The sequence below is a fragment of the Passer montanus genome, unplaced genomic scaffold, assembly GCF_014805655.1.
Source record: "Passer montanus isolate IOZ18808 unplaced genomic scaffold, ASM1480565v1 scaffold42, whole genome shotgun sequence".
Classification (NCBI taxonomy): domain Eukaryota; kingdom Metazoa; phylum Chordata; class Aves; order Passeriformes; family Passeridae; genus Passer; species Passer montanus.
The window spans coordinates 4923991-5212348 of record NW_024369041.1 but is presented as its reverse complement, the minus strand read 5'-3'; the positions used below and the strand labels follow the sequence as shown (position 1 = coordinate 5212348).

At 40.7% G+C, this 288358-nt stretch overlaps 3 protein-coding genes across 9 annotated transcripts in view; 1 reads left to right on the top strand and 2 right to left on the bottom strand.

Moving 5' to 3' along the window:
• ARID5B (AT-rich interaction domain 5B) overlaps window positions 1–105916 on the bottom strand; it is a 116965-nt gene extending 11049 nt beyond the window's left edge. Inside the window, exons 1-7 of one of the 4 annotated variants that reach the window (XM_039719617.1) lie at window positions 105566–105916; window positions 92450–92675; window positions 59364–59594; window positions 27343–27455; window positions 20962–21166; window positions 18527–18579; window positions 11212–11309 (exon numbers count right to left, since the gene is read on the bottom strand). In XM_039719617.1, the coding sequence (XP_039575551.1) occupies window positions 11212–11309; window positions 18527–18579; window positions 20962–21166; window positions 27343–27455; window positions 59364–59594; window positions 92450–92675; window positions 105566–105856 (1217 nt within the window). In that variant the 5' untranslated portion in view covers window positions 105857–105916. Of the gene's footprint in view, window positions 1–11211; window positions 11310–18526; window positions 18580–20961; window positions 21167–27342; window positions 27456–28956; window positions 29061–59363; window positions 59595–92449; window positions 92676–105565 lie in introns of those variants that run through there. The other 3 variants (XM_039719618.1, XM_039719619.1, XM_039719620.1) reach the window with 3 other exon arrangements.
• Window positions 105917–143965: 38049 nt separating this feature from the next.
• CABCOCO1 (ciliary associated calcium binding coiled-coil 1) lies at window positions 143966–270503 on the bottom strand. 3 transcript variants are annotated; one of them, XM_039719731.1, is made up of 8 exons: window positions 270451–270503; window positions 188077–188207; window positions 185032–185201; window positions 181875–182019; window positions 177660–177732; window positions 148180–148239; window positions 147648–147788; window positions 143966–144975 (listed from the first exon to the last, which is right to left on the bottom strand). In XM_039719731.1, exons 1-8 carry the CDS (start codon window positions 270493–270495, stop codon window positions 144934–144936), a joined length of 807 nt encoding a protein of 268 aa, XP_039575665.1. In that variant the 5' UTR covers window positions 270496–270503; the 3' UTR covers window positions 143966–144933. The 3 variants fall into 3 exon arrangements, with proteins under 3 accessions (XP_039575665.1, XP_039575666.1, XP_039575667.1); XM_039719732.1 differs by lacking the exon at window positions 270451–270503 and adding an exon at window positions 194572–194598 and having other exon boundaries at window positions 143967–144975; XM_039719733.1 differs by lacking the exon at window positions 270451–270503 and adding an exon at window positions 194502–194587 and having other exon boundaries at window positions 143967–144975.
• TMEM26 (transmembrane protein 26) lies at window positions 246707–263087 on the top strand. 2 transcript variants are annotated; one of them, XM_039719729.1, is made up of 6 exons: window positions 246707–247037; window positions 250124–250202; window positions 255505–255618; window positions 256209–256429; window positions 257405–257481; window positions 259740–263087. In XM_039719729.1, the coding sequence occupies exons 1-6, from the start codon at window positions 246847–246849 to the stop codon at window positions 260153–260155; spliced, it is 1098 nt and encodes a 365-aa protein (XP_039575663.1). In that variant the 5' UTR covers window positions 246707–246846; the 3' UTR covers window positions 260156–263087. The 2 variants fall into 2 exon arrangements, with proteins under 2 accessions (XP_039575663.1, XP_039575664.1); XM_039719730.1 differs by lacking the exon at window positions 255505–255618 and having other exon boundaries at window positions 246737–247037.
• Window positions 270504–288358: the final 17855 nt, after the last annotated feature.

Sequence of the window (288358 nt, the reverse complement as noted above, 5' to 3'; positions counted from 1 at the left end):
TTAATCTAAGACTCCAAGGCAGAAACCTCTTTGGTTTAGATATTCGTTTGTTATCCTAGAATCAGTTTCTAAGCATGCAATTTTGATTTACATACTTAGATGTTCAAACACAGTTTGGGCTTAAGAGAGCAGAATTAGATTGCTCGTGATCATAATATTTTACATTTTAATAAAATACAACATAAATTATGTTAAAATATAAACCTAATTTATGCTATATTAGAAACAAAATTCATTAACTGAGCATGCTCTGACATGGTATGTGCAAAGAGGCGTGAATAATACTTTCTAGCTCTGAATTTGGCAGGGCTCCAGTAATGAAGCTAAGCAGAGCCCACAGGGAATATTCATCTTCAGATCCCATTACAAACTGAGTTTAAACATGTTACAGCTGCTAAAACTGGAAACTGCTCCCTCTATGCAAACTTAGCAAAATAATACGTAGTTGCCAAATACCTGCTTCCCACTGTAATATTACAGGTAATGTTTATATAAAAAAAAGCATAACTAAGCAGAAGAAGAAAAAAAATAATCCTGTTCATACTTGAGGCTGCTACATTTCATTTGCAAAGCACAAATATTGGTGAAAACACCAAATTCCTCCCTGAGCCGCACAAAGCACTTTGGACTTCACTTACAGGCAAGGTTGGGTTTCACACAGGGCAGTGCCGAGGCTGCTCTGCCATGTGTTAAGTATTTAAAGTCGCTTTTAATAAAAACACATTTTATTACAGTAATTGTTAGCACTGCGAGGGGAGTGTTTGACTTTGTTTTGTTTCCATGGGAACGCATCGCCCATTAAAAATCTACATATTCCATCCGTAAAGGTTTCAGCCGCTGTCCGGTGCCTCATGGGGGACAGAGATGCTCCCAGCCCCAGGAAGGAGCCTTTCCCTGGAAGATGCCCAGGGATTAACCCAGTGGCTATGGCTGGGCCAGGAGCAAGGCCCGGGCCAACGTGATTAATCAGTGCTCGCGTGCTCTTTGCTGAGCCTTGTAGGGTAACGCGGGACCCAAACTCCTCCTCCTCCTCCTGCCTCTGCACCTCACCAGAACTCATTAGCTTGGGTGCTAATTAGTAACCGTGGCTTAAATTTCCTTTTCTGATCTTAAGGGTTCATGTGGGAGTACAAGGTTTTCATTTTAGTTATTTTTCACTGAGCTCAGCAGTTGGCAGGCCGACAGCAGTAAAAATACATTTCACATAGCCGGTCAGTGGCCTGGAGCCAGTGGCAGGAAATCTGGAATTAAACGTTTCGTGTATCGGGGAGGCGGCATGACTAAGGTAAAACTGAGTCAAAACACAAGGATGGCTTGTTCTAGGATTTTCCCCTCCTCGTTTCAAAGGAGCGCCGGCCGAGGTGGCTTTTGGGGGCGGCTGGCGAGGAGCCGGGCAGGAACGCAGGCTGCGAGACCCCAGGGAGCAGCACAGAGCCCAGCAACACCAGCAATTGCCTCTTCACGTAGAGATTTCCGTCGGTTGCAATTTTCACTGAATGTTTTTTCAGTTATCCTGTCATGGTACAACACAATTACCCACAGGATATGATCTTATCATTTGATTATTAGAAGTTTTTATAGCGCAGGAGTAATAAAGCTAATACAGCTCTCTCAACATGTAAGCAGCCGGCTCACATGCCATGAAAGCAGCCGGCTTAGCCAATTTAAGGTCAATATTGCCCAACACCGGAAGAATGCGATCTGCTGTTAGCCAAATAGTTTAGCAGAATGTGACATGTCTGAAACCAGCACGAGATATTTTTTTTCTTGGTCAAATATTTGCAGTGCAGGTAAGATTTAATCAATCTTTGCGCAAGGAGAGGTAAAGACAACGTCCAAAAAACTGGATCCAGATACCTCAAATGTATCGTATGTTGGAAACAACAATTATGTTTTCAGTCGCTTTGAACTGTGGCTGTACTTCCCGACAGGGGGGGAAGTATAAAAGTATTCATAAAAAAGGAAAAGAGGGGGAATATTTTGTGGTCTAAAGAATATTTACTTGAAAAGCCTGCGAGAAGACCAAATAAAAGGGTCTTTATCATGATCAAGATTCCAATATTAACATTAATAAAATGTATTATTTATAAGTCAATTAACATAAATAGAATATGTAAGCACTAGTGTATTAAAAAAATCTTTCCACAGGCAGCAGATTTTTAGCAGCATGAGGTTTTTTTTTTTTCCTGGAATAATACAAGAATAACATTTTCCAGCCAAGAGCAGAAACAGTAGGGGAGTCTTTGCTATCACAGGGCTTCTTATTAAATTCAGTCACTGTGAAAAGCCAGTCTTTTTCCTTTTTTTCTTTTTATATTTTTTTTAAATAAAGACAACTTAAAATCAATACAAGTTAGATTAACAAATCAGTACTATACTAATCCTGATTTATTACAATCGGCAATATTAAGTTTAATCACGTATAAACTGCTATTAAAAAAAGATTTTCCTTTAGTAAGTCCTGAATTAAATAATGGTGCAGTGTACCGAGTTTTTAGATCTGCATCATCTGATATTATGAAAAATTCAATGTACTTCTCTGCAGCAGATGTCAGAGGTCAGCAAATCTATTACAGTAATGTAAGTAAGCTGGCTTTCTGCCAACCTTTTTTTAAAAAACACTGAAGCAGATAATTTTATATTTACAAATTCTAAAATCCTCCAGGGACTAAATCTCTTTCCCAACAAAAAGCAGAAACTTCACATTAGAGAAATGTATTTCACAGTATATCAAACATGTCTTCATCATTAGCATTTCATAAAAAGAAAAAAAAGCCCTTAATCTTTATTAGTCAACATTTTTTTTCCCAGCTACAGAACTAACAGTACAAGTTCTCATCCGAGCCAGTAACCACTACATGTATTGATTATGCAGAATGAATGACTTTTTTGGCCTGACTCTGCTTCACAGGACACATGAGAGCACATCTATTTATAGGCATGATAAAAAAAATAGTTACAATAATGCAAAGGATCTGACCAGCCCAGAAAGAGGAAGGAAATTAAATGTTAAGGCTGCCAGTTTCCTCTTTAATTCTCCCTACTGTGTATGGATATGACGGGGCTCTGGGCTGGGGAGGAACCATATGCCCAGGACACACAGGGTGATGGAGGGAAGAAGGCAACTCAGCACAACCCCTACAATATTTTTTTTGCATCGCTGTTTCAGTGTTTATTTTTGTTTTCTTTCTGGCAGAGTAAAATATTTCAGCATGTCTCCCATTGACATCACTGTACTTTCTCCAGGGATCCAAGCCCAACACAAAATAGGATGCATTGGAGCCTTTCAGCCAGAAGAATAATCTTGGAAGGCCTTAAAATACCAAAGTCCACTCCTTGGGAGATACTGCCCCATTCGCATGCTTGGCCAGGTTAAGGAGGCTAATTGCAAGAGAAATGGAAAATGATTTAAATTTGCTCCACCAAATGAATACAGTGACCAGTTAACCCATGGAACTCACTGCCAATGGATATCTTGGGGCCAAGGGATTAGTGAGATTATGCAAGGATTAGATGCTAATGTAAATCATGAGAACATTAAGCTGTTAGAGCTTCAAAAATGCTGAAAAGGGACAGGCAATAGGTCTCTTTAGTGGTTGGAATTTGGAAAACGCTTTCCTCCAGAGCCCATAAGGCCATGGTGGCTCCAACTCCTTCCTGTGCAGGCACTACCAGAGCTGGGGGGCAAGACGACCAGTTTTTTCAGTCCAAGAGGACACCCATCTGCTCCAGGATGCTCACAGCAGCCGTGCAGAGCTGCCCACAGCCCCTGCAGCCAGAGGGTCTGAGTGCAGGGCTGGGACAGCCCCTGTGGTGAAAATGGGCCCCTATCAGTAACCTCAGTGAGAAACCTGATTCTTTTCCCCTAGAAAGTCAGTGGCAAAACATTCAGCTGTTTTAAGGGATCAGCAGGAATGCCTGAGCTCTGATCCCGGGAGAAGTCTTGTCTTTTTTATGCTGCTGCTTTTCAAAAGAATAAATCTTCGAGCACTGGTCCAGTGCAGGCAAGGGAAACAGCAAGGGAAACCTTCAATGGCAATCATTTGGTGGGGATAGCCAGGAGCAGGAGGCAGCTCTCCTGGCCACCAGTGACACGTTCCCAGCATTGAGGGGAGAGGAATAACCCAAACTTTAAGGTCTCAGCTTGTTTTCCAAAATGGGAATATAAAATACATTCAGGAAATGAAGCAGTGTGTTCCTGAGGTCTGATTTCCCTGGATTTCATTGTACAATGCAGGGGTTATGAAAGCAAGCCTCACGTGCTTTTGTGCAGAACACAATAGCAATGGCTTTATTTGCATTTGTCTGAAGTACAAAACTGGCACGTATTATATCAGCAAAGACAAAATATGCTGGAGTTCAATTTTCTTTCCAAAGAACTTTCCTTCCTTAAAGAAATGGCTCTTTCATCCTTTCAACAACAACTTTCCTCACAGCCCACTGGGAGTGCTGGTGGGTAATGAGAATGGCTTACTGCTGAAAGGTGGGAACAGCGCTGCTCTGAGAGAATTCAGAGACACTTCGTTTTAAGTAAACTGGAAATTAGTGACATTGCAAACACAGCTGTTGATTTAACTGCACGGCCCAGCGAGGCAAGCTCAGGCACTCCTGATCCTAGGGCTCAGCAGGGGGACATGAACCACTCCAGTCTCCTGCCTCTGGCGCAGATTTACGACATGGAAAATAATCAAAGGAAGAATGGTGGGCACAGAGCAACTTCCCCAGATCACTCTACCAAAACCACTACAAGACTCTCTTTTGGCCATAGTCACCATTTCTGCATCTGAAGGCATGGTAGGTCCATGCAGTCCCTGCAGTGCTTGCTCCCTAGGCCCAGAACAAGTTTACAGATGCCATTTTGCATTGCCTGTGGGGTGCAGGTCTCCTGGCAGGACCCCAAAATCCTGCTGACCCTCCCTGGGAGCAATGAATTACATCTATATTGCAGAAAGCTGAACAAACTATGGGCACTCTCTTTCATGTTAACAAAGTCCTAAAGTACAAGGTGGAGATTCCCAGCATTGCTGGGCAGTCCGAGGGAAAAGATCTTACTTGGTGTTTACTCATTGGTGCTGCTCCTACAAAAGAGAATGGCACACCTCTCACTGTGCAGCACTCTCCTGGGGCTACTCAGCTCCCAGCAAGGAAAAGGGGCTTGTCCCCTGTGCTGAGTCTGTCCCTACTCCTGGATGTCAAGGAATGGGATCGCCATGTGTGAGTGACTCCAAGCACTGAGCTGGGCTGCTGGCACCCCAAAGCTCTGGGCACAGCAGGGCCCCAGCACCCCGTAAGCGCCGAGGCACACGTGCATGGTGGGCACACTTGGCATTGGTGACAATGCACCCAGCAGCACTGGGCAGCACTCGGCAGGCCCCAGTTCTGCTGGGACAAACTCCTGGGTGAAAGGAAGGATGTAGGTGGGAAAACAATTCCCCACCAGGAGAGAGATCATCTGCTTGCAGGCATTGAAAGGCACTGCCTGACTGACCAGCATTTTGCACTCAAGGACTCCTGCTGATTCTAGCACTGACCAGTAAGTTGCTGAGGCTGAAACCCCAGAAATTTTGAAAAAAAAATTAAAAATGCATGTTCTCAGATGTTTTAAAAGGACAGCTAGGGATCTGTTTTAATGGTAAACAATTACATTCCTCTGTCATCTGATACTTTTTAAATTTTGGGGAGGGGGGAAGCTTTCTGAATTTTCAATAGTTCCTTTGTTAAAGCATCTGTTACTCACATAATTGAAAAGATGTTTGTTCAGTGGTATGCTTGAGAGTACAGTTATTTAATCTTAATGATAAAGCCCTGAGGGCAGAAAATCATAAGTAGAAACCTCTTGTTATTTATCAAAAAGAAAAAAAAACCAAACCAAAAACCTAGGAAAATAAAGAGAGAACTGAGACACCTCATCTATCTTCAGGCTTAAATTTGTGCTTGATGGAAAACTATGGAGACAATTTGCAACTTGTGAAGTTTTCTGGGAGTCTGGGACCAGCTGAAGTGTGAGGGGGGCAGGGAAGTGGGGTGAAGACAAAAATAAAACAAGGAGAGAAAACTGTTTCTTGGCAAGTTTTTTTTTTTTTAGTCAAACAAAGAGCTAGTTGTAGTTTACAGCATGACATAACATTTGATTAATTTTTGCCTGGGGATGTTTTCACACTTAACAGTGTAAATCAAAACCTTCTATTAATTACAATGTGTATAAAAAAGATAACCATAAGCAATTTCATGCAGATGCTATACTACCCCCTACTTTTTGTTCCCTCTAACAACTGGCTGTTATTTCCTGCAAAATTCCACTGAAATGCTTACATGTTATGAAAGTTATCCAAATGCTTTAGAAAACCAAACAGCATTTGCATGGAACACAGAACTCTCCTGCATATTGAATTACTGCACAATATCCTCGGGGTAGACAGACTTTATGGCTGGTAAAGGGAAACCGTGTAAGGGACCTATTTTGACCTGCCTTGTGTTTGTGATCATATATAATTTTTATGTGAGAGATTTAGAAAGAAAAATGGCAGAATGGGCTCTGAACTGTACAAGGCACTGCATCTCCTGAAGTTTAGTCCCCTGGTAGATGTGCAAGTACCCAGGGGCCACACCCACAGCCAGAATAAAACCCTCTGCAGGTCAGTGTCCAAAGTGTGGCTGTGCCCATCGTGAAGAAATACAGCCCATCTCACCTATCTGCTCCTCCTCAAATTCCAAGTGGCTGTGTCTCTGCAGAATACTCTCCCACTCAGCTGCCTTAATTTAGTGAGAGCACAAGGCCTAATAAATCCCCCTCCAGCTGTGTCTGCCCAGGACAGTCTGGTTTTGGAAATGCTAGTAGCTTGTGAGGGCCAGCACAGGAGACATGCTGCTGAAGAGCAGGACTTGGGCCATGGGGTTCTCTGGGACCATTCTGGCTGGAGATCCCAAGGGAACCCAGCCTCCTGCAGCACCCAAAGAGGCCAGGAAGCCACAGGTCTGTGGTGCCATGCAGCTGCCTGCCATGATGCCTCCCAACATGTCTGTCCACCAGAGAAGCCAAGGAGAGCTACTGCATGCCACTGCACAGCACAGTTCCCAGCCCATGTGTGTTTGTGCACAGCTTGTGCATGGGATTTACTCTGGAGGAAAGCAAGATGAATCACAGCCAGACACAGAGACAGAAAAAGGCCCCAACAGGTAATTACTAATATTTCTGTTTTGTTCAATGTATTCTATTGGGGTCTTTTTACACCTTGCCACAAGCAAGCTGGGTTTTTTTTTTGTTCGGTTCTTTTTGGGGAGAGAAGGGGGGAGCAGTGGTGTAGTATTTACAAAAAATCCCTAACAACAACGTCATCAGCACTGCAGAAACACGGGCTACTGCCAGAAAGTTAAAGCTGCCGATCATGTGTTTTGTGTAAAAGCGAAAAGAAACCTCAAACCCTGCATGTGAAAACCACATCTGCATTATTAGGGGAAGACAGCATGGGGCAGAGTGCTTCGCAGAAAAGCAGCCGTTTCTGAGGGTTTCTTGATAAGCGAGACAGAGATGTAGGGTACTGACAAGGGCTGGGAGAGTTTCAAGGGAACGCTGCAGGCTGAAGCAGCTCGTACCAACCACACACACCTCTGGCTTTCTGTGATCGTGAAAGATCATTAGAGGAACATTAATGAAGACAGTAACGACCAAAACAACGACACCTTATAAGCTCTGTATGGTCCAAGTTGTGCACAGAGCAACAGTCCCATGATGGGAAAACGTTAATGCTTTTTATATTGGTAATCATCTGTAACATGAGCAATTAAGTACAGTACTAATGGACTATAGCCAAGAGCCTGGTACTAATATTAAAAACTGACAGAGATGAATAGGTTTGGAAGGAAAGCTAGGCTGACAAAGACATTTTTATGAAGTGCTTGGGCCTATTTGGAGTAACCCAATCAGAGGCAGGTCCAGACCAGCCATGCCTACAGTGACAATAATGCATTCATTGGCATTATATGATGCCTGCTACGCTTTAAATAAAAACACCCATTGCTTCTACTCAGAAACCTGCACTTTCATTATTATACTCATTAATAAAACAGAAGTTGTCTAACTAATATATAATATAACACTTACGGAAAAACTGGCAGCCTTGCCTTATTTTAAAATGAAAACAGTTACTGGAAACAGGAACTGCATTAATGATAAATGAATCAGTTGAAAATGCACACAAAATCTTTCTTTCCCTTTTACCAGAGAAACAAAGAGAACACCGCCCCAACTGAAGCACTCTATCTACCTACAGCACACCAACAGCTACCACCACAAACCCTGCTCCAAACAGCAGGGTGCAGAGCAACACATTCCCCAAAACCTTTAAATCTGGCTTTGTTCCAGCTTTTGCCATCCGCTGTATCATGAACCTGCAGCCACATGGTAGCTTTGCAGAAGTTATAAACACCTTTAGAGAAAGCAGTACTTCTTCATTGGATTTCATAGACAGAGAGACAATTTTGCCCTCTCCAGTGCTTGTATTTTTGTGTTTGGGTTTTGTTGGTTGTTTGGGGTTTTTTTCCTCCCTCTCTTTTCAGCCTTTGAAATTGCATGTGAAACTCCACCTTACAAAGGGGAACAGGAGAGGGCAGGAAGGAGGGATGGCATTGGGACATATGCACCATTCCACTCCTCAGCATCCCAAGGATGTCACTGAAAGGTGGCTGCCACCTGAACAGCCTTGGTATGCTAAAGCTGATGCAAACAGCCAGTAGCTCCTCTTGAGAGAGAGCTGGTTAACATAATATGGATGCCCTTGAAATGCAGTTGTAGAGATGAATGGCAAGGCTAAGTCAAACAGCAGCAGGGCCAGTGAAGTTAGGGAACTGTCTGTTCTGCCTCCAGTAAGCAAGGAAGGACCAGTGGGATTCAGAAAGGAAAAATCAGGAGATTTACTCAGCATTTGCTTTCCAGATAATTCAATTTCCAGTTTAGCTGTACAGCTGTACAGTTTCAAGTTTGAAAATGTATGTGTGTCCTGAATCATGAGCGTGTGTATTCCTGCACTACAGTTCCAGTTTTAGATTAAATGTCATCTGAGCACTTTGCCTATAAATGAGCATTACATTTACAGGTGCTGTAGTTAGAATTACCAGCTGAAACAAACCATGACAATTTCATTTACTTTTTTTCAAGTCTGCGCCTTTATACAGCTTTTCTGTAGTGGAAAAAGAGCATCTAACACTAGAAAAGTAGAGACTGGATGAGTTACTGAAGTTTTTCATACACGTGTTTTGGTTTTTCAGACCAGATTTAGTGAAGAACATTTTAGGTAAGCTCAGGACTAACTTCTCCTCCAAATGTCATCTTTTGATAGCCTGCCAGGGATGTGGAAAATTAGGTGCTGCCTCATATCAGACCTTATACATGAACTACATGATAGACTGGCATCCATGAACTCATATTTGAGTTCTTCAGTGTATTAAGACCAATCTAATCATAAACTAGAAGACACTTTTCTCAGACCAGGTCAGGTCAAGCAGAACTACTTTTGGATAGCCTGGAAAGGCTTTTCAATCTGGAAGGCACCAAGACTGTTCGGGTTTTCCAGACAGCACAATGGGTTTTGTGGCACTTCAGAGCACACCTAAGTAACTGCTGAGTCAGTCACACACTAGTCTCTATGCATGGGAGTGCAATGCAAGCCTTTTACATATTAAAAAACACCCAAAGCACTAGCAGTGAACATTGTCAGGAAAGCAGAAGAGAGAGACAGGGGTTCATGGAGTATTTGTGAATGGCTCATTTAGTTTTCCACAGCTACAAGAGATGTGCTCTCTCAGTGACTCTAGGGTTTCAACAAGGCTCTCTCTGCAACCCAAACCCACAGAGACCTAATGCTTATGTGTGCCTGGATCTCCTCTGTCAAATAACATCCCCCACAGAACATCTGGCAAGGGAAAAGCCACACTGCCAGTGGGAAACCCATCAGCTGGCTTGGGTGCAAGAGGAAGCTCTGAGACTCTCAGGGCTATAATGATGGGGGTGGAAGAGCTGAATACCCACAATCTGATGAGTCAATAAAACAATCTATAACATTTGTCTGCAACATGAAGGCAGGGGAAAGCCTCATCTGACAGGCACAGCAACTCACTCACTTCACTCTGCTGCTTGGCTCAATCTCCAGAAAGATTCCAACATTTATAATGGCATTCATTACATGCAACTCCTCTGTGCACCCAAGCCCTTCAGCTGGAGATGTCCCCTGTAAATGAGCATGATCAAATCCCCCACTCTCCATGAGGATGGCAGTATCTCTTTGAGAGGCTGACACATCAGGCACTAAGATAAGGAGAGAAAGTGCCCACTGAACACAGCTCTGCTGTGCCACCTTCTGCATGGGCAAGTACAATCTCTTCCTGAGCCCAGCAAAGAGACTTGTTTATGCCCAGGAACAAAGAGACTGAATTTTACTTATCTGAGCCAAAAATTGCTCAGCTTTTATTCATATTTTCTTGTCTAAGGAAAAAAGAAAAAAAAAACCAAAATAAAAAACAGAAGAAAAAAAAAAGATAAAAGAAAAAAATACAAGAAAAAACCCCAACAGTTGTTTCTAAAAACCAAATCAAAACAACATTCCAGCTCCAGTATTTTATTCAATGTGTGCTGGCTTCACAAGCCCTGGAAGTTATTATCTACATGGGAAGAATAAGAATTCAACAGTTCTGACCAGCAACAATGGCTGCAGAGAAAGAGTGTTTGGCAGCAGCTCGCAGGCAGGGAGGAGGGAAGGAATGCCATGAAGAGGAATGCAACGCTCGGCATGACCTGCAACACTAACAGCACCCTGCATTATGGGCCACCCCATTATTTTGATCAAAACCACAATCTGCTTAATTGGTATTCCTGAAAAATGATAGAAGACAAGTGTTTTCATCAATTAGCTGCTGTTTCTTATTTCTCCTTGAGTACATTTCCCTCAATTTTTCAGCTTCTTTAACTGGAAAGCTGTTGCAAAAATTAAGATATATACCAAAGAAAAATCAGATGCTTTTTTATTTACTTAGTCAGTGGAGGCAGACACTCTGGTTTAAATCACAATAGATTATCTGACTAAACTGTTGGGGAACTATTTACTAAATCTTTAAGAAGACTCTCTCTCTCTTTTTCTCTAATTCCTTATAAAATGCTTTGAAGGCTTTCCAAATTAATTTTTTCATTATTAAACAAGCATTTCAGATTTGTTATCTTACCTTTCATAATGTCTGCGAGTACATGTAGCAGCACTTGTGCTTCCAGGGTTACCACCTAATTCATCATAAATATGTTTCCATTGTCGACGGGCTGTTATCTGTAAAAATGGCAATGGAAAATTTAATCTTGCATCTTTACAGATTCTACAGCATTTGACTTCACAACAACAAATGCACATATGACACTTTCAGAACAGCATGTACTACGAGCACTATAAAAGCCCCTACAGAATATATAGAGTACACAGAGCTTTGGGTGTATTTTTTTTGTAAGTTAACACTATGTCTATTTTCTTTCTCTTGAAAATGGAGTGATCTGACTGATTCATTATCAAGTCACAAGCGATACAGACTCACAAAAGAATCTCAATCAATACAGGGTCATTAACTATCAGAAGTTATGCATACAAATCCCATGGTGAATTATGAAAATGAAGCTCAAACCATATTCAGCACAAATAATGATTACATAGTTATTTTAACTGAATTAGAGAAAATAAATCTGCTGCAAAACCCAAATCCACCACAGAATTCTGTAAATCCACAAAACCATAGTCCGTAACTATATATGTTACAAGCTGTTTATTTTTATCCATTTATATCTGTAAAATATACAGATCAAATAGTACTGAAATCTTAATGTACTCCAATGTTAATATTTGAGCTGTGTACTTTATTGGACCATGCTGATGAAAATAAACATCTTGTAACATACTGAGTTGCATACCATGGTTCTGGGGTTTTTTTTGTACAGAAATTAGGATTATACAGAATAACAGATGGAAGACCTGGCAAAAGGATTGTTTCTGAATACCACTTCATTATTTTATATATTCTGCTATATTTAAAACAGGAAGAGAAACAGGAATAGGACAGGCACAACAGATCACCCTTGTTTGCCTGCAGCTCATAAAGAAAGCCAGTAGAAAACTGGTGGGGGCAATTTGGGGAGAATTTTGTCATTTGCTGTGGAATGCCGTGGATTTTAATATATTCAGCCCTAGAGGCTTCTTTGGAGTTACCCACAGAGCAGTCAATGGCATTTACTGAGGAGCTAAAGGCAGCAATCAGAAGAGAAAAAATATTACAACTTGCAATCTGAGGCCTGTAATTTTAATCTAAACAAGAGGAGATAGCTAGCATCATTAAATATTACAGGGTAAGAGATGTTTCTGTTTCACTCAATATAAAGGGAAAATCCTTCCTTTGCAGAAATTATTCTCCAAAGCCAAAAGCATGGCTGGAGTCTTATCACTTGATAATGTCACAATTTCTTCAAATATATTGTTTGCAGAGTTCTCCAGAAAACAGCAGAAGCTTTAACTCACTATTAGCACCTGAGCATAGTTTGCACCTATAGATACTTTGGGAAAAAAAATAAAAGGTGTTTTATCTTAAACCTTATATAAAGCTAAATGAACTGACTTCATTCACTAATTTTATTTTCTGTCTTTTATAATAAACCCAAAGACTACCAGCACAAGGATTCAAGCAATTCAAGGATAAATTCCACACAAGCAAATTATTTAAATACAAATCAAACACTTATCTGATGATAAGGTTCATACTAAGTCTGTTTTGTTTCAGTTCTTGTGCTGTCTCCTCCCCAGGCTACTCACACTTCCTATTATTACTACTAAAGTGCTTGAAGAACCAGAGTCCCAATGAGCCATAAAGAACATCACATCCTGAGAACATGAATGGATGCTCCTTATGCAAAAATCAAATGAGAGTTGGACCAAGTGTCCTGCTGTGGAGGAATGCCTGGATGGGAAGCTACCTCTGCTCCTGCCCCCACATTCCACCAGTCCTCAGGACAGACAGGACAGAGGTGTGGCCAGACAGCCCTCGCCTTCTTGGAGCTCCCAGAAAAATACAGATCCCTTGAGGACTGCTGCAATCAAACCCCTGGCAGGCCCACAGATGGGGAATGAAGGTGCACGAAGCTGCTCTGGGGTCTGGGGTCTGTGCTCTGGCCCTCTGACAAGCACAGCATGGCTGGGCTTGCAAGGCTGTCCGGGACCTGAAGCCTTGGCTAAGAACAGTGATGCTGAGCAGAACCTTTAAATGAAAGCCAAGGATTAGTTAGCAGGAGGACTACTGTCAGTCCCCCTTATAAGCATCCTGATGTGACTAAGAAGCAAGGTCTCCATTTTCAAAAGGAGAACTTTAGAGCCTTAGTCTCATTTACCATGAGCTGACTAAAGTGTTGATACTCAAGTTGGAGCACTAGTAAACATAACTAAGGGGAAAAGTGAATCCCTTTGAAGTCCACGGATCATTTTTTGTGTCTCTTTCTTCTAAGCTGCTTAGAATAATAATATTTTCACAAACATTTGCCCAGTTCTATCCAATTCTACATCTGCAATGGACCAGAGCTCCTTGGCAATTAACTGAGTTGTGCCCTCCCACAGAGGGAGTTTAAATTTGACATTCCCTGAAACAATTGTTATTCTAACAAAGCCTGGGGTTGAGTTTTCTCCTGCTCTGCAAAGTTTATTTTTTATGCTTAATAAACTTCAAAGGACTACAGGAACTGATTAATTACATCCTTAAACAATCTGAACAAAACGCTTCACTGAGGAAAGTGCACTCTTGTCATGCAGGGCAGCACTGCTCAAGCTGGATGTTCCCACTGACCATATGCAAACTGAGGGCCTTTCTGATACAAGCTCTTCCCAGCCGCCTCAGTGACCAAACTTCCTAAGGAGGCAGGAAAGGTTAATGCTTGGCAATGCTTTGCTTCTGGTTGTGGTTGCTACCAAAAACACCTGCCTCTGATGGTTTAGTTTTCTGGTTTGTTTTTCCTTAGTCCTAATAGCATATACATCACTCCCAGTGCCTGCCATGTTTCTGGAAGTGCAGGATGGTTCAGGCTCACCCATTAATTGAGGCGATTTCACAGGCCAGTGTCATCTCTGACAGACTCGCATTCCAATGCTGGCTTTAGTGTTAAAGTGGCCTTCTGGGTTGCAGAACCCTCTTGCAATTTGCTCCAACCTACAGCTTCAAAATCCTTGTGCTGGGCCCACTGGAAGCCAGCACCTTTGAAAACCTCTGTGACATCTTCCCCAAGCAAGAGAAATCCAAGCTAAGCAAAGTGACTGGCTTGCCTAAGGACATAAGAGCAGATCTGATCTAGTCCCTATAAGCACAGCATTATGCAGTGACTGGTAGTCAACAAAAAACAAGTAAGAGCAATGATCTGATCTATTAAAGCAAAAGACTGTTTACAAACATGCTTTTAATGGTGCCTTCTGCTTTGAGAAATCTTAAGGTTTTCTGCACTGCAATCCTACCTCCCAGCTCCCTTCCTTGTGAAGGGCTTCTTGCTTATTTCCTGCTGCAAACATACTGGGGGATTTTGTGGTCATGGTACATGATGTTCACAGCTCTCTTCAGAGCTCTGGGAATTAGTTCTGTATGAAACAAACCCAGTTAGCTTTGCATTCCACTGATATACCAGTTTTATCGGGCCTGCCCAGACACAGGACTGATGTATGTGTCAATCACTAATTTTTTAAAACTAAAACACTTCATGTTTGCTTCCAGGAGACAGCAGCTAAATGGGATCCCACTGACCTTTGGCAAAATCTAAGCTGCTACATACTGAAGGTTAAGCTCCACCTAATTTTCTTTTTATCCTTTATCTTTCTAAGACATCTCCAGGTAGAGTCCATTCAGCAGCACAGCCTTCTGCAAACATGCCAAGGCACTCCTTTTATGTTGGCTCAGAAGGAAAAATGCTACTTCATAATTTGCCAAGGACAACTCTTTAGGAAAGTCTTGGAAGTTTCCCATCTATGAACTTCTGCACCTTTTACTCACTTGACTTAGGGTGACTGAGAAAATTCCAGGCAACGGCTGTTAAATGCCACTGTGGCTGAACCCCCTACAACAAGGCATTGTTTCATTTTTCATCCAGTGATTTGGGGACATTTTAAATCATTCATACTGTGAAGGTCTGTTATAGAGAGTGCTTTCCAATGCACTCTCCTATTATTAGTAACAAAGATGCTCATCTCACATATCTTTGTTTAAGAGAAATATGATTCCACCAACTACAAAGAGACAGCTTCATCTGTTAAAGTCTTAAACCAGTTTGTATGGATTGCTGTTTTTATTAAGCCTTGTTCAACAACAAGTACAAGGGAGTGTGGTATTACACAGTTATAGATGACAACTAACTAAGAATTAGTAATCAAATGGAGGAGAAATGACTCTCTTAAGTACTTGAAATGGAGGGCACTTAAATATGACACACGATCATGACTTGACACTATTAGATATCCTGCCTGTATATCCCATATACAAAGGTAATGCTCTCTGTCAAGCCTCACTGGATCCATTCCCCCAAGGGGAAAGTCAGATGGCTAAGAAAGTTGTTCTCTGCATCTCAAATCCAATTCCTGTCTGTTCTCAGTCACTTTTAGATCCTTAACTGACAGGACTGGACTCAAAAATATCACTATAATCTTCTGTGAATCTGTGCAGAAGCTAAAAAACACCACACATGATCCATGCTTGTTTCTCAATAATGTTTCTTAGACTGCATCAAAACACCTATATATGAACCAAGTGGACAAGGAAGTGGATACAATTACGAATGGGCAGACTATATCTGTTCTGCCAAATAAAGCAGTTTGCAACTGCTTTAACTGGGAAGGTTTCTATGCTTGTAAAAAAAAAGTCATGTACTTTAAGTTTCCATATGTCATTTTAAGCAATCTTTTATCTATTTCCTGTTCATAAAATGGCTGTCACATGTTGAAGTCAAATATCTACTTTTAAATATCATTTTCTTTACAATACTTCCAAGAGAAAAGACCTATTTCTACCTCAATGCACAAACCAGAAACTTGTGAAATTTTAAAACCAATTAAAGATGATGAAGCCCTTGTAATGGTTTGCTCAAGTTATTTGGAAGGGGCCACAGAGATAAATGCATATTGAACAGGGCAGGTTTCACAAAGCTGTTGCACTCCCCAACTTCTCCTCATCAATAGATGGTGACATCATGTATGAGAGTGGTGGATTCTGCTCAACATTGAATTAAAGCACTCACTTGAAATTTCTGCATCTAAGTAAACCTGCCTAAGATCCTAGAACTGATAACTGAGGCCCATGTCACCCCTACCATCCACTGACTTGTGAAAAATGAAACAAATAAAACACAAAAGCTTCTCAGCAGTGTTTGCCATTATAAAATATATACAAACGAATGCAGTTGGCAAACTCAATGCATATCAACTGGCCATAAAATAATAAAACCCAGGGTGTGCACAGGTCAAAGTATTGCAACAGCTATCAATATAAGACTCGGGGAACTAAAAGCAAAGGCAGATCCATATCAAGGATGAGACTGTTAACAGAAGAGAATGAGGTCAGGAAACCTCATGCTCCATATACAAGTTAAATTGCATCACAACAGTCCTCCCAACTTCAGCTTGACTGCAAAGAGCAAAAATGCCACTCACATCATAGAAACAGGATCAGGCCCATCATTTCAGACACAGTCACTCTCCAATGAAAGCTGGGCTCATGGCTTTGGCAGAGGATGTGAGCTGTGCCTGCCTTGCCATTTACTGAACAGGGAGCAATTGCTTAGTTCACTCTCTATGAAGAGTAAGAACTGCTGGTACATTTCCATTCAAGGTGACAAATGCCCCTAAACAACAGAGAACATCTGTCACCGAGAAAAGGACAGGAGCTTTGAGACAAGTGTGGACTGAAGCTACTCTGGCTGACATCCTCATATATGTGATCCTTCCCCTCTGATCCTGTCACATTTCTCAAACCTGGCTCTGTGGCCTTGTGGCCACAAATTCACAATCCTATTCTTGCTCTCCCTCAGGTACAGAGGCTCACCTGCTCCAGCTCGTCTAAATCCACCCTTCTCCCTCTGGCACTAAAACTCAGGTCTCTCCAGCAAGCCACCACTTTGGCATCCCTGCTTCTGTACTCAGTGCCCTCAAGCAAAGCTGAAACATTGCTGTGAAAATTGCTCGCCTTCCTGAGCACTCTGAACACACCACTCTCCCTTCAATCTCCCTGCTGGCCTTCCCCGGTGCTCTGGATCAAGTTCAAGATTTCAGCCCTCATTTTCGTTGCACTTTACAACTCAAGCAATTACTGCTCATAATTGCTGTAACGATCTATCTATGGTAGCTATTCATTCATACATACCCATGAGCACACCTACACACACCCCTGTACATAAGCATGGTATGTGCTGATTAATGAAAGATAGAGCAACAGTAAAAGCCAAATCAAGCATAAATTTTTAAAAGAATGTTAGATTTCACGTTTCACAAAATCCCAGGCACACCCATGCTAACCAGCCCAGGCTGCTGATGTACAGAGCAATGTGCTTTATTGCATGTAGGGAAAACAGTGAGTTCTGCATTTTGGTTCGAATGACTTTCAGTTTCTTGATAGTGCATTTCTTCTTGTCATTTCTCTACAGAACAGATATGTCCCAGATTACTTCATAAACAAAGCAAAAATAATTTCTTTCATCTAACTGTGGCAGGAACTGAACAACTTAATCTGATCATTGTGTGTGAAGAAAATATTTCCAGTGACGACATCTTCCTATGTCAATTGTTTTTTTATTACAGATGTCATCTCGATGTGCCATATTAATGCAGCTCTTTCTTCTCATTTCAAGATTTTAATCTGAGTTTGTTGCTCTAATATTTTATTGGTTCAAAATACATGCTGTAAAATCCGTGGCCATCAAATTTTCCTGTGAGCTAAAAATAAACTGCTCTTGTCAGATATGCTTAGCTGATAAAAAGTGTCAGAGACTTTTCTGAATTACTTTGATAACTTCCTGTTTATGTGGTACTGACCCTTGTCTAATAAAGATCTTTTACACTTGGAATAAGAGAAGATTCTGCAGCATACTATTCCTTAATGGACAATGCTGATTACTTTTGAAAGCCTTTAATACATTTCCCATATTAGACATGAACAGATGTCAGGGATGTTGCCAAGTGAAATTTCTTTTATGCAATCTTGGCTTGTTGTACAATAATAGCCCTTTCTCAACATGGGAAAAAATTACAGACCTAACTAATTTCCTTGACAGAGAAGAGTTACATATGTTTTCCACTTGGAGTTTTTACGACAAGTTTACAATTTTGCCAGATCTGGAACTAATTGGGACCATTTCCAAAAATGGCCCAATAAACCCACAATGAGTACAGCTAGTCTAAAATGCAGCAAATGATTGTTTGCTTTCACATTTTTTTTTCTAACAGGGAAAAGTTAGATTGCACAATTATTTCATTTAAGTTACTTAAACACTTACTGTTTCATATCCTCCCAGTTTTTGAGCAGCTTGAAACATAGTCCAAAGGTTAACTGTTAGAGGGACAATAAGTATTTAGATAAGCATTGCATTAGCCAACATATTTCAAAGAAATGTAAATTAAACAGTTTTAAAAAAAGAAAAATAGAGAAAAAAAAGCTCACAGACCCTGAAAAAGCTCCTGCGAAACATTTTCCAAAGAGGTATTTACATAATCTGAAGAGTAAATATTAGCCCATACTATATATATTTTTAATTACATATAAGAGAACACACTTAGAGATTCCTTAACAGGACTGGAAAAATACACTGAGACAAAGGTAATGGGCTCATTTGACTTTGCTGATAAGAGACACGGTATAATGACTGTAGCATGTTTCCATAACTTTGATAATAAAAATTACTCACTGGGAAGAATGTTACTTTTAATTATTTGTTTAATACCGGTTTCATTAGCAAGCAAGCAAGACCCACACACTGAATCACAGAGGAGGCCTATTGATTAGACAATATCCAATATTTAGTGCAGCTCAGATAATGGGCTCCATAATCAATGAACAATAAGCTGCGTTCTAGCGGCCCTGCGTGAATGAACCCAGATGGAGCACGAATGAGCATTACTGGAATAATTGTGCTGTGGCTGGTTGTGCCTTGCCTGTGGCTGTGGGGTCAGAGCACAGAGGCAACTCAATTCAAAAGATGTGTTGGGAGAGAGTTATTTCCTGCAGAACTTCTCTCCTTTCACGTGCTTTTCATCCTGGCCCCCCGTCCCATGGGGTCACTGCTTGCTGGCGTTTATTTTATTTTATTTTATTTTATTTTATTTTATTTTATTTTATTTTATTTTATTTTATTTTATTTTATTTTATTTTTATTTTATTTTAGTTCATTTAATTGTTAGAAGAAAAATCCATGTCAGTCCTATCAAAGGTGTATGCACAATTCCACTGACAGTGATTCCCCACAGACTACAAATACCTGAGGTCAGCAGTAACACTGAGGACCATGGAGAATGGGATCTCCTTCTCCATGGGGGGATGCTCTGCTATACTGTACCTACTGCCTCTCCGAAACAACCTATTTATATTGGCAATGTTTGCACAAGCCTTGCTGGACAAATACAGAACCCCATCCTGCAAACATTTCTGCTCTTCTCAGCATACTTTTGATATTTAAGTATTTGCCGGATCAGGCCCCTACTTCATCATGAATGTCAGGCAAGTTTCAATGTATTTCAGTGAAATGTTAGCAGCAGCCCCTACCCCCAGTGGGCAACTTAAGAAATAATACTTTAGCTTGTCTTTTGGGCCCACCCTGTCTCCATGCTTGATGGAATGCAGAATAATATGGGGGGGGTGGGGGAGAAAAAAAAATTTCTTTAACACAAAATGTTCTGAAAGCCTCATTGAACCTTGTACGGCTTCAAAGCTATCAAGAGCTTTGCTTAGGCCTTGATTTAATCTGAATCAATGCATAATGCAACGAAGCTGTTCATAGTACATTAATTTTACTCCCATTTCAAGCAGCCAGTTTTCAGACAAACACTGTAATCATTCTGAGTTATATAAGTTTATAATGGCTGCTGGAGGCCTGTTGCAATCAGTGCCAATTGCTATTAGGTATGTAAATTGTTATGTAAAACATACAGGTTTGACATTCTTCATCAAAATAACACATGGTTTTAATCTAGGAGATAAATTAGAGTAAATAATATTTCAATCCATGGCGTTTTCCCTTTAAGGAAATAAAGTATCATTCAATCTATAGATAAGGAGGAAAAATACCCCCATTTACAGCTTTTGTTGGAAACTGTGGAAGATCTACATTGTGCTGCAATATTTATGCAAAATTCAGTTTCAACTGTATCTTCTCCACATACTATTAATTTACAGATTGTGGCACTACAAACTGTACATGCCAAAGCAATTCTCAAGGCTGCATTCTGTATTAAGCAGATACAGTCTGGTTTTATTCTCCAAAGTCAGTAATTTATTAACTATAAACACATTTTGGGGCTTAAAAATATGATCCCGTTTGTGCCTTTCTTGACCACCTTTAAATGTCTTCCTTTAATATGTGTCCTTTCATAAAGAACATCTGGGCACAATAAAGATACGTCATATTATTAACTCAGAAGAAAGGCATTACAGACGCTGCAGATTTACAAAACAGAAAACTAGAGAGTTTTCAACATGCCTATTTCTAGTCATAATCAGCGGATTTAAACCTATAAATATCCGGCAGCAACTACCCCAGAAGGAAGAGATGCAAATCTAGGCAGAAGACAGTGAAATGCCTGGACTGGAAAATGTGTAGAGATAAACATGGTCCCTCCCCATCCATAAGGCTTTAAAATAGGCTTTGTGTGCAATTTTCTCCAGAGAAGCCAAACCATTCTAAAATGCCAACAAGAAAGTGAGAAAAAGGATACTTACTCTGCTTAAAACCTAAATAGGGTATTCGTTCAATTGGTGTTTTCCTTTCTTTCATATATTTATAAAGAGCCACAAGGAAAGCCTGCTCATCAGCTCTGCATTCTTCACCTATGGCAATCTTTGATTTATCCTCACTTGAGCCTTTCTTACAGTTGCTGTTGTTACTCTTGGGTTTGGGCAAAGCTGACTTAGCCTCACATTTTACCTGGGAAAAGAAAAGATGTCATATCAGATCTGGGTAACCTTTAATTTTCACTTTAGGAATAAATATCCTCCCCTAGCAGAATGGATTGTTTAAAAAAATGAAGGCCAAACCATGAGACTGTGTTTGAGGGGAAACAAAGGAAGCTATTTATAGAGCTAAATGTCTTGTTCTGAATCTTAGTCACAACATTTTTAAACAGCCACATCTTTAAATCATTATAACTCACTGGTAATGCTCTCCAGATCTGCATTTTTATGACTATACATTGCTATGTCACAGCTTCTATCTCTCACATACACTTGCCATTAGCAAGTCTAATAATAACCCTTGCTCCAGGATTGACACTGAGCATTGTCAACTCCCGTAGACAACCCTTGGAGCTGAGGGTGCTCAGCCCCTTCCAGGAATGCTCAGCAGCCAGCTCTGAAATGACACATTTTTCTCTCCTTTGGCCCACCAAAATAGATGCAAAGAGTGGCAAGCTTTATCCAGGCAGAGCCCTCTGCACACAAATGGAGGTTCTGCTGTAGCACGGACTCAAGGCAAGTGTATTTGAGCATCTGCTTAAACCTGAGCACAGCCCCAAGCATTTAGCAGAAGGAAGAGGCTGGTAGCTGGACACTTTCCTGGTAGACACTGGCATCCCCAATGCACCTAAGTCCCAGAGCTCCACATCTCCCACTGGTCTCACATGTGTGCCAGTCAGGAAATCAATAAATCGGAACCACTTTACCTCTCCTCAGCATTCATACATGAGGAAAAATACTCAGTGAGACTGGCTTAATCCTGCAGCCCCTCTTGAAGATAATCCTCTCATTGAATGAAGCAAATTACAAATCACTTAAGGTATGTATTAAAAAAAAAAAAAAAAAAAAGAGCAGAAACCTGATGTTTAAAAGCTGTACATGACCAAGACATTGGGACCATGGGATCAATAAATTTCCAGTACTGGAAGTTCTCTAATACAAGGGAGTGGAGATGGTTATTTTGGATTTGCACTGTCCTTTCAATGCTTCTGAGTGCTGCCAGGAGCCTTCTAGTAGTTCCATACTCCATGCAAGACAGGTCCTTTGTTCTCCCAGAGGGAGCAGGGAGGCTCTAAGAGCCATCACTTGGTATTTTAGGAGGATACCAGAGGAGAGCAGGGTATCCTGCTGTGCAGGAAGGCAGGAGCTCTTGGTCAAGCAGCCCATGGGCTCTCCTTCAGAACTGTCACTTCTAAACCAGGTGCTTTCTGGATATTTGTTGACAATTTGGAAGCAACTGCTATGAAGAGCATTATGTAAATGCTTGTAAACAAACAACAAACATATCACTGGAAAGTTCACCACAACCACAATATGGTTATTTTATCTTAATAAAAGATACTCTGGCATTTCAGGCTCAGGGAAAGCAAAATCTTTATATTGATCCAGGTATTAACTTTGCAGAGAGTACTGAGTTCAGGTGATCTGCTCCAGTTTTCCACAGATGCTGGACAAAGCAATGGTAGCTCCCAAGCAGAGTGGTCACAATTTTCCATGGCAACTGATGCTGCTGAAAAACCTCCAATATTGGCCACTGGAGGGTACAGGCTCGCTCCTCCCAGGCAACGCAGCAGGGACTGGGAAATGGACTTCCACTGGGATTTTTCTTGAACACGTGCTGCTGAAGTACGTCCAGTGTACTGCTTGATATTCTCCAATTGCACAGTTCAAGGAGATACTGTCTTCCTACAGCACCAGACACCATCCTTTGTGTTTTAGTAATAGATATGCTTGTTGATTAAACTTTTGTAAAGATCACGGGTGTCACCCAAAACTCAGAGGAGCTAACAGGGCTTTTTCCCTATTAAATGAACTTTGGACTTCCTCATCCACTTTTCACGTCAGCACTGTAATTCCTTGACTTTTCTTACTTTGGCATCTCACAAAAATTATTTAGCAGCTTCTATAGTTTAGATTACATTGTCATAGGTTTCAATGCTTCACCAAAGACTGGGTTAACACTCCCAAAAGGAATGCAAGACTTCAATAATTCTAGGACTTTTAATTGGAGCGGCAAATTTGGAACAAACTCACTGGACCTGGGAACAACTTTTCAGTTTTGTCACCCACTTGCTTGGGTTCTCTTTTTCAAACTGGATAATTCAGAACTATGTTTACAAAGACAACCTGGGCATGAACTCTAAGTGAAATCAAATCTCACAGCTGTGCAAGCAAACTAATGGCAAGGGATACTAGCCTAAAGGAGACAAAGGCAAAGTAATGTTAAGAAAGCTACCAGGAGTGGGAAAAACCCATGGTACACACAAACTTCCTCTCTTTGCCTACATAGGAGCAAGGTCAAAGCCCCGTGGAACTCAGAGGTGCCAAAATGCAATGGCAGACTCCAAGCAGTATCAGGTTCAACAAAGCTTTGGTGAAGGCTACAATGCTTCATCTGCTCAGCATTTGAGGCCCAAACCTCACTTCTGGAACCTCCCCACCATCTGACAGGCAGTATGGATGAATGCCATGACCAATGATTAAGGAGAACAAAAAGGGCCAAATGCCATTCTGGGTAACACCGGTGTAAATCCAGCATAAAAATATGAAAATCAGTGAGAATGATACTATATTTGCTCCAAGCATCACAAACTGCCCTTCTCTTTCAAAACACAAACCAGGTGCCACAGCTGGCTTAAGCTGGATAAGATGGGGGTGCACTGAGATGGGGTCTGGAACATCTGACCATCTCCTGCTGTGTGTTCCATCAGAGGTGGATGATCCATGACCAAATGGCCAATGAACACTCATGGGTACAACTGTGTGTTTGTCTTCTCCTGCCAGAGGTCACACACAACACAGACCACAACAGATCTTCACTTTACGGTTTCCATCAGATAATGGTCGAGGCACTCGGAATAAATCTCCAGGTCTGAGAGCATGCCAGGCCACCTGTGGCCACAGGAAAAGCATATCCTGGCAACTTTTGAACCAATTTCCCAGATCCTGCCGTACAAATGAAGTGAGGTTTACTTCAGCAATTGCACTAGGAGATGTAATTAATAGATTCATTTGGGGACAATTTCCATGTTTAACAAGTTAATCCTTTCAGTTCCTCAAAATAGTCAGATCAGCCAGTTTTAAAAAGCATTAGAACACACTTTGAATTGGGAACACTCTCTGGGAAGATGAAGCAGGTACAATGAGGGTCATCTGCTGGAGCTCGCAAGTTCCAAAAGCCTGTCCAGTACTGATGACACATCAAATATGAAAGCCTCCAGAGTCCTAGGAGTGTTTCAAGGGTAGATCTTGATATATCTCTCTCCAGGAGAGCTGATCCTGCTGGAGTAGATGGCCTTGTATTCCTCTCCCAGCCGTGGACAGAACTCCCCTAGCACGTTCCCCAGGAGGCACTAAAATTGATGCAGTGACCACCAAAGAGATCAAGGGAGCAAAAGCAAGAAGTGGCACACAAAAGACCCACCTTCCCTGGCAGCACCTGCAGGTCCAGGACCACTCTACCTATCATGCCATCACTCTATTTCTAACAAGTCACCTGTACTGGAATTGACCCAGAAATGCACCAGACACTTTTCCTTGTCAGGTTAACTGTGAAATCCTCAAAACGATCTGCTGATAGCTCAAGACAAACATGCCCGATGAGAACTAGGTTTTAAGAATTAAGCTTTCTAGTCACTGGCAGTTGAGAACATGAAATTCAGCAAGTCATGACAACTATGCAGCTTGCATTGGTCTTGACAGGCTCAAAACCACAGCCTTTGGAATGCCCTTTCTGCTGTTTCCCAACCCAAACCATACAGCCACTGCAACTCCATCAGAGCTGTCGCCCCACCACTGAGAAATGAGGCTACTGCCAGGCACTGAGTGACACGATCTGAGAATGCAAGCAGCACAACTTCTGGTCAGAAGGGATTTTATCTGCGACAAGAATATGGCCAGGACTGCAAATGCTTCAGCATCTGACGCAAGTGGATTAATCCCATTTACATGAGCAGTGTTCAATCCTGCTCTCCATGGACCCATTGTCAGCATTAGTCAGACGTGGAGCACTCACAGAGGAGGATAACCAATGGCAAACTCCAACATGGAGCTACAGATGATGACATGCCAACAGTTCCCAGCAATGAAAGATGGTAGGTGGATCTCTATTTCTCCCCTTCCCCAAACACCCTTCTCCTCCCTCCCCAGTAAGGCACAGGCAGGGTCTGCAGAAAGTGCACTACATCTGCTATGGAGCGTTTGATTCACTGTCCTCCTCTCAGGGAAGTGTACCCACAGCCCTGAGACACAGATTGATGTGAAGAGCCACAGTGAAGTCAGTGTGACTACATGCAAGGACATTATATCATGAGCATGTCTATTATTTATAATGAAATTAAGCTGGCCAAGATAATTAATGCTATTAATATCTGCACAATGATGAGCACAGTATGACTAGATAAATAGGTGGAATTACTTCTTATCTGAAACATCCTCCCATCTGACTAGTAGTGTGAACCCAAAGATAAACAGAGAGGATAAACAATTTGGTATGAAGTGTTACTGTTGTTTTTAATTATCTAATACCTATATATCAGGTGCTGAAGAGGCAGAGCTACTTGTGCTACAGTCTGGGGTGCTTGGACAATATGGTCCATGCCACAGTGCACTGGCAATATTTTGACATGAAAAATGGCTTGGGGGAAGAGGGAATTGAGGCAAATTGAGACATTTTCACACAACGGATTTTGCACATTCTTTCACAGGAAAAAACATTCAGACAAACTTTATAGTATCTGGCAGGACCCCGCAACTCAACACACCAGGCTCCATCACCTCTTACCATGCCTGTCTAATATGATCGTACAGACTCCAACTGAGCACAATAGGGCACAAAAAGAAGAGAAACAATGACTTAAGGGCAGAGTTTCATCATGAACTTCAGCCTCTTTTATCGTCATCAACAGAAGGCACAATTTTAACTGAACTCCTAGGGAGGAGGAGGAGGAGGTGGAATTTAATTTGCCTTCCTGTGAGAAACTGAGAGCAGAACACTCCTACTTGACCTCTTTAACCTCCTAATCTCCCAGGACATTCACTGTGTACAACAATACCAACGCAAATGGATCTATACATCCACTGTATTTCCTAAAGAGATGGTCACAACAATGGAAGTGTTTTTCAGATACACATCCATCTAATTCATTGAAACAAGAGATTTGGGAGGAGTTGGTGTAAAAATTAAGTATATGCAAATCTTTTTAGCTGTTTAGCTTAAAAGTAGAAGCGACAAAGTTCTGTCTCAGATAAAAATCAACTATTGCTTTAAGTAATTTTCCATCTTTGCACCTCAGAGTTTCTAATTAAATCATCTTGAAAGGAGCCATTTGTGCTGCTCTTTTTTTAAGAGAAAACTAAATTCCTGTCTAAAACCACTCAGACAACATACAAAATAGGATGCAATTTATACTACAGAAACTCCATTTTAAAATATTTTAAGGAAAAGACACAAACCCACAAATATCTTAGAGATTAAGTCCATAAACACTAATCAGTGATCCAATTTTTACTTGCAGTATGGGCTAAGCACTGCAGCACATACAGAAGACTCTGTAAAAGCATGCACTATTCAGCAAACCATGGAACATGCAGCTCAGCAGTCAGTATTAAAGAAACAGCCCAGATTTTTTTTAATGCTTTCATATTGAGTTTCTGCCTTTATATATATATTTTTCCCAATTAAAAAATGTTGAGATCTTAACATCAGGGTAATGTCTTTTGTGTTTGCTTCTTAGAAACCAATACTGAGGCAGCTCTTGTTTCATAGTCTGTTTATCTTCAAACTTATATTTAGAAGTACATTGTAACAGGGTGAGCTGCTCCCAGGTTTATTTTTAATTCCTAGATACTGTCACACACTATGTTTGTGTGTCACAGAATGTGAAAACTAACACTAGATGCCAAGAAAGCTTAAGCACTACCAGTTACCAACAAGCTGATAGCATTAGGTTGTTATGTGATTATAACTGCTGGTAACTTTGAACACAGACATGATTTAAAGTGAAAAATAAAGCTATTGAAAAACATTAAGTTTACCTCCCCAAGAAAATAAGTTACACTCTAAATGTGAAACCGCATGCTGGGAAACAAAGGCAGGGTTGTACCTAAAAAAGAAGAGAATGCCGAAAAGAGTATTATTAAGTGATTTACCTTGGCAACAGCTTTGCTTTCAGAATTATTGTTGGAATCCTTAATGCCATTTAATGAATCTCTTCTCTGTGGGCATGGCTTCTTTTTGCGCGGTCTGCCTTTAAGATTTGGCGCTGAAAATTAATGGAGAACACTTTGAGCACATTGTCTTATACTGGATTCTTAACAGGCGAAAGCATAATAAATAATTCCACTGCAATCACTCACAGAAATGTACACATCTGTCTACAGTAAACGCTTATTACAGGATTCCCGTCCTCTATGGGTTACATCTTGACACACTATACATTTCTATAGAATATCCCCCAAGGCTAATCTATTCCACTTTCACATAACTAATTAATATTAAGTCAAACACTGGTCTCCCAAGAAATCAGAGAGAAAGCACAAATATTTCTCCCTGGTACAAAAAAAAACAAAATTTAATATTAATAGGCAACTTTGCATTAATCACTCTGCTGCCTTTATTTCTAATCTTTAAGCAAGAGTACTAACTGCTATTTCCAACTTTGGGAAACATCTGGCATTGGAAATGCTCTGAAATATTGAAATTCCTCACAGCTCCAAGAAATGTTTATATATCCTGTCAGCCTTGTCAAAGTTTTTCTAAAAAAGTTTAAGAAAAAAATAAAAAATTACCCCTGAGTCTTGAAAGGGATCAAAAAAACCCCTTAACAACTAGTTCTGGAAGTTGACAAGTACTGAAATAAGTGATTGATTGTTTCATAAGGGTTACATACCACACATACAAATTAACGTGAATCACTTTCAGTTTTGTCCAATTCTTAAGATAAAACAGCTCTGAAATAACACAGTGACTAAATCCTAGCTGTGCTGAGCCATACGAGGAATGGGATATGGATCATCATAAAAAATATCACCCTCATCTTTCAATAGTGCTATTACAACATAAATTATGATCATATATAGAAATAATAGATGAAGCAGATGTTTGCTCATTATTACATGTCCCCCCTGCTTTCAGATTTAAAAATCAGCCTCTGACTACTATGGTAACATTTAAAATGATAAACAATTATTAACTAATGACTGTACCGAATAAGATAATTTCCTTTAAACCTTTAATTTTTAGGTAACCATTGTTTTCATTACTTAAAGGGATGATTAGAACAATGTCAGAAATCTAAACATCAGAAACCTCTTGAGTGTCTTCTAATTGTTTCTAATCTTACATTTGTTACACAGTAAGCCAGTGGTTTCGGGACATTTTACATTTTAATTAGTTTGCAAACACAATAAAGGGTGCTAATTTGATTTTATAGTTTGAGTAGCACTGTCATATTTGGTCTGTTCAGAGAAAAAGAAAAGCTTTGGGTTTAAAATAAAAAGTCAGATCCTTTTTCTTCCCCCAATGCTGGTGTAAGGTAAAAAAAAATCTGTATGTGTATGAGTATATATATAAACGCATGTGCATATGGGAGTAAGTCCATATTTGTGTCTATCTAAAAATACATTTATCTCCCTACAGAAATATCTCCATCTATCTCCAGTGAAGCACATTCTGCTTATTGAAAAGTACTGCAGAAAGCAATTCTGAAATTTTCATCTGAGGCTAACATGCAAAATCAAACAAAGAGAGAAAGAAATGATTACCCATTCCAGTCGACAAACATCTGCCTGACTTATATCTGTACTCATGAATGCTACAGCATGTGACTGCACACCACGTCGCTGGGAGTCTCAACGTGGTGTGGATGTCAGTGCTACACAAAATGAACACGGGAGTGTTTGCTCGGCGCTCAGCAATGCCCTCCCCCAGCTCCATTACTCATACAAACAGAGATGAGCGGCTCGGCGGGAGCGTGGGATGAGCTGCGAGGGCTCCAGCGCCGGCTGCCAGCGCTGGCCACGCCGCCCTGCCTTATTTATAAACCCCGCTCCACCTTTGATGTCTTCCTGATGCCTGCAGGGATTTTTTGGCACACGACCTGGATGGGATGGACGGATCCTTAGCCACGGTCTGCCTCAGCGGTCGCTGAGTTCTTTAAAAAGGTACTGAAGGAAATAGAAATGTTCCCTCAATTTACTACACTTTGGCATACATATTAAAAGATTAACCTTTAATGAAAGGATCCCCAGGCCTGGCCCAACCAATGGCCAAAGAGGGATGTGGCTGAGCCACCATTAAATATACTCGCATGTGAGTTATTTGTCCTTTCTTTTGTTCCTTCATTCCGTTCTTACTTTTTAACAAATAAAGAAACTAGTTCAAGGCTCAGTGTTTTTCAAACACACTTGTTATCCTGAGTTTTGGCACTGTACTTTGCATCACACTATAAAGCACTGCTAATGTTTTGCTAAAAGCTTTAAAAGCAAGAAGGCATTTGTTCCTAAATTCCAGGTATATTGAGCTTGCATATAAACACTGTTTGAATTGGAGCTTTCCACGGCAGAACTGGCACAAACCCACTACGAAATGGGGTATTTGCACTCTCCCTGTGGCTCAGGAGCTGCAGCAGGGAAGGTCTGTCTGCAGCACACACAAGGACCATCCCACACGCCCCATGGCATGATTTTAAATCACCTCAAGCCACTCCAGATCTGACACACAATTAACAAGAAAGCAGCAACAGGAATTATTATCAGAAGAGAAGGTCCTGGCATCTAATATCTACTCTGCAAAAGAAAACATTTGACATAGTCCCAAGTCACACTTGAAACAAAGCCATTAATATTTGCTCTCTAAACCATTATAAATAAACACATTATTTGAAGATTATTGCATTTCAGTGACATTCATTTTGTTCGTGTGAGCGAGGAAATATGACTAGGACTGAAGAAAGAATTTACAAGTCACATTCATGTTTCAATTTTGTCATCTTTTGTTTAATTTCTGACATATTCATGAGCATGCTGCAAATGTCTTGAATTTGTTATTCATAATTATTTTAAAGCAATTTTACACATTTTGTGGCTTAGTCACATTCAGTTTTCCTGATGATGTTGGATGTTCAGTATGTACTGGACAGCTAAGTGAGTATCCTATGGGTTTTCTTCTGTTTTCTAGTGGAGAAGGACTTCTGGCATGACTACCTAAGAATATCCAAAATGATTCGCTTTCTTCATGTGTTTGTGCATATGGCTTTCAAATTCATTTTCTGAAAGCATTTGTGGCAGTGAGGCCTGATAATTTGCACATTCCCAGAAGGCGAGAGCATAAGCAAAGAAAATTGAAGTAAAAAATGAATAAATAAGTACAGAAAAAAGTTTGCAGTATTTGCCACCTCTTCAGTGTGAGTGCTTGTAACAGGACTATGAGAGAGACAACACGGTAGCGGTTAAAACAACTTTCTTTCCTGTGTAATTGACAACATGATTGCCTTTTGCCAACGTGTGGTGTTTTCCCACTCCTTTTACCTGCTGAGTCCTGGCAAACCTTTCAGGTATGGCCAGGTAAAACACAGCTAGCAGCAAAATCCACAGAAGTACAAGTGAACACTCCTTGAGCCTGGAGGAGTCCCCAAACTGTGGCTGTGCTCTGTACTGCCAAAACCCCAGCAATGCCCTACATGTTTTTACTGCAAACTGTTTCACCTGAGAGGTTAAATGCAAAGCCTGTGTCATGCACAGCATGAGTTAGCTTATCTGGAGATGGGGACTGGCAGATCTTTGCTGTCTAAACATCTCCCAATAAGAAGATGCTTCCAAAGCCTGTTCTTGCACAATCTGCCTACAAACTACAGCAATGGAATAAGGACAATTCAGAGGCATCTGTGCAGAGAAATAAAGACCAGAAATCACTGAGAAGATCAGCTGTAGGCTCTGACCCACCAAGAGAACCACACAGAAAAGAGAGGAGCTTCAAGGCTAATGCTGCTCACTAGCTAGCCTGTTTCCTCCAAGCCACAAGTTCTTTCTGTTCATGAAGCCAAGAAACAGCATCACTGCTCAAAAATGACATCTTCCCCTGCAGCACTCTCACCAGTCTGTGCAAACACCAGGATATTGTAGGTGATTGGGATAGGCCAGAAGGAGAGGCCTATCCTACCCTGCTCACCTATTCAGAAAATTCATAAGGTTGTGGCTACTTTCTCCAGTCACTACCATCCTCAGTTGTTCAACTTTCACAGACAATGCCTGCTCAGCAGGACACGAGAAAAAGGAGAATTTCCATGCCTCACTGCCTAGAAGAACTCCCAGCTTTGGTTATACCCCAAGAAAGGCAAGTTCTAGGCAGGGGAAAGAGAAATACCTGAAAGTGGGAGCTGCCAAAATCAACCATGACCATTAACACTATTTACAATGGAAACACATGGGCTGCCACAACAAGACAGCACATCCACCTACCACCTTTTCCCACGTGTCCAGGATGAGGAAGTGACCACAGGGCTTACCTGTTATCAAGTCAGCCTCACCTGAGCTACATCCACACTGATAATGCCATGAATAAGTCAAGAAATAATGGCTGCTGTTTTGGGGTACCTGACTTTAGCTGGTCACTTAATGTAAAATTATCTCTTTTTCACGGGTTTGATTATCACTGTAAGTCCAGTGAGTTCAACCCTCCCAATAACACTGTTCCCTACATTCACATATTTTGGCTGATGCAGAAGATTTGTTGTTATAGGGAGGGTGTTAAAAAAAAGTAGTGGCCTTCACAGAACTGAGGTCAAGCTATGTTGGCACTTTGTCAAAATCAGTGGTGTAGCCAAGAGTTTTTAATGAGCCTGGAATGCATTACCTCATTTTTCATACCTGGATCACTTACTCATGTTGAGCCCAAAATAACCTTGGACCTTGCTGGCTGCTCAGCAAACCATGTAAGTAAACAAGTACTGTACTCATGCCTAAAACATGTATCTTTTAAATGCTTGCTCCACATTTCTTACTCTAGAACACATCTGAGCAATTGTAATGCCTGTGATCAAAGTTCTTGCGTTTCCAGGCCTCTCTGACCTATGTAACTATTTCCTGATACAATTTCTGATTCTGGCTGCTGATACTTCAGTTTCTCAGACACATTTCAAATTAGGAGAAAAAAAGGAAAAGAAAAAAAAAAAGGGAAAAGAAAGCCATTGCCATATTTTGCTGAGGAATGTACTCAGCTAATAGACTTACAGCTTAGACTGCCAACCAGATTCTTCTGGCTGCCTGCTGCTTTCTGTGACTATGTTTTGTGGAAAGATGAAGGAAGAACAACAGCATATTTACCAACTGCAAAAATCAATTAAAAAAATCTTAAAAAATTTCAAAATCTAAAATCTTAAAAATCTAAAAAATTTTTAGAAACTGAGCTTCTAAAAATCTCCATGGTCATCAACAAAGAAGGGCCAGCAGAATGGGTCTACATTTAGGGTGGCTCACAGAGTCAGGTGAGCTCTAAATGCAGAGCTGGGAGTGTACTAGAGAGAGGTAATCACAAACTAGGATTTAGATGGAGCAGTGGAAGTTGCAAGAAGTGAATAAACTGGGATGAACAGTGGTGCTGGATTCAGAAGAGACATGAGGCAGTGGCAGCACAGCTGCCAAATGCATCCACAGCCACTCTTCCCTGAAGGACACCTTGCGCAGCATCCCCTCACAAGATCCTCCTGCACCATGCCAGTCCTTCACATGTCTTCTGCACAAAAGCTGCAAAACCATCAGTACATACACAACAGATTAGGAGATCTCCCCTCCGAGGCAGGTGGAAATGGCAGGATGTGTCAGATCCCAGAGCTACTCATGAGTCAGGTGCCAAATAGAAGCTGGAGGTGGCATATGAAGGTGCCAGGCCATCAAGGCAAGGTGAGAAGAATGGCCCCAGATCTCCACAAAATCCATGAACTGACCATGCCGGTTAGCAGGTGGCAAACAGCTGGTTGTTGAGGACATCCCTAATGCAGCCTGGCAAAAGTTAGCTCTTGGCTGAAAACCATGGTTACATGTTGCACCTTTTAAAATGTAATGAATAGAAAGTTAACAGGTTTAATGGCTTTAACACTTACCCCTCTAGGGGGCTTCCGGCAGTCGGCAATATGTGGAAGTTAAGAACAGCATATTGCTGTATTTAAGCATGGTCTCAAAAGATGTTCAAAGCTTAGTTAATCTTGCATATTTTGTGGAGTCCCAGCTGCTTCCTTGATTTCCCTGTCACCACCACTTCCTTATTTTATCTCCTTCCCCTCATTCCCTTTTCTGCATTTTGACTTCGGGCCTTCACATTTAATTTATTTTCCTTTCACCCCTGAAAGTTTATTTAAAAGCTTTTGCCTGCAGGAAACAGGGTCCAAAAATGAGGGCTTGGGACATTTATTGCCCAGGCACGCTGAGCTGATGAAGAGAAGCAGCAAGCTGTAAGTAACCTAATATTGCATTGAAAGGGTAGAAATTAAAGTGCCTGGAAAAGAAAGCAAAATATCAGGCTATGTTAAAAAAAACCCCCAGACTTGTGTTTAGGAAACAACAGTATCAATTCAATTTGGGGAAGGTCCCAACAGGATCCTAAGTACACCTATGGAAGTCAGTGATGAGCGCCTACCAACAGCTCCAGCTCCCACCAAGCTGTGGAGGTCACACAGCCTCTCTGTGCACACACACATCCCTCATGCTTGCTCAAGCTGACATGAAACAACTTGAACATCAAAATTATTTTTACTAGGCTTTTTCTAAATGAAAACACTTGTTTATTCCTTTCTTTATAACTGAACATGCCAGGCCTGACCTGGAAACTCCAGAGCACAGCAGTGAACAACCTTGCAGGAAACGTTAAGGAATCATTCTGCTTTCTAACCCACATGGAGAAAGAGTGGACTTGTGTAGCCATTTCTGAAAGTTTTGTTTTAGAAATGAGATATCCCGTGCTCCATGTGGGGAAAATCAATTTGCAACCTCTCTAAAGAAAACATTCCCCATTTGGAAATAAGTGAAACAGACACTTCCTTGTGTGGATTAATGTGGAGACACATGACTTGCTGCAGACTGTTGTTTTGACCCCCCTCCTGACCAGACAATCTCTGAAAAAAGCAAAATGCTAGTATTTTTCATGAATTACAGTTCAGACTAGCATTGCTTTAAACAGAAAATTTACAGGCACTGCAAACGCCAGGTTGGCAAATTTTGCCAAAAAATGAATGTTTCTTTTTTCCATGGAAGATGGAGATAAAGTTCAGGATGAGGCTTGGAGTCTCTTTTTCTTCATTTCAGCATGGTTGGATATTAAGACTTTTCCTTGATCTGGACTTCTTTATGTCCTGCTGACTAATGTGGATTAAAAAAAAAAAAAAGGAAAAAAGTTGGGTTTTTTTCCTGGACAAAATCTATATATATGCTGGAAATTATGAAGTGCAGTGAATTGAAATGGAAAGCTGAAGACTTCGGAGAAAAAATCTATGCTTGACAAATACATGACATTCAAGTAGACCTCAGAGCAAATTAAAATAATAGTAACAAAAAAAATTCGGTGTAGGCCTATTACTGGCTACAGATGACAGGACTATTACTAATGATTCAAAAGGAGGCAGAGGTGTTTGGTAAATATTTGTTCCATACTTGCAAAGAAGCCAGATGATATGCTTGCAAAAGAATATAATTAAAGCCAGTCAATTGACTTGGTTTTACAGAAACCAGATCTTAAAACAACAGAAAAGAAAAACAAACAAAGTACCTTATTTTACACTTTGAAACTATAAGCTAGGTTAGAGAAACTAGCTGCACACATGGAACTTACCTGCATTCAGTAAGATAGCTGATTTAATATTAGATAATACTTTGATTAAAAAACAGCAATACATAATTTTATTCAAGCGTATATTGAATGGATTAAGAACTGGCTAAATGTAGGCACCAGTGGGGAATTTCTACCAAATGAAAAGATTTCTGGTGGGATTCCACAGCGACTGCTCCTAACCTTGTAAGTATTACAAATTTTCATCAGAGAAATAAATATAAAGCCCCTGACAGTTACATTCACACTGACACGAGGACTGGCACAGTGCTAAGACTGACTCATACAAATGAGTAATCAGAAGGAAAACAGACCAGGAAAACACAATGCTCCTCAATACAGCTCCAGCATGAAACCTGCAAACAGGGATTACAGGTCCTATTGACCAAGCCAAGGGTGAATGTTCATAGGCCACTCCCCACTGGAAATTCAACATACGTTGATAGGAAGATGCTGTGGCCAACGGGATATCTGCCTTCAGGCAGGTCTGAATAACTCAAACTGTGCTGGGTTTGAGCAAAAATAACAGAGCAGTCACTTTACCAGGTAACAGGACCACCTCAAAGGTGAGAAAAAGCTGGTACACAGGAATGAGGAGGCATCACCAGGCATGCCCAGGCACTGCAGTCCCCATACCTGATCCAGTGCCAGAATATGGAGGCATGTGTATAACCAGCTCTCTCAAGGCCTTTGGGAAAAGCCTGAGCCAGACACAAGCCAGTGTGCACAGTGCAGGAAGTAACAGATGAATTTGAGGGTCTGGAGGGTTGAGGCATCAGACTGGAGCTGGGTGTCCCGCCTCAGGCACGGCGAGGGCCGAGCCCACGCCGCTGCCAGGAGAGCCTGGCCGCTGCGGGCGGCTGAGCAGCCTGGCTGGCTGCACGACGAGGCGTCCAGCTGTCTGGCTCTGCTCCTTGCTCAAACAGCTGTTTCCCTTCTCCTTCAGAAAAAAGGTGGTGAACTGGATGAAAGCGTTTGCCAGCAATTTTGGCTGATGAGCCACTACTTGGGGTTCATACCAGATTAGATGACTCAGTGGTTCTTCTGGTGAGAAATTGCATGAATATAGGATCAAACATAGTGAAGTACTGAGGAATGCAGGACAAGGAACATGAAGAGCTGCAGACTTGATTCAGCAAAGTACATGCCTAACTCATAAAGAGCTGGAGCATGCAAGGACGTCTGATGACCTAACTGGGGCTATTCACATCTTTGAGCCTGCGTTAAGCATTGAGCGCAGCCAAGCCGGCATGGCTCTCTCTGCCACTAAGGGAAAGAAGCATTCAAGCCCTGAACAAAGAAATCTTCCTATCTCATCATGAAACACCCTGTGCTTGGGCAGCATCACCCTGTGCTTGGGCAGCATCACAGGATCAGACATGGGTTCGTAGAAGTTCCCTTTCCCTCAAAAATCTACAGTCAATTTCCAGCCCCAAAGCCCTCCATCCCCAAAGGTCACCTCCTGGGAGGTTGCACCCAGCAGAGAGGGGCTTCAGTTTCTGTTGGAGGGTCAGAGCAACACTCAAGAAGTGTAGGCCTGACTTCTCAAAATAGTAAAAAAAAAAAAAAAAAGCAAGCAAAGAAAGTTAAGTGAGCAAATGAACAGATTCTAACAGATTATATAATAGCCAAGACAAAAGCAAAGCAAACATGGCAGCAAGAAGTGAAAATGCACAGCAAACCCATGTAAGTCAGCCTGTCTGATCGAAACTCATCAGAACACTCAAGGCAGACCCTCCATTAGAGGGCTGTAGAAAATAGAAGGCAAATCTTAGGGCAGCTTTGCTAACGTTTCTTTTTCTCTCCAGTAAAAGACAGCGTTTGTGTAATTGCTGTCTAGCAGAGTCAGCAGTACCCAATGGAGACATGACCTACATACCTCAGAAATACAACAGGAACGTAACCAGTCGTATCCATGCAGATAGATGGATGAGATGGGCTAATTGACTGATGGACATTGTGCACGAATATAAACAGGCAGAAATTCATGCCAGAAGGATAAAATGGACAGTTTCCAAGACTTTGCTTTTGGGAATGACAACGCCAGGTAGGAGGCAATGATCATCAAGTTGTGCACAATGTGAAAGTGACAAATATATTATTTAAATAATCTCTTGCATTTCTGATTTGTAACTGATTATATAAGATTTTTTTTTCTGTGTAAGAATATTGTAATTTCCTTTCAGTTTTTTTTTCCTTTGCACTTGATCATTGTACTGCAAAGTAATCAAAATTTGTTAGGCATAATCAGCCTGCATGAAGATATTAGTGAAGTGACAAGCAGAAACTACAGAGTAAGCTCTCCCCTCTGATGCCTCCATTCAGCTGCCACCACAACAACAACACAGGGCATTAGGTGGAGGCAGGAGGAGCAGCCACAGCCTAAGCCCTGTGCCCATTCACATCTCTGGGTTATCACCTACTTTACTTGGCTTGCACTTGGCTTGCCAGGCCCCCCCACCACAGTGCACAGAGCCAGCAAAGGGTCAGAGACTACTCCACTTCTGCAGACAGCTTGGGAACAAAGCCTTGGCACCCCGGGAGATCTGCATACACCTGACGTGGGGTGTTACTGCTGAGGTGCAGAGGGGACACTGCCCAGCACTGCTGAGCACAGGAAGGCATCTGAACTTTTTCATCCATAAAACACAGAAGTGCAACTCTGGCCATTTTGTCAGATTGTGCATAGGCAGCTAGGGAATCTGTCTAAGTCCCAAAACACCCCAAAAATGGTGGTATTAAAGTCCTGACTGTAAGATCATGTGCTCAGTTTAAATGAGTGCAAACCCCACGGACTTGGTGTAATCATCCCAAACACCAACACAAACAAAACTGAACCCATCTCTTCATTTCGGCCCCAGCAAATCTCTAGCACTCAGAAAAATCCAAATAAAACTGAGCTGTATCCTTAAATTTATCTGAGCAGGGCAGGGTTTAAACTAAATATGCAGTCAGTTGTGCAATATTCTTCCGTAGTCAATACTGGTTCTTAGGAAATTATCTGAGTGAATTAAGTGGAAGACTATTAAACAATTTACACACTTCCTTGTGTTTCAGATGTCTAATTATAGCTGTGTTTGTCTCTCCCCGCAGAACTGTTGTATACCACATGGTATGCATATTTCAGCATCCAGCATTATTAACTCATGACCGACTGTCAGTTGATCATTATCTAACACATGGGGTCTGCAAAAAAAGCCTTATTTGGGCAAGAGCAGGCTCCGGACCCGCTCCCGCTGCATTTTCCCCCAGAAGAACTTCAGCTGGATTATTATCTGCTGTCAATGGAAACTCCGAGGTTACTTATGTGAAATCTGCAGACAGGAAAATAAATCCTCACTGAGTTTAAACAGTTGATATTAAAACCATCTCCAGCTCGGCTGGTTTAAAGAAAACTCTCAGTTGCCCTCTAGTGTCCCCCTGCTGCCACGCCAGGCAGCCTGCCCGTCGCTGCCAAGGTCACACAATTTAACCTGATTTCACGACGGCAGATTTATTATTTGCCTAATATTTTGCACAAAAGGGGGGGGGGGGGGGGGATGCTTTTTCCCCCCTGAAAATTTCAGGGCTACGGCCCAGGAAGCCCAGAGCTTGCATAATGTTTACAGCTGTAACTGAGGCGCATGACACACGGGTTTTATGAGTGAGAATCTCTGAAATCGCTCTGTGTGCAGCACTCCATAAAGTTCATTCATAACTAAAAATAGACTAATGTACAAACTGATTTAGCATTATACTGAAGCTAAGGAACATAGGGAGTCTGCAGAATTCCCTAATATGGAAGAGAAGCTGAGTTTTCAAAAGCAGCAGTTTATTTGTTTCTGAAAATGGACAACATATGTAAAAGATTTAATACACAGAACCAGGTGTATATATAGCCTAGATCTTCATATGTGCCCATTTTCATGCTATATAAAGACTTTATACAGCCTGAAACTATAGATTTAATAATAGATTACTAAATTAAGTCTGCACAATCACTTCATAAAATAAATAATTTCAATTTAAAATACAGCTGAGGGGTTTGGACAATTTCCTGCATAATAGAGGCCCATCCCTGAAATGTAAATAACACCGGTATTAAAACAAGTCAATCAGGCATATCACAAAAAAAAAAAAAAAAAAGAAAAAAAAAAAAGGTACATGAAAACAAATGCCTTTTCCAGTCTATTCTAAGTAAGAATACCAAACCTCAATTTTATTTGAATGCTGATTTGCTACATTACTACTGGGGTTTTTGTTGTTTTTTTTTTTTTTTTCCCCAAATGTCCTGTTCTTCCTTAGAGAAATCCAGGGCTGACTAAGTCTTAACATTTTGAAAACAGTAAACCATCAGGGTTTTGCAACAAGAATTATTCACAGCCTTCCTGTGTACTGTCAGCATTCTTAAAATACTGTTACTATAAAATTAAACAGTGTGCTCTTCAGAAACACATGACGTTGCTTGCTCTGTTTTTTTAACTGTAATTGTGCAATTTTAAAATTCTCTTCTTTCTCAATGCCTTCTCCCCAAACAAATACGTTTGATAGTTATAAGATTACAAAAACAGTTTCAACAACTTCTTTTTTTTTTTAAACTTACAGGTCACCTGTAATATTATTGACTGATTACACAGTAAAAATGACAAACATTACTTTATTTGGTATATATCCTAAGTTAATGATAAGGCCTTCTCGTCTTAATTTGACAAGACTGAAATATCACAAGAAGTACATATGGCAATTCAGAAAATATAATCAGGGAAAAGGCAAAATGAACATTTCAGAAGACAAATGGTTTGATTTGCATAAGCAGATATTTGTAAGGCTCCGCCTTTCTCTACTGCCTGAACAGCACTTTCCATTTCTCTTGCTCTCACTTTCACAGCATAGTTCACAAGCACAGTAATTTCACTTTCCACTCCAAAGTGTTGCCCCAATGGGTAAGACGAGGTTTTTTCCAACAGCAGCCAGTGATGCTGTGGGACTCTGGAGAGGTGACACTGTGCATCCAGGTGAGAAGGTGGCAGGACCTGTGCAGGAACCTGACCCAGCGGTTCCAGCCATATGTGCTGCTGCAGCACCCCCACTTTTCACAGGAAGGTTGTGTCCCAGCTTCAACTTATGCCAGAGCCCCAAAACACTGGAACTGCCACTAAAATAATAAACAGGGTAGTACAGTTCTAGCACCACCTGGCCATGTCAGGGATCACCTGCTCCCAGACCTGTCTCAGGGACAGAGTGGGACTCCTGGAAATCCACTGGTCTCTTGGTCTCTCAAATCTCTTCGATTTAATTTTTTTCCTAGAAGCCTTGCCATCAGCCTTGACCTGAAGCTACTTTGTTTAGGAAATCTGACAAAGTGACATGGGTGGCCAAACCTACAGATCTGATTTTAAACAGATAAAACTAGCACCAAGACAAATCATCACCTCTTCTGGATTTCCAAGTGCACAATTAAGTAAGACTTGGACTTCAGCTAAGGTGAATATGAAGATTCATTGTTCCAAGAGATAAATATTGACTGAGGAAAAGCAAAGGTCAAATTGGTCAATATTTATTCAAGAAACTCTAAATCTTGATGCAGTGTAACATACACTCTGAATGTCTTCATCAGCTGCCTCTGAAGATCTTTTCATTATGACATAATACTACAGAAGTATCTTCTCCCCTGCAAAATTCATATGTAAAAAACCCTCAGAAACTCAAACACACCAACTGCAAATAGGAAGCTTTCCGTGCCAATGGCCTCAGCAAAAGCACATGTTGATTTGCAAATGCTATCTGCCCAGTCTGCATGCCAAAACTCACTAGCCCTGAACTCTGAAGATGAGAACAACAAAAACTTTCTGACTCATCGCATGGCAATATTTCAGACTACCATGAACAGAATTTCTTCTTTGGTGAGGACTAATGCAACCCCATCTTCCTCTGTCTCAAGTATCAAGTAAATTAGGACTGAAATTTTATCTCTGGCTTGTGGTTCACATAAAGATTTACCTTGGTACAATGCTAAACAAGAGTTTTGGAGGAGTTATAGTCCTATTATTCACTGTGGCAAGTGTATTAGTCCTAATATTTATCTGAAGTTTTAAGCTTACTGCCTGTTTTCTGAAGATTTTCTACCATGTTATTTTTGCCTGAAGACACAGTGCTATGGATTCTTTTCCACATAACAGCACTGTTGAAAGCAAAAATCCCAGGGAATTTCTAAAAACTGATTTTTCTGAAGATGCATTATGAAGGAAGACACTTGCATCCTCTGGATTTTCAATGAAGTTATTCCCAGAATTCCCCTTAGCACTTTCACACAGCCACTCAGTCATTGGGAAGGTTTTAACACTCCTACTCCTATGTTCATTCAAACAGTCCAGCAGAACTGGTGAACTCCTATTTCTAACCTTTTGTCTTCACTAAACACTCAAACGCAGCGGATTTGTTGCAATCACCATGGAGATCTGTTGGTTTCAAATTAAGCACAAACTGTTTGTTTCCTCTGCTATTTTTATTGTGTTTTGAGCCTATTATGCTCATCCCACCCTGCCCTTTCCTTATCTTACTGGCAAGTAAGAAAAACTGGCTCCACTGGGAAGTCAAATCCTAGACACAGCAGCTCCTGAACTCCGTGGAGGACGGCGATGGTCTCCTCTCTTCTCAATCACCTTTCCTCACTGTTGCCAACCAGTGAGTCTGCACAAGGTCAGACTACTCTGATCAGATGACACAGAAGGGCCAAATGAAGTAAATGTCTGCTAACTGGAAGAGAAATGTGAGCCTTGCTTTGTGCAGCTTCATAGTTAGGCCTACAAGGGTTGGAAGAATCAATACACTCACTGCAAAAGGGAGTGATGGGCAGGGTTTGGTCTCATGTGTGCAGTGACACGAATGAACCACCAAGGGCTGGCATGGCAAAGGGAAGCAGGATGGGGATGGGACCATGTGGCAAGGAGGGCAAAGGTGAGGAACTGAAGAGTAGGAAGACTGAAGCAATAGGTACTAGGGGATCCGCACTTCTGGACTGTTTGCATTGCATACAGAAAGCAATTAAATCCAGCACTCCCAAGGCAGGTGAAAGTGTCACCAAGAGACACCTGGGCTATTGCAGCCAGATGCTATGGAGCACCCTCTCACCATGGAAAGGCTCACTGAAAGCACGAAGGAGTTGTTAATTGACTCCCAAGTGAAGTCTCTAACAGAAATTCCTTTGGAGGCGCAAAGAAAGACACAAGGACCGATAGTGCTGAATGTAGGTTTCCCACAGCCCAAGTCAATGGGCTCCCTGTGCCAAAAAATGCAGCAGGCTGGGATCTGACAGTCCCAAAGCTGCGTAAGCCAAATGCAAGCCTTTCCCACAGTTCTGTGACAGGTACACTGCTGCCTTTAAAACAGCATCAAGTCTCCACTAAAATATTTCTCTGCTTCTGGAATCATATGCAATCCATAAGAAAGAACTTAAGTTAATATTCAAAGGACAATTAAAAAAATAAAATCAATGAAATGCTTTTATGAAAGAGAAGATTGATCTGCAGCTTATAACTTCCAGTAATGTAATATTTTAGAACTTTAATAAATAATGCTTTTATCTTGATTGCAAAATAATACCCTGCCACGAAAACACAGAGTAGAGGTAGGAAACTGTTCAACAAGAATTAAAATGTCACACTTTGCACAGAACGGAGCATTACAATTATTGGTGAAACACATTTTTCAAACTTGTTAACACAAAATTAACAATTACATACATCACTTAATTCTATAAGTGCATCTCTCTCGAAGTACCCATTAGCCAACCATGCCTAGTTCAGTTTTAATATACATGCAGGCTTTGCAGCACAGAGGGGATGTAACTATGCAAGCGCTGGCACAGTAAAGCCTGAAATGGCAAGTGCTATTAAATTGAGATGCAATCACACTGAAAGGGAAACATTAACAAACAGGAGACAATTGAGAAGAAAATACAGGGCGCTTGTGTTCTAATACATGTGCCTCAAAACCTTATATAACTATTCATTGTCTAGTTCATCTGGCCAGGGGCCCCGTTTGCTCTATGCTATTCTATACTAATTTTATAATAATAAACTGTTATACAAGCTTTATGCAGTCATGCATATGAAGAGGCTGTGGAAGACATTACATTTGATTATGTTTCTAGCAAAGACACCATCTTGAAATGAAACATAGCCTGGTAAAAGTTTAAAATTAAAAAAAACAAACCCTAGCCAAAACAAAAAACCCCCCGAACAACAACAACCAAAAAGAAAAGACAAATTAAAGAAAAAGGAAACAATTGTATGCAAACAAATAATTTTAAAACCCTAAACAAACAAAAAATCCTTTTTAAAAGGTTCCTTTCCTCCACTATTACCTCCACATTATGCATGACAGATGAATACCACTCATTCTTGCATTGTATTATATCCCATAATACAATGCAAGAATCTGCATGTTTATGGACTATGCTCACTGGAAGACAATCAGTGATTTTTGGAAATGCACGGGTTTTTTAAAATACACTTTATTTTTGTAAAAACAAAGCAAAATGGTTTACAAAGCCAAAAGGAATGCATGAAATAGCTGGGGTTTAAAAACCTGTTATTTTTTGCTTTAGCATGAACCAACATGAACCACTGAGATGCCTTAGTTAAGATTTAGCTGTACCACAAAACATTCGTAAGATAGCAGTTGGAAAACACAGGGCACAAAAACATATATACTACAAATGAGATCCAATCCAGAAAAGTAATTTCATATTCCACATTTGTCTGTGGAATTGTCTGAGAATTTTCTGCTCAACATTATTTCCAGGTTTATCACAGCGGTTCAAAACTGGCTATATTTAGTCACTGACCAGTGCCAGAAAGCACTACCAGACTATAGGATCATGGCATATTTTAAGTTTGATATCTCATCAACTATCAAGGCCAGAAATAAAATGCCTGTTATAATCAGAAAGAGTAAAAGCCTCAGAGCTCCAAGATACATGAGCTTTTCAGCTAAGTCATGAGATATCCCAACTCAAAAATCACATTCTGATTACCATTGTGTGCCTGATACTTCCTGACCACCCTCTACATATTTTGATTTCAACATTTTAACATCTAATCTAAAAAAAATCCCATTAAAGCTAGTGAAGCAATGTTTTATGTGGGGCCCCTGAGGCACTTCCACATGCAAATACCACCACCACATACCAAAAGCAAAGAGTCGGCACTCAAGTGGCACTGAAGCCATGGGTATAAGAGCAAACCCCAAAAAGCTTTAATGCCAGATGCTGATCTAAATCACAGCACTGTCAATTCAAAGTAATTGACTCCTGTGGATTTACATGAGTGGAAAGGAGATCCTAATCTTGTTCTTAACCTTTACCTTTGAAGTAGAGATGATCATAAATCAGTTTTCCTATCCAACAGGAAAATGTCAGAATTTCATAACTTTCTTCAAATCAGGCAGGCAGTCAAAAATGTTCAGAGCAACACTAACAGGCTTTTTAATTTTAAAGCGTCTAATGAAAAGAAAACAACTGGAAATACTTATACAGATTAAAACTCTCATCTCAAATGGTTTTGACAAGACAGTGCATTCTACTGAATGTGGGCTCAGAGCCCTGCGCTTGAACAGTGAGCATTGAGTTCCCTGAGGTGCTGCAATGGTACAACCCCTGTGGAACAGCACCAAAACTCATCCAGAGAAAAGGGATGGCTACAAGACATGGCCACACTACCACCAGTGTGACAGCACTGAGAATATGTCAACCCATGATAAAACCCAATCCTTCCAATCCTAGACCAAGCATCTAATTTCTACTTTTCTGATGAAAAAAAAAAAAAAAAAAAAAAAGAGGGGAAAAAGGAACAAAAATCCACACATATAGTGGCTGTGAGCTGTTACTGTGGAAAAAAATTCCATTTCATTTAAATGTCATCTTCAAGGGCTAAAAAAAGGCATGAAGGACTTGACTCAGTAGAATGAGACAACTTCGTGTGAGGTAAAAGTTATGCCAGAATTAAAAAGCAGCAAGAAGTGGGAACCAGGGGCAATGAAGGGGTGGAGCCAAGCCCTGGAGCTCAGACCCATGGCCAAACGCTCCTACCAAATGAAGCAGGAACCTCACCAATTCTCCAGTTGCAGGAATGCAAGACAAGGTGGCAAAACTCTCTTCAGCCACTAAGGAGTGTTTGTTGACTTCCTGTAACCTACTTAACCATTGCCACCTTGCTTTGGTCGAGGCTTCTGAAACTGCAAAAGTCCATCCAACTGCAGCCTCCTGCAACTGCTTCTGGCTGCATGACCCACCTCATCCCTGCCTTTGACTGATGTGCCAATTGGAGCTTGTATTTGCTGCTTTGGGACCGTCTGATTTTCATGGCTCTGTGTGCTTGGACCCAGTCAGGACAGCCCTGATGCCTTCTCCAGCTCACCTGAAATGGGAGCTGATGTTACTGCTCATTCATCTTGGCTGCCTTTGCTCTCCCGAATATTTCTGATGGTTGCTAGGCAACTATTGTTGAATACATGCATGAGGCATTAATTGTATGAGCACTTTAAAAGAGGAAAATTCTTTAAAACTGAGGACATTGCCATACCAAAAATAGGATATTTCTTTTATGAAGGGCAACACTCGTGGCTGGGAATGTTGAAGGCTTCAGTATGTCAGAGGCCAGATGAGTCACTCAGATTACTCACATGCAGTGCAGCACAAAAGCAGCATCTTAGCAGACCTGGCTTTATTATAAAGTTTTATTTTAATTTAAGTGCTTCAGATCCAGTTTTATCTTCTGACTGCTGTCATTGGGATATCACAGTCTACATTTTCATGAAATTAATTGCATTGGGTCCAGCTGCTGTTACAGTGTTAGAAGGTAGGGAGTGTATCAATTCAGTACCTTCTAAACCAAACATGGCACCAGCAAGTACTCCTCTTTGCTACACTTCAAAGAGATGCTGTAGTCCCACTGCTGATCCTAAGTGCTCTGTGCTTCTTACCCATAAATGTGGATTTCATTTTATAGGGTCTTTTTTTCCAAAATACATTCCAATGTCATGATCAAGCTCTAAAGACAGTAAACACAGACTTCCATAAATTGACTTAAACTTCTAAACTAAGTAACTGCAAGGATTTGCAGCTAGGTAATTTTTAGGGGGGGTTGTTTTATAAAAAAACCATCTCTACCATAACTAAACATTCACAATGTACACATATTCATCTTAATTACAGGCTGCCTTTCAAAACAACCAGCACCAAAAACCCCCTGAAGAACCATCTTTTTTGGCAAATGAGTACAACGATTATGGTTCATTGCAAAATCGGGATGCTATAAAAGAATGAGGGCAACTATACTGCTAATTTTAAACATGGTATTCTGAGCTAAGAGCTGCTCAAGACCCTGGAAACAACCTCTTTCATTTTTCAAAATTGTGCTCTACCTCTGTGGAAGTCTGTAATGGGACACAGGCTTAGCTCATCACAGTTCAGCCGAGGTTTGTAAGACTTGAAGGTGAAGGGACTTATTTAATCAGGGAAGTGAGAAGTAGAATCATCAACACCTACTTAAAGTAAACATGCCACCCCACAGCAAACAGCTGTTTTTCACTGGGAGTTCAACTTCCACTACAGTTGCAAATCCAGAGGGAAACACAGGAGGGTGATGACAGAGCTGGAAGATCGCACCACACCTCTCTGTTGAAGCAGCAGCAGTGTCTGAGAATATCACTTCTCTTAGCAGGATGATCACCATTAGCGACTTCACGTATTCTCTTACCCTTTCTGTAACCTGAAACTGCGAATTTCAAATAAATTAATTTTCTTCTATTATCCATTTGTTTCTAACACCTCTTTTAATTAACGTCTCTTTAAAGCTATTGCAAAGTTAAGGTGACCAGAGATGTTTGTGAAGGACCCACGGGGAAGACTCAGGAAGCAGACTCTCTAGGTCTGCAGATGATCTTGCAGTGTTGCCACACATTTAAATGACATGCTACTGAGTTACATTTTCCATTCTTCACCTGAGGGTACAGCCCTTTGCAGAAGTTACTAAAAGTGGCCTAAAATGGACCTAAACTTCTCCCTGAGCTGATCTGAAAAGAGACCAGGCCAGGGATTGATCAGGCCCCAGAGATGAGAGCAGAGGAGCACACTGCCCGATCAGTGCTCTGAGGCAGGCAACTGCTCATGGAGGATGGAGACAGCGAAGGAGAAGAAAGAGAACATGGGCTATTAGCAGCCCCCTACGTGGATCAGTGAAGACACTGATGTTTAGCTTCTAACATACCATATTTCCTCCATAATCCTCTTCCTCATTCTCCTGTCCACAGAACAGATCAAAGCTCTGCCTTGTTTAACTAAGAGTGCAAGCAAATTTTTTGAAGGTTTGTTTTATTGTATAATGGACAAAAGATCCAGCACAGTCTAGCCTTACTGGCCTGGATGTTATAAACAACATATATTAATAAAGTTACAGTTTTTAAGGCCAGAAGGAATTAGGAGGATATTAGCACCTTGTTTACCTTCTGCAGATACTGGCTATACAGCTGAGTGACTACTGGATGAAGGGTACTGGACTACAATATCTCTTCTTTAAGTAAGGGTCCTGTCTTTTACAAAGCAGTCTTGATTTAAAGGATTCAAGTAATAAAGAATCTATGCTTCTCCTAGCTAAGTTGTTACCATGGTTAATTACCCCTCGCTGCTATGTAATTGTGCCTTAGCTTCAGCATTAATTTACCTGCTTCCACTTTGAAGCATGGGGTCTTGCAATGTGTCAGCCAAATTACAGAGACCTCTACTCCCACAGGTCTCCTCTTAATGGAAGTACTAACATTCTAGTACTAACTAGAATGATTGGGCCCCTTCTTAGTCTTCTCCTCTATGCACTAACTGGAGCAATAATCTTCAGTCTTTCACTTAGAAGCAAGTCTTCTGTCCCATGAACTGCTTTTTGCGCCCCTCCTTAACCCTGTCCAGTATTTGAATATGCAAAGGACAGGCATCAGAATCAGGTACAAAGGTAAAAGTAGGGAAAAACCTCTCTTCAAAAACAGTTCCTGCTCTTCCATATTCCTCTACAAGCCCACAGTTCAGAAGAATACATTTGAGTATTAGCAGTGCAGTTATTCCATGAAATTGTACCACCCTTTTTGCAGCAAGCCATCATCATTTGACTGACTAACCAAAAATGTTAGCTCTTAGGGGGTTGATAATGATTTCCTCTAGCATTAATGCCAGGAGTAGTAACACCTCTCTATTTCTTCTCTCTATTCCCTCCTTATTAATCCAAGAAGCAGGTCTGCTGTTCTATTCCACTCAATTGGTTATCTACCATTACCCCAAGTAATTTATGCCATTATGACCAACACAACAGCCCTGAAGCACACAGATGCTGCCAGATCACTAAAAGACCAAGATACACCTGTATCTACTACTGAGGCCCAAACTTCAGCTGAAGTGTAAACTATCACCACTCCACTCACCTTTGGCCCATCACGGACAATATATCAACTAAAAATATCACTAAAAAAGTCATAATTGCCAATGACAAACCTACACAAAACTACACAAAAAATCCACAGTACTTGTTTTATTAAAATCTGCCTTCACTTTCAGGACTTATGTATGAAAACAAGGTCCTAGGGAAAAACTACCAGCATCCACTGGCTATGGACACACCCAGAAAGTGATTGCTGAGGTCTCTTAAACTATTTGTGTAAATGATAAACTAATTGCCCGTGATCCGTGACAGATAACGAGAACTTAAACAGCACTACTGTCAATAGAGAGAAAAAGCCCTACTCTGGATCCCCCTCAATGCCTTCACTTGATTTCAGAGAGAGAAAACTATAGCAAGAATTTTAATGACCTATTTTGCCTCTTTTGCAATTTGATTTAAAAGCAAATTCACAAAATCCCAGGCACGTGGAATTTACATTCTGCAGAAGTCTCACCCACCAGCAATTACTACTGCAGTGTTTAAAATTTTAAAAGAAAACAAACCCAACCTGAACAAAACATTATTTTTCAATTAATTTTCTTACTCTGATTTCTCTCCACATTGCATCATCTCCCAATTACTATGATTTTGCTGAGTGTGCCACTTTCTTAAATACACAGCTATAAAATGTATGGACTAATTGTTGAGCAGAACTGAAGAGCTATTAAAACTGCAATAGTACAGCACTTCCAATGGTAGTCTATTATTTCTACATGATTGGTTTTGTACAGTCCAACTCATGCAGTGAAACTCTTAGATAAATTAACTCCTTCGTTTTGACATAAACATCAAAGGGAGAATTAAAGGAGAACGAACGTTATTTTCTGCTGCTATTTCAGACCTACTGTTCATAACATCCATGAACATTCCTAGAAAGTTACAAATTATTTAAATTGAGAAAGCCATTTGCTGTTTCATCAAGTCTGTAATACACAAGATTTGGCTCCAAAATGATCTCATTTTCCCATTTCATGTTTCTCTGTCATCTACATGGTAGAGCATGTTTACAGAACTTTATAACTATAATATACAATTCAGTCATTTCTAAACAGCCCTGTAAGAGTAAGTCTGAAATGTACACATTTTAAAGATTACTTAGTGAACACCAAACCCTTTCCCAGCTGTTTTAAATTTTGAATTTCCCAATAAATGAATAACATACTAAAAAAGCAAACAAGATCTGACATTATTTAGTCTAAGTTTCTAAAATGGCATAACATCTGTGGCTAAAAACAATTCTGAATAACTATATTTAACTAGAGCAGTATTCTATTATTCATAGCTCATTTTCCTTACAGACTAGGGGACTTAATGTGGTGTTCAAGCATTTCAAACATTTCTTTTAATTGTTTAGTCCTTCCAAGAGCCAAACGGCTGCAAAAAGGGGGAAAATGTTCACTCATATCTTTTATATATATTCATGTGACCAACCCATGATCTCAGTTAAGTGCCACGACTGTTCATTAACACACATCACAGCCCCCCAGTCAGCACTGCGAGCTTTGAAACCCTGCCAGGAGCAGGGGCTCAACAAATGGCACTTTGACCTTTTCACTACTAACTTCAATCTTTATTAAAATCTCTCAGACGTCAGCTCTGTCTCTCTCCTTTACCATCTTTTATGGGCTCCTGAAATACCTAATATTCATTCATTAAAGGGAAAAGTTTGTTACATTCTTACATAATGATAGATTCCCCTTTCACATGCAATCGGCTTGTGAAATGCCTTTGATTGAAAAAGAGAACGAACCACCCCCTCCCCCTGCCAAACAACTCTAAATTCAGAATGCTCACTCACTTCCAAGGAAATCAAGCATGCTGCCTAATATTAAAAAATCTCATGGCATCCAGGCAAGTTTAGCTCCGTTTTATGTTCCCCTTATTAAATTTCACCTTAGCAACACAAAAATTCCTCACCCCACTCTTTTGCTTGCCTTTTCAGTTTCATGTTTGCATCTTTACTTCCTTGGTCCAAGCATTTAAGGGGGGACAGAAACTGATTTTTTTTTTGTCCAGCAGTTTCAGTTCCTTACAATAGAGTCACCAAAACCAGCTATCCCATGGAGGAAAATGCAACTAGACACAAATAGAGGCTTTGATCATTTTTATGGTGCTCAAGCATAGATTTGGGGGGAGGACGGAGGAGAGAAATCATGGGGTTTTTTTCTTTTATTTGCCTACCAGTAATTAAATAATTACACATTAAGAACAACAACAACAAACAAAAAAAAAAAGAACCACAGAAAAAGTTCTCATGAGTCATTTATGTGTTTTCATTCTTTGTGTAAACTTTCTGGCACACCCTATATGCTTCATTTCTTGCTTTAAATAAGTAAGTACTGGAAAATATGCATAGTATTTGGAACCAAGGGGAATGACACATTAATTCGAAGTTTACTTTGTGTAAGTTTGCGTTTTCTAAATTTGAAATGCAACTTCAAGGAAACCTAAAACTCACCTTCAACCTCTGATTTCTCTCCCCCTTCACCCACGGATTATGCAGAAGGTATAAGCTATTCATGTAAGCGGCACACTGAAGTATCATCATTAGGTGGCTTAGTTGCCTGGGTTACTCCTATCAGCCTGACCAGTAGGGAACCTGGGAAGCGTGAGCTCCAGAGGGGGGAAAAGTAAACAAAGTAATGAGTAACAGTTACAGCTCCTTAAAATGTGTACATTAACCTCGCTATTGGGAAACTATTTGCTTTTTAGAGGCAGCACCCTCTGATTGAAATAATGATAAAATATTTTGGAAATTCCATCTCAAGCCAAAATGAAATTACCTGAGTGCACTCTCGGAGAACAAAGCTTTTTAGTATACCTTCAAATGAACTCAGGTAAGTTTACAAATGGTCTGTACCTAAAAGACCATTAGCTAAAATTGCATTTGTTTTTATTGAAAGACAGCCTCAAGTGCTGACATGTAATATATGACATGGGATACATAATAATACTGTTAAACCAGTTCTGACATAATATTTCCCTAGGCATAATAACCACAAATGACTGCTTTAGTTAAGAACTAGCCAGAAACAAAATAGATCCACGTAAAAGTAGCTTTAACCATAAATACCTCAACAATATTTTATGTCACTTTGTAAAAAAGTTAAAGGAGTCCCATAATAATTAACAACAAAAACTTCATGTTCTTTACTATTGTATGGTGGTTGTGAAAGGTTATTTCATAGTCCCGCAGCTGCCAATGCTGTAAATTATGCAGGCACCAAGAAGCATTAAGGAGAAATAATAGCAATTTAAACTCAGGCTGACGTAATTCATGATAAACAGTCATTGGAAAATATTACAATGTTGTCTTTTTTGAGTGGGTTTAATCAGAAGAATGTGACCATATTCTGACACAAACCACTCCACTTTTCCATTGTACGGGAATGGGGGCCCTTTCCTGGCCATAAAGGTTTCCCTCGCTCACTGCCACTGCTGAGCCCCAACACCTCAGGGATGCTGCTCACAAGGCTCGGGGTGCCAGTGTGCCAAGAGTTCTGAGACACATCTCCACAGTCTGAGCAGCCTGGTGGTGCAAGGGAGGCACAGAAACCAGGGGAACAGTCAAACAAGGATGTGCTAATGAAGGCATGTGAGGCAAAAGAGATGGCTGCAGAAATGAGACCACGTATGATGGACATGGCTCACAAATATGATGAACACAGCCCATCTTACTTTTTGCTATGATCACAAAACATGATTTTTGATAGCTGAATTGTAAAACCAGCCATCAAGGGGAAATCTTATAAAGAAGGAATTAGTAATGAACATCAACAATCATTTATTGAATGGACACCAATAAAGAGGATGCATGTGTAGGAGATGACAAAACGCAGGCTATGGGTTACATTTATCAGGCACAGAAGAACAGCTCACTTGCAAACCCTCGTTTGCTGGAACGACACACTAATTCTCTGCTGAACTCTGACTGGTAAAACATGTAAACCCCACAATACCATCACATAGTCACTAACCTAAAAAATAAACTGAAGTTCTGGGCACACCCAGGCCATTGACTCTGCCACGGGCACTGGAGAGAGAGAGGATCTCTCACCTCCTGTCCAGTGAGAGCCCCAAATCCAGAGCTATCCCAGCCCAGGCCATACTGGGCACCCCATGGCTCACAGCCCTGATGTTTCTCAAGCACCTGGGTCACAGCAGGCACATGGTGTAAGCCCCCTGACTTCAAGACTGCTGCCCAAGGGCACCTGAAGAAGGCAGGAGCCTCACCAAATTGCCAAGTGCCCTCCCACGGGAGCAGCTCTCTGGCAGTGACACTGGTGGATGCTGCAGTTCCCTGCTCTGCTGTGCAGGGCTGACAGCCACAACCAGCCCTGGTGGAGAAGGGACACTGAAGGAATGGGCAGAAGCAGCTTTTCAAGCAGTACCTGCTCTTCCACTCAGCATCTGCTGCCTTCCCGAGGGCAAAGGAACAGGCAACCCAAATAAAATCAGTGTTCTCCATCAAGGGGTTTTGAAAAATATAATGAAATATATATAGTGAAATACAGTGAAAAATAATCTATCTTACTATTTATCCTGGTTACAACTACAGTTGCTAATGAAAATGCACTAAAAAACCAGAAAGGAGTGGAAGCTAACAGCATTTGTTTCCATTGAAGTTCTTGCAAACAGAAAGGTATTTTATCTTACTTTACTACATGTTACTTATGTTCACTTAACAGCTTGCTGTTAACATTGGGTGAGATTCTGTTTTTGGTTAACTGGTGAAAATCTTGAGTAACAGCCACAGAAGTGCATCGAGTTATGCTGGATTTACGCCACTAAGGAAGGCAGAATGTGACCCCTTATCAGTGCCTTTTTGCTTTGAGTATACAAATATTTTATGCATTTCAATGAGTGACAGAATGCAAAACTTGCAAATATTTATTTTTAGCTGTATGAGGAAAAAGCAATTAGAGCTAAAAATGTTAAGAATGAAGAAATCACTTAACAGAAGCAATTATTTTGGGCACATAAACAGCTCTGCCTTCAGACATTTTATTCAAATGCTGCAGAGCACACTAGAAAATATCAATTGTTTAAAAAAAACCCCTCCAAATATTTTTTCACAACTGAAAAATCAATCATTATAAACAACATCTGGGGATCATTAATATCTTGCTCTACAGTTGAATTAAGAAAATAAAATAAGAAAGAAATCTGACCAGAATCCAGAACATTTCCAGATTTACTTTCCCAAGCTAAAAGCTTGTGTGTGCAGAGGTGGGGTGGGAGGAAAGAGGAAATGTACATTTATCTATATTGTATATAGCACTATTATGCATTAATCACTACTTCCCCTCCAGGTATGTCCTGTTTTTGTTTTGAGAGACCTAAAATTTGAAATATTTAGCTAAGCCACCCTGCCCAAGACCTTGGGAAAATTTGCATATTTTTCAGACTGTTGGAGATGCCACCGTAAAGCTCCATCTAAGGAGCTCCCAGGATCCACGTTAATAAAAACTCTCCATTCCTCCTATTGCTGTTCTAAATGTTTTAAACATTCCAGTCTTTGCAGAGGAACACTAACACCTATCCCACTCTAATATCACATCTGTATTAAAACAAAGAAGCCTGAAGCATCTATATAGAAACTTCAGGTTTTTCTGAATTTCACTGATATAAATTATCCTGCAGGTAGCCAAAACAGACAACAGCAATAATGCTGATGCTTTACATCAGCTGAAAAACTTTAAAAAAACACCCAGTCAGCCCAAGTACAATTATTGTACTGGAGCTAGTTTAAAAAGAAAAGCCAACTTTGACTCACACAAATAAAATAAGTCACCAACAGGAAAACTGTATTTCATTTAGACTGAAAACATTCTTCCATCCTTTTTTTTGTTTGTTTTAAAGGCTCATTCCCTGCCAAGGTTTTATTTTGTTATGTTTTTCCCCCAAACAACTGATTTTATCTGTGAGTCACAAACTTCTGTAAACTAAGATGCATAAAGAGAGCAAAGACCAAATTTCAGCTATATCAAGAGCAATGGCACCGCTCTGTACCCTGGAGTCACCAGCTTTCGTGCCACAGAATTTTTCTGGCACATGACCCATCCCTAAAAAGCCCTTTCTCCTTATAATGCTGCTCTTCCAGGGCTTCCCTGGCCAATGACAAGAAGGAGGGTAAGTCTTTCTGAAATTGTTGGCTCAGAAACTCCAGCAGCTGGGAGGACTGGAAAGTCACCCCTCGTTCCCAACCACTCCCTGGCAGCCCTGGAAGTGAGACAAACTGCCTTCTTCATTGTTTCACAGGCAGAGATGAGCTGCTGAAGGTTTTGAGATTTGCATTTTAATGTAGATAACTTTTCCCCTAGCAAGCAATATATCATTAAGTTTGGTTTGGGGGATGGGGAGGAGATAAGAGGGACCTGCAATGCCCTTTTGCACATGTTTTTTTTTTCAATGAGCAGTTTTCCTCTGCATTGCTCATGTTATGGCCAAATGAAGATGGTTAATTTGTCAGAGAAAAAATTGTACTTATACCACAGTAGGTTGTAGTTGTCTCAGTTTTTGGTATTAAATTTTTCATTAAAAAATTGAGTCTTACATGCAACCCCAAAACCTTCTTTTGGGCTTGAACAAGTGTTTAGAGTGCTCCAGGGATCAAACATATTGTTAAATGGCATATTGGACCCAGCATGCTGTAAAAATAATCCAGAATAATTTAAAATTTACCAAACAGATTTTGAACATTGAGAAGAAATATTCTCTCACACTCCTGTTTATAGAAAAAGCAAGCCCATCCTCACACAAAATGAAAGACAGCCTTTGGATTCATCTTTAGCGGACAGGATTTATAACATTTATCTAGCAAAGCACCAGGAAAAATCGTTCTGTGTTAGATTTTCACGTGGTGAAGCTGATGGAGCTGAAACACACCATCACCCAGACCACAGCTGGATCACAGGAAGATCCTGGCTCATTGATGAGCCCTGGAAGCCACTCCACCCATGGAGCTGGCACAAGCCTGGCAATTGAAGTCACCTTTTTTGGACAAGCAAACACAGAGGACATGTGCTGCTCTAGCAACAAGTGTACACTGATTTATGCCCAGTGACCTTCAGATACACCTTCTGAACACTCACAGTCAGCTTTGCCTCCAGCTAGATCACTTGGTTTATAATGAAAATTATTAGAAACCTAATTTTTCATTCCTTCTCTCCTGCAGCACATATGACCACACAGCAGATGCCAGTAAATGATATGCATTTACCAAAGTTATTCAGTAACAGTAACCCCAGAGGTGATAAATGAAAAAGATTTTGAAAAATGTCTGGAGTCGAAGAGAAATGAATTGTTCATTTTCATTGCTCATGTTCATTTCATTATCCACCTGGACTGCTTCACACTGGTGAGGACCTCTAATTGCTCTTCTTTCAGGAGAGGGATACGTGTGCAGTTTGACTGCAGCCATAGCCAGGAACGTGGGCTATCAAGATATCCAAGCATGGTTTATGTCTTCTGCTTTCTGAACAGAAGCAAGCTCTTGAGCCTATTTGCATTCTGGAAGGGAACCCTCCAAGGCAGTTGGATTAACTAATCAGTAGTTATATCAACAAGAATGGGAGCAGGAGGCTTCCCACTCACAGCAGCCTTTCCTCTGTCAATGTAGAGCAAGTCCTTCTGTGGCAGGCTGCAAAGAAATACACACAAATGTTTGAGCCTTCCAGCTGCTGAGCCTGTTCCTCAGCAGCCTCCTAGATGGGATGCTGTGACACACTGAACCAAACCAGAGGAGAATCTGAAGAGGACCATGCAAGAAAACGGGTCCCAAATATTCCTGTCCAGAGCACTTGGGCACATGCCATCCAGCAGTGGGCACGCAGGGCAGAGGCAAGCACAGGCAGCTGTGGTGTTGGGAACGCCTGTGGCAGCCCAGGCTGGAGCTGGAGGGGCAGCTCAGCACAGCCTGGGCCTCACAGAGACTCTGTGGAAACACAGAACATGCACACAGGACTGCCCAAAGCCTTGCTGCATCCTTCCCAGCCACACCTGTGGGAGCTCCTACATACATCTGCTTTAAAACGTCCCACACCAAAACATATTTATTGTCAACAAAGCTTAATTCTTCTTCCTCACTTCCAGCTTTATTTATTTTTCTTAAACCCTACAAAAGAGGGGAAATAGGCAAGGAGTATGAGAACAAGTCAGAGCTCAACTTTTTTTTTTTTTTTTACAAATTTATAATGAAAGTGGAGAGGAGATTTCCAGGAAAAAATTTTAGTCTATTAAAACTGACTAACAAAGACAACAGCTTACATGCTGGGGGTTCTTTGTAAAGGTGTTTCTGGTGTCTCATTTGTGACATGCTGTATCTGTTGCAAAATACACCAACATACAGAGAATGTGTAAAACTTGCCTCAAAAGCAATGCTTCTGAAGAAGACTTGGCATCCACAATGGAAACCAGCGCTCCACTGCTTCCCAAATAAAGACATCAGCAGAATGTATTTCCCAAATTTTGTATTTGCTTTAGAGTTGGGAGAATTTAAGGTAAAAACAGTGAAATACACACTCCTATCTTGTTCCTTCTGCACACTCACTTCATTTGCAAGGTAAGAGAGGGACAAAACCTTCAAACTATGTGTCTGGGTCTCCTTATAGACACCTTTTCAGAATTTTAGTCACCATTTTTGTAATCTGGTATCCCCTCAGATTTGACTGATAAATACCAGTGCCTTAGAGTAATCTATTTATCTACTGTACCACCCTGCCTCTGTTTAGCCTTAGCAGTCATCACCTTCCACGTGTGACATCAATCTACATGGTATCAATGTAAACTGTTTGTATAATGAAGCGTTGTACATTTTATTGTCCTGCCAGCAAGGAAAAGGATAAACTAGTACTTTGCCTGCTGTCTTCAACAAAGGTAGCATAATTGACACCATACATTTCGTAATGCAGATATGAAACCACACACTGGCCAGTTTTTCCTTCCTAAAACAGCAGGGCTTGCAAGTTTTACATCATTATTTTCATAATAAATACTTTGAAACAGTGTTTTTTGGGGATTTTTGGGGGGGCTCTTTTTTATGGGAATTAAAAAAAAATCTGCTTCTTAAACCAAACAAAATTTTAAATACACATTATTAATTTCTATGGCTAAGATTTCTGTGGCTCTGGTTGATAATGAGATAATTGCCTCGCAAAGGTCAAGAGAATGGCATAGTTTGCTTTCAGAGGCTGAACAAAGCACTTGCTATGGTTCACTAAGCGTAGTTTCTGCATCATTCCACATCTCTTTGATTCATCTATTACTAATATTCCATGATACACTTGCATTATGGATCCAACTATTTCAACAAACCTGTAATCAAGGAATGACCCTGAATAAAATACTCCACAGAAAGCAGATGGTAGGCTCATCAAACGCCTTCAAGCCTAAAATAACCTTTCTCACATAAAAAGGAGAGTCAATTACAACTGAACTTTATATTCTGAGCTTGAGCTCAGAGTAAATAAAAACCAACATGATACTATTGTGTCATTGGACCAAACTTCCAGGGCATTTAATTCATTTTTTTCACCACCCCCACTCCCTAAGAGCAACCAACACTTTTATTCATAGTTCATTCAAAATCTGTAATGTTTTGTGTGAGTGTGAGCAGACTTGACAGTTTGGGCCAGATTCTGAAAAATCTTGACAGCACAAAACTAAAACTATTCTCAGCAGTCATGTGCTCCAGTGACAACACCACGTGAGGAGGGATCTCCTCTGCCTTTTGGGAGTGGCAGAGCAGCACCACCTTACAAAATGCCCCAATGCCACCGGACGAGTCAGGGTTTCTTTCCTGTCACAACAATGCCTGAGCTGGCCACCAAGCTCAAAGCCAGTGTGCTTGAGCTCAGAAAAACAGCTAGATGACTCTCCCATCAGAAACATTCCCTCTCACTGTTACATATTTAAGGGCATCTGCAGACTTTTTTTCTCTAAGAGGCTATAGGAGCTTCCTTGCAGTGATGTGGGGGTCTGGCAAGGAAAGGTGTACTCACCACCATGCAGACTCTGCAAGCATTGGCCACAGAACTCATCCATCCAGTGATATGGGGCATAAGACTTAATTCTGTACACTGCTAAAGGAACTACACTGGACCCATTATGGGGTGTCTACACAACATGACTTCCGCCACATATTCAAAGCACATCTGCTGTCGTTGGGATGATGTGACACCAAAAAAAGCCTGTGTGAAATCACCTCATTGCTATCAGGTGTCAAATCTTGCAGTCCTTTCCCCCAGCTCTAAGGGGCTGCATACTCCTTTAGAGCTGCAGGGTATTCTCTACGCCTCTTGAATTAAGAGAACACCTCCCAGAAGTATTTTTGCACTCATAAAATCAAGCTCCTAGCAGTGGCAAAGCCCGTGATGAACAAGCCCACATTCCAAGATGACCAGAAACACACCAGCTACAGCTGACACTTATAGGGCCCAGGGAGCACGGTGACGAGTGCTCTGCAACAGCAATGGGCTCTGCCAGGACTCTGTCCTATTTTGCATCTTTTAGCATACTGCACCAACAACGACTTCAAGAAACTAACACACACTGTAATGCTTCTGGAAGACAGGCTGCAGGTGAATGGTTAAGGTAGATGAACTGCAAACCCAGGCAAGGTATCGTTTCACTCAGACCCAGCCATTGTGCTACACTCCACCCATGTAACATTATCTTTGATTGTGAACTCAAGTTGCAATACTGAGATCACCAGTGGCCAGAAGCCTTCAGTCTTAGAGAAGAAAGAGCATACTTGGTAAAGATCATTTCAATCATAAATAGTATTCATGGTTCACTTCAAAGGAATCACATCTTCCCTTTGGAAATCAGCAGATACTTAAAAGAAGAAAAATGCCTTGTGAGAAAAAGAAAAGAGCTGTAATGGGACTTACCAAACTCATCGCATATACTTTCATTTTCTATTAGGGTAGGGTGATCAAATGTATCCCGACAATAGAAGATTTGGGGGTTCTTGCTTGTTACTGCAATGCCTCCAAGGGCTAAAACGAACTGGTCTGTTAGTATTGACGAGGGCTTGTCCTGAATGCGCTTTAACATGGAACGGTAGCGACAGTACTGCGGGTAGCTGAGAATTAGAAGGTTTGAATCTTCATCATCCTCACCTGGAAAAACAGAAAAACATACTCTTAGTATATCTGGAAAATACAAAACAAGAGCTGTAACTCAAGTATTTCAGAAAAATTCATTTTTCTGAAGTAAGTTCATCTTTTCTCAAGACACAACTTTTATAGCACAGTGGGTCTGGAAAGGTTAAAAAACAGTAATTTAAAGAAAGTTTATTAAAAAGGTTATTTTCTGCCTTCAGTTTTCCCATACTTACAAGGACTACCTGGATGAGCAAGAAAACACTGCTCTGCTGAAGTTGGCCAAGGGCCTTAATCAAAGTGTTCTCCATACTTTGCCAATTTGGCTGCTTCAATAGAAATATAATCCGTAATTTTTACTCAGTTCCCCATATAGCTTTACTACACTCATGTTTACATCAGTTAACACATTATGTTAAAATATGTTAATATTTTATAAACAATAACATACAAGCCTCAGAGCATATAGCTATTACCTCCCCTTTCATGCCCCTGATACTGGCAACTACCAAAGGACCTCTGGGCCAGGGAGGTGGGCCGATCCAACCTGGTCATTGTTGCTAAACCCCAAGAGGTGGAAGAACTTTCTTTACATTAACTACAATTGCAGCAGGACTCAATAAAACTCCTACAGAGCACAACAAGCAAATGAATTTTCCAACAGCTTGTGCTGCTGGGCTCAAAATATAAAGCAATCTAGACCACAGAGCTTTCCATTCCTCCATGGTTTAGATGATATCGCATATTGAAGGTGGCAGATTTTGAAACAACACAATCAAGTGTCATCATATAACCAGAATGAAACGTAAGAGGAAAAAAAATTCAGCTAGGGATACAAACATGAGAAATTACTCATTTGCAGGTGTGCAGCCAGTACTCAACATCACTTCTTTTTATACTCATTTATCTCCTCAGGTACATAACTGATCATGGCTTTCCAGGCATGCCAAAGAAGACAAAGCAACAGCATTCACTTTACGTTTTTGTTCTACTCTGATTACTGAATAACTCAGCTATTTCTTTTGCCAGAGACAAAAGGTCTACTATTTAATCCCATTACTAATACTGAAATCATCATTCTTACTCCTAAAGTAAAAATCACTTCAGACATTGAAAGAAAAGTCAGATCAGTTCTCTCCAACTAAATATGATGGCACAACTCATCTAGATTCAAGTGAGGCAATGAAAATGTTGACACATAAAAGGCTAAATTTTAAAAAGTCTCTGGAAGCAGATATATCACCTAGAATGTCATCACTGCAGAGGAATGCAATGCTGTAAAAAAAAATCAACACGACAGACGGACTTGCAAAGCACTGTCTTTACTAGCACAGCTCCTGAAAGTCATCACTTTTAAAAACTCAGAACTCTCACTACTATCCTGACATAGGTGAGGAGATAAAACTGTTTGTGTTAAAAAAAAAAAAAAAAAAGAAGAAAAAAAACCCCAAAGTAAGGGTAATACATTTTGGTAAACAGCACTGGCATTTTCTAAGAAAATAAAATCGATGGCCCTAAAACCTCTTTTGGCCAATAAGGATGTGGTCATGCTTTTCTTTGTTTCAACAAGTATCCATAAGCCTACACAACAGCACGATTGAGCCAACTGCTCCTGGGAATAAGGCTCTCTCTTCTTTATTAGGAAACTCTAAAAATCAGATCAGGAAAACTGTTCTAGGAATTAAGAAGCACATGATCCGTCCTTTAACTCCTTCGAGAGCTGCACGTACGCCTGCCTGACGGTTATTACAACTTCATACCTTTGTGCAGATAGCGGTGAGCTGAATCTGTCGATCTGACAGCACTTTTCTCATGCCAGGATGTGGTCAGCTTTTTAAACAGGGTGGATATAAATGTATGTCCCACGTGCCTTTGTAGTAAACCATTAGTTTCTAGACAAATGTGCCCAATTCAAGTCCCTGCACAGAATTACACAAACTTTGTGCCCCTGACAACTGACGACTTAACTCAAACCCCCTGGCATAAATTAAAACCAAGTAATTTTTACAGGATCACTTTCATACATGCTTGTGCAATTCCAATGAGTACTTTGTGATGCATTTGTTTCCTTTCCTTTTTTACTCCAGGTTCAATAGATACATCGAAGAATGAACAAAGGCTGAATAAACTGAAAATTTGCTTAGTGAAAGACAAACACAGTGTTCCTGGAACAAAGATTTTTTCCTCAACCACGCCCACATGAGAAAAGAGAAATCAAAGCAGACCAATCCCTAATAAAATGCAAGCCCAAAGACGAACTATTATTTGCTTTTATCAAAATCTCACACGTGCCATTTAATGGTGGACTTTGTGAATATTGCAAGTATTTTTCAGAAATACAATCAGAAAGAGTTCACTCTTAGGAGAAGCAAAGCTCAAAATGTGGATCACATTCCATTAAAATTAAGAAAAACAACATGACTTCTATAAACATACAGCTGAGATATTAGGAAACCAAGACGCTGTATTTTTAAGTTTCATTTTAGATTCAACAGACATAACATGGTAGAAGATAATACCTACAGTATTCTGCCTCAGTTGTGAGGCTCAACTGAAATTACTTTAATCCTATGCTTATATCATAATTGTGTGGTTTAATAACCCCCTCCAACATCAACTTTTCATTTATTTTTATATTTCAGGGCTGAAAACAGAGAAACTGTAATTAGGAAGCAAAGTTCCACCCCTGCCTTCCAAGCACTGCCTATATCTGCAGAGATATAATCCAACAGTTCCCTTTGTCAGGGGTAAAGAGAGCTGGGATTTGGCACAGCCTGGCATTTATGTTGGATTACATGTTCTTCAAGTTGTCTTTGTAAGTAAGAGATGCATGAAATGCCAAACACAATGAATCTATGCAAGAACTGACTTTTCAAATCAGCACAACCATTTTTAATATGTAAGGCAAGACAATTAAAAGCTCCAAAAGAAAAAAAAAACCACTAAAGCCTGTTAAAAGGACGAATTCCTAACAAATCCATCTAGAGCCAGAACTATTTACAGAGAGAGCAGAGAAAAAAACCCCTGTAACATGCTTTTTGTTTGCTTGTTTCAGAAACATCAGCCTATAATGTTATTGCTAACTGCCATAATCTACCCTCAACATCAGTAAGCATTATTTCTCTTTAAAAAGACCTTCACACCAGGATTTTATAGAGCTTGATGGAAAAACTATGCATGTTCCTTCCTGTACCTAATTACCTCAACTGAAAAAGCTGCCAAGTATTTTGCCCTTTAGTTCTTTTAATCGTATTAGTGCAAATGCATTTGGATGCCAACAGAAACAAACATTTTAAGATTTTTGCTTAAAAGATTCCAAATATGTATGAGGCTGGTGCTATGAAAGCACACTCTACTTCTTCCCAGAAAGCAGAGTTATTCTTGCAGAAGAAATATGAATTTGTGCCTCTTGTAAGACTAAATGTCTAGTTTCGACCCAATTTAAGTAAAATAATGTCAATATGAACTGCTCTCACAATGATTTATGCTACCTTCTGTTACTTTATTACATTAGACATTCCTTTCTCTAAGCTTTATACTTTTTGCCGTCCTCCTAGCAACCACATAAAGGCTGAGTACCAACTTTATGCGCCTGGCACCCTTCCAGGCTCGACTGTTATTGATAATTATATTGAAGTTTCAATTTAATTGCTACTCTGTTGTGACACAGAATATTTTTTGTAATTAGGCTTTTCCCATTTTCTGTCCATTCATTTTTTGCATTACTGAAAATGACTTTTTCGGCCCAATCCCCCCCTCCCCTCCGTGAAAACACAAGCAGAACAATGACACAGATAAGGGTCTGTACATCTGTTACTATCATTAACAACTCAGTAATGTGAAGGCAAGAAAAAAAAAACAGGAAAAAAAAAGCTGAATATAATTTCTCAGAAGGTAAATTTCTTTTCAGTTTAAGTGCTCTTTCTCTTCTTACAGTTACTCAATGATTTCCTGTTCTAATTACAAGACATTATACAGAAAGTAATTTTTAAAAAGGAAATGTACCAGCACAGGAGGCTAAACAGAAACACTTGCTTGGTATGGTTTGAAATCTCAAACTTTTACATCTCTTATCAATTCTCTGCTTTACCTTTGTACAATATATTATACCACACATCTACCATTTCTTCTGAAGCAGTTAACACAAATGTATACATCAAAGGGGAAACAACACTTGCAGTTAAACTGCAGGCAAAGGAAAAAAAAAATCAATTTTTTCCTTTTCCATGTAGCTAGTAAGTTGGAGACAAGCCAAGCCTCGGAGTGGAAAATATTAAAAAGTAAAAAAAAAAAATAAATGGCAGCAGGCTTGATTAAAAAGCAAAAGAAGAGATATTCAGTTCTAGATCTAAATGAATAAGCCACAAACTATTTCATAAAAACATACTGTGACGTAAATTACACATCAGTATTGCACTGTTGTGGTTATTTTGAGAAATGGCTTGTACTGTAAGTCAGCTGGTAAAACCCCACCCTTAATGATTTTGTAATTCTCCATACAGCAATCAACTGGAGCAGTCATGAAATTGCTAAGAAGGAAAACAGACAGAGCTGTAGAGAGTTTGTAATAAAAAGATAATGTACTTTTAACATAACAGAAGTAGAAGATTGGTTTTATTAACTAAAAAAACTACTTAAAAGGTCCCAGGCTTGCCATTTGTTTTGATAAATGTTGACACAGATCTTCGTAAGATAAGCAATGGAAGTACCAGGGGAACCAGATAAAATGGGACAATGCTTTGGTGTGTGGGTAGCAAATTGAGCAAGGGAGCTATCTGGAATATAAAGAGAAAATGAAGGAAGTTGCAGGCTTCTGTCCATCAGGCTCCTCTCCCACACAGTGCCCTCGCTCCTCTGCCTTCTTTCATAACCCTCTGTTACTAAGGGGGTCTCCCAGAGGATTCACATATCACAATTAGCTTGTATGCATGGCTTTGACCATTATCATCAATGTGCAGGGGATACAGAGGAAATGGAGGATGCATCTGGGTGTCTGAGGGACTGGTGAGGTGCTGAATGAACACGGCTCTGACCCCTGTGATGGGAGGTGTCCTGGCTATTGCAGGGCAGTGTGCTCACTCACCTCCCAAGACCCTCCAGCTGTTAAGATCTAGTTCCCCTTCTCTTGTTCTACTCCTCTGGCAATGACTTTCTGCAGTATAGGCATGAGAACACAGCTGTAGATGAAACAAAGATGTGTAGCTCACCCTTCAAAACCAGTATCTGCAGGTCAGACAGGCTCTACATTTATCAGAGCTGCCTGTTCTAATAAAAACCCAAAGAAAGAGAGCACAGTTTCCAGGAGATGGAAATGAACATACCACACAACTACCTAAAAGCCCTGCATCTCTCAAAAGGTCCAAAAGCAACAGAAACAGCAGAATGATGAAGGAATAACTACAAAAAAGAATAAGAAACTGGGTCTTTATGACCTCAAAATCTTTAAGAGGAATCTTTAAGAGGAATGATGCAATAATAAGAACACCTTTCCATATCATAGTCCAGCTATAACCTGCCAAACACCTCCAAACTTCCAAGATAACTGCAGATGGCCAAGCATCAATGACAGTCATCACCTGCACCTCTGGGGATTCCTCTGTGGGCAAGGATAGCTCTCCTCCTCATGGCAGGATCATGCCTGGCTCCTGCCTGACCACTTCTCACACTGAATTCTTTGCAAGACACAAGGCTAAGAACCACAGCAGGAATCCACACCCCACAGCAGGGATCTGCTGTGGACAAGGAGCATCAGCTGAGGAGTTCAGGTAGCTGCATCATCGTCGCAAGGCACGCTCTAGCACACTGATCCATCCTCTCTCCAGTGCTTAGGAAAGACTTCTCAAAAACAGCTATTCCAATCCACTCTGCCTTTTCATTCCCATGGTCTTCATACACACTAGTAAAGACACTTGGTGTGCCTCAGCTGGCTAATTAATCACAAGACCTAAAAATATTAATCTAAGAATGGTATTTCTCTCACAGATAAATGCAAATACAGTAATGATTTAGCCACATGAGATGGGACAGGAAATCTGTGGTTTTGGTTTTAAATAAATTTGGGTAAATTATTGACACAACAGGGATACCTCTTTGTCGGCAGGACTCATGCTACTCATCCTTGCTTTGAGAACCCCCCTCTATTTGAATGCTAATGCAATCAAGAACAAAGGCAATGTGTTGCAGGATACGAACACAGTGATTACATTTATGTTTACCAGATAATGATGGTGTTAACAAGTTGCCTGTAATTCTGACATGGACGTTTGCCTGCCTGATTCTGCTTTTAAATTGATCAAAAGGCAAAAGTCATTTCTGCCAATAGTGAGAATAAAATGTACAGCCTTTCTGCATGTGTCAGATATTTCTCCCCTTTTAAGGAGGAGACAGAGCTATTTCTCAGAATTTCATGCCACTTCCCCAGCCCTCTGTTTTCTGTCACAGTGCCAGCAGAGCATCAGTCTTTCAAAGAATTCCTAAGCTTAGTTTAACATTTGAAAGAAAGAGAATACTTACAAATCTACTGGAGATTGAAACTACTGATCAACTGAACAGCAATACAGTCATTAAAAAAAAAGGAAAAAAAGACAGTATTATCTAATACTTATTTAAAGCACATGGTTGAAAAATATTTTTCACTTGGCTATTTGGATCAGAGTTGTTCTACTCCTACTTAATGAGGATAAACTCAAGTATGTTGATCGATGACTGACAGTATGTCCATATAATCAAATACTCTATAAAATATTTATCTCACTAAATCACTTGAAATCCAAATCCTAAATCCAATTTTTGAAGAAGACAAAAGATATTTAATATGAAAAAGTTTCCAACCAGGTATTCCACAACGTTTTCAGACTCTAATTCTATATTCAGCTCCTCATGACTTCAGCTCCAACCTTCACTCCCAAGATCCTCCTGCACACTAGGAAGTGCCTCATAAACCTTATGAGGTGTTTCTAGACTCAAAAGAAGAGTGACTGACACTCATCATTTCCAGCTTTTATATAACCCTTCCATCCACAGGCCTCAAACTGCTTTATGGAGATGAGTAAAAATTATTATCCCCATTACACAGAGAGAGAAACTGAGACAGAGAGAGCTTAAAGGATTTATTCTACAGCATCAAGCAATTTAGAGTGCAAGGGAGAGAGCAAAGAGGCCAGGCAGAAATTCTTGTTGGGAAATTTCTGGGTAAGTGGGAGATCCCTAAGTTTCCTCAAAGGGGAAGTGACTGTCTCTGGTCACCCAGCCAGCCTGCCTGCCTCCACCAGAGATGGGAGGACATGGATCAGGTGGCTCTGTGCTGAGGCTTCTCTCTTACCACAGCCATCTTCCCTGTCCCACACAATTCCAGTCACTCCGTCATTCTATTCAGCTGCTGCCCAGCTGGGATTACCTTCCCCTTCAGGAAGGGTCCGTGGGGCAGCAGTTCACCCTCCTGCCCAAGGCAGGTGACTGCTGTGACAACAGCTGGAGGAACCCCAGAAAAGCAAGCTGACACTGCAGATGTGGCTGCGAAATTGCCTCCCAAAATTTCCTTCTCTCCTTACTCAGGGCACAAGCATGGGCCAGCCCATGTCCAAACAGCAGAAAACTGCTCTGATAGAAAAGGTTTTGAAACTGCCCTATTAGCTTTCTAAAGCAGATGGAGATGGGGGGAAGGGGGAGATTGATTGTAGAAGGGAGCACATGCTGCCTGTCCTCTTGAATGTTCTGGGTCATGCGGACCATTCAGGTTGAATGTGCATCAGCTTTAAAACAAGTATTTATCCTGGTTGTCGTGGTTACTGATAAGCAGCTTCAATTCTGCTGATAACAAAAAGAAGAAAGAATTAAAAAGGGGAGGGGAGCTGAAAACATAATTTGGTAATATGACGGAGCCAACAAGAGGAATTAAATCACATTAAACAAGCCAATTGTACTGTAAATGGCTCTACCTCTGTATTTGCTTTTAAATCATCTAAGGCTCTAACATGGCAGCTGCTTCAGTTTTAACAAACAAACAGTAAAAATCCCTTTTAATAACGAAAGAAAATAATGATATACTTTGCTTTAGCTGAATTCAAACATAATTTAATTTTTCCTGAGGTGAGATTTGCACAGGGAACAATCAGATAATAAGCGTTATCATTCTCACAGACAAAACTGAACCAGCACTTTGCAATTCAAAGTGCTATTTAATGCACTGTTTTCAGCAATCTCTGAACACCATCCAACATACCACTGTACTACACTTACACATAAAGCCTGATTCTGCAAATACTTGAGCATGGGGGTTATGCTATGAGCACAAGTACTACAGCACCTTTGTGGGGGGGGGTAACATCCTCACATCCACTAACTTTCCCTACAACACCTTCTCATCCTCTGTATTATTATTACTATTCCTATGATCATGTGTCTTGGAACCCCTTTCTGATGTGTAGTGAGAAAATACTGGAGAATGAAAAACCCTACTCTGGTGGAGAAACATGCAACTAGAGCCCCTGGCAAGAGAGGGGCACAGACTTTACAGCAGTGATAATTAACCATTGGAACAATGAGCTCAAAGATGTAACAGACTCCCCAACCCAGCGCTCAGGACTGAACCTTAAGATATTCTGTGGACTGATGAATTTTATTCTCACGGTCTGTTATTTGTCTCCCGTGCTGAAGAGGCCCATGACAAACCCATACTTGTGTGGCATGAAAAACTGAAAAGAAGTGGAAGGTCGCTGAGAGTTAAACCGAGTTACTGGGTTTAATATCAGACTAACCAGGTCTTCTGTCATCTCCTCTCTCTTTCACCTCTGCACACCATTCAAACATAAATGACAGACAAGGAAACGCAAGCCCTACTTATAAGGGACTGATTCATCACCTCTTCCTTGCGGCAGAATCAACCGCCTTCATTTTCCACTGCACCCAGAAGTATGAGTCAAAAGCCTTATTTTGGTGTCTCACACGGGGCTCTTTCATTATCATTCTGAAAATTGGGAGGAACTGCGCCCTCCTCGAAATAGCAGCGGCAGAAGCTGCCGGTCCCGGAGCTGCCACACGAGGGGTGGAGGGTGGAAACGGTCCAGTGATTTAAACATTCAAGCCCTGCTTTTGACGTTTATGCCCTCTTTGAAACCCTTAATGAAGTAACAACCCCGTTAATTCTGGCAGGGTATTTAATACACATAAAAACTGCATTATCTACTATTTACAATTTACTACACACAAGCAGTATCTGGCTCTGTATAAAAATAACAAGCTCACTGTAACCCTCCCCTCCCTAACCATACTGCTGATTTCTTTGACACATGGAGAAGTGAGAATAATTACATTTTACTGAGTGCGTCTCATTACACTGATTTAAGTAAGATTTCCAAAGCTGTAAAAATATGCTTTTCAATTTCATTTGTTTCTAGCATTTCACTATGAAGACAGTTTGTAAAACCTTCAAAAATCATTATCAATATAGACAAAAATTGTACCCTGTTCATGTGGACATTTGACAGAGGGATAATAGGGTCTAGAAACACCACAGTCAGATGTTGCTTTTCTGTTTAATGTTTCCTTCTGTGCCAAACATAATATAACAGACAAGTGTTAGAGAGACATGCAGGGGGGAGTCTGAATAGAGAGCTTTAAAAGAGGTCCTTAATAGAGAAGCTGTATGCTTAGTCTTCAACAATATTCAATAGCAATTTATTTGCAGCCATTTTCTCATGTAACCTTTCACACGGGAGCAGATAAGATAGAGCACAACACAATTTGTCAACTGCCAGATATGAACAAAAGAAACCATTTTTAATAAGCTTCAGTGGCCCCTTGTATTTGTTTTGCAACATGTTAATAACTTTTTTGGAGGCCAATCAAAGACAAGAAGAGAAAAAGAAGTCAAGCTGGGAAACAAAAACCACAGTTTAAGAATTTTACAGATAAACTCGTGTTATCATCTGCAGTGTAATAATGCTTAAACCCAGGAGTGGCACAAAATTGGAATTAGAAACAAGATGCCATTTCTTTTTCAAAAAAAGAGCAATTATAAAAATGTTAGTGTCATATATACTTTTCCAGGAATTTGCTGTCCTCTGTCTCATCCCAATGGAGCATATAGCTGTTCCCCAAAAGAACCTTACTCAGGCTCTCCTCCTTTGCAGTGAAGAGATCAAATTCAACATGAAGACTGAGGAAAGGCCAAACAGGAATTGCCAAACTCCAGGCCACGGACCCAACTGCCCTGTACCATACTTCCCCAGCTACCTGGAATCCCTCACCTCCTTACTGAACTTAGGTTGCACCAAATAGCCCCCAAACTGTTGCTCATTTAGCTTTTTAATGTAGGCTTGAAAGCTGTTACAGGCATATGAGTAAGTCTTTGGTTGCTCATAAGACGTGGTTGCTCATTTAATCCCATTCTGCATCACAACAAAGTAGACTGGAGCTGAAAAGGAGTAATAAGAAAGAGGTCTAAAAGAAAAGGGAGCTAACTTACACCCCTGTCTAGGATATAAGGACCAAAAACTGAGTGATATGCAGTATAAGACAAACAAAGCAACTGTGCTGAAATTTAGCAGTGCCAGGGCCTTCCTGTGCGACCGAGGTCATATCATTAGGTATTCCTGGGGCAAAACCTCATTTCTATGGAAAAAGAATTAGTTGCAGGCATGTGAGAGCTTGTGGGACAATTGCTCCTGATTCCTTCCCCTTCCTGCACAAGGGGAGAGGCAGAGAACCTCCTCAAAATGGTATCTACCGATAGCCATGCAAAAATGTTTCTGCGGGACTGAGGTTCAGCAGTGGGTCCAAATGCTCAGTATGAGCCCTCAGTCCCATTTTTTAAGGCAAGGGCCTTCTGGTACTGAAGAAAAATCAGAAAGCACCAAAATCCCAGCAACACAGGCTGAAAAAGCTGATGAAGTGTTAAGCAATTTCATTAATGTTATTAAAATGGAGAAAGTTCCCTTGGAAAATTTCACACAGGCTTTCCCGTCTCATTGCAAATTACTCATGGCCTGAGAGACGCGTGAGGAGCAAATGGAGAGAAATAAAGCTTCTCTCCAGGTAATTTGGACCGAGTCCTAGTCTCACTGGTAGAAAGACCAGGCATGTGGGCTTCAGTGAGAACAGGGCTGGGTTCTTTGAACTAGATTATTATGGCATCTCTGAGAGAGGTACAAAAGTATACGGTGAGAGAAGATGCATCAGAGAACAAAAGAAGCTGCCGGTCAGGTGACAACCCTCCTTGTTATGATGATGAAAAGACTCCCAGACTTCAGCAGACACACACCTGCAGAGTTTAGGATCCTATACCCAAAATTAGATTTTGCCTTCTAAGGACTTTGCAAAGGAGTCTGTTATCCAGTGAAGGGAAAGAATGTAAGTATTTGCTCTTCAAGAAAGAGGAATGGCTTTTTGAATAAGAAAGGGCTCCCTGTGATGGGAACATACCAACCCAGCCCCACACTCCTCCTGAGAACTAATACAGGATTTCTCTTCCTCTTCTGCAGGACCAGGAAAACATCCCTGGAAAAGAGGAGAAGCTGTGCTACCTGAATTATCGGAAAAGGCCTCAGGTGGAGGCAGGGTGAGAAAGGATTTCAGGACAAGTTATGCCTATGAGCTGAGGAGAACAAGCAAGTATCCTCCCACTCTTTTCTCTAGGCAAACTCTCTTTCCAAGTTTTCAGTGCAAGCACTGAGTCTCCAGTGAACCTGCCTAGGAAGGGCTCAGCAGAGCCCTGCCAATCTTCCAGAAACACCAGAGCTTGTGCTCTGTTCCCGATGGGCTGTGGTCCCACATCCAGCAGAAAGGAAGGCTCCCAAGTAAGAAACAATCCTAACACACTATCTGCTAGTCTGGAACCTGCTCTAATAATAGATAGCACTGCCTATTTCAAAGCACTTAATGAACGCTAATTAGTCCTCAGGGTATTCCTATGAGGCAGGTAGACAGATAAGTATTATTTCCCCTGTTTTACATATGAAATAACCTCATCAGAGATGTTCTGACTTGCTTAAGGCCACTGAATGAGTCACTGAGCTCAGCACCCAGCAGGTCCTGGCTCCCAGACCTGTGCTCAGACCTCTCAGCCATACCTCTTTCACAAGTGCAAATCTTCATTTCAAACGTGGAGGGACAAAGGAAAGATCAAGGAGGAGTAATAACACTGGGAAAGAATTTTCTCTGGGAAAGGAGCTTCCAGAAGAACAACAAAACAGAGTTATATATCTACTGAATGCAAGATACCAAATCTAGAACAAGGAAAGAGATGAAAAACACACTGATACAAAACTGTGTAAGTCTTTATTAGATAATCTATTCAAGCAGTCAGAGCTCCGTATTGTGGTTTGTAACCACCACTAACGGCAGTTTATTACCTTTACATTCCTAATTTCTCCAATGGTCAAAGCCCACAGCACTGGTTGCACACAGTCTAGATGCTCAGCACATACATGTAAGTTATATGTCTACACCCACAAAGGTACACTGAGATGTCACTCCACACTGAAAACATTTGTGACTTCAGACATCCTGGGTAGGCAGGAACTTTATCAATGGAACACAACAATCAGAAACCGAGGTTTTGTGTCTCTTTGGGAAAGAGCAGCAATGGTTCAGCCACCATTTGCAATAGCCAGAGCTCACAAGACACTAGATATTACATGGCATTACATTCTTCCATCACCAGATTGCTGTGTCACCCACTACTTAACTGCCCTCAACCAGCACACACAGAGCAGGGCAGATGATGCCCTAAAATTTTAACACTCCAAATCCAGCTAACATTTTCCACATTCCTGAATGTGCCCTTCAATGACTCCTTCCCTTTCAGCCCACAGCCCCATAGCCCACGGACACACAATTAAGTGAAGGGTCCTTGAAAGAGGGAATGCAGTGCAGCAGTCCCTCAGAACATTCACCAATTGTTTGTGCTAAAAATAATAATTTTGCTTCTATGAGATTACAGGACCAATCTCCAGGCTAAGCAAAACATTACTTCTTTTTCAAAGGAGAAAAAAAATTATTTATACAGTGCATTACAAATCTCAAATGGTGATGTTTAAACACAAGTTTGATGAACTATATGCAGCATAATACAGCTGCTTTGCATTTTGATTCCTTTATTTATAGACCACAGCAAATTAATAACTCAAAAATGTTGTTCCAGGCAAAGTAATGGACACACAATAAAACTATTCATTTCCTCAAAGGTCACTCCAGGAGAAACATACATTGTTTCGAAGCCTACCAACAATGCATTGTTCCCAAGAAAAGTGAAAATATATAATGAGCAGTTAGTACATATATCTGCAGTGGAGACCCTGGGCTAATTTAAAGTGCAATCTTAAGGCAATCAATCATACTCTAAAATTACTTCATTTTCCAAACTGTTTACACTTTTTAAGTTACAAATCCACTTTCTGCTATTTCAACTCACGATTTACAGCTACAGATTTAGCCTGCCTTGGCTTGCTGCCAAACTCTAGTCATGAGGGAGCTAATGATCTGAACAGATCAGTGTTTTATAATGGAGAAAAGCGCATGTAAATTTCCAGCATGTCTGCAAGTAATCAAGGCATGCTGACTATAAATGAGGCGGCCTCACATTTATTTTAGGAGAAATATCTTAAAGCTCCACTTTTTAGCCAGGCCAACAACAAGAAAAAAAAAAAGAAAAAGAAAAAGAAAAAAGAATCCTTTAAAAAGGTACTCCAAGATTATTCCAAATGATTCTAAATGAAACTGCTAGGCAAACAATATGTTAAAGAATAGTACAATAGCTAATTTCCTTTAGTGTTTCTATCTCTAACCAGATCATATCCTTATCATGGCAAGCTGGAACATTAAACTCTCTAGTTCATGGAATCAAAACACAAGAGTGCTTCATATTACATTATAGAAAAATGAGCCATTCCCTACAAACAAGGTCAGATTTCTGGAATGCCAAAGGTCTACATTTAAACAGAGATGGGAGGAGGGGAGGCTTTACCCACTCCACTTGCTAAAAAACAGTGGGAAACTAAACTAGCAATTCAAATTTGCTTTAATAGTTAAAATGGTAGAGGGAGAGCAAGAAGTCTCTTCAGAATTGATACTTAAATTAAGTATGATCTTTATTGTTTCATTACAGTGGCATAGCCAAATAATGACTTTGCGTTACTGTACAAATAATGCCGGATCCTCATTTTCTAGCGGAAATAATTACTCTATTCTATCATTTTCTGCTTATCATCAACCTACACCCCCTTCCTGTGTAGGCAATGGGTTGTGGTATGTTTGGGGCTAGACTAAAAAAAAGTTTCAGATTTTCTCCTGTTTATAAAGGCCATACCAAGGAGGCACATTTTCACTAAAAAGTGGCTTTAAGAATGGAGCTATAAATATTCTTGTGTTGTACTTCATGAAATTCAATCCATCATGATGGATATTTCTGTTGTAACATTATTACATGCCTAAATTCAATTGTATAATTGGATAGGGCCAGAAACAATAAGCTGGCATTGCTTTGTTTCAGCATACTACAGATTTAAAATACCTGTAATCATAAATCAACATAATTATTTGAAGTTCTGTCACGAAGCAGAACAGGAAAAGAAAAACTAAAATAAACTAGCTGCTAAGGAATTTCATTTTACTTTCTCAAGACTGAAATTTTTTACCAGCTTTGATTCTTACCACCACTACAACTGGGAAAGTCTTTTCTCCTTCCCAGTTGCCTTGAAAGGCACCTCCTCCACAAAGATTTCGCTTTCTTACAGCTTTCTAACACAACTGGCAGAGCTCCACTGAGGAATCCCGCAATGCCACAGTAGGAAGGATGAGGCTGCAATGCAGCCATTGGGACCAGGGAGCCAGGCTGAGACAGACAAAGCAACCTGAGCTCTGCACAGCCAGCCAAATGCCTGCTGGGACAGGGCCATCACTGCCAGGGCAGTCTGTAAAACAACTTACTAACTCCTCCCCAACCTCTCTGTACTTCTTACCTCACCACTGTCAGAATCAAAACTAACAGACCCTTTCTTCTCTTTTTCTACCCCTAGCACACACAGGCAAGAGCTGAGGAGCAGCTTTGATGGATGGCCCCTGGATGTGAAGAGGGTTTGTTGCTGGTTGGTTCATTTTTAATTATTGCTAAGCAACTGCCATTGGGAGCTGGGCCTCGGGAGATCACTGCCCAGCTAAGGCACAAGACCAAGCAGATGTGAGCACCAAGCAGGAAAACACCAGGAGATGCTCTGGGATGGACTGCATTACTGGGAGAGGCAAAAGCACTGATGGCAGCTGAAGAGTTTCTTCCCTCCCCTCACCTACAGTTACGTGACCATTTTCCAAATCTCATCTCCACCTACCTTCCAGCCATGCAGAGCTTCATGCTTACTGGAGGCACTGGGCTACAGCATGACTGAAGTCAATATTAAAACAAGGATTCCTCCTACAGCTTCCCTGAAAAAACATTGCATTCACAGGGATGGAGGTCTCCCAACAATCTCCTTGTTCTGTTTTTCTTGCTGCTATTACAGTTTTTTAAAAACTCTTTTTCTTCCTCCTCTCTCTTTTGATCTTTGTAGGTCTCAAGCTATGTATTTTATTACTTCTGATACTTATGTGAGGAATGTTAAGCCTTTCAAAAATACACTTTTGGCCAAGTGCTTTATGGGTACTGGAGCTCAGCAGCATATACAGTTGCATGTACACACACAAAGAGATATGTGCAGTTTCACACATGAGAGATGGCTATGTAGCCATCAGCATATGTCTGTGTAATCATCTTCTGTTTGTGTATACATACAAAATAAATTATACAATTACTGTAACATGATTAAGAAACTTGCTTTTTCAAATTCTCAACTTTTACTCTGGCACACTGTATCATCAAATTGGAGAAGCAGCCAAAAACAGGTAAAGACTTAGATTTCCTTGGTCAAAGAATACATGGAAAAAAAAATCCTTCTCTTTCAGTATTTCTGAAAGAAGCAAAAAAATGGTGAACAAACATATCTGGGGGGGAAAGACAAGTCAACTCCAGCTCAGCAAAAATTTCTAAGATAAAAAAACCAACATAAATAAAAAGAAGAGATATAAATAGGTGATGTGAGCAATTCTTGAGAACAAAAAAGCATTTGATATTCATCTAAGTTGGTGTCACAGGGTGGTTATTAACTGGCATAAACATGCATTTTCAGTCCCACTGAGTCACCCAGAAAAGCTGGCTCTCAAATAATGAGGCTGATGGAGCCTGACATCTAGTTCTACTTTTCTTTACTCCAACTTGGAACTGTTGCACAATTACGATACAGTACGTCAGGATCTGACAAACAGAACTGAAAAAGGGAAAGAAAACAATTTTTTCCCCTACAAGTCAGGTTCAGTGCTTTTGCCTATTAAAGTAACCAAATATGTTTCTCTCTGAAATCAAAGCCAAAAGGCAGCATGCCAGACACAGTTAACAGATAAATCAATGTTCCTGAAGGGCGGGCTTTTTTGTTTTGGGGGGTTTCTGCCTGACAACAATCTTGTGGTGAGCAAACAGAACACCCACCACACATCTTGTCAATCTACTCACATGAAACAGGGAAGGAAATGCAAATACTTTTGAAGATCTAGGCACTGTTTGGAAAAACTTCATGTTCTAACCTCCCTGTCGAAGGTCATGGTTCTCATAACCATGAAGTCTGCAGCTATTGTAAAGCCCACCTCATATAATGTGTAATTGCAGCTAATTTATCACTAAGGTCATTGCACATACTATCTAGGAGTTTGTAAACAAGAATGAATCACAGATTTCATTTCTGTGTCCCTTTCAAACTGGAAGACCTAACAGTTTCCTGCTCTAACATACAAAATAGTATTGCTTCTATAAACCTACTCAGGTCACCTTGCCAGCAGTTTCCATTTAATTAAACTGACAGCAAAACAGGGCCTTTGCTAATGTGATCCAGACCAGTTTGCCTTCAATGTAAATTCTCAGGCATGAAATTACATCTGAAACAGATACAATAATCCATCTATATCTTAGTCATGAGTTTAATCTATACTAAAATAACATTTTCTTTGTCCATATTGAAGTCTGTTTTAGAATTGAGTGATCTTTTCTTCTTTTCACAGTTGAAGTTCAGGGAATTATTCAACTTCCATTCACCTTACAGTCAATTCTGAATTTCTTCTCGCCTGTAATTTACACATTCATTGTTGGTTTCTAGGTCATGGGTAGCAAAATGATCTCACATGTGAGAAGCCAGATTCAGGACCTACTTCAAACTTTCACTTGCTGGAAATGAAATAGACTGGTAGCACTATAAAAGTAGTTCACAGCCACTTAAAGCAGTCTGAGTTGCCTTAAGCTAACAGCCCGCCCTTTCACACAGATCCTTGATCAACTGGCTGTAAAGCAGAAAACTGATGAGATTTATAGGTACCTTCAATAAAATGGAGGTGGGGTTGTTTGTTTGTTTAATGACCCATAACATTTCACTCTCATCTAATCATTCTCATCAGTACTCAACTGATGCAGTAATTCCTACAATACCCAGGAAGAAGAGAATATGCAAAAGAATAGCACAGTAGCCACAGTGCTCATGATGAGCAACTGAACAAACTGCGGGGTGCATTTCTACCAGATGCAAGTGAGATGAGAATTTCTGAGAGGTGCCAAGCATTTTGTTCCTGGCCCATGAGCTGCCTCCTCCTGCACCAGCATGAGGACAAGCCTGAGGATGCTAAACACCCCTTGCAATTCAAGCCTACAGTATCACAGGTTTGGAAAACAGGAAGGGATGGTATCCAGAAAGCAAAATCTAGAAAAGTCACAATTAGTAGGAAAAGGGCAAATAACCAATCTTTCTCACTAAAGCCAGAGTGTGCCACAGCCAAGTCTTCAGTGTGACTATCTCTGGCAGCCAAACAATGACTGAAAAAATGCTCTCCCAAACTCCCAACCTTACAGTCAGGTAAGCAACAGCACTGGAGAAGCTGCTCATTTTGCTGCTCTGTGGATTCCGGACACTGGAAGAGCACATCACCTGAGCTCTGCTGCACTGGGTCTCCAAGCTCAACAGGAATTACACAGCACTTAGCCAGCAACACAGAATGATAAACCAGGACATGAGTTCTGCGACACTGTAGCAGGAAGGCCTGAACTTCAGAGTGCCTAGCAGTGACTGTCACCTCAACATTTTGATCCTGGATTGGAAAAATCATCTCTATTACGTGCAACTGCGCTTCTGATACCAGTTATGCAGGTAAACTAACTGAAAAGAAAAGCTTGAAGCAATTCTGAAGACAGATTCTGCCTGAAGCTTTAGCACCAAACGAAAACTGAGGATCCACTCTGGTATAAATTTGGTCTCGTGTTCAGGCTATCACATACAAGAGGGCTTCCTGCCTTGGGAGTCAGCAATCACTGGCATGGACCTGGAGTCACTCACCAGGTGAAAGGGAATGCTCCTCCAAGAAGCCTTGTTTCCTATTTTGATTTGCGTAACCTGGCTGGTGAACTGGAAATGGACATAGTGGGAAATTCTTACGGATAGTTGGGGCAAAGATCTCAAGGAGGCACACACAGAATTGTCCCACATGCTGTGAGGGAAAAGGAGCACAATGGAAACTGGAATCCCGTTTTTTCTATGACTGCCATCCCATTCTGTCATGTCTAGATAATTTTCAGTGATGAAGGCAACGTGCCCTGCCAGCTCCACTGAGCTTAGGGCACTCTTTGCACCACCTGAAACAAGGGCTTGTTTCCTGAGAGCTCGTGCTGTGGCTGGAGGTGCTACAACCATAAGTGACAAAACCACTGTAATAAGTAGAGAAAACTGAACACAGTTTATTTTCCAAGTTTCTACCCACCCAAACAAACATTTGCAAAACTTTTGTTACTTGCCCAACAAAGAACATCTGCTGCTCAAGACATGTTACATGACTAAGTAGGAAATCTGCCACATGCCCAGCAAGGTATAAACAATGCTTTCAATATGTTTTTACTGCCTGGACAATATAATTTCCAAGCACTGTTGGTACAATCTTCCTCTTCATATAAGAACTTTAACTGCATTGCTCTCCTCAAAAGTGGAAAATTAAGTGCTTCCTTAAGAAAACCAGCCATACACTAAGCAGTCTGATATTTCTGGGAATTTAATTTTTCAGCAGAAGACAATGGTCAAACATTAGCATGATCAGAAATCATTACAAGTCCTTCTGGCAACTGCTTTTCTGCTTCACTGTTCATGAAAGTCCTCTGTTTTAGATCACTTAACAAGTGTTCTCAGAGTAAACATACAAACCTTTTCATATTGGTAGACAACTTGATCTACAAGGTGGTAAGGGAAGAAGGGTCTGATAGAGGATAGCAGCCTCTCCTCCTCTCTGATTGTTAAGAATTAGCTCTCTGTGCTTCCCTGAGCCACAAGAAATGGAGAAGAGGTACTGCTTTGTGCAAACACTGTACACAACTGGCTAGAGATGAGGGAATCACTTTTCAGGTTTATTTACATGGATTTGCTGATATATCTGATCATAGTCTCTCAAATCGGCAGAGAAACTACTGCAGAGGGTTTCTTCTGCAGAGGGTGAAAAATGCTCCTATTCCATTGTGCAAATATGCTGGGTTCACATTATCAAACACATGAATTCCTGTCCACACACTCTCCATCTCCCCTGCAGACCCTGCCATCAAAACAGCGGGGAAAAAATTGGCCTCATTTCCTGTGTATTTCATATAGACCTAAACATTCTTAACTATGTTGTCAGGGAATATATTTTAAGGCTGCTATGCTCACATCTGATCTCCTACTCTATGCTTTTAAGATATTAAATAGGCTTTACCCAATAAATCAAATGTTTTGTGCCTTAGAATCACATGGTATCTGAAATCACCAAAGTCTAAATCGTGCACCATTCTCATTCACTATATGCAAGTCAGGGAACCCAGGTCAGAAAAAAAAAGTAAAACACAAGCAGGAACCCTCCCTCAGAGAAGGCTCACAAAAATCCCAGTGGCAAGGCAGAGAAGCTGCCCTTATTGCTGTCTCCAACCATCCTCACCCCTGATCCTATTCAGCTTTGCACCACCTCTTTCCCACTCCATCAGGAGAGGATCAAAGCTGGAAATCACAGTGGAGTACAGCCTCAGCACTCGCATTCTCAGTGTCCCAGGCTGGTCTGAAACCTACAGAAAAGAGCACTGACCTCCCAAAACCCAAGCGGGATGATTATCCTAGAGACTCCTTCCTGTTGAGGGCTCTAATAGCTGGGTAGGAAAAACAAAACAACTTACTCTCAAAGTTTTCCACCAAGGCAGACGGGGCCTGATTTCCCTGCCTCTCACGCTGCTGCAGGGTATTTCTGAACACCACAGCAGCAAGCCTAAGCCAGTGCTGCAGCGTGGAAGAGTTCCCACAAGAAAGAGAAATGCTCTCCCTACCTGAGCTGGAAGCTCCTCTACAGGAAGAGCAGCACAGATGGCTGAGGGGGCTGAGCACCTCCCAAGGGACAAGCCCACTGCCTTCATTCAAACTGACCAGTCCACCAAAATACCAGGAGCCTCCCACGCACCAAACAGCAGCATCTAACCTTTGATGTTTTACAATAGCGCAAAGGCAACATCTAAAACACATTCAAGAAACGCTGTGGGAAATGTGCCAGCATTTTAAGGAACGTTCCCTTTGGACATGAAGCCTTTTTTAGCCAAACCACTATGATTTTGTTTTAGTGACTCATACGAATGGATTCTGGATTAAGGTTTAAAAATGGGATATTTTCTCTTCGGCTTCTAGGTTCACCTCAAGACATGTGAATGAAAAAATAGCATTAAAAATATTAGGCTGGACTTACATTCACCAAGAGACACTAAATAGGGATCTACTAAATTTGTAAAGCTAGCTGAAGTTACAAATACGTAATTCTGAAAATGCAATTCCTCCTAAAGTCAGGCTGGGCAAGGATCATAAAACTATAAAGAGATACTTTGTCCCTAAAGATTGCAAGAAGCTAATCATTAGCCTTCTGTTTATAGTGGTTACCTTTTTATTACATTATTATGATTTTTTCTGAATAGATCATTCTTCTGATCTATTTTCCCTTGCAGGGATCTGGATCCTTATTTCTACCACACAGGTAACAAAAGAAACACCCACTGTTTCCAGGCAAAGACAAAGATACTTGCCAGATTAAAAACAAACTGATGAAGGGTACATAAATTTGTGTTTGACTACTGTTGGGCATCTGGAAAGGCACACATTTTCTTTGGAAAATTTTTCTTACAGTTTTCCACACAAATGACAGTAAAATATGTACCCAGTAGCAAACTGAGAGAACTAAATTTAAAATGCACTTTCAGACCACTCGCACTTTTTTCTTTTTAACTTCTCTTTTCCAAGGCGAGAGGGGAGGAGGGAGCTTGTACCAATGTTTTGAAGTACTGTAAGTTCTTTTGCCTTTTAACAGAAATATGTAAACAAGGTGTATGACTGTAGGGTAATGTTCTAGTCACAAAGCATTCAAGAGCCAGAGTGAAGCTATTTAAAGAATGGAGTATTCAATTCCTGAGGCCAGATGCTAGTATAAATATGAAACTATGTTCACACTGCAGATTAAATTATTTTTAGTTTCTGCGTTTGAACTGCCAAAATTATTTGGGTTAGTTTATTTTTATTTTTTTTTTACTGTACCACAGAACTTACAGGGCCACATTTTTATGTATCTGAACAGAGGATTAAAAACACAAGCGTAAAAGGACTTTTTAATCTATTTTCTCTGTGCAACAAGACTGTAAGTGTATAGTGACAAACACTGTCACAAGTAAGGGTCATACAGGCAGTAAGAAAACTAAAAATAAAGATGAAGCTGAAGCATTTGAGATTCTTAAAATAGATTTTTATAGTAACTTCTCATTTAATTTTTCATCCCACAAAGCTTTTAATTTGGAAATAGTCAGTGTGAAAGAAAAGTGGAGACTGTGGTTTCACAATAATTAAAGAGAAAAGCATGCATTAAGATTGCATTATACCCTCTCAGCCGGGTTTCCCACAAGAGCTCACACAGATATTGCAAAGAATATCAAGTTAAAGTCACTAGTAATTAACAAAAACAAATAATCAATAATCCCATGACCTTGCCATAGCAAAAACATGGTTGAATTCAAGAGAGAAAGAGAATGAAATAAACTGGCAGTGAACAAAGCAAAGTGAGGTTCAGTGACTAACCGGGTGAGGACCTATCACTGATACACCAAAGCCTACAAATCACCCACAAGGCTGCCGAGGACACCCCTCTTGCTGATGATCACTTCACTGCTGTTATTTTTTTTTTGATCCTGTAATTATCTTCTCTTTGTTTCATCAGCTGACAAGGATGGAAGGTCCAGGATATATCTCAGGAATGTGATTCATCTGCTGATAGAGGGTGAGTCTACCAAGACCCAAAAAGTAAAACAGGAACCACATGGAAGGACATAAATGAAGCAACAGACCCTTCCCACTGCGAATACCACAAAGGTTCCCCTGGCAGGCCTGGAGGTACAGCCAGGAGAGGGATGAGCAGAAAGACTGCAGCTTGGTCAGTCAAGAGACTTCCAACACCAAGCAATGGGGAATTACTGAGCAGACTTGCTCTGCACCACACTGAACGTGTGTATTTTGCCAATGACTTATGGAAGGATGAGGTAACGTGGCACAGCTGGCTGGGGGAACATGCTGGGAGGGGAAGGGTCCCGCAGCACCGGGCTGCAGTCCACCTAAATATCGGGATGTGTGAACGACACTAAGTACCTGCAGAGACTGTCACCCCAACTCAGCCAGGCAGGGGACACCAGGCTCAGCTAACAAACAGGTGAGGTGGGACATGCTGAAAGCTGAACTGCTCTTGAATATCCCGTCAGGTTCAGCCCCGGTTCCTAATTAACTGTTCTTATCGGGTGTGGATCTGGTGTTGCAACAATGAAGCCTCCTTTTGGAGGACAGGCTGACGATGCCAGCCTCCCCTGGGGATTTACAACAGGCTTTTAAAATGCACCAGCCTGCACTTTAAAGAAACTGGGGGCGACGAGAACATCTGGGCTTTGGCTGTTTTGTTTCTCAGTAATAATAAGTGAAAAAAAATGAAGCAGCTGTGGATAAAATGCTCAGGAACACAGCAGCAACTTTGTCATCCTCTATCTATATTCACTAGCTTCAATCACAGGAGGAGAATGGGATGTGGGGGAACCTGGAGGAGGACAAGAGTGAATGTTTCCCACCTTTTTCTTAAATGAGATATTCGTTATAGGATCCTTGAATTGTGTGGGTATCTATTCCACTCATGACACACATGCATAACTCCCCTTGGCACTAACGGGAATGACGAACGTGTTGTGAGAGGAGAATTGCCCCCTAAAACTGCAGGAGTGTGAACAAGGTTGTAAATATATCTCAAGGTTCTGGTAACATTAGAAACCAGCCTAGCGAATTTCTCATGGTTTATTATGATATCACCAAATCCCCTCCATGTATTTATAGCCTTGTAATTCACAATTATTCTGGGTCCATAAATGTTTTTGGCATCTGAATGTAGAACTGATACTATTATTTCACATATTATGGTACTGTCCGTGAATGCTGAATTTATTCCAGCACAGACTCCTGGAGTTCATTCATCAGATATTTTATGCTACTGTTCTTTTAATGATTCATTTATCCCTAGTAATATTTGTATTCTGAAGTGTGGCGTCTCCAGCCGACAGCACAATTCAGCTCTGCTGAATTATCTTTTTCTTTCACAGCATAACAAAGTAGAGCACAGTCAAATTGAAGATGGCCTTTAGTACACTGTCAGAACAATACTGCTTACCAAGCATATCCAGACACATTTCTCAAACCACATGTAATGCTCTGGCTGCCAACATGCTCATAAAGTCATTAACCGGCATCTTAAAATGGGGGTGTGATACATATATTTAAATGTTTAGGAAAATCAAATGTGGGCTCTCCTAGAAGCTTATTTTGAATTTCAGCTTCTACATATATCAACTATGCAGCAGTGCACAGATGTAAAAATTCACCTTGATTTTTCACAAGCTGCTAAAATATACTCCTGCTAAAATCATACACATTACCTATCACTAACAAAAGCCTCTTTATGCCATTAACTATTTGCCCTTCACAATGTTACAGAGCAAGACAGACCCAAGCTTCCAGTGCTGAGGATTCATTTTTACAAGCAAATTATTATTAGCAGTAAAATTAAGGAGGAACTTACTTTACATGGTACAGATTTTCCTAAATGAAGTAAATAAAGGTTATGCCACAAGGTTCTCTAATACAAAACCTGCCCAGTAAGTTACAATTCATGTTGTTACAATTTTTAAATATATGCTTTCTTTATCACCCACTCACACAAACCACAGTCCAATTTATACACACACTAGGTTTAACCATTCCCTTCCCAAACACCCTCATCCATCAATGCTCTCATCACACTAGGATCACCAAGCCACCAAAGACAAGCAGCACCCAAATTAACCAAAAGGGATAAAGCAGTCAGAATTGATATTGAGACTCTTAAAACTCAACTAACAAAGGCAAAGCTGCCAGAACCACAGTCTTCTCCTGTGCACCCACAGAGCCCCCCTTGGTGCTCAGAAAGGTGATGGAGGAGATCCCTGGGCTGGGAAGGCACATTTGCTACTGCCCACCCTGCTGCTGTAGCCAAGCCCCTTCCCACAATCTTGTCCAACAACCTCCTTTTCCTTTTAGTGTTCCCACCTCCCACTTTCCCTTGCTTGCCCAAGCAAAGTTCCACCTTGGCAAGCTGAGGAGCCATCACCTGCTGTTGCTGAGATCTCCATAAATGCTGACATTCATTGACAGCTTTTACTCCTGTGTGCCTCTATCCTACCAAAGGATTTCTCAAAAAGAAGAGAAAATGAATAAAAAGCAAGTCTCCACCTTCAAGTTCAGATGCACAAAGGATGCTCTGTGTGACAACCTCTCATGACACCAGACATGTTATCTATAAGAAGATGAATATTGTATCTCAGAGAGAAAGTACTGGCCTTTCTGCAAACAACACAGTCAGAACCAGACTAGGATACTTAGGAAAACAGATAATGAGAATCCAGACACATCATACTGTGCCTATAAACAAAGGGCCAATTGCCTTTCTGGGCATGGGAGCGATAAAGAGCAACTCAAGAAGGCATGGAAGGCAGGTGGTGAATACATTTGTTCTGGATTTTCTCCTTCTCCCTACATGGGAAATGACACCCAGATCTGCCCATGGCATCAACAGCACCCACAGAAGAGCCTGGGCATCTGAGCACAGCCACACAGGTCACAGGCCAGCATGATTCATGGGCTGCTAGGAAGACAGCTCCGACTTGATCAACGGAGCACTCGGAGTCAAAGATGGCTGCAGGACTCCAACCCTGGGCTCCAGCAGCACAGGAAAGCAGCCAGGCAGGAAAAAGAGGATGTCCTTGGGGCCCACCCAACTGTACCACAACATTACATAGGTGTTGGGTTTACAGATCTCGGTACTCAGTGAATTTTTGGCTGGCTGTGTGGAAAGGATATAATGCAGGAAAAAGTCATCAGTGATCTATGAGGGATCACCACATCTAACCAGCAACCATGACACACAGAGGAGACCACTGATCACCTCCTTCCATGGTGCTGGGCAAGGGAAACATGTCCCAAACTGGGTCCCCATGGGACCCAGACACAATATAGGCAGGAATGGAAGGCAGAGGAAAGGCTGGGGAGGAAAACAGCACACTCTAAACTAATGACTTTAAAAAAAAAAAGGAAAAGGCAAAAAAACCCCAAATAACCAAAAAAGCATGCACTGAGATAAAGTCAGATTCAGAGCACAGCAGCACTGCACCAGGACACACACGTTTCCAGTTACTGGAACAAAAACCCATGGTCAGTAAGAATTAAATGCAAGATCCAACAGTGACTAGAAGGGAAAAAATCCTGGAGAGCAGACACATGTGGGTTATTACACAGCCTGGCAAGGTCAATCCCGGTGCTAAAACCAGACAAAAATAAAAAAAAGACATCAAACATTTTTAAAGGGACACTGTCCCACAGCTGGCTGCTTTGACACTGTCAGTGAATGGTCCTTATTTCTTTTAATCTACTTACTTTGTAATTATGTAGGCTATCCTATTCCAGCCAGAGGCTGCAACAAAACTCTTACTGATGGTGCAAACTGCTGCAACTTCTTTGACTTTAAGAAAACACAGGGCAGTTCTCTAGCTTCAAAGGCTAGAGGGTAAAATTTAACTCTTCCTCCTCTTGGTTTCAGCAGTGATTCCTTTTCTAATGTTTCTAAATAGACCAGAACTGCAGTTGCAAATGGCTGTGCTCTACATGAATGGCAAAGTGTCCTGTCATACCAGTATATAATGGAAAATGCTGACACAGTGACAGTGGCTATGAACACAATTCTGATAATCATGTTAGCACCTCCACTCTATGCTGCAGGAACAGGGTGGGTGGTGAACAGCCACTGTGAGTTAGGGGCTACCAAGAGGGAATTTACCTGGGATTTTGTTTACATCTCTTGGCATACCTTCCACCTTTCAAAGAACAAAATACTCACATCCTCAGTTTCCAGGGGTGATGCTCTCATTCCCCCCTCTTTTTATAAAAGCTGAAAGGTAGGTCAAAGCTTGATAAGAAATCCAAAACTCTATGATAAGACATGCTTGAAGTTTGAGGTATGCGGTATTAAAACTCCTTTCAAGAATCAGAAAGAGATGAGGCTCAACACAATCCAGTGGTGAGTAAAAGGCTTCCATAGCCAGTACTTCATATTAAAATGATTTCAACCTCACCCTCACACGCTTCCTTGTAATGGAGTAGGCTCTCCGCAGGGTAAGGAAGAAAATAACAGCACTTGAAACACCCCAGCACTACTCAGGTGGCCCAAAGAAGAACAGACAACCATGGAAGGACCCCAACAACCTCCTTCCAGGGAGGTGGAGGAAGGTGCAGAGGAGAGCAGCAGTGGCTCAAGAGAGAGAGGCAACTGAGGAGGGAGAGCTCCAAAGTGCTACTGAAGACAGGGTCTTCTCCAGGACTGAGTTATTGGAAGTACACTGGACTTGACAACTGCATCACCTTTCAGCACTTCAAAGGCAGCCAACAACTGAAGCCAACAAGTATTTGTTAAACTAACTGGTTGACCAGTAATAGAACAAATATTTATCTCTGTCTGTCTGCTCAGCACCTCAGGTTATCTCTGATCCCAAACATGTTAACACCAAAGGTAAGCAGTAATTAAACCAAAAGAAGGTGTTGAACCAAATGAAGCCTTCCTGCTTCACACCCTCTCTGAACAGTCACCCCAACAGAGCTTCCTGCTCCACAGCCTGCTGGTGTTCTCGTCCTGCTGCAGTAGTGCTGGCATGTGCTATAAGCTGCACAAACACAGAAGAAAAAGCCAGGCCACAGCCTCTTTTTTCCCAAGGGAGTCATCCTTCTCTATTCAGGCTCCACGGAGCACAACAGACGAGTCATGTAATAGCTTCATCTATGGCAAAAGAACTGTATCAATTGGGCTGGGTAAAATGAGTTAGAGAGGTCGCTCTGACCCACAAGACAAAAAACAACATACGGTGCACAAGGGTAGAGAGGGGAAAATGGGATAATGGGACACTTACAGGAACTTTATCAAGATCAGAATGGCATTCAACTAGGGCAATGGGGACAGGAAGGCACAAGAAGAGGCAAAGAGTGCAGACAGAGAAGAATGGGAGGGGAAGAGAGGCATGATTTAGGCACAAAGTATGCAGAGTGGCTGTACTCTAAATAGCTAACGATTAGTTGGTCAGAAAATTATTGCATCAAGTTAAGCCAGGTGAGCCTGAACTGAGCAGCACGCGACAAACAATGCAAAAGGAGAGTCAGCGTCAGATCAGAAGCCACTGCAAACATCTGAACGTGCTACAGCTTCAGATTATCAGTTTTGATAATGGCACGGTTTGACTACATTATAACTTGATAATCTTCATCTGGTCAAGTCACACCTGCTGGAAGGCCACTGACAAGAGAAATTGGAAGGGCCATGCAACAGCCCAGTGAAAGACAGCTCATCCCTGCTCTGCCAATCCTTCCAAAATCACTGCTATCTGCTGGGGATCAGCCAATTTGTGCGGCAGCAAAAGGTCCAGCAAGGAACTGCAATCTTCCAAGGGAAGATAGGCAAATTATGAGACTAGTAAAGATGAGAAAACGAGAGGGTGACCCAGCCCTGCAGCACCCAGCTCTGCCCAGCAAGCTCCTCTGGAGAGTTCAAGGGAGCCACTTCATGAGAAGTAGGAAACGACGGCTGGAAAACCACCTATGGACGAGAGAAGTGTGACTGCTAGAATATACACCTCAGCTAGGAGCAGTAGTTGATTTCCCTGGGCTACACAGGGAACAAAGATCCAGCTTTTATACCATCAAATGCATGACTGTGGGGAATGAAAGACAGGACAGGACTGATTGCTAAATTTTCTTTGGGTTTCCCCTCGCTGGACCTGAACGAACAAGAAGTAAGTGCAGCAAAACCCTTCAGTTCACCAGAACTTGCTCATCCCATTACTAACACTGCCAGTGCAGGAACCTTAACCACCCATTTTGGCATGATACCCACAGAGGATGGATAAAAAGAGTGGCAATGCCAGCTTGGGGACCAAATGCAGACCTCTATCATGACAGAGCCAGAGGGCTGCCAGAGGCTGCCTGGCTGTGGCAGCAGCTCCCACCTCCCTGGCCCAGCACAGGCACAGCAGCCATTTGTTCCATGGCTAAACCCAGACAGCTCTGCAGCCCAGCCTAACCCAAACCAGCAGAGCTGGCAAGCACTAAATTCAGTCATTTCTCCCTCAGTCTCTTCTCTCAATTTCAGCTCTGACTCCTCTATCTTTTATTTCTTTTTCTAAAGACACATTTAGAGATGAAACCATTCATAACTGCCTATCCACAGACAGTTTGTGGCAGCATAATTGACAATGAGTCTGCTGCAAAAATGAAAATGCTGTTTTAATAACCTTGGCCTAAAATACATTCTGTTGTATGCCTCAAAGGGTTTCAATAAAAAGTCAACCTGTAGAGACATATTTTCTTGGCTTAAACAACAATCCAAAGCATATAAATGTAGTCCAACTATAATGACATATTTATAGGCCAATAAAGCTTACACTGCAGCTTTCATACTTCACTTAAAGGAAGTCTGTAAGAAGCAATGTTATATAAAATAATTTGAATTTTTTTTGAACTATAGCCCAAGGAATACAAATATGCAACTTTGCCGTATTTAACCGATAGTGTTTACATTGCTTAGTTGTTAAACATTTTGTAAAATGAAATAATTCCTCATTTGGTGACTTCCCACTGGTTTACCAAATATGGGTATACAAGTCCATTTATTACAAAGAAAAATTCCCTAAATAATTCTAAAGACAAAAATAAATAACTAGCGGCCTCAGTAGTGAATGATTTTATCAGACCAATTCTTCTGGAAAAACAGGTTCTTATGTTCATTATGAATAATACATTCCTGAGCAACTCTATTTTTATATGCTGCATTGTTGTTGCTCTTTATTTTTCCTCAACATTTGAAAGAAATATTCAGAAAGCTATAAATAGTCTTAAGACATAAACTGCTAGCATTCAGTATTGACATATTTGTAGAAAGGGACAGAATGTATAACATAAATATCTCAACAGGCAGAAAGAAATAATTCTTAAAAATAATTTTTCAGGCTGAAATCTTGAAGCTCACACTAAAAAATGCTATTGCACGATCTTTTATTTAATACAGTCCTAAGGAAAATTCTGCATAATTCACTAGTGATAAAAACAACAGTATTTTACTGAAAAAAAACAACAACACAAGAGTTTCTGCAGAAAAGAAAGGCAAAGAGAAAAGAAAGAAGGAAAAAAAAAGACAAAAAAGGTGAAAGAGAACAGAAGAGAAGAAAGAGAGAACAAAAAAGGAGACAGAACTGCCTTGTTTGAATTAGGGTTGACTTTCAGTTATAGGTTCATGGTTGCTACAGGTTGTGGATTAACCAGGTGTTGCCTTAGTTTTGGTTAGGCAAGTGCCACTGAACACATTGCACAGGGTATACACTGCTCACTTGAGGCCTCACTTTGCTTGGTTGTTGTCTGAAGCTGCCCTCCTCCCAGCACCAATGTGTTTAATTAAGCATGTTTACACAGTGACACTTCTCTGGTTCTGTATCAGCCATGTTTTTATTTCATCCGGGTTATTTCACTCCTCACCACTCCTGGATAATGTGTGAAAACTGATTTTGTTTCTTCTGTAAAGCTTTTATGAGCTCTTTGCTAGGGATATAATTTCCTAGTGCCTTCTAGAGCTTGATTCAAAAACATCTAGTAGGAAAAGCTACAGAATCTACTCACTTTTATGGAATTATTCTGCAATGGAAACATGCCATTTCATAGGAAAAAAGGGGTCCAGGAGATCATGTTGTTTATCTAGGCCTTTTCAACACCTGGTTCAGCAACTTCCTCATCTACAGCCAGGGTTAAACACCAGCATCACGTGAGGGACCTTTGCATGACAGTGCACTGTGCTCCTTTTACACTATACAGCTCTATTTTAAGAGGAAAAACTACCCCATCCCATTGTGCTGGAGACCTGCTGCAGAAGTGATTGCTAATAAATCTCCTGATCACTGCAGCTGAGCTGCTCTGTTGGCAAGACACTGAGTATTGGAAAAGTCTGTGGGCACACGTCCTAGCAGGCAATAAAGCTGCCCTTTGACAGCAGAGAAGAGACAACACGAGCAGCTCAAACACCTCGGACACCCCACATCATGCCTTTGCCTCCAGCCAGGGACATGCCCACTCCCAGAGCAATGTAACGCTGACCAACCACTCAGAAGGAGAGGAGTAAATCCTCTTCATCTCGTGGGCGTTGAACGCCACAGATGAGACAAACACCAGAGCTCATGGATTGCCTACAGGACACCAGCTAGGGCTGCTCCACCAGCTTCAAAAAGCACCACTCTCCTGAGTTTTTGTGTCACATCCAGGAAGCAAAATAGGATTAAATTCTTGGCTCTTTCAAATGATGAACAAGTAATCTCAATACTAGATTTAGGAAATTTCTTTGATCCCCTTAATAGGCTGGATCAATTGTCTATATCAATGTATCCAGTCAGTTACAGGTCTTTGTGAACCTTTGGTTTCACTCCTGTCAAGCACTCATTATGAAGATAAAGGCAGTCATAACCAAACATTAGCCAAAATTCCCTTTTCTACTGGAAAAAAAACCCCAACAAACCTAAGGCAACAATAAAGCCAGAGCCACCAAATGAAAATGAGCAACATCAGAATGTGGGGTTATCAAAATTATACCATATAGTTTGCATTCCATGAGCGTTTTCAGTATAACCCCTACTTTGAAAGGCTTAACATGCAACTATAAGCCTTGGGCTTAAAGATAATTTTCTCTGGCTCCTAGGGTAGATAATAGCAATTTCATAACTTACCACAAGGAGTTTTTTGTTTGTTGAAAACAAAAACAAGAAAACATTAGCACACAAAAGTTCTGTCTGAAAAACATTAAGATTCTTCTGACACAACAAACAAATGCAAATAAATGTAGTGCGTAAAGATACCAGGGCAATAGCAGAGAGAATTACTGCATGTAATTATGAACTAGAAGAAACCACAGAGAAAAGCAAAGAGAGAAAGAATTGCGCAGCTTATTTTTTCCCTGGACATGCAATGAAAAACAAGATCAACTTCCAATTGTACTTTAATTTTCCAACCTACATAGCTAATGGTAAAATGTGAAATTGACAAAATCACTTCACCATTTGATAAGATCAGAAAAATGAGATGCAGAAGGTAAATCTTCCAAGACAGATCTTCAGCTTCATGTAACTTGGCTTTGATGCCAACCTAGTCACAACACTATGAAACTGAACTGGGCCCTGCACTCCTGTTCACATAGATAAAAAAGCATGTCCTCAAATGCATCAGGCTTAGCTCTTAATTTCTTACCTTTTCACACATTATGGTCTAAACTTAATGCTTTTTAAACATGGAACATTTATTAAAAACTTGGCAAAAGAGAGAAATGTCCCTGGTATGCACTTCAAAGTGCCATCTCTGACAGCTGTTACACACCCAAGGTCCTAATACCACAATCAGGCACATCTACCAACAGGAGACTGTTCCCTTGGACCTGGGAACCCACCACAGGTATTACAGGTGTGAGTGCCTGTGCAACAAAGCAGTCCCACAGCTGCAAGCCTGCCTGCAACCATCCAAAGTAGCAGAGCTACCAACTCCCTTTCTGAGAACAGACAGGGGAAGAAAGCACAGATCTGTGTGTGGAGACAACAGTGGGGTGCTCACAGAGCCCTGCAGCAACATGAAGCTGACAAGGAAACACCAGGGAAGGGACACATCCCCACTAAACGTGACACAGAGCCAACCATACAGAGGCAGGGCAAGCACCAGGAGCACCTCTGAGCTTCTGGAAGATGGGACATGAGAAGTGAAAGGCCTTTGCTCATCCCTGCCTGTCACAGGAGGCCTCAGGAAGACACGTCAGCCTCCTCTCCCCACAGTGTACAGCTCTGACCTGATCCCCCAGCCTGCAGAGCCCCAGGGAGAGCCTGTGACAATTGTTTGTACGCACATCTGCAGGGTTTGAGACGTAGTGCTCGGGGCCATGCAGACAGGTATCACAGTGTTACCCACACCAGTCTGCAAGGAGCTGGAGATGAGCTCACCACCACCACTCATCCCACACAGGTATCTCATCGCCACACCTCTGCTCCAGGCTCAGACATACCTTGGGAATCTGCAATGGCATGGCAGGATCAGGCTCATCTGTTTTCAAAAGACTCTCCCACAGGCCCCTTCCCACAAGAGAAAGTCAGGGATACTCACCAAGGTCAGCCTTCTCCTTCAGAATATCTTTGAAGTTCAAGCCACTGTTTAGTGTGGATTGTCTGTATCTTGTCAAGGCCTCTTTCTGTCCATTCTTCCCCACATCCATGGGCTGGACCGGCTCAGCCCGGAAACCACACTTCCACTTGGAGAAATCGGACTGTGCCCATTTTGCCAAGTCCTCAAGCTTCACAGTAACTTTTTCTGAAACAGCAATAACTTCATCCTGCAAGAGGAAATCAGATGAGAATACAACATGTCACTCTGGGCTCCCCGATGACTGAGAAACCAGTAATATCATCCTGCACTGACTCCTGCAAAAGCCTATCTTGCTGCAGGCTGAGTAATTTTTCTGTATCACAGAACAGCTAGTGCTTAATTTATTCCTCTTGCCACCTAAGTGGAAATATTAGTTGTTTAGTTGAAGCAAATATATACCATCTAAAGACAATTTCTAGGACCAGGGCAATGATCCTAAAAGGCAGTTGAAATGCAGGCTGCCAAATCACATTCTGTATAACCCAAAGCCTTGAGGGAAAGTTTGCTTTTTAGGTGCAATTAGCTGCAAATGTAAAAATTCATGGCTGGATGACTAATGGTTATAGTTAGTCCTGAAATAAATGGACTAAGTAAATCTCAGATTCTTGGAACTCTGACTCACCAGAAAATTCCTATGTTTATGGTACATTTTCCCTTGGCTTATACACAAATATTGAATTTAACTTTTGTCCTTAAAATTAAATAAAACTGTGATGTAATCCCAAAAGAAATACTACATAAATGTGCTTCCCACCAAAAGAAACTTGCACATTCTCATGTTTCTTAAAACCTTTTTCAAGATCAGAACTGTAATTTTTTTTCCCCTTCTAAAACATACACTCTAAGAAGAGCACTTAAACTTAGTTTAGCCTCCAGAACATACACTCAAATTAAACAGTCCTAATTGGTGGATTTTAACCTTCCAGGAAACAACCAACTCCTCTCAGTCATGATGAATAAGCAGAATATTTTACAGCTGACTCCACTGAGCAAGGGATCAAGAAAGCCTCAAAAAATAAACAAACAAACATACATATTCAGCAAGATACACTCCAGATTTTTCTGTTAAAACAGCAGAAATAATTTATGTTATAATGAGAGCTGGCTATACACCACACCTTGCCCTCCACACATTTCTAACACTAAATAAGGTTACAGGTTCTTGAAATAAATAAGCCAGAATCCAATTTTTCTCTCAAATAAGCATAAGTATTTGCAAAGGGGAGAGAAATTCTTTGAGTTATTAAGCAACGGGAAAAGCACGATTGATTCTCTCTGTGTGTTTTTTTTTGTCCACTGAACACATTCCTCAGGAAATAAAATACTGCTCAATGGAAAAAAAAAAGGCTTTATGGTGACAAGTTGCATACAATACAAAACCTGAAGTAATTCTAGTAAAAAACCAGATCTGATATTCCTCTCTTCCTTATATAATACAAAACTGTTTTATAAGCAGGCACCTTCATTACATTTAGTGCAATAACAAATATTTGGTCAGAAGTGAACAGCATGTTTATATGCTAAGCAAGCTTGTAATAAAATCTTTTCCTTTATCGCTGCACAGCATAAGAGCCTCCACCAAACAACAAACAATAACAGTGATGCTTTAAATCTCTGTTTATGACAAACGTCAATACTTTGTAAACAAGCACTGGGTACTACAAAGTACAATTTCAATGGATGGTTTCACCCAATTTCATTATACCATCCACTTGAAATAAAAAAGCTGTAGTTGCTATGCATTTTATAGCTATTACATGGTGATTATTAAATGTCAGGATGGAAAAAAAATAATACATATATATAAATATCAGCCTGCCTGCAGACAGTCTCAGCAATTTCTGGATGAAGTCCTCTCTTAGGGTGTCGAATACCATCACCAGCTACTACACAATTTCTAATATTCCATACCAGAGAAATCTACTTAACAGCAGTTTAAACAAAAAGCCAAAAAACTAACAAAAACCTGACTTGGAGATCAGACATGCTTCTGGTTAAAATATTATTTTCCAAATAGCTCTCATGATCAAATGATTATGATTTCAATTACTAGTTTCTTCATATCCTTTCCAAGAACTGCTATGACTAATTTTGGCTGGCATACAAAGTAAGCCGAGCAGACAATTTATTAACCAAAAGAAAAGTACAATCACTATTACATCATCAATGAATAAACTTGTTTTTGAGAATACAACCTTCACACACACGCACATGATGTGTACACAGGAGGAAAAAGAAATTTTAAAAATCCCAAAAAACAAACAAACAACAACAACAAAACAAACAAACAAACAACCACCAAAAAAACCCCCAAAACAAGCCTACTGTACCAAGGGTGAAATGATACTGGTGCACTCTGTCCAGGCTGCCATGGAGGGGCAACTGCAGAGGGAGGAGCAGGGGACCTTTTGGGGAGCTGGGGAAAGCACAACTCAGCCAAGAGCTTCCTGTGGCAGCAGCACATCCAGCCACGGGAATCTGGAGTGTTCAGCATCCCCACACGGACGTGAGGGGCCAGGAAAACAAAGACACAGCAAAAACGCCACTCTCTGCCACCCCTCAGCCCTCTGCCAAGTGCCACCAAGCATCCAAATACAGGCACAGAGTGCAAAGGGGTGCCCAGGATGGCACCAGGGAGCAGCCCAGCACAAATACAAAATACAGGAGTCCACGCTACCCCTGTGCTGTGACAAGGGCTCTGGTCTAAACCTCCCTCCACAGCAGCTTGTCAGGGCCACCCAGCCACCTCCACATCAGCCTTGTCCCCAAGGTCAGCTGGTCACCCCTGCAGTAGCTACGTCCCTGAGGGTGCCAGGCTGGCCCCAAATCCCTGTCCCCAAGGGCACCAGGCTGGCCCCCAAATCCCTGTCCCCAGGTGCACCAGGCTGGCCCCCAAATCCCTGTCCCCAGTGGCACCAGGCTGGCCCCAAAATCCCTGTCCCCCATTGTACTGCCAGTGATCCCCACAGCGGCATGAGGGAAACGTGGCCTGGCTCACTTTTAGGCGGGAAATGGAAAAATGACCCGAACCACTTCAGAGCCTGCCTTGGGTCGCCCTGCCCGTCACACAGCAGGACTGGACAGACCTGCTCCCTTCCCTCACCACTCACTTTTGACCCAGTTCACACAGAATTGTCCACATTCCTCCCAACTCCTCAGACACTCCTCAAATACTGCAGGTCGGCCTGCAGGCCTCCCTGCCAACGCGGATCTCAGCAGTGTGGGAGCACTGGGATGATCCCAGTCCCGTACTGGTTCATACTGGTGTCACTGGGGCTGCATCTCCGGGGACGCTTTTGCCCCAGTGCCTCATCACGCAAACACTGAGCAAGGCATGGCAGATGGCTCCAATCTCTGCCTTCAGAGGAGCCTGAGCCACGGGCAGCTCCAGCGGGGCTGTCTTGCCCACATCTTGGCAGTTTGCTGACACAAGAGGTCACCTGTCCTTCCGCCACAGCACCCCGAGGTCACCCACTGCCTCACCAGCTCTGCAATTTCAATGTGCCCTGCCATGCTCTCACACATTCTTCAGCAGCTTGTCCAAGCACTCAGCTCCAAACTCCTGTGGTGTTTGGGGGAATTTTCAGAGCAGCAGGTGACAAAAGGGTCCTTCTCCTTTTTGGTTAAGCCCCGTGTCACAACAAAAGTTGCTCTGGGACCTGCAGAGCTCTGCCAGCCACAGGAGCTCCTATACCCCTATACCACTATCTGCTGCTGCAGCCCTCCTAGAGAAACCCCTTCAACGAGATGACAAAGGAATACAGATGTTGAAAAAATAAAAACCAGGTACATGGTGACACATGACTAACAAACCTTTAGAAGATTAAAGAAATCTGCTGTATAACCTTCATGTCATTCATAATTATATCTCTGTGTAAACATGAAAAACCACCCACATTGCAAACAGTGCATATATATCTCTATCTATACAAAATCAACTCATCATGTATTAGCTATGCTCTGAAGTGATATGTTTATGAGGTCTCCATTGCACAGTTAAGTCTTTAATTACCATTTTTTCCTGCTACAGCAAGAAGAGAAAACAACCAGCAGAGATTTCAACTCTGCTCAGGAATGAGATTTATCCAGTGGACCTGACCAATTGGTCAGTGGTCCAATGGACCAGTGGTCTCAGCCACAATGTTGTCTAAAATCTCTAAATAAGCACTGACTATAGAAAGAGGCACTTTTTTAGCTGCTTCTATAAAAATGGTTATTGAGTCAGCCTGTAATTTTAGCACGTCTTACAAGACTTCTGAGCACAGTACAATTCTTTCACCTACCAAGTAGAAAATGAGGAAATGGTTAAGAAAGATGGTGACACAAACCCTTCTCATCCATCTCGTGTTTTTTTAAGAGCATACTGGATTTGCATTTCCAGAGAAGTCATCCAGGGAGAAGAGGACAGCATCTTCTCGAGAGCCATTATGCTTAAATATTATGTCACTGTTGTCTAAGCAACCATCACAGCCTCGTGAAAGCACAGAATGCTATATTGCCTGACTCAGCAGATGGCTGAAATACTTATATTCAGGGAAACAGGTCAGGTAGTCATAATAGCTTAAAACAGATAATTATTTTTTAGAAGAAATATTAACTCTTACATGGCGGGGAGTCACAGGGCAGCACAGGGAGGTCATACATCTTCACTGCACACCCACATACAGTACATCACAATTTCTTACTCATTGCAAATAACTAGGAAAGATTTATATTTTAGATTGAGGCAGCCTTAAAAGAATTACAGCAACTGAGATATCTCAAAATTTTGACATGCTGAGACTGTTTTCACTCCAGTACTTCCAGAGGTCATTTAAGGAATTCTGGAGGGCATGAGCGAGTCAAACACCTGCTTGGCTGTCTCCTAACATCAAATATGTGGCCTAGAGAGAAACAGGAGCTGTACTGTAAAAACTCTTGCTGATAATTACAGGAGACACTGCATGTCATTTATCTGATCAGTATGATTTGCATTAGAAAACATCTTCAAGCCTTTTCTGTGAAATCTTTAGCACAGTAGATAGCTCGGGATGTGTATTTTATAACCCAGTACATTGCTGATGAAAACACATTCATCCGCAGGAGCAAAAAATACAGTGTGACTCTTAGGGACTGCATTCACCAGGGATAACAGAACTGGTATTTCATTTGGGCATAAAGGCCTTCCTTATTCTGGGCTGGTTTTACACCCCACGTATATTTTAGGGTTTTTGCAATTTAAGTGAAAAGGACCTTCCCGTACCACGTGTATGAACCACGGCAGTTCTCGACTCGGGAATCCTGTTCCCTGCTCTAGACCCCTTTGAGGAGCAGGATCCTGGTCGTGCTGCACTCATGCAGAAGGGAAGAAGGGAGCTCGTTGCCAATTAGCACCTCTCCTGTAAGAGGCATTTACCTGGATGTTTGAGGGAAGTGCCATCAGCTTTATTTGACAGCACAGTCAAAACAAAAGGTCCTGATGACAGTCTTTAGTCCTGAGCTTTTCTCTGCCATCCAGATACTATCAGGGCTCTGGGACAGCAGCAGAAACCAGGTCATCTTAATTCAGCCCTAACCCACTCACTCAGGAACCTGAACCCAGGTCTCCAGAAGCATCTCCTAAAAGCAGCACTTCTTTCAGGGACCATACCCAGCTCTGAAGAGGCAAAGAGCATTTGTACAGGGCTGATTTGCTCTCAGAGACTTCCCCTAAAGGTCCTGTTTTTCTACTGCCAGCGGTGGGCTGGGAATATACACAAAAGTTTTTAAGACTGCAGGACCACAAACTAGCTAAAAAACTGGCTGTGTGGTGGAAAAGGCCTGGCTCTGGGATGTGCCCTGTTCAGCCTCCCTTACAGGGCACACAAAGGACTCTCCTGCCATTCACTCCCCTGCTCATCCTTGTAAGCATGCTGCAGATCTGGGGACCGGGGCACAGCTCTGCCAGGTGGGAATTGCTCCTCCTGTTCCACAGGTGGGATCACTGAATGACAGGGAAGTCTCACAAGAGGCTGCAGAGGTTGGCACAGGCAGGGGCAGCTTTCTTTCCCCTGAGCCTGCTCAGAGGGCCTCATTTAGTGCCATCTCCTCATGCATCCCCTAGGCCAGGGCAGACAGAGGTGTCCCAAAGGATTTGTGGTGCACAACTGACTGATGGGGTCTGGACCTGCTCCCTGGAGGTGCCTACACACAGGGACATACAGAGACCACTGCTTTCCACCCATGAACCCACGGGGAGAGCCCTAAGAACGGAAACATGCATAGATCAGGAATTTACCTGGCACACCAGAGAATTTTAAAGAGGCCAAGGCAGAACCTTTCATCTGTTAATCCTTTCCTAATTACTTTAAAGGGCTATAATGATCTTGTTAAATTCAGGTGACAGGTATTTCCCCAGCCTAAGCACAGCTGCACAGAGCTGTCTGAAACTCACACTGATGTGTTCATCCCTTCTCCCAGGGTCCAAAACCAAGAGGAAAGACCAAGTTAAAAGGACAAGGCTGAAGCATGTGCAGTCCTATGGTTTTTGCTTTCCCTTGTATTAGCAAGCAGCATTTTCCACATGACTCAGTAATTCCAAAGCGAGACACGCAAAATGACCTGGGGCAGAACACCACCATGTCTCTGCAGGATGCTTTTTGGGGTCCTGGTACATTCGGGGCCAGAAGTGGGGTGGAGATGGGATGCACAGAGGCATGGCTGTGAGCACTGAGACATGACATTTCTACTGTGAGCCTCCTCCTTTGTGACCGGGGTGTTTTTTTCTCCCTCCTCCCACTCCCAGCCAGAGGTTCAAATTGAATTTATATCTGTCATTGCAGATAGAAGTTCTGACCAAATAGAAAATAGGCTTCAGTCAAAATGTTTTGTCGTCAGATAGCTCACAGATCTCAAAGAGCTGTTTTAGTTTAGGCAAGTTGACAAGCAATTCATTCCTAATTTTGCCTACTACAGTTACAGTACGAGAAGCTTTCCTCATAGATTACATAATTATATTTTTTCTTAACAAGGAGTACATGGCATTAGCAGGTTTAAATTATGCAAGCTTATTCTTTTGTCTTTTGTTATATTGTGTTCTATTGTGCTGGTAAAACAATATGTGCTTTAATTAGCAAATATCTGTAAATAATTTACTTGCTTTTCATACAGCAGAACAATGGAGCCAATTTTCACATACATCCACTGAGCATGTCTAGGGGGTTTCTTGCCAGAACCTTCCATTGTTCAGTATCTGTATCAATCTGCCCATCATTAGCAGCTAACGTTCAACAACCCAGTAAGACATTAAAGTTTTGGCCCCCAGGAGTAGCCCCAAGCCCCCCAAACCCGAGGCTACGCTTTGCAAAGAAAGATTAAAATATCCAGAAAATGAAAACAAACTCTTTTATTATCTATAACCCTGGCACCTTCGCATAGAAACATGGACGCCTGCCAAGCATTAAGGTCATTGGATTAATGCCATAAAATGCCGATGTTCATCTGACCTTCTGACTGCATTTTAGCTACAAATAAAAAGCTCAACTTGATACAACACCATGAATCACGCGAGTGTCTAGGCTGTGCAGGGTTAACGCTGGGTGTGAACCCACACTGCACACGCACAAACACACACACGCACACAAAGAAAAAAAGCTCTTAAATCAAGAGTCGATGACTGTTCAGAGACTTAAGGCATTGTTATTTTGAATGCGAATGAAAGGGCCAGAACAAGCATTGCAAGAATATTTCAATTATGTATTTCCCAGAACTACATCTCTGAGCAACTAATGCAAATATTGCTCCCATAGCAGTAGAACTTCTTCCCGAATAAAAGCATACGAGAGCTTGAATCAGAACATACTTTCTATATCATTCGCATATTGTTTGAATATTATTAAAAATGCAAAATCTATGTATGTGTTACTCTCCTGAGCAATACAGTAATTATGATTAAGGGACAAGCAGCACAAAAAGAGCCAATTTATCTTACTTGCGCTTAGGAATACTATTGTGTAACTAAGCAACTAAAGACAAAATATAGTCTAATTAATTCACTCCTATGCTTATTTAAAAGACACAATTAGAACATTTTTATTTTCCAGCCTGCACAGTATCTCAACATGCTTGAGGGTGTACCATGTGAGGCCTATTATTCTCCAAAGACAAGAGTTTAATGTTTAGTGCCACTGATCAGACTGGGAACAGCAACTCTGGAAAGCAGTGGGTGTATTTTACAGTCTGAATGCACAGGGAAGGGGAGGGAAAGAAGAAAGGAAATAAAATAAAAAGTTGGGTCTTTTTGTTTTTTTTTTTTTAAAGGAATCTGCCTTAAATGACCAGATATTCCAGATTGCTGGCTAATGGCTAGCAACATGTGGCTTCTCTGAGTAGTATCACTGCCCTGTCCTTCCTTTGCCAGCATATGCTACTGGTGGCGAGAGAGATAAAAATATACAGAGTGGATATGCAATTACCAAACCCACGATATTTTATGACAAATGCCATTTCTCTAACACTACTATTACAGTGTGCCTGATTTCCAAAGCTGAATTAATTTGAGCAAGTGTACATTGGAGATTGATGCTATTAGCATGATTTTTAAAGCACCCTTTAATAATCATAATCTGCATGTTTGAAACGTGTTGCCATTACCAGTGTTGACAGATATGAGCATAAGGCACACACCGTGGAGACTAAAACGAGGCTATTCTCATTTCAAATAAGAGTGTACAGATTCCTACGTCTGTAAAAAAAACCCCAAAATCTATTACTGTGAAAAGGGAGTAGCACATTTTTCTAGGGGGATGGCAATAAAGCACTGTTGATATAAGACACCATGCCTGGGCCAGCCTATGCTACACCTTTAGGTGCTGGGGTAGGACCCCTGCAAGTCAAGAGCCCCTACAAAATGAACCAAGCTTTCGAGGGATGCTGTCAGCATCTATCCCAAAATGCAGAGAGAACAAAACCACTGATTCCCTTAACTTTCTGGAAGACTCTCTTCTGCAATTATAAATGACACACATTTATGGAGTGACTTCTTTTTTTTCCTTTACCCCAATTAGTCTGAAAATGCAAAATACTTCTAGGGAAATAATTACAGGAAACTAGCTCTCTCCTCTCCTCTGTATGAGCAACGCTTACTCATGTAAATTACTTGCATGAGTAAGGATTATTTGCAAGGCGAAAAGCATTGCATCAGATCCCCAGTTTGGGAGAAGAGATGAAATCAACATGAGTTTGTAGTAAACTTTGCTGCTGATGAATGAACTAAAGGCAGATCCCCACTGACAGTCCAGCCTCAATGGAAGCAGCATTCACCACGATGCAGAGCAATGCAGGGAATGTTATGCCATGCAAAAATGAATTAGCTGCTTGTTTAGGGTTTTTTAGGAATTGTATGCATCACATCAAATACCATCCCTGGATTAATGAGTATCAACTTTGAAACATATTTTTAAGCCTAGTCTTACTAATGCCAACACCTTTAAAAACATGAAAGCACAAGGCACTAACAAGCATTTTGCTCTACAGCTGCTTTTGCAAAGGTCAGTGAATCCACAACCCCACACCACCCCTTGGAGCACAGAGCAGTAAATGAGCTGGAGGAAGGTTTGCCAAGACCTTGTGAGCTGGAGGGTGAGCCCACCTTGTGCCCCCTGAATGCCCCAGGAGCAGGCACGAGGGGCCTGGGCAGGCGCTTTCTGATAGCACACAGCTTCTCACACTTGGGTGCCAGCAAAGCTGGGGGGCCTGCTTCCCACATGTACCCCACAAAACTGTTTCAAACATAATGGGGTGCCCCTAAAGGTGCTCCCTCTGGATTTTCATAGGCCTCCAGGCATCCTGTTCTGACCCCTGTGTGAGGCACCTGCCACGAAGGAAATCTTCCCAGCCCACGCGGAAGGTGACATGGGACTGCACCAGACCAGACTGAATGAGAAAATCAAGGCAAGGTGGTGACTTCCTCCACCAAAGACTCTGTTTTGGCAATGGTCCTGTAGGGACAGAGGAGAATCACTTCTTCCCTGCTGGAGGTAAAAGAGAGAAGGCTGCTCTTGCTCTCTGGCCAGTGTTGCACCTGCTGCAGTGTCTGGGCTTGATAGTGAGGTGGGAAGCAGCATGCTCAGGCTGCTGTGCTTGGAAAGCAGCAACGAAGTTTTCAGTGAAGTAGCACAAAACTCTTCTAGTTCACCTGGCAGTGGCCTCACAGACCCTGTTGCTCTTAAAAATTTGTCTCTGCTGCTCCTGAGCAACAAGACCCCTGTCTGAGCATAATGCTAGAGCTGGTCCCAGCCTCTCCATGCAGGTCTCCTTGGGATGCAATGAGCATCAGGGTCAGAAGCACCCGTACCTGCTGCATGTGAGCAGCCCCATCCCATGTTCACCATCCACTGAGACTCCCTGGGAAACAATCTCTGTCAGCTCCTGGCATTGAAAGGGAGTTTCTCCAGTGTTGTGATGGGGATGCTGAGCCTTAGGTGGAAAGAAAGGTACTGAAGCGGAAGCACACGTGAGCTTGAACCTTCCCTGAATCTGGGCAGTTCATGGAAACATCCGGTTTCAGCAGCAGTTGGGGTTATATTTAAATCTGGATGATGAATTCAGCTAGCTATAAAAAGACTTATATTTACACTTAATGCTGATTAGCTCAACCATTTGGCAATCAGATAAAATATGCCATCAGAAATTTCTGAGTAACAGAAGCATTACATCCCTCCTTGCTTCTCCTCCCTCCTTACAGCCACTAGCTGAATATTGTCATAGTGTCAGCGCTGCTATTACGGAAAACAGGCAGCCAGCTGCTTCTATTAATCACGCCACTAGCGCAGGTAGCTGCTGGAGACCGTGCCTAAATCTCTGGTGGGCTCGATCACAAGCCTGTGATTCAGCCACTTGCTCCCCTCCCCAACAATTTCAGTGACAGCGAGTGCCCCATCACCCTGTGCCTCGGACACCACAGATTTGCAATACGTGCTTAACCACTCCATCTCTACCCCTGAATGCACAACAAGGTATTTTATCCCATCAGCAATCCCACTCCACAAATAAAGTCCCCTCTGATGGCTATAAGCCACATCTGACTCGAGAGCCACATCTCCTCCTGCAGAAGGAGTCCGGGCCAGAGTTAGGCAGCCCCACAACAGCAGAGGTGGCCCTGCTGCCCCTCTGGGGACCAAGATGGGTGTCATTTACCGAAGGGACTGGGACCTCGGGGTGCCAAGGGGAAGCAGCTGCCCCTGCCCCCCAGTGAGAGCAGTTACCCCCAGCCAACAGCACCCAGCCTTTTGTCTCTCTGCTGCCTGCACATCCCCAAGCACTGTTCGGATTGTTCCAAACTATTAAAAATCGATCATAAAAAATCATTCCTATGTCTATAAACAAGTTAATGGAGTAAGTGAAAACAAAGTACATTTCTTAATGGGAGTGTTATGTTGCCCTCTCTAGGCCCTGGCTCTCAGTGCCGGTTTCTGTAGGCTCCCTGCCAGAGAAGTATCACTCAGAGCTGTTGCTGTTGCTGCTGCTGCTACTCTGCTAATGAATGACTAACTTAGGCCAGAGGGGAAATGACATCACCGGGGTGTAAAACACAACTGCATTAGGAAACTTTTTACCTGCTTTACATTTGTCATAATTATTCTACACAATACGGCCGGAATTTGCATAATTTCAAGGCGTGCCATTATCTTAATTGAAAATTGTTTTCATATGGTTGAATAATGCAGAATGACATCAGTTAAAGCCGCAATGAAATGCACAAGTATAATCACACGGCTAATTACTAGCGGTGTTTGCATGTAAAAATAAATAAAATCGTGCGTATTATTAGGAAGGTACATGCAGCTGAGAACTCTCGTACCGGAGCAGCGTTTTACTCGTAATGGTAGGATTAATTTTCTCTGATGTTCCTACCACAGTAACATGAGCTGATCATTAAGGCGTATTAAAATGATTTGTGTCCCTTTCCCCACCCCCCTCCCTTCCAAATATCTTTCATTTTACACACACACGAGACACGCAGAGGCACAGTTTTAAATAGTCACCACGGGCAATTTCAGAGCATCCATTGCTCACTGTCATCTCCCTGATTCTTAGGAAAAGGATCCCTTATCTCAGCGGCACGCACAGAAAATTAAAGTGAAGAGGTGGCAGCGAGCGAAGGTGGCTCTGAGACGCGTTTCGGCTGCGTACGCGTGTGTGCGGGTACACGGCTACGCCGGCACCTACAGCCACGCGTGCCTCCGAAAGCAGCCCCTGCGGACAGCCCCCCTTGGACCCACCCCCCGGCATCTCCAACAGAAGTTCCCCCAAAACATCTCGTCCCCCTCCCGCCTGCTCTCCGGCCCCTCTCGGGGACCCTCGCCATCCCCGCAGCCCCCTGCCTGGGTACCTCACCCGTCCCCCCCCACAGACTGAAGCAATGAATTTGAAAAGCAGATAACGGGAGGCTCGGGGCTGGGGCGGGGCGGTGCGGGGCTGCGCGGCCCCATCCCGGGCTGCGCGGCCGCCGGCGGAGGGTGCCGGCGCGCAGCGCGTTTGCGCCGGGAGCGCGGCGGCTCCGAAATACGCCCAGGCATATCTGCAAGTTATTTGAATGTATTATTCCCGTACCTGTCATTTATCACTTTATTCAACACGTCCCTGCCAGCAAGAGAGCGTTTGATCTCCCTCTGCCTCCATTTCGTAATTTCCGCCCTCTTAAACATATCGAATACTTAAAAAAAGCCCCGAACAATATCGAAATCCCCCCAACGTGTTTTTTTTTCCCCCCCGCTCTTCCGTGTGTTTTGCTTTCGGGTTTTTTTTTTTCTTTTTGTTTTGTTGGGCTTTTTTTGTTAAGGAAGCAGAAGGACAGGGCGAGCCCCGCACACACTCCGCTGCCCGCCGGGCCGGGGCCGCCCCGCACCCCGACCCCCTCCCTGCTTCCCCCCGCCCGCACAAGTTCCCGGTCAGCGCGCACCGGTGCGCCCCGACGGCGCGGCCCCTCCGCGCTGCCCCGCCACGCACGGCGGGGAGGGGGACGCGGGTGGGGGGAGCCAGGAGAGGGGGGAGCCGAGCCCGGGCATGCAGGTGGGGACGGGCGCGGGGGAAGGGGGGGGCCGGCGCCGCGTTTACCACCTCGCCATGGTCACTGGTCCTGCCCTGGGGGGTGTCCTCGGGGAGAAAATAAAGTTTGGCGCTGGAGAGAAGTTGCCGGCTGGTGCGCTCCTCCCAGAGCAGCTGCAGCTCCGCGATGCAGGCGGGCTCCTCCGCGCGGCACCGCACGAAGAAGAAGTCGCCGAGGGAGAGGACCCGCGCCCGGCCGCCGCCGCGGCGCTGGAAGCGGAACGCCCTGTAGAAGACGTAGGGGCCGTGCGAGCCGCACGGGGCGCCGACCCACTGCGGGGAACAACAACACGGCAGCGGCATCAGCGCCGGCTCCGCGCCGCGCCGCGCCGCGCAGGGGCAGGAGGAGGAAGAGGGCGGCGGGAGGGGAGCGCGGGAGGGAGGGAGGGGGCCGGGGCGGCGGCGGGGCCCCTGTCCGCGCTCGGCGATTTTTGGGGGGCCGAAAGGGCGGGCGGGCGCGCTGCGGATCTGACAGGACCTGCCCGTATATGTCTAATATAAAGACCATTTCCTGCGGCGCGAGGGGCGCTGCTCGTCCGCGCGCGCCCGGCGGGACCGCCCGCTCCCACCGCCCGATCCCGCTCCCACCCCTGGCAGCCGCGGAGCGCTCGGCGGGGGCTGCGCCCCTCCTGCCGCCCCCCCGGCGGCCGCGGAGGGCGGGCGGCGCGTCCCTAATTTATTTATCGCCGTTCCCCGGGAAGCGATGGAAAGTGGGTTATCGATTATATAAACACATCAATATTCATGGCGCTGCGCGGAGGGACGCGGCTCGGCCGGAACAGACAGCGCAGGGGGAGGGGGAGCGGGAGCGCGGCGGCGGCGATGGGCGCGCTCCCTCTGCGCCCGCGGACACGGGCGCGCAGCGGTGCGTGCCGGTGCCGCGCGGGCGGCTCGGGGCGCCGCCGGGAGCCTCAGCCGCGGGGAGCCCCGGCCGGCACCGCGGGATTCGCACTGGGTCCCGCAGCGGCGCAAGGGCCGCCCCGCAGCGCCCGGCACGGAAAGTTCCCATCGGGGCTCCGGGAGCTGCATCCCTGCAGGTAGATGCTGCTGCCGCGGCGGGCGGGCTGCGCGGCCCCCCGCGCCCGCGGAGCCCCCATCCGCCCAGCCCAGGACAGGGACGGGCGGGCCATTCTGGGGGAGCTCTGTCCTTCTCCCCCTTGCACCCCGGGTTCCATCACTGCGCGCCAGCGCAGCCAACCCCGGCTCCGCGGGGCAGGGCGGGAGGGAGCACTACAAAGTGGCTCCGCGGGGAGCACGTCCCCCGCGCTTTCCTCAGCAGTGGCACTTTCTTCCCAATTTTTGTCTCATTCCCCTCCCAAGCCCCCTCCGCAGGCCCTGATCCCAAGGAGAGCGGGGCAAGGGCGGGCACAGGCTCGGTGCCGCCCTGGCGGGGCGCCGTGGAACGGAAACAAATAAATAATTAAATAAGCAAATAAACAAAACGAGCAAATAAATAAATAAATGAACGAGATCGTTAATAATGACGCCAGCGGTGACGTCAGCGCCGCGTGCATCACGACACAGCGCGCGCCGCGGGGGGCAGCAACAAGTGCGGGCGGCGGCGCCGCGGGCAGGGCGCCCCCTGGCGGGGCGCGGCTCCCCGGCCGCGGGGCAGGACAGAGGGACAGCGCTGCCGGACACGGCCGGAGCGCAGATCCCGCTGGGACCGACCGGCCTTCCCCGCTGCGAGCCGTGCGGCCGGTGACGGGAACCCCTACGCGACGTCCAGGGCGAGCTTGGTAGGGGGAACGGAGAAGGCACGGGAATTTGGGCAAGGTTCGCACCGGTGCCACGAAGGTGAGGGATTCACCTTGACAGCCTTGGCGCCCAAGCCTGGCTGGGATGCTTGGTGATTCTCCAGGGGCGGGCTGATTTTCTGCTGGTTCCTCTGGAGAAATTTCCAAGTCCTTACAGTTTGTAAGAGGTTTCACCTTTCCTACCCTTCATCCTTCTGAGATGCCCCAAGTGCCTGTCCGGTCTGTGGCCTCACAGTGGTGAGAACGCTGTGAGCACCGGGGGCAGGCTGGGATGCTTGCTGAGGACAGCAGGACCCCAGGAGGCACCGCTGCTTGGGCTTCCACCCAGCACCAGCACGGCTTGGATGGGCAAACCCAGCAGAACTGTTCAGGAGAGCTGCAAATAGCAGCCCTTTTGGCCACTCAAGTCTTGTCACTTTGTGCTTGGGAGCTCAGTCCCCTGGAGGATGTTTGTCAGGGGCTGGACAGGTATGGGAGGTGACACAAGAGAGACCCACACCTTGACACGTCCCTGCAAAACAGGGAGTGCTGCTCCATTTCACCCCCAGTGAATTCCTGGCCAGAATTACACTCATTTCTTCTGCAATTCACCTTTGTTTTCACTGACCTTGGCATGTTTAATCAGGGTTATATTCTTACACAGATAAAACAGTCCTCAAAAGATTGTTACAATATTTTGGGCACAAACAGGTTTGTATTTGTTTGTTCCTTTTCTTTATCTCAGGCAGGTAGGGCTGCTCCTTTCCCACAATATATCATCAAGTAGCAAAGAAAACTTCCCATCTCCATTTGTGCCCAAATCCCTCTGCTTCTACCCCAGGAGCTGGGGCTCAGGCACTGCTGGCAGCTCTGAGCTCCTCCCCACTGCATGAAGCATCACTCACAGCTCTGATAGCTGCAGGGTCCCCTCCTTCCCACCAGCCACATTCTTCCTCCAAGCACCCCTCCCAGCCATGGCATTGTAACCTCTATGAAGAAGGTGGTGAGGCTGAACAACCAGGTGAGAGCATGCGTTGGTCCTCTCAGCAGAGGGATGATTTCCCATCCCTGTGGCATGCTGGGAGGCAGGGGTTATGCAGGATGGCCCAAGTCATGCACTAACTGCAGGACCCCTCCTAACCTTCAGCTGTAGAGGAGCTCACTGTCCATGGGGCAGGAGAAGGGGCCCAGCATGAACAAAAGGAGGGTTCATCCTCGATCACCATGGCTCTCCCAGCTCTTGGTGTCACTTCATCTGGTGCTGCTGGCTGGTAGGACCCTCAGCATTCCTGTTTAAGTTGCTAATGTTGGTAGTATTTGGAATGGGATAGCAACAGAGGCTGTGGCAGTGCAGAAGAGTACATATTCCCAGCAGTGAGGGCATGCATACTCATCATTGCTCTGACATCAGTTTTATAGGAGCCTTCCCCCTCCCCCTCAGAAAATTCTTTATACTTCAAAATAATAAATACAAAAAATACAGAGCCTGTTTATAGCAGAAATTGAAATTCCACATATTATCAAAAGTTGGATTTTGTCCTGCAGGCACTGAATAAGTTTCTTCATATGAATATTTTGTAACTTTCTCTGGCCAAAAGAAATGTGCAAAATGTTGTAATTTTTCTGTGCCTTCTTTTGGACATTCCAGGCTTTTGCTTAAGCTTCTCATAAAAGGCTATTTTCAGTGAAGAGGGGACAAAAAATAAAAAAGCAGTCTACAGTATACCGAGTCAATAAAGTAATGCAAACCCATAAAACACAGCAATGATAACAACAGAAGATCAGTAGATTACAAAGGAAATAAGATGGGGATCAAACAGAATGGTAGCTGCAAATGACTGCATAAAAGCCAAAATAAGGCTGCTCCTAATAAACAGCCAAAGCTGAACCAAAAAGCATTTGAAGCGTTAATTTATTAAATAACCTTATTTTCATGCCTTACAATTAAAAATAGTTGTGGTCAGGCATGTTGGGAGACAGGAAGCAATTGGAGTCTTGAAGCCCAGCTTTGTGCTTGGAAGGGAGCACAGCCTGATCCACACTGGGATGGGGCTGTGCCTGCACGGGGGGGCAGCCAGCAGTGCTGGGGGCTCCAGGTCACTTACTGATTCTCTGCTCACAGCTTTTCCCTGCCAGGCTTTTAAGACACGGAGGAGTTTTATGAGGAGTGTTCAGGGTGGGAGATGGAGTCACAGCGGGAGCAGGGGCTCTGAGGGTGATGCCAGCCCCTGCTCCCACTCAGCACATGGGATGGGATGCAAAGCCCTGTGAAATTTCCATGAGGCCCCATGTTCACTTCAGCAGGTTTTGGGATCAGTCTCTCACTTTGGGAGCCCTTTAGATCAGACGTACGAATCACCAGCTCAAAGCATTAATAATACCAGCAGTCAGAGCATTTATCTTCCCTTCAAAAGATCCACCAGCCCCAATAAGTGACTAAACTGAGCAGAAAACCCTATGTGAGATCAGCTTTCAGACCCTGGTCTTCAATTCATATGTGCATTTGGAATTATTTTTATTTACCTTGCATTTCTTTTTGTTGCCCTGGCATTGTGTTTTTAATTCCCCCATAGCACTGCTAGCAGCTCACCTGGAACGAGCACCCCATTGCCCCAGGGCTCCCAGACCAGGCTGCTTAAAGAAAATAATCACTGAGTATCAAGATATTCACCAATAAAACAGAGACTGGTGGGACAGATCGCCCGCACATGCAAAAAGGAGAAGGGTGCCCAGATGGTTGCAGGGTATTCTGAGACCCATAAGAAGGGGTGCAGCCATGGGACAGGAAGAACCACAGCTGACCAGCCCCCAAAATAGCTGTTTTACTCTCACAGTAACCAAGCTGCAGTGGCTGCTAACTGCTGCCTGCAAAGCTGGTTTCATCTAGTGGCACAGAGTGATGGGTCAGCTAAAACAGAGCCCGCACCATTTCTGCCTGATTGGTTGCTAACCAAATACACTTTTCAGATGCTGTTAATTGAGTCTGATGAATTTTGCTCCAGTGGGACCTATTACGGGCAAAAATACAAGTGACATCAGAGCCATAACTCATAAAAATCAAGTCCCTGAATTACATCTGAGAGCAATATGAAAATGCAAGTGGGATTTCAAATGGTATCAAATAACTTTCTGTCATACCTTATTAATACCACAGAGCTAATAGAAACAGCTATATTATCATCCTAATGTCATTATACATATATAATACACATGCGCGCATACACACAAACACTCTGTGTAATTATAACAACATTATTTTGTTCACGCGGCCTGAAAAATGTGATTAGATGGTGGCTCTGAAATGGCAATATTCAATCAGGCACGACTCGTGTATTGGCTCAGAGCACAGTCTTCTACTTATGTAAAATTATGTCGTGTTACGTGTGGTGGCAGCGTGGATGGCTGTGGAAGAAAGAAGGAGCCGAGGCCACGGAGATCATTCCATCTCACATTACAAGGGCTGAATCGTCATTTCAAAGCTGGAATGCTGATACTGTCCAGCAAGCAATCCCTGCCTATCCTTTCCTGTGTGGATCTCTCCAGAAAACATGCTAATTTAGCTGCTAAAGATAGCTGCCTTCTCAACAAATCCTGAAAAAAATTTCTGCACTGGAAATGTTCCTAAATGTGACCAAATGATTTCTTTCATAGTCATAAAGCTTGGAAGGGGACGTTGCCTGGTAGGACTTTAGCTGGGCTTCACTTTCCAAACAATGCACAGGAAATGCACATCAGTCATTTCACATCCAGCTCCTGTCAAATAATTTACCCCAACTATTTTTAGTGGAAAATATACCTATGTGTGTATATATATACAAATATATATATATATCCCTGCATGATGGGGATAGCTGGGGCTGGAAATATCACCGTAAGAACGCCAGGCCATATTTACCCAAGTCAGTGGTCAAAGCAAGTTGCTATTCTCAGTGTGCCAGATTTAAATCGGTTTAAGTAAACAAGCTGACTTCTTTCCAATTCGCAGGTCTGAGCTGTTGCGGCTTTTTAAAAAAATTTTTTTCTGAGAAAAATCCTTTTTTTAAAAGAAATTTGGTAGGCCCCAGAGGACAGTAAGTAGTTGTCTCCGAGGGAGCAGTCAGTGCTGCTGGGGAGCATGTCAGGGCAAAGTGGGCTTTGCACCAGCCAAACTCAAATTTTGCTTTGTTCTGTCCTGCCGTCATATGAAAGCAGGGGATTTCACCTCTTACTGACTTTGACTGCCTCCCTAAGTGCTTATGACAATTCTTAGTCATTTGTTTTGGCATTGAGTTTTTTTGTTTTCCCCAGTTTGGTTTGTGCAAGGACATTGGATCTCCCAGTCACTGAGATCTTTCTTGCCAGCTCTAGAATGAGAGGCACTGACACAGAGAAAGCCTTCCTGAGGTACCCTGACTACCTGCAGGGCTGGAGTGTCCATCACCACAACCTGCTCTTTCCTTTGCATGCAGATTTTTTCCCGGTAAGCACTAGCAGTCTCTTCTGCAGTTATTACCACATCTTCATCCTTTACCTGAGCTACAAATCTCACAACAATGATAAGCCAGTCATCTGGTACAGTTTAGCAACATATAACCTTTGGCTAAGCTGTCTCTGAGCCATCCTACCTCAGCAAGGCAGCTCAGCAGACAACCTGCTGCAGACTGCCCCATACTTTGCCCCCTTCCTGGTTTTGCCTGAAAACAGCTTTTGGCATCTAGTGCCAAGTGGCAGTGGAGGGGGAAACAAATCAGAATAACTCCTGGTACCTCAATGCTATGCCTGAAGTGTCCTTCTTGTCTCATAGGACAGGTGGCCCAATAACCAAGTGCTGCTGTGTCCCAGGTCACTGTGGTCCCTCACACAGGGGGATGGACATTTCTGCACCTCCTGCTGAGGCACCATCGTCAATAACTACAGGTTACAAACACAAGATGTGTGTGGGAAACACTGCAGAGGATGCAGAAATCATTTCTCCTCCTCTCCATCCAGGTACACACATCAAACTAAAACACTAGAAGGGGAATGGAATTAATGTGCAAGTCCAGCTTTGCCAAACACACGGGGTTATCCAGCCCCTCTTTCCAAGGAGCAGGAATTGTTGCCATACCAGAGTCCTCTCCTCCTTTGCAGCTCCCCCTTTTCTTATCCAAGTGAGTGCTGGACACATTTCTGAAGTACAAGAATCTCTGAGGTCTAACCACCATGGATTCAGGCCCCCGGGGATGATAGTGTTGGTGGGTTTTTTTTAAATCCTCTTGGGAAACAGATGCTTTGGCTCATCTTCATTATACCTAGCCTGATTTATTTTAATTGCTCTGCGTATCCGGAATACTACGATTGCATAATCTCATGCACATGCCTTTAAAAGGAAGCCTTGGCTGCAAAGCCAGGAAGGCAACGTTAAATACGGAAAAGGTACTATGCAAAGTCTCATTTATTTTGAAAATCACTGGAAAGAGTTCTACTGAAAATTCACAGCAAAACATATGCTGTATTTGAATAATGACTTTGAGAGGTGCTTTACCTAGCTTAGCAATAAAAAGGGATCTAAAAATTGCAGTCCTTCAAAAAGATCTCACTCCCAAGCCCTGAATTTTGGTAAAACCAGAGGACAGCGTGGTCCTTGGTGACAGCCACAGGGAGGCCAGAGCTGCCTGCTGGGCACCGTGCCTGGTGGCAACGCTTCCACCCCTACCAAAACTACCAGAAAACAGCAACCCAAGGGAAAACTCCTTCTGAGCAGAGTCAGTGGCAAGCACAGGCTCAGGACAACAAGAAAGGAGGAGGCCTGAGGAGATCTGCCCTTCCCAAGTTTAGGAATCCAGAGCTTCATCTCAATAAAACTAAGCAGGAATAACAGGACTGCAGAGAAATACCTGAACATCATCCACTTATCTTATCTGATGCAGTGCATAATATGCCAAATATTGTCTGCTTGGGAAGAAAAGGTCTGCAGAAGCCTTATTCCAGTTAGGAAAAAGTGGAATTTCAGGTAGTTCACACCTGGACCTAGAATAAGTCTTTATTCTGAAGTTGTGTCCTTACCCTATCTGTTATTAAGATGCTGCTTTCCTGGAAAGAAATCCATATTGTACCAAAAACTTATTCTTTATCGGTAATTTTTAAATTTATCTCATTGAACAAACTAATATCTGCCATACTGTTCCTGAAGAAGTCAATAGGGTTACTCTGTGAAAGAATGTGACGAAGAACTAAAAAAACCTCCAAACCCTGCCCTTACTGTGGCTTATTGATACGCTTTCCTGTCTTAGGAAAGGAAAAGCTATGGGTTTTATAGGCTACCTACCCTGCATTAATTATTGAAAAACATGAAACTGAGACTTTATTTTGCAGGAAACACAGTCAATTTGTCCTCACCAGCCTTAGCATCCACAGAGAATTGTACATGTGTGCTTTGTGCCTCTGGGAACACTCCACATATCCTTCACAGGGGAGGGAGGAGACCACAATCATATCTGCTGATTTTGAAGGAGAAATGTGAGCGGTTTTCACTTGGCATTATCTGAGATGTTACCAGATTTGTGTAGATTTGGCAGTACCCATTTGCCATGCCAGACTGCAGAAGTGCAGTCAGTGCTACCATACCTGGCTGGCAGTTGCTCTGAGGGGCTGTGAGCAGGCAGCAGCCCCCCAGTTTATAGGATACACCTTAAAATGCCCACCAATTTACTCTGGGTTTGCAGATGTTAATGAGATTCACGTTTGGGAGAAGGAGCCTACAGAGACTATCAGGAATATTAATGTTAACACAGGAGTTTATTAGTGCCTGCATGTTGAGAAGTGGGTAAGGAAACCCTCTGGGGTTTGTTGCACTATCAGCAATTATCATGTGAGATTTCTCTTCCTGGTTTTCCTGCTGAGAAGGCTTGGGAAAAAAGGCTTAAAGACTGGTCTTTGGGCACTGAGTTTTTAAGTCATGCGGATGTTTCCCCCATTGCCTTCTGCAAACCTCCATTTCTCAAACAAGAGCCAAGGGCTTTCCTGTCCATCCTTCTCTGGAGATTTACCGTTTTTAGCTCAACAAACCCAAGTGCCTTATGCTTGCAAAATTCCTACGTGCATCTGCCACCTCACAGAATAAAAGTAACCCTTCAGAAGTGGGTCTGCACATCTGTTTCATTCATGTCAAGCCAAGCTACAGCCTTTGCTTCACTCCCTCTTCATGCTCCTGTTTCCACTGGTGGGGAGATGTCCCCAGCACTGGACTCATGGTGGAAGCAATGTGGTGCTGTTGCTTATTCAGATGCCAAGAAGTCATCAGCAATTGGTTTCATGAGGAACAAACCATGAAGATGTGAGTGCAGACTCTGGAAACCTGTCCCTGACATGCCAGAAACCCTTCCTGTCCCTTCTGCTCTTTCTCTTTTAATGGAGTAATGGCTAGAAAACCTTGTGCCTTTTATCTAAGCTGGGATCTGGTGCCATGATCAGCCTTTCTCAATGGTTTACTTTCTTCCAAAGCTCTTATACACTAAATAAGGGGGAAAAGTATACAGGAAAGGAAGAAGCCAATGCTCTGGCTGGCTGATTGCAGTGGAACCTCTCAGCACAATCCAGGGATGCTGCCCAAGTAGACAGCAGTGCCACAGAATTCAATGTGCTGGTGGCAGGAACGCTCAGCGAGAGGGGCATGCCTGGGAGGAGCTCTGTTCCTCTGGGAAGCTTCATTAGGGCTCCTCTAGCAGGAGGAACAGATAAAGATGAACAGACTTTGCTGATTTTGTCATGAACATGCACACATCAGGTTCCTGCGGAGCTGCAGCATGGGTGGGAAATTTCAGCCATATTTACATTTAGAAACAAAATGCAGAACAGGCGCTTGCTCCGAGAGCTGCCCAGACTGGGATGAGGCCCTGCCCTGAGGGCTCCAGCTGCAGCCTGGGCAGGCATGCCCTCTGCCACCTTGCTGCAGGCAGAGCCAAAAGCTTCACCTAATTTTTCCCAAGTGGTACAAGCCAGGCACTGCTGGTCAAATGCCCAGAGGGTCACCAAACCCCACCAAAGCACCCTTGGCCCATCAGTGCCCTCATTGATGGATGTGGTACCCCACTGGCATCCCCCAACAAAGATTTACCAAGAAACCTTCCCAGTGACAGAAAATTTCTTAAATGGGTCTTGGTTAAACTCCAGCTGCTCGGTGGGCTTTGAGAAGTATAGCAATACTGCTGGAGGAGATCTTGGTTGTTACATTTAATTAAAGATTCTGCTGAAAGTTCTGCTTAAAATCACAATGCTTGCTGCTTAGAAAAGCATTGGTGATTCCCCCAGAGGCCTGGCCAGCATTCCTGCTCCTATTGTACAACATTATTGATTAATCAAAACTAATGCTCACAGCTGTTGCCTGATGGATAATGTCTTTGGTGTTTGCCTGCATATAATTATTTACTACTTTATTGATGTTATTTATTTCTTCATTAAGTATTGTTGGCTGTTTAATTACGTGAAACACAACTGCAAGTGTCGCTGCTAAAAGCCATGGGAAAGGCTGCCCAGAGCTGAAATCTTTCAACCATAAACTCCAAAATAAATCTAAATATAAAAATATTGTAGCCAGCCTTTTGAGTGAAGGCCATCAAACTGCAAACATGTTACATGTCATCTGGGAGCTGATGCCAGAGCACCACATTCGGATAGATTTGCAATGCTGATTTAAGTGTGCATGGCAAAGGTCATCACAGACATGTAAATAAGTTTTATTAGCTCTCCAAAACACATATGAGAAGTCCTTATTTTATTCTTGGTAGCTGAATGTTTGAAATCAAAGTGAAACTCTGATTTCCCAAAACTTACAGTCAGGAGCGCCTAATGAAGCTCCTTTCAACAGCCATTGCTGGCTGAGATCCGAGGGCTTCCCAAGCTGGCTGCTGGCCCTGTTCAGTGCCCCAGTGACAAACTGGGAGTCCCTCCAGGCTCTTCCCTCTGCCCTCCAGCTCTCTGCAAGAGACAAGGACTCAAGGGCTCCTGCCCCCTTACTGCCTCAGCACCCTGCTGCCCTTACCCTCCTCAAAAGCACCAGGCAGAAATACTGCAGCAGGTCTGTGCCTGTCCTCACTGAATTAGGGAGCTGACACCTAATCCTTGGATCAACATCGGATGAGAAGGGATGTGCTGAGGTTTACTTAGCTCATGATATAAGACAAATTTTAACAGAACAACTTTTCTTTGCAACACTAAGTCATGGGGCTTGAGGGAAAAATCAGCATATTAAATTGTATCTGGAAACCAACAAGCACTAAGGAGAAACTAGGTTTAAGACATGCTCTCAGCAATCTCTAGGTACTTATCATGAAAAAAAAAAACAGCCAGGTACTACAAATACAGTATTAGAGAACTTGGAAGGATCTTCTCAGCCTGCAAAATAACCAGAGTTACCACAAGCTCTGCTGCAGCTCACAAATCATTAACCCACCTATAACAGATCAGAAAGAGCTTCTGTATCTCCTTACTTGTAAAATAAAAATTCCTTCTCTGACATCCTCTCCAAACAGCCCTCATCAGGCCCTTTCCCCAGGGCAGGAGAACAAATTGCTCTGGCAGTCCTTGCCTGGACATCAGTGCATTTTTTATTCGGGAGCTACTGGCCTGAATGTCTCTATGCAGTTCCCTGTAGATCTCCTGCTTACTTCCAAGGCAGTGCATTACCATCAGGGAGGACTTAGCCCCTGCTTCATGAAAAGTACATTAGAAAACCAGTTGCCAAACCTCTAACTTCCCTGTGGCCCTGTCCTAGGGCACAGCCTCTGCTTTTCCTATGGGAGCCCTGAGGGGGACCAGACTAATGCCTGGCGCCGTCAGGTCACCTGTGTGTGTTCTGACGTGTCTCGAGCCCAGAGCGTGAGCACAAGATGGTCACAGGGCCTGAGTTCTGCCCATGATCTCAATGGATGCTCATCTCTTGTTTTAACTAAACCATGTCAGGGAAAACCTGAGAGAAATAATAAGCAGAGAGGGAGAATAAAAAAAACCCCAAACAATTATGGGTCTAGGGAATTTGGTCTCCATTTCCCTCCTTGTTTCCTCCCCAACCTGCACATTTTCATGCATTTCCTCTCTCTCAAGCCAGTTCTTCCTCCTGTTTTTTAAAATGTCATAATCTTTCCTGTATCCCTTGTGCCCACGTTGTGAGGGTACTGTTGGGCACCTTTCCAGCAGGGATGCACAGAGTAATGGGGAGCACAGCTAGCATTTTCAAAGGAAGCTAAGGAAATCTTTATGGAGAACTTGGTGAGAATTTGGCACTTGGCATCCTTTTGCTCTTTTGAAAGTCCCACCTTACAGGAACAATCTAAACAAATGTATGCCCCAATGCTGATAAATCCCTTTGGAGAGATATCAAAGAAAATCTTGCTGGGTTTGGAGACCTTTGAAGAAAGGGAAATATCCTGCCAACCTGACGCTGAGATCTATCTTGTTCCACCATGTGGTCCAAATCACCAGAGTCCTCCATAGCTCCCCTTCCTCCTTGGGGTGTGGAGGGCAGCACTGCCTTGCCGAAGAAAGGGATTTACAGGCCAAGAGGACAGCATAATTTGAGAAAAATTCAAATGAAAAATTACTTAACAATGGAACTTGTTACTGTGTCTAAAAATATCTCAGTGAGTCAGATTACTGAAAACAGCAAAGCTAAGGAGCAAACCCCGTAGCCTCTTCTCAGCAGTCAGCTGGCTTCATTCACTAGCTTGGCATCTCTTTCCCCTTATGTTTTTAATATCATGAGTGGAGTTTTTTTAGAGTCGACAATAAGTTAATGTTTAATGGTTTGCCATGTACAGTTCTGGGTGTTTACATGTTCTGCAACTAGCCAAATTTGTAGAGCAAATTAAAAGTCTGTAAAACCAGCATAGGTGAATTACAGGTATCTGTTGCTCAGAAGCTATTGCCTCATTGTGTCCTGCATGCCCCCCAAAATAAACGGTTTCAATTATGTTTTCACTTTCCCCAGCAATATTAGCACCTCTCGGCACTGCCAGCCAGGGCCATCGCTCCTTAGTCTGCGTCTGTTACAGCTTTGTGCACAAACACTTCCTGGGAATGTGCAACCTTGCGCGACACCACGGTCCCAGGCTTTGCAGGGTAACCTATTAAACCCTCTGGCACAGGACCAGCTGCTCTGGAGAAGCATGGGAGAAGGAAAGGTGGCGACTATGGTGTTGTCAATGCTTTTTTATACTAATGAGATGGATGGGTGTGACCCTTTCTTCCACTGACCAAAATAGAAATAGTGAGAGTTTTCCATTCCCTGACGCTGAGTGAGCCATTCCCCACTCCTCACTGGAGGGGTCTTGGTTTCTCCTGTTTCCCCTCCCTCATTCAGAGCTGGCCCAGGTGGGACCTGGTCTCTGCCACTGTGCCTGCCCTGCAGGCAGCTGTGAGGGAAGCCACAAAATCCCTCAAACCCCCCCATGACACTGAGGGGAGAGCAGGGCAGGTCAGAGATGCCACCTGCCCCAGACCCATGGTGTAAATCTGGATATTACCCACTCCTCATGATGCAGTGGGTTCCTTCTCCACGTTGCCGAGGTGGCCCTGGTGATACGAACAGAGGTGGCCGATGTCCCTGTGCTGCCACTGAACCCAGCAGGAAAGGGCAAGTGAGTCCCCTCATCCCACCTTGTGCAGGGCAGCCAGCAGACACGGCAAGCTGGCAGAGCTGGACCTAAGGAAACAAAATCAGATTTTTAGAAAAGGGCAATGTGTCTTGTATTGTCAGTGTTAAAATTCCCACTGCTAGGAGTGGTAACAGGATTGGGCCCAGGCTGCCTCCCTGTTCTTTCCCAGGCTCATGAAGATTTAAAATTCTGGATTTTAAATGGTAGTCTATTTCTGGCTGACCTGTTTGGCTTGAACTGTTACATGTTTTCAGCTTATTTTTATGCTCCTATGTGTGTTAGTACACAAACCTAAGCAAGAACAAGAACAACACTGTTCAGCCTCCATTGGCTGCACAGGCTGAAGTCCCCCAAAGCCATGGCATCTCCCTGTCCAGCTCCTCTTGGACCATGTGAATTCATCAAGGGCAGTGAAGGGGTGAAGGAGAGGGCTCATGGGCACATCCCTCCTCAGCAATGTCCCCCTGCAGATCTGACACCTCACAAACCCTGTGGGGTGACAGGATGAACCGTGACTGGTGTGAGGTGGGTCAAAGAAACCCCTCACACACACACGTTTGGATCAGCTCATGTCACTGGATGTCAATGGCAAACTCTGTGACATTCCTCTGTGTTAATTTTTTCCCTTTCCCTGCTATTTGAAGGAGATTTTATCTTCCCTTCCCACACCCCTCCCATCACCCCATGCCTGTTTCACTAAAACCTGCCTTTCGGGTCAGTGTGCTGGTGAGAGATTAATTTTACACTGCAAGGAACACCAAGCAGAGTATTTCAGCTTTGACATATGAGACGTCTGTTACCATATTGCAGTTTTTCTAAATTAAATATTAGGAAAAATTAAACCCAATTGTGGTCTGTGTTCCTATGGAAAATATTTCTCTTCCAAACAGTCCCTCCATGCTAAATGACTTAACTAACTGAAAACACAATAAATATGCAGCAAGTTAAAAATCTATATTATTCAGGTTTTAAGGCTTATAACTAAAAGCGGTTTAATGTTTCATGCCTAATAATAGATTACTCCTATCACATTTCTAACCTTTATTTCTACCAGCTTTGAAGTCCAGCCATATAAAGGCTGTTTGTAGAACCACACGAAAGTTAAAGCAAATATTACTCAGAGTGATTCATATGAACAAGAATTTGCAATGAAGGCAGAGGGTTTTTTGTGTCTGTATCAAAGGAAATGAAATGTTTGCAATATTTTCAGTTGATAAATGCATTAAAACATTTTAGTTGTGTAGTATGAACATTGCTGACATAAACAGACTTTGACCTGAAACAGATTGTATTAAGCTCTGTGGGAGAGCCAGCATTAAAAGAAATAAAAATAAAATAAAATAAAAAATAGACATTCCTAGATTTCAGAATCTGCCACAAGGTCACCGCAGTCCTTAATTAGCTGAATACATTAAGAGAAGGCTGGAACACAGATTCTGTAAAGAGAGCAAATGTATGTTTAATCCTCTGTTCTTTGCTTACAGATTACCCTTTCAGAACGAGTAACCTTATTTTCTTTTAAAATATCTATTTACCTTTTTGAGCTTTGCATAGCAAAGCAGGGTTTCTTTTTTTTATTTCCTTCCCACTGTTGCAAAAGAAATTAATTTGTTGCTAGTTGCTATGCATTGGCAGGATTTCTGCATAAAGAATGTAAGCCATCTATCTTTGTATTCAAGATATAGTTAATCTGGCAGTTAAAATACTTTGGAAACATTTTGATGACTTATCTGGAAAAGTAGCTTTGCATTTTCAAAGAAAACTCAGAACTGTATTGCAAGAGGAAGATAAAAGATATATGAAGTGTTTGTTCCAAGCGATACTGTTCATTTAAAGATCAGAATGTAACCCCACCCAAGCAATTATTGTGGAAAAACAAGACAAAAATCCTTATACAGCTTTCTGACACGGTCTTTATTTGGGAAACAAAATAACTATATTACAGTTATAGCCTAATGGATTGCAAGCTGTTTTATTAGAGTCAGCTGAATCCTGTTTAGCATAAAAAAGAACTCTGTTTGCTATCAAGAACACATTTACATTAATATGACTTTGACAAAGTAAAATAAAATCGCATTAAGATGATGTAAGTAGATAAGACAATGAAATCTCTGTGAGATAGTTTTGGCACACCAATTAGAGTCAAGTCCCTACAGGAAAGAAACATATTTTTATACCAAGTATCCATGTGTTTTTAAGTCGTAGAGTGGCCAAAATTAATCCCATGCTTAAAATACTTCCAGCCAGGGAAAAGAGAAAGTTTATTATTATTATTTTTATTTTTCCCTTGAAAGGTAAAATTTCTGATAAACGACATTTTTATTTGCAATAATACAAACAAGTTTTGTTCTCTGCACTAGCCTGTAATCATCCTGATTATTGCAAGGGACTTTCCAATATAGAGCAGCTGAAAACAAGGTTTTAGATTACATGGTAATTTAGGAATGCATGAAAAGCCAAGCAGTCACCATAATAGAGCACTGCACAAACTTCATGGCTTTTACAGCAAAACATAACATATGTTTTGTGATTCATTTGAATGATTTTTCAAGTTTTTTTTGGTCAAAAAATATGTCGAGCTCTACTATTGGTCCTATATTTAGGGAATCTTACTCTTGAAAAACGACAACGACACCACCCCCCCACTTTGATGTTTCTCCTTTTAGTTTGGTCATTAAAGCTCGGCAGTGATGGATGGTGATAATGCTGTGGGGTTTATGAGTAATCAGGCCTTGGCAGCCACAATATTTCTTTTGTAGTGAAACTTTAATATTCCTTTGGCCGTGCATAAACTTTTTCTGCTTTTGGAATTATGCTGCATAAGCTACCCACTAAGCATTACAAAACAGATTTTGCCCAAAAGCTGGTGTTTTATTTAACACCTGACAGGGTGAAGCTTCCCCCCAGGACAAGAGCTGGGCTGCAGCAGCCCTTCTGTAGTCAGGGCAGGGCTGTATTCACAGGGGGAGCCCCTGCAACGGCACAGGAATTTTTTGGCTGTACCCCAGGCAGGGCACCCCGGACACCCCTACTCTCCTCCTCCCCCTTCACATGTTTTTAGTGAACTTGCTGCAGCAAACACCAGGTGTCTCCACTTAGCTGGGCTACAGCTTAAAAAAGGGGCCTGCTACCAAAAAAAAAAAGGGAAAAATTAGGGTTGTTCTTTCCATGGTGGGGCCTGCTACCAAAAAAAAAAAAAGGAAAAATTAGGGTTATTCTTTCCATGGCTTCTATTGTGCTTGTTGCAATGCTGCATGCGGCGATGAGGACGTACAGACACGACATATTCATATTTTATTTGTCACTCAAGACACCTCTGTCAGGCAAGGCAGGACTTTCCAGAGTTTGAAATAATCCAAATTCAATCACTTTAAAGCTGCTACAATATGCAAGTCCTGGCAGCCGTTTTAAATTAATGGAACATCAGATGTGCTCTGATCCTCTCAATTTCCTTAGGCAAGGGAAATTCTGCTGCGGTGGTAGCGGGAGGGGAAATATAGGGCTATCAGTAAAATAAATGTCAGCTTTTGTCTGCTGATAGAAAAATGCATATGGCAAAAAAAGATACAGTATTTATTGCTCTGTAATTAAAATCTATTTCTATATGTGGTAAGGTTTATCTTAGTGGTTTGGACAAGTGAACTCTGTGCAGTCTGATCCACAGGAATGGACATTAAATAAAGCCAAAATACAAAACTGTTTTTTATTTGGCATTTTACAAATACAGCTCAATATTTTGCTTGCATGTAGATATTTATTTATTGTGCCTGCTCATGTGTTTATTAATAAAAATATTAAAATTCCCATCTTGCAAATCCAGTTCCAAAGGCCAGATTGGATTTTTGTAAGAACTGGGGGAAGGGGTGGGGGGGAGGAAAGGTGGGGGGAGAGGAAGAGAGAGAAAATCTAAAAAAACTCGATAGCAAGATGCCAGCCTATGGTTTGGAGTTTACTTAGAAAGTGTAAACATTCATTGGGTTTGTCAAAAGGTTTGCAGACTTGAGAACCTTTTGATCAAACCTGGGCTGTGTTTTGAGGATACTTGCCCTGAAATGTGGTTTTCAATATGCAATTCAGTAGCTTTTGCTTTTGAAATACAAACAAGCCCAAAAATTCAAATTAAGGCTCTGAACCCTGCATAAAAGCACGGGCTTTTATGGTGCATGGTTTCTACTGATCTGTAGGGCTAATCAGCCAGGACTATGTCCTGGCTACAAGGGCCCACGTTTCATAAAATCTTTTTCCTGAAACAAAAATACAATATAAGCCGTCAGAGTTAAATTGAGGACAAGGTATTTCTTTAATTCAGATTTTTCAGTTATTTGCTTTGTATGAGGAGAACCTGGCTTCTTCCATGCTAACTGGGACTCACATTGCCAGACAGTATGCTTAAAAGTTATTTTTAAAAATGCTAGGGTTTGAAGGCTCTTAAATCCTTTGATGTAAATGAAAATAAAATCATAGTCTGGAACCTAACAGAGACTTTTAATCTTGATCTTAAAAGCATGAATCATACTACAGCATAGAGTAAAACTACTTTCTGTCCTCTGCACTCGCCTTCTCTACACATACTGATATTTGATATTTATAGCTGGCAATTAGAGGTACTCTCAGGTAGTCCCAGTGCCTCCTGCCAAGCTCTGTATGCAGTAACTGCCTTGCAGTCTATGGCTGAGATTTCTACAGCCTTGCTGCTTTTCTCATTTCAATATGACATTTCAAGCAAGTCTGATTAAAACAAAGCAAAGCAGAAGCAAAATGTCTCAAATTCCAGGTGAGTAATGTTGTGGCAACAAAATGTAGACTCATTACTGTCTTAGAGTAGGAAAACTAGTGGCAAGGTAGAGATGTTGCAATGAAATTACAGAAAAACTCTGATAGCCACTGTGGAAAACCCAGCCACTGTTTCCTGCCAGATGTGGGGCAGAGCCCCAGTCCAGCCCCAGCCCATCTCCCAAAGCTGCTCCACTGGGTCTCAGAAGGGCAGCCATCACACAGATGCCAGGTTTCAAATACTGGATGAAGAAAGGCCAGCTGAAATACGGGTTTTAATCAGATTTTCACGTTGTAAAATTTCAGCTTGATGCTAAATGGAGAGCATCCCATCCCAGATCTGCCAGCAGAGGTGTGCTTTCCCTATGCCTGTCTAGAGCACAGGTTAGTGCTCCCTCAGGATGGGCACCAAGCAGGGACAGCAGGTACTGAACCCCAGGGTGTCTTTCAGTGCTCCCCAAAGACAGCAGTGAACTGAGGATGCTCTCCTCAGCCCAAAGGGCTTTCCAAGATCTCCTGCCAAGCCAAGTGCCTGGCATCTGCAGGGTGCAGCAGCATGGCTGATGGCAGCCAGACACCTCAGTCCTTCATCCCAGTGCTCATCCCAAGGGAGAGGTGTGGAGGTGGGACACAGCCTGGCAGTGCCCTGCTGGCAAGCAGACATGTGCTGTGGTGGGAAGGGATACCTGGCCTTGAGGGGTGCCATGGATGATACCAGATCAGGCTTCTATTCTCCAAGGTCCTACTGTGGTTTTTGTCCCAGAAAAGGCTGTGATCAGCAAGAAATTAATTCCAGATTTGTTTACTTTCTACAGTCTTGTCCTGGTGAGGCTGAAGGCAATGCAGGATGCTTCCTACAGTTACACCCACCACCAAATCATGACAGAAGAAACAATCAAGATGGAAGTTCATCCTATCTTTATGAACCAGGCATTGAATCCCCATGTCTGAATCTTTTTGTATTTTATATTCTCCATTGCCCTCATTGGGTTTTAAGGTAAAGAATTTGAAGATTTGTCCCTAAATAAAAAGTACCAAATTAATACAACAGCATGGAGGAGTTTCCATTTAATTGCACACAACAGTCAAGATATTCAGACTTATGGCTCCCACTGCAATTGTAATTCCGTTTCCTTGCTCATACATAATGCTTTTATCTACTCTGAATGAGGTTATTTTTAGTTCCTTAACAAGCCTATATAATTCAGCTGTCACAGCTTCCATAAGAACAATACCTTGGAATTTCCTGCCTTTAATTTGGACTAACTCCTGTCTATAAGCATCACATTAGCAATGTTTCCAACTTGTGTGGTGACTATGAAATCAATCATTACATACATACACACAACATATATATTTATAATGTTTGACTACCATTTGCAGAGCTAACATCTCAAAGTAATGTCAGGATCTCCTCTGGATAAATGCAACAGCCCCAGCTGGGCTGCCTCCTCTCTGTTCCAGCCTTTGCAGCTGGGCTGCTGGCTGTGAAGAAAATTCTCCTGCCCATGCAGGAGGAGACAACAGATATCAACCTGCCTCAAGTCCTTCCCTACCTTTTTTGCTCTGGGGACTTCTCCTGTTGCCTGAGCACAGGAAGATGATGGTCCTCAGGACGGAGATGCCTCTGGCACACACAACAGGACCCCATGTGCTGCAGAAGTGCACTGGGGGAGCTCACCCAGCCTCCCCATCGCTCCGAGCTGTGCCCAGCCCGCGAGGAGAGATCGCTACGGCCGCCTCTATTCCATGACAAAACCAGGCAGGACATTCAGCAGCTGAGCACTGAGGATTCCCAATTAGCCATCCTGGAGTGTACTGACAGATGGCTGGTTCTATTTTTGCCTCCCTTACTCCAGGCCCATTCATTCAGTGCACTCCTTTTGATTACACAGACCTGTGTGCTGAAAACCTTGCCCCCTTTCTCCTGAGAGTGTCAGCTGGTCTGACAGGAGACGTTATCTTTCTCTAAACACCACTCTAGATCTTCACCATTTGTTTTGTGTCACAGAAGAACAACTCCAGTTTCACTGTGCTCGTACTTGGCAGTTCCTGTGAGCTTCAGATCAACAGCTGTTCACAGAAGTGCAAATTTTATCTCTCCTTTGCCCCAGAGCCACCCCTCCTACAGACCAGCAAGCCAAGCTGGTGAGGAAGGGCATCAGGAGGCAGCAAAAGGCAAGAAAGATCTGCCCAAGATCTAACAATCATCCCTTTCTAGGTTTTCTCCCTCAAAAGCATAGGTTCCCAGAATTCAGTACTCAGCAAGGCCAAAAACATATGCATAGAGCAACCCAAGAGTGACAGGTTATTATATCCCTTCTCAACTGACTCCACATCTTCTTCTCATCCCAAAAGTTTTCTAAAACTTTGCCTGTATTTTCAAACTAAGAATGTCTTAATTTGTAGAATAAAGAGAACCAGGGTTCAAAAACAAGACCAGCATAAGGCTGGGTTAGATTATCTCCACCATAGCTCTGGGGGACCAAGCTGTGCTCTGTGGGAAAGAGTGGTGGGAGCCCAGCTGAGGGACTGAGGGCTACCTGAGCAGAGCCAGCACCATACACAGCCATTTCTGGAAGGATCTCAGCCTGGAAACCTAAGTTGTTATGCTGCTTAGGAGAAAAGCACACATAAGAGGAGAACTCTCACATATGTATCTCCTGTTGTGATCAATGGTCTTATGGAAAAACAGCATCAATAATGAGTAAGTAGCAAAAGATGTGCTCTACCTTTCCAGCCCTGGCCATTAACAAAGACTATCAGATGGTCCAAAACTACTTCACCTTAGTCAAATCAAAAATGTTGATTTTTACCAGCTGGAAATCTGGCCCAGGTTTCCTCTGGTTCCTGAGGGAAATAAACCATACAGTATCATGGCTGAGCTGACGACGCAGGGAGACCACAATTTCCACAAAACGTGGCTGGAGAGAGGATAAGGCTGTTTGCATTGACCAGATGGCACAAGCACAGTTTAGCAAGTGAGGAAAAATCATCCAGCCACAGAGGGCTGCTGCTGGCTTGGTTGGGGCTCTGGCACCAACTCTCTGCATGAACCCCAGCTTTGTAGAGAGTCTGTGAGAAGATGCAGTCCAAGGTGGAGCAGGCAGTGCCAGTGACACAGTGGATGCATATGTTCCCAGGAATACTGAGGGGCAGCCTGGCACGCTGGCAGGGGCTGGAAGCTGCACAGCACATGCAGCCACAGCTATCATTAGAGTTTTGCTGCTTTGGCACACCTTCCTAATTTACTTAATTTCTATTTATACCATTCTGTTTCTGTTTTGAGCCTTTATCAGATGCTGGCATGTTTTGCGCAGAGCCAAACTTTAGAAGGAGGCTTTGGAAAGAAGCGATTTTTAAGGGGAGGATAAAAAATTGTCAGAGCACTGGGAAGGGCCATTCCCTAGAGAGAGGTGACCACTGTAACTGCAAAAAGGCAACTAGACCAGTCCCTGGGAGTAGGCCAGTGCTCTCCTGCCTGGAAATGTACGTCTCTGAGGGTTTGTGGTATGTACTTGGAGACTCTGTGAAACTTAATGGGGAAAAACCAACCTTGCTGACAGCAGTTTTCCACATCTGAGTCTAAACCTGCATTGGAGGGAGAGGTCTGCAAAGGAAAAGAGGTCAGAACCTGCAGCACAAGCATGTTGCAGCTCTGTCTCTGAGGTAGCCAGGAATTATGTCCAATTTATAAGTACTTCTGAAATAAACCACTTTGTTACTGCAGTCATTCTCCAAAGCACAGGCAGGAGTTGGGGAGTAACACTCTCTTTTCCTTGCCTCCACCTGTGACCCAGTGGCTTGCTTGTCACGCTGGCCTGAAGGACGTACAGAGGGAGCTGCTGAGGAGCAGCTTCGAGGGAAGAGTTACACACACCGTGTCCCAACAGCGCTGATCAGCAGTGGTGGTGGTTAAACTCTGAGAGCTCCAGTACAAGTAGCAGATGAGAAGAACACAGCTGTTGATGCTGACATGTTGCTGGCCTTATGGAATGATGATAAACAGCTGGAAACGTACACGATGCACTGGGGAATAGGGATCTAGTGAAGAATTTCAGGCTCACTGGAACATCACAAATGAAAGGGCAATCAGCTGAGGATGCTGAATTCTTCCTTTACAAATAATTTGTAGATCCTTTCACTGCTTCATACTACAAAGGATACCAATCCCCTGGCTTTTGGAAGACACTCATGGCAAAGGCTGCAGGCTTCCAGGCTGACACTGTTTCTATTCGTGAATGATGCAGAATGGATCCACAGATCTTCCTTCTTGGAGGAGCCTGCTTTCTTTCTTCCCCAAACAATTACATGGTTAGTGAGTGCTCTGCCTGGCAGCCCCAGGCTTCAGACCACACTGCTCCCTACACATTTCCAAGGCCAGGTGGGCACTGACAGCTGTAGGACATCACTTCAAGTAATTTCCCAGTGGGACCAGCTACTGAAGGACTGAGAGCCCTTCTAGAGCTACCTTAAAACTGGAAAGCTTGTTTCTGCATTTCCATGGCTCCGGTGTTGTACTCTGCCATCAGCTTTAATTGTTGCTGCTCTGAAGGAAGCCTTTGTTCAGTACAATTGCCTACTCCACAGTGACATCATCCAAGGCTGTGTAAAAAAAGCACAGCCTGGAGTAGTCAGCCATGTGATGATGTATAAATAGCACTGACAGAACAATATTATAAACTCTATTGGTACAGCTGAGATAAAGCTCGCAAGTTGCTGATTCATCTAAGATATTGGCTTGAGGGGTGGCAATAAACGTTCTCAGCTAAAAGCACATTACTTCACCATGAATCAGCTGCTCAGATTTTTCGTTCTTTTCAGAAAAGCACCTGTCTCTTCCTGTTTTGGTCCTCCATTACTGAATACGTGAATTATAGGGGCTGATTTTATTTCTGCTTCCTTTATGCTGAAATATGCCACAATCAGAGAATTCTCTAAGGTTTTATATACACACAGGAAAAGTAAAGCATTCCTAAAACTGCTTGCTGAGTGCTTGTATTTCAATAAACCTGGAAATACTGAACCATACTTCCAACATACCCTGAGCAGGCAATGACTAAGTCATTTTATGGCTTTCAATAAGATCCATGAAAGGTCACCTACATGTCCATGTACAATGTGGTTTTAAAATGGACAAAGTGAAACCTCACACCTTCATGCTGGATCTCCATGGACTGCGGGTGACAGAAATGAGCTCTACCAAATGTGATTACTTTGCAATTTGGCACCCATGATTGCACTTACTGGTAACTTACTGAATTTCTGTTTGCCAGAAACTCAAGTCCATCCCGTGTTCCTCCAGAGCACAATCCTACACTGTGATCATCACCCACACGAGCACCAACTGCACAGACATCCTGCCCCATGGGAGCAGCTTGCTCAGTATAGGCAGAGCACTTCATCTGCTGCCCGTGTCTCGGTTGCATCAGAGCTGCTCATTCAGGACCATTAAAATGAGCAAGGCTTATACAATTACGGAACTTTATATTAATTTTTAAAACTTGCAGATGTTGCAATCTGTACATATGGGAATAGTGCCAAATGTTATGATGACAGAAAAAGAGTTATATTTGCCATGGTTTAAAAGTAAGGAAGCAGGAAAAGAAAAATCTCACCCTACCAGTATCAAGGCACTGCATGTATCTGGTTTTGCATACAGCTTTTGGTTGGCAGCTTTGCCTTTCTGCTAGTGAGTTAATCAGCTAATGTTTTTATGAGCACAAAACCAATAAAATGGTGTGGGGGAAAATGACAATAAAAATCCCTTATTTGCTTTAGATGTGCTTTTATATTCACTAAATCCTTCTTGCTCTGCCCAGAGAAAACATTTCTGCACTGAGTTTCAAACAGCAATGCCAGCATATGATTCTACGTATCTGCTGCTTGTGTCAACATCCTTTTCCAGGGTGTGCATCCTTTGGGATGCCGCTGTGCTGCTGTGCAGCGGCTCAGAGAATGTGCAGCTCTTGGGTTATTTTGGCTGCCAGAGGATCAACAGGCCGAGGTGCTTTGCAGAGAGCACTGAAGTGACGCTCAGTGATCTGCATATGCAACATATGTTTTATATTATCAACATCCCCTTTGCATTCCAATTGCATGTCAGTACTGGTAGAGCCCACTGATGCAAAGATCAGCTCCAGCTTTGAAGCTTGGGACAATAACAAAATAACCTGCTATTTGTTTATGTTAGTAATAAAATCTACCATCAACTACTATTTGATTGTGGCCTTGACAAGAAGGCTGGCCAAAGGAAACCTTCTCATTGAATAGGAGATGAAGGAAGCGGATGGGTTGACTGTGGATTTTCTAAATCTAGTCCAAGAAGTTGATGGTTATGCTTTAAGTTTTCAATTATTTTAGACCTCAGCTTTCCAAAAGACTGCTTGGAGGACTAAGAGAGATTGTAGCATTCACTTTGTCCCTGGATAAAGGCTTTGAGAGATGGTGCAGAGCCAAACACAATTACAGTTTTCCTGAATCCATCAGAAGCAGCCGAGGAGCAAGGGCACTTGCAGTGCCTCAGCACAGCAGTCTCTCCCAGTTGCTGTCTTCCCCAGGCAACCCTCCCTGCCTCTCCCTGTGTCCCTGCCACATGGTCAGCTGTGTGGATTATCCTGTGCCTTGGGGCTGGAAGAATGTGTGCCCTTGTACTGTACTAGGAAGCCATCTGGGGGACTGCAGCTGCATGTGCATAATCATCACATAGCTCTGAACTGACATTTGTGCCACTGCAGCTATAGGTTTGGTACATGGGACGAGATCAAAGGTACCTTTTGCACACAATCAGTTCTTATGCACTAAGGTTTCATTTCTGAGATAGAAAATAGAAAAAGGCTGGTTTATAGAGCACACCTAAGCAGGCAATTCCAGCTCCTGGCATCTCTTCCCCAGTACCTCCACCACTGGGGAGCATGGGAAGGTAGAGTTGCCTCACCCAGCCATAAATTTTTCCACAGAGTATTCCAGTAACACCATAGGCTCAGGTGTAAGACTTCCAAAATACCAGCCCAATTCATTCCCATGCCCAGTTCAATGGAACCTTTCTGATTATTTTCACAGCATTCTGCAAGGGCTGTTTCTTTTCCTGCTGCATAAAACAGAAAAGCTCCTAATGTGTTCCTGAAACGCCTTGTGAAGTTAATGTGACCTATTCTCTATCATCAAGAGAATGATACTGGAACGAAAGAAAGTGCTTTTTTTCCCTCCAGGTTTCTTAATATTCAGTCCTCATATGGTATAAAGGAGTAAACTCTCAATTACACGAAGGCAAATACCAAGAAATCTGTCAAAGCCAATAGAGTTATTCTGGACACCTGACTAATTTCTCCCTTGGTATGATTCAGTCTCCAAAATCCACTCTGAATATCCTTAATAACTGTTTGCTATTCACCTACATTTTTAGCTCTCTTATAATTCTAACATTTTTCCATGTTTCACAAATAGCTGGAGTCAGTTTTTTTCAGATGATGCTGTTTCCCCAACTTGGCTTCCCTATGAATAACCTCCATCACCACTATGCTACTTTTGCTTGAATGTTTCATTTTTAACAATAAACATCTATCCCAGATGCCTTATTTTCAGCTTCATTAAACGTTTTACTAGTTCATCCTGAGTCATGTCAATATTTACCTTGGACGGGGCTCCATATCCTTTCGTTTCTAAGACCAGAATTCTCCAGACAAGCTTATTGTTCCTGGCTTGACTTCTACAAGTCACAGCTTAAAACTTTTTTTGATGTATTAAACAAGATGCAAATTCACCCAGCCATTTGCTTTGCTGTGTGCTGCCAGCTATGCCTATTCCAATCCCTGAGCTGATTCACTTCAACTTCTGTGTACACACAGGCCCCAAACCTCCACTCAGTTACTGTGAGGTAATTTCAAAGCCATTTAAAAGCAGCAATTAGCAGTAGAGAAAGCAGCAACCAGACATCAACCTTTTGGGCACAGAACCACAATAGCCCATTTCCATTGACCTTTTGCATTGTAGAAAAAGGTGTCAGGAATCAGAAGGGGTTGCCAGGCCCTGCAGGGTTTTGTTGGCCTTCACTGTGCAAACCTGGATGTTCTCCTGGGAGATGGGACTGAGCTTCCTCACTCCAGCTCTCTGTCCTGCTCCTGAGGAGCAGAGCTGACTTGCTCTGAGCCATGCAAGGGACACCTGAGGCACCTCAGCATGCTCATTCCCAAGCAGTCCTGAGCTGCTGCCCACAGCCATCGACACCCAGGCTGCTCCTCACTGCTATCAGAGCTCCTCATGCTTGCTTCAGGGAAGCTCTTTATTTACAAGACCACAAGGAGAAAAAGTTTGATAAGTAGAATTTTTTGGATAATTTTCTGGATCTTTACACTGAGTTGACTTCAGGTCCTGTTTCAAAGCAGTAGCACAAAAAAGGTAGTTTGGGCTTCAATACATTTATATTTTAGATCCACGTACTGTCTTGGAATATAACATTTTGAATTTTATATTGGATATAAAACAGCAAAAGTGTCAAGCTGGGAAAGTGCTTTGAAAATAACAAATGACTTTATGTGGGATTGTTTGAGGTCGTTTTATATGTTGTTCCTGATTGTATTTAAAATACCTCCTTTCAGTTTGAAATGCCTTTGTCACTCACTGAAATCAGCAGTGCAGACTGGCAGGGCAGCTGGGAATGTACCACAAAGGGATATATAGGAAAAAAAGCACTCAAGAGTTTTGGACATCTCCAAAGTGAATATTATACTTGTGCCATCAACCCACATTTGTCAAGAGGTGTCAACAGGGCCTACGGAAGCAGTGAGCCACATTCTTGTGAGAGGGGAGGCAATTTCACATCTTACCAACCTCCCTGAGCTAGGTACTCCCAGGAGCAAGTCAAGGAGATGACTTTAGATGTTACCCCAGGTGTGCAACAGTTTCCATCAGAAATCCAGGATACTGAGCTGAGCTCACAGTGCAGCCATGCCAGTGAAGGCCACGCACCACCGTGTGGCAGATACATGGGGCTAGTTTAGAAATCCCTTGCTTGAGTGCTTTGGCAATAGAAGCACAAGTAAATAATTGCTGCAGCCAGCCCACGTGCTGTTGCCAACATCCCAGACAGAGCACATCCATGCAGGGAAATGAAGGTAATATTTCTGTGTACCCCTGAGCCCAGTCCAGCTCACACACTGCTCCCCTGTGCTTTGACCCAAAGGGCTGTACTGCTGACAGGACAGCTCAGGGGTTATTTGGTTTGGAAAGAATTTGCTCAGCTCTGAAGAAGAGGTGATCATTTTCCCCTTCTGGTCTAAGCTAGAATCAGAGATGAGCTTGAAACAGGGCTATTCAAATTCCCTTCTCTGACCTATGCCCCCTGCACATTCACTCCAGTAAGAAAAAAGCAGCTTGAAGAACCACTGTCTCCTACAAACACACAGAGCCAGAAGATAAAAGGGAATGGTTGAATACTAGATTAAATGCAAGTTTCATGTTAATGATCACTTACAGAGACCTAATAAATGATTCTGTGCAAGCCATTGTCAGAGGTTTTGCTCTGCCATTTTTGTTTTGCACCTGTATTTAGGAGCTTTTTCCCCTTAGAGGATAATATTCAGGTTTTAAAATGTGTATTAATCTGTCATTACATTCATCTGTCACTCTTTGAAAGAGCTTCTTTTTTTAATAAAGTGACTTTTTTCTTTTTCATGTGCTGCTATATCAGAAAGGAGTATTTAGGATAAGCCCTTTCCACAGCAGCACTGCACAGGATGGGATGACATGTAGGATGGCAGCTTTTTTATAGCATATGATCTCTTTTGACCCAAACAACTAATCAGAGTTTTAGAGGTTTTACATTTACCCTGGCTGGGGACTGACAAAGGGACTGACACTGCAAATGTCTCTGCTTCATTTCCAGAGCAAAGAATCCACAAGGGACAGAGATTTTCCTGACAGACCCCCTGCAAAAGCTCTCAGGCTAGGAGTTTGTCTTGGTTTTTTGCTGGTTTGGGTTTTTCACCTCTATTGGGCCTGGGGTGCTACTCTAAAAAAATGGTGAATTGCTCCCTTCAGAGCAAAGGTGTTTGACAGGCTGTGCTGGGCACCATCAGGTGTCCACTCCCAGCTCTCCATCCCACCTTCCAGCCAGAGGGTAGCCCAGGCAGCAAGCACCCACCCTATCAGCTGTGGCTGTGAAAACACCCCTGGAAGGTGCAGCCCAGCCTCCCATCTCTGTCTGGAATATGGACATGCTGAGTGTGCTGTACCTCATGACCCAACTGAAATGACATCAGGTTGCTGTGCCCTGATCAATCAGTGTGTTTGCTTCCTTCACTCTTTGCCTGTGTACCTTCAGTTATTGTTATCTTATTATCCTCAATTGTTTTATTCTTTACATCAAAATACCAGTAACTTTTTCTTGCTGCTAAATATGAGCATTTTGTTTTCTAACACACTTGAGCTTTACACACAGTATTTCACACAGGGCCCATGACTTCAGTGCTGATTGCAAGACAGAGCCACACTATCCCACCTGTTTGAGTTCTGCTTTCTCTGCAGCTCTGGGAATTTCCATTTCACTCATCTTCACTCCCACCAGCCATCCTGCATTTGGCCACATGATTGCTTTCCTCCTAGAACAGAGGGGACAGTCACTCAGCCTGCAGGTCATACCTGGATTATCTTTAATCACTGTGCAGCTTTGCTGACTGCAATCTCGTTTCTTCTTTCAGAATGAGGGAAAAACCCTCAATGAAAAGACAGGCAGTTTTTTCATAGATACTTCTGAATTGGTCACAGAAAAAAGGTTCAAGGCTCAATTCTTATTACCAGTCTCTCCAGTGGAAACACAGGGTGACTCCAGTAAAATCAGTGGGACTGCAATGGTGGAGCCAAGATCCAGACCAACACAGAGGTCTGGAAATAGGCTGCTCTGAGCATTTCTTTTTATTAGACATCTCATCTCCTGCTTTATGAGTTATTTTGAAGGCTTACTGTATTCAAGCAGGAGTTCAGATTATGAACTTTGATCACTCATGGTTTATTCAATATTTTTAATAAAGTTTGAAAAGGTTCCCTTCCATCAAAGAATGTCCCCTTTGATAAATCAATTGAATTTGATTTTTTCTTCATGGAGAATACAAACCAGTGTACTCCTTTGCCAGTTGTTTACAGGCAGCTTCATAGCACACAATAGAACAATTATTTTCTAAGTAAAAGAGCTGTGATCAGAAATGTTAATAAACTACTCAATACTGCAGAATCTTTTGCTTCCTTTAAAAAAAGCCACACAACAAAGGCGTATCAAGCCATTTTAATATAATCTGCATACTTTCCAAATAACATAGTCAGTGAAACAGAGTTGTCTTAAATGGCCTTCTTCACATTTACAGCTGTAACAGCTGCAGTAGCAGCTCCATCAGGCTTGATTTTATTCAGTGTGCAGGATCAACATAAAATCTAGGCTGAAAATTAAAGGAAGTAAATGTCCCCCTGACAGTCAAGAGAATGATTTTGGTCCAAGAGTATTTCTGGTCACAACCCACTTTCAAAAGCAACTTTGTCATTTGTGCCTGGCCTAGTCCCAGTAAGAACTATTATGATTTATTACATTTTCTATAGAACCAGAAGACCATTTATTAGCCCCAAGGTATTGTACTGAGCTTCAATTATGTAATAGGCATTATTCCACTGAATATCCAAAGCTTTGTAAGAAAGTTTTAGTTCTGGAAAGAAATGTACAAGGTTCTCAAATGATTTCTAGGAAGATCAAACTCCCCCCTTTTTTTGCTAGTTGAAAGAGGAAAGGTTCCTTCTTGATAGAAATCATGAATAATTTGAATAGATTTTTTTCTAAAGAAAAAAACCTCCTTTTTCTTTGAAAGCCAGTGATGGCTTGGGATTCAAGTAAAAAAGAATAAAAGAAGAAATAATAGTTTCTTGCTAGGATAGAACATGATAGGTATGCAGCCAAATTAGCGAGATTTTAATTTAATTATAACTGAGGAGTGCATATGTGATTTGCCTGCTTGTGAGTGAGGAGTGGGGGTCTCCCACACGTGGCAGAGGAGGGGCAGGTCCTCAGCCCTGCTAAGGCCCCCTTGGGCTGGGTTTGCAGCTGGTGCACGGTGCCCCCAGCCCCACTGCCTTTTGAGTGCTCTTCATGATTCAACAACACTGACTACTGACACCTCAACCACTCCCAGACATCTGCATCTCCCAGGTTAACTGCCACTGAAGAACTGGTTAACTAGTTACCTGGCTGCCATAAAATAACTATTACTGGACTGCCATAAAATAACTGATAGCCAGTTATCTAGCATCACCCTGCTCTATTGTCCCTTAGAGTTTGTTTAAAAAAACCCATAGATTTAAAAAAGCTGACACCTAAATAAAAATTGATCAGCTCCAAACAATTTCACCCTTCATAAGCCATTTTACATGATGGAAGGCTTCAGCTCCCAGCTCTCAGAGGCTTCTCCCAGCTCTCAATCATGTGTGAATTTTCCTCTGCTCTCTGTCAACAGCAAAACGCAACAGATCCTGTAACCACCAGGTGAAAGTCAGTCCAGCTGTTGCCTCTGATTTTTCTTCTTTTTAAACTAATAACAAATACCCTGCCCCACACAATGCAAATACAACACATACATGCAACAGCTGCTCTGCTTCAGAGTAGCAAAGCCAGTTACTCCAAGGTATTCTCAGGAAATGGAAAAGCAATATTCTTGAGGCTGACAGATTTCTGAAATGATCTTTAATGTATGCTCAGTTTAACTGATATTTTAGTAAAATGACTCTTTATGCCAGCTGAGAAGAAAGTAGAAAGTAAATCAACAAGTTTTTTTTCAGATAGACTTCAGTATCTCAAAAATTCACCAGTGGGAATGTTCTGCCAAGGTTGCCCCCTCTGCTCATTACAAACCCAGCCAATCCAAACACCACTGCTATGACTGGGTGAGACTACAGCTGTTGCATAGGTGTGCTTGCATCTGTGTTTTGCCCTCTGTGAGAGCAAGGAAAGGTGGTGATGGAGAATGCATTTTAACCATATCCATGCCATCCCATGGTTATTTTTGCAGCACAAACAAGTTACGGAGGGTTGAGCTGCATTTGCATGTCATTCACCAATTCCACTCAGGGAAGCAGTTAAGCACCCTTATTTTTCACAGTAAGACAAAAAAAGCTGGATTCCCAGTTTATCTTTAAAAACGTGAACTGAAGTAAAATTGCATGTGCAAGCAGCACATTTATTGCATCAAGGGAAATAAGGCATCAAGCCAGAACCTGATCTCGTTTGCCACTATGTAAACGATGAGTAAGTCTGCTAGGGTCAGCAGAGCAGCAGAGTCACATGAGTCACAGCACAGTGCTCTTTGGAAAGATTGCTCCATGGCTAAATATACCACTACAGTCGCTTCAAGAAAAGCTCTGCGTCAACTTCTAATAAATGCTGGCAGTGACGCTGAGCTCTGGGCACTCACAGAGCCAAAAGAATGAACAGGAATTAACAAGTGGCCTTAAAAATATATTGAAGGGAATGGAAGTTTTGTCTGTGAAAGAACTGAAGGATCAGACCTTTGGTAGTGAAAATCATGACCTAATTTTTCCACCACACACACACTTAGCCACCCTTCAAGTGGATCTGGGGGAAAAAAAAAGGGGAAAAAACCACTGAACTCAAAAGACCAAGCTCAAACCCATGCTCTGTGAAAACATGGGTTGTTTCACTATATTTGTTACCACACTTGTCCCAGTAAATGACGACTTGCTCCTCCCAGGGAAATGCAATAATGAATCTACTGTTATCAGTGAGTACAGACAGCCACACCGACAGAAGCCAATCCAACACCACGTCCCTGTAATTAAGCAAAACAGTAGTTCCAATGAATACTTTTTATATCTCCATCTGATACACTCAGTGCTGAATCTGGAAAAATAAGAGCTCAATAAACCATAAAATAAATGCCCTTTGATATTTTCTTTTTTCAGTGGGGCCATAATTTAGTGCTATTACAACAGTAGTTTCAAGTAACAAAAATTGCTTATCAAATGTATGTTTCAAATGCCTTCTGTATCAACAAAGTCCTGAATTAGAAGAGATTTCATAATTCCTTATGAATTGCTCTCCTACCCAGTCTTTCCACTGGAAGCCTGATTAAATGAGTATTATTTCTTCTTAAGTGGTTTTACAGGTCGTTTATCTTAGATTTATGAGTATCAACCTACTTTAGAAGGTATTAGACAGCTTTAACGTTTGACACGTATTCTCTAAATCATTTACAGTGCTCTCCATTTGCACTAGACGATTGGTAATCTTCTCAATATTAGGTTTTATTGACAATGCACCATATAGAGTCCTTATTATATGGTAATGATTTAAGATAGGTGCAGGATTGGGAACTAATAAATCCAAAAGCTCATTTTTGATTGTTGACACAGAGCTGAGGAATAATGTGCAACCATCTAAATCACTCTGTTTCTCAATACCATCACACACACACACACACACACGTGTTTAACCTGCTCAGAACGCAATGCAGGGATGTGCAAACAGATCCTGGTTCTTGCTTTGAGCTGATGGATTCTCTGGTTTCACTCAGAGAAGACCCCCAGCAGAAAGAAGTGAGGCTCCCCTGTGGTGTGGCAGCCACCTTTCAGCATGTGGGAGTAGCAGGGCTCATCCTGGCTGTCCTGGCTCCTGCCCAGCTCCCCCAGCTCAGCACTGGCTGCTGCCCCAGCCCCAGCCCACCTGAGCCACACCATGATATATATGCCTAGTGAGATCAAGAAGCATTTTGTCTGAGTAGGGAGTTAGTAAAACTGAGATCACGGGCATAAAAATCATCCTCATAATTTATATTTGTGAGACAGTATTAAAAGCTGACATATATTACAAAGACATACCTTCATATAGCCCTACATAATAATAATTTCACAGAAATATTGGCATTGATAGTAACAAAATTCACTTGAATAATTGATCCCCCTACTTCAATAGAAGATCAGTCCCCTATCTATATTACTCACAGAAAATTAGAATAGAAGATAAAAAAATTAAAGTGAGAGGCTTTGGTAGCAAATGAACATATTTCCACTGAGTTCTACAGAATTAAATTCTCATCTGCAACCCTGTCATCCAAAGGTATGTCTTTGAAATGCAGTCAGGAGATCTGTATCAGTCCTGCTTTTGTAGTATGTCACTGAAAATGGTTTCTGGGGCAGCGGAACTGCATGATCCAGCGATTTGTTAAGTTGAAATGTGACATTTCAAAAAAAAGCCTGGAATGGTCTCAGAGCAAAACCAACACAAAAATCTGCATCCCTCTTTTATCCAGACATATGCCAGGTAAGAAAGCTCTAATGAAAAACTGGGCTTAGTGGCAAAACTGCCCTGTGACAGTTGCATACTGAAACTGCCAACAGCAGGGAAGCACTGCAAAGGGGTGTCTTCTCTGCCCTTGTTCATTCAGAAAACACCCCAAAATCCTAACTCAGGCTGGAGGCCTTTCAGGCTCACTCTGCTGTTTACAAATGAATCCGTAACAGAGGAAGTGATGCTACTAAACACTGAGCTCCCCAAGCTCCAATCAATGTAAAACACCTCATTTGAAGCAGAGCATTGCTGTTATCTTGTCTTACTTCGGCGAGAACAAGCACAGATTTACTGGAAAAATAAGGAGAAAAATAAATCTAAGTCAATATCCTCCCAAAGCAGGGCCCCCCAGAGTCATACACACATTTGTGCCATCATCATAAAGGAGCATGTGCAGCCTCCCCACCTACCCATTAGCAGGCAATTTTCTAACACACTGTCAAACAGCAGAATTATCACAAGTTTCATTTTCCTTACCAGCGGAGCTAACTGCATTCTGAAATGTGCTATCTACATATTTTTAAGCTTGTTTCATTCACTCTGTTCCTAAATCAGCAAAATTTAGCAATCTTCAACATCTCCCTGCCATGAGTGAAATTTCTTTTACTACTGGAAAGGAGGGAGAAGGTCAAGAAGGCTTGGGAAAATTTGTTAGCATGATCTGTAATATGAATTTGGCAGTAAAGAAATTGAGAACATTTCTTTGGAAAACAATCAAAGGGCAAAGTTTCCTCTCAGAGCTGCGTGGTAATTCATGACTTACATGCTCCAAGGAAACTCGCTGCTCTGATGATTAGAATAGCAAACTATTTGCTGTCTGCCTGACACACCAAAGATGGTCATTTTTCCTCCTCCTGTCAGTATCCTTCTGTCCAGGCAGGGCCACCTGTGTGTCCCTTGACACACAGATGAAGACTGAATGATGCATCTCTGCTCAGGAGGATTAATCCAAGTTAGATATGGCACAAAAAGAAGTGACAAACAGTAACAGGGCATAAATTCTGGCTGAGTCTTGTAGAGACTGACAGATGCTTTCTCTTACCTGGGTCTCAGCTGCTCCTGCTGTACACAAAAAGTCGGTGTCTTCCTGGTTATCCACTCTCCAGACATACAAGCCACCAATACAACTGAGGATCTTGAAAGCCACTGAGCTGAGCAAATTTGAGCCTTCAGTATCCACTGCAGCTGGGGCTCATTGACAACACAAAAATGACAGTGAGGAACTTATTGCCATTGAATAATATGGTGGGCAGGAGCACAGCTGAGGTCAAAAACAGACTAGACCAACTCTTTCGATTTCAATCCATGGGTGCATACTCTGGCTCCACAAGTTTCTAAAGTACCAGTCCATGGAAGGTGTATGCCCTTAGGATGCCCTGTTCCTATGCTCTTTGCTAAGCATCTCCCACAGCCAATGCCAAAGGCAGCAGCTTGGGATATTTGGATCCTGCTCTACCCTGATAAGGCATTTTTTATGCTACAATCAATACAATCATAAAAATAGACAAGAAAATTGTCTTGGCTGAAGTTTAAAAGATGTAAGATTCAAATGTCAAGAAAATGTTGTAGGAAAGATCTTCAGAAATGTCTGGAAAGTGAGAAATAAAACTTTGAGATACTCATGTACACCAACCTCAGTGAAGGGAGGCAAAATCCTGATGCCACCTTTGCAGTCAGCAGAGGAACAGGCTCACCTTACAAGGTGCTGAAAGCAACCTCCAGAGGCTCCCACCATGAATGACCATGCACATCAGCACCCTGAAGTGATACAGCTCCACCAGCCTTTCTCCAGGAACACAGAAGTACCATGCTCATTTAGGAGAACAACTTTTTTGGACCATTCTTCCTCACAGCCTCCTCATGTCAAGGCCACAGGTCTCCCCTCTTGTTCCCCCTACCCTATCTGGGTGGGGTGCTTGTAACAACTCACCTTTTCCTTTTCTGTTGAGTCAGCTGCAGAAACATTCAAAAACACACTAAAAATAAACACAACTCCCAGCAGGCCTAGTGAGTGAAGAATTGTGCATGAACAAACCTCCTGTTTAGTGCACCCTTTGTTAAGTCAAGGACAGCACAGGCTTTAGAGTAGCACTACTGCGTTTAAAGCAGTCCACAGTGTAAAATGTCAGGTTGTTTCTACTCTGGAAATATTTTACATTCTGTTCTTTCTGCAGCATTACTAATTCCACGTCCTCTTTAAGGCTCTGCATCTGAATGGGACTCACAATTACATGAGTCACTGCAACCATCCTTTGATTTTTATTTTTTTTGGTACATGTGATGTGAATCCACAACTGCTGGAGCCCAAAGCTTGCTCTGCACACTCAAAGTGCCACAACAAAATGGGCTGAAATGCTCATTCCAAATGCTCAGTTTAGAGCTGCTCGTGGCAAGCAGCACAGTGTTTTGTCACTGCTGTCACTTCCTTGTGAAAGGTGGTGGAGAAGCAGAGGGGATTTCACCTTGAATACAGTCCTCCCTAGACTGCTAGCTGACAGAACTTTGTGGTTCTCTCTTGAACCTGTTCTGGGTCAGCCCAGGGCCAAACCTGTGCTCCAGAAGCTTTTCAGGTAAGTACAACATGCCCACCTGGGTGAACATGTTTGAGTGTCAGCTGGATCATGTGCTGAAGAGCCTGATTGAAACAGGCCAGTGCTGACTTTGCCCGTGTTTTGTGGTCAGGTTGGCTGTGTAGGTTATCGAAGAAAATGTCTTATTCTCACTTATGAAAAGCTGAATTTGAAGCCTGCGCAAAGTGGCTTTTCTAGGAGAACAATTTTTCTAGGAATGCCAGTTACAATTTTAGGAAGGAAACAGTGTGGCAATTTTCAAATTCAAATCAAAATTCCGTGCAAAAGAAGAGAAGAAAGGCTTGAGAAGAAAAGGTCATGACAAAATACTATAAAACAGGTAAAAAACTCTCTTCTCTTTTTGCCTCCTCTCCCATCACTTTCAAGCCAGCTTCTTACTAGAAAAGCTGCTTTCCATCTAAACTTCCATCACACTGTCAGTGTAATGCAGAAAAGCACTGCCTGAAAATAGACCCTTTCTTTTACCAGAGGATAATTACTAGTTGTGTGCTGTCTCATTATAAAATGCTAGTACAGACCAGGATTTTGCCATGAAGATGCTCAAAAGCACTAATATTATACCTTATATAGGAGAAACTATACTGTTTCATCTGTCCTCTGCCCCTGGAAAACCATCACTTCTCTGGCAGACAAGGTAGAACACAACATCTCTTCCCTTCATTTCTACAAGATCTATCTGCTTTAAATTGAGAGCTTTGTAGGGTGGGAACCTGTTAAGAACTATGCTATGTATGTGCATTGTAAAGAACTTTGTGAGATCAACAGTGTGGCAAAAAAACCCTGAAAAACTCAAAGATAGTAATACCAAAGCCTCAAGTGTAGGTCCAAGGAATGACAGCATAATTATTTTTAGAGATGACTACAGCAGTAACTCAACATGACATGAGAGACTGGAGAAACAGCAAGCTTGATTTAAACCAATGGGAAAGCCAGGAATACAGAATGGAGACTGTTCCTAATGCACCATATTGCATCTGAACATTTTGTTCCTACCCATCTATCCAAAGCTTGATGTTTTGCATTTCATATTAACATTCTGAAGACATTAAAGAATTCAATTCAATGTTCATATGCTGTGTCAGAACTCACACTCTGACTGCTTAGAGAGATGCTATGTCTACCTTTTACTCATCTTCCCTCCCTGAGGCTCCTAACCATCCTCCTTCCCACTCCCAAAAAATCCCAGGGTCTATTCTTTATTGGTAGCATTATTTAGCTCAGCAGAAAGTTGGTTACGAAAACGGTTTGTGGGATTTGGACTTCACTCTGGATTTCTGCACTACCTCAGCTGTTATGCATATGTACTAAGATTGACTGCTAACAAATCATCACAGTAATACTTGAGGTTCATACACAGTTTCTCATCTTCAAAGCATTTTAAAATTTCCCAGAGGTTTGACAAAATCTGGGAGAGGGAGAAAGAGCTACGGGCAAAAGTCTTTGTTTAGCATTGATCTTAATATAAACCATAGTTAGTCCCTTTCTGTTTAGCACTACAGCAGGAATGTTGCAGCCCTCAGATTTAGGTCTGAAGTGCTAAACAATGCTAAATTGCCAATAACACATTTTCACTAAAAAGTATTTTAAATACTCTTTGTCATATGGACAGCTCTCTTCAAAAGTTCTGTTCTCACCTTTGAGTTCAAAACTAGGGAAATGGTGACATTAGCATAATGTCTTGGGAGATGGATTTATGTTATCAAATTAAAGGACATTCTGATTTCAGAAAGTTTCGTTAACAAAAAAAATAATATTTTATAGGAATAAAACAACCAAGAATATAAACAGGAATCAAAATATTTTTTAAAGGTAAAAATAATAATGCCTTAATAATTCCTTCATTGTTCAAAGCAGAACAGTCAGCTTTTAATAGCTGAAAGGAAGCTCTCACTAGTTTTCTGGCCAGCACTGGAAACAGCAATCAAGAGAACTTGGAAGTGAATCATTACAGGCCTTACTTCTCCTTTTCACATACCAGGGGAAGAATTTTTCTCAGTGCATGAGACCAAGTAAAATGCTCTATCCCTTCAACCAGTGAACCACTGGTTTGCAGGAGCTCTGTGCCCACACTGGGCACACACTCTGCACAGCACACCCAGGCTCCTGGTGCCCAGGCACAGCAACTGGGTGTTGTGGTCAGCTGTGGGACCACATCCTGCTGGGCACAGGGGAATGACCCTTCCAGCTGCATGCTCAGTGTTGTGCCCACCAGGAGCAGCCCCCGAAAGTCAGGCAGCATCAAATCAGACCTTTTAGGAGAACAGCTACAAGCTGTTTTCTTCTTTGGAATGGCTGAGTCAGGCTTGCAAATTTTTTTCATTTGCCACCACCAAAAAATGAGGATGAAATTAAACAAAATCTAACTTTTTATTTAGTGGTAAATAAATATGAAAATGCAATGAATAAAATACTCTGTTTCTCATGTATTCCACTAAACATGCAATCCAATCCAGCCTTTATGCTTCAAAGCGTGACTTGTATTTCACATGCTTGCTAGGGCTCAGAGTTCTGTGACACAACAAATACAGGCTGCAAGTTTGAAACAGAGATGTTCAACCGGTTCTTCTGAGGTCATTTATTTGATTGGATTCCTTTTGAGCATGAAACATTTCTATAATGTCTGACAAAATATGGAAACATTCTCAGATGAAAGGATACATGCATTCCAGAAAAAAATCCACTGAAATCTAAAGAAACTCTTCTTGGAATACTTAAGTGCAAACTCTTCAGTTATGCAATTTTAATATGGTTCAAAGAAAGAAGTGTGAGCTATTAAATTTTTTTTAAAGCTTAGGAAGCAAATTAAAACAAAATAACATACATATTATTAATGAATAGCTACAGTGCAAGGTGCGTAATTACATGTTAATTAAATTCTCTCCCTATTATATCTACAGTGCCTCAAAATAATGTTTTCCCTCTATGTATTTTCCTTGTAGCAACATTTCCTGAAAAAAATGGTGTAGGTGTAAAGAAGAAACTGTTAAGTATTTCACAACTGGGAGAATGAAACTGCAGCTTTTTTTTTAAGTCAGAATTTGTATTCAGAAATAAACTGAACTTCAACTTTTAATTATGTGTCCTGTTTATAATCTTCAACTTAAGTCTAAACTAAGCAACAATGCTGTCAGAACACCATAAACTTGAGGAACTGGGATGAAATACTTCCAGGTAAATGTTAACAGAACCATTTTCCTCTACACAAAAATAATTTGGTTCAGGTCGTGAGCCAGCCTCTGTATGTGCCATCCCCTACTGCCCAATTCCTGCAAAACCCAGCATCACCTTTCGTATCTGGCTATTTAGGAATTTTCAATTTTTCTGTTCTCCAAGTCTAAGCTTCTTCCTGCATTTGCAGCTTTTCACTTAAGTCTGCCTGCAAAGAAAATCAGAGAAAGAAGTGGTTATGATGGAGCTATCTTAGGCTGCACATTGTCTTTGTGGTTTTGACCCAGTGTGGAGCAGCAAGGCAGACATTATCCTCCACACCTTCCTGTTTTGCAGACAGACCAGTGCTCCTGTCTGTCCTTACGTGATAACACGTTATCACACTGCTGTGCACAATTCCCATGGATGGCATGGCTGCCATGAGCAGGAAGTGATCTGGGACAGCCATTCCTCACGTAACCTTGTCTTGGGAGATAGGCTAATTTTCCTGTATTCTCAGACAGCCTTTACCAATAGACACCAAATCAGAAAAATTGCTTTGGGACCTGGTTGTTGCTACTGTTTGCCTTTGCTGCAGATGTTTGTTCTCTAGTGTAATGTGTTTTATTGAAACAGTGCTGGAATTAAAAAGCATTACTGAAAATGAACAATAAAAAAACGTATTTCTGTGATGCTGCTTGTCTGTCTTAATTACAAACACAATTATGAATATGCATCTCATTCTGGAAACCCAAACTGCTGTAGACATTGAGTGTTTGATTTGCAATGTAACATTTGTGGGGAAGGTACAGGGGTTGTGATGTATTCTAATGAAATCTTTGGCAGTGATAATGCATAGCAATCTCTGATTGTATGGCATTTGGAAATGTGGGATCACTGGAAAAAAGGCCACAAACACTGGTGTTTTATGGGTAATTTATGTATATTTTTCAGTATGAGCATTGATCACTGCAAAACTACAAGAGAAATTGAAGGAGTGCAATGACAGTATTTCTAAGAGTCATTAAGTTTTGTTTAAACAACTGGGACAGGCTCACAGGTCTTTTACAAACTCTGCATAAACAGTTCCAAAACTCAGAGTCATACTCTTAATGGAATTCAGGTAATTTTGATAAAGCAAATGGATTTGTACCAGAAGCACTTGCTGTAACTTGACATTTTAGGAACTTTGTGGCTTGCCAGTCCTAGAAACACCTATTAGTGCTATCCTGCAATATATCAATGGGTAACCACAGCTGAAATGTTTCCAAAGTTTTCAGTAGCTCAGATTAGAAGCAAAAGGCTGGAATTTCATTCTCAACTTTTAGTCTTTGGAAATGCCCTTCAACATATTCAATTCAAGAATCAACAAATATGTCTTCATCCCTTGATGTGATGTGTATACTTGGTGGCTGGAACAGTGATCCTCTAAGCTAATCAACTCCCAGCCACTCCAGATGCCTTTTCTTCTCCTGTTTTTACACACCTCTGTCTCTGGCCTGCCTCCACTGAAAATCGTCTGCCAGCACACTTTCTATGGCTGTTGCTGAGACCTCTGAGTGTGCACTGTGATATCTGACAAAAAGTTATTTTCTAGACTCAATTAGAGCAACAGCTACCTTGTTAATGCATATGTTGAGACATAATGCAGATTGTGAAACCATATTTGACACATAACAAAAAATGTTATGAGTTTGATCATGAATCAGGTAAAAATCTAATTATAAGATTTCTTGGGAGGTCAAGAAACTGAGAAAACCGATGAAAATGATACACTAGTGAAAGAATTAAAACCTGAAGGGAAATTATTTTCTTTGTATACTACCAGAGTTGCAAGGAAAAAAAAAACAAAAACAAACCCAAACATTTTTTTCATCTATGCAATCTTGTATTGAAAAAAAACCTCTTAGCATTGATGTTAATGGCATGAAGGTCAAGTGAAAATCAGGTATTTACTCTTTTCTATTGATAGGGACAGGAATGAGATAACACAGGCCAGAGATTCCCTCCCATTTCTAAAGACATGTTGAAATAGAATATGAACTCAAATAGGTCAAACTAATGATCTAAGCTATTCTAATTCATATAATAATTCATATAATAATTCTAATTCATATTCCCCACTGATGCATAGTCCAAGTAAAGCAATTTACCAATACCATAATATTTTCAGATAATATTAGGTATTTATTAAACTGTTGCTTAGTCAATAGTGTCTAATGTGCTGTATCTGAAGTTCAAAGTGCCTAATGCCACCTGGTTGTTGCCAGTAAGACCAAATTCCAGCAGCTCCCTGGTGCAAATCTGCTCTAGCAAATATGTTCTTTGGCTTTCAATCATTTCTTGTTAATTCCAGTGACAGTAGCTTCCTTCCCTTCCATGAACCTCACAGAAAGAAATCATGGACCCCTCAGAGTCTGAAGACCACATACTGACAGCTGATCTGTTTCATTAGGACAGCTCTTGTGTAGTCACACACCTACCAGACAAAGCCTAAAATTGGCATAAGTGAGTCATTTCTTACACAAATTGAAGGATGTGTGACATAGATACATCTAACAATTTATATTAAGCACACATTGCATATACTCCAGCACAGCAGCTGGTCCTGAACCCCTAAGAAGGAATTTTATCACTGACATCACTGAGAGCAGGATTTGGCCTGTGTTTTTGACACATAGTAAGGCTGAAGATATATGTTGTCATATTACTGAGTATTTTTTATCTTATCATATGTAAGCTGACTAAACTAGGAGTTATTTATAGAGGCTAATTCACATTTTTACAGCATATGGATGTGCTTTTTGCCAGCTTTAGCACAAACACAGTTTATATTCATTAAGACTGAGCTAGCTAATTAACCATAGACAGAATTAGTGAATAGCTTTCTAGTAATAGTACCTCAAGGTTGCCAATAATTTCATTTGGGATTTCACACACTGCAGACTTCTCATCTTCAGCAGTGGCTCCAGCTACAGCATCCGCCTCGGAAGACACTGCCCCTGGACAGGGTTCTTGCAGGTAATCCCCCTGGTCACACCCCTAGCAGCAACCAGCCAGAGGAAACACTGAGTTAGAACACCCTTCTGCCCTCTCTGAGACCCAGCAGCACCAGCACAAAGACAGGCAACAACACACAGAGCTGCTTTTGGGAAGCACTGCCTTGACAGAGCCCATCGTGGCTGTCTCACTGCCCAGGCCAGGCAGACACATCCTCCCACAGGGCGAGAGCCCAGATGGGCTCACTCAAATAAATGTCCTCTGCTGACTGATTAATGCATTAAAAGCCTTTCATTCCATCTTAGAAGAGAATGCATGCTATGTTCTAGAGAATAAATGCCATCAGTGACTGGGATCCAATAGAAATTCATAGAAAAGCAGCTTAACACCCCCAACCCCCCCAAAAAAACCACAAAAAGGAACAAAACTGTACCTGAGATTCTATCGCTGAAGCTGAGGGGGAAACTGCAGGTTGGTTGAGTTCAATCTCATTCTGGTAGTATTAAATAGGAAAAAAAAGGAAAAAGAAGAAAGTAATTTATGTTTAATTATTGCTCAGAGGTTTCTTGCATTTTTTTTAAATGGAAATGAAATGGTTAGCAAACAGCAAAAAACAATACCTTTTCTGTTACTATCCAGGTGCTCAGAATTGGAAAGCATTCTGAAAATTATTATAGATCAGCTTTAATTTCTAGTTGCATCTCAAGGGGCCCTCTTTATAATGCTTGGAAAGAACAGATGATTTTCATAATTTCATAACACTACAGCTTCTTACTCATGTGGATAATTACGTTTAGAAAACACAGTGCTTAGGTAACATTCTGTCTTCCCACTGCAAATTTGTCACTTCTGAACAGGGACGTTGTTGCAGTCTGGAATTGCAGGGGAGTATCAAAGGAGCCAGTTGGAGTGAAGTTGCAGTGACACTAAATCAAATAAGGAAACTATTTTAATATGTAACTATAATTTAAGAGTTGCTAATGGTCCAAGTTTTGCTTCTTCTTGTTCTTTTGCTGTGACCATGGGAACCTCACTGCAGAGACGGGGACCATGGGACCGGCAGCTCCAGGAATGCCCTGACAAGGTGATGGCTTTTCCCCCTTGGAGCAGCTGGATGAAGCACCAAGTCCATGCTCAGGTTCTCAGGAGTGGTGCAAAAGCAGCCCTGTGTCCTCTAAAGGGACAAGGCTTTGTGTCCTACTTGAAAAAAAATGGATGACAGATAACATATGTGCCAAATAGGGCGAAAAAAGGCATTTGTGACCAAGCAAGGAGCAGCACTGAAATGGTGTGCTGGGGCCTCTACAGGGGAAGTGCCCGTCGAGAGTACGAGGCAGATGTTCCAGTTCTGAGTCAGCGATTACAAACAGGATTTTGCTTGGATGGTGTAAGTAAACGACATTAATTCACATCAGGGTAATTGCAATTCCCATAAATTAATTTCCTCATACTTTTGAAATTCTAGCTAGGTTGATATTTGGGTCATTTAGTTAATTGCTACAGTTAACATGCTGGAAATATTAAAGCTTCTATACATCTGCAGAAATGATACCAACAACTGAAAATACAAAGTCAGACCTAGCCACTGCATTACAATAAAAATCTCTTTTGTAGTCCTAAAAGCTATTCACAACTTCTGTTTGGACTCTGTCACTACCTCCGAGGTTCTCTGTTATTTGTGAGCTCAGTAAAGTAGGTTGGTAGCATTAGCCCATGTTTATCAGAACCTAACAGGCTGACAGAAAGATTTGCAGATTATAACTGAGGAGAAAAACAGAGTTATAGAAGCATTTTCTTTTATCACTTGTAATTCAGATTTTCAGCACTCTGTCAGTGCCTACATACTCACAAAAGAAATAGTCAGAAAGTTTGCTTTTGGAATCAAAATGAAAAAAACTGACTCAAATTGTATTTCTATCATAAATAAAGACACTTTGTTTTCAAATTCTATTTCTTAAAAAAAAACCTAGAGCTTTTTTAATTTAGCAACTATTTTAATTTTCTTACCTTATATTTTCTTATTAAAAATATTAGTTGAAGTGGATGACAATTCAAAATTACTTTCTGCTTCCTTAAAATAATATTTTTTGCTTAGTTACCTATTAACTAAATATATTTTTTTTATTTAGATTAAATTATCATTTCATTTATTTTCTCCAGTCCAAATTGAAAAAAGTCAAATTATGTAATAAAAATAGACCATGTTTTTAGAATCAATTCCAAACCAATCAAGTACACTTTTGTTGCATGCATAAGATTTTCAGAGGTTCTGTTTTTCTGAATAATATTTTTACTTCACTGCGTCTTTTTACAGAGAGCCATTCTTTACTCATCTGTTCCATGTCTAATAATAACCCTTGGATCATTAAGAAATAACTAAATTACAGCAGAACTAGTCTCTTTAATGAGCCATAATAGTCCCAACATTCAGCCAAAAGTTTTTTTTAAAGACTGTGAAACTTCAATGTAGAATATGAAGCTTTTTGTTTAGTAATAACAAGTTTATGAGCAGGACTACAGTTTACAGCCAAAATATAGTGACCTAAAAATGCCATTCTGCATTGCTCCTTTCTATACATTGTGTCCTTAACAAGTCCAGGGGAAAATTAGAACGAATGAATTGTGGTGAGAGCCCGAAGCCAACAAACGTATTTAAATGAATCCTTCTGATGCAATACTTTCCTTTAAAAATACAATTAAGTCTTTGTGTTTCCTTTGAACAAAACCTCATGTTTAATAGCACCAATGGCTCTGTAGTAAAATCTATTTAAAAACAGAGAAGGAGACACAGTAAGTTTTATACAGTTACAGAAGCTTTAAAAAAATGTTGCTAGTTTCTGAAGACTGAGTAAATTTATGGTGAATTACTTCCACTGACCTACATTAAAAACTTCACTCTCCTTTTTTTAATTCCTGAAGATTTGTCATTATGTGAGCATTATTCACTATGACAAAGATGTATTACTCAAAGTGTCCTCTTGAATCAATATAACTATCGAAATGTGAGAAACAGTTTGGCAAGATGAAAATGCCTTAAAAATTAATTGGCAATATTTTCCTGCACACTGTGGTCCAGCAGGTCCACAGGAATTCAAACATAAAGACATTGTGAGGCAGTTGCACAAATGTAGCTGGCATATCAGTGTCAGCTGCTCTGAAAGAGACTGAAGGGACAATTAGGTGCACTGTTCTTACCAATTCTGAGGTGAGGTGGGGTGCCAGGATGCTGCCTGGCTGGGGATGTCAGCCCAGCTTGACTTGGGACTGATGGGTCAGCACCAGCTCCCAGCCCAGAGGCACCAGCCCAGCTGAGAACTGCAGCTGGTGCAGACACTGCTCTCAGAGCACAGCCCCGTGCCACAGCCCTGCTCTGCAATTCTTACTGCTGCAAGTCTGCATTGAGACAGGTTTGTATAAAAAGCCCTGTGTTGTTCTGTACATAAACTCACACACTTTTCTTGCTGCTGAGAGGTAGCAAATTGCCTTTTTACAAATGTAGGCAGAGAAAAGACAGTAAAATAGTACACAGGGATATTTCTAAAACAGAATAATAACAGGAAAGAAGATTGGTAAAGCATTCTAATAGATGAGTTCCACAGATGTGGTAGTTATTATAAAATTAGCTTTGCATAACTTACCAATATACCATTGCATTTTCTCCCAGATGTTATCTGTTACTTAAATTAATTTTGCTTAAGTTACTATTATTGCAGATTTTATCCATGCTGTATTTTATTATTTAAAGTTTCTGTGGCATATAACAAGCCGTGGCTGATAGTGTTACTTTTAATAATAGATATAAGAGGTTTTAGTATTATAGAAATGGCTGCTGGGAATATCTTAATAGTCATAGCACAGAACGTCTGCTCTCAAAGTATTATGTAGATTAAAACTAGCTATTTACTTACACTCTAATTCAAGGCATTGGAAAGGTTTGCAGTATTTATGTATGTGGTATGAAGGGGAACAATCTACTCCAGGAATAAATATCAGAGTTTGGGAATTAGCAAAGCTCAGGTCAAGGTCAGTTTGGCTTTACTAACGTACTTGCTGAAAATGAGAATTCAGAGTTTATGTTTACTTATTTCATAAATGAGAAAAAAGACTGAGGGGGTGGATTTGCCTCTTTGATAGAAGGCTTTTGTATCACAGAAATACTTTAAAACCACATTCTCAGCTTGATATTACCTGAAATTTCTACAGTCTTAACATAAATTCTCTGCAGCTAAACTTACCAAACACAGGAAAATAATTATTTATAAGGATTGGAAAAAGATCCCATGTTCAACATGAACCCTTTCTAAAGCCTTGTAACATCTTTCCAAGCCTTTCAATGGATATAGGTTTGATTTATACGAATGGCAGATGAGTTTCAAAAAGGGAGTTCTTTGTGCATTATTCTCTATATTCATATCACCTGTGCAGATTTTACTTGTATGCCATGGGACCTTATCCTACCAGAGGCCTGCACAGATTTCTCTCATATATATGTGAGCTCTGCTATCAAACAAACTCTGTAATACAGGATTTACATTAGTTTGCTATTCATGCTAAGCATGGCGGGCCACACACCTACAAATGTGCTGCATTTCAGCTGCTGCAATAAAAGGCACTTACAAGAGGTGGTTTGTTGGATGCCTGTATTTCATGTGGTTGAATTTGAATGAATACCTAATGGGCAGAGATGCACTGACTCCAACCAGCCTGCTTTTTTTAATCCCTCCCCCTTTTACCTGCCAGCGTATGCAAACACAACAAGTCTACTCCACCTGCCTGCGGAGGCATCACCCACGAGCGTTCCCACAGGAGGTTCCTGACAGCTCTACAAATACCTCTTCCATCCTCTTTTGCAGCAATTTAATACATGAGGTCCAAAGGACCTAAGGATTTTATGAAGTACTCAAAAATTTAATCCAGATACCTGATCTCTGTGGTGTGACTGAGGTGGCAGAGCTTCCTCCTGCACACCCTCACTACACACATTTGTATTAATATTAAAAGTAGATTTAAGATCAATGAGGGCCTAACTCTGCCTCTGAAGGATGTTCCCTGGTTGCTAATGATGCACATGGAAATTCTGTGTGCATGTTCCTGGGCAGGAGTTTTTAAACTACTACTCCTAAAAGAGACAGAAGTTCAGTGAGTCAAAGGTAGGCTTTATGCTTTTTCCTGCATTTCAAAATCCAAATCAATATGTTCTAAAAGAGTTTTCCATGTTTCTGATCTGTGATGTGAATTGACTTTGCTGACAATCTAGTCTAAAATAGCTATTTGAAGCAATTTGGTGCCTACATTGACAAAACAGGATCTCCTCCTCCCCCCAGGAAGCTGTAAATCAGTCAGTGACATCTGGCCTCAAGGACATCAGAGTCATCTGAAATGTGGTAATTTATATTAATGAACATCAATATTAATTTTTAAATAAAAAGAATTTTCTACTGCCATTATGTTTACATAAGAAATGTTATTTATAGCTTGTGTTCCTCCTTTCCTACATTTTGCCCATAAATTACTGTAAGGAAATACAATGTCACAGTTATAAATATTTTTACTTGGAGTTAAAGCTTTTACATATCCTCTTACTGTTTTCAGTAACTACATGAGGACAACCAGGATTTTCTTGCTACTCCAGGAACTGCTGCCAATTTTAATGCTTGACTGAGTAGAAAAGGGTGCTTCTACAAAAACAACCAAAGCCTTCCTCTCTAGAGATATCTTAATGCAGAGTGCCCTTAATACCTAGATTCTGTAAGAATCTATCTTAACATACCAGGAAAAAAAGCCAACAACAAAACCCCCTGATTTTACTAGGCTGCAGTTGTCTTCTACTGCTTTTACCAAGCTTCCAATTATTGCTGCCAATTTGCAGATTATTTAGAAAGACAAAATAAAAGACAAAAAAACAATCCCCAGTTGGCTTTAATGCTGAGGACACATCACAAAATGATTCACCTTGGAATGGTCACTCTAAATTCACATTGCATTTAGCATTGCCAAATCTCCTGGAGTTATGGGATTACAAGAGAATCTCAGCTTTCATTTAAAAATAAAGTTAGCTCTTATGGTTGCAGAGGAAAGATTGAAAACATGAATCTTGAAAGCTCAAAAACTAGACTGCAAGGAAAAAGAACCAAACAATTATTTTTAAGCAACTCATTATTTTTTGGGATATGTCTCATAATTTTAAACACTCAAGGCTTATGTAACCCTTTAAAAATACATACAGATTTTCAGGAGGGGTGAACGATTTTGGTTTTTTTGTTCTTGAAAGAGCAACTCTTGCATGTCTGGACTCTCCAAAGTATCAATCCCCCACTTTCTATTTCAAGGGGCCATGGAACAAGCCATGGAACAAGCAAAGAACAGCCAGCTCCTATTCTGTCATAATCAGCAGGGATCTAAAGCCATTAAAAAAAAAACAAAACAAAAAAACAAAAAAACCCCCACAAGCACCTTTCCCACAGGAACCACCTATCCAGAGCTACAAATGTTTTTAAAAAAGGAAGGCCCTTTTATTACTCATATGATCGCATCTGAAAACCATAAAAATAAGTTCTGTTGAACCCAATGAACAACAGGCAGTGGCATCCACTTTTATCAGGTTGGAGCTTTACACTTGTTGTGCATCTTTTCTACCACATTATTTTATCAGTAAAGAACCAATATGAATGCTGAATACATTATGATAAAAATGTGAAACAAAACTTGGCCAGGTGCATCTTTGTACCTCTTTCTGGGACCAGGCTTCAAACATTTTATAAATACTTGCTGCAATTCCATACTCTCAGAAAACCAATTTGCATGAGAGCATGTGCCTTTGGCAACAAAATGGCCTATAAGAATTAAATTGCTTGGGGGGCTGGTATTCATCACACCTGCTTTAGGGGCTCTGTCAACCCCCTAAACCCCTGCTTGCAGGAAGTGCAAAGACAATTGCCTCTCCTGAGAGACAGTCAACTGAGTCAACTAAGATGAATTAAGAACCTAAAAATTCCTTAATGTACCTGCCCTGGACTGCAGCAAGCACAGTCTGCTCTCTCTTTTCCCAAGGGGAACCTAGGAAAGCTGCCTTCCTCACTCAGGGTCCCTGGTTTGCCTGGTGCTGAGGAGTATGAAATATTTCCTTTTTTATTCAAATGGTCACTGTAGGAACTCGGAGATTATTACCAGCACCACGTGTTCCTCCTGCACTCCTGAGTGTCTAGGGGAAGAGTCAGACAGCTGTTGGCACTATCCTGCACTGTTTTTTCCAGGTGTTACATCTGAGATGCAGCAGTATCTCACCAACTCTTACTGCTCCACAGGGCTTCAGGGCAGCCTTAAGGCTTCCAAAAAAAGCCTGCTAATGTGGACATGCCTGTTTCCAGCATGTGTGAATCTCCAGTGTGTCTCATGCTCTGCGCACACCAGTTCAGAGCAGCCTATGTGCCCCTGGAGCTGGGCCCCACCAAACTTCTCTTAGTTCAGCAAGCACAGACTTCAGCTTTACCTAAACAGGAAAAAAGGCACCAAGATTCCAAAAACCTAGGGAAACTAAATCCCTCCACCTTTTAGAACAAAAAGGGCTCCAGAAGAGCTCAGGGGTGCCTGCAGAGAAAGTCTGACAGCAGAAAAATAGCATTTTGCTGTTGGTACAATAAAGGGCAGCCACTGCCTGATGCTGGAAAGAGGTCCCACCTCCTGCTTTTGTCTGCCACTGCTCTTGGACAGCCTTCCCCTCCTACCCACTTCCTCTGAAATCAGCGTTTTCTCCACACAAGGCTGGTCATGGACAAGCCCCTCACACAGCTGCCCTGTGCTCTGCACATTCTCTCAGCACCAAATGCCAGATGAACAAACTCTCTCCAAACTCCTCTCAGTCATTAGGTGCATTAGATGTGGATAGGCTTGTCTGTATTGATTCACCCCCAGCTGATGCTACAGAAAATAGCTGCACTAACATTTAAAAGGTTGCTTTAAAAAAACCCCAAACCAACAACCTAAGGAATATTGATCCAGAACTAAGAGGGGGATAAAACTGCTCACATAATTTAAAAAATACAATATAGATTTTTTTAAAAGAAAAAATGCCACATTAGAAAACTGCACAATATATGGCCACATAAAAATGGGGAGCTTGTGTTCTTTGTTATTAGACCTAAAACATAAGGTCTTTGCCTGAGTGTGTAAGTTTCTGTTAAAACAACAATTTGTCCTGTGGACTGTAAATTCAATTACTGTTTTTATTGGAATCACATTTTGCTTTGGAAACAATCATGCAGAAAAACAACCAGTAACTTAGACATCTTAAAAACATCTCAGAACAGGCATGGCTCTGAGAACAGATCAGTTATGGTAATTCTTCCACTGTGAACTGCAAGGTTTTTTAAATCCATTTCCATATTTTTAATTAACACCTAGTTAAAAAAAAAATCTTACTGTAGGTCATTTTAATCACAAATGGGAAAACAAATTTGTTTTATCAGAAAATTGATTCAACACTATTTTAGGGACTTATTTTTCATGTTTTTATCATAAAAATTAAGCCATTAGCATACATTTCCCAGTATGGGAATGCAGAAGCAAGCCAGCTCTCTGAAATTTCAGAGTTACAGTTTTCAGTCACCTCTCTATGTGAAACTAGTCTATTTTAACACCAGAATATTCGATCAGCACACACAAACCCTCCACACAAGCCTAAGGTATCAGTTCTTCTTTACAACTCCATTTCTATGGAATTTGAATCTGCAGAGTTGTAACCATGGCCTGTTAGTGTAAAGAAACCCCCCCTCCCTTACGTGACACTTGGATTTCGTGCCCCAATGTAAAGAGGCTCTCTGATTACGTACGTGTTCATAAATCTGTTTATGCTGCATCTCAGCGTGAGCGCCTGTGTTTGTTTTAACTCTCCCTTATAATCCTGTCATTCACGTTAGATAGGAACGCAGCTGTGGCTAGGGGCAGGGTTGGTCTGGTGAATGCAGGAGTTAAACAAAGCCTTGCCTCAGCACAGCTTGGCTAGGTGGGTGATTTGAAATCTAGTAAAGCTTCCCCCTGGTAAACTGCCAAAGCCAACCACACCTTGGATGATGTGAAGTTGTTTTTGAGAAGGTACCATCTCCTTGCAGATTATCTCCTCCCACTTCAACTTGGAAGGTTTATGAGAACAGTCATTTCCATTTCTGTTGGGGCATGAAATGGTTTCTGCTGAAAAATAGCATAAATCTCATTCTGCTTTGACTTGTTAGGAAGCTCATGACAAATCACATAATCCGATGTGGATTTTTAGAATTTGTTTCAACAATGCATGAGAAGATACAAACATTTCTACTGAATAATTTCTCTCCAATTAAAAAAACAACCTAAAACAGTCTCTTAACACCTTATTCCTTATAAACTCTGTTAACGACATCTTATAGAAAATTACCATAAGCACAAGTAGCACAACCAACAAAAATCTAACATTTGCTCAAAGATTTCCACAATCATAGAGAATTCTATCACAACTCTGAACAGAAGCAAACACTTCCACCTGTGGAGTGAAAATCTTGAGCCAGCCATAGAATAAGTGAAGCTAAAGGGTACTGCATTGAGTTGTACACTGTAGCCTTTCCTCTCCTTCCCTTGTGCTTTGTCTCTCTGAGAAACTCTGTTCTACAAAACTAGGCAAAGAACATGTGATCACAAAGTTTGCACGCAGTTTGCCTGATGAGATAAAGACAATGTGTCAGCTTTTGATGGGGAAAAATGAAGCAATGATGCCAAAGGGTTTTATTTATTCCTTTCAGCAGCACCTTTTCCTTGGCAGCTTTCCTAAATAGCAATGTCATAAATACCTAGAGGGAGCAAGCACCCAATGGCAGCATCTTCTCTTGAGAATGCAGAGCCATACCCAGAAACACGACATCGCCTACTCTGAAGTTGCTGTCTTTTGATCTAACCCTTAGAAGAAAGCACTCAGCAGGAAAATCCAATGTGTCTGGATTGCCAAGGAGAGAAGTGGAGGAGAAGATAGGAAAATCACTAATTGCTGGGAAGCTTGGCTGGCAGCAGAGAGAAAGGCAGGCTGGATGAGGACACAGGACTTCATTTGGTGCTGTGGAAGAAAAGAGCAAGAATGATGGGAAGCAGCAACCACAGCTCATGGGCGGAGGAGAGGCAGTAAGGCTGAGCATAACTCAGAGATCAGATCAAAGGTCACACTCTGAAGACTCTTGGAGATGGGCCCTATCCACTTCCTTACCTACATCAAGCTTCTTCCCTCCAATAGTCCCTTGGTCCATCAAGACAAAATGCCACATAGCCCAGGTCCTTCTATCATGTCATTTTCCATTTTGGTTTTAAAAATTAGGTGAAGCAATTTGCACCACTGTCACTGGGTTTATGCTTTTATATTGGCCAGAAATATTGAACCTTGCATGGAAACACAGTCAACATACACACACACACACATGTATATATATATGCAACTGCTAATTGTTTTTTAACCCTGAAAGGACTGAAAAATAAAATTACAAAAACGCTTTTAATGAAGAAGTCAATACCAAGAGCTGAAACCAAAAATTATTCAACTAGAGACCCTAAAGAGAAAAGACCTTACCAAGTATAATAGACAAATTTTTTGTACAAAGTATCTTCACATTAATAAGACTGACTGGTTTAAGAGTTCTTTACAGGTGGCCATTGTATCATGTATACACCCTTATAAATCATACCGGATGTACAGCTCCATATGGAAGAAACAGAGCTGATAGGAGGTACCTTTGAAAACTTGGCTCCAGAACCAGAGACAGGTTATTTTTTCATGGCAACAAGTAATAGATATATGTCTTTCTCCATGGTAAATTAGTTGCAAAGCAACACCCTCCATCAGAGAAAGACCATAAGGTGCTCTTATAACACATGTGAATGACAAATGGAGCACTTTAACTGGATTTTTAAACAGCCTTAAAATTATTAAAATTGTGAACTTTAAATAATTATATTTCAACCAGTGTTTTACTAGTTCTCTCCCTACCTTCTCTGATTTTAATTTTCTCACTTGTCAGCGTGCCTTGGCAGTGAGAACAAGAAAGACCTCAAACCTTTGCTGATTGCCTTCCATGCAATCTGATTTCTATAAATTAGAAGTTGCTGATGGGAAAGCAGACAGCAGTACCCTTTGATCAAGATACACATCTTGATCTCTTTTATCATTTTTTAAAAAAACAATAATATTACAACAAAAAAAAATCATCATACAAGCTTTTCGATCAAAGTGTGTCACTGTCTGCTTCCCAGTCAACATACTGCCAGTAAATTGGCGAGGTGCCCGGAATGCGCAGGCAGCAGCTGGTGGGTTTGATTACCATCTGTATAGCCACTAGTGTATAAAATATTATGTCTCCATCTAGTGGCATCTGCAGTTTACAGGAAATTTGAAAATGGGTTGGAGCAGACTTCAGTGGGTGGCAGAACGAGCTTCACTCGACTCGTCACCAGCAGAACTGGGCTACCTGAAACAAGGAAGGCTCTGGAGCCCCGCCCCAGTTCCACCTCTGTGCTGGCACTTGTCCTTGAAATGATGTTTTCTGCAAAGGCATTCATAGAACAACTATTTGTGTTCTCACAACAAACCACCTCTGCAGCACCCTGGAAGTCTTGGTGGCCAAAATTTGAAACGTAAAAGAGGTAACAGGAAAAGGAAGGTGAGAGCAAGGATGCCATTAATGACCAGAACTCCTGAAATAAACAATAAGGAATGAGATGAATATGCCAAGACAGTGTTTCCCCTTATATTAAAATATTACAAACTGCCCCCCCACAACTACTTAATGGCAGGACATGCAAAATGTCTGTTAACGCTCTCATATAGTTTCTGACAACATCCTTGACTGAGGAGCAACAGGGGTAACACAAGATACACAAACCTGTTTATCAGAGAGTGCCAAGGAAAAAGTCCTTGGAACACAGATTTTAGAATCCATGTAGCGACCCAAAGGAGAAACTGAGGTACAAGCCAGCATTATGGCAGCACTGCCACAACAGTCACAGGACTAGAACAAATAGTATAAAGGTGAATTCTACTCCCCTCATTACACCACACTCTTTTTCATCGATTGCCATCCTTTTTGACAACTACTCCACCAGCAATGTACTGACTGGGCATATTTTATGCACAGCCATCTACTGTGAAAACTGCATCCTAATGAAGAATATCAGTACAGCAAAATGAAATAAAAACCAACAAGATCATACTATTGATTTTCTCCATCCACACAGACCAGACCTAAATTCCTTTAGCTTGAGAAATCTGTTGAGATAACTCTCCAACACAGCATGATTACATTTCATTTTTCTGAGTTACTTTTCTGAGTGCACAATAGGTCCTAAAGCAACTCCTGTTTTTCTGACTATCTTTTAATAAAGTTGTTCTAAATGTGTTTTGATTTGACACATAAACTGGTTACAGTAAAGCATTTTTTATTTTTATCATACATTTCGTTACATTAGAGGTAAGTTTATTATTCTATTAATAATTCATTCAAAGGAGCTTCAGTTTAACAGCACCTAATAGACACAGCCACTTAAGGTAGCACGCTGGCAAATTTCAGCTTTAAATCAGAAGCTGATTTTTCTTCACATAAAAAAAATGGCAACTTCTGAGAAGAACGCATCAGTTTCAAGAAAAGCATAAGCACTTAAAAATGAAGTCAGCATGTGCCAACTACTGACTTTTGTACCAACTTATCATATTGCTTGTTTGTGCAGGAAGGGGATGAGATTTGTTTCAACAGAAACTAGAAGAATTAGAAACGACTGTTGCTCCCTCAACAATTTGCTGTGATAGAAGCTTTATTTTTCAGGTCAGCGCTCTCCATTTTTGATTGCTCAATGGGAGTGCCACGATGGCTAAAAAAAGAAGGCTCTGAAACTTCAGGAAATAGAAACTGCTGACTACCTGGCGAAGGAATAATGATTTATAATATATGAATAGGGGCAATAATTGGATAGCAGGCTGTACTCAAAAAAGCCTTAATTCACAGATCTGACATCAGAAAGTCATAATCCATCGATCTAGCATCAGAATGATGGATTATGACTTTTTGAGAACATGTAGATATGTCAGCTTCATGAGCATTCCGGGAATCGTAGTCCAAATTGTTTTACTGAGATCATTTGAACAATTTCAGCTTTTTCCAATAAAGCTGATGTACTAATATTTTGAAATATAAAAGTTGTGTTGTTTTTCTTTTAAATCCTAAACATTCTCCAACTAAATATCGCAGGCTGCCATAACTTGAGATTGAAGAATTTTTTTTTAATTACTTAGAAGTGATGTAATTTTCTAACAAGTTTAAACCTAAACAAGTTTAAACCTAACTGCTTTTTATGTCAAAAAAGTTTTATATTTGAGTTTGGAGGCAAAATAAACAGGGTGCAAAGTGAGGGATTAATTATCTTGTTTTCTTTCAGAAAAAAAAAAGACATATCCTATGCATGCTTCCCCCCCAGTCTACTTTAAAAATAAAAAAAAAGCTATTATGTGGATTTAGATAGAATCCTAAGAAATACTACTCTTGCAATGCTTGAATATCTAGAGGTCAAAATATATTTTTTATACAGAAGCTTTTGACATTTTAAATTTAAAAAAAGACAGTCAGAACTTCACTCTCCTCATAAAAAAAACCAAAACAAACCCACCACGGGCTAAGGTTATTGAATAAAATATTTACCAAAGTTTCAGCGATCATTTCAGAGAGCATTGCATACTTACTTAAAAGTAAACTACAATTTCATTCATAAAATTCCATTGTAAAATCTTCCACTGGCTTTTCCCCATTACAACTAAGTGAAACCACCCATCAATTAACAACTGCGACATTAGACTAATTCAGTGGCTCAGATGAGTAAGAGCTCTTCCAAAAATGCTTTCTGCTTCAGTGAAGTGTTGAGAATAAAAAGACAGTCCCACATTAAATGTAAAATATTACTAAGTATTTTCAATGTATACTCATATTAAAACTATAAAAAACCTGTGACTAAAACATCTTCCAAAGGTAGAAAAACTTTATGTTATACAAGTAACAAGGGCTAAAGGGCAAAAGAAACAAACCAAACCAAGCCAGGGTTGCATATCTCTATATTTTTTTTCTGGAAATTCATTTGTCTAGGAGGTTGAGTTTCTCCTTCTCTAGTTTTTCTCACCTTATTTTCCTTCTTACTCACAAAATGTTCTAAAGGGGGCTTATTAATAAAGGAACTACTTAGGTCTGTTTGGTCTGTTCCTGAGTAAAGGTACCACAGAGGAAATGTCACAGGGCTCTTTTATAAAGGCTGAAACAATTTCTTTCACTAAGTCCTATGTATACATTAAGTAAAGACATCCTGGGTCCAGTGTCAACCCAGATTTCAAAGCAAACAATAACAAAAAGACCAAAAGAAGGGAAAAAGCTGCAGGAAAAAGAATGCACATTTTAGAGCAGACAGAAGCAATTTACTTCCTTTTGACAACAAAATATTAAATGGCTAATAAAAAAGTCACTGCCATGTTCCACAAACTCCTTCCTCTAAACACACCTAGCGTTCATAAAGGTCTCACATAAAGGAATCACATCACTGAAAAGCAACTACTTCTTTAAATGAGCCTTAAGCAACAATCACACTGCACAACTGATCAAAAGAGAGAGCACCTCATGCGATTCACTTTTCTGGGGAATTACCATTGGCAGGCTGTAATTACTCACTTGAAGGCAGTCTTGAGGACACCATGCCCAACTGTTCCCTGCCTGTGATTTATATGCCTGAGGTAATGACCAGTGGCCAGAATATCAGTGTGGCAGCTCCCTTCAAAGAGCCTGTTGTGCAGCACCAAACCAGGTTCACTATTACTTCATCATCAAACTATCTTCTACCTGCATTTTCCCTGGTTCCTTTTCCACCTAAGTATTTACCCAGCTCAACTCAATTAAGCTCATGCCATCAAATGAAAACAAGCAGGGTGGCTACAACCTTTCCAGACTGAAGAGAGACTAAAGCCCTTGGGACTGCAGGCAGGGGAAGACAGGAGTACATTGGGCATCTCCTGATTCCTCCCCCTTTTGGGAGGTGTGCGTTAGTCCCACCCTTTTCCTTGTAATTTAACTGGTTGTTTCCTTTCCTGGTCTCCACTGACATCACTAAGTCATTTCATGTAGGTTTTGAAGCACCAGACAGATGTTAAGTTTCTGCCTTTAATGACGTGTGCTTGAACCAATGACCTTGAAGTGCAAGGCACAACAGATCTTTACCATTCCCTCAATAGTCAGGCCTTTATTCATCAAGTTTATAAGCAAAACCTGCGTACAAAAGGAACACTTACTCACAATTACTATTATGGTCCTTCTGCTGGGGCTGTACATTGCACTGAAAGAATATGAGTTATAAAGTGCATGGGTTAGTAAAATTTAAATCAAGCAAATGTTTAATACTGAGCCATTTCATCTTTTTTCCAAACTTCAGCAAATTTATTACAAAGCATTGAAATTGCACTTCAAGCCCTAAGGCTTGCAATGTTGGAGCCTGCCTGATTAACATAATTAAAAGAATAGCATAACTCAAAATTTAGTAAATAATTAAATATATACAGGCCTATTGTTTACTTCCAGCTGATAGCATGATTCTAGCTAAAAAATTGCACTGCTTCATAGCTGACAAGTTGCTAGAGCACACCCCCTTTTTCTTGCTGTGCATGTGATTAAAAAAACACAGGTTAAACACAGAAAAAAAAGGGGGGATTCTATTTTTGGTCACAGTGGTGCTTAGTTCTTTTCTCTCTTTTTTACAATAAGTAGGTGTTGCTGAAGAGGTGAAAAGGCTCATGGTAGGAGGACATTGAGCTTGAGAAGGATAGGAAAATACTTCCTTGGAAAGAATTGTCCTCCCCTTCCAGTCACTACATATCCTGTATTGCATTTCCTACCTTAGCCAAGATCCAGCTTTCAGGAGAAGCCAAGCTATATCCATTAGATTACTGGACAGACATAGCTTGTGAGACCTGATCCAGAGGATTGCTCAACAAGGACAAAGCTGACTATTTTATGTCGCATAAAAATCCTGCCTTACACAGTGCTTGTGCACCACTAACACCTGCATGGCCACAGAGGGCTCCCAGAGGTCACAGAGACAAGTTTTATGGGATGGAAATCTTATTTTCTTGATCCTGAAACCACAGAAAAAGTGCCTACTTTTTCTGCAAATGTTGCCTGCTTATCTTCATTTTCTCCTGCAACAATTCTGCATTCTCCTTCAGCCACCGCACTGATCAGCAGCCCCTCCCAACACATGAGGTGGAAAGCCAACGACAAAATTAAAACAAGTTGGCAAATGTACCTATATATACATATTTCATGTTAGCACAGTTATGCTTCAGAAATTATGGCAACAGCAATAGAATTCTGCTGCTGTGATCATGGATAATCAAAGCAAGCAAAAAAAAAAGCCAGTGCTGAAATATTTTCAAAGGTATGAAAGTCTTTACTGTTGTGTAATTTAAATTTACTTGCCATCACTTGAAATTTCCTTTCATCTGCGTGATTAGAATTTAAATGCTCCCAAAGTAGATTAACAAATATAATTCCCGTTATATTGCAGATATACTGCAGCAACCTCCTCTTAATGCTGAAAACTAACTAGGCTCCTTAAGTCACTACAGAAAATACAAAGCACAATTAGTTAAAATGTTTTCAAATGAAGTCTTATTTGGGAATGACCTAGAGGATGAACCAGTACAGCACTTTCTACTCTACTTACACATATACACCCACACACCTCAAAGTTGTAGCAGTATTTTCTACAGCTGTAAATATGGGATGTTTGCATTTTAGAGAGAGCATTTTCAATGTAATAGTTTTCAGTCTGACGCCCACATTAGACACCATGGTAATGTAGTGTTTATGTTCAATGCAGTCCTAGCAGTCCCCTGAAATTACTTGGGGCACAGTGGATTGAGAAAACATGAATTGAATGGTAAATCTTAGCAGCTGACTCAAAATTAATACCTGACAACAGTAACAGAAGGACAGACATTACAAACCTTCTCATGCATTATCGCATGAAAAATTTGTCTAAAAGTCAACATCCCAAATTCTTTAATTTTAAAATTCAAGATGTCTTTGATGAATAGAAATTACTGTTCCCTGAAGACAGAGTTCCAGAGCACATCAGTGTCACGTCAAAGATTTTATGCAGCCTGAGTAAATTGGATCTTAATTGGGAAGTAGTTGACAGAGTCAACCTGAAAGCCAGGTAAGCATGAAGCTGCAATACCCTGCTGAAGCACAACTATTTATTGTAGCATTGGTCAAGTTTAGTGTCCTCTTCATTAGCAGCTTTAATTTTTCCCCACCATACTGATCTTATCAGATTTGACAGGCAGAATCCTCTAAGAAGCACAAATCAATAAAAATGACCTTTTATGTAACTGAATTCCACAGAGCAGGGTTTAGATTTTTAAGTCATGCTACCTTTTCTTTACTCTTTGTCCATTCTTCAATTGATTTGGTGGAAGGAGAAAATGAAAATTTAAAAACATCAAATTCTGTATGTCTGTATAGGTTAGAGTTATTGGTACCTATCTGATTAAGCAATTTATTTTGCTACTAAAATTGTTAGTATGTTAACAGATAAACGTTAAGGAAGAAAGCAGATTTGTCTTCTTAATTGTATTGGTTCACTACAAAATGAACCAAAACCAACTCATGTTATGGTCTGCAAAGCTGTAAATGTACTAAAATAGCAATCAAGCTCTGAAAAACTTTAGGCCTTAATTCCCAATTCCCAGAGCAACTCAGTCCCCTGTGTAACATACAATGGTCTGTTGACCATTTAATGTATAACCTTGAAACTTTTCCATTACACAAATAAGCTTCCTTACCACAGACTTCTACATTTTATTCTAATGCATATGGTTTGCTGCTTATTAGTTTTTCTAATGTTTCCACTATTATGAAAGAAAAAACCCCAGCAATCCAGGAGAGAAGTTCTCATTTTATCTTACACTTGTCAAATATTAAGATTCTCCTAGTCTGTCAGATTTCTAAGCTTGTCTAATGTCTTCCATTTGTATCCAAAATTAATAAAGTCTATCCATGCTGTATGATTTTCCAGTTGCTCTGATTCTGATTATGCACAATAATTTGTAATTTAAATTCACAAAGATGTGCCAATGTAGCAAAGTATTTATGTTGTCAGTTTTAAAGGCTTGGCCTTCTTGACTCTGATACCAAAGCCCTGTTCTCTCCACCCACTGTAAAGTTCCAGTAATGCTTGGACTGACCAATTACAGCTGGTAATTTGATTATGTACCCTCTTTCTTTTATTATTTACCCATTTAACTGAGGATTGATCAGAACAAAGAGACAATTAAATATACTGCAATAAAACCAGTATGAATAACAAGAGTAGGAACTGAAGACAAACTAGCAGTAGCTCAGAAACACAGAGATAAGACTGAAATCCTGTCTTTAACTACTCCTATTGTGTTAGGGTTGCAAAGAAAAGGATATTAATTTTACATTCAGTAATTCAGAGAGCTCTATTTGCAAGCAAAGAGGAAGGACAAAAGATAAAATCTGTGTCATGGCAAAATAAGTAACATTTGGCTCCTTATTTTCACCTTGACAATTTCTTGATTTCTCAAACAAAACATGATTATTAAACAGAAGTGAACGGTTCAGTGCACAGTTCTATGCATGCAGTATCAATAAACTCAAGGGGTCATTCTCAAAATCGACAGAACATAATGACATTTTTAGAAATTCCACCGCAGGGACCAATGGTAGGATTATTCAAAAAAAAAAAGAGAGGAAAAAAAAAATCCACACAAAAAACCAAGCTCCCCTCCCACCCCCTCTCTTCCCCAAAGTCAGCTACCTAGGCTCTAGCCCTCACTTGCTTTTAATCTAGACCTGCCAGGACAACAGTAATGCCAAAATCTGAAAATAGTCTATTGTGAGAGTAAGACTTTTCAATACTTCATTGGAAATCTGACCATTACAGGTAATTTAACATTTCTCCAAATGTAACTCTTTAACTACATCCTAATTCCTAAGGAATACAAAAAGCCGGCACGATATCTTTCTTAGAACAAAAGAAAATCATTAAGATCCTAAATGTATAACAGATAGAGACAAAAATGATAAATGGGCACCATGAATATAAAATGAATGCTAAGAAAAATGCTGAGAGAATGTAAAGCAGATATTCAATGTAGAATAATCTCCAAGGAACATCCATAGCGCTCTTTCATTTTATTATATAAGAGAACTGTATGCATTGGTTGCAACGCATTGCAATCTTTTCACAACACACAATGTCCAGTAAATCTAGAAATAGACCTGAATTCCAGCCTGTTAATGCTGAAACTTGTCCACAGCCTTGATCAATGCAAAATTCAAGATGTTTCAAGCACAGGATGCTCTCACAACTCTGAGACCATATTTGGATGGTCTTCCTATAAATGAAGCATGCAACATTCATCTTTATCACTTACAATCTATGCCATTTCCTTAGATTGTGTTCACAAGCCAAATTTGATATGCACTGTCAAAATAAAGGACAGTGCAAGTGGAGAGGAGATATTTTTCCTTACCTAGTGTTATTTGAATAGAACAGAAACAACATCAAGCACAGGAATTCTAATACTAAAGAAACAGTCATATGCGTATCAGCATGCAATTCATGCAGAATGACCTGTTCTGTGGGAGTAGTAACAATATTTTCTGCAATATGTATTTACAATACTGTGGGATTCTTGTAGAACTAACCAAAAAGTCAAAAGGACCATTTGTCATAAAAGTGGAAAGCAGAATGTTGAGGTATTTCAGCCAAAAACATCTGTATTTGTTTAGGTATTATCCTGGACACAACACTGTCTGCAATGTAACCCTGCAGAACCTACATGGGCTCTGACATAGGCTTTGCAGTCAGAGGTTAAAGTATGAGGATGAAATCAGCCTAAAAAAAAGAAAAAAGCTGAAGACATCATATAAGTATCTTAAGGTCAGCCAAACAGTCTGCCCACTCCAACAAGTAGGAAAAAGCAAACATTAAGTATAAACAATTAAGTATTTCTTCTCTTTGCTTTAAGTTGGCCAAGAGGAGATTCAGGATGAGTTCACTACCAAATTTTCAACAGTGCACGTGGTAAGCCAAACCAAAAAATACTTTAGATAATAATCTTAACTGTGAAGAACACCAAAAGGCTACAACTGCTGTGTTTTCAAGCCTGCCCTGAGGAGATATTCTACCTATTTGATGTATTCTGAGTGCTCAAAACACATAATGAAGTCTCATCTTCCACAGAAACACAGTGGATTTGTGGTAGACTCAGGCAGCACAAGGTTAGCTAAGGCTGATGGGAGCCTATTTCCCAAATCAGAAGAGGAGAGAATGAGGCTCAGTGGGCTGGAGCTGGTGGGAGCTGGCCATCAGCCCACACTGAAGAAGGGATTAGAAGGACAGAATTTCCACCTTGCTCTGTTGCTAGCAGCCTGCAAATGACTCCAGCCTCGGGATCAAATAGTGAAAGAAACTGCACAGACAGGAGAGAAAGGGGCCAGAACCCTGCACTGCCACATCTGGGCTACCTCAGCCAGATCTCTTTGGATGCTCACCAGGGGCAGGGGAAGGAGGGCGTGGAGAGCACACTACACCCAACATATTGGGTATGTTTATGGCTCTCCTTCCAGTACCATTTGGCAGCTTATTCCCATATTTCTGGTGCCTTACAATATTGTTGCAGTGTATTCAGACTCTCATGAAAGAATCAAACATAATGCTTTGGATAAACTCCATCCTTTTGCCAAATGTTTTCCTCATTTAAGCCCTAATAAAAACATTTTGAATGATTACACTGAACCTAAATGGTGCTGAAGTCTTCCAAAAGTCTAGCAAGCTTCAAAGAACAAATAATACAAATGCTGAAGAAAACAGTTGTTTTGTTAATATTCTATTTACACAGCTGGATCCTTAGGAATTTTATCCATCTGTATATTTAGTAAGCAAGGCAAATTAATGCTTAGAATTACCATTTCCGCAGTGAAAAACAAACCAGTAAAATGAAAAGGCTCCCCCACAATCTGTCTCTCTCTGCCCCATTCCAAATAGACGTGCACACCTCCCCCGTAGCCATGAACCACGAAGTAACTGGAGAGGATTCTTCACAGACAGATGTAATTTATAACAAAGGCAGGAAAAGGCAACCCTAACACAGAGCTTGTTGCCCTTCCTATAAAGTTCACCTCCTTACCAAGAAAAAGCAGAGAATAATTTGTTTGGTTTCTGTACTCAACTCCTTTTTCTTTTATTGTGAAAAGTTTCCATTGTCCTTTTATGTTTTGATTATTGAGTAAGTTTAGAGACTTGCCAAATAGCCCTAGATTGTTAACAGACCACCACTATTTAACTTTGAATGCTTTAACAAAATAAAGGCACAGTTCACATTAATATTCGATGCCCTCATTTTATTTATTATCTTTCCTTTGAAATTTAAACAATTTTCTTAGCTAAGGTTTATTAAATGTAAACCTAAGTAGCAATATAAGTTACCTCAAATACCAACCAGACATCCTATAAAACTTAGCTTTCTAATGAGTAACACTATATTTTGCTGAGCTTAGCATATTTACAGGAAATCAAAATAATGTTTTATGAATTAATATTCAAATACATCAGATTCAATGTTCAGTAAAAATACTTTATGTTGTGTCTCGTGACAAGTTGTAAAATTCAAGGTTGTATTAGAAGACACAAACTTTCTGGTGAATTTTAAAAAGGAACTTTAAAGGATTGTAAAACTTGTCTGTTATTTAGACTTGGATTACATTTGTCCTCATAACATCAACTAAACAGATGAAAATTTATTAAAATGTATATTGATTATAAATCATCATGGTAAAGAAATGTCATGCTATTTATTTATATGAATAAGGTCAACATGTTATTCATAACATAAGGTCACAAGATGTATGAATTTGATACTTAAATATTCACCCGTGGGGATACATGCCCATGAAATATCACATCACTTGCCCATTCCACCAATACTTTTATGAACATAATTTGATTTTCAAGATGATGAAAAGCTGCAGATAAAGGTAATGGGTGCAAAACAGTTGTTAACTGTACTTGAAGGTCATGGATTTCTGTCTGCCAATTACCAAAAATTATGCAGGAAATCTTGGAAATAAGGCAACTGCTCTCAAAAACCAGTCTCCACGAAGTAAAACTCTAGAGGCACCAAAACAGTACCTGCTGGCAAACAACTGTAAAGAAAGGCAGCTAAATTTGAACCATCAAAATATAAACAAAATGTGGCACATTCTTGAATAACTCCTTGATCCCTGCTACATTACATGGAAGAGTTTAACACTGAAAATAGCACTGGACTGCAGCAGACATAATGCACTGGACTCAAAATAAAATGTGTCTCTATTTTTTTTAGTAGATTCCTTTCAAGTTACGTTCTTTGAACTTTCTAAAGTTGAGTTATTGTGCAAATAACTTTCTGCCAATGTGCCAGCAGTGACCTACCTGGCTCTCACCAGCTTACGTACAAAGCTAGCTTGCCACACTGGCTGATAAAGAATCCTGTTTTCTGGATTCCTGTCTCCCCATCAACATGCCCTATGACAAGCTGAGGACCCCTAAATCATGTGGGTCTTGCTCCAGCAGAGCCAGCTATGCTGTATGGCACCACGATGGAGCTGGGGCACTGAAATGATCTTCAAAAGCACTGCTTTTGCATCAGGGAGTTTAAACACAGACATGTAAGAATAGCAATTCTGTTAAGGTTTATTTTTTTGTTTTAAACTGGAATTAAATCAAACTGCAAAATTATCTGATTCTCCTGTGAAATAAAATTACTGATCTTTGTTCGGCTCCAAGTACTTTTTTTCATGCTGGTCAAGTTAAACAAATAGAATTCGCAAAGGGCATCAACAGAGTGAGCTACTCTGGAATACTAGAAAAGTAAAACAAAATTCATATCCTAATAGTCTGTCTTCAGCTACTTTGTTTAACCACTTAAAATTTTCTCCAAGTCAATACATTTCTGCCAATCTCAATGTTTTCTATTAAAATTTACATCTTGATTGATAACCATTTTTAAATGTGCTGTAGTCTTCTGATAGAGCACTTCATCATTTGGGTCATAGAACATTCTGATGAATAGCAGAAACAGGCTGTCATTAATGTACTGACTATCCTTCCAGTCAAAGCCTACAGTTCCTACCTGACCTGCATTCCAGCAAATAAACAAGTCATTACTGCTCTTATCACAACTATGAATGCTTACATACATTCAAACACATACATACAAACACACACACATGATTCCATACATATGGAAATCAAGTCACTTTCTAAATAAATAATTAAAAAACTCATAGAGCACATCTGTGTATATATTAATTCCTGCATAGTTCCAGAATTGTTTTCCTGCCAAGAATTAAAGGGTTTTTTTCCTTCTCTCTCTCTAACATCATATAGTCAAAAAATGAGATGCTTTGTCAGTTGTACAACTGAACTAAAAAGTGATCATGAGCCTAATATTTTTTTTCTCTAGTATCTTTAGTTTTTCATCCTCCAGAGTGCTGAGCAATGTGACCCCAGTCACTTTTCAGTTTAATTCTGTGTGTGTGAATAGGTCTGTTGAAATTAAAGCTCCCAATTTGTTAAGAAGAGGCGCTTGTTGAAACGCTGGCTGGGTCAGAACCACGGTGCTCAGCACACTGAAGGCACAGCCCATGTCAGCTATTTGGCAATCGTCCTGCCTGAATTCTTTTCTTTCGTGACTTCACGCGTGTTACCGGGTTAAAAAGAAGGCTTGTTTTGTATTTGATGTTTCCTAAGAAAATAATTTAAAAAACGTTTCGTTAATCATTCTCTACAGCATTGTAAAATACTCAGCACTGGCTTATGAATTCCACCAGCTCTCTGGAGCTCTCACCAGCTCTTAGGGCAGAGCAGTTCAGCTACCAAAACTCAGGAATGTTAAAAGTTCATTATAAGACCATCAGCATGTGACCTACATGGAAATGCAACTGCTAAACATCAGTGTAGCTCCCCTACTGACAAATCAGTATACCAACACAATTTTGGAAAACAAAGGCTGTTTCTACTAGACAAGATGCTTAAATATTTGAAGTAGCACTGCATACAATTCCAACAGACTCCACTTTTCATTCAGACTAATCACAAGTCCTTCAAGATCTTTGGATACAGCCATAGCAAGCCTCAACATCAAAGGGCTGGTTATCTGTGAATTTTGTCCAAAACCCACTGGCTCTCCAGCTGCTTACTTCAGTAACCTGGACTTGGGTATGGCATACTTCTGTAATGGGCATCAAAAATTTCCCCTCAGACATCAAAAGACCAAGTACCAGTTTTAAACATCCACAATCAGAAAATAATGAACCTACTCCCGAAGCTGTGGTTTTGATCTTCATAGCAGCAAAGGCTTGAGGAACATGTTTTGATGGAAAAACTAAATAAGACCATGGAAATGAAAGAGAAATGGAATGTAACACAACATCAATTTATCAAAGATACATGATGCCAGACTAATTTCATAGTTTATTAAATAAATAATTTTCTAGACAAAAGCAACGTGAGAGACATGATCAATTTATGAGTGTGCAGGAATACCACACAGATGGTACTGAACGCCCTTGAAGTCTATTCACTCCTGTATTCAATGACAAATTGGGAGGTGACATTGTGGGGACATATTTTTTTTTTAAGCCTATAGTGCACTGGGAGTACCTCAGCTAGAAAATACAATTAGAAAGGAGAGCTAGAATAGCAGATGTACAATGAGATAGCCACACAATACAGGTATAAAATGCTTCTAGGACCTATCACGTAGGCTGCTCCCAGCAGAGGAAAAGAAAGCACTATTGATATTTTACAAGGCCTTGCTTTTATCTCAGCAACAATATTATGTCAGTTTTGGTCACTTATGTTCTAACAAAACTGATTTAAAGTGGAAAAATTATGGAAGAAGGCCAACAGGATGACAAGAAGTGGGTATGGATGTAAGCACAGGTGTATCAAAATCTACCTTTAAAGCAAAGATTAGAGAAGGCTGGCTTTTCTAGTCTAGCTGAATGAAGGCTGACAACAAGACTGCTGTCTCTTTATGCACTAGGAAAATAAACACTGGGGACGGAACAAGAGCTAAAGGCCAATACAGGCATAAATTGTCACAAGGACAAATGCACACAAGCTTGTCATGAACACACCCAGACCAGAAATTGGAGTTTTATAACAATTACAGAAACCAGGCATCAGGGCACTTCCTAACTGAAGGAGCAAAGACAAAAAAAAAAGTTAACTTTTTAAACTGGAGCTTGACAGGTTTCTGAAGAGGATTATGAATGTTTCCCTAAGAGAAAGCAGCATGAGAGCTGACAATTGAAGACATCCCTTCCAGTCCTGTGCTCTTCTTGATGTCTTTGCCATGGTGATATTTAGAAAACAAAACTACAAAACAGCAACTCATTGGCTTTTAGGCACTAAAAATATCTGAAACCTCCAGGCTTTGAAAAGCACTCCATTAGCTGGGGAATGAGTTTCTGTAGTGTGAGCTGATATGCTTATGGAAATGTTCTGGTTTCATACATCTCTAAAACGCAGTTCTCAAGAAGTCATGGAGAAAATTCGCTTAAACAATGACTGATTAACCAACCTAAATATGCAACACCTAATGAGGATTACAAATCAAAGTCAAGTCCCAGATTTTAGGGCTTTTGCCATCAGAAGAAAAAAAAAAGGTTTATTAGCTTTAAAAAGCATATTCTTCCTAACCATTTCCTTAAATTCAAACAAAGAAGGGATTTTGTTCAAACTCTAAAAAAACCCCAACCCAACCCATAACTGGATAAGGACCAGACATAGTTCAAATCCTTAACGCTTCAGAAAGTAGGGAGAACATAGAATAAAGGCATTAATGGAAACTAGTTTGGAACTCTAAGTACAGAGGATGATATCTAGTGACTGCTATAATACTGGATCTGCACTGCCATTAAATTTAATCTTCGATATTTTTATTGCAACCTGACCCACTATGACATCTCTAAAGAAAATTGCATTGTACACTACTATTTCAAGAAGTCAAACTTAGCTAGTCATCTGGGCCATAAAATAGCAGATTACTCCATCAGGCTGGCTAAAGCAACTAGGAATAAAACTAGATTTACCAACCACATTATTTTTATTAGGAAATGTTTCAAAGCAGACATAATCCCAAAAGACCTTAGCCTCATACTATCCAAAAATACACAACAGAGAGCAGCAAAAACCATGAACTGCAGTATAAGGTACAATTTGTAAATGAGAGAAAAAAAAATTGCAAGACATTGTGTAATATGTCATCCTATCAAAGCAAAATAAATTAACTAAATGTAGAAATAGAAAAGAATAAAAACTTCTACACAATTCATGTATTAACAATTTAAACCTTTGTTCTAAGATCTGACGTGTTAATAGGAATTGCTCCATTGACTCCCTGAACATCAATATTTAGTCTGTACTCCTTTTGCTTTCCTTGAAATTGCGAGCTAATATAGGTGCACTAAATCACAGCTAGAGAGCAAAATGTCCAGAACAGGCAGAAGGGAAAAAAATCAGTATCTTTAACAGCAATATTCCTGAAGAACTCTGGTATGGTAGCACTGCTTGCATTTCATTTTGGATCACAGCCACAGAACAGCTAAAGCACAGCTTCTTCTGTAATCATTCTAAATGGGGGGAACTGCTCATAATAGTAACAGGAAAAAAAAGCAATGAATTTACTTGGCAATCTTAACACTTCTCAGCAATTCCTTGTACCGTCATGTTTTCTAACAGGTATTCATGCATACATAATATATAGGTCTTTGTAGATCTGGAATGAAGGAGAAGTAAGGGATTTGATAGCTAGAAAGGCAAGTTTTAAATTTTAAATACTGTCAAAGTAGGTTAGAAGTGTGATGTGTGTTTTATCATCTAACCAAGCATTCATGTCTTTCTGTTTTAACTTTTTTTTTTTCTAGGCAATATGATCACCTTAGGCAGTTTGAGGTTTAAAGGCTTTAGCCAGTGCAAAAAAATTATATATTTAAATTAGCCTGGCATTTCTTACCTTTTTTTAAAGAGCTGAACACTGTCTGTGTTTTACAGAGGTAGCTTTATTATGCTAGCTGCATCAAATGCAGAATATTAATCAGACTGTGAAGCTCCACTAATTATGTGCTACATTTAAATAACTTAGATATTGTTAAGTGGCACGACCACAGATATTGTATGCATAATCTGAGTTTTGAGTCATTTCCCTTTTCTTGTCTGATTTTATTCTACACAGGAAATGACAGGGTCATTTGGAAATAACTGCAGTGAGAGATCAAAAAGGAAACTTGATTGAGAACACTGTATAATTGCCTGTGCTAGAGAAAAAAAATTCCAATGACTTTACAACCCATCACTATAAGATTTCTCTGGAAAACACACACTGTGGTTTCCCTAAAAGGATATCCATTACAGCAGTGAGTACAGCTTTTATTTGTTGTAGCTGTATCTCTTTTAAAGAAGCAGATCTTCTCCTGAGGGTGCTGGGCTTTTATTCTGTAGGTAATTTTTTCGGCACACATACTCGCTGAGCTAAAGCCATTTCAGTGGAAGCAAATCAATTCTGTTGAAGCAAGTCATTTCACTGACTTGTTTCAAAGTGTTCATTTGCAAAAGGAGATAATGCTGTAATTAAGCTCTTGGAACACCGTGGTTCTTGTTATTTGGGCAAATCTGGCCATTACAATTTAGAGTGTCCTGTTCCAAAAGAACAGGCTTTTATTCCTGGAGCTAAAGGAAAACTTCTCAGACATTAGTTGCACTCAGCTAAGAGTCAGGATCAGATCCAGTTTTGAGCTGTGGTCTGTCTGCAGTGGCCTTTTTTTTTTTTTTCAGTAAGACACCAGTCTACATCACAGGACAGCAGCCAAACTTTGAGCACAAATTTACTATCTATTTTCAGGACATGGATTTCCCAGTTTTCCCATTCCCTGAGCAGATGCACTGCAGAGCAAGTGACCCCAAGTGTGCTGCTGCCACAGCCACACACACCAAACCATGGCAGCCCAAAAAACTGTTCATCTAAGGGACTGCAAAATAGAAGTAATGATATATTTTATGCATAAGAATTACTAAATAAAACAAAGTTACAGCAAAATAACTTGAAGACTCTGCTGAGTTCACCTCTCCTCACATTTTAACAGATAAAACAAGTGCAAAAAATGCCATAAATTTGTATGTGCAGCTTCAATACCTTAAACTTTTACTTATTGAAGAACAATGCATCACCCTATCAAAATGAACTCTAACAGAATATAAGTATTGATTTTCTTGGGTGTTGGAGTGTAGTTGGACAAATTAAAAGCTCTCTGCCATGTAGCTCAGAATACAAAACAGATGGATTAAAGTGAAGTGGCATCATAGGTAAGAAAAGGCCATAGAGGAGTTAAAGATTGTCATGCAGGGTTTTGTGACAGTTGTAGCTGTAGATGGCACTTGTTTCTTGGATGGATCACCACCAAATTCAGTCCCTGAAATCCATTCCTAGCATTGCCCAGAGGTGCTGGTTCCCTCAGCAGAGGTGGTGCTCCCCCAAGAGCCTGCCCAGGGCAACCCCTGCCCTGCGGCTGGGACAGTGCATGATGATCTCACCCACCCAGAAAGGAGCCTTCAGGAAACACAAACACATTTCCTTTAAGCTAGTCTGAAACCTTCTAGGATTCATGATTCAAGTTTACACAAGAATTACTTAATCAAAGCCACATTAAAATCGATTTTACCAATTAAGAAGTGCTAACCACCCATTGATTTGATTACCTAAGACAAAACCCCCACCCTAACATAGTAGTGCTGAAGTTCTGCTCTACCTTTGTACTGACAGTTCTTTCACCTATTTTATCATAGCTGGAATTTTTAACCCACCTTGTAAATAACAAGAATAATTTCCAAATACTTGCATCTGTGTCAAGAAAAGTAATTTTATAATATGGCTACTTAAAAGCAACATGAAAAGCAATTATCCCACATCACCAGAGTCAAAATACCAGCTGAAAGTGTAAAGGAATTTTTCCAGTGTGCTAATTTTAACTTCATTGTGTACTGATAGGCTAGAATATAAGCATCATCAAAAGTAATACACTACTGTGCCCCTCTGGGCAATCAATTGACTCCTAATAGAAATTTAAAATGCAAATATTTTTAATGTATAATAACAAATACCCTCAAAAAGCACAGTCAGGTTAAAGGAAGGTTTATTTGATTAACTGAACCTGTCCATTTGATTAAAGGCCATGTTTTGCATCAACACATTTTCTTGTATATTTTTTCACACGTAAGTTTGAACACGACAAAGCTCATAGTGATGTCAACTCACTATTGTTAACTCAATTCTTTCAAAATGCTCGGTTTCTAGCTTGCTTCTTTTTTTATAGCCAGTATAATTAACTCTTGGTGGCTACAGTAGAAACAGAACTCTGTACATGCACATGCATACATGTCTATTAGGGCTGTGGCCAGACTAGGCATGGCACAGAACATTTTTTTATTTTGATTGCCGATTTTAAAGCAGAGTCAGACTCACGCTGCTAATTCAAATTACATGCATCAACTAACAAATACCTACACAAAAGTGATCCTGATTTAACACAACTAACGACTTAACCAAGCAATGCATTTACACTTTTTTGAGATCCCAAATTAATTTTGAATATGAGGATCAAAACATCTTAACTTGCGCTCTTTAATCAGCCGTTTTACGTTAGTAATGCAGGGATGTTGACATGAAGTCGCTTTGAGCAATATAAAACATATGCCATGGTGCACTCGTTAAGGAACTCTGCATAATGAGTTCCATCTATATAAATGACTCACCTCATTACTTATCACAGGTTCCTCTCTACGACTGTGGAAGAGGTATTCGTATGCTTTATAGTGTTTAAATAAGCTGAAAGACAACAAAACATAGACTATCACAGCTGTAAGTTTTTGGAAAGGTAACAATATTACAAGTTTTGTTAAACTAAGAGTTACCCTCCAGCATGGTAACATTCCAAATTTTAAAAAGAAACAGTTGTTTAACTTCAGATACAACAAGCAGCATATTTAGTTTGCAGGATTTATTATCAGATGTCTGTAGAAAATACAGTGCGATACTTAAAAATACATCCACTTAGTCCTTATGAAATTGAACTCTGAGAAGACAAAGTTCTCCTCTGAAAAAAGTAATTCCTGAAACACTTATCACCAGGATACTTATGCCTTTATTATCAGCAATAGCAGACAAGAAGGAAACAAAGCCAAATCAGCTTTCAGATTCTGGGATGGGCTGCCAGTACAGGGAGAAAGTTTGATCTTGGAACACCAAAACAATAAAGAATAGAAGTATTTATTCTCTCAAGGTCACTTTGTAAAATCAGTGTAGTATTTCGTCAAAGAAAAACCAAAAAACTAGATTAACACACAGCAGTTTTGTGTACTATAACAAATGTAACTTTAAATAGACCTTGTCAATGGACTAAAATATTTATCTTCCTTAAACATGTATGGCTTTCCATTTTACATGTTTCAAATAATTTTCTTTGTTTCCTTTTCTAATGATCAATGATATAGCATTTGTTTAACCAAAAGTTTTGTCTGTCACAGTCTGTTACAATTAGTTCTTCTCTTACAATCATGATACAGAACTCCTGGCTTGTGTCACATTATTTTGACATATGATTTAAAACACTGCTCTGTGATTTCATAGCAAGTCCAGGCTGAAGAATGATTCCAAGAATTGTTTGCCAACCTGCCTGCTGTATCTGTGAAAGGTACAGCAATATTTGCAAGGAACATCTGTAACTGGTTCCTGTGCTTTCTGCCTAGGGACAGGACCCAGGTTCTTTTCTTGAGAGACCCATCAGTTGGGTCAGCAACACCTCTGCATTGGTACTGGCAAGGGCCAGGTACTGGGAAGAAGTCTGGCTGCCATCAGCTAGAGGTTGCCTTCCCCCAAATCCCCAACCAAAGCACACAGGCAATTAATTAAATTCTTACAGTATTTGCAATTTCATTTAAGTACATTTTTATTGCAGCACTTCACCAAAGAATTCCTGACATGTTTCAGTGGAGACACAGAAATTATGTTTAAAGAGAGCTCAGGACTTAACCTGGAAATGACTCACACTGATTTATGTAAATAAATGTCCCCTTTCATACACACCTGTAATTTGGTAAAATTCTAACAGGGATTATTTGAAAAAAGACAAAAAATATTTTATGAGCATCACAGACACACAGGAAATAAGACATATATCCTTCCAATTGGACTGGCAGACTAATATTTCAAATTTGTTCTCTTATCCTAGTGCTTTGTAAATAAGCCAGATTTACAGCACCTAAAGGTCAGGTCTTTTCCTTCCCCTCCCCTCCAAATGTGTTATGATATTCTCCATGGACTATGCTACAGGTATGCACAATTGAAAATATATGCCCAAAAATATAAGTAATTATTTTTGGCATTTCTGAATTTTATGTCTTTATTTTTAAAAATATCTCTGTTCAACCTGGCACCCCTAATCCTGTATGAAGGAAAAAAATTCTCCATTAAATCCTCTTGAAATCAAATTACATAAATCAGATACCAACATTTTTTTATTTAGAAAAAACAGTGTGGTTTTCTTTCTTCTATCAGGTGTTGTACAAAATGCCCCTTTTTTGTTTCAATTTGATGTGAACAATTTAAAAATTCCATACCAGTGTTTCTAGCAATTACACAGAAATAATTTTACTTGCGTAAGTAATATTGTTAATAATAGACCTCTTATGATGTCATATGAGAACCTGAAGGTGATTAAGAATGACATATTTCCCCAGCTCCAGCGCTTCCTGAAAAGAAAATGTCAGGAGCTATGTTGATGTGTGTTTGCCCAAGGAGACAAGATAAAAAGATGATAACTGTCACCTTCCACCAAACCTGGAGGTGTCATTACAGTTGCTGCACAGTTTGTGCCAATGTGGTTAAGCATTTGTCCCTGTTTCCATTATAAATCCCGTGGGTTTACAGCTCATCTGTAAAAATGTGATCTGAACTACAACATGTCATACTGTCTTGAGTAGAAAAAAAGCTACAGGCTTATCACTTAAAATTAAACAAGAAAAAATGTATTGAACTAATACATTAATTTGAATTGTAATAAAACTCAAACTGTTTCTGAGTTTATAAAGTTTAAAACACACCCATTTAAGTGTGCTAATTCCATTGTTATTTAGAAAAAAATATTCCAGTGACTGAAATAATGGATTGCATAAACTGGACACATATGATACATTTCAATGTATGTGTGCACTTCCATGACATCGCCACAGCACCCATTTATAATAAATTGAGCAGTTTGGACATACAACCACATACCTGGTGGCCAAAATACCATTCTGCTGCAAAAGTTTTGCAGCTCTATTCTATTCCTGCCCAGCTAGTACTTGGTTCAAAGTAGGACGGAGCACCTAATCTCTTGGATGAAATTCTTCTGACTGTGAAGCAATTACTTCATGGACAAGATATCTCTCAATGGATAATTTACACATGAGTTATAGACATGCTATTTGGAAAGAACGTTTGTTCCATATAAATATACAAAAGACAGACAGGAAGGCAGAAGTAAAAGGAGTTGAGACATCTTAAATGCCAAGTTTCCTTTTAGTTTAGGGCTAGTACTTGGCAGGACATTATTTTGCCTTGACTACAGAAATTTGAGATTTAAAGTGATGTTCCCATTTTTTATGGGAAGAATCTTAAGGGTTTTATATTTTCCATGAAAAAGAAACAAAAGAAAAAAATCAGAGAGTAGGAGAAAAAGACATATTTTATAGCCCAATGGTAAGAGAAAATGCCTGCAATGGGTTTAAATCCCCACCTGAATCCAAGTACTCTAAACTGGAAGGCTGATAGTTACCCTAGTATTTTGCCTTTCCTCAAGAGAAAATACTTTTCTGCATTCAGGAAAACACTCTAAAAATTCCCTCTTTGCTTTGTTACACTTTTCCTACAGAACAGTCAGAAAATTCCCAGAAAATCTACATATGGATCAGCCACAAACCTTACTCAATTTTTATGCCCAACTGCCACAGATCCTCCCACCCCCATCTGGGTCAGAAAATGGGCTGAAGGGCTACAGCTGCAGTACAGTAGATGAGCATTTACTACAGAAGTAAATTAGTAATTTTCCATCTCCCTGCCCCTGACATTCATGGGTGGTTAAACAGCTTGAGAACCATTCTGTCCATCATGTACTGCAAACAGGGGTATGTCAGTCCTTAACCACGGCACTCCAGTGGAAATGGGGTGTACACATTACAGTAACAACTTCACACAGGGGCATTACTGCTGCTATCAGACTCAGTGTTTTTCCTCAAATAAATAATGAATGCACTGCTGTTTGCATCTCTTTCTGTGTCTCTGTTTAAAAGCTGAGACCTCTCACGAAACCTTTTCACGTACATACTGGATTTTTGCTGATTTTGAAATACAATGTTTTTATTACTCCTATATGATCAGAATCTTAATTCTGTAAGTACAAAACTTTAAATCACTTCAGTCCACAATAACTGTCAAGGCCATACAAATACTTACAGTAACAGAGTCAAGATAAGATCTAAATAAGATAAATAAGATCTACAATTTTATTCAGATGGAATCTAAAAGTAGCTTTTAAAAGCAAAACAAGATCATTGCCCATGCATCACTCTTTTTTCCTTTATCACTTCAAACAAAACCCAAAAGGAATATTTTCAGCATAATCCTATATTTTTATAAACCTCCAGTCTAAATTTGTTTTTAGACTTTGACATCTGAAGTCAGATCTTTACTGCTCCTTGCATATTGTCTCTTCTTTTTCATGATTTAAAGTTTGGTGTTGGCAGTATGTTAGCACAGTAGGAGTTTTCCAATAAAATAACAGCAACATACTAGTAATAGTAGTAGTAGTAGTGTAAAAATAATAATATTTTTTTAAATTGTTGATGTTGTTGTTCTTATTGCTGCTGTTATTTTATCAGTCATTTCCCCACTATATTAGATTATTGAAATAAAAACATAGAAATAAATACCTGATAACCAAGAAATCAATGATTGCTTTGGATTGGTCAATGCTGAATAAATTCAGGTAACCTCCTTCTTCTGACTCAGTTTCTCCTATTCCAGTCATTGCTCTTTCAAGTTCTTTTAAATTATCTCCCAAGGTCATCCGTTTGCCTGCAAAGTAATCCCGAAGAACAAAAACCATATACAAACATGACAAGGTGGGATGGGGGTTTTAGCCCATTTTAATTATAAGATTTCTTGAAGTTTTAGTTATGACCCACCACATAAAAACTTAAAAGCCAACAGCAGTCAAATGCTTCTCTTGCCATTATTCTCATCAATAAAGTGTCCATTAAAATTCCATTACAAAACCACCACTCTGCCTCCACAATGCAAAGATCACAATAATAGGTGTTCAAGGTACTACAGCTTCACCTCTTACCTATGCTGAGAGAACCACAGGCAGAAAAATATGCAAATTTGAGAGGCAGAGTATGTTTTTATTTAAAATAGCCTACTGCTTATGAATTGTAAAAGATTATTCTTCTGACCATGCCCCTTGCAACATAAGCCATTAATACAGGAACAGATATTAAAAAGGATGAAGAGTATTTTAAAGTGCTTGCAGTCATAATAGATTAAATATGAATATGCATAAGACCCTTCATGTATCATCAAACTTGGAGACAATTTTGCATCCTTCCAAACCAGATAATTACTTTACATTTTTACCCTGGAAATCAAAACCTAATGCCACAACAGGTTGAAACTTGAATTTAAATTCTGTTTGATAACTGTCCTGACAAAGAGGACAAGCTGAAATGTATCAGTGCTTGCTGAACGTGTAAAAATAAAGGATTCACCTTTCTGATTTTGATTTGCACACAGATTCTGCCATCACTAGAACCACTGGGGAAAAAAAGCTTCAAATAAAATTTATCTTTTCTTTTTATGCCTAAAAAAAATCTACAGAAAAAATGGGGAAATATCCACCAGTGGTGAAATAGATTTATTTTCCTCATTGTTTTATGTCTCTACTGATACACTCCTTGGGGTTTTTTTTGTACAGAAAAAAAAATTAAAATACTTAGAAGACTTCTTTTCTTTTATAGTTTTGCCCTTTAGTGGTAGAGTAATCAAAGGCTTGAAAATTCTACCCCACTTTTCAGTAAGAGAGGACAATATAAATAACCATATGGGAAAGGACAAGAAAGAAACACAGAGAATGCAAAGGAAATAGAAGCCATAGGAAATGAGGAAAAGCAACAGCACCAGAAATATCACCCTTTGTAGGGAAGTGAAGGCACATAACAGGATCACCCAGGCCCTGAGTCTGTTGCCAACTCTTTCACATTTTCTCTTTCCTTCCTCTGCACAGCTGATTTTCAGTCCCAACCACCTGTCTCAGGAAGACTCATGCAGCACATCTGTGAGGTAAGGAATACTTTACCCTCAATGGATAGAAGAGAATCAAATCATGTAACTCATTTTTACTCCCCATCAAGCAAGGCCTCCAGTTTTCCTTGCAGCTTTACCTGCCTTAAATGCATTTCCACTACTTTCCTTCTCTAAATCCATTCTTCCTGCTAAATGCTACTCTTGCTATTATGGCCAAGTCAGCTTAATTTCTCCAGGCTGACTGGGTCCAGTGCAGGGAAAGGAAAAGAAAGGCTCATTAATATAGAAGACATTAAAATTTTGCTTTTAGTTGAAATGTTTGGTAAGTACAAGAAAATTCATCTCAGCCCTGGGCTGTGAAGCAAATACAAGAAGGTTCCTGCAAGCATTTAAAAACTACATTTTCTTTCTCTAAAAACCATGTCTATCTTAGCCAAATCTAAATGGATTTTCACAGGACAGCAAAAAGCAAATTCACAACATTTTCTTGCCAAATCTTTACTTCAAAGCACCAAGGCATTAGACCTGTTAAAAAAAAAAAAAAAGAGACAAAATAGGGTTTTTTTCCCACAGCCTCTGTCTGCAAGCCCACTGAACTGGTTCAGTTGCAATTTTATATATAAAAATTCACTAAAAGCAGACAGAGCCATGGAAAATATCTTAAGCTTAAAGAGTTAAAAGTTTGGCAAAGCTTAATGCAACTAAGATGACATTCCTGAAAAATGTCAGTCAGTTTTAATAAGTGGTTGTGCTACCAGCCTGTGGTGTACACATGTATTACATGGTCTCATAAAACTAATTTGTGACGGGTTTCCATCCTGCTCCATTGTTATAGTAATATAGTTAGCATATGTTAAGATACTTTCTCATTGGAGACAGGAAGGACAACTGGAATTCCAATGATCATAAAGCACGTACATATTCTGTCAAAATTCCAAGTCAGAAAGGCCCTTGAAGTAAATGACAGTGAAAGAGTATAATGACTGTTGTGAGTTTGATTTTAAAATATTCGCCTTTTGAATGAAACTGCTGAGTCCTTTCACTCTTCCTCTGGGATGGACTTTTCTCAACATAATCACCTTCAAAGTGAATGTTAAACAAGCATTAGAATCTGTGACAAAGAAGGTTTTAGAGGACAATGCTACCATTTTTTTCTGGCTATTTCATTCCCACTAGACCAAGCTTCATGCTTTGTGGCAAACTTCCTCATAGCCACAGGAGCTACAGTCCTTTCATTGTCATTTTTCATCTTCAGCAGCAATGCCAGTTTACTTCCCTCACCAGTCCTTAGTTAACATATATTTTGTGCCAGAAGTGCAGCATTTGCCATATAGGAAGCTGAGAGTTGACCTCCAAGGATAAAAAAAAAAAGTTATTCACGCTGTAATGCTACAGGATGTACTGAATATCTCAAACAGAGAAATGTGCCCAAGGCTACCGTGAGTCAGTCACTGAGAAAGGTGGAATTGGAATTTAGAAGCTCCTTGCTCTCACTCTACTGTAATTATTATTTATTTTACCACAGCAAAGAAAAAGTCTCTTCAGGACCTGGACCATTTGTACAACATATTGTACAAACAAAGAATGAGGAATATTCTACTCAAAAGACTTGAGATCTGCCAGTAAGAATTATTTTCAGGCACAAGGTCTAACATACCAACATTCAAGAGGAAAATAAATCATTTCACAATTACTTGTAATTAAATATCACTTTATTAAAATGACTGGGAAACATTCTTGCCTTCCACTTCAGATATTTATTTTACAATTCTTAATTATACTTACTGCTGACGTTCTCCAAGGAGAAATTTAATAGATCCAAGAATCGTGAGAGCTGGATAAGACTGAAGTTCATTTCTTTACCCCACCAAAATCCTGCAGCATAATACTCTAGTAAAATAGTTTCTTTTAAAGATGTCTTTCGTTGTGTAAGATTCAGAAATTCTTCCAGCTTCCTAAAAAAGTTGCAGAGTAAAATAATAAAATTAAAAAAATAAATTACAGATTCCAAGGTCTTACTTGGTCTGCATGCAATTATATCCATAACATTTGTTTAGTTGCTATATTATTCATATGTGCATATGTACATAATTTCTTGAATTTAGCTACATCAATTCCTAGATTGCATTTTTGATCAGAGGACATAGCAAAAAGTAAACAATTGCCTGCAGGTTTCAGCAAAAACTGAAGTGTTAAGATATGACTAACAGAAGAACAAAAATTAGAGCCTTACAAAACCAAAGAGAAATACATTGAAACACTTTTTTTTCCTCTGGAATTTTCATCAGGAATTGGTTTGTGGGATGAAATGACACAATTAGTCTTCACTTTCTACTATCATGCTTTCACTCTGATTTAGATACCTTTACAGTAGTAATAAGGTCTTGTTTACATTTCAAGATTATTTTTCATGTGGCCTCTGATGAAAAATTACACTTGAAAATTAATGTAAATAATTTAACACATAATTATGGAAAGTAGGTAAAATATTTAGAAGTTTAAATTGCACTTCCATAAGGGTCAAAACATTTAAAAAGGGCCTTATCCCATTTTACTGGCGCACGATGAAAATTTTTCCACTTACTTTAGCTTGCAAAATTTATGAAAAAATACACTCCCTTGTAGGAGGCCATACTGTTGCTGACACATTTATGTCTACTCTATCCAAACACAGAATTAGTTACATCTTTTATAATAACTGTGTGCTTTTTTCCACATGAAGAGAGGGGATTTGGGCTAGAACTTGGTTTTAATTCCTCCAGTATAACTTTGGCCATATCTCAGGTAGTTAAGTTTTACATTAAAGCAATCCTTGACTTCTTAACTACAGCTGAGGACACAGGTGCCAGTGATCAGAGTTTCTAGACCTCTGTGAAAAAGCAAGCTCTTCCCAAGCCCTGCTGCCTTCTCACTCCTTCCTAAGAAGGACATTAATCCCAGACCTACTGATAGCAGCCATTAGATTTTCAGGGCTTTACCCGACACAGTACAGATACACTGTCAAAAGAGATCAGTTTCTTTCTTTAATTAAAGCCTCAATAGCTAACAGAGTAAAGCATATAATCCAATCAGTTTTGTTTAAAACATGTATTCCTTTGTTCTGCATGACAAATTTGTATGGCTGCACACATGCAAGTCGGTTAAAAACACTTAACTTGTGTCCTGGAATAGAAGTGGAACGTGGCCAGCTGAACTTTCCAAGGTTTGAAACAGTCCATATCCTCTCTCTCTGAAGCTTCTGCCAACTCTGTGTTTTCATAATCAGAGCTTCTCAGGGATTTAGATTTTCTCTGATTCTGCTAACAATGCCAGTGCTCATCTTTCCAATATTCTGTAAGGCATGTCACTGACAACAGGATCTGTACATGCTTGTGAAATGATGGGGCAGTTAGATTCCATAGTTACCCTCCCTGCTTTTTCTTTCTTCACAGGGTTCAAGTCTTACCAAGATGGACAGCAGTACAAAACTCCCTGATAGATGGGAATGCAGGACATCAAAACTCTCAGACTCAGATCTTTTCTGATTTTCTAACCTTAGCTGTGGCCTTCAAATTGCTCTTGTAAATAGACACAATGCACTGTGGTAAACAAAATTTTAATGCTGCTGCTAAACTGCTTAGTGTGCACAAATACCCTGTAACTATGCTCCTTCCAGTCAGATGCAGTATATACTTTACATTTCCCTTGTACAGCACGTATATATAAATACATGTGTGATCAGCTGAGACTAAAAGAGCATATGATCTTCCAGTGCTTTTCTTTTTAATCTTGATGAGAAAGTTGCACAAAGAATTGTGCACATTAAGCACATTTTAGTCTCCATGAGTTGTACACTTCAGTCTCCTCTAAATTTAAAGAGGCCTATTGTGTAAGAGAAAACAGGAAAGGAAAGAATTTTTTTTTCTATTATTATTTGATGGTGGCGAATTTTCTTTCCAGTTTTCTTTAAAAAAAGCCAAAAAAACCTTTTCTCCCTAGAATAGTGACAAATAGGAAGAACAGAATATGTTTCAGGAATATTTTAATCTCTATTAAATGGTTACCTATTCAGAGGAACAAAGCTGGTTTTTATATACCCCCCACCTCTTCCTTCCCAAACTAGACCAGCGGCCCAGCCCTTTGGCTTTCAACTCCCTAAGAACCCGCTAGCAGACACAAGCACTCCTAAATAATTCTTGCACTTCTGAAAAGTCCCATTTTTCAAATATAAATCTGGAGTCTCAGGTTGAACTCCTGGCCTCCTAAATTTAGCTGCTATTAAACACTAATAACAAGGGAGAGTGTTGGTACAGGAAAGACAAAAGCAGCCTGACATCAGAAGTCTTTGGCTGCCTCCTACTTCCCCAGAGCACCATAATGGCGACCTACTAACGCCTTCTTAAGCTTTCCATCCCTTGCTGAACTTTTAAGACCTTTTTGATTTTTTGGGTAACTCATGTTACAGTACAGAATCTTGAATGTTTTAGCAAAAAAAGTTACCCAGTAAGACTTACCAAAAAAAGCTCAGTATCAGTCTGTTCTTACTTACATGTTAGTATTTTGTTTACAGTGTATTTAAAGCGACTGTAAATTCAGAAACCACGACAAGGTGAACTACAAGTGGAAATAAAGGAGTCTAAGCAAAAATAAAATATATAGGAAAAACGGTAAACCAGACTGGATCTGAGATCAAAAGTATTTCTGCCATCTTTTGTGAATGTTAAATATCAATTATTTAACTGAACAATTAAAAACTAATGACATAATCATCACCAAAGCAATCTAACAAATAGTCGGCATTTTTTATTTTGTTATTATATGGGTTCCAGCACTGCTGTCACTGCTACTTACTTTTCAACTCCTTCCAGATCTTCTTCTAACAAGGCAGTTATTTGGGAAAGAGAAAAAAATCTCCTATTTGGAATCTTTCCTCCACCTACATCACCCTGATCTTTGTCTTCATCCTGATCTTGGACTTCATCCTGCATACATGTACATAGGAATGTAATTTTAAAAATGTTTATTTTATTATGTCAGTAACTTACCTAAATAACATTTTTATATTGAGGAGGTATGCAAGGGATTAATTCAACAAATGTCAAAAATGCAAGACAGCTGTAATTATACAGCAGTAACACAATACCTTAACACATTCTCACTAGAGAAAAGCTAGGCAGATACATGGAACACAGTATTTTTATCATAAATCCATATGGGAACACACTGACATATTACGTGCTGCACAAGATTAAATTAACTTGCAAGTAAAAACAACAGAGATTTAAAGGTGCAAAAGAATCCATGAATCTGAATTTGACCAACATGATACTGGATGGCACAATAATTACATTTTAAAATTAACTTTCTCCTAAACATATTATAAGAATACACAAATATTACTATGCTATTTGCTCTCCACCATGTACTTGATTGCATTTTCAAATTTACTGTCTACACTCTCTCCTTCCCCTAGCCAAACAAAAGTCCAAGATGTTTGCTGCAACAGAATATTACACAAGCATCTGACACAACTGTTCCCAGGAAGGATGTAGATGTTTTAGGGAATAACAAACTGAGCAGGGACAGTGGAGCAGAATTCCTGACACACACACAGATTTTTGAGCCCGACCAGCACTGCTCTGAGCTGATACCAACGCACTGCAGCGCCGGTCAAGGAGAGCCCCCAAACGAAGCTACACTACTCCCCCTGCTGCCGAGCTACAAGTTGTACTGAAATCCTGGGACTGGCTGAAGAGCCACCACAGACAGGAGGGACAAAGCAGGACTGAGGGCAACAAAGAACATTCATTCCGTGGACAGACTGTCCTTCTCCTCTCTAATTAATTACTAGAGTACTTTCACATACACTTCAATAACAAAAATTATTGTTCCCAACTGTAAACAAGTCAATCTCAGATAAAATATCTCGTAACCACATGAATGAAATACATGAAGGCTTCCTTCACATAGTTAAAAGCATGATATTAGTTTGCTTTTATTAGCAGTAATTTAAACAGCATAAAAAAATACTCCTAGAGTCAGTAATGCTGTATAATTGAAGCTTCAGGGAAAAAATAATAGCACTACCTGCTAATATACAATTATTGAAAAGCATATTTTAATAATAAGAAAAAATATAAATGCTTTCCTGAAGTGGTGTTAGAAACCTGTTGAACATGAGATTCTTTAGAAGCTGTGGGGGCTGATTTAAATGAATAACTGATATTAATGTTTTGGAAACTGCTCCTCCCTCACTTTCTGGTAGGATGTTCAATACATAGAATACTTTAATATTTACAGTGACCACCACTATATAAATTACACATTACTGGTCAGCCAGTCAACATCTTGCTGGGTGCAATTGTTAGTGAAACGCTTTATTTTACAAGCTGCAGTTTAAACTGAAGAGATAGGCAGCTGCTGTAACTAACTCAGTGTTGCAGATAAGGCTCCCTAATCTGCACATGAAACCACAACAGTTTACAGGGCAAGGTGAATGCTTCCCAAAAACCATTTCATCACCTGGAGGCTGGAACAGCATTCCCAGCAGCAACATTCCCACCAATATATTACTGGTTTGGTTAATGCTCATGATAAGGATGGACACTACTGCCCACTATAACAAGCACAGGTATCAGATAAGAAGAAATACTGTTACAAATGACAGAGGAACTATGGGAGAGAAAGCACATGATTTAATTTTTTTTTTTTAAAATCAGTAATCTTTCTGTAATTTAAGAAAGTATTGAAGGTCCATAAATAATTTAAACAATCCTGTGTTTATAGAGTTTCGGTTGGACTGAACCTACACACACACACACACACACCCCTGACTAAAAGCTTACAATTATTTTCAGTTGGACTGAACCTACACACACACACACCTGACTAAAAGCTTACAATTATTTTGATTGACTACTTTCATCTCTTTAACCACTACTGAAAATACGGGGAGATTATTTTTACATATGTTCATTGGTGTCAAAGAATTGACTGTTCATTTTAGTGTTAACTGCAGTGACTGACTGAGGTAATCCAAGGTGAGTCAATTCTAGTAATGCTGTCTTCATGTGTCAGGAAAAAAAACTTCTGAAAGCAATCCTACCAATGCCCATTCCCAGCAGCACACTGCCTATTTAAATACAGGCCGCTCCTAGAGAATTATTTGTCACAGTTTTATTTTCCTTTGAAGGATTTTTAGCTGTTCTGAATGCATAATATGATTCTGGCTGTTCAATACATTATCCAAATGCTGTGGGCATCCCTTGCTAACAGCATCAAATCAAATACCAAACCAGACATTCTAAAACTAAAAAGTAAGATCCTTCTAAATCTCTCAGCCAATGTTCACAAACTGCATCTGAATCAGGAAACAGCAGCAGCAGAATGATAAAGTTAAACAGCAAATTGCAAAAATCCTCTGTGTTTACAGAGGTGGGGAAGAATCTCAAAACCCCAAACCTGTACTGAGTCACCCCTGGCTAGGAAAAATGCCCCACTACCTGCAGTTTGGTGAGGGCCTTTCCAGAATGGCCAAACCCTGAAACACAGCAAATGAAATGAGCACCAGTATTCCTGAATTAAAATAAGCTCCTCCTTTGGGATGAGCCTTCTGCAGTGGCTGAAGATAGCATTTGCATTTGTTTGACAATACACCATCACGCTTTGCAAAATCATGGCTTCCAAAAACACACACACAAGGGGACAGCACATCTCATTAACTGTAGCAAATACCCAAAGCATAAGGAACCCAAGAGTCTGCTGTCCTCACCCTAGCAGGGAAAGCAGACTGGACTCAACTTTCCAGTGGCTCATGTAAAGCAAGCTCAGCTGCTCTGCCTGGGCTGACAGCAGAGCAGATGTAGCCTGGAAGAGCATTGTATATCAGTTACAACTTTAATCAAGATGGGAATGAAAAAACCCAACCAAACTACACCAGCAACACAGGCTGTTATTTGTATTATTATACACATTTTGTTATCAAGCTGTCAAATGCTTCAGTAGCAGCAGAAAATCCTGAAGCTTTCTACACAAATAGTTAAGGCAGAAACAGAAACACACTCACTGTTCCTGTTTGTTTTTAAAAGGCCCCACTTGCCCGCTCCCACAATGGGAAGTTAAGATCAATAGTTGCTATTTTTAGTCATAAACATTTCTTTTGTCATCAAACAAATGAGGAAATAAAAATAGCAGCACTCATTTCAACTACCCTCAAAAGGGAAATATACAGATGTGTCAAATGCAAAAGACAAAACCTATAGGCAAAGAAAGCTTTCAAGGAACACTATAAACATGATAGTGTCCTTTTAATAACAAAATATGTTTCAAAAATGTCACAGTCCATATATCATGATTTATGGTTGACTAAATGTATGATGACAGTAAATTTTACTGATGTTTTCACAGCTGCAGACCACTTATGAGAAAAATGTGGTTAAAAATAAAGCAGCAGCAAGACTTGATAAGATCAGTATTCAGATTTTCTAACAGACCTTCTGCTGAAAGTCATTACAAGCTGTAACAATTATAAAAGTATTCAATTTAAATCAAAAGGAATTGTATCGAAATGTAAGAAATTATATAAAGAAACAGTACCAGAATACAGTGTTTCCTACACCTTATATCTGGACCATGCTAAGCTACCTTCAGCCAAAACTAGAGACTATAGAATGCCATTCATAAAAACACACAATTCCACATGGTTTGCAATAAAAATAAATCATAAAGGATAGACAGAAATATCACAAAGGTAAGCTACTGTGTGTAGAACAAACTTCAATACACAAGGAACAGAAAACACATGAAAAAAAAAAGTTCACTGAATTCCTCTAAAGATTCTTTTTATAAAGCCATGAAATAAAAACGACAAAAATTTCAATGGTACATTTCAAGCAGATGTACAATATATTTTTGACAGCCTGTCGTGTCCCATAGAGCACAGCCTGTATCCTTTTACTCTGATCTGACTGCATTACCCCAGTGTTACTCTGCTCCAACTGCCAAAATATTTACAGGGAGCGCCGACGGAGCGCGCTGTGAAAGAGGCATATATTTTTCATAAAGCGTTTAGAATACTTAGCAACACATTTCACTTGGAAGAGGGTTTATTTATTTAAGGAAACCTAATTGGTAAACTTTTGTACTGACAAAGACACAACCGTGACACTGGCTGAAGGTGCTTAATCACTCCCACAACAGTCACAGCAACTTCTTGCCACGTGGAGACAACAAAGCAGTTCAAGCAGAAGAAAATTATCTTGTAGTAGCTACAACTACATAGACAGGCTTGAGGGAGAAATTCTGAGTTGATGCATCACCTCATACATTCTTGGGAAGGATGAATTTTATTCTTATATCTCCTGACAAGCAGCATGAAATGAGTTGCCTGTCAGAAACCACACCTCTGTCAACCAAGTCAAAAAAGGAAACAGGAAAAAAACAGGGTGGAGGCCAGACAAGCAAATAAAGCAAATATTAATGCAAACACTGTGGATTTGTAAAATCCTCCAGAGCACTTCAGCTACCTAAAGCAATGAAAGGTGAGAAATACAACTGTGATATTGCTGGAAGGAAAGTGTAAGCTTGCTTCCACTCCCCCGGTGCTCTTTAAAAGGAAACCACATGCCTTTCCCTCAACAACCAAAAATTAGGAGACTCCTACCACCACAAAAAAGCCCACTGTGGTGGTTTAACCCAGGCTGGATACCCAGGAGCTGACCACGGCCTCTCTGTCAGCCCCCTCCTCAGCTGAACAGGGGAGAGGAAATATAACAAAGGCTTGTGGGAGAAGATGAGGACAGGGAAAGGTCACTGACCAATTACTGTCATGAGCAAAAGCGTCTCAGCTTGGGCAGAAAAATAATTCATTACCAATGAAATCAGAGTAGAATAATGCAAAATAAAAACTACATTTCAAAACACCCTCCTCTCTTCCCAGGCTCAACTTCACCCCCAATTTTCTCTACCATCTCCCACCAGGAGCGGAGGGGGATGGGGTAGAGTACTTGCAGTCATTTCATCACATGTTGCATCTGACCCTGCTGCCTCCTCATTGGGAAGACTCCTCACATTCTAACCCTGCCCCAGCATGGGGTGCCCTGCACCAGGGAGTCTTCCATGACCTGCTCCAACATGGATGTCTCTGCCACCCTGACCTCCATGGGCCCCAGGGGCACAGCTGCATCACCATGGGCTGCAGGGGAATCTGCTCTGGCACCTGGAGCACCTCCTGCCTCTCCTTCTCTGCTGGCCTTGGTGTTTGCAGGACTGTCACTCTCCTGTATTCTCACCCCTCTTATCCAGCTGCTGTTGTATGGCTTCCTTCTTCCCGTTCCTAAATCTGTTATCCCAGATCTCTGTCTCTGGTGAGGTCAGCCTTGGCTGGCCATGGGTGTGTCCTGGAGCTGGCTGGCATTGGCTCCAGTGGACATGGGAAAGTTTCCAGCAGCTTCTCACAGAAACCACTCCTGTAGCTCCTCACACAAACACAACACACCAAGAAATATCCATACATTTATAAAGGAGAAGCTTTAGGAGAGTCCATAAGCGAGTGAAACCTGGCGAGGCGGTGGGAGGTCAGAGGTGGAGGAGGCACACACCAGCAGCAGCTCCGGGTGAGGTGAGAGGGTGAGGGACAGGCTTGGCTGGGCTGTGCTAGCCCAGGCTGGGATGTGCTAGCCCAGGCTGGGATGTGCTAGCCCAGGCTGGGATGTGCTAGCCCAGGCTGGGATGTGCTAGCCCAGGCTCCGCAGCCTCTGCTGGAGTCGCTGCCGGGGCAGGCAGTGTCTCCACTGAACTGCTGGGGCGACGGCAGTGACACGGGTGTATTTTTATATGTACATATATATATATTTACACATACACACAGCATTTTTAACACCACACCAAAACAGTTAGGGTTGGCAGGGACCTGTGGAGGTAATACAGTCCATTCCCCTGCCGAGATAGGGTCACCCAGAGCAGGTGACAGAGGAACGTGTTCAGGGGGGTTTGCAGTGTCTCCAAATGCCTCTCTCCAGAGATGGAGACTCCACAACCTCCTTGGGCAGCCCGTTCCAGTGCTCTGCCACCCTCCACAGGAAGTCTTCCTCATACTGAGGTGGAGATTTCTCTGTTGTGATTTATGGCCATTGCTCCTCCTGTCACCGGACACTACTGAAGAAAGACTGGCACCATCCTCCTGACCTCTGACAAGCCCCCTTCTCAATCTCCTCCAGACTAAACAAGCCCAGCTGCCGCAGCCTCTCGTCACCAGCGACATGCCGCAGACCCCTCACCATCCTTGTGGCCCTCGGCTGCAGCTGAGCAGGGACAATCTAACACAAAGCGCTCCCGTCCCGGCGGTACCTGCCCGCTGTCCGCCATGGCCGCCGCCCGCCCGGGCCCGCCCCTCACCGCGCCCCCTCAGCGCCCGGCCCGCCCTCACGGCCGGGCTGCCGCCGGGCCCGGCCCAGCGCCCGCTCCTTTAGTAATGAACTCGGAACAGTAGTGAGCTAAAACCACGTCGAAACATTTTCTCTGTCAGCTTTGTATTGCGTGCAGCAGCAGTAATTCAGAGTAATAGCAATTACCCGCAATATCAAATAAAATGCAAGCATTTGGTAGGTGAGCAATAATAAGAACAAAGAAAGAGGTAACTTACTTTGCAAAGTTTATGGATGTGCTGAGGGAGCTGGTAGGACAAAACAGCTTATTTGCAGTGCCCCACATAAAGCAAAGGCCTCGCGGGATTTTCTGCAGCTGTTTCAGGCTGTGCCACCGCTTCGGAGCAGTTTGCCACCTTCAGAAGGTTGTCATCCTCAGTTTCTTAAAATGTGCAAACCACAAAGTACAGTACCTGTGTCCTAGCTGGGGTACAAGAGACAAGAACATGCCCATTACCCACTAAGATTGTGATGTACAGTGTGAGATTCAACACATCCGCAGCTCCTCTTCCCGCTCAAACACCCTGACCCTCACTGACACAGGCAGACCAACCGCGCTTCCAAAAGGAGCCAGAAATCTTTGAGGTTCAGAGAGCTGGATCCTGCAGTGTTTTGTAGAATTATTCATAGTATTTTAAAGAAATAGAGCCCACACTGTGAATTTTAAAGAAATAGAGCCCACACTGTGAATTCCTACAATTTGTACCGTGCTCTGTGGCTGACAGCTGCACAGCTGTGTTACTGCCCCTTTTACAGTGTATATAAATCTAACCAACATTATTCAGAGCTGCAAGCACTGCACGTAGTAAGGTGTTAAAACTGGGGAATTAAGTGTAATATTTGTATACAATGTAACATTGTATATATTCATTATTATGTTATCTAGTTGGTAACAGGTAGATTCTAGATTTAACCCTGCATTCCTCTGGAACCGAAAATGCACATTGACTTCCATGAACATTTTCAATGTAAAAGACTTGGGGGGCTTAAAGCTTTTAGAAAGAGCTAATTCTGTTTCTCTTGCTCAATATAAAAGGACTGAATTCTCTCTTACACAAAACCTGAATTGAGTAGGTGATTGAAGCTGAGCACTGATTGAAGCTCAAACCACATTTCCAGTTGTGAGCTCCTAAACTTCTTACTTTTCAATTTAGATTTTTAGATAGTTGGTGTCAGAAGGCTTAGAAATAGGGGAAAAAAAAGGATTCAAGAGTCACATTGAGCCATGCCGTCTAATTTCATGTGGATTCTTCATGTTTACAAAACCATATTCATGTCTATGTGAATATTTAAGGTGGCTTTTTGATTTCCTTCAAATGCAAAGCTTCTAAGTGCAATGCAGAAATACTAAACTTAAAATGCTGATGTAGTCCTTTCCTACTACAGGTAACCATGATAGATTTCCTATGATTTCTAATAGTCAGAGAGACTCCAGGTTAGAGAACAGCAGAGCTCTTTCTCCACTGGTGCAGTTCTGTTAGATGCAAAGGTTTCCTGAAAGTGTCTGTTATTTAGTATTTAAAATATGTCATTTAAGCAGAACGTATTTCAAAGTCTGGCTTTACACCGTAAGTACTCTTCTATTTGTCTGAGAAGCAGCCAGAGCTAAGGTTTGGGAGATGCTCTGCCAAGACTGGTATCACTCAGTGCATGAGGATTGTGGAAGGAACACTTCTTTATCATCTCTCTTTTAAAGCTCTTTAGCTCATGGTGCCTGTGCCACCTCTAGCCTGTGCAAGATAACCACCACACAGCCCACTAACACTCAGCCCTGGCAGGGGCTGGGCAAAGAGCTGGTTGTTCCCCTTAATTTTCTTCAAGTTGCCAAAATTTCATTTTGCTAATTATGCACTGAAGCATCACCAATATAGCAATTCCACACTGCTCTCTGCACAATGAATTACATGGCTGTCTTTGTAGAAATACTTTCCTCTTCGTCACAATACTCCATCTTTCGGGCAGGGAGCAGGTTCTCCTGTATCACACAAGTCCATGTCAAAAGGGGAATAAAGGTCCCAGCCACAAGCAAAGCTTTGATAGTGCAGGCCACCTGCAATTGGAACACATCCAGCAGCTGCAAGTGCTCCAAAATAGTCTAACAAGTCTTCCAAAGTTTTAATAACCAAGGTGATTCAGTCTGATTTTGTAACTCATTGCAGAGTTCTTGGCATTTCAGAAGTAAATTAAACTTATTAAGAAAAGGAATGAATTTTCAGAAGCTATCTTTTACAAAGCAAAGGTTTTGTAACACAAAACAGGCCCACAGAAACATCCTCCTATTGACAGAGATCCTATAAAAATGTTCAGTTGCAAACACGTTTCCAGTCACTTTTAGTTAAGCATCACCAAGCACAGTAATTAGCCATAGGCACATTCAGGATGAAAAGCAGACGGAAATTCCTAGCAGAGCCTTGCTTGTTACATCAACATCAGATGGACATACAGCTCCCCTGGCTGCCAGCCCTCATGACAACAAATTGCTTATACTTGTGCCCTGTGGTACAAGGATTGAGAAAAAACCATGGGCATATGTGGAGGACTTGCACACAGTATTTGGGTTTGACCCTCTTAGTAACAAATGGGTAATTTGTGAAAGCAACAGGACATTAGTGCTACATGACTCTTAATAAAGAGCCCTGCATTACTGTACATGAATGCATTAACACAGTAATTAATCATCCCCTCCTGGCTCCTTTATAACAATCTTTGCAGATACTCTATCCAGGGAACAGCATTTCCTCTAGGAAATGGTCTTCTGTTTTACATATATAGATACACACCTTCACAAAAAAATCCTGGGCATGATTATGCACTAGGAAAAGAAAACCATAAATCCCAGGTTGTCAAGAAAACTTGTTTTTAAAACAAAAAGATAATTCTGCCATTTCTCAGGCAGTATCCAATTAAAATGAGATACAGGTATGAGAGGATAACTGCTTTGGTGTATCAGCAACAGCATGGACAGAGTTCTGAGTTACTTAGGGAGAGATGCTTCTTCTATTTTGCTCACTGTTTGTCAACACAATCCAGTTCAGTATTTCTTCCTGCCTGTTTAATCAATAGGTAGGCAAAGTTTCCATGTGATTTGACAGTGATTTTGAGAGACTTGTAATGTTAGTACTCTGCCCAGCAATAACAAAGTCCAAGTTAAATGTAGCAAATCATAACTTTTCAATTATTCAAAACAATATGTATATGAAGAAATGAAAGTAGTAAAATGTGTGTTCTATCAATGATTCTAATATCTTCTTACCATAAAGAGAAGTGTCTTAATGTAGGATAAAAGCAAATTTTAGATTGATTCTCTTCTTGATCATAGCTAGCAGACTGCTATATCTATTGCCGAGAAATTGAACTGAGGTTCATAGAAATCCTAAAATTTAGATAGAAAATACTTAAAAGAACATGTAACCCATTTGCAGAGGTTTTTGCCAACAAGAACTTCAAGCAGAAATAGGAATTTATTAATCCAGTAGATCAAGACAGCTCCTTACTGTGTATTAAATTGTAGGAATAATGTAAATGTGTGTATAACATTACAGTACACCATCAATATGAACTCAGAAAACTTAGGTTTTTCTCCCCTCGAAATACATTTTAGTACAAAAACCTAAACTACGAGACCTGATGCATAAGATAAAGCAATATGGATAATTTAGAGCACAGCTGTTTCAAGCTACCTACCCTCAAGGTCACCAACTGATAAAACAAAACCCAACAGAACTCAAGGACTCCTCATAGTTATCATCCATACCAGAACAATCCACTCAGAAGTCCCAAATTCAAGACAAGATACAAAAAGAAGAGCACTGACCATTGAGTAACTTTAAGACCCCTAAGTCTTATACAACCATGAGTACACAGGTGACAATGGACAAATAATTTAACATAAGGCTAGTGTAGGGTTTGGGGTTTGTTGAGAGAATTATTTCATTGACAGAGAGCTGCATTTTTCAGGAGAACATGCTGTGCAGTACAGGATTTGCCAATTAATGTAGTAATGAAAATCACCAGAAAGAAAATTTTAACAAGTTATAATTGCAAATAGAAATAAAATTTGTAAAATGCAGGAATACATATATTCATATTCAATATAAAAGTATATTAAACACATACTTAAGTATTGGTCCTATATAATACATATATATTCTCTCTTCAGACAGCCACTTGAGCTCAGATTCCCATCTACTCTGTATCTTTTCTAAAGATATAAACTACTGTTAATCTTGGCAAGTTTACAGGAACTGGAATATATTTCACTCCATGAGAAAGATGAGACATTAATCTTCTGGGAAAACTCTCTTGAAATTTCTTTTTGATAGACAAAACTTGACTTTTCCGTTTGAACTACTGTTTCATTCTTTTGGCAGACCAAAGAAGATAGAAAGACACAACTGCGTGAAGTATTACATCTTAGTAACACAGCAAAGTCTACAGAAAAAATATTAATTCACTGATTCCATTGTCCTTGCCCTTTTGCCCCCAAATGGGAACATAATTTCTTTCATAAGTTTTATATTTTGCTCCTTTCATGCCTTTGTTATGAAACTCTATTGATTTTTTGCCACCTTCTCCATGTGATGTTAACCAGCTTTTAGAATAACATGTAACAATTTAGGACAGCAAATGAAAAAATACATCCAGCTGAAATTACTGGGAGATTTTAATAGAGAGACTATAGTTACTCAAGACAAAAGTCTTGTATATTAAAGCTGACTGTATTTTTTGTTTATTTGTGAATTGTTTGTTGGACTACACAAACAGCTTCCAAGGTGTCTCAACATTTCTTTAGTTATTTAATAAGGACTAACTAAATCCTGAATTACTGGGACATAATAACATCATGTTTAAGTGATGTCTTGGACTAGGATCCCAACTACAGCAGCAACACCTGGAGAGTCAGTATGGCAAATGTATCTCCATTTTACAGAGAGAGGTCTATCCAAGAAAGTGACATGTGTCACTCTGCAGTCTGGCAATACATCCTAAGTGTCCCTGCCACCAGATCCAAGTAATAAATTGGGTTTGGTGTCACGTGTCTTCTACTTGTGTGCTTGGAATCACAGAGTACAAGTCCCAAGGAGTGGATGAGCACACTCAGGAAGAACGTGTCCATGTAGTCTCCTTAAATATGTAAGCACAATGGTTATTTTGTGATCACTAGGCAATAGGGTTAAAATTACGATGAAGCTGTTTGTTATTGCCCTTCCCCTTTTCTTCCCTGACTCATTTGAGGTTATGGAGTCATCTTGGCAAAGTACATTAAAATAAAAGGGTGTATAACTCAGTAGTCAGTCCTGGGAGCACTTTCATTCCTGGATTCTGAATTTGAAATATCTGCTGTACAAGCATATGTTTATAGAGAGCTGCAAGGAGGAGTTAATGTCCATATTCACTCCAAAAAGATTATGTAGTTGCATGTAAAAAAATGAATTTGCAGAGCTCTAGAGAGCTTAAGTATATTACTTCTTGTAAAAATAAAAACTCATTGAGCAGAGGACCCAAGGCCAGCACATATATTTGTGCTAAGAATATCACTTTAACTGCATACGAGCTCCACATGTGATGTCATATGGAACATTATGGGTTTCTTCTAGAACAGGGGTCAAATACTTCCATAAGGTATTTATTAATGTAATTTATTGATTTAGCTGCGGCAGAATTAGCCTGTTTTAGAGTGGAACTCTCATTAATCTAACCCATCCTTGCGTTCCTCAGTATCGTGGAACTCAAAATTCAAAGGAAGAGAAGGATGGGGCACTGCTCACATATACTCACTCTACTGACACTTGTGACTCGGGTTATGGAGAACAGAGATATTTTGGTACACAGGGAGCAGAGTTACCCACATACTTACCCTCGGAAATTTAGAAGGAGAATGAAAAAAACTGAGTGCACTCTTTGACAGTGTTCCTTGAACTGGAGCTTATGCTTTTCTCATTTACTTGAAATTTGAAAGAAGATGATAGAAGTTAATGGAGTTTCATTATGGTAAAGCAATGTAAAAAGGAATCATCTTCCTTGTTTTAACATCTGTGGATGCCGTCTTCCTCTTCCTCGCAAACAAAACATATGAGATTCTGCTCAGTTTTAACGCAGTTTGGCATCTGTGCCTATACTGCCAGGGACATTCAGAACCATTTACATTAACAGCAAATATTTTTACTCTAAAGAAGGAAACATATCCTTATTGATATTCAGCAAGTGGTGCGTTGTTGCAACCAAGATATAATTTACTCACTTGTCTGACTGGATTACATTACTCCATGCGTTTTGTAGTTTCATCTGTGAAAAATTGAACTTTAGTTCTACAGCTGTCATTTCCCATAATTCTTTTAAAACAATCTGTGGCAAAAGGATAAAAAATAGCTCCAATAGAAACTGCTTCTGGGGATGGCATTTGAAAGGACATTATTTAGAGTTAATGAATTAGACTAAGAAGTTTGTCATATTTTTTACATGAGCTGTGAGTCAGACTTTGTATACAAGTATTTCTACCACTTGTGTACTTTGTAAAGGCCATGACTCCCTTTGTTCCCTGGGCACCCTGCAGTGAAAACATTTGTCTTCAGAAGCACACTGCTTTGTTAAGCTGCCTGGGTAATATTTCCAGTTGTTCTGTTCAACCTTTTCGTGTGCTCAGAAGCAGCGATGCACCCGCCCACTGCCATCCCTGTCAGGGCTCCCCTACCTCAGCACTGCAGCCACCTGAGCAGGGCAGCAGCTCAGCAATCCACAGGAGTTCAGCCAGAGTGAGGATGGCAGGACCGAGCCATTACTTATAAATAAAATTAGCAGTTAGAACTCAACTGCAGTAAAAATGGAAAGTCCCCAAAATGGAGGATCGGGATGCTCTTTCAGCTCTGATTTCTGCCTCTTCACTTCCTCTGATATAAATTTTCAAACTCCCTTTGATGAAAAGAAGATCAAGCTCCAAAACCAGACTAAGCATCAAAAGATGATTATAGGCTTTCCTACACAAAACTGACTCAAAGTTTTATTTCCTGGGTTTATCACACACAATGTAATTTTTCTTCTACCTTTTGCTTTTACACCAGCACATGGATCACACATTCCTTCTTGGTAACTACCTTTTGCCTGTTACCCAAGCCAGGCATTACTCTTGATAAATGACTATTTAAATTTTCACTGCTTCTGCTGCATTTCAAAATATTAACTGTAACTGGATGTTTTATACACATACCAGAGAAATATTTTTCTCACAGCCACAGTGAAAAGTTTTGTTGAAAATACAGAGAAATTAAATGCAATCCAAATAAAGCATTTTTTAAGTTGAACTCAACCATGTAAATTTGTGGTGCCAAATAAGAATTAAAATCAGAGGCTGCAAGTAGGGGATTATAATGGAAACAATTTTTCCAGTGTTACCTACACCTTTTGTTGCTGTGCATAAATTCTGTTAACACTCATGTAATAATGATAGAGCAACCATAATTATTTCTGTATTAGACCAAAAAAATTCCCTGTATGATTTCATCTGATGGTAAAACATAAATCATTATACTAAATAGATACTTTTTGTCTGCTTACAGAAAAAAATGGACTCAATCTTCTTTCTCTCCACCCTATATAATTAAACAAGAATCAGACACCAATTTTTAGCCAAGCATTCATCAGAGTATGTATTGTTAACAGGTGTTGTGTATTACATTTCCCATGCACAGAGTGTTGGAATGTAAAACTGTAATGCTGCTCCTAGGAACAAGTAGCGTAATTAAAATTCTATGTGAGTTTGATTTACTGGGTATTTTCTTCCTTTAAAATAACTACATTGCAAACAAGAGCCAATTTCTTAGATTTGATCTATGGGTTGTGCAGCTTATACTTCAGGTTCAAAATGGTGATTTAGACAATAACACATAACAGCTGAATAGTTATTTATAATGGCACAGCACCTGCAGCAGATTGTCAGCTGAAAAGGCAAATCTAAATGCTTTCAAATTCTCTTGTGTATTATAATGGCAGTAGTAGTGGCCACTATAGATACAATAGTTAGACAAGTAATGTAACTTTTGTTTCTGATTGGTTGCCATTTTCTCAGTTTTATTCCTTTGAGACTGAAAATGTTCATAGTTAGTGTCAGTCCATATGCATTTTAAAAAGCTCAGGCACAGTTTAGCTTTCTGTTAAATTTTGGGGGTGGGAGGTGTCAATGAACTTAAATATTAAATAGGACATCAAACTCTTTTCTCATTGCTTTAAGATTTTTCACATTTCCCAGACCGTTACACATGCATAATTAACACAATTTAGGCCTTTTTTTTTTTAATCTTGATTAATACTGCTAAGAACTCTGGAAAAATTTGATCTGAAATTTTAAAACTGCAAAGACATTTTTCTTACCTCAGTATGTGCCAGGATTTTTCTCTGAGCCTTTTAGCAGCAGCTCCCATTTAAAAATCTGAAATCATGCATATGCAGTTTCCTTTTAAATTTGGTTCCTTTCTGGACTCAACCCAGCATTGATAAATTGTGTGATGATGTGCTAATTCTGCATTGATGTGAAACACATGTTAGGGAGAAACATAGCAGCTTGTTGCAGCAGACCCAGGCCCATACCAAACCATCAGTGCACTGATGTAACCTCCACCCACAACAGAAAGTCCATTTAAGATGTACAGTCCACCAAGCAATGCTCAGGTTTCCACCAGAAGGAACATCTGGGATGTGACTATGCAAGGATCATTCCCAAAAGGCAAGCACTCTAAACCCACTAGAATTTTCCAGACAAGTCAGAATTTGAAATCCTCTTGTCTATTAAATATCTATAAAATTACCTATATACTTCCTGAGTATTGGGAGGCATAAGATGGGGCATGTGCTTTGGGATCTTTAGCGGGAAGGTGACACAGTCTAAGTACAACAGTACATTTCTACCAGAATGACCAAAGTCATATTAGGTAGTAACTATAAAAACATAAACAGAAATAGCATTTGTCTCCAGATGAAAGGAAAAATAGTTTCCAATGAACTAACTGCTTTAGAACACAAGCAATAGAAAAAGAAAATAAAGAAATTACTTGTCTGTAACAGAGATCTATAACAGAGGCTAGGAACAATCCACGTGCCCTGGGGTTGATGGGGTGATGCCATTGCCAATTAGCATGAGTACTTTGTTTTATAACATCCATTTACCCACTGTATGATCTGTTTTAGTGTACATCTCAAAATCATCTTTGGAGTACTTCCACTGGAGCCAAGGGAGTTAATCCATGAATTAGCTTGGTCAGTGAAGTGATTCATATGCAACAGAAAGAGTTACAGAAACTTAGTCGGAAAAGAGTAATGGAGAGAGATTCATGCATGCTATAAATCTTCTTGGCTTTGTGCTAATGTTATTTATCTATTTGAGATAGCAAGGAGGTTCTATAATGTGTGCAATATGGGACAATGGCTTTGCAATATAAACTGTCCATTAGTAATGCAAAGTAACTTATTTTCATCTGCAAGATCATTACTGCAAATTTTTCTCCCTAGTTTTGACATGTTATAAATCTTCATGAAGTCCACATTTGTTCTCTTTATCTTTTACTTCCATTTGATTCATTCTATTTTAAATTTATGTAAACACACTAAGACCACCAAGCTTTTTGTAATTTCAGGAGGGCAATGCTCCCACTCCTAGGAAGAAACTGATGCCCCACATCTCAGTCTGCTGGCCCAGCTGGGGCAACTCAGACATTCCTCTGAGCATCCCCCACTTCACTGTGCCTGTACCACCGTAAGACACAAAGGATTTAAATGGGTTGAAACACAGTTTGAGAGAGTTGAGCAGAGCTGTGGCATCAGCAGATGCCAGGGAGCAAGGTGTAAGAGCTCCTCCAGCATCCCCTCCCCTGCAGTGTCCCCGTGTCCATGTAGAGCTGTGTGCACTCCTCAAGTGCCTTGGCAGCAGCACTGAAGCAGCTTTGGCTGTTTGGAGGGCGGCTGGCTCAGGGCTGACCCACATCCCCTTCATCCTCCCAGCCCTCGGCTTTGATACATATCTTCAGTGATTTTTCAAATCCTGGCATCGCCTCTGTCAATGTAACCCTCCAGGATCGCTCGCCGACAACACCAGACAAGATGTGACCCCTTCCTGACCTCTCACAGAACTGACCTCTCAAACAAGCTGCCACATGGTCTGTTTGGTACACCTGGGTTTATTTCATGCAATCACTTTATTTCCCATACTCTCCATCTGCCAATAAAGAAATTATGGAATGCAAGAAGCAGTAGGCTGTTACTCACTCTGGAATGACTTCAGGTCTGCTGAGAACTGGTGGGATGTTTTTAACCTTGCCTTCACTGCCTATGTAGTACAGACAGATGTACTTACTTACCCATCAAGAGTCTTCCAGCTGCTTCTCATCAGTAAACCTGTCTCACCTTGGTGCAGCAGAATCCACACTATTGCGCCCAAATCATTCCCTAGAGGAGCAGTTGTATGCTAAAGGAATTCCAGGGTGTTGCAATGCCAGAATTATTTGTATACCCTTTATTATTCTACCTTACAATAGAACATTGGAAGAAGTAATTGGGCTTTTGTAGGACACCCGTCCCATTCCACTTCCCACTGCAGATCTTCAGCCACAGCCACTGACAACTGTTCCATGTTACTGCAGTTTCTCTATAGTTTCATGTTGTTTTTATCTAGGTGCTACTGTAGCCTCTATCCCCAAACATTTAGAGCAGGAGCAGGAGACATGAGCTTGCTGCTGCAGTTGGGTTTTCAGCTAAGCTGGATACATAAGGTCCAGTGATGTCTGTGCCTACGATATCTCATCATCCACAGACCCTATAGTGCAATTTCACTGAATATTCAAAGCTGGACCTACTGGCACCTCACAACATTTGTATATTTATGGAGTAAAGAAATCTGGAGCAAAGTCAGTTCAATGCACTCAGGATGATTACAGCAGAATAATTAAAAAAATGAAAATAAGAACTTGCATTTCCAGCTCTTAACTTAAATTCTCACTACTTTTTGTTGTTTTGATCAAACCACTAATGTTTTTTGAAAATTTTAATATAAACCTAAGCACTCAAGATTTTCAATATCATCAAGGCACTAACGTAACTTAGAACTCAAAATGTTTTGAAAAATCACTGAAGATATGTATCAAAGCCTTCCAAGCAAACTTAAATTTTCTTTCAGGATTTGTCTCTACTTCCTTCAAACTCCTGATTTCATTATATAATAATTGCATACACTTTCTAAATATTTTTTAAGTTCACATGGTTCTACTAAAAATTATTTCATTAATATTTATAAACTACAAGTAAAGCTGTAAAGATTTTTTTCCTACAATAAGAATTATACTTTTAGCATTGCATATATATATTTGTAGGAGGTATTTATTGGATTTAATAATCGCTACTCTGTGGGAAGCCAGCAAAAATTAAGGTTTAGCTGACATTCCTTTATCCAGGAAATCCTGATTAGTGGAATCTTACATAAGAAATACAGAAAAGTAATGCAGTTTTACATTCTCTTTAGGAATAAGCTCTGGGGATCTGGATTTTCTTTCTCTGGACAAACACCTCCAGGGAATTTCAACCGAGGAACTAGAGAATTTTGCTTCTTCCTTTCATTCTTTTTTGTGCCCATAAGCCATGTCTACTCTTTGAAGAGTATTAAATAGCTGGCAAGGAAATGTCCTTTATTGTTAAATAGCACTTAGTTCTTTAAATAGTTCACCGACTAATAGTCACTGGTTAACAAGATAAAAGTATTAAACATGTTATCTGTGTGCACTTCACCTGAAATGAATTCCCTGCCATACATGAATACTGCAATTTGCAGGGTAACCAAAGCAGAGCCATTGGGAACGGAGCTGACATCCCCTTGTTGCAGCTCCCAAGGCTGTAAAGGCCTATGTATGTATTCCAGCTGTGTCTGTGTTACACTCCCTGCAGTGAATCAGGGCTCTGTGTGCTCTAGCTCTGTGCACACTGGCTCCCAGACAGGCACAGCGGGGCTGCCTCGAGCCCAGGACGCTGCTGTGCTCCTAACTGTGACCTTGTGGACATGGAGCAGGCACTTGTGCAATGCTTTCCTAGTTATCAACACCGCTCCTTCTTGGCAGGAACCAGTGATACACCACAGCAGAACAGCCAGCAGCCATGACCAGTTGCCAAGCTAACTAGAATGCAATTTTTGGCTTCAGGCTCTGATGGTTAAACCCATCCCTTTCATCTTCCCCCTTACTCTGGTAAGCAGGAAATGCCTCTGCCCACATCTATGAGGGAAGGTTTGATAAAGATGACCCTATACTATCAAGAATTTACCTTGAAGTGGCAGAAGCACATTGAGCTGCTATCCTGCACCATGTGATGGCAGCCCCTGTGCCACAAATACCCTCTCTCAGGTCATCACTGTGAGCTTGACAAGCTGCCTGACAGCAAACCAGATATTCCAATAGCCTTATTCACAAGGGTATAAATTAAAGCAATACTAGCCCATAGGTTGTCTTTGACTATTGGAGATAAATAGTTTGCCAGCAATAATCCATCATATTTCAACCTGTTTGGCAAAAGGCAGAGAAATTCTTCAATGATGCTGTAATTATAAAGCTGAGTAATTTCTATATATTTATTTTACCAGTATGGATTTTAAAGTGCCCTCTGGGAGCAAAAAGATGTTTGTAGAGATAAAGCTGTAGGGAGCAATACGTTCGTGCCGACACATGTAGCTGAACCACCAATTTTGCTTTATTAATTTAGTTGCTGGATTTGTTCCTGATATCTACAGCTGTATTATCAGCTCCTAGAGGTGGAGTGGGCGGAATGAGGTTGATTACAATTGATTTAGTAACCAAAGAGTAATTTTTTCCATTGTTTGTTCAGCACGTTACTAAACATATGGCTTAATTACAGTTGCCTTGTGTTCTTTTCAGTGTGGTGTTGCTTATTTTACTGAGATACTGATTTGTGCAAAATATTAATTGAAATAGAAAACAGATTTACTATGAGAGCTGACATCCATAAAAATATCAGTTGCTAATATTTTGCACTGAGTCTATTGGACTTCTCAGGGGAATCAGTGTTTACTGTTCAATTTGGAGCAACATGGGCTCCCTCCCTCCTAAAGCACTGGTAGAGCATGTACCACAGTCTGGAGCATGAGTAAAAAAATTTACTTTTACCAGCAGTTGCACAGGGAAATCCTCAGAGTTCTTGAGCAAAAGTCTCAAAAATGTGCTGAAGTAGCTGTTCCATTTCAGTGTGATTGCAATAATTGTATGCAAATGTCTCATTAAAAGTAATTCAACTTTATATAGCTATAAATAAACTACTATGCTGTTGTAATGTGTTTCCAGGCCATTAAGTAGTATAATAAAGATACATGGATTTTCTCAATAGATTAGATAATCAAAAAACCCACCCACCCCCACAATCAAGCAACTCTGCATTGGGAGAACTTGTTTTGTTTTCAGTCATCTTTATAATTAATCTATTTGGAATAAATAAGTCACCAAATATAAACATAAAATAATGTTCAGTCACAGAACTCATAACTCAATATATCCAGGAGGAATGCTTTTATATTTTCTATTCAGGATTTTAATTCAATGCATTGAATTTTGCTGTCTCTTTCATAAACCAAATCTAATATACAATCAACTTTATAACCAGATAGTCAGAATACAAAATTAAATAGTTTTGCAGAGGCACTCATAAAATCCTCACAAGTATTTTTAGGAGAGAGTATGAGAATTTTGTAACCTTCACTACCCACTAATAGGATTCAGATATCCACTGTGAAATGATCCAAATATTTCCTGGGTAACAGCCTCTGCAGTTATAACATTAATTTCAAAGGAAAAAAAAATCCCAAACCAGCTAATACACATATCTTTATACTGCTGTACAGAGACAGTCCTAGGAAGCAAGACTAGACAATGAGGGGAAGAAACAGTGAGCCACAATATCAAAGTCAGCAGGACTGGCAAAGAGAAGTGTTTGGATACCATCACTGAGACCGCATCCAAGGACTGAAAAGATTAAAAAGCCTAGAGCAAACCCAAGCAGCTGCCACAGCCCAGCTGCCCCACTGCCACTCCAGGTCAGCTCCTACAGATTCCCAAGCTCTTTGCCAATAGCAGAACTGCGTTTTCCCCACACTCTGAGCCATCCTGGTGTCTCTACTGGAGCACATCAGTGCTGGCCTTCTCTGAGAAGAGCTGACTGCAGCTGCAGTGCGCTCACAGCTCAGGGCTCACTGCTGCTCCTGCAGTGGGAAGGAAAAGAAGGCTACAGAAGAATTAAGGGTGATCAGCTCAGATAAGATGCCAGGCATAGGCGCACAAGCCACCAGGTCTCCAGAAGAGGCATCTTTTTCTCCCTCAGGAAGTTCTAAGCCAAGGGGCTACACCGGAGCAATTCCCAGTTGGTGCAGCTCCTAATGGAGTTCATGGGGAGAGGCAGCGCTGACAAGCAGGGCCTGGTGTAGTAAAACCCTTGAATACTGTTCAGAAACACTTCAGCTGCTAAAGACTTCCCCATGATAATGTTCTTGCATCCTTCAAAGGCTTAGAGCAGTCCATTAAACATAGTATTAGTATGACACAGCCCTAAACTTTTCCTCCTCCAGAAAGAGAATCACAGCAGGAGGCAAGATGCAATTCAATGATGCAACATGCATAATGACAATTTTCCAGAATGTGATTATAGGAGAAAAAATTCTGAACCCATCACAATCACTCTCACAGAGTAGCTGGGAAACCTGAACCAACACAAGAAAAATAAACCAACAGAGAATGGAAAAGATATAAACAACTCCAAAATAAATTGTTAACTCAAAATTGCAATATAATCTGTATAAAATATTTAAGATGTTTTTCTATTTATTCCTGAACCTAGAGTGATTAAAATGCTGCCATAGTACACTGTGTTGCTCTTTTTTAAATCACAAATGCAATTTTAAGCAAGTAGACAAACTCTAGGAAATTAAAGTGAATATTTATGTCCATATAAACTTCTTAATGGCAACATTCTTGCTGTGAGCACAGCAGCTGAAGAGGGTGGATTAAATTATTTTGGCCAGATCCTGTTACTATTGTTTTCACTGGCAAAATTCCCACTGACTTAATGGGAGCTGGATTAGATCCTGACTTGAATTAAGTACAAATCTCAGATGCATATATAACATAATCACTGATATTCCATGCATAGACTCTAGTTTTCATGTCTGTTTTCCCTCTGTGAGTTTTACTGATGCTCTGAAAATACCAATCAGGCACACTATATACCAGTGATTAAAGGTGTGCAGTCTTGTGTTTCCAGATTTGGAAAATTTGTGGTCTACTCATATTTGAAATCAAAACCCTCAGTCTAAACGATATTCAGCCTCTTGAGTACAGGGCTTCAAATCTTGGTATGTTTAGTTCCTCCTCTTGCAGGCTTTGCAATGCATATGAACAGCATTTATTTAAAAGGCCAGAGAATTGCAACACATTTGGCAGTCAACAGATGCTGTTGGTATGATATTTTCTAATGATATTTTCTCTCTCTTCTGTTTCCATCATTTGGGAATATTCAAGAGCATCCTGGAAAAACAAGGAAACAAGGAAGCTTTTGGGCTTCATTCCTTCTGTTTTGAATGATGGTCTCATAAAAAGAGAACAAGCCTCCAGAAATTTTAGGAGGACATGTTAGTGCACAAGGGACATGGCTTCATCGAAGTTCTTACAAGAGCAGGAATTCCATCTCCCTCAGCAGGAATTCCATCTCCCTCAGTGGGGTGCTTCAACAGCCGCAGTTTTTGGGGCCAGCCCTGCCCAGCTCCCTGGGGAATGTGGGACAGTCCCTGCTGTGACACGGGCAGTTCCACCCCGAGGCACCTTGTCCTGGCACATGCTCCTGGCTTTGCTGCTCTCACCAAGCCTCTTTCCAAGCTTGCTGTATGCTAAGGGAGGAGTTTGCGTGGAGCACACAAGGAGTCTGAGGTGTGACTGCCTGACTCCAGGTGTACACAGGGCTCCAAGAAAGGGAAGAACAGCCCTGCAAGGAGGCTCAGTCAGAACACCAAAGTGCAAGGTGTCCTTTAATGTATCGTGTTCAAAAAAAAAATAAAAATAGCTGAAGTGGTGAACCTGAAAGGTTCCCAGGATTCCCAAAGCTAATGGGAGTTAGTAACTGCACATTCACATGCTCTGAGACAGGCTCTGGTTTCACACACACAGAGGGGAGTGGGTTTTCTAAACAAGTGCCCCAAGTCAGTGGAGATTTATCTGTGATTACTGTGGCCCATCATTGTTTCAGCTGGGGAAAGCAACGTTACTTATAAATGACAGTGTAATTTCCTATGCAGAGGCTGTTTCTCTGTATGACTCATCTGTGTACTGCATTCCAAGAGGTAAGCATGAATCATGGATAACTGATAGAAAAATGCAAATGAATCCATTAAATTTTATTTTTTTATTATGGTCTAAACAGAGCAACTTTTAAATTTTTCTCCTGACTGTGAAGCTTATTGGAAATAAATTGTATCAAATCAAATTGAGAAATCTTTGCATTCTCCAAAGCCACAGGTTTTCTTATTGCTGTTTCAGTGGGGCTGGGGATGTGGGGGTGGTTGTTGGTGCAGTTGATTTTCATTTCATTTTTTGCACTAAGCTTACAGCTGGAGCTTTATGGCCAATGTCAGCAGCAGCAATGAAATTAACTTTTTGTTTGTTTTAAATGTACTAAGGGAGATAGAAAATCAACTGTTGATGGTTATTATTAGGAATCAGAGAAATGGGCTGTAGGTGAGAATCAAAATCTAGTAATTCCAAGGTCAGTACCTGACACTTACAGGAGATATGTGCAATTTCAAAGACCTCATAAATCTATGATTGAAGTGCTTTGATACCCAAATCTGTTTAGTCTCTGCACTGTCATTTGGTCTTAAACTGTGACATTGGCATCAACTATTCAGTTAGGACGGAATAGTTGATGCCAATGAACTCTAAGGAGTGCAAAACCAAATCCAATGTGTAATGAAAACTGCCAGATTAACAGTATTAGGTACAGAAACCACCTTATTTCCAGGGCTGGAATTTTACCACAGTTTTATCTTGTCTTGGAGCTTGTGCCCATTACAGACATCCCAAACTAGTGCACGGATTTTTCTCTATATACTGCAGTCTGCATGCTACTACTTTTCCTATTTAAAGCCCATAACACCAATTCAGAAAAGAGTCTATTATGCCTGGCATAATGACCAAAACTGAAAATACCTTTTTCCTGGAGTCCCTGGGGCAAAAGGACATTTATGCCTTTGATTAAATTAAACTGACAATGTCAGCTTAATATTCTGCCATAAAGAGATTAGGATAGCTTGTGTTTAACTGTATTTTGGGATTCAGTACACATCTACCTGTCCAAACCTCTGCTTCATGGAATTGCTAGATCTGATTCCTTACAAATAGAGGAATTTTAAAAGGAACTACCAAAGTAAGTAAATACAAAACTGAAATTCTGGCTATAATATTTACTTTATGCTTTTGAAACAATAGGTCCTGAAATTAAAAACAAAATGTGAACCTTGTAAATCTCAAAATCTATAATTAAAAACAACACCTGAAAAGATCATTTTTTCAGCTGACAAATAAATGTCACTTTTAAGTGAATCTTCCAGAGAGTTATAAAAACAAGCAAAGGGGCAAAAATTGTTCTGTCTTCATTGGCAGAAAACATGGAAGGGATTTTGCTAAGTGCTTAAAATGACTGTGCTTTGACTTGGCAGCCACATCAAAAGTGTGACAGACTTGATTCATGTTCCTGTGCAAAACAAACAATGACACAGGGCTGGATCTGAGTGGCTCTCAGCAAGTAATTGAAGGGAGCACAAACATTGTAAAGAACTAGTGGTGCACAGTTCTGCTGTTAATAAATAGAATCTGAGCTAGACATGCACCTTATTTCATAGTTTTCTCCAGTTAGTTATTTAATTTTAAAAAGCCTTTTTTGCCTTGGGTCAGGGACTTTCAGAGATTAACTGGTCCAGTTGCTCTGCAGAAAGCACAAATGCCAGTCTGGTGGGGCAGTTTTGCACTACCTGTATGTGCTTACACACAGAAGTGAAGCAGTCTTTGCAAGTGAGCACATGTTGACCCCATGTACTTAAAGGCAGCAGAACTGGAATGCATCTTGCTTGATTAGCTATAGCTGCAGTGGTTCTTCTCTGGTTTTGGAGTACTGTTCTAAATAATACAGCACAAGCAGTTCTGGTTTTATATGCAATACTCTATCCTCTGGTACCAAGAAAAACAAATATGAAATTACCAGCATCCTAGCAAATTACAGTAGGTCAATACATAATGCTTTCATTTTCCAGATGTCTGAATCCAAGCCATTTCCTACAAAGATGTTAACATTTACTCCAAATTAATAATGCATTTTCTTGAGACATCTTATGGAAAACTATGCTAGTCTATCATTCATACTGAAGTCAGAGGCAACATACAATTAAATGCAAGAAACTCAAGAGAACATGTAGTGGGGAGGAGGAGCTGAATCCAAGGATAAAACCTAGCACTTTTTTTAACTCAAAATTCTTAGCTTTGGTTTCTAAAGCATGATTATTTTTGTGCTCACCTTCAACATCTATGACCATAACTTGTTTAGGTGAACTATCTTCTGCAGATACTTGGGGAAGTAGAGGAAAGGGAGTCTTACTTGAAACAGAATATATTTGTAAGGTCAAGTGCTCTGAATGCAGCACTGATTAGGAATATTAAGTTATAACTTCCTTGAAGTTCAACATATATTAAAATAAGCATTAAAGTAATTTTTAAAGCAAGAAGGAAATCAAAGCCTTATAAAAATCTTATGTTGAAGCTGTCTTTTCACCATGAAAGTGTGAGTTTTCACTAAACCAACTAAGCAGCATAGAAAAGTATCCTTTGACTAGAAAATATAGCCCAGGGCTGCACTTAAATAGATGAGGTTATATTGAATCTCTAATAGCCTACATCATCATTTTAAAGCCAAGACATCTTAGTTTCTCAATTTTTATTGAAATCAAAATTTTGTCCAGGTGTTTTCTGTTCCTTTAGGAATTTTTACACTCATTTTCACTGAAAATTAGTTTAAGCAAGTCCCTGATTTAAGAGCTCCAACGTTTTAATGTGGGAAGAACTCTTTCAGAGAGCCCATCCAGGAAAGAAAAGCAATAATCACATCTGGAGGCAAACAAAGCATAAATCACCGTGCTGGCAACCAGCCAAGACAGTAGGGGACAAGTGTAAAAATGTGACTGAAACGGCAGCATAATATCCTAACCACATGCTGTTAACAAGACAAACCAAGGTTGAACATTATATTTCTATTGTCACAGAACATTGCATATGAGAAGGAAAGAAGAATAGGGACTTGCAAACTGAGGGTCAAATTCACTTGTGGAGTAACAGGGAGAAAGACCTTTGAGAGACAATAGGAAAACAGCACTTTAGATCAAACCCACACTTAACCCACAGATATTCCAGTTGGGAAGGGCTAAGCATTCAGAAATTGCTATTTCTAGTAAGCGCTTTAATATTATATTATTCATTTTAAATGCAACCACACAGTTCAAAGAAAATCAGGCTGTAATGGTAGAGGGCATTTGGAATGCTACACACACTAGTGACAGTTTAGCTTGTCATCAAAAAGCAAATATTACTGCATGAGATGAATGCCAAAGCACTTCATTATGTAAAGGTTTACATGATGCATAAAATTATTATCAGCTAATGTTTAAATATGAGCAAGATTCCAGTCCAGCTCAAGGATGCAATTTTTTAGACATTGCTCAGGAATAAAAGGGGTAGGCTCTGCCACAATAAAAAAAAATAGTTTAAAATTTTTAAATTATTAATTAGATGAGTTCCTCAATGCTAACCTTTCGATCTGCAGTATCCAATGCAATCTGACATCATATCCACTGCTACCCTCATATAAAAAACTCCCTGTGACTGCAGCAGACAGGAAATCTTCGACTTTCTGGAAGGGATGAGACCTCAAGTATGTGGAAGAGAACACAAGGAGTGATAAACTATTCCTGAACATTAGGTGACAATGTACTATAGGCCTGGCAAGATTCATCTCCATGTTTTGAGTCTGATGAAATGAAGCTGAATTTTTGCTTAAAACCTATTAACAACATTCTAGAGTATTTTAAAGGCAAACAATAAAGCAAATGGAAATCAGTCATTTGATAAGCTTTCCACTTAAGGATGGAGGTCTGAGAGGATTTATGACTGACACCAGCTGTAATAAACTGGAATAGCAACCAAATATTGAAATTTTGCTTCAAGAGCAGACACCATTTCTTTATATTCCTATGAAGGCCAAGTGAGCCATAGGTTCAAATTCATTGAGAATGGGTACATTTAATATACAGTTAAAGAGAAAAGGAGTTTTCTGTAAATGCAAAAAAATTACAAGATAATGTACAATGTCAGAAATAATACAGAGACTTGAAATATCATTGTATGAATAATGTTTGCTATCAAAATGGCTTACTTGCATCACAGTGTGAATGTAAGGTCATGTAGAGCTACATCTACAGAGAGAGGCAGTTCTGGTTGCACAGAGAACCACTGGATGCCAGCCAGCTCCAAGTCAATCTGCCTTGGTGTCAGGGCCATGGAGAGGGCCGGCTGGGTAACATTAAAACAAAAATCCCTGAGTTCAGAAAGGCAAATTTGCACAAAGAATTAAACCACCAACTAAGCAGGTACCAGGCCTCCTAATACCACAAAACAGATTAAAAATCAATTAGCATAAATGAATCCAAACTGGGAGGACATTAATTTTGTGCTATTGCCTGACCACCTAAAACCTCAGAACTACTTGGATGATACTGTTTCCTGAAAAAGATTCTTTTATTAAGGTTTGGAACACATTTTTGCTATTTCTTGCCAAGGGCAGTAATCTGTTTGGAAACTGCTGTACAGCAAGAAAGCACTGCTATGGGATAACTTTCAGTTGGGTGACCCCTCTGATCTCAATGCCAGACTTTGAACAATAACATGCAATACAAATGTGAACAGATTTTCTTCTTCCTTCACATCGAAAGCATCTATTGATACCCAAGGGCTAACAGTCACTGCAAAGCAGATCCCCCTATGCTGTAAATCCCATAAATCTGGTTTCTGGAGAAGAAAAGCACTGTACAACATGCTCTTTGGAAGAGGTCTGGGAGGAAGAGATGGAAGATTCAGAAACAAATCAAAAAGCCAGGGGAAAGAAAGCTTAAGAATTTTGATGAAACAGGATAAAAACCCAATTGATGAGCCACATTACTCCTATTCCTCTCACTAAAAGAAATTTGCTGAAGCACAAAGTACATGTGGTTGGCAAAGGATGCGTTCAGTTAACTGCCTGATGAGAAAGGGAGGCAGAACATTCATCCTTTCTACTGTTAGCCAGTAGTTAGCAGTGGTGAGACTTATTTAATCTTGTGTTTTCTCTGAGAGCAGATGCAATGGAATGAAATTATATTCTGTGCTTCTGCACCACGCCTGTGGGGCAGCACTAATAGGGAGCTGTCACTGCTTGGGGCAGTTGTGTTTCTGTGCTTGTGCTGGGGGCTGCTCTCTCTGGGATTCTTATGGTTTTACAGCACTCAGAACAGGAGATGCAGTAAATTGTTCTGAACTGGCATGTGTGTGCATGTCCTGATTTCAAATTTACCAATGCAAGATTTCTGCATAAAGCAGTCCATGCAAATTCTCCTCTAAATATCAACCCTCTCCTAATCATTTCCATCTCTGTTCCCTTTCTCTGAACTGCATCAGGGGCTATGAGCATATCCTTTTCTGTTTCACCCAGAAACAAACACTGTGTTAAAACATGCTCACTAACAACAGCCTCTTAAAAATTATTTTGGAAATGTATTCTGATTTTCCAATACTTTGTCCCCTCCTAATTCTGCTATATTCCCCTTCCCCTACCACAACTTTATAAATCTGCTCACACTCACTTCCAGCTCTTTGTCTTGCAGCCAGTATTTGTCCATGATGTAGAGGAAAAGGATTATTCACCAGAACACAGCAACCTCCACCCGGGCTCTTTACAGCAAGTTAAGGAAGGTGTGAAGAAACTGCTCGCCCTTAACATACAGTCAGAGTTTAGAGTGAAAAATAAAACCTCCCTATAAACCAAAAGAATTGTTTAGAAAAATGTAATAAGAAAGGCTGTCTGGGAAGCATGTTTTCTTCCTTGTAGGCTTTATTTACTGTATCACAGCTGGGGATGGAGCTGATGCCTGCAGGGAGCTCCTCGCTTGGGGGCACTGAGCGGAGCAGCCTCAGCACTGGGTGTGTAAGTGCAGACAGCAGCAGGAGGGGCATTCCTGCTGCCCAGGCCGAGCAGCTCACCACACTGACCCACGGCTCTGCCACGAGACTGTGGGGCTGCAGAGCTCAGAGAGTGCTCCAGAGCTGGGGGTTCAGGTATGTCTCAGTCCTGGTTTGGGGAGCACCCATCCTCCATCTCTGGAAACAATTACTGAGGACCTTCAAGAAGATGAGAAGCACAGCAGGCTCAAGTCATCTTCCTTCTGCCCCCATCTTACCCCTATTTATCCCTCAGAATAGGTAAGCACTGGTTTTCTCTCACTGAGATACTGCATGAGAGGATGAACCTGTGCCTACCCTTTTCTCCTTTTCCTGTGTGTAGGACAGTCCTCTGAGTGATCCACCTGGTGGAACATGGTCATGCTGCTAATATTTGAGTGCATTCATCAATCATAAAAAATAAATATAGTTGTAAAGCCAGGTACGTGTGACCAAAAATGCCAAATCAATTAGATTCCAGATAGAACTTTGCCATATTCTATTATTTTACTTTGTTTTCCGTACCTATTTCTGATCTTATGCCAGTTTTGAACTGGCACAACAAGTTTGACTTCAGTGGAGCTAATACTGATTTATAGCAGCAGGCAATCAGAATAAGGCTCTTATATTTCCTTGGCAATGGGTCCCCTGAGAAAGCTTGTCCATCTCCAACAGCTGTTGCTTTGCTACATCTGTCTAACTTTCCTTTTTAATGTCCATTTTTTCAAGTTTTTTAATGTCTATCAGTGTGAGATAACACCATTCAGATTTTCCTTTTGCAATCAAATTTTAGCAATCACAGCCAGATGTTGTTTTCATTACAACACCAGCCCCTTTTCAAAAGTTTAAATGTTTAACTCTCAAGAATACTTTTTATTTTCCTTCAAATTGCCAGATCTTCACACTTTCATAATAATCTATTTCACCCTGACAGTCTGTCTGCAAATAAGGCAGATTTGATCACCACTGAATGTTTGCCTTTGTGTTCTTTTCACTTTCTTTTCCTGTTTCTTCTGCAGAGTGTACTTTATCCTCAAACCAGGTGAGTCCAAAATACTACAATGCATTTCTCTGTCTAAAGCTATTTTAGAGATGTTTAAGTAGCAGGTGGGGGAGGGCAGATGGAGGCAGATGAAAATTTATCAATTTCAGGATCTGAACTTTAAAGAAGTGCTTGATCCTTTTCTTTCAAATTTCTGCACATATGGAGGAGAGACTGAGTTGATATATTCAGTATTATACTCTGTGTCTATGGGGATAAGTTCCTTCACAACCCAACCAGCATTTGATTGATATCACAAAATTCAGACACTTCCCCATCTAAGGAAATATTTCTATAAGGGATGAAAAAAATAACACACTTAACACAAAATCACCACCTCCATATTGTGCATTGCTCAGGGGCTTTGTGACCACACAGTTGTGCTAAAAAGAGGATACAATCTCACTCATGGAGGGAAGGAAGAACAGAAAGTTAAATTCCTCTCAGCAGAACGAGGGGTTTCACATGTGCAGCCAAGTTACAAGGAACTCAAGCAGGCCTAGAACAGGCACGGTGAATGAGTAAGCAGAAAAAACTTGTCTGAATGAGTCCATTAACTGTGGACTTCTGTCTCAAGTGCCAGGTTTTCCCTCACCATTTCTGAATCAAGGCAAGGAAGAGCCAGGGCCAAGCCTTTACCACTGGGTATTTACCAGCTCATAGCATCTGAACAATGACTCCACTTTCCCAAAGCAGCTGCCTGGCTCCTAAACACATAGATTAGTGTCAGATAGAAGAAAGGTTTCAGAGCTAATCCTGCATTCATTTTGATTGCAAGATTAATTCCCAAATGGTGCTATATATGAGCAGATCTTCACCATACAATGTTTCCTCACTACAGAATACACAGGTTCTTATTAAGGCTCCAATCTTGCAAATCCAATCAACAATGGCAAGAGCATAAGCACCTACTTTCAATGAATCAATGATACAGGCTATAGCCATATAGATAAGATTGAAGGACCAGACATATTGTGAAGGAAATTTATATTCTTTAAAAATAAACTTGAAAGGAAACAAAAATCAGACTCTAATCAGCACTGCATTTACTCTGGTTTGAACAATCTGACATATGAAATCAGTCAGAAATAAGACAATGAAAGTATTTGTCATGACATACCTCATCACTATCTGCATTGTGCCAACTGCCAGAATGAATGGAGGGTGGCATAGCAGCTGCTAAACAAAGAGCAGGCCAGTGTGGAATTACCTGGTTTAGAGCAAAGACTTCTTCTAATCTTTTACTGCAGAAAGAAAATCCAACTCGTTAAATTAAAACACAGCTCAAGAGTACATCAGTCAACATGATTGAACAGCTAAGCACATTACTCAACTCTCCTTTTCAGAATTCCATTTCAACTTCTGTAGTTTCTTTGCTAAGAGCAATGACATTTGACAGAATTCTTTAGATCACTTCTGTAATGCAGTGTCCTAATTACAGTAAATGCTCTCTGTACTTTACCAGTAGCTTCATAAAATTGATTTGATTTTTCTTTTCATTAGCAAAGGAAACAAAAAACTAAAACCATGGTTACAGACAGGTTGGAAAACAGTTGCATTATGCTTCAGAACTGCTACAAAGAGGAAAGAAAAGTTGAAGAGAAAGAAAGGCCTAAAGAAATAAAGTATTTGTTAGCACAACGGAAACACATGCATTTTGGATATCTATTAATATATTTAGAGTTTTCAGGAAAAAAAACCCCAAGTGTTTAATAACACCTACTTGATGCTGAGTATTCACATTTTTATACAGAAAAGACTGTGTAAAAACAATGGCTATGCAGTCAAATAGTCCTAGGCCACAGGCCTCAAAGAGCTGGTGAGCCACCTCTCACAATAGATTGATTAAAATGGCAAAGGGAAGGCTTTTGGCCAGATTCTTTGCTCTGGAAGGTAAGAGGACTTCACAGTAGCAATTTCAAGAGCATGCAGAACACATTGCACTGGGGCTGTTTCATCTCTGCAGATGTGTCCTTGGGTACAACACCTACATCAGCATTTTGGCCAAAGGTGACTGGGATGTGAACCTCAGTTCTGCACACTTGCACATGGCCAGGACAAGGTGACTCGTTCTCTTGTGCTGATGACAGTGGTTACTGAACCACCAGGGCAGGGTTCTGATGTAGAGTCGATTAAGGTAAGGTTTTAATGCAGTGTGTAGAAGAAATAAAATGTTAGGCAAAATACTGGTCAGCACGTGCTGCTGGGAAGAAAGGGTGTGCACTGCTTGATTGTAACACTAAATTTAGCTGAATGTTCCCAGTTTCATTCTGAGCCTCAAAAGCCAGATACCTTACAGCCCCACTTGTCCATACCATCACCAGGCTCAATATTTACTGCTTAAAGTAATGCTGATGTGCTGGTGGCTTTGTGTCCTGCATCACCAATGGTCCAACCAGCTTTCCCCACCCAACAGAGAGAAGATCCTCCCAGCATCTGTGAAAATCACAGCCCCTTTACAAACAAAGGAAGGAAAGACAGGCTTCTCAGCAGCACTTAGAGGAGAAAAATAAGCAAGACATTTAATTTCCTCTCTCTCCTCTACCCCACCCAGTTAGCAGGGTTGAAAATGTTCTCAGCTCAGGGTGCTGCTATTGTGAAAATAAAGCCACTCTATGCTCATGAGGCATTCAGTCACTGCAGAGACAATGTCATATGTTAGATAAGGGCTTTCTGTGAGAAAGTAGTTTTTAAATTGTGGAACCCAAACAACTACTGAGCTAGGAATAAAGAAGCAGGATAAGATAATTTCTCTGCTATCACATTTTTGAGTGTTACAGTTACGAGGAAAAAAAGGTCACTCAACTCTAACATATGACAAATATGTATTACTCAATTATCACTAGAAACACTTCTCATTTCACTGTTTTCTTTCCCTTGCAAGGTCTAAACTTGCAAACTTTCCTCCAGCACATTTGCTCTACAGGATAACTGTGTTTTGTGGATTGCAAGTCATGGGCACTGTGGTCATATGAATGAGGAATAAAGTGCAGTAAATAAATGAGTTCAAGACATGAAGTAAAACACATTCTATTCCACCCTGCAATTTGCTGCTCACTTCAGCAGGACCAGATTAAGGACAGATTATATTAATTTCTAATGCAGAAAGATCCTAATGTAGAAAGGAACAAAATAAGTTTTAAAAGGTGACTTCTTTTCCTGTAGTATTATTGTGTTATTTAGATTGATTAGTGAGACCTAACATCAATTTCATTCGTGCATCCAGATCCTGTCCAGAATCGTCACAAGTTTAGCCAGTGTCTGAGTGATATATTAGGATTTTTATTTCTGATGATATTGAAGATGCAGCCAGAAAAGTCCTATTGGTCAAACATCTGAGGAGAGTCAAGGGGGAAAGTTACTCCAGTTAATGCAGAAATAACTTACCCTTACTTCCTCTTTCCCTACTCAGCACTGCAGCAAGTAAACCTGCAAGCAGAAAAGGCATCTCAAAGGGCTTCTTCCCTCTCCATCCTATGCAGGAGCACAAATGTAAGGCAAGGCAATAGGGATTCAGGGATACAGCTTTTTAGGTTGAAAATCGTTGGAGACTGATACTGTACTCGCTCTGGAGTTTAATTCATCTTGCCATGGAGTGAAGATAAATACGAGCTCATTTCCTATTGAAGCACACAAAATGTAAAATAAATATTGCCATATATGCAGAGGATTTAATTTCCTGTAACAGCATTCAAGCACTCTCACCAATGTTTACCTCACTACACCAACTCAATTTATTTTTGAGTAATGGAGTCAGGTGATCAATTTTACAGGATATTCTCCCAATGAGCTGTCAGATATATGCCAAGATATTTCATGTGGCATTACCAAACTGTTTGCTGGCCTGCCTAAGCTGCACTGCATGAAACACAAGCTTAGAATAACTAGTTCAGCATGATGCTCCCGACCCAAATACAGACTGCATTAAACCAAAAGTATTGGGGTATTTGCTTAAATGGTTTGTCTGTTACTGAAGATCTCAAGCTGGTTTGTCTGTTACTGAAGATCTCGAGGCAACAATTGGTAACTTGGGCCGACATTCTCCTCCTGCACACACACAGCCCCAGTTTTCCTGTGCATTTGGCAGGACCTGGTATCTCTCAGCTTGTTTCCTGTCCCAAGTGCTCTGCCTGGCCTCCTAGAGCAGCCCCCATTCCCCTCCAATGCACAGGACTCAAATGGCCCACAGAGTCTGCAGGAAGCAGAGTCTGCTCCTTGTGCAATTAAAGGCTGCCAGAGAAACGGGCAGCTTGGTATCCTTACCCCTAGCTCTGCTCCCTAGTTCCTACTAAAAAAAATAAATCAAAGATGAGGAGCAAGAAGAGACTTTTGCTGGATCTTGAGATGAAATGGCAGGTCACAAATCTGAACCACTGCTGCTCTTATCTTCTATAATGATTCAGCTGCTTTGCACCCTCTCTGCCTCTCTGTAAAATCAAGCTATGTTAAGGAGTGCATTTAGCCCCACACTCTTACTTTGTTTCAATTCCTTTCCCAAAGAAAATTTGCTCTAACAGTTTGATATGAATAATTTTTTAAAGAATAGATGATATTAGCTGCTTCCTGCAGATAAGACTTCTGACTTTTAAAGTTCTCTATTTTCATTCCAAAACTTTGATTAAAGGTTTAAAGAGATTCAATTCGGTCATTTTAGCTTCTTTTCTCTGGAAAGTAGTAAAGGCTAGGGTGACAAAAAAAATAAGGCTGCAAAAGAAATTCCTAAAACATGACTTCCATCCCCGTTTTCTGTGTTATATATAGTAAAATTTCACTCTCTAGAAAAAAAATGGGATGATAGCATACTAGGTCACCCACATTCATCCTGTTTGAGTCTTGGGGAGCAGCCTGCACATGGGAAGATACAGGTCACAGTTCAGTCTAAATACTGGAACAGTACTGGTTCAAATCTGGAATGGCCAATAACCTAATATGGAAACTTCTGTCAGGCTTGAACTGTTGGTAGGACAACAGCAAAAGAAAACAAACCTCAAAAAAAAGCCCTAAAAAAAGCTATCACACTGTGTGGGGAAAAATTCAGCACCTTGTCAGGGGAGGGAGAGGAAATACCAGGTTACTGGGTCAGGTGCTGGGATGTGCAAAGGCAGCTTGGTGTGTCCAGCCTGCACTACCCATGTGGGAACAAAGATATCACAAAGTGCACCAAAGAACTGGTCATTCTTGCCATGAACCCACAGAGAATCCAACTGAGTGTTTCACATGTATATTAATATTTTGTTTCTCTTCACAGCCTTAAGGGTTGGGTGGCACCTCCCAGTTTGATTTTATATAGCTTCCCTGGTTTCTGGAGTATTAAACTTATCTCTGATAATAATCAGTGTAAGTGGAGTCCATGCATGAATGCTTGTCCTTAGCAATGCTGGATTTAGCAAAGCCTGCCTTCACACCCCAGCATAAAAACATCTTAGCAAAACTTGCTATGGAGGATAAAGAAGCAGATTGGAATGAAATTATCTTTAAAAGCATCTACTGGAAATACTTTGCTTAAAGTAATGTAAATTGATCTATAAATGTTATTTCACAGCTTGCCAACAACAGCAGATACTCCAACAGGGGAGCACGTTGTAAGACATAATAGCTGAAATATTTTTGTTTGCTTGGGTTGGATTTAAAGAGCCAATAACAGCAACTACTCTTAGTTCTAATGCAGATGTGGTTTTCCTTTTCTTGATCACAGTGTTTGTTCCTGCAATGAAAAACAGCTCATCACTAAGTTTTACATCAAGTAAATATCTAAATAACCTCTAGCCCACAAATGAAAATTCACTGTGAAACTTTAAAAATTAATGCATTTTTAACATTCCACACCAAAGGCTTTTAGGATCTGATATTTTAAACAAATTGCTTTTTGAAAAATTCAATACCACTACTATACAAAACAAAAACATATTTTGAGAATCCTATTGTACATAATTTCTTCTATAACTCCTATCAGTGCTTTATTCTTTACATTCTATTCACCTTGTGACATTTATTTAACAACTTTAAAGGGTTCAAAAGATGTTGTTTCCTTCCACAGCAAACAAGTTTCCTATCTAGTAGATGGCAAAATGCCCACTACAAATTCATATCCAACATTGTCTACAGGAAGCTGGAGGACTTGCATTTAAGCTGAAAATCCTCTTTAATCACTGCCATTCAAATTGTACCTGAAAAGGTGTCCCTTCATTTGGGATGTGAGAAACACATCTATATTATGTTTTCTGTTTCAGCTGCTCTAATTCACTATTCCCACAACCAGCCACCTGCCAGACACTTCCCCTCTTTTTCCACCCCTGCCTACCTCCCTGTCAAGATGTCTTCATTTCAGGCCCTCTTGTTTATGCTTTATCTCATTTGCAGCTACATCATTTACTGTTTGTTTCATGTGTGCAACCAGCTATTTCACCTCTCTGCTTGGTTTTTCTCTTCTGATTCACAAGAGGAGTTTTCTTAGGCCACCAGGGAAAGCAGAATCCACCACAGCAAAAGAAAGAGGTTACAAGTATCAGGCAGAGCTGCCACCCTAACCTTGAAGAATTACCATTGTTCTCCACTGGTGACATGGACAACTTTATTTTGTTAGTGTGGCAGTGTACTTCATGTTTAGCTGAGTCTTTAATTTGGCTTAGCAATAAATATTCCTCATTTACATTTTTATGATGCAAAAGCTACATGATCATCAGAATTTTTTTATTTTTATTTTGGTAACTTCATAATGGATTTTTGCCATCTTTAAATCCTCTTCACTAAATGCTCTTTTTGTTTCCTTTAAATTCTGTTTACTTTCACTTTAAACTTTCATTGCCAAAAATTTCTTGGATATGTTGGTGTAAATAAACATTTATATGTTAAACCTTAATAGTTACTCTGATGAGAGTTTCGTGTTATGTTGAACACTGTTTCCAAACCATATCAGATTTTCCAAGGTCTGCATATTTAATGGATTTTTTTGGGACAGTCCCTGCTGGTTTGACTCATAGATCTCACACATACCTAACTTTGCAGCTATGTTCTACAGTTCAAACCATTATTCCTAGTGAAGATGCCAAAATCTGCTATCACTGAAGACCTGGCAAAACAGTTGCTTTGATCTACATATAGATGCCACTTCTGCACTGCTCTTTTTCACTGTTCCTCTACCAGACCATGATTTTGCTCTTGACTCATAAAGACAGCATAGTTTGTTTCTCAGATTGGTGTTTGGCTAAGAGGCTGCCAAAGGATATTCTACTACTACTCATGTTCTCTGAGAAAACTGCCAGTGATTTGATTCCCATCTGAACTGGTCACTTAGTTGATTTTACTGCATAATGAGCGACAGACCAAGCCACACATTATAAATTGCATTCCCCAGAGACTCTGCATCAGGGCTTTCAGTCTCTTTTCAAAGCTTATAGAAAAAACACCCCCAAAAGCTCCACTCCATCAAGGGTCCCTTCAGGCCAAGATGAAAAGCAGATTCACATTTATCAATCCTTGAAGAAGAAAACTATCAATCACTGAAAATACTTAATGCAAACCAGTGAAGAATGTTTGCTGAAGGCAAACAGCACAGAGCTACTCAGGGATACAGGGTAAAGTCAACTAGTGATTGTTTCTGCAGATATGCACAACCTATACATGACACAAAGACACGCTGCCCTTTGCCTACACAAATCAAGATCTATAAATCATGCCAGCACTCACCACAGTTTACCTCTCTCATCTGAGAAACTACAGCATTCTTGCTGTTTATGGCTTGCAGGGTACAGTGGGATAAAATTTGTCCTTGTGAATTTAACCATTTCCAGGGTATTTTCAGAGGTCTGGCACTATCAGTGAGCTGTAAGGAGTGATGATGTGGTATTGCATGGTATGCACTGCAATCCTTACTGCTGCAACAGAGCACTTCCAATTTCTGCCTTGCCAGGCAGCAAAGGCAGGTCTGAGACTGCCTGTTTGCACACAGCAACATATTTCTCTAAAGAGTTGCCCATATTGACTCTTACCAGCCAATTTTAATGAGACCAATTTGTACTGAAAAATTGATTAATGATGCAAAGCAATTAGCACTTGCATGTGTGCAACTGAAACAACTTTTTGAAGAAGGGAAGAGAGACAGTCACCTCTAACAAGGCCTGTGCCCATAACCTAATTTCATCAGTTCTGCGAGTTCCTAAGATGTCCATTATAGTGATGTTCAGTTTTGGGTTTCAGTTATTTCCTGAATTCAAAGAAACCAGACTTTTATTGACTAAACTGATCTCAGAGCAGGAAACTCAATGTATTACTAGAACCAAGGTCCCCAGACAATTAGCATGGGCCACATTTACTTCGTGAGTCATGTACTTCAGTCTCTGCAGTGTCACTGAGGGCTTTGAAATGTGCCCTGACTACAACAGTATTTCAAAGACCCCCTCAAATTCCCACAAATTTTGATAAAGTGAAACTGCACAACAGAAAATCTCCAAGAGACCTTCCGTAAAAAAACAACATTTTGACAATTAAATTATCACAGGAAAAAGATCAGAAAGGGTAGTATTGTGAAACTAATTCATTCAGCCCCAAGGAAAACTAACAGGGTAACAGACAAATTTCTTTAAGGTTTGGTGTGTTGCAATTGATTGGCTTCAATATCTGGGATGGAATGTGCAAACTTTGATTGTAGATTCTCCTACTTTTCTGTGACTTTCAATAGTATCTATCAAGTGACACGATAGCTTTTCTCCTAGTTGGCAAAACACATAGAAATTTGATAATCTCCAACTTCTATGATGCCATTAAACTTAGGCAAAATGAGTTAACAGTTATTTGGTATAGAACAATAAAAACCAGACAGGCTTGTACAAATCTAAACCTGATCCAAATAGCAATGCAATTTTTGAAAGAATTCCAAAAGTTAGATTTACAAAACGTTAACATACACACACACACACATATATATATATGGAACATTCTCCACTAATCAGTAAAGTACAACCATTTTTCCTTGATACTGAGTAAGCAGAAGTGGTGCTTGCTGGTTTGGACCCATCCTCCTCAGCAGATTGGTTGGAGCAGTCTAGCAGCAGATGGGGCTGTTCTGCCCTCTGCCAAGTGGCTGTGATCTGAGTGCACAGCCAGCTAGCTGAGGACCAGAACTACCTCTGATTCCAGCTACATTCCTGTCACAGCTTGAAGTGGAGGTGCTGGTGTAGCATCAGGAGAGGGGATCCCTTGGTCTGTGGGGGGAGCACAAGATCTCACCCACCTGCTTGCTGCAAGATCAGTGGAAACAGAACTGAACAAAAACAGCATTAGCACCTGAAGTTGTTTTTTGGATATGTGGCCACCAACATATATGTTGATTTTTCCCCTAAATATGAATAACACACACTAACATACACACAAAGTAAAGCACAGCTTATATTCTAGCACTGCACTTTGGGGACAGTTCTCATGTACAATTTTCCATATGAGCTATGGGCATAATTTGAATGCAGCCACATGGCAGCACAGTTTAAAAAGAGAAGCCTATAGTAGTCAATATATGGGGAATTCGCTTACTAAAGGGAAAGCAGATGCATTCTTTAGCCTAAAAACTAAAATAACATGAACTTGTAATACAAATTGTTGGGGAATTTAAGATACTTGTTTGTTTGGTCAAGTGTTGGTAAATTTGTTTGGTAAAATGGCAGTATTACAAGAACAGGATTTGTAGTAGAACTTTCAACCAAGTACAAATGGGGAAATGCTGAAATTCTCATGAGAGACATTTACTCTTGTGACACCTCCTCCCTTATATTCAAAGAGAAAGGACTGAACAGGCTAAAACTAAATATTTGATGATTTGTGTGAATATAGAGAAGCAGAGAGAGAAAAGTGCTACACAGTGGTCACTTGAGTCACTGTTTTCCTCATTATTTGCTCCCCAACTAGGCCAACCAAAGTGCCAAAGGGGATGCCTAGCAGGAGTGTTTGAAACATCAGCTCCCTGGTGACCTAGATATCCTTATGTGGTTACATACTCCACTCATGTCAATCACTCCAGCTTCTTGAAAATCAGTGCTGCTATGCTCAGCACCTGTCCCAAGGATTTAGGATTTGTTTTCTTCTTTTGAGCAAAGCCAGTAGCACCCATTTTTTTTTATTATAGTGTAGTAGGAGCTTCAGGTGAGTAAGAATTATGGTGATAGTCACCCATCATGACCAAAGCTATTTCTTACTTGCACCATTGTGCAAATATGAGTGGGATCCAAGGTATATTGAAGGAAACAAGGGGATTGTTCTTAGGCTTCAGCACTGTATCATATATAACCAGATTCATTTGTGCAAGCTGTGCAGAGAAAGAGTGAGCTCCATACAGGGAGAGGAAGGCAGAAAACAAGAGCCTGAGGCTACTGAAAAGAAGAAAGTAGGTACACATCCACCTTATACAAATGGATCATTTAAAAACAAAAATTCAGTTTGTCTTATGCTTAGGTATAGGATGTGAAAATTTTCATCTGTCAAGAGTACCTGACCTTTAAGGTGGAAACTAAGAAAACAGCAGCAAGACAAATAGCAAAAATCTTTAGGATTTTGAGCATGATCATAATTAGATGCTTTGTAATTTTCATTGCTGCTGGCTGAAACTGTACTTTTGGCCCATTTATCAATTATAGAAGAAATGATCTAATGACTAATGCAGTTCCTGAGGATGTTGCTGGTGACTCCCTCGCTGTGCTTCTGCATTACATGTCCACCTCTGCTCTGATGACTGCCAGGCTTCCCCCACAGGGCTCCACTTTGCACCTCCATGGTTCACATGCCTCAAGCCTAAGCTCTCAGTAAAATACTTTCATTTAGAATAACTTCTATAACTGTATTATGGAATAACTGAAAATTGTGCATATATATTATCAAAACAGGTTAAGTGCCTCACGTAAGGATGGTATTTGCCATCAAATTCCTTCATGAAATGTAAGAATTAATCACAAAGGAGAGTTCACTTCAGCAGGGCTTGGAACCCCAATGCTCTGAATGAGGGGCACTTTGTGGAGAGGCAGTGAGCCTGGCTCACCAAGAGCTGCCAGGAGAAATTGCCACAGCTCTGTGTCAAGGAGCTAAACTGCAATATCTAGGACAAAGGCTGTTATTTTCTCATTTATTATGTGATTAAAGCTCGAGAACATTTCAGGTGCTAGGTTAAGTGACAGCTACATGTTTTCTGCTGCTCCTGTGTTGTCTCCATTTGGGTACTAAGGAATTGAAGCAATATTTACACCAACTGCACTAACTGTTCAACAGCACTCTAATGAAACCCATAGACTTAACTGACAGGTACATTTTATGCTAGGAAGCTAAAGGGTTATTAGAAAGTGGTTCATCCTTACAGCTCAGATGATCTGGGAATGAGAAAAGTCTTTCACCCATAACATCTCCCTTTATATCTCTGAGGCATGTCAAAAATATCTAGCTTTTGGATTTTTTCTTCCCCTGCTGGCTGATTTCCAACCTCTTTTTTTTTTTACAGCTTTGTGAAATCTTAATTTCTGACAGTTTTTACAAGCTGCACTTTAGAATTATTCCATCCATGTAGTGACTTCATCTCAGAACAGCCAAGATAAACAATTCTGCTATTTTGATCTTGAACTCTTGATCAGTTCCAGATTTTTGTATATTTCTTATGAATCTGGTAATATAGTACCATGCATTTTGGCAACATGCTGTTGTTTCACTCAACAGTGGTAATGCTGTGGTCTCTAGTTTGGATTTTTTCAATTCACATTAAAGCTGCAATGCCTCTGATTACACAGGACTAAAAGCACTCCTGAACTGGAAAAATTTAACATCTACTCCAACCCCCAGTTAATATAAAGAAAAATGCTTCAAATAACATCATCTATTGAACCATTAATTAGCATTCTACTTCACTGACCTTTTCAGAATGCCTAAGACCCATGAAAACAGAGGCTTCTTGAAAACCAAACACTAACACATCCCCCTTAGTTACACTCCAGTGTTGTAATACTCCCTCATGTGTTAATTTATATATTGAAAAAGAAGCAGGACAACGCTGCACCACAAAGCTGGAACAAACAGGTAAGCTCAGGCAATGATGATAACACTAAATATCTTTCCAGATGTCAAAGCTCAGTGTCCTCAGGTGAGGGAATTACCCTACATCCAGTACTCAAAAAAACTAATAGAATCATTGATTTAGTTGCCCAGCATTTAGGAGTCTGAGATTCGAGTTCATTTTGAAAGAGAAAAGAAGAAAAAGAAGCCCAAGGTAAAAACAGTGTTCTGTTACACAGTTCACACTCTGAAAGTCTCTGACTTATCTAAATCTGAGAACAAATGCTACCAGCCAAGTAGGACAAAAAAATCCAACTGATACCAAGTACATGAGTGTAATTTATGCATTCATAAAACTGATAGACACATTTCTGAAAGTCTTTAAAGTAGAAGTAATAATGGAGCTAGTCAGCGATTTACAACTAGCAATTAATCATTCTTACAATATTCACAACATTCAGTTTTGTTCTTGTTATTCAAGGAAGTAATGATTAATTGATAAAAGTTTAGCAAGTGCACTAATAGCAGGTGCTCCTAATTGCAAACTCTCAGGGATAATTTGGACTGAACTACTTTATGCTAATTTGTACAGTATTAGTCATAACAGTCTGTAATTTCACTTTTAGAACAACTTTTTCCTATAGTCACTATAATCTAATTAAGAATTTTATCTAGTTATTTGTATGAAGAACACTGCTGAATTGTAAATGTGGGAGCCTGATTACCATAAAAGATTAAAGAAGAGGTCCTTAAAAATATGCCCCTACCAATTAAAAGCCCTTGCTAATTAGTTTCAGAAAAAACTGTTTTAAAGTACCTTTAATGACAATGTTTACCCTAATCTCATGTAGTTTGAATTCCAACCCCAATACCTATATCCCCCATTTTTTTTCTGAACTTCCCTTTTAGCAACAAGTACTTCTCTTGAAGGCTGAAAATCAGTGGGAGATGCTGCATTCAGACATCTGTTTTCCATTTCTGCAGTTGTTGTGCACCCATAAGGCCCATGAGGTAAATGAGTCAAGCTACTGGGCGAACAAGAGTTAGCCAATAACCAGAAAAACAAGCACATTCTTACAACAGCCAAAGAACTGAACAATGGAATTTGTTGCCCAGCTGCTCTTTGGGCAAATCTGCTAATCAGCTCCTGTTCTTCTAAAAACATCTCAGCTCCCTATTTATTCCAGAAGCCATTTGATACTGTGCTTTGCAAGCAAACTGTGGTGTATGCCAGGATCCAGGAAACCTCTTTATCATGTGACAAGCCCTAATGGATGTGAGAACAAGGTAAAATCAAAATATATACTGCAACAAGTTCTTTTCTCCAATTCCATTTTACAGACATAACTCTTCCTACAAGAACAAACACAAATAGCAACAAAGACTGTAATATTCAATGTGGAACATGTAGCCTTTTTGCGAGGTATTTAAAGAAGTACTTTGATGTTTCCTGGACTACAAAAATACTCAGGGCTCTTCCATGATAGTGGATGAGATCTTATCTCCCCAAAACCTGGAAACAAGTGATCAGTTCAAACACATTTGGAAACACCTTCTGCATATAAATTTTTTCTTATAGAAATACAGGTTGTGGATTATCTAACAGCTAAAAAGCCACACTTGGTAAGTGCTCTCCATATCACTGGTTGTCCCATTGGTAAGCCAATCACACAACACAACTGGAAGCAAGGCACAGCTAACTTCTCTCATCTGCAGCTTTTAGTAACTGGGGAGGTTTGACTTGAAACCAGAAGCAGCTGCCAAACAGATGTTCTTGCTGAGGCATGCAAAACTGCGTGCTGTATGTCTTTGACTAAAATGACAGTCGAAATCTGCTAGCTAGTAGTTAAGCCATCATCTTGTACAAGGCTTTGGGAAAAAGAGATGCATTATGGGCTTGGTTGTACAGAAAAATTGCTGAGCCTTGTGACTAGGAGGGAAAGTTCCCTTTGGGATGCTAAGGAACTTGTCTGTATTTGCATTCACCCAGATGTTGTCCAATGACTGTAGGATCAAGTGAAAATTACAGGCCCTGAGCTCCTCCCTGACAAGGGTCATGCCATGTGTACAATATCTAGGATTTAATATCTGAAACCAGTGTTTAGCTGGGAGCCCAGATCTGTCTTTTGTAGAACAGCTTAAAAAATACTCTTCTCTTCTGCAGAAGCAGCACTTCAACTTAATGCCTTTTTCCCCCTGCACTATGGTTATCAAAATAGATACATGCACAATAGAGGCCCATTAGCATCTTTATCAGCACAGCAAGTGGGCCAGGGAAGAACATGAGACTCACATCAGTAGACCATTGAATTTGCTCTTCCCCCTTCACATGAACTCACTTCTCATACCTCACCAGTATGGACTGGATTTCAAGTTTCCTTGAACTTAAATGCTTTATTACTTTGATATAAGGCAGGAAAATAACTTGTTTTTCTCCCTGAGACCTGTCCTTCACATGGCTTGAAAATAATTGTCAACTTAGTGGCTAAAAACCTGAAAGCCAGTGATTAACTTTAAATACCAACATAAGCTCCAATTGCATTATTCTAAAACTTCTTATGCTATAAACATTTCCGTGGCACCCAAGTGCCTTCCAGTAGTGTAAAAAGCAACCATGACTAACATCTGTCATGTGTCATTAGTACTCTCATCCCTCAAGGGGGAAAGAATTTGCAGTGAAGTGTTTTGTTTTGGTAGGAAATTAAAACAAAAGTAACTGCTCACAGCTACATGTTTATCTTAGAGGAACCAAGACCAAGGAGATGTTTTTTACATGTGGAACAGGGTATGAGATCTCTGAAGGTCCCTAGCTCTTGAGGTGATTTATAACATGCTCTTACAGCACCTCTTTTGGAAAGTCTATTCTTTCTGGCACTGACCTCCTGATCAAAAAGATGCTCCATCAGGTCTGAAGAGAAAGATGTCAAACCCAGAGCTGTCAGCTGCCTTCTAGCAGGTCTGAGCCTAAGCCATGGGTCTCTGAATAGAAGGACTGAGGAGCTGAACTTGATTCAATGCCAAGTAATAAGTCAGCAGAGTGAAGATAGGCTTGATGTGCTCTGGGAACTCCTGGAGTGAGGAGACTCTTGTGCTCTTTGGAGTTTCCAAGACTCACAAGGCTTTATAGTGAGGTACTGCTGAGCTTATTGCAAGGGCATTTATAAATTCCCCTACTGGCTAACTGGAATCCCTGCATCCCATCTATTGTCCATCACCATTAACTGTGCAGTGGCACGGCAGGGTAGTGGGACAGCATGTTTGGCCACATGGAAGAAGAGACAAGCAGTGTCCATCACCTTCACAGTATTGCCCCATCCAGGGCTCTGCAGGCAGCAGCTGGCCAAGAACTGGAATGGAAAGAGTTTGCTCTAGTTTGAAGTACAGCCTCTCACCAGTGCCCACCAGGACCACCTCAGACCAGCTGAATTGGTTATGCTTGGAGAATGCTCCTCAAACTCCAGGATTCTTCTAGGACTGCAATATGAAGCTTCAATTACACTACCTAAAACTTGACCAGGAGTATTTTTTTAAGGAAATGTCTGAAAACTGGTCTCTGGCTTAGCAATGCAGGCTCAGCCTATAATTTTACACTGACTAATCACTTCATTACAAGTAACATTGGTTGTCCTTGAAGACCTGGCATGATACAGCATCATACATGGCAAGAAGAAAAGCCACTCCAGATGCTTTTTTCCTTTTGCTCCAGACAGACACAGGCATTTCCTGGCTGACATCTACTCAAGAGCCAGAAGAGGGTTTTGATTAATCAATATATTTTTAGTCTGACCTTTAGCTTCCTTCTGCATTGGCCTCAGACAGGAACACAGCAATGCATCAAGCCACTTTTAATCCAGTAGCCAGCATCAGAACACAGCAGTGGCTTGTCTGCCCAAGCTGTAGCACACAGCTGACCTGCCAGTGCTGGTGGCTTTGCTCACACAGACATCACGTCTAGAAGAGGTCCCTGAGAACACCCAAGGGTCAGCTCTGCCCACCCTCCTGCAAGGGCTCAGACCTGCTGATGTGCAAGTACAAGAGAGATCAAAAGTCCATTAAAAGCTTGCACTTGGAGGCTAATGCAAGAAATGGACTGAACCCATTCAAAATCCTAATTTAAGTCCCTGCAAGTTTGTCACAGACTATTTTAAAGCATGTTTTATACAATAAATACATTGCAAAAGAAAAATGCATACTTTTTTGTGTGCTATTATTTAGTATTTATTATTTAGCTATTTTATCACACATGAACATTTTACAGTTGCACCTGTGCATGGTATATAGTTACTGTAGTGACAGAAGTACTAAAATACCTTTAAATACCTCCATGGAGACATCTTTTTCCACCTCTTTGGTACAGCTGTATTTATAGCAATAGCAGCTGCCAGTTTTTCAAGACCAGTTACTTTGACTTATGATATTTTCCATATTCCATGAAATGTCCCTTATTAAATATGCTTTACTGTGACATTTTTCCTCTTCCAAATTTATTGGTGTACAATATATGGATAACAGAGCACAAATATCTTATTCTTAAAACAAAGAAAATCCTGGTTTTGGAATACAATAATCCTGCAAATTAAGAGCTAAAAGGCATCAATGGTAAGTGTGGACATAACTTTGTGAGGGGGGAGGAGGTTTTGGTAGTGACAGACTGAAGAAGCCAGGTGCACTAAGGAAAATAACTTTTCTTTATAAAAAGCTGACACTAAAAAAGCTATTTATATTTCTCAGAAGAAAGCTGGAAAAGGATGAGTTTGAGAGCCTGCACAAACCTGCAGCACAGCTGCTAGCAAACCAACCAACAAAACACTGAACCACTACAAAATACCAATCCCGCCACCCCAGCTGAGTTTGTAAAACATTTCTGCTACCACTGAATCAGTGGTCCCATGATTTCTCTATTTCATTTGGGTAACTTTCTCAAAATACAAATGGAAGAGCCAGTGACTCCAGATTATAAGAAACAAATTCTTTCTACTCTATTTTACTCAACTCTGATTGTAATCATATTTATGTACAGCATAATGTAGCTCTGGTTTCAGTTCCCAAATGCCTCATTTTTTAAATGTTCAGTTTTGTAACCTTGGTGTGTAGGACTTCAAAACTGAAGAGCTTGCCAAGAATGGGTGGACAGTTCATCCACATGCTCCAGAGTATGCACTATGTCCCTTTAGGACACCACACAATGTGCTACATTTATTACTGCTATATTAACTCATGCTTCACTACTGACATCATACCATACAATGCTGCTCTCTCTCAGTCCGCGCTGCATTTGTAAATCTGCCCTTCAACATCTCCAACACAGCTACAACTCTGCCTTATCTGAAATCTCAGCTGCATCTTGCCTTTCTGGTTCCTCACCAGGCTCAGGAACTGACTGCTATTACAAGTTCAGGAATGCATGCCCAGTCAGCACACTGGAAGATTCTTGAACTTTGAGCACCAGGAGATGAGTCATTTTATGAGGAAGTCTGGAGAGGGACTTTTCAACAAGAGCATGCTGTAATAGGACAAGAGGGAATGGCTTGAAACTGAAGCGAGGTAGATTTAGAATAGACATTAAGAAGAAATTCTTCCCTGAGAGGGTGGTGGGGCACTGGCACAGGTTCCTCAGACAAATTGCAGATGCCCATCCCTGGCAGTGTTCAAGGCCAGGCTGGCAGGGCATTGAGCAGCCTGGTCTAGTGGAAGGTGCCCTGCCTGTGGTGGTGAGCTGGTGACCAGCTGATCTTTAAGGTCCCTTCCAACGCAAATCATTCTATGATTTCAAAGTCTAGCTCTCATTGTCCAGGCTCAATTCTTCCTTTACAGAAGCCTCTTTCAACTTGTGCCTATTTTGATTGTACTAATTTACCTTAAAGTGACCTCTCATTCACTAACACCACCTAATTTCTTCACTTGGTACATCAGCTTTCCCCCTGGCTCTTTGGAGTCCACAGCAACACACATTATCTTAATTTCCAGTCAAAATCCAGTCCCACTACTTTTCAATCCTTTGAATGGATGATCAGTTTGGATTAAGTTTCATTAAACATACTGTGCAGAAATAAATGGTGCCACAGGAAAGCTCTTAACATACAATGACAAAAAAAGAATCATAAATGCATATACCTGGATACTCCTCATATTAACACCCTATCCATGTAATAAACAGGCTCATAAATAATTACAAGAAGAAATGAAAAAACCTCTGTCTCTTGCTGGTAGAACTTTTCCTGTTCCAGAAATGCATATTTGAAAAGGATCCGTTTCCTTTGTGCATGACAGCTCACAGACTTGCAGCTCCTTGTTGCCATCAAACATGCATAAGACAGTTAAGAAAAAAGAATTTTTGTCAAGGCCAAGACTAGTTGATGAGTTAAATATATTTATAAAGATTATGCAGAAACTGGACCCAGTCCAGAACTACTATATTGCAACATCAGTATCTCACAATATGGACAGGATTCACATGTATTACATTTCCTCAAAGTATGATTTAAAAATTATGATTTTTATGCTCATGTGCCATTCTGTCTCACTGGTGCTTCAGGTTTGGCACACTGAGGGCAGTTTCCATTTCTGGAGCACCACTGGGTCACTTTGGTCAGTACTCTCTGTATCTACCACTGCTGAGTAATTGTGATCTGACTTTTACAACAGCCATGGCAATCCACAGTCACACAAGGCAACATTCCTTGCTGCAACAATTGGGAGCCACATGTTCTGTGAATTCAAAGAATAAAGATTTCCGAATATCTGACGTGCAAAGGCTTCTCCTTCCAGTATTAGACAAACTTTTAGAAAACCCCAAGATTTCAAAATGTGGTCAAGAAAAGTACTAAATATTTCCTGACTCACCATGGAAATGAAAGAATTGGCAAAATGTCTTTAGCTGAGAGTGCTATAAATCAGGATCCTGAGCTTCTGGGCATTTTGGGCTGCAGTTCACAATAATGTACCTTTCCATGATTGATATTACCTCTGTGGGACAGCTTGATCAGGCCCCCACCATCCTTGCTCACCTCTCTTTCCCTGGCTCCTACTCTCACCAAATAAATACACACCCCCTCTCATATACCTAAAACAAACCCCTGAAGCTCAAACCACTCAGACTAGCTGCAACTACTAATACAGGGGTTTTTGATGTAACTCTAACTGTGGTCCATTTTTGTAGCAATTGTGAATGTAGCAGCTCTGTCTTTGGGCAGACACACTGAGATCTACAATGTAATGGGCTTATTCTAAAAGATTTTGGTTTTACTTGATACAGTCAAAAATAATAAAAAAGTTCCTTTTTGAAGAAGATACCTCCCTCAATTCTTCCAACAAGCACATAAAAAACCATGTTGTCTGTCCTTGAGACCCTGAAAGGATCTTATGAACCCTGTTTTAGAATAGCCTGTGTTTACTAATTCAGTTGTCAACAAAAAGAATCCAATAGGATTTCTAAAAATATATTGCATTTGGATAAACTTTGATTCCTACAAAGTTAAAGAACACTCGATGCGTAGATCCCAATGAGACTCCCAGAACACAGAGCTACTGGAGAATATTAACCAGCCAAGGTTTTTCAAAGACCAACAGGACTACCTTGCCCCACTGAGAAACTTCACAGGAAGATGGCATAACTAAAATCTCACTTTGGTGGGAGAAAAAGAGTTAATTTTTGGTCTTGGAAAAAAAACAACCCAAAATTGAGCCACCACCACTACCATTAAAAAAAAAAAATATATATAAATAAACCTCAAAAAAAATTTGAGCTTGATGCGCCATGACTGTTATTTAGCAGGGTAAATACTTAGATACAGTGCTAAACCTTTCTCTGAAGGAGTCTGAGGATAAAGCTGCCATAAAAACACATGCCAGACCTATCACTACAGACCCCTTCTTTTGCCATCTCATTTGAACCCTGTAATGTTGTTACTAGTACATAGTAAACAGGGAAAAGTCAGCAACTAGTTACAAAACTCAGTCTAAAACATCTCATTATTTCTTGCCAGATGCTGAAGATTCTCCTGTCAAGTAAAATTTTGCTATTTCAAACACTGTTTCATCAGACTTAGCAAATCCACAAGAATTAGTAGCCCTTCGCTGGGATCATTAGTTGGTTTTTTTGGGTAGTAGGTTTTTGGATTTTCTTAAGTGGCTTTTCCCATCAGCAGTACTCAGAATTGACATCTGACTTCAAAGCAGTTTAAAGACCATTAGGACCACACTGTGACATTGCTGAGTCTAAATTCCAGAAGATATTTGGATGTGCCTATTACACCATATAAGCTCTCTTTATTCACATCTCAAGTCATTATGCATACCAGGACCAGCATAGACAGATGTCTCAAATAAAGGTTGAGGGAAGTATAGTTAATGGGATAAAACACTCAAGAGAAGACAACAGATGACATTATTTATAAACAAACTGGCATCGTAAGCTGTACAGTGGGAGTGATCAGAAACAATGCTCATTCATTTTTTGATATTGTCAGACAAGTCAGCAATATTGTTTTACTCAACAAAAAAGTTTGAAGATCTCTGTGGGTGTCAGATAGGTATTAATAACTTATGGGTAAACATCACAGGAAAAAATAAATCTGACACTCAGCCTCTCTTTTTGCCAGGATAGAAAATGATGGAGCAGATGGTTTGTTCAGAAACTGCAGCCTTTAGGAAGAAGCTTGTTTGTAAAACTGAATATATTTTGCAACCAACAAAGATGTGGAAATTTTTGTCCTTAGGAAGTTTTCACTGATAACAAGAGGACAGGAAAGTCAGCACACTATTCCAGTTCAAAAGGAGTATCTGCTCTAACTACCTTTTTTTTTTCTCTTTGCAGGTTGTAGCAGTCCAGTGTAATAGACCATAATTAAGCATCTTGACAGGTTTACAGAAGCCTTGCTCTCAGACAAAGACCCATGTCATTATACTCCTACTACAGTGATGATGAATATGATTAGCAGGGTTTTTGCAGATGGTAGAGTTGTTTTCTTTACATGCCCCCCCTACCCCTGGCTGCATTTGTGAAGTAATTTCCCAATCTGCCAACCTGTATTTTGTGGTACAGTCCTGTCTTTCAGTCCCTTCCAGCACAGAGATTAAAAAGTCAGCTTAACTAATTAGCTTGTAAAAATATTATGGAATTTTGCACACAGCTTCATGACTATTTTCTTCATTAAATTCTGAACATGTGTCAGGGGACTGAAAATCTATATAGGTATATAAAAATATACATAAAAAATACATGCAGATGATCATCACTGGATCCCAGTATCACCAGGGAAGAAAGTGGCTTGCTAGGACCATAGCCAAGTACCATTGTTTAACTGTTCTGAGCACAGCTCATAGTAAAGGCCTACACACAACCTGTACATAATGGAAAATAACAAAATAAAATAGAACAAAATATTATCAGGCACAGATAAGAATAGAAACCAGTGTCCTTCATGAGTCTCCTGATAAGATACAGCCTAGCTTTGTGAGAGCTGACTCAATACATGTACCCAGGTAATCAGCCCAAACATTACAGGTTTGGGGATTTTTCTTTTATATACATTTTTTCTTACTTACAATTCTCTTACTTATGGATTGAGTTTATCAGAGGCATATGATTGTAATTAGCAAGACAACACACCCAAGAAATCAAGTTGCAGTGAGACACAGGTTGTATTGGCTTGACTTCAGACTCATTAGCTTAGGCTGGGTGCCACAATAAACACTTTCATAGGAATTCCAGTGGAGGAAAGACTTAATTGTTAGGACTATGTAGAGGGTAAACAAAAACAGTGCCACCAGGTTTTAGCTTGCAGCTTGTCTTGACAACCATTGTCTAAATCCTGAGATATTTTGCCTGTGTTCCATCTGTGAGAGGAGCTTGGCCTTTTCACTGGCAATAGCTGTACCAGGAACCTGTGCACAGCCTCCATTTATTTCTGCCCCAAACACGAACAATATTATTCCAGTCAGTTCATCACATTATCCTTACATGGGAAAACGGGAGAGAGAATGACTGGGAAGACAATTCAAGGATTCCTAGCAAAAAATGTAAAGTTCTGCTCTTTGCTGAGGAGAAATGCTACAGTTTTTTCACTGTAACTTTAGGTCTTTCACTGCAGTCATGGTTGAAACAGTACCTGCAGAACAAGGTTACTTCTATTCTTCTTTGAAATATACAGTGCTGCAGAACTGCTGTGTGTTCCCAGAAATAGAGCCCAGGCTGAAGGAAGAATTACAAATCCTAATAAAATACCTGAAACCTTTTTTTTTTTTTCTTTCTGTTCTTCAAGAAAAAGATGGTCCTTCCAGAGGGCTTTTTTTTTCATTTTTTCTGAACTATAAAACCAACAGAAAAGATGTATAACTGAAGGGAGCTATAACCTGCTCATATGCTTTCCCCCAGCTTTAATCAGAAGGGAAAACACACCCTCTTTGCCATATTTCAGGGCTGCAGAAGCTTTGATGTCTGGAGCTCTGCCAGCCCACAGCACCCCACATTCCAGCCAGGGCCCTGGTGCTTGTGGCAGACCCACAGCCACTCATACCTGTCCTGCCAGGCTGCCAGAGCTTCCACCTTCCTTTCTGCAAGCCTGGACTCACAGTGCACCAAACATGAGCTGAGGTTTGTGCCAAACTCACCCTCCTTTATCAGATCTGAGCCTTGGAAGGCAGTGGCCCACAACAGGTGGTAGCTATCCAGAACAGCCAAGCATTTGATGGGTCCTCTCCTTCTAGGAAAGGGTACAGAGGAGGAGAGAAAGGGCTACAAGCACAAGAAAGGAAGCATGGAGAGAGCAGGCTGGCAATTGGAAGCCTTTTGCTTTGTTGCTTCATAGGTGTATGTTTGCACTTTGGATGATAAGCTCACACAAGAATATTTTGAGACTGGATTCTGCAGTTGGTGGCCTTGGTATGGAGGGGACTTGGACCATGTCTTGTGGCTCTTATAAACTTAGCAGCAAATAGAAAGGTGTCTGAAAATACTGGGGGCTTGATTTTCAGATGAGGGTGTTTTTACATGCCTCCTTTTCTCTCAACAGAAACAGGGTACCCTGCTAAATTGGAGACTGAGCATTTTACTTCTTTTAAATGAAAGGAGGGAGCAGCAGAAGCATGCTTATAAGAAAGGACAGGATTTGTAGTGTTCATAAAGCCAAAAGCTAGGAAATTAGATAAAAGAAAACTATCAGGGTTATATTCTTATGAAGACTGAAACTGAGATTGAGAAGTTCTCTAAGTGAATTATGATTTACTGGATAACAGACACAGAAAAATTTCACTACCACTACCTATAAAACTGCATTGGTTTTTTATCAAGTAGCTCTGTTTTAGCCCATCTAGTTGATGAACATTCTTCTCAACTAGCAAATATAAATGACTTATGGGGATAATATTTCAATATATGATGACATTGCTATACCTCGGATTCTTTTAAGATCTGGGTTATTAAATATTAAATATCAAAGCTGTAAATTATTGTAGCAGCTTTATACAACTAAATTAAATTCAAACAAAACCTAATTTCCTTAATCATTGACTGTAATCCTCCAGGAACATATGCTATTAACTCAGCTACAAATGGCATAGAAATTGTATGACTTCAGTTAAATTATTTTATATCAAATTCTAATCCAGGGCAGAGTCTTCAGTAAATCTCCTGCAGGGATTTTAATGCTTCTGCAATCATATTGGCTCTTTACTAGAGAGCTAATCTTTTTATACTCTGGTTTTTTTTCACTCCTTTATCCATTTCCTTCACACCCTTACTGAGCTATAGCTAGTACCTTCTATCACATATCATATTTTGAAAGATTTGGCTTTTCCCTCTTGAATTTGATCAGCAATAGTTATGCTTTCACTTAAGACAGAATTGGATAGGTTTTTTTGTTTTACATGTACGACTAAATCATTCCCATTTGTTTCAACATGTATGTTAATTGCCACTTGTGGTGATCTCTTTATAAGGCTGTCATAATGATTCACAGTTTGCAGTCAAGTATTGAGAAAGCAGAACAATCTCCTCTTCTTTAAGAACCCTATGCAAGTACAACTAAACAGATTTAATTTAAGCAAGAAACTTCCTTAGAGACTCAAGACAATGACTGGATAATAAAGAAACAAACCTTAGAGTCCTAGGAGGTAAGACTTGAAGAAACCTCCAGAGATCATCTAGTCAGCCCTCTATCCCAAGTGATCAACTAAACTGCTGTCATCCCTGACAGATGTTTCCCTAAACTGTGCTTAAAAGCCTGAGACATGGACATCTCTGTACACAATCTATTTCAGTCCTTCCTAGCAAGATGTGTCTCCAGAAACCTAATTGCATAATTTTTCCCTTTTTTCCTCTTTAAGCCTTTTACTTCCTTCCCTCTGCTGTGGGACTGGTGAACAGGCTATTCTTGAACACATGGCCACTTCCATCTCCCCTCAGTTTTCTTTTCTCTACACTGAATGATGTATCTTATTCTTTCCTCAGCAGTCTTGTCCATCTCTGGACATTCTATCCTGTCAGCTTTCCCTTGGAAAAGCATCACTAGAATTAGGGTAGTTTAGTGAGGTTTTCCCCAGCTCCAAGGAAGGCAGAAGAAATAACTGAAATTTGGCACGTTACAGGTCTGTTTATACATCCCAGTGTGCCTCCTTCACAGCAGAACACACTGCTGACTCACATTGAATTTATGACCCATTCTCATCCCTGGGCCCTTCCAGCTTAATACCCTATAACTATTTCTTTATGAATATTGTTAATCAAATCTTTGGAGTCTCTTGAACTGAAGGCAACTAGCCATTACCCCTAAATATCACTGCCTAAAACATCCTATTTTGTAAGCAAGAGAAGTAAATTTTGAGACTCTTTGTTCAGAGCTCCCACAAAAACAAAAAAAAACAACCCTAAAACAGAACAAAAAACCACTGCATGTTATCACAAAATCTCACAGAACTTTTGTTCTGGAATTCCTCCTCACAGGATTTCCTAAGCCCTGCACTCCAGTTCAAACTGGAGTCCCTCCAGGTGCTTGAACAGGGATCTTGTAATTCTATAAACTCTGCAACCTGACAAGGATGTCACTTTAGCCATCTGAAACGGAACCATTTGTTTAAGTAAGTAATTTCCTAGTATAGAAACACTCCTGCCCTTCTCCACTGGTTCCTCCCTCACTGAGCCAAGGTAGGGCAGCACTTGAGCTAAGGCCTTCCTAAGTACAAAGATGGATATTAGCAGGTTTCAGCTCTGTATCCACTTGCCACTGTGATCATCCATCACTGCTGACTCATGTTCAGCTAGTGAACCACCTCCAAGTCCAGTTTGTTTTTGGGAACTGGTGCAATTTCACATTTCTGACAGTTATGGAGTCTGCTTAGTGCAATCAGCACAGCGATTTGGCCTAAAGGTAGGAACTATTCAACACAAGCACAGAGGTTCTGTGGCAGTTTTTAAAGTGCCAGATTCCCTATTCCTGCAAAAAGAAGGTCACTGGTGCTGGGGACACAGTAAGGTTTGACATTTCCCAAACGCATTAAACGTGCTGCAATTGGCTGTTACGTGGCAGAGCTGTGCATTAGATCTTGCCAAGGTGTCTTGGATGAAAATCCCACACAGTGTGATGCATGTTCACACCACTGTGTCCAGGCTTTGCCAGAGTACAGCAGTTCCTGCAAACATTAACTCTCAAAGGTTCCCAGACACAGACCAGAGTTTCCAGAAAAAAAAATTAAAAAGACAAAGAAAGAGAAAAGGTAGGAAAAGGATATATCATTAGCAGAGCACTCTACACAGACAGAAACAAATCTTGCTTTCAGCTTGGGTCCAACCAACACTACAACCCACTCTGGATCAATTTCTTCAGACATCAGAAAGTCTCTACTAATGCAGCCATTTCAGGTCAGAGCAAAGATCCATCTAATTCCACTGTCTGCATTCAGCCTTAGACCTAACTCCATCCTCACGGAAAGAGTACTACAACAAGGTAAACAAAGTTTCTCCCTCAAGAATTCTGTAGCCCATGGTCTACTAACCTGACAAGTTTAAGATGCAGATCAGTAGAAACTATGAAAAAATTCAATTGATGGAACACTAGAACATAAAGAGTCAGAGAAAAAAAATCCTAAAAACCCCTTCTATAAGGTTCTGTGCAGGAGTCAGTGCTTTCCCATATTACAGTGTACATCTGTACCCATGCTGGGACTCCACTGCCCCCAGCAATGACACCCCCTGAGGGCTTCTGTGCCACCTGGCTGTCCACTGACCAAACAATTCCCTGGCAGACTTTCTAGTCATGACACGTTTGAACAGATAACACATTTTAGTTACTATGTTTTATTGCTAATTGTCCCTCACACTCCTTCAGCCAGCCTTACCATCTTTGTCCACGCTAGAGTTCATAATTTTTTCAGTTTTCTTCACCTGGACAGCATTTCAGCTTTTTGAAGAATACCTTCTTGCTCCTGCAATCTCACCCTGCAAATGCTGGCTTCTTCTCACTCTTTCTCAAGTTTCCCTTGATGCACAGTTATCTCTGCACTTCCCATGTGATTCACAGAAGCAATATCCACACTCCCTGCAAAGAGTTAGGTGTTCCATCTGTCTTATTTTCAACATGCCTGCTGATCTGTGTCTAGTTTTCCTTTTTGAAACTGAGCAGAGCAATGGTAGAGAACTCTGGCTTGCCTTACTCCTGAAAGGATGCCAAATCTTAGCACGTTAAGATCCCCCTTTCAGGGGACCTCTTCAGTTGTGACTCCCTACATCATATCCCATAAACCACGCAGGATTCAAGTCAGGCACTGCCTTCATCGGTTCCTGAACCAGCTGCTCCTCAAAACAGTCACTGAAACATCTAAAAATGCACTCTGTGAAGTCTGGATGCAATATTTGCCTCTTCTAGGCCAAAGAAATGAGGATGTCAATGAGTACTTCCCCCTCTACTCAGCCTGTTGTGCTGCCATTGTGGTCCACCACCAAGTAGGCAGAGTCAGTATTCTATCTCCTTCCTTAAGTTTGGGACTTTCACTGATGTGAAGTTTGGATTGCTCATTGATGAAATTACCTTGTTAAGCAGCTCAGTTCCCACATGTCTTCAATATGCAGAATTACTTAGCTCCCATCGAAGTTCTCTGCATCCTTCCTGAGCACAGTATCTTGAGAACGTTGCACTGATTGTCTTTCCAAGTTTTGTGACATCTGTCTGCCCTGAAAGGATCTCCATGAACAATAAGACATACCAGTCCCCCGAGTCATTTGACATGAAGCACTCCCACAGAGGAATATCTTGTTTAAACAATCTCTTCAATCTGTCTGCTCCCAGTTTCCTCTTTAACTACATTTGACCTTAACGCCAGCGGAAGGGCTGTTAACCAGCAGTACCCAAGGCACGATATGGCAGGGTGGCTATTGGCAGAGATTATCTATAGTAGGTCCTTGACTTAAATTCATTTTCCTCTGAGCATGAGGAGTTTGTTTTTGTTCCTTCAGAAAGGCATGCTACACAGTCCATTTATTTACTCAGGCATTTCCCAAGCGAGTCATCTCTACTGTGGAATGGACTTTTGTTTTCATTTTTTTCTGGGCAGGGTTAAAGTAAAGTAGTCTTCCCTTATCCCCCGCCCCCAAGGATATCAGCAGGCCAGCAGCAGCACTTCATAAAGGAAGAGGCTTGGCTTTGCAGTAAGGAAAATTTCAATCTTAGCAATTGAGGAAAAATACCTTCTTAGAAAGGTCACAACTCTCAGAAGAATATATTGTGTTTAAATAGAATAGGATTGTTTAAAATTAAATCTAGGAAGTTAGGACCTCTGAAACACCACAGTACTTTACGTGGACTTGATTCTCCACTTGCATTTTGTAATTGGCTATCTCAATTTAAGTACTTTGGCAGTAAATTAACACAAAACTGGAACAACACAGTGCCAATTTTGATCAAGAAGAAATTTCTCTTTGGTTACCCAAGTGTAAATTCTGATCCAATTTATAATCTCTATGAGAAATATTAAGGAAATTTTAAAACAAATCCCGTACTTCATAAACTTTTCCACAGGATACAAAAAGTCCATCTAGAGGTAACTGACCCCACAGCCAAACTTTAGTGCATTTTTTGTATATGCCTCTGTTCACCAATTCAGTAAAATTAGTGTTAGGCCAGATTTCATCCGTTTCTGGAGCTCTGCACCTGGCCTGCTTCTTAGTCCTGAAGCAGGGTGTAGATCATACAATAGAGTGGGTTTGAATAGATTTCACATTCTGACTTCTGCTGCCCAAGGGATTCCAGTATTGAACTAAGCATACAAGTTCTGCTTTCTATATGCAATATTAGACGACTTTAAAAGCTCCCAATGATGAATTCTCTTTCAGGGAGAGCAGAAAGAGGGGTTTGGTTCACACTGTCAGAAATGCTGTGGAGCTTTCAGCAAAAACTATTTGAATTAATAACGTGCTTTTCATTGTGTCTTTGCTGGAAATGCACGAGGCAAGAGCAGCAAGTGGGACTGCAGAGCGATGGTAACTGGGCGAGAGGGAAAATCTCGCCGTGCTTGGTCCTTGAGCCGATGATAGAGACAGAAACAGCGCTCCCCACCCCTGCCCCGGCCCGCCAGGGCTGCTCCGAGCCTGCAAACCACTGCAGCATGCAAGCGTGTCTTTTTTTTTTTTTTTCCCTTCAAAAAGTTTTCAGGAAGTCTGGGGGAGGGGCGATGCTGTTTCTTTTTTGTTATAATGGGCCCCTTTGTGGAGATGGAGGAGGAGAAGCGATCTGTGTGCCGGCGAGGCGCAGCCTTGCCGGTGCCTGCCAAGGTGCCTCGCCAGGGCTCCTAAGAGCGGCGGGGCCCCGCGGTGCGGGGCGCAGGGCGGGCGGGCTGCGGCATGGAGCTCATGGTGCTGCTCAATGCCCTGGTCACTCGGCTGCTCTTCGTGCTGCACTCCCTCATCGGGGTTTGGAGAGTGACCGCCGTGAAGAAGGAACCCAAGTACTGGCTGCTGGCACTGCTCAATCTTCTCCTGTGCCTGGAGACAGGGCTCACCCTCAAGTTTAAGCAAGGCAGAGGCTACAAATGGTGAGCATATTCCGCCGGAGCCCCTCTTGCTTCTTTGCATGTACCTCGCTGCAGACACGGAGCTGCCCCCCGAGAGCAGGGGCTGTCCTGGCCCGGCACTGCCAGGCGCTCAGAGATCGCGTTTGCTCTGCGGCTGCTCCCGGGAGGCAGGGATGGAAAGCTGGTGGAGTTTGGCTAGTCCCCTGCCAGCCAGAGGGCTTTCAGGAGGGGCAATTGTACAGCAGGCTACGCGGGAGCCGCTCTGTGCGGCTGTGTGTGCCTCTTGCTGCAGTCAAGCGGTGGAGGCTGGGGGCTGCAGCGGGCTGGGGCTGCGCGCTGCAGGGGCACAGGGTACAGAGGGACCTGCAAATGCCCTGCATCTTACACCCATCCTGCCGTGCCCTGCATTGCACCTCCTTCCCTAGGACCCTATGCCCTTTCTCTCCTCCGTGCAACAGTGCTAACATCACCCTACTGCATGAACCTAAACTTGGTAAAAAATAAATGATGAGTAGCAACCACTCTTTTGATACAGCAAGAGTGGCTTAACTGTTTGGATTTGAGAGGCTATTCCAAGGGGAACTTTGATGCGTGAAAGGCTTCCCGAGAAATGAACAAAAAAGTTAGTCATAGCAGAGCTTGGCCAAGCACATAGGGTTTTACATGCATCTAAAGAATTGCTGCTGTCATCTACAGCTCATCAGCGCTCAGGCAGCCAAAACAAAATGCTCTGAGAAAAGGAGGCGGTCATGCAACTAATTGTCAAGATTTCACTAGGACCTGGTATTGTTAAAAACTCAAACTGCAGGCAGGCCTTGAGACAAATCCAGGACTAAAGAGCCCTGGAGTATTTCCACGTTCTTAAAATCCTGCCCATTGCCACCTGTGAAAGTCATTAGAACAGAAGGAGTGTTGTGTGACAATTCACACAAGAGTTCCATGCTCTAAATCTGAATGCCATAAAAGCAGTGATAAAGTCTGGGACACTGGAAAATTGAACAACACCAGAGCCCCAAATGCAGCTATGAGACAGGCAGATTGAACAGAACCAATTGTTTTAGGAGTGGAGGCAGCAGCAGAATCTTCATGAAGGAGCCCTTGCAATGGAGCTTTTGAAAAATCCAAATAAAAATAGAAACCAAAAAGCAGATCCATGTTAGATGCATACACAGAAGACTGGGATAAATTAATCTAGAATAAAATTTTGAAAAATGATGTGCTCCAATACTTTAAGCAGCAAAATAAAAGTACACATAAAAGGTGAGAACTGTAGACAAATGGCCAGCATCTATTTGCATCAGGATAATTTTCTGCTCCAGTGGCAAACAGTCACAGAACAAACATCATCAGCATTTGTAGAAACAACTCCATAGGCAATCACCAATCCAAGCAAGGGGCAGACTGTGCAGCAGGACTCCTGCCTCCAACACCCTCATACTCTCTGTTCATTATTGACAGAGGACTGTTACTTATTACACCGGCATAAAACATTTAATAGCACATGTGGAAAAAAAAGTCTTCTTGTGAGCCTGGCCATGTAATACTTCCTCTAGATTGCTCCTTCTGAAAGAAAGGCAGGGTTAAAGCCCCTGAAGTGTCTTGGTCTGATGTGGTATCATTAGCTCAGTATTGCTAAACTGCCAGCTGGATGGATTTTTCATGTGCTGAAGTCTTACAGGAAATACTGTAAAATGTTAGTTCTTCCATTCAAATTAGAGGTGTGTTCCCTCCCAAAATAACCAGGCTAAAAACCCACACAATCACTAGCCTTTTTTTTTTTAAGGGGAAAAAAAAGCTAACAACAACAACAAAACCCACTGTCAAAACAAACAACACCCCCTCAACCCTGAAAAAACAAACAAAAAGCACAATTAAAACCCAAACCATCTTAGAGGGGAGAGTTTGGAACATTTCAGAGCAGTTTAGCAACCCACTAATTTCCATAAGCAGCAGGATATTTTGTTTTCCTCAATACTTAATCTTCACTGGAAAAGTCACGATTACCAAAATAAAGGTACATTCAACATAAGGACAAACAGTAAATCAACGACATTTGGCCAAAATGTTGCTGCAGTTGCATACTTATAAGGAGTTTAAATTCATTGCAGAATGTGCCAGTGGCAGGATAGAAGGAACCAAGCAAACGTCCTGAGGTGGATCCCACTGTCCAGGCCCTGGAAATTGCAGCAATGCACAGTCTGTACTGCAGCATGCAGAGCTAGATGGAAAATTTGTGGCATTGCACCTCATTCCTACTCCAGAAGTACAGAATTGCCAAAAAAGCCCACCTCAATCAAATGTCATGTGTTTAATAAGAAAACAGCAGCAATTCACTCTCAAAGGATCACTACTTGCAGGAGTCATGAAACCTCTCGATTACTTTTGAATAAACCCAGCTAAAGAAGCTGAAGATAATAAAGCTTCATCAACACCAGTTATTTTGCTGGTTTTATTTGAAGAAATTATTTTCATGGGTGTACTGGCATTTGGCCTGCACCAACCCATCACAGTTATGTAGAAGACTGGCAGAGAGAGAACCAGAAAATTCTACCACTGAATAGCACAAGTGGGGAAACAACGCCAAGACTCAATTTCATAAATCCATTTTAAATGTGCAGCCTGCAACTAAAAGATCTCCTACTAAAGCAGTGCTTGTTTTAGGCAAACTGATGCTATTTCTACCTTTTCTGTTTCAATGCACAGGATTGTGAGCAACCTTTATCTCAGCATCACTCAGTGAAGTGACTCAATGTACTAATTCACTCTTCATGAAAGCTGAAAGAGTATGTTAGCTACAGGCTTTTTAAATAAATAAAAATGCTGTGATAGAAATACCAACAGCAAAGTTTCTTTCGTCAGTTTTAAAAAAAGAAATATTTAATAAATTTCCATATATGACCTTAGATGGATGTACAGATAAACCTATTATTTATAATACTCACACAGCACAAGCAATCCAGCAAGAACTGCAATTCTTATTTGCACTTACCCTGTTTCTTAATCCCATATGGTTGAGGCACAAGATACCATATATCCAAACATTATCTGTATTGGAAAGCATTTATGATGTATCATAATACCAAGATACCTTTTCTTTTTCTTCACAGGTTTTCACCTGCAATATTTTTATATCTGATTTGCATAGTACCATCACTATGGCTACTAGAAATTCATCATGGAACTCAGGTATTTATTATGAGACAGATGGACTAGTTTGAAAACGGATGCATTATTTGATGGTTTGGCTTCAGGCATGCAGGCAGAAGTCTGCTAAGACTTGTTCCAGTTCTCTCTTTCATATTGGTGGGTGTCCCCACAATGGCTACAGCTATATTATAACTATTGTGCACTTCCTAATTATCAGATAATGAGCCTCTTTCCTAGCTAAAAATGAGACCATTTATTTGTATTTATATGAGGAACTGAGGACTACAAGCTTGAAAAACACAGCCTTTCATCCCCAGGTTACCAGCACGAATCTTGCTCAGTAGGGTAAAAGATCTTCATTGCTTTAGAGGCCTTTGCAAAATAAAGTGAGTTTCACAGTGTTTAAAAGCAAATGCCACAACTTCAAGCAAGTCAAAATTGAGACAGGTATCAGTGAAAGGGGTCTTAAACTCGGCTTACCTCATGTTTGCTGCAACATAGGAGAGCACACAGATTGTTGCCACAGCTGGAAATATGTCTTATAGGGTTTATATCCTTCCTTTCTTTGTGCTGCATAATAATCTAGGAGAGTGGGGAGCTGGATTCCAATTCAGGACTAAAGCACATGGTAAAATTTTTAAGGGCCAGTGTTTTGGGGCCAGTTAGGGCAGGAACAGAGCCACTTCACCCAACAAGTCTCATTGAGTCAACATCATGCAGGCTAGTTTCAAGCCCCTATAGCACTTCTATGCAGTGAAAAGGAAAATTTGCCTGTGCCAGTATTTGCACATAAACAGTGCCCTACATCCGTACCAGTAAAGGTTCTGATTGGAACAAGAACAAAAAGTAACAGAAGAAAATACATAAATTAGACTAAAATGACCTAGTGCCTCATTTTCTCCTTTGAAACATTGTTAGAGTCCACAGAAGCATAATCAAATATTCAAAATTGTGTTTACACTAAAAATGCCTCAGGCTTTTTCTAAATACAGCAGCAGGAATTTATTGTCTTCTTGTTTTCCCAAATCTCCTTAAACAGTCACAGACAGGTAATGTGGATATTGAGAACATTTGTCATAGTTAAATCTGGTCCAAGAAACAGGCTAATTCTGTAGTGAAAGGCAGCAGTTTATTTCCCAAAATGATGTTAGAACATGTCATACTTTGTTCTTATTGATATACTGCTATGGTGAATTAAAGAGGGAGTATATCAAGTTAACAGCTTAGTTTATACCTGGAGAGATAGGATAGAGAGTTCTGGAAACACACAATCTAACAGATTCAAAAACAATACCTCCAGAAGGGGAGCAGCTTTCTTAACAATTAATCTCAAACACAGCACCCAGACTAGCACTACTATCGATACTGATGTATTCCAGGGATTTATTATTTAAATGCAAACAGAATGGGTAATTATGTGACCACTAGATCCACACTTTTAATGTATACACTATGAAAACAGTGTGCGGTCTTTAAGGTAGTAGAACTTTGATCTCGTGTTGAATCATTACCAGGAAGCATCAGCTGCTTGTGTCAGTGCTGTTATTTAAAGCAGGTGCTAATAGGCAGTCTCTCTTCCTGAAGACTGAGGCAATTCTGCCTCTGTGTACTGCAGAACTGGACATATAATGCCATTCATACATCAAGGGTGAAATACTGACTGCATAGAAACTACTGCTTTGTGGTAATGTATTTGGGGATGAAATATATATTTGGGAGCGATGATAAAGTCAATTGAACTGTACAGAGAGGAAAAAATTGCTGTCTGCTGTCAAGCAAATTGAAACCATTTAATCCATTAAAAAACCCAAACTCTTCCATAATAATGTTCAGTACCTCAGGGCTCTGTTACCTTTGTAAATGCTTCGTGTGCCAGTGCCACAGAAAGAACCTTTTATAGGGCTTATCCAACTACTAGGGCTGTAGTCAATGCAGGCTTCCAGTGAGGAATAAAACAGATGCTTGGTAAACCTTGTAGTTATTTTTAACTTAACTACAACTACTACTTCACCACCTTAACTTGAACATTTTGGGAATATAGTGAATATTACCGTCCATTCCCTCTGCCTGATTCTGAGGTGGGATTCTCTTACCAGCTAAAATTATACCATAATGAGCTCCTCAAAGTGATCTTACATCTTTCACCATTCCTTCCTTGCCATACTCATTATATTCCTCAATTTGGAAAACAACTTAAATAATCTTTTTTTCATGTTTTACATTTCAGCTTCCCTGTATGAGCAAAATGAAGCAGTCAGGAGTGCTTTGAATTTCTGACATCACATGTGTTTCCATAGTGACAGCCACACTGTTTGCAGCAAAGCACAGACAGCAAGCCAGGTACCTGTTGCTTGGCAGAGGGCCTGCTCCAGAGAAGGGCTAGACTCTCCAAAATGTCCTCAGACTGACAGCCTCCAGGCACATTATTAATAGGTTGAGGGTACTCCACCCTAATATTCAAGTGTCAATTTTACACCCCAATGCTGGCCCCAATATGAAAAGTTTTAGTTAACCTCAGTTTTATTTGAAAATAATAGATTGTGAATAAGATACAGCAGGAACTGCCTGAATTAGTTTGGTGTTTCAGGTGTCCCCCATGCACTGGGACATCACCATGTCATTCAACAGCATTTCCATTTTGATTAGATGGCTTATGAATCAGGGGTATGGAAGCTTCATCTCAGAAGAAACAAAAGAAAGTAAGCCAAGTCAGAATTGATACAAAATGTGTACAGCTTCTTCCTGTTTTAGCTTTGCGCAGAAAAAACCTGAAAACAAAACCATTTTTATTTAGCTTGGTACACAGTCAACACTTAGGATTAACTGAGGTCTAGTAGTAAAAAGGCAAACCATGTTTATCAAACGCCCGTGAAACAGTAGAACAGTATTCACTTGCTTCTTGTCACATTTCCATTTAGTCACTGCACATCCATAAATCAATAAGTAAATAAGCCTGCCACCAACAGTCCTATTTATATGCATATACATGATGTAAATAAAGGCTCCAAATTTTCAAGTGAATCACTTCACAATCACCACCTATTAAATATTCAGAGAAGAGCAAACCAAAACAAGATATGAACATACTTAAATGAAAAAAACCAGAAGCCTACTTAAAAAAAAACCCAAACCAGGAGACTGGATTTGCAGATGCAGATTTCCATTTCCTGCCTGGAAGCAACTGAGAAGAGCTATGGACTGGCCCCAAGCTTGCCAATCAGTCCAAGATCACTGAGCCTTGCTCTGAAATAGTAACTCACCTCGCAGCTGAAAGTACTCACAAAAATGACATAGAAGGAAAGATACCTCTAAGAAAATTAATTCACATTGTAGGTATTTCCTGCACCTTTGTGCCACAAGAGAAAAAGAGCTCCCCTGCAAGCCATGGCATGGTTTCTTCTGCCTCCTTCTAGCAGTCAAGCTGCTGAGTCCTGCAGCTTCTCAGCCTTGGATGTGAAGTTCTGCACAGGTTCATGGCTGCTTTCCTATTACCATGCCAGACCAGGCAAGGGGCCAGAGGGGTGAGCTTAAATGCAGACTTAGTGACAAACCAAAGGCTGTCAGAGTCAGCCTTCCTCCTCCTGCACAGGTTAGTCATCCCTTTGCCCTACCCAGGCTACTTGTTGATCTTCACTTCTTAGTATTCTGGGGTGGTTAGGACAGTTATGCAGTATTTTTAGGTTGTGGTCTCCTCAGCTGTGTCACACAGCCAGTGGAAGTAATTCAGCCTGCCTTTGACCTTGGGGTGGGTCTCTGTAGACCTTAGGGTTTTTCTGTAGGCAGCAGATACAGATGCCTCTCCAGAGCACCAATTAAGTTACATTTCCAAAATATCCTCTGAACAAGCCGTTCCCTCTCTCTCCTTTAGTTGAAGGGCAAACCCAGGGAGATTAGCCCTACAAGGCTGTAGCCAGGCAGAGTGTACCAGCCTCTCCATCTCACTGTTTCCATGCCCAGAACTTTAGACTAAATGGAAATATCATCTTCCCCACATCTGTGTCAATCTTTCAAGACTCTCACACCCACTGTTCAAATAAAACAAGCATTCAGCTTAAGACTGTCTACCGCCAACTCTAAAAGCAACAAGCACTGACATTTTTTCCAGATTTTTCAAGTCGCAGGAAATTTATCTACCACAAGGTCAGACAAGAGGCAGCATTTACCCAGATACTGAACAACATTATCAGAGACCAAGCAAAGTATCAAAGCAGAATCTGAAATTTCCTGAAAAATGTTGCTCTTACATTGGCAGGCTTTATGCTGAGCACAGCTACTCAGTATGCTCTTGAACACATTCCAACTGTTGCAGAAAATCAATCCCCATGCAATAAAATGGTGGGGGGCCCAATGGAGAAATGCAAATCATCTGCAATTCTCTGGCAAAAATAGGACAGGATAAAAGACTTTAGTAACAGCATGGTTTGATTTTCTAATTATCCTCTTTTTATTACAATGGAGAGAGATGTTACGGATTGTTATGAAGACAGATTTTGGAGCCATGCCCCCCAGCTGCTCCGGGGCCAGCCTTGGGTGTGAAGGTAGAAAGGCAGGACAGTGCTGCAGACAGAACATAGCCCTACCACTGGTTTACTGTAGTTGGAGTAACAGTGTTTTAGCCAACACTCAATTTCCCAGATCACTGTGTACTTGCAGAAAGTAAAAATACCCTTTATTCTATTTCAAAGGGATAGACAACAATACACGTGCAGTTCTCTTAAATACTCCTTTATTTCACCCCTCATCCTATGAATTTCCTTACAAAATGAGGCACAGCAGGGGAAGGAGAGGTGGAAAATACAACCCAAATATCCTACCTCATTTTCAACCTTGAGGGAAGTCATACAGAAAAATGAAACAGTGACATGTTCAGAGAACTTTTCCTGGATAGTAGAAAAGAGAAGCAGATATTTTGAGAACAAGTTTGAATATAGGGCCTGACCATGACCAGTTTTTACCATATTTGACTGTTTTCACCAAAGAGACCATGTAGGGAATCCAGTAGCAAGTTCAGGAGAGCTGCAAGGAGATCACATTCACAGGGTGCAGACTTTGGAGCACAGAGATGTCACCCACTCCACTGGCCTTTGAATTTGCGTTCTCTTCTGCAGTACAACCCTGTACTTTCTCAGGACCGTACCAACACATCACTCTTGTCCTCAAAAGAGGAATTCCTCCCTTCTGAAGAAGAGGGGAATTGCATTAAGAGTGAGGACCTTTGCAGACATCAGATATCTTTCACAAATGAACCCTCTGCAGTTCAGTAAAACAGGACACAGGCATAGAGCACATCTGCTCCCTGGATAGGATGTTTACACATGTGTCATGTTTTTGTTCACAACAGTACTGTGGCAATGAGCCTGGGGCTGTTCAGGTCAATGTCAGCAATCAAGACTTCAATCAATCCAGAGAGAGCAGTCATGGAAGTGAGGGAACAGATCACCACATCATTCAGACGGTAGGGCACCTTTTCCTGTTTCTGGCCAAGATTTTATGACAATTAGAGACCTCCACCTTGTGAGTTAAAAAAAAAAAAGAAAAAGAAAAAAAAAAACACAAAAAACACCAAACCAAACCAAAAAAAACCCAAAAAAACCAAACCAAACAACCCAAACAATATATATAATATACATTCATAGGACATGTATATTATATATATTTGTTGTTCAGAAAACCACACTGGGAAAATACAGCATGCTGCATACTATTGTTGCTAAGACCAGTCTGTGTAAAGAAGAGGCAACCCTACCATTCCCTTGTGAATCTCAGTAACTGAATTTAGAAAGTGTCTGGGTAATGAGTCTGCAATGCACAAGGCTCAATTGAAAAATGAGAACAGGAGGAGTAGTACACAGAGAAAGATTTGATATTCATTATCCAAAGTTTGTATTAAAGTGCCTTTTTCAACCAGGCCCGACAGATGGAAATTATTTGTTCTCATACAATGTGAAAGAACAAAAGCAGGTTCAAAGACAAATACAGTCTCTGACAGTATCTCTAACATCAGTCACCTGAAGTTACAGTATATTATTGCTGTCTTTTGAACAGGCTAAAGTCTTTGTCAATCAGCTCTCCACAATCTGTGAGACTGTATGGACACTGGCCCTCCACCAGACTTTTCTACTGCTACTAGTAGTTGGGAGATGGCTTCTCCCCATTGGAGTTGAAATCACCCGGGATCAATTGTCTCAGCTGCTTCTCATGTTTGTGGGGACAGCAGCAGATATACTTGAATTTGCTAGTGAGACCTTGGACATTGAGGATGTTCGGTAAGGATTTTTTTTCCTGTTGATATTTGTGTAATCTGCAGTGTTCAGACTGGTAAAACTGCGTTTTCCATAGAAAACAGAAGGCTACATTGAAGGGCTCTGTGTGTCTGCTCTTGCCTTTCCCCCTGTGAAAGTCCTGTGGGCTTTGTTGGGGATTTCTCATGTGTTGCCAAGCAGAGAAGCATGTCACATCATCACAATGAAAGGGTTCAGAGAGCCAAACGAGCCTAATGCCAGGCAGCATCAGTTCTTACAGCTGCAGAACTGAAACACTGGATACACAGTAAGCCTCCTTCAGGTTAATGAATTGTTTCAGATGGGCAAGGAAGCAACTAGAGTTGACTTAAGTGATTCATTATCCAAGTTGCTTCTTTGGTTATCTCATGTGTACTTCATGGTAGAGTGACAGTGTTCAAAGATAAGAAGAAAGGGAATGGCACAGTCTGGTGTGAATTTTCAACACTGTGATCTCTCCCAGAGAAAGTAAGCTCACCTCCCCCTCACACTGCTGAGAGATGAGCTGTGCACATCCGTCATAAAGAAAGAGTCACAGAAGAGGTTCATCCTCTCTAACAAATATATTTTATTTTTTGTACATGTCATAGCAAGGCTTTTAGAGCAGGAAAAGAGTCCTTCCCATTTGGCAGAGAAGCTTCAGGCTTGCAATCACTACAAGGGTGAAAATATTCCCTCTGAGCCACAGAGTCTATTCTCATATGCTTATTATTAAAACATTAGCTTCAGCTATTTAGTGTAATTACACAGCTGGAACATGTAAGCCTTAACAGCAAAAATTCCATACAAAAAGGTGCTTCTGTTTTCCTTAGTGTTGCATTGTAAAAGCACATATAAATAAACCAATCTCTGTTTCACTCAACTACCCTTCAAATGACATTCCAAACACTACAGGAAGCATTTTTGTGATCTCATAAGAAAACTGCATCTTCATTGTTACCACTTTTTTCCCTCCCATAGGAAGAATTACGCTCTCATAAATGCAATTCTTGCTGTATGGACCTGGAGTATGTTACAGTTTCCACTCGATCTTGCAGGTTAGTACTTGCACACAGACAAGAATAGATAAAAAATGCTCTTAAGTTTTTGCTGGTACATCCTGTGGCCGTGCACACACTACAGGCTGTACCAAGGACTTCTGGTGGAGAGGAATTCATACGACAACAGCTTTTGAAGAAAGCTCATTGTGGTTTCTTTTGAGGAAACACTTGTTTCTGGCTAACCTCTGATCTCTCTGATAGAGCTGTCTACTTTCAGGAAAAGGAAAAAATGATTACACTATTGTGTCGCTCCAGCTGCCTGTTACTGCCTTAAACTTCACTATGCGAGCTCTCACGTTAGAGCTGGTCTATTATATTATGTCTCAAATTTGGGTAGGTCCATGACCCTATAGAGAGGCAGGCACTTGTGAACCACCAAACAGCACAGCCAAAAGCACAGGAGAAATTGCCTATTCACTGGAGACCTAAAGGACTGTGTGATTTTGGGACTGTTCACTGTTACCTTAATCTAAAAGGGCCAGCCATTCTGCCAGCTCAGGGCTGTGTTTGTTCTTGGGCAGAAAGGGCTTCTCCCTGTCCAAAAAGAACAATGAAAGCTGTCTGGAGCATCATCTGTTCCAACCATTTTGGCCTCCAATCACAACAAGTTTGCAACAACTGTAGCAGTCCGAAAATGCATTATCCTCAGTACCATCTAGACAAAATAGATTTCTAGGCTGACACACTGACTAAAATAATAAATTAAAAGTTGTTGAAGTATTATTTTGTTCATTAGTCTTTTCTTCATGGACAGTGCTAGGCTTTGTTTCCAACAGGGAAGTTATGAAAATATTTCAGCATTTCAGCTCATCAGCTCACCTCCAAAAAAATCAGATGCAATCACATTTCAGCTTTATCATAGCTAAAATTCCTGCTACTGCTAAAATATATTCCATTAAAGATGCACAGCAGTCAGGTTTAAGAAAACCTCAACCAACCAAATAAGCAACGTCCTATATACATCACCACCACACAAATAAATTCAAATAGCACTTAAACAATCTGTTCATTTTTTCCACTGTTGCTTTTCCACTTATTTAATTACATTTACCATTTAAAAATTAAATTACTGAACACCGATTTCCCTGAAATTACTATGGGTACAGTTTATTTTAGGTGATTCTATACAGTTGCACAGATAGTACTTTTTGTTCAAGCATCAGAATGTTTATTTACCTCAAACATGACGTAAAAGAAATTTTTAGGCACTTATGATTAGACTACAGCAGTGCAGTTAGAACTATTAAACAGCAATGGCACAGAAGCATATTAAAAAATTAGCTACTGCTGAAGCTTTGCCTAATGGATTCAGCAAATTTCTACATTTTACAACTCATTTTCCATTTGAGTCTCATCTCTTTCTCCCCCCACCCCAGCATTACTCAAACAATAGAATTCCTTTGGCAAGCTGCAATGTTTGGCAGTTGTTACTGTATCACAAGTAGTAATGTTTTTTAAACCAATGAAATCTCCCTGTCCAAGAGACAGGTTAATTAAGCTTTGTGTATTTCTGTTAGACACAGCCAAATTTACCCCCACAAACCCTTCTGATGCTCCTTCTCTGGGCACTACACCATAGAGAGCATTTGAGCCCACCACCACCACTTTTACAGCCAAGGGAAACCCAAGCATGCAAGTTCCAGCATTGTGTGACATTGATATTGGAATTGTGTGACATTGATACCCACAAGGCTAAGAACAAGTAACTGTGCCTCAAGTCTCACAGAAATGACATAATACTCAATATTGCCTGGCACTGACAGGCCTTATTCTTACTATAAGATATGAAAAAGGCAATGGCTATCTAGTGAATATTTTAAAAGTAATGTCTTAATGTGCAATAAAGTGAAGTGCTACAGCACTGGCTGTTCCTTTTCAGCACAGTTGTTTTTTTTTTCTTAAGGATGCATACCAGTCTGGCATGTTGATTTACCAAATAAAAAGTCTGGGGAAGCTGTAAAGAATCATTAGGTAATCTGTTTCTGCTTTTTGTTGTAGAAGTGTATAAATTCTGGTATGTTTGGGGCACACAAGAGGAGAAGTGGTTTTAATCCTGTTTGTCAGACCACATAAGTGCCTCGAGTGAGTTCAGTGTGTTTTGCTGAAAAACATCCCAGAAACCGGGTATGCTATATGTTGCACAGTTTACAGGTGAATGCATTTATAACCCAGAGTACCCTGTATTGTGAGTGCCCTTTAGGTCAACCCTGGCTCCAATTCACAAAGCTGCTTTAACGTGACTGTTTTCCTTGCAGTACAGCACATTGGGTGCAAACCAAGCGCATCGGCCAGGCGGATCCCCAGCCTGCTGCTGTGCAGGTACAGTGCGGAACTCTGGAACATTGGCGTCAGCCTTTTCATACAGGATGGCCCCTTCTTCATTGTGCGTTCAATTCTGATGGGCCACTTCAGAATATTCAATCAGATGCTGGTATTTTTTACAGCTAAGAATATCTTAGTTGTGACTCTGCAGTTGTATCGGCTGGCAGTGATAACCTTAGACTTCCGTACCACTGTTCTGCAGAAGAGCAGGAAAGGAGAAGTCTGTTGCTGCCCATGTGAGCCTTATGAAGCTCGTGCTCATGCTACTGGTCGCCAAGAGAACGAAATGAAAGAGTTTGTTGCTTTTCCTCCAAAAGAGGAATCCCAAGCTCCATCAGAAGATCACTGAGCAATTACTGACTTGGAAGAAGTTGCCTTTCCCACAGCTTCTTCAGAAGGGCTCCATCAGTTTCTACTATCAAATACAACTTGAGTGCCTAAGTCATCTTTACCATCAAGACAACATTAATTTCTTCTAAATTGTAGGGGAACTTTCTCAAGAAAATTCTCAGAAATGGGACCTTTTTAAAATTCATTTATATGTGGGTTTTGACTAGTTCCATATTATATTATTCACAGGGATTTGTAGCCATAGTTTGTAGTATCAAGAAAGGTTGGGAGCACTAATAAGATAGGTTATTACCGTTGGTGGCACTGTGCTGACCTATGTACTTGCCTGTATTCAAGTGGAAGGACAAGCTTGTCCTTTATAGGAAGCACAAAAACATTGAGCTCTACTAGAATGGTAGGGCTATACCTACAGTGTGAGGAACAATGTGTTTGCCATGTACAGGAGGAACTTCAGCAGCAACAACTGTGCAGACATGTTAGTGCTGTTACTGTGACATCAGAACATTGTTCATCCCAGAAATTTAAGGAAACCTTCTTCAAATGTTACCTCATCTTTGGCTGGATTCAGTTAAGAACTATACAACACCATGAAACTACATACAAAAGACTCTTAAGACCTGCCTGGTGTGAATAACCTAAACCTTAACAAAAAGAAAAAAGCAGTCCCCCAGATCACTACAAGTCAACTGCTTTTGCTACAGGCATTTTCTACAGAGTTGCTTGCCTTTATATTTCTATATTTCTAGAACATACACACAACACACATGGACAAAACCTCACAAAAATATTTGTAAATATTTTTCCTCTTGATTTTACAGTTCTGTTTTTACAGTTGAGACAGTTTTTTAAATGTCTCCCTTTTGTACGATTTTTAAAAGTGGTCTGACCAAGCTCTCTCTAAAAAGAAGATGGCACTGCTGCTCAAGGCAATCTAAGCCAAATGATTCAGGCATGCACTTCATGTTTTGTAAAACACCACAAGGTCCCATGAAATAACCTGAGAGATTGTCTGGCCTGTGAGTGTCAAGATCCATTTTTAAGAAATGGCTAATAATTAATACTTTACTACTTTCACATTTGGAGTGAACAACATGGGCCCCAATGTCTCCCAAGAGCACACTTGAGATCAGTGTAAGATCATTTGCTCAACTTAGCTTAGAGAAGCTCAGAGTAAGATAAGTGATTTTTGAAAGTCTGCCTGAAAATTATATTCTCACAGAAAATGGCAGGTGCTTTTACAGATTCCTGCATCCATTCTGAAAGAGAGCAGAAAAGCATATAGAGTGACCTAATCAAGGTATTTTCCCATATTGAAACACCAAATTAAGCCTTATCATCTAAAGCCTCAGCTATCTGAAAACCAGGGTCTGGTTTCAGGACTGAATGGAAGTGTTTCTGCCATCATTGCAGCAGTCATACACTCATTTATCCACAGCCTGATAAACAATGACACTTTTATTCTTTGAAAGATGAATGTGTTTAAAAAGCCCAAACACCAAAGATGTGAACATGTGTTTACACTTCTGAGTTCCTACTGTTCTATGCAGGATAAGACCCTTCCATTATGAAGGAAGAAAATGCACAGCCATAAGGAAGTATCACAGACTTCATAGCCCTGTCTACCATTTAGATACTAGTAATCATGTGCAACACCTCCTTTTCTGCTTATTTTCAGCCTTTTTCCAGCAACAGTTTTAAAAAGCCAATCATTACTTGCCATGGTGTTGTGAGGTAGACATATGGAAAATGGAATGCAACTTCATTTCAGATTTTAATTCAAGTCTAGAGGTAAAAAATGACAGTTCTGATGATGATCTGTGCTGTCTAAAACCTTTCACACTGGGATGAATTTAGAATCATTTGGTAGAACCACAAGACAGCTCTTCCTTGTAGATGCAAGCCGGAACTACTCATATTCATTTTGAGTTTACCACTTGCTGATATAGTAATTATCCTGTTAAAAGGATCACTGCTAATTAATTTGGAGTGTACTGAGCTTGCTAGAACATCATTCTAAATTCATCAGCACAAAAATTGCAAGGATGTACTTTTTTTTAAACTTGCTATTTAAAGTCTTCATTCAGCAACAAACTGCCTACTAGACTCAGCCTGCAGCAAATGCAAGATCCCCTGGGGTCAGCAGTACAGAGACTGGTTACAGCAGGAATATTTCCCAGCAAACTCTATTTCCTGGTCTTCAGGCTGTTCAATTTTAAACAGCAGTAAAGCTTCTAATTACATTTATGGTGCTAAGAACTCACTCCAATGTTAGGTGGTTACGAGATCCCATCCTCATTCACTGACAGACAATATAGGCCAGATCCTCTTCATGTTTACAATAAAGTAGGTTTGGACTTCCCTTTTTTCCTCCCCACTACTGCAGTGATGGCAGATTGCTTAAAACCAAAAGAAAATCCAGACTAACAAAGCAGTATTATAAATTCCCACTTGGGTACAGAGGGGAATCACATACACCAGGTAGCAGTAGGAGTGACATGCAGCTCCCTCTACTTCACTGAGAAGCCTGGAAATGGCAATTAAGAAGTCTAGTAACTTGCATGTTTTGGGCAGAGCAGCAAACCTCAGTTGCAAGCCCTCCTCAGTTTTCTGTTGCAAATGTTTGGAGCGGGACTGCAGCTTTGTGTTTTGCAGCAGGCTGTTGGAGGCAGCTGAAGCAGCAGCTGGCTGTGGGGAGCCATCCCACAGCCTTCCAGAGCTCTGCACTAAGGGGTAGACTGGATTCACCTGAAGATCTGCCAGAATCTGTGATGTATCCAAAGATGCCAAGCTTGCTCTGCAGGAAAAGCTGCAGTAAACCTTTGGATGGGGAAAATTCAAGCCTCCAAAATGGAAGAACTTCAGAACATTTATCTTAACCATTATTTACTCAAGTCAGGAGAACACATTAATAAATCTGTTCTGCAAATAGATATCTGACCATTTACTGTTATTTATTCTGGTTGTTCCTGCCGTGTCCTTCTAAATTATTCCATATTAAACCTCACTAAAATGTTTTACCACTTGTCTTTTCCTGAGCTAAAATGTATTCCTCCCTTCTTTTGGACATTGGTTTAAATAAGATCATAGCCCTGAGCAGGAAAAACAAACAACAGTGATGATTTTATTGCATTCCTGTTGGTATTTGTACTGTACTATGTTTTCTGTGACCATGTGGAAATGGAAGAAAATGTGCAATTACTTTTAAAAAATTCCAACAGCATTTTGCAAATAAAAGGCAGTTACCTCAGGCATAGCTGCCAATTTATTATGTGAGAGCTGACTGTTATATGTTCCTATTAATTATATCTTCCACATGCTGCTTTTCCTTTCCATGCTTCGTAAGTTAATTACTTAGGCCAGATTCTGACTGCCATTGCTTTGAAAGCCCACAAGCAACTGCAGCTAATTTCACTCTGTTCTGGATAGGTTCTTTATTCAGAGCCTTTGCCTCCAAGTATGCAAGTCACATTGCAATCCCCAAGAGGATATGTTTAATATCTGCACACAGGAGGCATTTTAAATACACACACAAATACATACATGCATTTAGATACCCTCACACACACCTGGCAATGCCCAATATACAGCTTTTATTTCTGTAACAATCTGTGAGACTGCCAGTAAGAACACTCTGCAGATGTCTCCAAAACACTCACAGAAAATACCTAAGCATCATGAGTATCTTGAAACTTAAATACTAAGCATACCATACTCTGAACAAAACACTGATAAAAAAAAAAAATTAAGTTCCCTGGAATATATTCTTTCCATGCAGATTTCCTCAGTTGAATGAAAATTTACCCAAGCATTAGTTGCCCCTCAAAAATAACATTTTTAGGCAAGCATTAGAACATAACACCAGCACAAGGTGTTTAAAACTTCACAACGCTGTTTCACTGATGCTGTGTCAATAGACAATAGGCAAGCTTTGAAATCAGCAAGTTGGAGAGTCCCTGGCCCCTCTGTCTTTGGATTCAATTTTCCACTTTTTTTCACACTGTTATACAAGGAAAGAAGCCTCTCCTTTACGAAAGGAAAAAAAAACCCCATCATTCCTAGTCTGTAGTGACGAGGCAACAAAAGTGGCTCACAGTGGCAAAAGAAGCAGAGATGTTTACCCAAGATTGGTCACTGCACCAGCAGGGAAATACAGCAGTACAGACCCCTAACTGAACAGATACTAATGGCTGAGATAATCACACATGAGTTGTGTTCTGAAAACCTTTCCTGGCCCTTCAGAGCCAGCACAGGAAGGGTTCTCAACAGCCAGCTCCACTCCAATATCTCCAGCAAGGTGCTAGGACAGGAATTCAGTGATTCCAAGTCTGTCTTGAAGGTATCACTGAAATCCTCTGTGCAAATTTTTCCTAATTTGGTCTCCTTTGGGTTGTATCTTTTTGCTTCAGATTGGGTAAAAGGCATGGGAGTGAAAGCAGCATAACTATAAAAAACCCTTCACTTTATCTACCTAAACCCTTACCTCACCCTCTACATACTGCTCTTTGCTCATCCACATTTCTGCCTGCTTTCTGGGCCCACCTTCCAGATCTCAGCACACAGACAAAACATGCTAAACACTGCACCTCCCACTGCTGCCTGTAAAAGTCTTTACAAAAGCACACAAGAATTCAAGCCAAAGATTAAGAATAGCCAAGCCTATTTCTTCCTGTTAAAGATGAAAGCTATCTTCAGCTGCCAATGCATTTCCTCCATTTGTTTTTAGCCTACTATAGGGAGAAGAATCTTTTCCTGAGTAGTGTCTCTGTGAGGACTAAATGGAAGAGCAGCATCATTTCCTGCAGCCCTATGGATTATCTCTTTCAAACTGTAAGGTCACACAAAGTTTGAAATGAGACTGTCAGGCTGTAGGTAAAGATAACAGAGTTGAAAGCTGGTACAATATAAGAGTGATGACCTAACCCAGCATTTTTAATTTTGGGAGATGAGAAAGGCCTCCAAGCCAAGTAAAACAGGTCTGCATGAACAACATCTGTAATAGCAGCTTGGAAGGGCTGAACTAAAAATTGCTCTAAAATTTTCAGTCTCTGATACATCTAACTAATATTATCCTAAAATAATCAGATTGAATGAGTATAATCACAACTAATACCTAGGCCTCACAGAAGACTCCAGAAGAACATTATAATAGATTTACAGTGTAAAAAACCTGTTGTGTTGCTGTTCTTTCATCTTATACTATTGTGAATAAACTGATGCTTCACATTTGAAGAATGTGCTTGGCTTAATTTTATCTGACATCCTGCCTAAGTGCTTCACAATTTCATTCCCCTGATAGAATTCACAAAAAGCTTGTCTTTCACAACAAACTTGGTAGAAGCCTTGTTGGAGCATCTTTCAGGATTGCAAGAGACAATGGGATGCTCAGCAAGAGCAGCACATGAACCGAGACAGCTGTCAGACACCATAACTCACTACGGGCCTCATCCTGCCTTCAGCAAGCATCCACAATGCCACAGCTGAAGAGCATTACTATGGCTGTAGTATTACTAGAGAAACATAAAAACAGGGCTCATTTTCGCAGGCGACCAATTAGAACATTCAAAAAGCACTTTCCAAAAAGATTTATCACAACTGCCAAACTAAAATACTGTATTTCACTCTTTAGAGGTCAGCTCTGAAGCGGTTAGAGTTCTCTGTCACTCTGGGAGGTGGCTTTTTTATCTTCTTTCTCCATCCAGATTTTACATTGAGGTGAAATCTTGTCTTAATCCAGTAACAAACCAGTGCAAGTTAACATTCTGCCTTAGGAGCTGCATATCAAGTCTAACTTAAAATTTAAGCTCCATTGTGGCAGAAAAGAAAGAATTATTTTGTGGTCTAATCCGAGGAATACTAATTCATTAAAAAAAACCTCTTACATGCAGAAAAATGAGAGAATGCATAAGTAAGATTTGCCACAGGGGTAGCCTGAAGCCATATGCCAGCAAGTTACTCTGCTTGTATATTATGAGAATTTTTATCCATCTAATCAATAAGAAATGAGTAGTTACTATGGCAATTTCTACACTACAAGGTACTTGTGGTGCAATAGAGTATGTTCTAGAAGGACAAATACACTTGCCACTCTGTTATGTAAATTTTTGCACCTTTTACAGTGTTGCAGTACAGTGTGTAAGCTAGAGAACAGTGAGAAGAAGGTGAGAAGAATAAAATGAGTTAAAATATAGTGTGGTTGTAAAGGATGGCTTGGGAATTCTTAACTGACAATAATAGATGCCAGGTTAGAGCAATCCACAAACATTAAAACAAATCAAGCAACGATGTTGCAGAATTTTATTTGCAATCACGTATAATGAAACCTAGATTTCACTACTGCATTTCCTTTTGATTACCTTCCTCCAAGTTTAAACTAATGGGGCTAGAGAGAAGTCTCCCTTATACCACCATCAATTCATACTAATATTGCTTTCAGAAAATAGCAATACACTGCAGTAGCCTGATTACAATGAATGTATTCCCTTCGAGCACAATTCTCAATAACCTTGTAGGGACTGCTGACACAGAGAACAAGCATAAAAATTCACTCCAAAATATAGAATACTGTAATAGGACCACAGGGTTCTTCTAAAGGTTTGAAAATAACTGACCCAAATAATCTTTATGAAATACATATGCCTTCCATAAAATATTTATCACAATTCCATCACCTTATATTTTGCATTTTTAATTTTTCCCCTACACATCTTCAAGATATTACCCTTTTTAGGTAATAAAACAAGTGCTGAGGAGAAACCTAAACCCTACAGAGGCAGGCAGTTCCCTGCAAGAGCTCAGACAGGAAGAGATGCCATGGCTGCACAGGGAGACAAATTAAAGCTCCCCACAACGGAAGATGGGCCAATGATTGTAGTATGAACCTGCCAAAACACATGGTGGGAGAGAAACCCAAATTGGCATGGGGACAACTTCAGATGGGAGAAGCAGCAACATATGAATGCAGAAGTCTAAGGATACTTTGAAGCCCCCAACAACTTCTCCTAGAATCATACATATACACTGTGAAGTTGCAAGTGGGTATTTCTGGCAAATGCACCCAAGAGATATTTAGATTTTGCTGCCCTTTTTTTGAATGAACAATGCTGAGAACTGAAAGCTTATGTGACTAAAGGGATGGGGGTTCTTTTCCACAGGATTCAGATGCAACTGTATTTTCACTCATATAATACTGCCAACTCTAAAGTTACATTATAAAGAAACACTCCTATATCAGAAGGTTCTGAGCTTCAGTGCAGTAACAAAGATATACCCCAAAACCTCACAGGTAGATTATAATTAAAAGAAGCAGTAAGTACAACCCACAATAACATGTAAGTTCAAAAGAGATATTTGAAGTGGGACAATGCCTTTGAAATATGAGAAGAATTGAATAAAGAGAGACCCTACATCAAAAGATAAGCTTAGACAAACCTTGAGAGGGCTGGAAAATTCAATGGTGGTTGTCTATCACAGGCCAACAAACACTGAGGTAATGGATAAACATGCAGACAGAAATCCCAGTCTCTAGCACTGCACAAAGGAAAAGCTGTTAAATAAGAGGGGCTGCCTAGTGAGCTTGCCCTACACACACCATTATGAAGGAGCATACTAAGAGGCTGGGCTGCTTCTGGAGAAGACACTCAACTTTCACACTCTGCCTGCAGTCTATGCACCACAGTAATCAACACTTAGCCACTTGAAATTAAGACTGCATTTGGATACAGTTTTCTAGGACTCCGGAAAGGATTCACAATTGGACAATTAGGGGGTTTAAAAGGGCTCTTTGTTTTCTCCTGACTGTGTTACCTCAACAGCACACTCATCGGATGATTTCAAGCCCATTTCCCTACTAAAAAGGACCAGCTACATCACTTTTTCCACTGCAGAAAGAGGGCATGAAACACAAGAGGTAGACTGGCTAGAGACAGTCAACATCATAAAACTAGCCTTGGAAAAGTTTTTATTCTCACCTCTTGGAAGTTTACTGAGGTTCTTAAAGCCACAGAGCAATTCCTCAGAAAATATCATGTAACATAGCTACCAATATCATCATTCAGAAGTTACAGTATTTCCCTTCAGGTTGTTAGCTGGGTACAGGAAATAGTATCCTTCTGAAATTAAGAAATATATTGAAGGGAAGACTTCTATTATTTCTTCCAGAAAAATTTTAAGGTTTGTGTTTTAAAGGTAGATGGAATATCATACATGAAGCCTCTTAATTTAATACCTCCTTTTAAAAAAATCTCCAGCTGATGACATTTTAATTTGCACCAAATGTTTTTGTGTCTACCTCCATGCTGCTTATCCTAGACAGAACTTTGTTAGACCAAGTTGTCCTTTTAGCCAGCTCTGCAGCCAAGGTTCTCTTTAAAGTAGTGAAAATGGAAAAACATGTGGCCTGTAAGGAAACACAACAGGAACTGACTACACATATAAGCTACTTTCTTGAGAAGTGGCTTTTCCATGGAAGCGTTTCCAATAACGAACTTCAGCAAATTTCCATTTTGCTATTTAAAGGGTCTGGCACTGTGGTTTCAACCAGATGTGCCATAACACCAACTATTCACATCACATGAAAACCAAACCTTTTTAGAAAAGCAATTTCATTGTGCTTCACTAAGAAAAGTGGTGCCTACTAGGAACTAGAAAAAGCATTTCTCCACAGAATGGCTAGGTCTTAAAAGGTTTGAGCATATCAGCAACTCTTGGATCTCAAATACAATATAGCCACAACAGAGCATGAAACATGTCCTGTGGTTATAAAACACCATGTGCTCCCCACATTTAGTATTTTACTCTCCCTACCCTTCCATTATCTAATTTCGATTGTGTAATATCCTATTTATAGGCTTTGGACTATTTTCTGGTTACTTTATTGTCATAAAAAACAATTGCTTCTGCTTGCACTTCTTCCTTACCTCAGATTTATACTGCCCTCACAATGTCTAGAAAAAACAAAAGAGACCCATTTTTCAATTGACAACCCAATCCCACAAGAGATAATCCACAGCTTCACAGTGTGGTGAAGAGTTAGCAAAACAGCTGTCATAAGCACATTGCAAGATCAGAGGTCTAAGCAGAAGCAAAGACAATATTAAACATTACACTCAAATTAGAGCATGAAGGAATTAATCCCAGACTGAGTCACTCTTAACAGTTTAATGGAAAGTAAGATCTTGAACTATACAAGTGTTTAAAAAAAGAAAACATATTATTAAAAAATAAAGGGAAAGAATCCTTCACTGAGTCATAACAGCAGCAAGAGTAGTTAATTCTCTTTGTTCTACCTTTTTCTGCAAGATTCCTTTAATCCCCTTGCTCCTGCACAGGTTTGGTTCCAAGGAGCTCCATGGACAAGGATCCCTTGTTACTACTTTTCTGAAAGACAGGTCCCAAACTACAAAAAACCCCTGAAAATAAAAGTGAGTAAATCCCACTTCATCTCCCTGCAGCTAGGAACACTAGTTAAAGGGAATAGAAGCTGTATAGGCACCCTTGTCCTGGTAGAACACAGTGTTACTGTAACTGGAGATACTGCTTTGTTAGGAGAAGCAAATATTCACATGAACATGGAAAATGGGATAGCACCACTGAGAGGTTCTCAGCTCATACAAAAACATGCAGCTAAACCCTCTGCCTGCATATTTCAAGGAAACAGTGAGGGACCATGTCTTCTTCAAAAACTTAGTAACATTTCAGATAAAATTAAATGCCATTTACAAGTGTTTTGCTTATACACAAAACTATTGCAATGAGGCCATAGGCACTGGGAGGAAGTCAGGGAGGAGGGTACTCAGTTAGAAACAGGGCGTACATTTACACCTTACTCTGGAGCAGGCAGAGATCCTGGTTAACCCCAGTGTTACCATACTCAAACCCTTCCTTAACAACTATGACACAATTTTACACAGCCATGGAATAGCATACACCTCTTCACACCACACACCTTCCATGTTGAAAAGACAAGTAGGAATCATCACTTGTCCCTATGATACCTTTGCTTTCAATTGTCCTGTAAATGGGAAACCTTCAGGACAGACTCTAAAAGGACAAAGTCCCATTAGAAGGGATTACCGCCACCTCTACTGCATTCAAGATACAAATTAATCCTCCTAAATAATCCAGTTTAGAAAAGGGAGTTTGGTATTCCCTTGTCCTTACTGTAGGACTATACATGTTATGATTAACATCTATCTGCATCTGCCTTGACCAAAAGCATAGGAAAACTTCACAAAATAACCAGCTTCTGTATTCACAATTTCAGTATCAACACAAGAGAACAGAAAATGTTCTTACCATGCCAGGATGGTCCACTTCATCTCTAAGAACCCAAGAATACATATAGACACATAAGCACTTGACCTAAGCAAATTGCCCACCTGCAACAGGAAGTTTATACCCTCTGAGGTGCCAGTTTACCAAGTCCCTCCCTTCCTCCTTGCAGCAACCCGGGCTCACCTGGTGGCAGTTAGCAACTCCTTGATTGAATTCAGCAGAAAACCAAGTAGCAGAGGCAGGGGAAAGGAGGCGCTGTGCGTTGCTGCATAAACTCAGCTGTGTTGCCTTACTGCCTGATGAATGACAATTCACATAACCCAACTGGGAAGAGCCAGATCAGGAAACTATTTCTATGCTTAACTGTTGAACAACGAGGCTTGCATTTAGTGGATCATTACTGACTTGAAACTCTTTTCTCTGTTGCTGACTCCCACAATATTACAGGAAGATTATCCAAGGCTATCTCTGTCCAGTGCAGAACAGAACAGCAGAAAGCTCTTCTGATTTGCCTGCAATTGGAAAGCATCCCAGGAAGGACAAGCAGCAGTGGCTGGATTCTTTCCTGGTTTAAGTGAAACAAATATATTCTGAATAAGTGCTCACAACTGGAGCAAGAGACTATGAGACACTGATGAGAAAATGGAGTAGAGAACTGACCAAAGAAAGATGAACCCTTTCCCAAGGAGAAAACAGTGCCTCTGCCAGTTTTCCATTGTTCTCTCCACATCTCTCTATTTCCTTAATATCAGAGAGGATTGGGATCCCACATGATAATGACCGTGAAGACCTCTTTGGCCTCATCCACTTTGGGCTCTGACTGAATTCAAATGTGTCTGGAAAAAGAATTAACAAGGAATAACTAGTACTGCTGTAGTTGGCTTGTGAGCAAACAAAAAAAATGCATTAAATCACCATTTTAGAGACAGGTCTGAGATTCAAGAGTTTTTTACAGTGACTTACAGTCCCCATTTTGGCAATTTTTACAAGATATAAAGTTCTTAAGGGCTCCACAGCTTGCCTGAATGTCAAGTGATTCATCTAGTTTTCTATTTGTCTATATTCATATTTTCAACCACAGTGAAAGGAAGATAATAGAGGCTAGAAATGAAGAGCACAAACATAGCTGTGTAGTGAGGGTCTTCTAAAACCATCCCAGTCTGTCAGGCTATAGGTGCAGAACAATCAGTACTTTGCTGTTCATGCTGCCCTATGACTACAACACCACATCAAGTGGAAACTCATGTTTGGGTAAACATGAGTTTTGCTAAAGATCAATGATAATTTCTGACAGTCATTAATTATATAAAGAACAGGGTGTTGTGTGTTTCAGACATCAACTTCTCTGGTTCTGACAGACTTTGATATTATAATTACCTTTGTTCATCTCTGCAAATAGACCACTCTTCCTTTGGAGGCTACAGATTTTTTGCTAATTTCTTCATACAGTTGAGTTTCAAGAAATGGATGTGTCACTTACTGAGCTTAATCTAACAGAATTTCTTTGTCTTGCAATTTACTGAACCAAGACTTAGCACTTGGTCTAACACCCTCAATCTCTGTGACAGCTGGAGCTGTTATCATAGAAGACCAAGTCTAGGCCTGGGCCCCCAGTGTTCAGTAAACTACAAGTGCAAATAAAAAAAGTGTTGTTATTCCTTCTCCTGAGGCTCTACCAGCAAGCAGTCTTCCAATCTGTTGCAAGCATGCCAGCATAAATTCTTATTGAAGCTCTTTACACAATGGGCACTGCATCTTCTCCATTCCAGAGCACAGAACTTCATCTGCAGAGCAAGGTGATCAAAAGGAGGGAGCCTGGGGCAGAGCTTGGCAGGCAGAATGTGAGTCTCTGCACCCTTGGTTCATGTGTTAGAAGGCTACGAGATCCAGTGTGAAGCACAGCAGAGCAGTGCTAAATAGAAACTACTTCAGAGGTTTTCAGAGCATGACAGGATCAGACCTGTTACAATTCACAGCCAATCATAATCGTTGCACACCTTCTTCAAATTCTTTGCAGCAAGAAAATGGCAACCCCCCAGGTCAGCTGACAGCCATGGGGACCTCTGTCTATCATTCCATGTATCGTTCTTGATTTGTTCAAGCTGATTGTCAAAGATTTATGCAGTATCCAAGATGACTCATTAATTGCCTTCCAAAGCTTTCCAGCATCAGTTGTCTGAGGAAAAGAACGTGTGAACAGTCTTCATCTAAATCAGCTGAACTAAAAAGCAATGTAGTTATTAGTAAAAGCAGCAAAGTATCAAAATAAGACACTTAGAACATGAGATTACGTCATCCACCGTACCATTTGCACCTGAAAACCAGCTATGTAATGCAGCTCAAGACAGCATCCACATAAATCTAAATGTGGCTAATCACATTAGTCTGTCCACACAAAAGGAAATTACCTGTGACTAATACTAACACAGATGAAACTGAGGAAAATTATTTGTAGTGCAATATAATCATCTCTTTGGGCTGCACTCAGTTTCTCACTGGTTTGGAGGTGTGGACAGCAAAAAAATAGAATCCTTATGCTCAACAAGGCTGAAAGCTCAGCAAGAACACACAGTAAGAAATTATTTTGCCTAAAGACAAATTGTTCAATATTTTGCAAATATTGTTTTGCCCCCTGAAGGACAGTTATTTGGTTTGATACATATCCATCATCTCCAGGGAACTACACAGAAACAAAGGTGCAGATAAAGACAGAGAGAACAGTAATGAAGTCAGATGTCCTGTGGTCCTGATGATATGCTTTCAGGTCACAAAGTAACCAGTTCTGACAGCATTTTACTTAGTAGAGATAGACACAGTTCAGAAGTAGAAAATTGGAGATGTCCGTGAAAAGGTCAAAAAAAAACTTTTTCTTTTTTTAAAAAAAAGCAATTTATACAATCTGAGGATGTGGCTGAATATACAACCATGTCCTCATTAAAGACTTCAGGTGCTCACCCAGAGGTATTTCAGGTAGAGGAACAGGTACCAGTGGTTACAGAGATCCAGTGCTTCCTGAACATACAGCAGCACCGCCGCGGGCAATCGCTGTGTAAGGATTGAGTATCCCCAGCTAGTCATGCATTGTGGTGCTGGGGATATTAGTGACTACCTTAGGCTGTGTCATTAAAAGATTATGCTTTTTCTTCTTGTAGGTATTAAGAAAAAAGAAGGTTCCCAGTGTCCTCATTTTAGAACACAAAAAGTACAATTTGATGCCACATATATTAATCACATAAAGTAGCCTTAAGAAGCAACTACAGATGCCATGACAAATGCACGTTATGCCAGAGACAAGGTATAGTTCAGCAGCCTTTCCTGAATCTGAACTCTACTGAACAAATGAACCTTACCAAACTGTCTGGAAAATAATGGCCTCACACCTCTTCAAGCTTCACAGGTATTAATGTAGAGACAAGGAGAGATGACCAGGATGACTTGAAATTTACATCATCAAAATTAGTTCAAGCAAGAGCTAGAAAACAGAACAGATGACTGCAGCCATGTAAGACCTCTTCTTTCTAAGGCCAGGAATAGAAAGAAATGCCCTAGAACATCTGAGCTGGATAAACCATTTTCCAGTACTCTTCTGAATAAAACACAGTTGAAATGGACTCCCTCTAGAGAAACTGAGATGTAGATTGAGTACCAGCCAATAGTATATGTTTATAAGCAACAGCCTCATTCAGCCAAAGAATTCTTTTTTGATATTTTTGTTGTTTAAATGAGGAAGAGAGAAGCTACTGGCAGCCTGCCATTGTAATGTGATATCTTGGCAGGAAAACACTTTGTGTTATATCACAACCATATGGTGGTGGGAAAGATTTTTTTCTATTAAGTTTCTGTAATAATCTGTTCCTATTTTTAATGCAGCCTTTCGGCATAAGACGAGTATGTTTGCTTCTCAGTTCTGTCACAGGAGTTGTTAATGTACAGCTACACTTTTATACCTAATAATGGCAAATATTAAAACATTGCATTTTCAGAGGTACAATTAGCTCTTCTGTTGTGAAAAGGTAAATGAGCCCACTGGTAGGATGGAGCTTCTGGGAAGAGATAACCCTGGTTTCTCACAGGATGGCACTCCTTTTTTTTTTAACCCTAATGGATAAGAATACTCAAGTAGGTATGATTAAATAAGGTCTGGATTTCTTTGGTAACAGAGGAAACAGGAAGATGTGTGGGAAGTTGTCACTTGCATTTCTGTCCTCAGCAGCTCAGCTCCATTTTAGGAACAGCAACAATAAATAGATTTCCTATTGCTAGTATAAAGTCAGAGCAAGCTAATGCTATAGGCAACTGAATCTTTCATACATTCTTAGGACAGGTTCTTTTTCTGGCCCAGCTGACTTTCTCCTTCAATATGTCTAGAAATCAGCGGGTAGAAACATTAGTGAATTCAAATTTTTTAGATTCTTACGTCTGCACTTTGACTTTCCTGTTGAGATAAGCCTCTTATCAGTATGAGGGCACAAACGAACTTTTGGCATATGAATACTCCCCAGAATCCAGTAGCAAACATGTTTTTTTACTATTCTGCTCATGTTTCTAACTTTTGCAGTCATCTATCTTTGCAACACAAAAATAAATAAAAGTACACAGAATTTCTTTTCCATTACCAGTAATCCAAACACCACCACAATCACTTTTGCAATCACCTTTTTTGCCAAGGAAGCTGAAATACAAGATAAGACACAGAGGTACTTATCTAACAAAGCTTTTTCTAGTACAGCAAATAAATTTCCATTAAGGGTTCCTGAGGCAGATGCCTGCAGGGTCCTAGTTCAGACCACATGAAACCCCTGCAGCTTGCTGTTGCCCAGACAACTCTGCCTGTACTCCCAGGAGTGCACAAAGCAGTGGATGGGGAGCTGGATTATGCCTCTTCACGGCAGTTCTTGGGCCCTGTATGGCTGCACTGAAGCACAGGAATGAATTAAATAATGCCCCAAACGCTTGCAGGCAGTTGAATGTGAACATCTATGGAGTTAGGCAGACAGAATAGTTTCTGGCATGTTTCTGACCCATGTAAAACAGTATTCTCCCCTACAGCCCCAGGGTGGGTGCTCGAGCTGTGATGTCCCAGGAGCTGTCCCCAGCCAGCAGGAGGAGGCTGGGAGGAAGACTCTTGGGCCTCCCCAACATGTGGAGGCCCAGAGAGTTTCCAGGGGTGATAATTTGCTCTATTGTGCTCACAGTCCTCAAGGCCTTGATATTTTCATAGTTTCTAAGAGATTTAATTTAGTAGGAAATGCATAAACTATGCGATTGCCATTGATTTCAGCTCTGAGCTGATGTCAAGAATGTGTTGCACTCCATGATTGAAAGGAAATAAGTCTGGCCCACATTTGAATTTGCCCCAAGTTCTTAATGATATTTTTATGATTTGGATGCCTACAAAACCAGATAACAACAGAAATATTGAACTCCAGAATGAAAACCCATAGGGAGGAGTTTGTGAGAAAATGACAGAAAATTCAACTGCTTTGACTTGCATGGTGGCAGCACTGAAGTTTCTTCATGAAACATTACCAGGACAGGTGCAAGTATTAGACTGTTTCAACCAGCAGTCCATAACTTACCTACATGTCAAAATTCAATTTTCTCTACTTTCATATACTTTCTTGCACTTCTTGGTACATAACAATCTAACAGGTTTCTCTTTATGACGTTGAAAATATGAATGTTATAAAAAATGTTTACAGCAAAATATAATCAAGAATTATTTACATTACTGCCAGCTCTTTTGAGACACTTTGACTAACTCTGTCTGTTGGGATTTTCCTTGTTAAAAATGTCCATGCCCCTTGATAAAGCCCTTCACACTTTAGCCAGAGAATCCACATTTTGCTAATATGATGTATTTTTGACTGACAGCATAGTTTTCAGCCTTTAAAAATATCCATATGCAGCAGTCAAAACATAGCGTGCTTGCAGCCCCTTGGAACCTTAATTCCAAGTCTGTCTGACTTCCTGTCAAAACTTACAGATTAAGCAGTAATCAGAAAGATCTACTGTGAGAAAGAGCCAGTTTTGCAGGATCCAGTGAGACAAAAGGAGGTTATCTTCTGATTTTACGCAGCAGTATTGCAAAACAAACAGTTCAGCCTCAAAGCAATGAATCTGAATTGGTCATGGTATAGCTCAATGGAGAATAAATACACTCAAAAAAGTAAATGAGAGATGAAAGAAAGACTTGACTGTAATTTACATTTGTTAATATGGAAATTATGAAACTAAGTAAATGCTTTAAAAAATACATTAATGGAATTCACTCAGATTTACAGTTGGAATTTGACTCTGTCATTCTTTCTTATATATAATCCAACAGAGCTCAAGCTGCCTAAAAAAGCACCATTATTACAGTAACACTGATGTCTGCTCTGCCTAGTCATGGATTGCCACCCTGCCAGTGAATGGGAGCCCAGCAGCAAGTGACCTGCAAGCACAGGCCTCCCCTGCCTTAACTACCAAGCATGCCTTCAAGCCAGGATTCCTTGAGTAAAGCTTTGTATTCTGCAGACCTTATTACTAGCTCTTTCCAAACCTTTGCTTGCAAGTCAGCCATAAATAACATGGAGAGTTTGCAACTGTTTCTGTTGAGATCAGTGGTGAAATTTGCTTAAACTTTGCTGCTTCTGGGTGTGTGATGGTATGCACTCCAGAATGGCTACAGCAATGTAGCAGCTCATGATTCCCACTGGAGACCTCTGGAGAGGTACAGTGGTGTCTCCAGTCCAGGTCACAGGTATAAAGGGAAATACAAGCCCACTTCATTCCAGAGATCACCAAATCAAGACATGGTCACTCAAAATGTCCCTGGGCACGGGGAAGGGAGCAGGCCTGGAGACAGCATGATAGCATGGCAGCATGCTTGTGTGCACAAGAGACAAGACAGGTTTGTTCAAAACCAACTTGTACTATGCCTAAGAGCAACTTATTCTCTCCTTGTGTTCATTACATTCTCTCTCCCTCTTTATGTGAAAATGATCGTTCTGACCTGCAGAAAAATGTTTAATTATTACTCAGTTTCATGGTCACAGCATCAAGTTTTTTCAAAGATGCCTTACAAACTGAGGAAAAAAAGATAAAATTTAAAAAAATGAAAAAAGAGCACCCTGTTATCGAAGAACCTATTGGAATTCTTCAAGTCTCTGGGCATGCATTATGTATTCATCAAGTTTGCTGCTGGTGATGTAAGTTAGAAATTCTCCTGCTGGTTTTGATTACGGCTGCAGAGTCACAGATTTGAACACCAGTAGACAATCATTCTTCTGAGCCTGCACATAAATATAAAATGTTTCCTTTTCCTTATCTCATAAACCTTCCACTATGATTACTTCAAAATGAATTCCTGTTTTCTTCAGATTTTCTCTACTTATCCTGTTACAATTAACAAAATGTATTCCATCCAACAAAGCTATGTTATTTGCATATTCAAAGGTCACCATACAGGTTAAAGTTATTTAACTATGAAAGAGATGATAATTTCACAATCTTTTTTTAATGCAGATAAAATACAAAATTACCTCTGGGTTTTTAATTTGCACATTTACAGACACATGATAAAGAGTTTTACGATAATGGTATAAGCAGCATAACGAACTTTCAATTAGGCTGTGACAGCTCTTCCCTCTAGTCTTTGCATTGTCGTTTTATTATTTAAAAGAGTCATCTCTTTAAGGGAGCTACAAAGAATATTACTTTGGCACCCATACTTTGGAAGCAAAGTGGCAGCTTCTCCCAGAAGTGCTGCTGCAGTGTTAGCTCACGTGTGCACTAGGTGACATGGAACTGCTCCTTGCCAAGCAGGGTGGGAGAGATGGGATCAGATAAATTAGTCCGACCACTGAACAGTCCAGACCATCAGGGCAGAGCAGTGATAAATTGCAAAGAAAAGTTCTGTGTATTGCTGTACAACCTTGTGGGTTTTTTTAACTTAATTTCATATTGAATTTGTACAAACACAATAAAAATCCTGGACATTAGATTTAAGTTAGTCTGGAAGAAGCAATGCTGACTGAATTTCCTATGAAATGGTAACAAAGTGAAATTCTGCTCCCCCATATAAAAAAAAATCTTGGCCTAGCTTACAGAAAATTAGATACCTCAGCACAACATTTCATGCACCTCAGGTAAACCAGTGCAGCTGAGCCAAACCCATTGCAAAGTTACCCTTTTCTCAGTTAACACCATGGCCACAAATCAATCCACTCTCTTAAAATTAACAAGCCGAGGACAAACATTTCTGAGTATTATGAATTACAACAAAGTCAGTTACTGTTCCTATTTGTGTTGAAAGCCAGCCCTGACAAAGTCATGTGTTGTTTTGTCCCCAACTGTCTGCACTATTAAATTAGAGAGTAATTGATTGCAACAAACCAATTTCTGTAATTCTAGATGTCTATCCAAAGCCTGTAACCGCTACTTGAAAAGTCCTAGACACAGAAGCACTAAAAAAATATTTAAAAATTATAGGACTTTAATGAAAAATAAGACCCTAAAACCTCAAGAACTTGACATTACTTGACTAAAAAAAAATATAAAAATTATAGGACTTTAATGAAAAATAAGACCATAAAAAGCCCCAGAACTTGACATTACTTTTTGAAAATCACAGCTAATTTTACATGGCTGGTGACTGAAGTAGATTGCAGCCTTTTCTGGACATATCTGATGCAACAATATTGCACACCAATGGTGAACCTTCTAGAAATGGACCAGCCTTGAAGGGGATAATCAATAGGCCACACAAAACAACAGCCAAATTACTTCTCTTTCAAGCACTCTGGACAGCAAAGAAAAGCGAAAGACAGATGTAGGCACAGGAACCCTTCTTTGAAAACCACAATTACAGATAATTACACTGCATCCAGGATATCTATCGAGCTATTCTACTGTCAAAAGCTTTACTCCCCTTAACAGTTGTCTTCCTCATCTTCATTTGCCTTGAATCCCATCCTGGGATTCCCATGCTTGTGACAACAAATAACACAGTGACAGGACCCTCCCTTTACCCCATTCATTAAAGATCTCTACATCTTCTGAGATGCACCTAATTTTACTTTTGTCTCTGTTGTAGATTGGTTTATGGGGAAAGGAGAGGAAGAAGCAAATGCAAATGACAATTGTGAAGTGACCTAATTTGTACAGAATACAGTTATATGCTGATCCCTCCGTAGTAACTGACTCCTTAAAAAAAATTCATATCCTTAATATAAAATATAATTAAGGAGAGGAAGAAGCAAATGCAAATGACAATTGTGAAGTGACCTAATTTGTACAGAATACAGTTATATGCTGATCCCTGCATAGTGACTGACCCCTTAAAAAAATTCATATTCTTAATATAATCTTGGAATGCAATTTTTCAGAACTTCTATTACAGGAAATATGACCACAACCCTTCATGGCTGGACATGGGAACATGACACTATTTCTATAGCAAATATGCATTTAAAAGACTATTTAGAAAGAAATGAAGAATTTAGAAGTCTGGTGCACGTAAGACTGCAGGAGAAGTGACTTAATATTGACTGAGGAGACGGTCTTCAGATGGACTTAAAAATTTTAGAAGCTGATAGAAGTGACTTTATCTGACTTTATCTGGAAGTGGTTGTGTGAGAAGTAGTACAAAAATTTCCTTTTTTACTTCATATCAATCACTGCTGAAAAATTGTATTTTGGAGGGCTGAAGTTCTTAGGGCAAGCTCAAAGTGCCATTGTAATCCAGAAGAAGACTGTGTGTATTTTTCCAGTGAAAAGCTGACTTGGACCAACCCTTTACAGATTTTGAGACAACACTGAAGCTCAAACTAACAATGTTAAAATGTCTGAATTAAAAAAAAAACAAACTTCTTATCTCTCTGTTGCTATAACAGAATTCACACTATGGCTGAATTTTTGTGCACGTAAAATATACAGGAACTATGGAACTACCAAGTTGAAGATTTTCATCCTGAAAATCCTGTCACTAGTTAGTGCTTTACTGCAGAAAGCACCTTGAAGACAAACTGTAGCCACTGATGTAAAGGAAGAAAAGAGCAGTGAAAAGTGGTTTGCTATCTATGTACAATTTGAAGCAAGAGATTTCACACAGCTTAAGGAGCTAGAAGTGTTAGTGGTCATACAATGATTCAGCACCTTTAAAGTGTCCTGCTGCAATATTAGTCTAGGTAACCTTCCTTGACACTGAATTTAACAGATTTATCAGGCACTGAATAAAGGTAGTATTTCTGTTTGTTGGACTCATATCTATTCTCTTTAATATCTTAAGTTCATATATTCTAAGTAAGAACAAAGGAGGATTTGTTTTCACTATACATTTGTGATCCTGATGCAGATTTTTAATTAAACAAATTATTTTACCTCTTTCTTTGGCATGCTGCTCTATGGTATGCCTCTTCAGCTTAAACAAACTAATATAATAGTAATAGTATTAGTAATAGTAATAGTAATAGTAATAGTAATAGTAATAGTCATAGTCATAGTCATAGTCATAGTCACAGTCATAGTCATAGTCATAGTCATAGTCATAGTAATAATAGTGTTGCAGGAGGCACCAGAAGCTGACACTGAGTCTTCTTTTAAGATACCTGCTGCCTTGGTACCATTTTCTCCATTCTGAAATATGAAAGACTCTTTGAAATTACACTATAAAATGACCTGTGTGTCTAAGTGGTGCTATAAAAAAAGAACCACTCTTCTCCAAACTGTTTACCAGCCTACACCGAAGAGTAACCAAGGCTACTGGATGGAACTTCAAGAAAATACTTTAATAGCTGATTTGACAAAGAAATTGAAGTCTCAGGCCAACTCTCCAGAAATTCATGCCAAATTCAGAAATATTTTGGCTTTAGGAAAAGGAAAAAGAACACACACGAGAACAAGCCTTGTGTGATCATACTATGCAAATGTTTTCATCACTTGCTGCCACCATTTTCTTGCCCTAATATCTTGGACACCCACTAACCAATGTTAGTTAAGCCTGGCACAGCAACAGCAACTGAACAGAAAAATTCCTACCAATTCCATTAAAACAAGCAGCAAGCTGAAGGAAGGAGAGCCTGTTAGTGCCCTCACTGAGGGAAAACCTCTGACATGGGCTCCACTGTGGGTACCGACAGTTGCACATCAGCAAGAGCAGTTGCATTACTTCTATCACAACTCACAGTGTGTTTAACAGCAAAACCCAGAGCAATGAGTCCTCTGAGTTCTGCCACTCTCAGGATGGAAATCAATACAAAGAAAAAGAAAACCAGTTCTTCCAACAGCTTCATCACCTCATGTGGAGAAGGATGGAGAGAATCCCAGCCCCTTGCTGCCTCATGTATCCAGTAGTGGATGATGAAGGAAAGGCATTTTAGTCATCACTCGAACTTAACTCAGAAGGAAAATAGTTATCCTGCCCCCATTCAGGATCAGCCAAAGAAGAGATGTGACTCAGAGGTGTCTTACTGGCACAGAATGTCCACAGAGCCCAGCTCATGTGTTGCTCTTCACTCAAGCCACTGTGTCACCCAACAGCTGGTCCTGATCAGCTACCAACTGAACTAACCAAACTGCAGTACATTTTCCAGCAAAGAAAATGAGTATTTTATTCTTTTAATGCAAAGAAGTACTTTTCTCTCTGTATCTTATAAGTACCTCTGAATTTCAGCTACTTTCACATTTATTTCAATTATCTGCCTTCAGGTAATTTGATGAATCTTAGGCAGATTTTGGAACACTTAAAAATTTATTTTTTCTCTTTTAATAGAGGCACTCTTCTTTTTTATCATACCTTCACTTGAACATTTTTACCAAGACAATAAAAGACAAAGAGCCCTGTATTTAAGTGCTCTGCTTTTGTTACAGAACTATACTCACACCTTTCTTAACCTGCCTGCATGTCAGTGCTGCAGAGCTGGATGCATGAGGGCACAAAGCCTTAGCTTAGGACAGGCTCGTTAGACACTGAGGACTTAGAGAGACTCACCGCTTGAAAAGGAACCAAAAGGCAAAAAATTGCTGCCAGTTGCACACAAAAGGGAATTTCCCAGAAAAATATAATTCTGAATGGGAAAGAGGGTAAAAGAATCTTGGCCAAAGGCAGAGTTCCTTTATTCTAATAGGGAGATTATGGATTCAACTTCCTCCCATTTCTTACCGCCTTAGAACAGTGAGAGGTTTTCCATGTGCCCAGGAATGGTGGCAATATGGAGCCACTAAAAGGCTTCAGACATCAGCACTGGAAGAAAGGAAAGAGTAGAGGATAGAGTGTTTTGTTTCCAGCTTTTACTAGCATTATTCCTTAGAGAAAAGGAGTAGTCTTTCTTTTTTGGAGTGTGCATGGAAGAGCAAGTAGAAGGCGTTGTGAGTCAGATCAGATCAAGCTCTTTCTTGCCAAGCTTTCCACTGAGTTTTGCACAACATTGCAAATGACATTCCTCTTGGCCCTCAGTTTCCCAGCTGTAAAAAGACATCTTGTTTCATGGAAGCTGAAAAGATGGCTGTTATTTAGTGTGAGTCCTTATCAATAAGCATCAAGGAGTGGGAGGTTCTGGTCAGATAATCAATCATGAAAAGCAGACATTATCATGTCTCAATGCTGAGAATGTGTTATTTTTCAAGAAACTACTAGAGGTTAAAATTCACCCATGTCTGAATTCCAGTAAAGTATGAACATTTTAGCATTTTAAAGATTATTGTGGATACAAAACAAGCTGAAAACTAACTTTTTAAAGTGGAAAATCACTAATTCTGAGAAGGGGGTTTTAATGTAAGGGAAAAAGAGGATGTGTTTGTCTATCTTTAGAGGCTCCTTATGCTGCACTATACTAGGAACAACTCAGGACAGAAGGAACTTTTTAGTTCCTTTCCCATGCTGTGGTAAGAATGACCTAGAAGTCCTCAGAGTCCTCTCAGAGTATTCAGCATGAAGACAGGAATATCATGACCCCTGGTTGCAAGGCTCCTTGGAGCAACAATATCAGAGCACCAGAAGATCTCCACTAGCAGAAGCAAAACTGGTATGCAGCTTTTTGCCCAGAAACTTGGCACTTTGCTCCAAGTTTCCTGAAGCCCAAAGAGTTTTCATGAAACATTAATCCATGAGTAAATTTATGCTGTCTGATGAAATCTATTTAAATAAGGGAGGGCTTGCTATGGATTCCCTTCATCTCTCCTTAGAGGAGGGAATGGACTGTAAAAATGTTGTGGTAACATTAGGGCAGGAGGCTTAGGTGAAAAGTAGGGATCTGGAGGGAACTGAAGCAATGTCTTTATTCTGAGGGTTAGAAGTCCCATGCTCTCCAGGTAGGAATATTTCTGGTGTACATTACACCAGAAATCTGATTTGTCTCTCTAGCATCTCATGTTCTCTCTGCAAAAGAAGACAGACTGGCCAAAGGAGCCAAATGCCATTTAGGGCAATCACCAGTGTTACCACAGGATTTGAAGGGAAGTTGTTTCAGGAAAGTTGCTATCAACTTAACTCCCTACACAGCTCAATAGCTACTAAAATGTGGTTCTGAAGCAAATAACCTAAATTGAATGGAACAAATAACTGGAATTTAGAAAAGACAGGAGTCAGCTTACTAATTATCCACAAAAAAAAAAAAAAAAAGACATTCCAAAAACCAAACACACAAAATTAAGTATCAGATTTCCCAAATAAAACTAAAGGCTTCATTGCCTTAGCACAGTTATAGGTTCTAAGATGTGTATTGAATTGCAGACTTTGGCAGTATTTTCCAAGGCCCTTGGGAAATACACATGCCATGTCCTAAACCACACCCTGTTGATTGTTACTGCTGTTTTATATGGTACATATTAAACAAACTGACAACAAATCATCTTTTACTGGAGATGTTGATTTGAAACTGCATCCAGTCATCTTCTAAATGAAAAATCAATATGTCTAACATTCAGCTATTAGTTTCCTTAGCACATTAAACAAGAACAGTAAAGATTCCATTTTTTTACTATCTTTCCCTTCTTCTTTTCAAACTAGCAGCATAAAATTCAGAAGATACAAACTCTTAGAAAGTGTAAATCAAGACTGATTAAACACAGAGGTAGTTTGGCGGTATTGTATCACTCAGTACCTGCAATTGTTGACAGCTGTCAACTTCTAGACAGTTAATCTCTTATTTTACTAAAAAAATTTAATTAAAACAAATTTCATTGTATATAAACTAACTTTCATGTACAATTTCTGAAAAAGCCTTAATTATCCATACAGCAGTCAGGGATAACACAAATCAGAAAGTCCTACCCTTTTGATTGAATTCTTGTTTATTTTTTCTCATGCCATAGGTCACACTTAGATATGTACACTTCACTTCTCCTTTAGACAAAAACATCTCTTTAAGGCGTGCTGCATGACCAAATAGTCAGAGAAGCAGGCTGATGCCTACAAATCATTGTGTGCTATAATTTTACCCACAAAAATAAGTAGGAGCAAAGGTTGTTTCTTGTATTTGAAGCTGATAATGTCTAATGAGCATCCTTAGCAACAGGCACTGATAACCATAATCTTTATTATAGAATAAAATTCTATATCAAGAGAGCACAGGGAAAGCACATAATTTCTTTCTTCATGAACTAGTATGTGCTAGATAAAAATAATGTTAAAAGGTGTTTGGAAACTTTGCTTTCAGGTGCTGCATTCTGCCTTTATGACTGAGCCTTCTGAAGGGAAATTTCTGGAGTGAATCTGGCTGAACTTAGCCTATTGAAGTGATTACTTGAAACCCACTTGTCACTGTGGGGTTCAGATCCCATCAGTACCTGCTGTAGTCACTCTGGGGTGACCTCAGCATTAAACTCTCACTGTGACAGCACTGCATCTCCTAGATTGAGTTTGGTTATCCCTTTGCAGTTGATATGCCTTTTTGTGGGCTGGATTAATACTCCATGGGGTAATGCTGCTTGGCAGCATTCAAGAATGCTGATATGTACTGGGTTTTAACCCTATGGTAACTACCTTCTGTCTGGAGCTGTGGTTCACAGCAGGACCACAGCAGCAATTCTTTCAGAAACAGGTTCTGTGGTTCCCGTGGACAATCCTTTTGTTTCCAAGCCAACTCCATCTTTCAGAATGACATCTCAATTGATCTCTGATAGATGGTACAAAGCATGCCTTCAGTTCCCTCAATGGCAGTCACATACCTTGTTGTACTGGAGGCTGTCTTGGGGAGAAAAGCATTTTCCAAGTGTACTGGCTGTGCCTTCTCACTACCTAGAGTGGGTGGGTGCTTAGGGGAACTGATTTCTTGGACTTTTATTCTGCCACACCAGTTGCCTGGGCTTGATATTTTTCCACATTTTGGGCTCAGTACTTTATAATGGAAGAACCAGCTCAAAGGAGAGAAGAAGAGGAATGTTGTGGGATTTTTATCATTAAAACAGACCTTTTTAAATGAAGTATAAATATCTGTAGTGACTCCTGCAGAATAAGGATGGGACTCATCTGTCTAGCACTGTTAAATCAGCATAAGGTTTAGATGTTTCTCTGCTAAAAGAGAACAGAAATGTATCCAAATTTCAGGCCTGAGTGCACTTCTACACAAGAGGAAGGCAGTGCATTGCTTGTCAGGGAAGGTTGTAGTTCACAGGCTAAGGCTGGTACCAGCCCATTCTAAGGTGAAATGGCTTTGCTGCCCAATAAGAAACCACTCCTCTTCCCTTTATGTAAATGAAAGCTTTACAGAAAACCCCAAAAATGGAAATCTAGACTAAGTTCCATTGACTCTATGTCCTGAACTGTAGCAATGTCATTATAAAAACAAGAAATGGCTCTGGTAATGCAAAGTACAAAGAAACTTCTGTACAGTAGAAATTAATATGATTTTTTTTTCTTAAAATACATTCCCAGGAATGTTTCAACAAGATACTATAATGACTATTTTCCACAGATTAAAAAGCTTTAGAATATCCAAAAGAAAAAAAATCCAGTTATTTCAAATAAAATATTGAAAAATGGAAACAGGAGCAAAGGAAATATTAATCCTAGTTAGGACAGTTTCTTACATGTTTGGTTAGGCACAGCTGGTGAAGAACTGTAAAATTACCTGGACTGAACAATGCTGGCTCTGGCTCTTACTTGCAGGACGATTTTGTACAAGTCATCATCAACACAGCAAATTCACCCTACAAAAAATCAGGACAAAAATAACCCACACTGCCCACTTCACACCCAACAGAAGTGTCATCCTGTTCCTCTCAGGAAAGCAGCTTCCTCCATCTAAACAATTCCATGTTTGATCTTTCCTTTGTGTCTCCTGGGCCTTTCTGAATTGCCAACTGTGGATCTGACTCCAGGCTAACTTAGGGAGTTAGGTATTTATTCCCAAGAGAGATGTTTGCCCCCTCTGTGTTCTCAAGCAGCTCATATATCCTCTTACAAACCTTAGTGTGTCCTAGAATGATTTAGTATTTGCTTGTTGGTGGAAAATCACGTGCAATACACCTGTAAGCGTTAATGCCCAAACCAGCTGGCTCCTGCCTGTCTCTCAACATTGGCAGGACAAGTGCTGCAGGGTTTCCAGTGCAGCTGCTTGTGAGAACCATCTGGCCCCATAAGAAAGTAACCACAATGGGAATATGGACTAAGGCTGTTTGCCTGGACAGTGAGGAAATTCAAAATCCAGCAAAAGTGAAGCCCTTCTGTGGAAAATGAACTCTTTTTCTCTTTCTACACCTCCAGGAATTCATAATTGAATCTAATATTTTCCTACTGGACAGGAAGCTCTGTGCCATTTTGGCCATGAAACAAAGAGGGGAGCCTTAGAAATCTCATTCTCAGTAAGATCTGTGATCACTGTATTCTAATAGGAGAATTTTTGTGTAGGAAAAATTATAGACTTTACTGTAGGATAGGGTTTCTGACTTGGTCATACAGAATAAGATTATTCCAGTCTCAAGGCAGATTTTGTGATGTTCTATTGCACGGAAAATTATAACAATGTACAGCAAAGAAATACTCCCATATTGCTAAGAGCAGATGTGGTTATGTTGACAGACAGTCTCAGGGTTTGTTTTCTTAACATTTTGATTATATTTTGCCAATATTTTATTTTAAAAGTAAAAATATTACTTAAATGATTCCCACAGTTTTCATTGCTTGATGCTCTAAAAAGAGACTCATCAGATGGTTTGTGTTAAAGGATTTTCATAGCCCTTTCTTGGCCTAAAATGAAAATTCACATCAGGAAATCAGAGTGGAGAGATATTTCTGCTAGAGCTAGAGATGATGAGATTTCTTGGTCTAACACATTTGAGAAAAGCCCAGGTGCAGTAAACAGCACCATGGGATGAAGACTGGACAGGTGCTACCACAAAAACAAAGGCTAGAGCACATCTCACAATGATTGAGGGCAGTTTATGTTTTGATTCAGTAAGTTATTAATATGACTCATCCGTATGTTACCAAATATCACACCCAGCAAGTGAAAATTGAAACATATGCCTGTGAGATATAAAAGGGAGATTTTACAAGAGGCCTTGGCAGAATGGGTGTGAGGGAGGGGGAAGAAGAATAGAGCTTTTCTTGCTGTTTGCTACATCAGGTAAAATGAATGCACTGAAATTTTCCAGTAAAGGAAAACCGGCAACACCCAGACTTTTTTTTCATGCTAGCCTTCTTTCTAACCCCTAAAAAAAAAAAATCGAGATGAGGACAGAAGGGCAGTGTATGGAGACACCATAGCACTGTGCAGAACATGAGATGAGGTATTTCTGATTCCTCCTGTTTCTCATTCCTTCAGCCTTTCCCTAATCCCAAGGGCACAGGAGCATGCATGGATATAGAAAGGAAAGGTTGAGATTGTCCCTGAGCTTAGACCAATACCTATTACAGTTTCTTAACCATTTCCCCTAGGAAGAATTCACCAGGCTAGCAGGAAATTATACAGGGAAATTACAATCTTTTTATGTCTCTCCTCCAGTT

What these genes read in the sequence shown, in the direction of transcription:
- TMEM26 (XM_039719729.1), top strand. Translation starts at nt 246,847, where the DNA reads ATGGAGCTCATGGTGCTGCTCAATGCCCTGGTCACTCGGCTGCTCTTC. An exon ending in CAAGGCAGAGGCTACAAATG is followed by an intron (nt 247,038 to 250,123) that starts GTGAGCATATTC and finishes TTTTCTTCACAG; the next exon opens with GTTTTCACCTGCAATATTTT. An exon ending in TTGGACATTGAGGATGTTCG is followed by an intron (nt 256,430 to 257,404) that starts GTAAGGATTTTT and finishes TCCCTCCCATAG; the next exon opens with GAAGAATTACGCTCTCATAA.
- CABCOCO1 (XM_039719731.1), bottom strand. Translation starts at nt 270,495, where the DNA reads ATGTATTCTTGGGTTCTTAGAGATGAAGTGGACCATCCTGGCATG. An exon ending in AACCTGTGATAAGTAATGAG is followed by an intron (nt 148,240 to 177,659) that starts GTGAGTCATTTA and finishes TAATACTACCAG; the next exon opens with AATGAGATTGAACTCAACCA. An exon ending in AAATTATTGGCAACCTTGAG is followed by an intron (nt 144,976 to 147,647) that starts GTACTATTACTA and finishes TTTTCTTTGCAG; the next exon opens with GCAGACTTAAGTGAAAAGCT.